At 43.8% G+C, this 281,535-nt stretch overlaps 1 protein-coding gene and 1 pseudogene across 1 annotated transcript; both read right to left on the bottom strand.

Moving 5' to 3' along the window:
• Positions 1-59,419: 59,419 nt before the first annotated feature.
• Positions 59,420-251,011, bottom strand: INTS6 (integrator complex subunit 6). Its single transcript, XM_033947929.1, has 18 exons — positions 250,564-251,011; positions 250,250-250,327; positions 249,496-249,645; positions 178,919-179,008; positions 176,281-176,464; positions 162,804-162,929; positions 158,401-158,555; positions 137,746-137,898; positions 122,756-122,888; positions 117,755-117,849; positions 113,096-113,206; positions 111,201-111,416; positions 96,977-97,103; positions 95,980-96,122; positions 91,335-91,569; positions 78,636-79,010; positions 62,868-62,961; positions 59,420-60,010 (listed from the first exon to the last, which is right to left on the bottom strand). The coding sequence occupies exons 1-16, from the start codon at positions 250,672-250,674 to the stop codon at positions 78,886-78,888; spliced, it is 2,232 nt and encodes a 743-aa protein (XP_033803820.1). The 5' UTR covers positions 250,675-251,011; the 3' UTR covers positions 59,420-60,010; positions 62,868-62,961; positions 78,636-78,885.
• A 20,333-nt stretch (positions 251,012-271,344) lies between these two features.
• Positions 271,345-280,832, bottom strand: LOC117362890 (annotated as a pseudogene).
• Between the last annotated feature and the right edge of the window lie 703 nt (positions 280,833-281,535).

Below are 281,535 nucleotides of genomic sequence, written 5' to 3'. Positions count from 1 at the left end.
TGAAGTAAATTTTAAACGAAGGGATTGTAGCCCTGTGGAAACCCCCTAAGGGTGAAACATGTTGGCGTGCTGGTCCCTTGCTGTATATGAATATACGCATAACCCACACACCTTAGTATAGGTGACAGTTTAACTTATCTCATTTTTGAGTGAAATTTATCATAACATGACCCGGTGAAGATTGGATGCGTAAAGCCAGCTGTTATGAAAGTCTGTTGAACAACTGGTGGCATTTCTGAGGGCCGACAGAGTTACTCAAATAGAAGGTTTTCTGGATGGTTGAAAAATACTTCTCCTAAATAGAGACTTTTTAATTATTGGCACCAATTAAGCCTTTTAAATGATTAAGTTAGGCACCTAATTTTAAGTGTAACTTATACACTTCCCCCTCCCCATTTACGGTTTCGGCAATCACGATGTCACATATTCGCGATTTTTTGGGAAGGGGGAAAAAAGAAAAAAAAACATAGTTTAGCCTCCCCCCTCTCCCCACCCCGGCGTCCCGGCCTGGTAGTCTAGCGGGCTTTCAGGGCAGGAGCGATCTTCCTACGCTCCTGCCCCCTGTAGATCGCCAATAGGAAATGGCTGTGGGGAGTTCCCGTCGTAATCTCGAGAGACTACAGGAACTCACGGCAGCCATTTCCTATTGGCGATCTGCAAGGAGCAGGAGCATAGGAAGATCGCTCCTGCCTCGAAAGCCCGCTAGACCACCAGGTAAGGCTGGGAAGGCGGGAGGGAGGCGGGGGTGGGTCAGAGCCGGACCAGAAGATATTCACCGTATTTCACAATTCACGGTCTGGCTCTGCCCCTATCCCCTGCGAATCCAGAGGGAGAAGTGTCAGAACGGTGGCGCCCTCCCCACCGCCACGTGCGCACCCGCCCCTCCCCTTCTCCCACACCTGTTTAGCTTCCCCGGCACAAGCAGCATCTCCATCTTGCTGCCCATGCCAGTGCCGGCCCTCCCTCTGATGTCACTTCCTAGTTGTGGGTCCCAGAAGTAGCGTCAGAGAAGAGTGCCGATGGCCAGCGCGAACACAATTTGGAACTGCTGCTCACGCCGGTGAAGAGCTAGAGGTACGGGAGAGGAGGAGGTGAAGGCGTGTCCTTGGCGGGGAAGGAGTGGGAAGGAGAGGTGCCAGTGCAGGTTAAAGGGAGAAAGAATAGTGAAAGCAATTGCCCTGACATTTTTTTATGTGAAAGCTAAGCTGAATAAGCCTGTAATTGATGCAACATCCTGCTTGGGGACACGTCTGTATGTCCAAGGAGTACACATAAAATAATTTAATTTTTCCATGATCTCTGTCCACTATATTCATTATCATATACTCTCACCTTCAGGATGGATTCTTCAGGAGGGAGAAGGGATCACCATTCAGGTCCCAAGATCTCTCATCTAGACTTGCCAGTAATACACACCCCGCTCAATTGACCTGGCACAAAATATTCAGCAACACTGCTGAATATCACTGCTAAACAGCCATCTCCAAATTAGTAGGTTAGGGGTAGACTGGAGCGGAGCGTCTATTTAGCCAGTTAGCTGTGATTTTCAGTTCACTAACCAGCTAAGTAACCACACACACACACCCTTTTACTAAGCTGCGGTAGAGGTTTCTACCACGGCTGGGACACTCATAGGAATGCTATGAGCGTTGGAGCAGCATCTAAGCATTTACCACTCTGCACTAAATATTGGCTGGTGCCTGGTTAATTTCTGGGTGCTGAGGTATGTGCTGGGGTCAGCTCAGGTGTGGCTGTGAGCAGCTCAGACACCTCTTACCACCACAGGATGGATACACTTCTACTAGTATTTATTCCAAGGTAGACATTTTCTCTGGTGGTGCAGCTCTGATCAAATACAGTTTCTTCCTCATAAGTAAACACATGTTTATTGGTGGCTGTGATTGTGATCCCTTTTCAATCCACTGTTCTTTAGGATTTAGGGTTTTCTGGTTGTTGGGCAAACCTGATCCCTTGAATTGGGCTTCCAATTTTACTGTCTCAAGAGACTCTTTCCTTCCCCCCCCCCCCCTTTCACATTTGGGTCCTCTTATCCAAACCAGAGGGGGGGGGGGGGGAAAGCTCTTTGTCCACAAATTTACTGCACAATGAACCCAAATTAAGACACGAGGGAACTTCTTCACAAGATAGAAAATATAGACCCACACAGAGCCAAAAGAAATCCACATACACTATCACTGACTGCAAGCTAGAAAAAATTCATTAAAAATTCCACACTGCCACCTACAAGTAGAAATCCCTAGCTTATATAGATTTAGGCAGAACCATTCCAATAAGACCACAAGGGGATGCAGTAACAAAAGGATTACCCTTTTTTCCACTAAGATGGTATGGTCTGCCAGGATCACATTGAGCTAGTGAGAGCTTTGTAAGAGTCTCTTACATTGGGCTTTGAGAAAATGCCCAAGACATGCTGCAGCTGTCCTAGTTGGCTTTTCAGAGGCTACATTTAAACATGTTCTGCAGCAGACCATGCTGAAATGTTTGAAGATATTCTACAGCCAACTATTTTGAAAAGAAAAAAAAAAAATTGTAAAGAAAATGATTAAGTTTTCTTGGTGTGTATCAGCAGGCCCATACGTGTAAATGGAGGCATAACCTTATGGTTAGTGCAGTGGCCTGAGAGCCAGGGGAACTGGGTTCAATTCCCACTGTAGCTGCTTGGGATTCTGGTCAAGTCATCAACTTTTTGTGACAAGCAGATTTCCAGGCCTTTCTTCTGTGCAGTATAAATTCGATGTTGTTGCATCAAATGTGATCTTCTGCCTCCAACACTGCCCACCTGCTGCTGCCCAGATGGATGGTACATCATTAGTCTAACCGCAAAAATCCTAAGGATTCAGTAGCAATAAAGTCCAACCTAAATATCAAAAAAGAAAAAGAATTGGCTCACAATAAGTCTCCCAGAAGGGAAAGATTGAAAGGAAAAAGTAAGATTAGAAATTAAATTAAATAATATTAAGCAGGCCTCTAATACATAAGCCCTTTGGACAATGGACATCAGTATGAGCCGTTCGGGTGGCACGCAGAGTGTATTTAGGGCTCAGGCAGTAACTTACTGATGACTAGCATCAACCAGACAGAGGTCTAGATAAGGACTGCCTCATACATCATGTCCTTTGTTATAAGTGAAAAAAACACAAACATAAATAAATAAATGCCTTTCAACCGTTCACTCCTGGGATGAAGCGAATAGTCTCCCAAGACGTAGTGAAATAAAGTGTCTATGGCATAAAGTGCCTGTGCAAAGTTTAAAACAATATATCAAAAAGTTAATAAGAGAACACCGTAGTGAAAAAATGTAAAAAGTGTATAAGCAAAATAGAAAAAAGTTCATCAAAGTGTCCAGTGAAAGAATCAATTCTTTCCTCATGCAAATTCATAAATCAAAAATTTGCTAAAAAGTTAATGGACTAGGTGGTGATAACAGTTCATAGAATGAAAATGGTACTAGCAATTCATTAAATGAAAGTCAATTCAGTCATTAAGAAAAACCTGATGAAATTCATAAAGTTCATGCATTCTGTGGTAGTTCAAAAGATCTTAAATGGCATCCATTATAACCAAATTGCACACTAGCCCAGAACTTGAAAGAATAAATCCCTAGCTTAACAATAAAAAGCAGAATGTTGCCTGTAGAAATCTCCATTCAACAGAGCTCCGTTTCGTCACCTTGGTCAGGAGCGGGGATCAGAAAAAAAGTAGGGCGACAAACTGCAAATAGGGCCGTCAGCCATGAAAAGTCAAAAAAGGGCGACGGTTAAATAATAATGCCATCAGCCACTCATACTGATGTCCATTGTACAAAGGGCTTATGTATTAGAGGCCTGCTTAATATTATTTAATTTAATTTAATTTCTAATCTTACTTTTTCCTTTCAATCTTTCCCTTCTGGGAGAATTCTTATTGTGAGCCAATTCTTTTTCTTTTTTGACATCATTAGTCTGCCATCTTTGATGAAACCTTTCTGCTCTGGGAGACCCTGCTGGTAGTGAAGATAGACATACTTAACCTAGCCTGTGGTAGGCCTTTTTATATATTCAAATCTTTTGGAAACATCCTTATTAAATCCAGTTTGCTCTATGCCATATGTCATTCTGGGTTGGATGATTATACAATAAGGAAGGCCTCCTCTTCTTGGTTTATCTTGGTAGTGAAACTACTGACAACGTAGCTTTCAGCTTCTCAGATGCGCGCAAGCCCCAGTGGCATTACTACAGATATATGTAAGCCACTCTAATTGTAACCACAGAAAGGCAGTATATTATCAAAGTAGAATTATGAAAAACCATGATGCAGTCAGAAAATAAGCAGCAGCAGTCTCTTAATCTAGCCCACCAACATCCTGGCATAGTTATTTACCTTACCTCATAGGAATTTCCTACCGATATATTATAATACCTTTCCAGTACTACAATGATGCTCCCTTTGTGTTCAATTTGGCCATGACCTGTAGTAGTGGCCTTTACTCAAAGCTCCTGAGGACTATCAAGATATCAATGATGAATATTTCTGTTGTATGCAAATCTCCTACTTATTCATTCAGGGTTTCCTGAAATACCTGACCTATTGGTGACCTTCAAGGACTGGAAGTGAATACCACTAGCCGTGGCATGCTCTTCATTGTACTGTAGTGATCTTATTAACATACACAGTAATTAAAATACAAGCAAACATTGGATATGAATCACAGAAATATATTATGCCGAGTTTTAAAAAGTTGTCCGGATATGTCCTCTAAAAAAGAGGGCATATCCAGGTAAATCTGGATATCTGGTAACCCCCCTAGCTAGGATCCACATAAGTACAGGCCTGGATATCCAGTGCCAGTTCCTACACATAGCCAGGCATTGAATATCCAGGACTAATTTTGCCACCAATGATAAATATTTAAAATATTTTCATCACTTCTGGATGAATATTGACCAGTTAATGTACTCATTTAGGGGGAGATTCTGTAACCAGCATCTAAATTTAGGCATCAGGCATCCTGCCGATGCCTAAGTCATTGAAAAATGTAGTCAGAAATGGTAGTGTTGAAACACCTACCGATGCCTAAATAAAAGGTGGCTGATATGGCCACCGGATTCATGGCTAGGTAGCCGCTTTAGACCTCAGAATGTCAAAGTAGGCATGGCCAACACCGGAAGAAGCATTAGACGGACTAAATCGGCTATCCAGCCACAATTCACACCAAGATAGGCAGCTGAAATGTAGGCCATGAAAATCTGGGCCTACATTTCAGCCGCCTAATCTTTACTGCTAGACCGCAGCAGCTGATCCTGGTAGGGGAATTCCCCCCTCCCCCCATCAGCTGAGCAGTAGGGACTCCCCAAAGCCGTGATTCTATAACTGGCACCCTAAAATGATTGACAGGTGATTGGTGGCCGCTTTTAAGGTGGCCACCAACTTGGGAGCTGGTTACAGTATCCAGCCCTTAGTCATTAAATATTATCTTCCATTTATTCTTATTTCAGTCAAAATTCAACCAGTGGTGGTGAGCATTTTTCTAAACATTGACTGCCACCAGCTAAAACAAATCTGGATATTCAACGCCAGACCATGTATGAGCATTAGCATTAAATATCTAGGTCTATAGCAGCCCCTGGAAATGAGCAAAGTTAGGGCTGCCTTTTCTGTAGTCCAAATTGCCTGGACTACTACTACTACTACTACTATTTATCATTTCTATATCACTGAAAGGTGTACGCAGCACTGTATATTTAACATTCAATAGACGGTCCCTGCTCAGAGCTTATAATCTAATTTGGATAGACAGGACATCTCAGGGTTAGGGAGTTTCTGGTAGATAAAAGATGTTATAATACCCTTGTTCGCTCTATGGAGCCACATCCTGAATACTGCGTGAAATTCTGGCTGCCATATCTCAACAAAAGAAACCAGAAAAGGTACAGAGAAGAACTCTGCCTCCAGGCTGCACCAGCAACAACATTGTGCTTGGATGGTCAAAGCCGATATTCAATGGCATTGTCAGCTGAATATTGGCAACTGGCCAGTTCAGAAAGGCTCCTAATTGAGCTTGGGGCTTGTAGTTCTGATTTCCCAATTGCATCATCTAAGAAAAACAAAACTACAAGTCCCTGCATACAACGAGGCAAACCAAAACTGCTGAATAAATCTGGATCCAGATCACATTAAAATTTCAGAACCTGAAAAATGGGAAGAAAGAAGAGACAAGAAACTTACGCAAAGGTGATTGTGGGGGAAAGATAATTACAGACACAGAGAGCAATGTTAAATTGTACTAATAAAAAATAATTTCTGTAATAAACATGCCACATCTTGGTGTCTGAGCAACACTCACGTGCTCTTCTGGTTCCTGATTTTTCCTGCAGGGCTTTGGAGAATTATTTCTTGGGTAACCATTGAGGCTGAGATGAAAAGCCTCTATCGCCACCATGTGGTTATTGTTGTAAAGACTTGCTGCATTCTGCTTCTTTGTATTACAGTGGCAGACAACTCGGAGATCTTGCCATATGGTGACTAATTATAAATAGGTTTCATTCTGAAAATAAACCTAGTTTTAGCCTTTTGGAAAATTGGTTATTTAAGGGAGGGAGAAAAAAAACCTACTGGGCCTATATTTCCAGACAGATTTGCAAGGGTACAAATTAATATTTGAATAAAAACCCTAAAACAAGTCTAAAAGACATTTGGAATATTGAAACAAAGCAGCATATTTCTGCTACACAATGGCCACAGATTTGGACTTGGAGAATGAGATGTACAGCGTCAGCATCTATGAGACAAACTTGGGGTTTTTTTTGTTGTATAGAATTTTTGGACCCCAGTTCGTTTATAAAAGTTGAATAATTCAAAGTCTAATAGATGCTGGCACTGTCATCTTAGGTAGGGACACTGGATCACTTGTTGTTTTACTATCCCTTGATACTCAATTTCTGGAAATCAATATGGGGTAAAATTAACAGGATATTGGAGGCTTCTATTCCACTGTCTTATGACATTGTTTTATTTGGGACTTTAATAAAGCCTAAGGGGCTCAAAATCGAAAGAAAAAACATCCAAAAACCGGCCTAAGTCAGCACTTGGACGAACATTTCTCAAAAACGTCCAAGCGCCGATAATAAAACTGGGTTTTGGATGTATTTAAAAATTACTTAGGCCTTCATAGTGCCGCTCAACATCCAAAGCTAAACAGGGCGTTTCGGGAGGCGTGTCGAGGGCAGGAGTTGGGCGGGACGTGGACAGCTTAGACTTAGTCGTACAGCATGTATAACCGAAAGTTTAACAACAGAGCCTAGACGGAACTTGGACATTGTGACTTAGGCCAATTAAAACATAGAAACATAGAAATAGACGGCAGATAAGGGCCCACGGCCCATCTAGTCTGCCCACCTTAATGTCCCTCCCCTACCTTTGCCCTGTGAATAGATCCCATGTGCCGATCCCATTTGGCCTTAAAATCAGGCACGCTGCTGGCCTCAATCACCTGTAGTGGAAGACTATTCCAGCGATCAACCACTCTTTCAGTGAAAAAGAATTTCCTGGTGTCACCTCGTAGTTTCCCGCCCCTGATTTTCAACGGATGCCCTCTTGTTGTCGTGGGACCCTTGAAAAAGAAGATATCTTCCTCCGCCTCGATGCGGCCCGTAAGATACTTGAACGTCTCGATCATGTCCCCCCTTTCTCTGCGCTCCTCGAGCGAGTATAGCTGTAATTTATCAAGCCGTTTTTCGTATGGTAGATCCTTGAGTCCCGAGACCATCCGGGTGGCCATTCTTTGCACCGACTCCAGTCTCAGCACATCCTTGCGATAATGCGGCCTCCAGAATTGCACACAGTATTCCAGGTGGGGCCTCACCATGGATCTATACAATGGCATAATGACTTCCGCCTTACGACTGACGAAACCCCTTCTTATGCAGCCCATGATTTGTCTTGCCTTGGACGAAGCCTGCTCCACTTGATTGGCAGACTTCATGTTCTCACTGACGATTACCCCCAAGTCTCGTTCTGCTACCATTTTTGCTAGGATCTCGCCATTAAGGGTATAAGACTTGCATGGATTCTGGCTGCCCAGGTGCATAACTTTGCATTTTTTGGCATTGAAGTTGAGTTGCCATGTCCTAGACCATCGCTCCAGTAGGAGTAGGTCGTGCATCATGTTGTCGGGCACTGAATCTTCGTCTGTTGTGCATTTGCCCACTACATTACTCAGTTTGGCGTCATCGGCGAATAATGTTATTTTACCTCGAAGCCCTTCTGCCAAGTCTCTTATAAAGATGTTAAATAGGATTGGGCCCAAGACTGAGCCCTGTGGTACTCCACTAATCACCTCCGTCATTTCGGAGGGGGTGCCGTTCACCACCACCCTTTGGAGCCTACCTCCAAGCCAGCTCCCAACCCATTTCGTCAATGTGTTACCTAATCCTATAGAACTCATCTTGCTCAGTAACCTGCAGTGTGGTACGCTATCGAATGCTTTGCTAAAGTCCAGGTACACGATGTCCAGGGACTCCCCAATATCCAGCTTCCCCGTTACCCAGTCAAAGAAGCTGATCAGGTTGGATTGGCAGGATCTCCTCTTAGTAAATCCATGTTGTCGGGGATCCCGTAGATTCTCCTCATCCAGGATCTTATCTAATTGGTCTAAACATGTAAAATATGGTCTAAGTCACAAAAACCCACTTAAACTCACCAGATAAGCACTACAAACACATAACACAGACCCCCACACACTATCCCAGTGGTCACCAATCCACCCACCCCCCACCCCATAAAAATTTTATTCACAACTTTAAATTTCAGCCTCTAGACCATCATCACCTGGCCGCCTGGCATAGGAATGCCTAGTTGTCCAGCCCAGAGGCATCTTAAGTCATCTTGGGGGTGGGTTAGGGACTCATGGAGAGGAGGACCCATGCCCATAATCACTGCATTGATACTGAAACATGTGCACTGCCCTGTACACCCCCCAAAACCCTTTTTTACTGGCATATAAGTGGCTCCTGCTGCCATACGGGCTATTGGGATGGTAGATAAGTGGATCTAAGGGATTCTAGAGGTGGTTTGGGGGGGCTCACCATCACCTATATGGGAACTGTAGTGAGCAGAAGCCATGGCACCCTTTTTGTGAAGTTCACAGCGGTGCCCTGTAAGGTACCCCACTATTTAGGTAGCATGTCTGGGTGTGCAGTCCATCACTTTGCAGACCCCCTCCCACGTCCAACAGGGCTTGTTCTAGGCGTTTTGGACTTGGACGGAATGTTGGACGGAAATGTGGTATAAAGATAGACAATTTAGTGGCTTGGATGATCAGATCGGCAGGACGTCTAATTAGACGATTTTCGAAAGTAAAAAAAAGTTGGACGTGTCTTTCAGAAAATGTGTCTTAGGCTCTTTTTAACTTTGGACGACTTGCGAGATGGACGTAAACGGATTTAGACGTCCCTTTCAATTATGCCCCTCCATGAGTCCAATTGATGGGGAAAAAAACAGACTTCTTACTATTATGATGGGTGTGGTCATGCAGTTAATAATGAGAAACTGGAAGAACTGGGACAGATTGAACTGTACTTTTTAGTGGGAAACTCTTTGTCAATATTATAGATTTGAAAGAATGAATGCTGAGCACTTGGGACATAATAAAAAAATTTAAGGAAACATGGGGCCCATTAGCGGCATTTGTTAACACTGCTTAAGTGAAAAAACCTTTAATTCCTAGTTGATTTCCACACACATCCTGGGAGGGAGGGGGAAATATCCTTTATATTAATATTTGTTGGATATAAGTGATAGGAGGGAGGGGGGAATTTATTTTATATTAATATTTGTCTGGTGGTAAGTGCTGTTTAATGTATTAATTGGTTATATATTGTCTGCACTTGTTTTGATATGAAAATGAATAAAGATTTATATTAAAAAAAAGATAAAATCAAATTTTACTTAAAAAAAAATAAAAAATAACTAGGAGGCTCTATTACTAAGCTGTGGTAACAAATGGGCTTAACGTCCTTATATGTGATGTTCCCATGCACTAAGCCCATTTATATCATGGCAGTGAAAGGGCTTTTTTCTATTTTATTTTTACAAGTCCCTTGCTAATTTCTCAATTAGCACATAGAACTTGCAAAAATATTAACTACTACTATTATATTTCACTTATATAGAGCTAAAAGACTTGTGCGGCAGGCAGTACATTTTGACATTTAATAGACAAACTGCTACAGACACCAGTCTGTTTTCCTAAAGCCTGCCTCCTGCCTATGGGCTACAATAGTGGTTTTACCGCACGCAGAATTTTAGTGCGCGCTAAACCCGTGCTATGCAGCTAGAATGCAGCAATTCTGCATGCGCTAAACGCACACTAAAACCGCTATTACAGCTTAGTAAAATGAGCTCTATGTTTAGGGAAAACTTGAGAGTTCCTCTTTCTGTAGGGTTACCATATGGCTCCAGAAAAAGACTGAGGTATCCGGGTTTTACTTCCATTGCTTTCATTGGAAGAAAACCCCAGATGTCTCTATCAGTCTTTCAATGGAAGTAAAACCCAGATATCTCAAATCCAACCTCTTTTTTCTGAAGCCATATGGTAACCCTATCTTTGTCCCTCCTATTTTGTGTGAGGCAAATGATAAATAAAAATTCTCTTTATATGCAATTGTGTCTTGGCTGCATATGTGCTGACCTCTCTGGGCAAGCCAGGCTAGTCTCTCACAACAAGTAAAATCAATATATAGTAAAGTAACTGAGCTAACTAAAAAAAACAGAGGACCCAGTATTCAGTGGGACTTACCTGGCTAGGAGTGGCTTCCATTCACCAGGTCATATATGGATTTTCAGTGGCACTTACCCAAATAGTTCCACTATATTTCTGATCAGACCATGTTTGTAAAATGCCATTCCAGGGGCAGACTTTGGGCAGGGCTAACTACCAGATAAAGTACGGACAGCAAAAAGGCTACCCTAGCTCTATCTAGATAGTTATCTAAGTACTGATCTGAATAACACCAGCATCAACTTAAGATTTCCACCACTTACAGAACTGCCCTCATTGTGCCACTGCTAGCAATTATCTGGATACCAGTGATTGTGACAGGGTGAAGTTCCTGTCAAGGGCCAGAGGGAGCCTGAGCAGTGGTATGTGAAGTATATTTGCATTGAGACCTTGCAAAGGCTGCTGGGAGTTGTCCATTCACCCTGTGTGAAATAGAGTGCTGAAAGGACAGTTCCAGAGCAGTGAGCTGAGAAGAGCAGAAGCTTCTTTGGAAGCCAGGTGATCTTCAAGGGGAGGGATGCTGGCTTTGGCCTAACCCTTGGTAAGCATGCTAAACCAGCCTGTCTGGTAGAGCTTGAAGTCCAAGTGGAGCTCAAGCTTGATGACTGGTAGGGGGCCTGATGGACTTGTGTGCATGACCAGGAGAGTGAGCAACTGGGAGATTCCTCATGGACAGTCCTCAGGGCAAGAGACCAGGAAAAAGATGACTGGGAGAGTCCTCAGTGCATGAGTCTGGGAAAAGGCTCCTGAGTGACTGGAAGCTTGTCTGGAAGAAGGAGTAGCCAAAGGGCCCAGTAGAGCTTGGAGTCCAGGGAGGGCTGAGGCTTAACGACTGGGAGTGGGAGGGAGAGGAATCAGAGAAGGGTACCATAAATCACTCATGCCACTTCTCAGAAGTTATTTGGGCACTAGCCAACATTCAGACCACTGCCTGGATAGCCTAGAGGCTAAAGTTAGGGTAGCTTCTTTTGCTAGGGCTACCAGATGTCTGGGAAAACCCAGATCTGTCCTCTTTTTAGAGGACTGGACAGATTTCCAAAACCTGGCAATTTGTCTGGGTTTTGGGGAGCCTGAGCTTGGGGCCACATCTGGGGAGCCTCTGAGCATGCGTGCTTGTGACGTGATGACGTTGCATGCATGAGCGGGATGTCATCGCATTGCATCTGCGCATGCTCAAGGCCCTCCAGACATGGCCCCGAGCTCAGTGAAGACGACGAAGGTTTGTGTGGGGGCATGACTGGGGGCAGAACGTTCAAGCAGAATTCATTAAAACTTTTTATTTTTTGTTTCTGGAAACTTTATTCACCTTTTCCCAGAGAGAGTCACATATAGGGAAATACAATCTGACTGTGAGGAATCACAAGAGGACTTTGTGAGTCTAAAGAACTGAGCATATAAATGGCATATTTAGTGCAGTGAACTGTAAACTCTAGGTATACATAAATGAATTCTGTGCTGGGAATAGCCACTCATCAAACTGATTTAGAGGCACTGTGGATAATACAGTACAGTGATACCTTGGAATCCGAATGCCCCAGTACTCGAACAACTTGGAATCCGAACTAAAAATTCAAGCAGATTTTGCCCCAGAATCCGAACTCTGCTTTGGAATTCGAACGCCCTGCACATTGTGTGTGTGTGTGTTTGTGCCCCAGAATCTAATGCTGCTTTGCTATATTTGTTAATATTTTACCTTAAAATCCAGTGTATTTACTGTTAAAATTTGAGTTTGTGGGACCCAGGAACGGATTAATCCAGTTTCTATTATTTTCAATGGGAAAAATTGTCTTGGAACTCGAACGCTTTGGAACTCGAATGGGTTTCTGGAACGGATTAAGTTAAGGTATCACTGGACTTTGAAATCCTCCACTCAAGCTGGGCACTAGCTATAAATAAAAAAATATTTATTTGTTTATTTTAAAAATTTATATTCCGCATATCCTGCAATTCTATTTGAAGTACAATAAAACATCCAAATAAGCAGCTGTATAGGTCTCTTTGGGAACAGGTCACTGCTGCCGTTGCTGCTCCCCTATGAGATTGCCTCAGTGTTCTTTTTCTTTCTCTTCCTCTTCTTTCTCTCTCTTTCTCTTTTCTTTTTCCAGTCGCTGAGGGGGTGGGGGGGAGGGTTCGTCTTGGTTGGTCATGGGGGGGGGGTTATGTTTTGTTTTGTGGGGGATACATACAACAACGGAAGTACACTGACAGACTGTGTGGTTTTTCACAGGCTTTCCTGGGTGGCTCAGTATGCTCTGGGCCTCGCTGCATATTGACTGGTTTATTGTGCGGGGGGAGGGGGGTTCTATATATTTATATATATATATATATAATTTTTTATATATATTTTCTATATATTTCTGTATCTTTTGTATGTATCTTTTATATTTCTTGATCGATTAGTATTCTTGTGCTAGTTCGCACTACCCTCTCCCAACCTGCGAGTTGGCCTATATGCTGTATTTGATCTGTTTCTTGGATACTGCTTAGTTGTATTGACATTCTCTGTCTGTTTGCTTCTCAATAAAATGTTTCAAACCCAAAAAAAAAGACATCCAAATAAGAAATAACAAATTGCAACCTTTACATACAACGCATATTGCATATTTATTTATTTATATTCCCCCACCTCCCCCCCCCCTTCTTTTACAAAACTTTTAGTGCCAGCTGGGGCGGTAATAACTCCGATACTCATAGAATTCTTAGGAGCGTCGGAGCTGTTACCAACGTGGCTAAAAACCACACTACAGTGGTGCCTCGCATAACGGACGCCTCGCACAGCGAACGCTGCGCACAACGAACTTCAGGTCTTGCTTCCCATAACGAACTTCGTTTCACACAACAAAGTCGCCCGAGCTGCATCGCTTAACTGCCCTCTCTCCGCCTGGCTCCCTGTGCAGTGGCGCTACATATTTTAAACCCCCCTGCCACCGCTGCTGCATATTTTTAAGCCTCTGCCGCCAGCGCATATTTTTAAACCTCCCCCGCCGCCACATATTTTTTTAAAAAAGCCACCACTGCTGCAACTTTAATCTCACCCGCTCACTCGAACTGGTGGTCTAGCAAATTTCCCAGCCAGAAGCGCAGACAGAGATCAAGAGCAAGCCTTCTGTGCTACTGCCTGGGCCTGCGCTGATCTCTGAATGGCTGCAGTCAGCTCTCGCGGGACTCACAAGAACTAACTGCAGCCAGCTCTCGCGGGACTCACAAGAACTAACTGCAGCCATTCGGAGATCGGCATGGGCCCACACAGGCGTGCAGAGGAATTGCTCCTGATCTCTGCGCTTCTGGCCTGTACGCCACTGGCTGGGAAAGATGGGAGGAATTAAAAAAGGTACTGGGGAGTATGTGGGGGGTGATTATAATACACAGCAAGGATCAACAAAACCCCTGTCTCCCCTCCCCTTCACATATATCCCCTCTATATCATGCTAACAGCTCTAACAAGATAAATTTATCTTTTTTTATGTCATCTTAGCATATTTTATGCTACAGAACGAATTATTTTTTTTAACATGTATTGTTATGGGAAAACGCGTTTCACATAACGAACTTTTCGCATAACAAACTTGCTCCTGGAACGAATTAAGTTCGTTGTGTGAGGCACCAGTGTACAGTTTTGTAAAAGGGGGGGTTATTTATTTAATTCATTTTCTATCCCGTTTTCCCCAAAGAGCTCAGAACGAATTACAGGTTAAACTGTACTGTAATATACATAATATACAATTTACAGGTTACAATTTGCCATAGTGCAAGTTTTCCAATACAAGTTTTATCCTAATTTGACACACTAAGGGCTCCTTTTACAAAGGCGCGCTAGGGAATTAACGTGCGGAATGGTGCGCACTAAATTGCCCCGCGCGCTAGCTGCTACCGCCTCCTTTTGAGCAGGTGGTAGATATTTGGCTAGCGCGTGCTAATACGGTGCCTGCACTAAAATACTCAGCGCACATTCGTAAAAGGAGCCCTGGAGTACTACGTCCAATATTGGTCGCCGTACCTTAAGAAGGATATGGCATTACTCGAGAGGGTTCAGAGGATAGCGACACATCTGATAATAGGGATGGAAAACCTTTCATACGCTGAGAGATTGGAGAAACTGGGTCTCTTTTCCCTGGAGAAGAGGAGACTTAGAGGGGATATGATAGAGACTTACAAGATCATGAAGGGCATAGAGAGAGTAGAGAGGGACAGAAAGAGAGAGAGAAAGGGAACATAAGAAGTTGCCTCCACTGGGTCAGACCAGAGGTCCATCCTGCCCAGCGGTCCGCTCCCGCGGCGGCCCATCAGGTCCGCGACCTGTGAAGTGGTTTCTGACCACTTCTATAACCTACCTCCAGTTCTATCTGTACCTCTCTATCCCCTTATCCTCCAGGAACCTATCCAAACCTTCCTTGAACCTCTGTACAGAGTTCTGGCTTATCACCTCCTCCGGAAGCTTGTTCCATGTGTCCACCACCCTCTGGGTAAAAAAGAACTTCCTAGCATTTGTTCTAAACCTGTCCCCTTTCAATTTCTCCGAGTGACCCCTAGTGCTTGTGGCTCCCCACAGTTTGAAGAATCTGTTCTTATTCACTTTCTCTATGCCCTTTAGGATTTTGAAGGTTTCTATCATGTCCCCTCTAAGTCTCCTCTTCTCCAGAGAGAACAGCCCCAGCGTTTTTAACCTGTCAGCATATGAGAAATTTTCCATACCTTTTATCAGTTTAGTCGCCCTCCTCTACACTCCCTCGAGTACCGCCATGTCCTTTTTGAGGTACGGCAACCAGTATTGAACACAGTACTCCAGGTGCGGGCGCACCATTGCGCGATACAGCGGCATGATGACTTCCTTCGTCCTGGTTGTGATACCCTTTTTGATGATGCCCAGCATTCTGTTTGCTTTCTTTGAGGCTGTCGCACACTGCGCCGATGGTTTCAGTGATGTGTCGACCATCACCCCCAGATCCCTTTCAAGGTTACTCACCCCTAGCCGTGTTCCCCCCATTTTGTAGCTGAACATTGGGTTCTTTTTCCCTACATGCATGACCTTGCATTTCTCTACGTTAAAACTCATTTGCCACTTTTTTGCCCATTCTTCCAGTCTCGTTAGGTCCCTTTGCAGGTTTTCACAGTCTTCCGTGTTCCTAATCCTGCTGCAGAGTTTGGTGTCATCAGCAAATTTGATAACCTCACATTTTGTCCCCATCTCCAGATCGTCAATAAATATATTGAACAATAGAGGTCCCAGCACCGACCCCTGTGGAACTCCGCTCGTGACCCATTGCCAGTCTGAGTATTGGCCCTTTACTCCAACCCTCTGTTTCCTGCCTGCCAACCAGTGTTTGATCCATCGGTAGATATCCCCTTGCACCCCGTGGTTCCACAGCTTTTTTAGTAGCCGTTCGTGAGGTACCTTGTCGAAGGCTTTTTGGAAGTCAAGGTAAATGATGTCTATGGATTCCCCCTTATCCATCTGGCTGTTTATTCCCTCGAAGAAGTACAGCAAGTTCGTGAGGCACAACCTTCCCTTGCAGAAGCCATGCTGGCTCGCCTTCAGTTGTCCATTGTTTTCTATGTGTTCGCTGATTGTGTCCTTTACCATTGCTTCCATCATCTTTCCCGGAACCGAAGTCAAGCTCACAGGCCTGTAGTTTCCAGGGTCACCCCTTGATCCCTTCTTAAAGATGGGCGTGACATTTGCTATTTTCCAGTCCTCTGGGATCTCCCCAGTTTTTAGGGAGAGGTTACATATTTGGCGAAGTGTCTCTGCTATTTCGTTTCTCAGTTCTTTTAGTATCCTTGGGTGGATGCTGTCCAGGCCCGGTGATTTGTCGCTCTTCAGTCTATCTATCTGTCTGAGGACATCCTCTTTGCTTACCTCTAGTTGTACCAGCCTTTCGTAGTGTTCTCCGTTTATAATCACCTCGGGTTCTGGGATATTGGATGTGTCCTCTCTGGTGAAGACTGACGAGAAGAATTTGTTTAACCTGTCAGCTATCTCTTTTTCCTCCTTTTTCCTCCTTTATCGCTCCTTTCCTGTCTCCGTCGTCCAGTGGTCCCACTTCCTCTCTGGCTGGTTGTTTCCCTTTCACATACCTGAAGAAGGGTTTGAAGTTTCTTGCTTCTCCTGCCAGTCTTTCCTCATATTCTCTCTTTGCTTTCCTGACCTCTCGATGGCATTCTTTCTGGTGTCTTTTGTGCTCTTCCTGGTTTTCCTTTGTTGGTTCCTTTTTCCATTTCTTGAAGGATGATTTCTTGTCGCTTATCGCCTTATTAACTGCAGTTGTTATCCATGCTGAGTTTCTATTTCGATTTTTTTTGCACCCTTTCCTGAACCTTGGGACGCACAGGTCTTGTGCCTCGAGCACTGTGCCTTTAAGCAGTGTCCAGGCTTCCTTTACGGTCTTCATCTTCCCTGGGCTGTTGTTGAGCTTTTTTCCTACCATTTTCCTCATGTCTTTGTAGTTTCCTTTTCTGAAATTGAGTGCTGTCGTTGTGGTTCTTTTCACCTTTGATGTTCCCATGTTTAATTTGTACTGGATCATGTTGTGATCGCTGTTCCCTAACGGTGCTAGTACCATCACTTCCTTTGCGGGTCCCTCTAGCCCATTGAGGATTAGGTCTAGAGTGGCATCCCCTCGCGTTGGTTCTGTGACCAGCTGCTCCATGAAACAGTCCCTTATCACCTCTAGGAATTTAGTTTCTCTCGTGCAATTTGAGTACCCAATGTCCCAGTCTATTCCCGGATAGTTGAAATCCCCCATAACCACCACCCTTCCACTTTTGCACACCTGCCTCAGTTCGGCCTCCAGGTCCAGGTCGTTTGCTTCTGGCTGTCCTGGTGGGCGATAGTAAAGTCCCAATTTGATGTCAGCTCCTTCCCCTCCTGTTAGCTTAACCCATAGTGACTCCAGACTGTCTGCCCTTATTGTTGTTTCTGTTCTGGATGAAGGAATGTAGTCCTTTATATACAGTGCTATTCCTCCCCCCCTTGAGAGAAAGGGAGAGAGACAGAAATAGAAAGAGATAGATAGAGAAAGATTGGAGAAACTGGGACTCTTTTCCCTGGAGAAGAGGAGACTTAGAGGGGATATGATAGAGACTTATAAGATCATGAAGGGCATAGAGAGAGTAGAGAGGGACAGATTCTTCAAACTTTCGGAAAATAAAAGAACAAGAGGGCACTCGTAAAAGTTGAAAGGGGACAGATTCAAAACAAATGCCAGGAAGTTCTTCTTTACCCAATGTGTGGTGGATACCTGGAATGCGCTTCTAGAGGATGTAATAGGGCAGAGTACAGTACTGGGGTTTAAGAAAGGTTTGGACAATTTCCTGCTGAAAAAGGGGATAGAAGGGTAATAGAGGATTACTGCACAGGTCCTGGACCTGTTGGGCTGCCGCGTCAGCGGACTGCTGGGCACGATGGACCTCAGGTCTGACCCAGCGGAGGCATTGCTTATGTTCTTATGTTAAATTTGCCATAGTTACAGTGCAAGATTTTTCAAACAAGTTTTCCTAACATGACACATAGTGGGGTCTGGTACCAATCTGCCAGAAATTATTCAGAAAGGAAAAGAGAACAAAGTAGAGAACAAAGTAGGGAATAGAGAACAGACAGTAAGTACTGTGTATACTTCTGCTCACCACACCTCAAAAATATGTTCCAGAACTAGAAAATAGGCAGAAAATTGGAGCAAAAATGATCAGGGGGAGAGAACAGCTCCTGTATGAAGAAAGACTACACAGGTTAGGGTCCTTTAGCTTGGAGAGAAAAAAAATGACAGAGCAAACGTAATGGAAGTGCACAAAATCATAACAAGTTGATACAGAGCAGTTATTCACTCTGCAATGGTACTAGGACTAGGGGACTGACCCTGCAGCTAATTCAGAGCAGATTTAAAATAAGCTCTAGGAAGTCATTTTTCAGTCAGTGCATAAATAAACAATGAAATTTGCTGCCAATGAATGTGGTCAAGGCTAGTAATTCAGCTGAGTTTTAAAGAGGTTTGCAATGAACCAATTTGGGATCCAGCTATTGTTTCTGAGGGACTTGGATTGCCACTATTGTGGGCAAGGTACTGGACTTGATGGACCTCTGGTCTGATCCAGCTTGTCAATTTATATGTTCTTAACCCACACTGTTTTCTTTTCCATCTCAAAATACACCCAAATGCCTCTTTTAATGCATCTAGAAGCACACATGTGGGGAACCCCATTCATAATTTAGCCAGATTATGGAAGGTTAATTTTCAGACAGATCTACTGATCCTATAAATTATGATTTACTCATATGAATCAGTTTGAAAATGGCCCTCCTTTACATTTCTTATATATCTGTACACAGACTTGTCCAGGAGGCTGGATTCTTGTGAATGCCAGGATTTATGTGGCCCTCCCCCTCCCCCGAAAAATAGGTGTAACCCTCCACTCCTTAGCCTGGACAAGGGGCACATCTGGGAGCAGTTGGGCCAGCGTGGTGCAACTCATGCATGTCTCAAGTCTCCTGGGGGAGGGGGGGGGAGAGAGTCTTGTTTCAAGGTCTTAGGACTAAGTATTTTTTTGGAAATGGGAAAACAAATTCACTTCCATACCAGGCCACTGGCATAAATCTTGGATAACATATGCAGGCGCAGAAATCTTAGAGTCTTCTCTGTTCCTGAATGTCTCTCCACTTCTACCTGCTGGTGAAAAGAAGCCCCTCTCATTAAAGCAAGAAGGATGGAAAGTGTACCCCCACACTAGGAACCTCACACAGATTCTTGCCTAGGTCTCATCACAGTGGCACCAGACACTCTCCCTTCAAGATCCAGAAGTTCCAGCCTGAAGCCCTAGACTCTTACAGCAGACAGCACCCACAACTTTCTGTATTTATTTATTCATTCAATTTTCTATGCCATTCTCCCAGGGGAGCGAAAGTTTACATGAATTTATTCAGGTACTTAGCATTTTTCCCTATCTGTCCTGGTGGGCTCACAATCTGTCTAATATACAAGGGACAATGGGGGACCAAGTGGCCCGCTCAGGGTCACAGGTAACGACATGGGCCTGAACCCAACAACCACAGGGTGTAGTAATAACCCCTGCACCACACTCTCAGACATCGTATGGTAGAAATAGCAAGGCAACCGCCGTCTGATACAGATGACAAGACATAGTTAACAAAGCATGATAAAACTCAACCTCTTTGCAGGGCCACATTTTGGATTTGTAGGTACTTGGAGGGCCTCAGAAAAAAATAGTTAATGTCTTATTAAAGAAATGACAATTTTGCATGAGGTAAAACTCTTTATAGTTTACTAGCTGATGCCCCGGCGTTGCACGGGTATTTAATTATAGCAATAACACTGTAAATGGATTCAAATAAAGATACTTTATAGTGGTGAATGAAATTATTTTTTTACAGCTTTATAAAAAGTACAATATTCAAATTATAATGTGAAATATTTGACAAAATGAATACAATACAACTAACACAAAACTTGATTATAAACAACATTTTTAGTTTCACCTCCAGGAGCAAGAACATATAAATTCTTGGGTGAAGAGACCCCCAGAACATATCACCCCAGTTAGTGAGAGATCTGCATACCAAGTTTCGTTCAAATCGGTCAAGCCGTTTTAGATTTACTGTGAGAATGGCAGCTGTTTACATTTTTTCCATTGACATGAATGGGTGAAATCTGATGTTCTGTTTGTAGCTCCGCCCACGTGTGCAGGTGGGCCGCGAGACCCCCAGAACATATCACCCCAGGTAGTGAGGGATCTGCATACCAAGTTTCGTTCAAATCGGGCAAGCCGTTTTTGCATGATCGCGGCACATACACACATACACACACACACACACATACACACATACATACCTCCGATTTTATATATATAGATAAATCTTTCCTTTTGGCAAATCTTAATAATAATATTGTCATTTATAGCTAAAGAGACATGTGATCAAGAAATTGTTTTATTTTACTTCTGTGATTATGATAAACATACCGAGGGCCTCAAAATAGTACCTGGCGGGCCGCATGTGGCCCCCGGGCCGCGAGTTTGAGACCACTGGTATAGTGTGGTGAACGTAGAATGGCAGAACAGCACGGCAGACAACCGTTATGTACCCCTTCGTTGAGAAATATCAAGCCTAGGCATTCAAGTATCTTCTCTGTCACCGCTCCTCAACTATGGAACTACTTAACAATTCATTTAAGGGAAGAATAATCTTTAGACAGATTCAAAGGCAATTTTAAAAAGTTTCTTATTTAAAGATGCTTTTGAGTTATAACATCCTTTTATCAGGTGTCATCGCCTGCCCAACCAATAGGAAATCTTTACTGTCTTAGCTCTAGTCTTTAATTCATTTTTCTTTTTTGGGGGGAACCCCCACCTTATTATTTTTTCCATTTACATCTTGCTGTTCTATTACTGATGTAATTCTTACCAATTTACCCATATCTATTCCTAAAGTACATAGGCAGCTGCACTGCACAATCTCTCCCCACAATAACTGACCGCTAAACTTTAACTGTTAGTACTACTCAATCTGTAAACATTTCTTAATCATTGTAAACCGCATAGAACTTCACGATCCTGCGTTATATAAACTGTTATTATTATTATTATATGGTTCTGTGTCTGTCACTTTTGTTTTTGTTATCATTATTATTATTAAATTAATATGTTTGTCTGTTCAAATTTTATACCTTTTTGTATAAAATTTGATAAACGATTTAATCAAATTTTAAATAAAACTTGAAACTATTACAAGCTTGACTGACAAATTGAGACTCAATGCAAAAGTGGTAAGGCAAGTGTACACAGCATGGAAGACATGATACAGGACACATTGAGCGGCATTCATCCTTCTAAACTTCAGGCCCCACCCACTGGTGTATGTTCCAGAACTACACCACATTCTTTAACAGCCAGCAGTGCTGCTTCAAACTGAGGCTAAATATGGCTGGTCCTAAGATGAAAACAATCTGGTTTGCATCATGTGCTGGGTTTGTTTCACTTCTGCCAACTGATGTCCTTTTCAAAGTGATTCCATCTTCTGACTAATCCTGAAATCCACTGTAATATAATGTCTTGTTGACATTTCTAGTCTTTATTACCCTGCTACTGCTCTCCCTTATTGTACCATATGATGTCAGCCACTGAGTCAAAGCTGCCTCTGAGATAACTTGTTTACTGTTGAGCTGTGCTCTAATTTCATAGCTATGGTCGCGATTTTATAACTGCTAGTGCTACCCAATTCAGGGAAAATGTTTTGATTCGATTCAATTCAGTCTAATTGAATCAATTTTTCGATTTGATTCGATTCATTTTTCCTGCCCAATCGGGCTTTTTTATTTTTTTTTAAACGTCCTGGCAGATTTATTTTGTAGTCTTTCCATACACACCCCACCCCCTTTACCCTCTCTAACCCCACACCAGCGCTATCCTGTAAACAAAATTAAAAATACTTTTCGTCTCTCTGTTAGGTCCTAGCTCATGCTCACTGTCTAACACCAGCTCTGGCAGGATATACATTTCAAATCTGGCATATTGTAATCACAAAATAGAAATGAAAATTATTTTTTTTTACCTTCCACGATCATATCCAACATTTGTTTCTTTCCCACTGTCTACCATCGTTCTGACTCTCTCCCTGCTTTGTGCCCTGGGTCAAACCTCTCTATTTCTCTCCATGCAGCATTTTCCTTCCCTCTCTTCCATTATCATGTTCAACATTTCTTTCTCTCTCACCATGCACCATCACTCCCTGCCCTCCACCCTTTGTCCAACATTTCTCCCTCTCTTCTCCATGCATGTTTCTCTCCCCTCCGCCATTACATTCAAATCTGATCTTTTCAAATGGATTAATTATATGCTGAAAGAGGGCCAGTTCCCAAAGGAGATTTGCTAAATCTTATTCACACCCATTATAAAAAAATTCTAAAGAATCCATTACTTGCATTACTAATTATAGACCGATCACTAGTATTCCGTTATTTACAAAGCTGTTAAAAGGGTTAGTTAACATAACTAGTAGAATATTTGGAAAAATTTACTATTCTTCACAATGTTCAATCAGGATTTCGCTCTGGCTATAGCACACAGACAGTACTAGCCTCATTGCTTAATCATCTTTATGGATTGTTTAGTGTTGGCACAAGTGTGCTGATCCTTCAGTTGGATCTTAGTAGCGCATTTGATTTGGTCAACCATGAGATCTTGTTGAACTGTTTAGATTCATTGGGCATCTCAGGAAATGTTTATAAATGGTTCCAGGATTAAGAACATAAGATTTGCCGCTGCTGGGTCAGACCGGTGGTCCATCGTGCCCAGCAGTCCGCTCACGCAGAGGTAGTTAAGTCAAAGACCAGTGCCCTATTTGAGTCTAGCCTTACCTGCGTATGTTCTGGTCCAGCAGGAACTTATCCAACCTTTTCTTGAATCCCTGAAGGGTGCTTTCCCCTATGACAGCCTCCGGAAGAGCGTTCCAGATTTCTACCTCTCTCTGGGTGAAGAAGAACTTCCTTACGTTTGTACAGAATCTATCCCCATTTAACTTTAGTGAGTGCCCTTTCATTCTCTTCACCTTGGCAAGGGTGAACAATCTCTCTTTCTCTACTAAGTTAATTCCCTTCAATATCTTGAATGTTTCGATCATATTCCCTCTCAGTCTCCTCTATTCAAGGGAGCAGAGGCCCAGTTTCTCTAGCCTCTCATTGTACAGCAACTCCTCCAGTCCCTTAACCATTTTTGTCGCTCTTCTCTGGACCCTTTTGAGTAGTACTATGTCCTTTTTCATGTACGGGGACCAGTGTTGGACGCAGTATTCCAGGTGGGGGCATACCAAGGACCAGTACAGCGACATGATAACCTCCTCAGATCTGTTCGTGACCCCCCTTCTTAATCATTTTTAGCATTCTGTTTGCCCTTTTTGCCGCCGCCACACATTGCACGGACGGTTTCTTTGACTTGTCTACAAGTACTCCCAAGTCTCTTTCCTGCGGGCTCTCACCGAGTATAGCACCATACATCCTGTATTCATGCATATGATGCGGCAGAGGGATGGCCCCAGCAGGGAAGGCTACGAAGCAGTCCGTTCAGAGCGCTGCCGCTGCTGCTGTTTTAGGAGGCTTCGGAGATATGTCAGGTCTCACCAGGGGGGGGGGTCACTGAATCGGTGAGTCTGATTTTCTCAGACAACGAAACAAGATGAATCAGGCAGCACTAATAACTGCACCCATGGCTAAAAAAGTATGCACATATTTCTTTTCTGGAGGGTTTTCAAAATGGAAGTGCAGTATGCACGTACTTCTGCCTTGAAAATGATCCCACTGATGCTAAAGTGTATTCTTAAATGATTCAGAGCAACTACAGCACTTCAATGTAAGTTGACTCAATTGTTAAACTCAAGAGTAATAAATTAGCAGGATTAGATGATATTAGGCCCAGAGTTCTGACAGAGCTCAAACATGAAATTGCTAACCTGTTACTAGTAGTCTGCAACTTAGAATTTAAAATGGCAATGATACCTGAAGACACCAGTTTTTAAAAACAACTCCAGGGGTGAGCCGGGAAACTATAGAGCCTGAGAGCAGTGTTCCTTTCAAATTGCCACTCCAGGTCACAAGCAAACACAGTACCAACATATATAGATAACACACACACACATACAGAAACATACACAACTTAGATACACTTCTCCCTCCGTATTCGCTGTGATAGGGGATTAATAGAACCGCAAATACAGAAAACCGCAAATAACTTTTTCATATGTTATTCGCTGTTTTCTTTTAAAAACCATCGTGAATATGGTGAAACCATGAATAACATGGTGGGAGACCTGGCCTGTTCCTGAAGGAGAGGCAGCACACGGAGAAGAAAGTGCGATTTTCTCTGTAAACGCTTGGAATCTGCGATTTCTCTATGCAAGCTGACGTAATTTGGGGGGAAGAGCCAACAAGCTAAAAACCATGAATAATCAAAATCACGATTGCTGAAACCGCGGAGACGGAGGGAGAAGTGTACATACACAGACACACATACAGCACAGATAGACACGGATGTAGCACATACTCAGGGATTGGAAATAATTCCCTATACCTGATAGACTGCCTTTTAGGATTTCAGATGTGTATGCTATTCTTTATTTTATTCTCCCCCCCCCCCCCCCTCACCCAATTTCAGCCTGTAGTGGTCAACGAATTTAAAAGGTGCTGACCTCTGTGGGCTGAATATGACCTGGATCTTGAATTCCAGGCCTAATCTGGGTATCAGCACTGTGTATCTGGTTCGGAGTTGGCTACCCATAATTATTTGGGTGCTGGCAGATATTCATACTGGTTCACTTCCCAGTTAGTGAATTGAACATCACTGATAATGGGTAAGGCCCAGCTCTGACATCTCCACCCCACAACAGTACAGCGATCTGTACTGATATTCAGGGATACTAACTCAGAGGGTCTCAAAATGTAGTATGTGTACCCAAGGGAATATGCGCACCATTGTCAGGGGCTACGCAGTACGGCATTGCAAGTCTCCCACCCTCCTTCTGCCACCATTGTTTTCTCTCCCCATCCCTCCCGGATTAGCAATGGCAGCTCACTGTGCTTTTAACTTACACAAACAGCTGCCGCTAGCGTTGCTTTAGCAATTCCATCAGGCAGCCTCGGAATCTTTGCTAGACCGACCCGCCTCTGATGATGCAACTTCCTCTTTCCACGGACGCGGCCGGCCTAACAAAGGCCCTGAGGCTACCTGATGGAATCACTGTTCAGGCCCTGACCCTTTAATCTCCCTCCCAGCCCCATGATCCCACCCCCCTCTCCCCAGGCCTACCGAGGTATCTGGTCGTCCAGCAGGAGTCTTTGTGCGCTCCTGCCTCCTTGCAGCTGCCTTCTAAAATAACTGCCACAACTTCTTGCAGCTGCTCGCATTTCCTGTAGTACCACAAGCTGCCACGAGAGGTTGTGGCAGCCATTTTAGAATCAACCTTGAGGAGGTAATAGCGAGAGGGACGTGATCCTGCCACAAAGACTCTTACTGGACCACCAGGTATCTTGGTAGGCCCGGGGGGAGGGGGGAATCATGGGGGTTAGAAAGGATATTAAATGGTCAGGCCTGGAGAGGGGAGACAACTTTGGCTATGGATTGGAGGGAAGGGCAGAGGTGGGAGGGAAGAATGAGAGAGGTTGGAGGGGAGAGTGATGACATACCAGTGGGAGGGGAAGGGGGAAAGGGCAACGAGGGAGGAAAGGATAGAGAGATGCCAGACTAGGGAATGGAAGGGAAGCTGCAGAGAGAGAGATGCCAGACTGCAGGAAGGAGAGGAGAGATGAAAAACTGTGGGAAGGAAAGGAGAGGAGAGAGATGCCAGACTGTGGGAAAGGGAGGGGGGGGGGGAGAAAGGAAGGAGAGAGATGTTGGACCACTGGGAGGAGGGAGGGAAGGAGAGAGATGCCAGATCATGGGAGAGGAGAAAGATAGGAAGGGAAGACATGGAAAAGTAGATTTTGAGAAAAAAGCTGAATTTTAAAAGTTAATGTCAAAGATAAATGCAGGGCAAAAAGTGAAGAAGGAGAGAAAAACAGTCAATGGATAAGAAGGCCCTGGAAACACAGTTAAGAGCACAGTCAGAAGGAAGTGCAATGAGAGACTGGGAAAGGATGATTAGAAAAATAAAATCACCAGACAACAATGGTAGGGAAAATTATTTTATTTTCAATTTAGTGATCGAAATGTGTCAGTTTTGAGAATTTATATCTGCTGCCTATATTTTGCAGTAGATTTGTCTGTTTTTCTGTAGCTTTTACTGAGGTGACATTGCATATTTTAAAGTCATCTGCTTTGATCTTTTTGAAAAAAAACAAACCCCCAGAATATAAATAATTAACATTTTCTTTGTGTATAGAATGTTTTATGTAGCTTAATTTTGTGACTACCATTATGTATTGTTAATAAGATTATATTGTGTGTATATGAAAAATGAATGGAAGAAATTGCATTACAATTAGTACTATTATTACGGGGGTGGGGGGTCTGAGGCAGAGTTTAGGTGGGTCTGGGGCGGAGCTTGTGCAGGGGTATTCGGCTGATATGGCTACCCATACAAGCACGAATCCAATTCAAATTCTACTGCCTGATATTCAAAGCATTACACGGCTCTTCCTCCTCCTATCTAAATAACCGCTTAAACCAAATCTCCACCTCAAGACACAGAAGAACCTCGAACCCTTTCGCCTTCCCCCCACTCAAAGGCACACAACACAAGAAAATGTTTGACAACCTTCTAGCAACACAAGCAGCAAAAATCAACCATTCCATCTCCAATCTTATGACAATATCAGACAACTTCAAAACATTCAGAAAAGAAATCAAAACCCTGCTTTTCAAAAAATTCATCCAAATATCTTAACCCCTCCTCTTTTACCTCCAGAAGATTCACCTACCTTCAGATAACCTTCCCCCAAATTACCCACCTTAACACCTTCCAATTAAACAAATACCATCAATAGATTGTAACCTACCCTCTCTAACTGCATTCCATATGTATTTTTCACTGTCAGTTTAATTTCCATCCTATAAGTTCACATAGAATTTTTCTTTTTTCAACCATCTTTATTTTCTCTTCTTTATTAATTTCTAGGTACTTTAGTTAGATTGTGAGCCTTCGGGACAGTAAGGGAATTTTTTAAGTACCTTCTTACTTCTCATTTATAATCTTAATGTATATTTTCTTCAAACCGCTTAGAACCTAACGGATGTAGCGGTATATAAGAAATAAATTACATTACATTACATATTTGTTAGACTTAGGAGGAGTGTGTGGCGCAGTGGTTGGAGCTACAGCCTCAGCACCCTGGGGTTGTGGGTTCAAACCCTGCGCTGCTCCTTGTGACCCTGGGCAAGTCACTCAGTCCTCCATAGCCCCAGGTACGTTAGATAGATTGTGAGCCCACCGGGACAGATAGGGAAAATGCTTGAGTACCTGATTGTAAAACCGCTTAGATAACCTTGATAGGCGGTATATAAAAACCTAATAAACTTGAAACTTAAACTTAGGGCAGGGGTCTCAAAGTCCCACTTTGAGGGCCGCAATCCAGTCGGGTTTTCAGGATTTCCCCAATGAATATGCATGAGATCTATGTGCATGCACTGCTTCAATGCATATTCATTGGGGAAATCCTGAAAACCCGACTGGATTGCGGCCCTCAAAGAGGGACTTTGAGATCCCTGACTTAGGGGGTAAAGAAGTTGTGAAACACTGCACTAACTGGTTAAGTGTCAGTGGAAAAGCCTGCCAGCAGGATTTAACTCAGTTAGGAGACTACCTACCAAGTTAAATCCCACTGAATAACTACTTCTTTGTTATTAATTCTACTTTGAAACCTATTGACTAAATCACATAGTTTTCTTATTGGTTGCTATGTTGTACTGCCAACCAATTCTTGTTGCCATTGGCAGGGCCAGTCTAAGGAATTGGCAAACTAGACACATTACCTGAGCTCAGACATTGAGGGGGGTCCTCTCTAATGCGCTCAGTACTGAGGAGAGCAGCTAAGGTTGCCAGATGTCTGGCTTTTTTCAGGATTCTATTAATTTTTGCTTTAATTAAAAAGCTAAAAGGATGGATATCTTTCAGAGTTTAAAACCTCTTTCTGAATCATGTCGACATCTGCACAATTTCGGATGCCCTCAAGCCATGGCCACCCCATTTAGTGCGCCGCAGTTTTGCAAAGTTTGCAAGATACCGGTCTATATCCTTTCGGGGCTCCAGTTATGAAACCTTTTTGACATTTAAATCTTGGAAGATTCATGATTTAGTGCAAGACAAGAGTAGGTGTTGGCCTCAGCTAATCAGCACTGTGCCCACCCCCCTGAACTCTGCTTAAAACACATTTGGCTAGATCAGTGGTGTCAAACACGCGGCCCACCTGGTGTTATTTTAAGGCCCTCGGTATGTTTATCATAATCACAAAAGTAAAATAAAACAGTTTCTTGATCATATGTCTCTTTAGCTATAAATTACAATATTATTATTAAGACTTAGCCAAAAGGAAAGATTTATAAACTTTATAAAGAGTTTTACCTCCTGCAAAATTGTCATTTCTTTAATAAGACATTAACTATTTTTTCTGAGGCCCTCCAAGTACCTACAAATCCAAAATGTGGCCCTGCAAAGGGTTTGAGTTTGAGTCTCCTGGGCTAGATGCACTAAAGTCAGCGATTGTCTCTAAACCTGTTTTCACAGCATTAGCGACAATCACTTTTATTGACTCGACGTATAAAACGGCCTACCGCGTGTTTTTCCCCCTCAATCATCCATTTTCCAATCCGGCCATGCAAATTAGCTAAAACCCCATGCAAAGTAGCCAAGCGATTGATGCACTAACATCGCTTAGCTATGCAAAAAACAAACAAACTAGGAGTTTTAGCTAGACCCGTCTGTAACTGAGCGATTGGTCTGACGGGTTTGCATGCAAATGTTTTGCACCTCCGTGCACATCATTTGCATGCAAACTTGGTAGTACCTCGCTCGCTCGTCCAGAATCGGCCAACAGCGATCCAGTCAGTATCTGTAGTGCATCCAGGCCATTGTCAAGAGACCAGCACTTCCTGATTCTAGTCTAGTACAGAATAGGAACTTTTGTGTTTCTAACCTGTCCGATATTTATATTTATCCTTCCCTTAACTGCCCTCTTCTCCCCATGCAATTCCTAGTCTTTTTATTAAGACACACTTTTGTCTGTTGGTCACTACTAATATTCTAGACACTAGACAGAAAGTGAACATGTTGCTATTTCCCTCTCTCTTTTAAGGCAGTCTGATCAAATGCTGCCCTTCCCCCTGGAGACTTATTCACAGCCACACAATGCACACAAAGAAAGTCAGAGAGCAGAGAGATTGAAAGTGTGGCTGAGACAGGAACCAGCAACAGAGAAAAAGAATAGCACAAGCACTGGAACAAATCGTAGCAATTGACAAAGTAATAATACTGTAAAGACACACAACCATGAAGCAAAGAGGAAAAGGAAGTGAATTGTACAGTACAATCTGCTGCATTTTTTTTTTTAAAGGTGTGAATATATACCTTGATAAAGGTGAGTCAGTTGTTGTGGTGGTGTATCTGGATTTTCAGAAATCCTCTGACAAACTCCCTCTGAGAGACTCCTGAAGAAATTAAAAAGCCATAGGATAGGAGGTAATGTCCTCTTGTGGATGGAGAACTGGTCAAAAGACGGAAAACAGAGAGTAGAATTAAATAGCCAGTTCTTTCCAAGGAGAAAGGTTTATAATGGGGTGCCACAAGGATCTGTACTGGGACTGATGCTTTTTAACATATTTAGAAATAATGTTTAAAATAGGAACAGTATGGGCTCCTTTTACGAAGCCGTGTTAACGGTTTTAGCGCACGCAGCTTTTTACCACGCGCTAAACCCACGCTACGCAGCTAGAACTAACACCAGCTCAATGCTGGCATTAGTGTCTACAGCGGCCGGCAGTTTAGCGCGCGCTATTATGCATGTTAAACCGCTAACGCGGCTTCGTAAAAGGAGCCCTAAGTGAAATGACCAGATTTGCAAATAACATAAAGGTTCCCTTTTACTATGCTGCAATAGAGGCTTCTTCCACGGCCCAGGGTGCTAAATGTTCTCCAATGCTCATAGGAATTCTATGAGCATTTTTTTTTGGGGGGGGGGAAGAAATTATTCAAAGCTGTTGAATCGCATGCAAATTGCAAGAAATTGCAGAAGGACCTTGTGTGAGACTGAGAAACTGAGCATTCAGATGGCGGATGAAACTTAGGGGTCTTTTTACGAAGGCACGGTAGCGGTTTAATGCACGGAATACCGCGTGTTAAATCACCTGCCGCGCTAGTACCTAACGCCTCCATTGACAAGGCGTTAGGATTTTAGGCTGCCGCGGGGGTTAGCGTGTGATGAAATGTCCGTAGCGCGCCTTGATAAAAGGAGCCCTTAATGTGGACAAGTGCAAAGTGATGCACATTAGGAAGAATAACCCAAATTATGGTGACACAATGCTCTTCCAGATTAGGAGTTATCACCAAGGAGAAGGACCTAGGTGTCATCATGGACAATGTGTTGAAATCTTTTGCTTTATGATTTATTATACTTAAGTATAATTGTTGGATATAAGGGGGGGGGGAGGGATATTTGATGTGAGTTAAATTTGATGGTATATTAAGAGATGTTAAAGTATAAAATGATTGTATCTTATGTTACACTTGTTGAAAGTTTTAAAAATGAATAAAGATTTAAAAGCAATTTGAAAACATTTCTTTTTAAAGATGCTTTTAATATTTAATTAAATAGTTCTTCATTTGGTGATGTTATTTTACTGTGTTATGCTATGTGTTTATTGATTTCCCTAATGTATTTTTCCTTTGTTTTACTTTTCTTTATCAATTGTATTTCTAACCCTTATCTTACCCTATGTCATGAGTATAAAATATTATGTATTAGTTTTTACCCAATGTTATTATTTAAAGTTTGTTTTGTATTGTATTGTCCTTATATGACTATATTTAATATGTTCATCGCTTAGAATTTGATTAAGCGATTAATCAAGATAAATAATAAACTTGAAACTTGAAAAAAAAAAAAAAAAAAAAAGAAATCTTTTGCTCACCCTAAGACAGTAACCAAAAACTGATAGAGAATCTTAGAAATTATCAGGAAAAAGATGGAGAATAAAAACAAAGCATATCGTAATGCTTCTATATCGCTCCATAGTTCAAATCCTTCTTAAAAATTACAGAATATGTAAGTCTCCTCATCACATAGCAGAAAAGATATAGAAAAATTAGATAATTTACAGAAAAGGGTGACCAAAAACATAGGGGTCCTTTTACTAAGGCACGTGCTAATCGATTTAGCGTTTGCTAAAGATTAGCATGCACTAACCCCTTCTTTTACAAAGGTGCGCTAAATATTAGCGCACGCTGAACGCCAATGCGTGCATGTTATCCTACAAACATGTTAGCGGTTAGCGCATACGTTAGCGTGCGCTAAATCTGCGCTAAATGCTTAGCACGCCTTTGCAAAAGAGGGCCTAAATGTTAAGGCACCCATTATATTCTATGGGCGCCTTAGCATTTTGTGCGCGCTAAATCGATTAGCATGCGCTGTCAGTTTGCGCGCCTTAGTATAAGCACCCCATAAAGGGGATGGAACACTGCCCTTGAAAAGAAAGGCTGGGGGGGGGAGTTATCAAGGTGGGTAAAAGGCAAACAGATCCGTTTCTAGTTTTAGCCTAGTTTGTGTTCTTTAAAAGGCACAGCAAAGAATTCAGTAATCTGGTACCTCTTGAAAAATGATAGATGCTCATTACAAAATCGATGGATTGGTATTAAATGCATCCTGCGCTCTAGTTTCCACTCTCCCCCTGATCTGGAAGGCTGAAATGGCTATTAGGGAGGGAGGCATGTGGTGTTTTATTATGAGTTGGCGGTGGTGGGCATGTACTGCATTCCACTGCTAAAGAAAAGCTTTGGGAGTGGAGAAAGCACCTGGGAATTCTCTGCCTTCGCCACATTTTTTTTTTTTTTTCTGCATCAGTCGAGCTGTGCCTTGACACACTTCTGTACAACATCCACTCATTCGTCCTCAGCAGGAGATGAGATCAGCAAAGCTCACAGAGCTCAAAAGAGACTGGGAAGTTTAGAAAAGTTCATTCTAGAACAGGGGGTCTCAAAGTCCCTCCTTGAGGGCTGCAATCCAGTCAGGTTTTCAGGATTTCCCCAATGAATATGCATGAGATCTCTGTGCGTGCACTGCTTTCAATGCATATTCATTGGGGAAATCCTGAAAACCCAACTGGATTGCGGCCCCCAAGGAGGGACTTTAAGATCCCTGTAATGCAGTGGTGTCCAATGTCGGTTCTCGAGGGCCGCAATCCAGTCGGGTTTTCAGGATTTCCCCAATGAATATGCATGAGATCTCTGTGCGTGCACTGCTTTCAATGCATATTCATTGGGGAAATCCTGAAAACCTGACTGGATTGCGGCCCTCGAGGACCGACATTGGACACCCCTGCTGTAATGGAAATATAACATTGTGTAAACATTTAACAGGAACACGCACAGATTTTTTTTTTTTTTTTCTTCAAAAGTCTGTTCAAGACATGAAAACACGGATTTGCTTTTAAAATTGCTGGAAAGTTTTGGTGATTATATTCTGACATTGGTTTTCATTAGATCTAACCAGGAGTTGATAGAAGCAGTTAAAATACTAATGGGTAGAGTGATAGATAACAAGTACATAAAACACACTTTTATAGCACAATTACCGTTAAGTTCTCTGCAGTTCACAAAAGGTTATGAGTACAAAAGATGAGAAGAGAAGCAGAGCTTGCCTAATTTGCAAAGTATTCAGTAAAAAGATACGTTTTTAAAACACGTCGAAATTGTAGATAAGTCAGTCGATTTAATTAAGAAATTCAATTCCTTATCCCATACGATCATGTGATCTGTTGAACTTAGGGCTCCGTTTATGAAGGTGCGATAGCAGTTTTAGCGTGCGCTGAATTGCCATGCGCACTAGACCTTAACGCCAGCATTGAGCTGGTGTTAATTCTAGCCACGTAGCATGGGTTTAACGTGCGCTAAAATCCTGCGTGCGCTAAAAACGCTATCGTAGCTTAGTAAAAGGAGCCCCTAGCGCGCACTACAATGCTGCGCACGCTAGACGCTACCACCTCCATAGAGCTGTGGTTAGTATTTTCCGTGTAGCACGGGGTTAGCATGCGCTAAAAATGCTAGCACACCTTCGTAAAAGGAGCCTTTAGTTATTTTTTTTAGCACACGCTAGAGTCATTGTGCATACAAAATATAGAAAGAGAAGTATTTTGCTCTTTTCTGTTCTGCTCTATGCTTTGTTACATATTCCTGTCTTTAATTACAGATGTGTATTTCTTTATTGGGCAATTCTGCATTCTTCCTTCATGCAGCCCTATTCTTTAACTATGTTGGTCTTGTGCTTTTTGCATTTCTGTGCTCGCTGCTGTAACCTTTGCAATGAACTGAAGGAGCTCAACACTCCTCAAGACTGAAGGAGGTTAGCAGAGGCAGAGGCAGGGGACAGAACCAGCCTGTTTGTTTCACCAGCCAGAATGTCCACCTAACGGTGACAGGACAAAAGTGCGTGAGACAATCGAGCGCCGACAGAACCCCACCACATTAAAGAGGAAATTGATGTTTTTCCCTAAAAAAGAGGGAAAAACGCCTCTTCCCTCTATAATGGGGGGTTCCCTCCCAACACCCCCACCCAACGGCAGCGCAAACAGTACTAACTTAACTGCGGGAATTCCCTCCCCAAACCCCCATTCAGAGCACTTTAAAATTAAGTTTAAGTCCGGCGTGTGAATGTCCTGCGCGCGATTGTCTGCTCAGTATTGTCGGCGCTCGATTGTCCTGCGCATTTTCAACTATGAACCCACCTCACTAGTGATACTCCAGTTGGGTGGATAGCATTCATTCGCAAAGCGCTTCTCCTTTTCTGTGCCTATGGTAATGCTCATTTGAAAATATAGGGCCCGATATTCAGCCAGCGGCAATCAGCATTTTGCTGACTGCTGCAAATATTAAATTCAGGCATTGCATTTCTGGATGTGCAGAGCAGGCTAACTCATAACCAGTTAAGTAGGATATTCAGCACTTAAGAACATAAGAATAGTCTCACTGGGTCAGACCAAAGGTCCATCAAGCCCAGTAGCCCGTTCTCACGGTGGCCAATCCAGGTTACTAGTACCTGGCCAAAACCCAGAGAGTAGCAATATTCCATGCTACCAATCCAAACATCGTTTGGGCATTTATGTAAACATTTATTAATGCGTTACTGAAGAATTTGTAGGCTTTGTTTCCACACGTGTTGATATTATTTTTCAAGAATGGTTTGTATTGTTTTTGATCTATGTGTGTTTATTTGGAAACCGCTGTGACTCCAGGCAGTATATCAAGTTTTTAAATAAATAAATAAATAATAAAAATAACCGACTATGGCCTACCACATAAAGTACCTTATTTTCTCGCATATAACGCGCGCGTTATACGTGGTTTTTACAAACCGCGCATACCCTTGCGCGTTATACACATGAGCGCGTTGTACAAATTTTTTTTACATAGTTTCCCCCCCCCGACGCCCGATTCATCACCCAGAAGGAGCGCTCGCACTCCCACCCCGAAGGACCGCTCGCACCCCCACAGCCTCCCCCCCTCCCTCATGGAGAAGCTGTCTACCTTGTTTCCGGATTGCAGCCCAGCTGCTTCCTCTGCCGGCGGTCCTGCCCCTTCTCAGAGCCCTGTGCTGCGCTGCTTCCTCTTCAGGCGGTCCCGCCCTTTCTCTGATGTCAGAGAAAGGGCGGGACCGCCGGAAGAAAAAGCAGCGCAGCAGGACTCAGAGAAGGGGCAGGACCGCCAGCAGAGGAAACAGCTGGGCTCGCTGGCATCCGGAAACAAGGTAGACAGCTTCTCCATGGGGGAGGTGGGGAGGCTGTGGGGGTGCGAGCGGTCCTTTGGGTGGGGGTGCGAGCGCTTCTTCGGGGTGAGGGTGCGAGTGGTCCTTCGGGGTGGGGGTGCGAGCGGTCCTGCGGGGGGGGGGGAATCGGACATCAGGGGGGGGGCATCAGGCTTTCAGGGTAGGAACAGGACTTCAAGGGGGAAAGGAGAGTCGGGGCGGGCGAAAAGAGAGTCGGGGTCTCCAGAGGAGAGTCGGGGCGGGCGAAAGGAGAGTCGGGCAGCATGCACGGTATACGGGTGTGCGCGGTATATAAAAATTTCAGTACATAAATTTGTGTTTTTCACACGCTATACCCGTGTGCGCGTTTTTCACGGGTGCGCGTTATCTACGTGAAAATACGGTAGTACTGACTTTTATGCAGTCTGGCCACCCTGAGTAGGCCTGCTTTTACTATCAGAAGCTAATCAAGGTCAGGCCTGTGTAGTACCTGGATGGGAGGCTGCCTGGGAATGCCAGGTGCTGTAGGCTGAGGGGACCTATGTTGGACAGCAGCAATATAGTACAGGGGAAGGTAATGGCAAACCACTCCTGTACTGTGCCATGAAACATCACAGGGTGGATTCCTCACTGTATGTGTTGCCATGAGTCAGTGGCATGATCCATCCATTCATGTATGCAGTTATAGAATTCAGGGGATCTGAGCCCAACCTGCATATTGAGATTTATACCTGGTTTTAGTTAGTGCAACTCCTGGACCCCAAAGTTGAGCATGGATCCCAGTGCTATGCGCTATTCCAGTGGTTCTTAAACCTGTCCTGAGGGACCCCAGCCAGTTTAGTTTTCAAGATATCCCTAATGAATATGCATGAGGAAGATTTGCATAATAATAGAGGACAGGCATGCAGATCTGCCTCATGCAAACGGATCCCCCAGGACAGGTTTAAGAGCCACTGAGTGAAATGAAGCTGAATGGATCTCATCTGATCCCTCACGAGGTGCGAAGGCACATTTATCTTGTTGGGAGCCTCATCCCTAAGAAGTTAAATGAAACACGGACATGTTGGAAGAGGCATTCCCTCAGAGAAAATAACAAGATAAGTTCTATATTAATTATTGATTAAATATCACCATAAGAAAAATTCACTATATATTTAAAAAAAAAAAAATTATATTTATTCAGGATCCAATGACGATAGCGGCTCATGCAATCTATGCATGAAAAGTGAATGAGGAGCCAGCTGAGGATCCAAAAAGATTCCAATGTTACAATATTGATTAACAATGGGAGTATTTTTCTTATTAAAAGGACAGCATGCTTCAAGATCTTGAGCTCTCATTGTTCTGTGGCGTTATGACTGTGCTGCATTAAAATTTGGAAGTGCACACTAATCTCTACACTGTCAGAAAGCAGATTTTTATTATTATTACTAGTTTTTCAGCCTGTTACATTAACGGGTGCTAGACTTAGACATTTCTTTCCTCTTTCTCTCTGTCCCCGTCTGTCTGTCTTTTTTTTCTTCCTTTCTTTTACCTCCCCCATGTCCAGCAGCACCCCTTCCCTGCTCCCCCTGTCCAGCAGTAGCCCTTCTTTGTTCCTTTTACTCCTTCCCTGCTCCCCCTGTCCAGCAGTAGCCCTTTGTCCATTTTACCGCCCCCCTGTACAATACTACCCCTTCTCCCTTACCTGCTCACTGTCCAGCATCCGCTAGGCCGGGCAGCCTCGGGACTTTTGCTAGGCTGGCCGCTTCGCATTATTGAAGTGGACCAGCCTTGCAAATGCCCTGCGGCTGCTGCCGCTGCTAGTCCAGGGGTGAGAAGGAGAGGCGTCGGAGATCGGAGCAGGAATGTTGCTGGGGAAACCACCGCACGCATCGCAACCCGCCGAAGGCTTCTACTGCGCATGCAGCGACACTGAGCCACCGATCAGGGATCACAGCCACACGAAGTTTCAACTGCGCATGCACGCTAAGGGTTTTATTATAGCGGATTATTATTTTTAAAAGATATGCAGTGGCGTACCTAGGGTATGTGGCACCCGGGGCACATCATTTTTTGACCCCCCCCCCCCCATGTAAAAAAATTTTTTTTTTTTTTTTTTTGCAATAACCATGAAATGGAATAAATGGTCAGAATAGAAACAGGCAGTGAAAATTTTCTTTTATTGAACCTCATATATGTAACCATTATTCCAAACATAACATAACATAAATTATGTCTAAATTGTCATGACATTAGAAGTACATATGGAGTAGTTGCAGGTGATGCTTGGGACAGTTCTGATTGTGTTAGTTCGGTTTTATGTGTTTTTTGAATAGAAGGGTTTTTATTTCTTTTTGAAGGTTTTGCAGTCTGTGGTTGATATCAATTGGTTGTAGAGTTGGGGGTCGAGTGTTGCAGCTCGAATGGCTAGGAGGTTGTCGAACAGTTTTTTTCTTTTGACGTTTTTGGTTGGAGGGTGTGTGAATGGTGCACAAGTTCTCCTATGTCTGTTTGAAGTGGATTGAATTATTTAGCTGAAGAAATTAGTTACCCCCCATTCCACACACATTAATTCTCTTCCATTTTTGTTCCCATTATAAAAAACACTGATAAGTTCCCAGAAAAAAAATACATTAAAATAAGAAGTGAAAACAAAGGCCCCTACAGATGAGAACATAACATAAGAATAGCCTAACTGGGTCAGACCAATGGTCCATCATGCCCAGTAGCCCATTCTCATGGTAGCCAATCCAGGACACTAATACCTGGTCAAAACCCAAAGAGTAGCAACATTCCATGCTACCGATCCAGGGCAAGCAGACACTTCCCCCATGTCTTAATAACAGATTATGGACTTTTCCTCCAGGAATTTGTCCAAATCTTTCTTAAAACCAGCTACACTATCTGCTTTTACCATAACTTCTGGCCACTTCATTTTTAAGTTTAGATCTTTCCTTTCAAACAGAGACCTTGCTAGATGTCAAATACAGCACAAGGTAACTTCACATGGACTTAGCTGTGCAGGAAATGTGAATCTCCTCATACACCCACCATATAGTGCAAAAATGTGCAAAGGTCTGTTTTTTTCTTTCGATCACTACATAGCCTAATGCCACACAAGCAGCGCTGTTACAAACATATTCTGTAGGTCAATGCTAAGGATAACAAAGTTTCCTTCCTTGGACCAGAAGGAGATAAACCACTGGAAGAGATCCCAAAACAACACCCAAAGACCCACTCAGTGTGTGAATCAGTTGAGTGGAGTGGACTAACTGGGGGGTGGAAATGGGCCCGGAGTTTGCTCAGCAGAATTTCCCAGACCACCTCTTCCTCTCAACACATTGACACGCTGCCACCATCACCACTAGGAACACCTCACTGGGTAGGCCAGCTATGCTATAAACTTTATAAAACACATTATTATATTTTCTTATAAAGCACATATTTTAACTGACCTCTCTGACATCCTCAGCCTTTCCATTCACAAAAATAGAAGGAAGAAAAGTTCCCATTTCCTGCTGTCTCATGTCCCCGGCCTATACAATATTTTTTTTCTGCAGACCCTTCAAAAGTCTGACCAAATCCTCGTTTCACTTGCATTATAAAGTACTGAGGATGCCATCTCTCCCCAATCCCAGGTCCTAAAGTCTAAGACAGTAGCGCAAACTAATGCTGCCAGATACAGGAAAAAAATTTTTTGATTCGATTCAGCCCTATTGAATTGGTTTTTCAATTCGATTTTCCTGCCCAGTTGGGTGATTTTTTTCAAAACTCCTGGTGGGTTTTATAGCTTTTTCACCCCCTTTGGCTTCTCCTAACCACACTGGCGCTGTGGTGTAAATAAAATAAAGAAACAAAAATGACTTTTCCTCTTTCTGTTAAATCCTAGCTCACGTTTGCAGTCCAACACCAGCTCTGGCAGGATACACATTTCAAATCTGACATGTTATAATCACAAAACAGAAAATAAAATTAATTTTTCTACCTTTTGTTGTCTGGTTATATTTCAAATCTTGTTGGTCCAAGGCTCTGGTTTTCTTCTGATAACTTGCTTGTCAGGGTCTCCTTCTTTCTGCATGCTAACCATCCATCTGCCAACTCTGTCCTCCCTTTCCATTTCCCTTCCCTTCCCAGGAAGTCTGGTATCTTTCCTTTTTTTCATCTCCCTCCACAGATCCACCTTTTCTTAAATACCCTTTCATCCGGCATCTCTCCCTCCTTCCCCACCATCCCAGAGTCCACCATCTCTCCGTTTCTTTTCCTAATTACCCTCCTATCCAGTATCTCTATCCCTCCTCCACACCATCCCTTGTGTCCAATTTCTCTCCCTTTCTGTTCCTTCCCTCCCTAAATCCCATGGTCCATCATCTCTCTCCCTCTCCTCTATTTTCAGACCCATTATTTCTTCCCCCCCCCAAAGTTTGGCATATGCATGTCTCTTTGAACACCCCCTTCCCTCCGTGTACTTCTAAATCATGGTCCCCCCCCAAAGGCCTGTCCCCCCTTAAAGGTCTGCCTGTCCCACCTTGAAGGCCTGCACCCCCCTTGAAGGCCTGTCCCTTCCCCTTGTAGGCCTGTCCCCCCCTTTTAGGCCTGCCTGCCTGTCCCCCCCTTGAAGGTCTGCATCCCCCGAAGGCCTGCCCCCCCCCCCCCGAAGGCCTGTCCCCCACTTGAAGGCCTGTCCCACCCCCTTGTAGCTTCTCCCCCCCCCCTTGTAGGCCTGTCCCCCCTTGAAGGCCTGCCTGCCTGCCTTTCCCCCCTTGAAGGCCTGTTCCCCCTTGAAGGCCTGCACCCCCTTGAAGGCCTGCACCACCCCCCTCGAAGGCCTGCACTCCCTTGAAGGTCTGCACCCCCCCCCGAAGGCCTGTCCCCCACTTGAAGGCTTGTACCACCCCCTTGTAGCTTCTCCCCCCCTTGTAGGCCTGTCCCCCCCTTGAAGGCCTGCCTGCCTGCCTTTCCCCCCCTTGAAGGCCTGCACCCCCTTGAAGGACTGCACCCCCCCCGAAGGCCTGCACTCCCTTGAAGGTCTGCACCCCCCCGAAGGCCTGTCCCCCCCTTGAAGGCCTGTCCCCCCCTTGTAGGCCTGTCCCCCCCTTGTAGGCCTGTCCCCCCCCTTGTAGGCCTGTCCCCCCCTTGAAGGCCTGCCTGCCTTTCCCCCCCTTGAAGGCCTGTTCCCCCCCTTGAAGGCCTGCACCCCCTTGAAGGTCTGCACCCCCCCAAAGGCCTACACCCCCCCCGAAGGCATGCACCCCCCTGAAGGCCTGCCTGCACCCCTTGAAGGTCTGCACCCCCCCCCGAAGGCCTGTCCCCCCCTTGAAGGCCTGCCTGCCTGCCTGTCACCCCCCTCCCCCTTGAAAGCCTGCTTGCCTGCCCGCCCGCCCCACCCTGAAGGCCTGATGCCCCGCCCCACCCCGAAGGACCGCTCGCCCCCCTGGCCTCCCCGCACCACCTATGAAGCAGCCGCAGCAGGATCGCGAAGTCAGCGTCAGCGATCCCTGCGCTGCTTCCTGCGCCACGGTCCCGCCCCTCCTCTGACGTCAGAGGAGGGGCGGGATCGCGGCGCAGGAAGCAGCGCAGGGATGCTGACGCTGACTTCGCGATCCTGCTGCGGGCTGCTTCACAGGTGGTGCAGGAAGGTCAGTGGGGCGAGCGGTCCTTCGGGGGTGGCGGGGGACTGAACGGCAAGGCCGGGAAACACCCCCTTAGGGCTGGTACCCGGGGCGGCCCGCCCCCCCCCCTAGGTACGCCACTGAAGATATGATTTCATTTTTATAAGATATGTTTGAATGTTACTGTCTTAACATGTGCTTTATATTTATCATTTTTTATATGAATCCCTTATGATTTTATATATTTTTAATAAAGGAGCACAGGCTTGGCATTATGTTCTGTTTCCAAAGGGCTTAGGTTGTTATAAACACTAACTTTTTGAAGAGACCACTTGGGTTTCATATATCCATACTAGTTGCATCCCTCTTTACCTTGATCACCTAGCTTATGAACCCCGTTTCCATCTGCACGACTTACACATTCACTGGAATCTCCTTTTTTGCTACAGAGACACGCTCACATTGATTTTCCCTCACCATACCTCTCCGATCACAAAAAGTCACAGAGCAATTGCATTCTTACCGGGATTCATGCAATGCTAAAGCACCATGTATTCACCACATTCACTCTCATAACTCCATATTCACTCATACATTGATTTACACCTATAAGACCCCTAAGGAAGACATTAAGGTCGAAACACGGACCGTGTTGGATCCTCTTCATTCTTTTACAAATTGTGGATGATTTTTATCGCTCCAAAGTTGTGGATTATCTTCTTGATATAATAAAGTCTGCATCAGTGACATTGGACTTCACAGTTTTATTGTGTTTGTGCTGCGACAGCACTTTTTTTTTTTGCAAATATTACTTATTTGTCATAGTTGCTGCTGCTTTATACTGAGATATAATATTGTGTTTCAGAGACTGCAGTGTCCTTTCCAACTGCAAAGAACCTAACTGAAATGAGTTGAGGGATAGTTTTGGCCTTCATTTTCATATTAAACTTGGTCTAGTACACTACAACACTGCCCAGGAGCTATGATCCTCAGTTTGTGCAATGCCAGAGGCTTAAGCACATTTTTATAAGCAAATATGATCTCAACTTTTTTGTAGTCTGTAACAGGGCTCTCAGCATGGTCATCCTGACTTTGGGGGGGGGGGGCAGTTTCAGGATATAAACAATGAAGCTACATGAGATTTATTTGTATATAATAAAGGCAGTGCATGCAAATGTATCTCATGTATATTCATGGTGAATATCTGGAAAACCTAGATTAGCTGGTTGGTCCCTGAGGGATGCATTAGAGCTACTGATCTGTAATATATAAAGGGACTGGGACTTGTAAACTGCCTTTTTGTAGTTTTACAAACACTCAAAGCAGTTTACATGCAGGTACTTCAAGCATTTTCCCTATCCGTCCCAGCAGGCTCACAGTCTGTCTAACGTACCCGAGGCAGTGGAGGATTCGGTGAATTGCCCAGGGTCACAAGGAACAGCACATGATTTGAACCCACAACCTCAGGGTGCTGAGGCTGTAGCTCTAACGACTATGCTACACTGTCCTCCAGAAAGAGAGCAAAATGAAACCATAAACCCACATCGATTTGTTGCACAATCTTGAAATAATGGATTTTTTTTTTCTTCTCAAGACTTAAACGTCCTGCGAGGAAAATAATTGTGCAGAACAAGAAATAAATGTATCGACATTGGCGCTGATGGCATAGTTGCAGTTTTGTCCATCTTTAAAGCCATTCAAAAGAGTTTGTTGGGCTACAGTCCCCATAGGCAATACCTTAGCATTTCTGTTTCTTTGTGAAAGATCAAGGATTGAACCTTTGGGAATTTCACATGGTGCTCTATTGTCAAACTTGGCAGTTGTGTGTGATTAAATTGCACATTTGCATCCTGAGTCATTATCTACCAGCAAGTGAGAGAATGCTCAGCCTTCCTTTCCAACCAAGCCATCAGTTTCACTGTGCTCGGAGCATCTTTTAAATTATATACACGAAACTGGGGGAAGTGAGATCTTAGCGCAGCAAACATTCAGTATCATTTTGCAGCAAAAGAGAGTGAATCCAAGGCATAGAAGATAAAAATAAAAACAACAACTGCAGCCTTTATAAAACAACATAAGTAGGAGGGAAGATGAGAAGGGCCAGAATTGAACAGAGGAAAGTCAACAACTCCTAATGCAGAGATTTTGAAGAGTGTGCTGGGGACTAGAGAATGACACGGGGAAAAAATCTGTCCCCGTCACCGGCCCACCATCCTCTGCACCGCCCCGTCACCGCCATTCCATTCACCGCCCCGTCACCGTCACTGCCATCCCTTTCACCGCCCCGTCACCGCCACTGCCATCCCATTCACCGCCCCGTCACCGTCCCCGCAGCATCTTTTGGGATCTTTAACTCATCATCGTTAGGACTCGAATCTGAGTCCGTGGCACCTAACATAGAATGGAATTAGTATGGCAAAGTAATGAAGAATGGTCCAGCAGCCCCTACCCTCCCTCCACCTCACCTTATATTCGTTCCGAGTTTGCCGGCTTCCTTTTTCCCTAGCCGCACGCGTTCAAAAAGCCGTGCATTTAGCCAGCTCCCTCCCTCCACCTCACCTTAAATTTCGAGTTTTCCGGCTTCCTTTTTTCCGAGCCGCACGTGTTCAAAAATCTGTGCACGCGCGGCTGCGCGAGTCAATCAAACTTCTCCTCTCCTGCAACTTCCTGTTTCCGGTTGCGTCAGAGGAGAAGATTGATTGACTCGCGCAGCCGCGCGTGCACTGATTTTTGAACACGTGCGGCTCGGAAAAAAGGAAGCCGTAAAACTCAAAATTTAAGGTGAGGTGGAGGGAGGGAGCTGGCTAAATGCTACGGGCGGGCGGGCGGTGGCTGCGGGGACCGTGCGATCCTTGATACCTCACTGCGGAGACAAGACCATTCACCGCCCCGCGGGCGATGAATGGCCTTGTCCCCGTCGCCGCAGCGACTGCTAGTTTTCTTTCCCGTTTTCGGCGGGTGACCCGCGGCTAAAATGCGGTGGCCGCGGGTAAACCGCCACCGTGTCATTCTCTACTGGGGACTTCACAGCCAATCAGGTTATAAGAATGTCTACAATAAATATCTATAATAATAAAACGCTAAGCGCGCATGCGCACTCTTAACGCTATGTTGCCTGATCTGTAGTTCTGTGGCCGGCAGTGTGCATGCCCGCTTACCACGCATCTCTCTGTCTCGTAGCGGGCTTGCCGGCTCCGGCCAGCCAAAGTTCATTTTTTTGTTCAAAGCCCCCGCCGCGGCTCCTCTATCGAACCTCACCAGAATCGGAGAAGACTTCTGACTCTGGCGGGGATCAAGAGAGGAAATGCAGCGTCGGCTTTGAACTAAAAAATGAACTTTGGCTGGCCGGAGCCGGCAAGCCCGCTGCAAAACAGAGAGATGGCTTCCTTACTGCCCCCCTCTTCCCTTCCTGCGGTCCCGACTACAAACCTGCCGATTCCAGCAGCACTCTAAACACACTGCTTCAGGGCCTTCTACTGCCCTGATTTGCTCTGCCGCGTCTCTAATGATGTCATCAGGGACATGCCAGAGTAAATCAGGGCAGTAGAAGGCCCCGAAGCAGCATGTGTAGAGTGCTGCACACGCTGCTGGAATCGGCAGGTTTGTCGGGACCGCGGGAAGGGAGGGCAGTAAGGGAGCCAGCCAGACCGTGGGAAGAGAAAGGGGAGGTAGGAAAACACTGCTGCTGCACAGGGAAGTGGTGTGGGGAGAGGGAAATGGAGGAGTAGGGAATGCTGCTGCTGTGACTGCTGCACAGGGAAATGGAGGGGGAGGGAATACTGCTGTGGCTGCTGCACAGGGAAGTGGGGGGAGAGAAATGCTGCTGCATAGGAGGCAGGGAGAGAGACAGATAGATAGAAAGAAAGACAGACAGCGGGAGGAAGGGAGACAGAAAGAAAAGAAGAAAGACACAGGGGCAGGGATAGACACAGAAAGACAGACAGGGAGAGAGACAGACAGAAAGAAAGACAGCGGGAGGGAAAGAGAGAGACAGAAATAAAGACAGACAGACATATATTCTAGCATTAATGTAACGGGCTAAAATACTAGTACATGACATAAATTTGCATATATTGGAGATCCAATATGTGCACATATATCACATGGATTTTCACTGTGGATATCTTACAAACGTGACTGATTTGGGGGACATTTGAGAAGCCCTAGTCTAATGGAACTGAAAGCTAACCATTGATTGCAATTCTATTAACTTTGTAAATCAGTTTTCCAATGAGCTCTCAAATATTGGTGTATGTTGGCATTTGGAGAATTTAAAGCTAATAGTGAGTGGCTTACAAAGGCAGAAAATGCTAATTAAAGTAGCAGGACTGTTTCAACCTACAGAGCCAGCTCCTGGTGACTTGCCAATGAATCTGTGGCTTTGAACTTATTGTCCTGTATCATGCCTGCAAGCATGTTGGTCACTGCAGTGTGAAACATGACAACTCTTGATCCATGCAGCTGTTTCTTCTCCCTCCTTACTATTGGAGGAGTACGCATGGGTAAACATCTACACATGCTAGCCATTTTGGGTCAGGGAGGTTCTCCATAGATGAGAGGATGAGTCAGCCACACATTGATGACTCAACCGATGAGCCCTGGTGATTGGAATATGTGGCTGACTTATCCTGCTGTCCATGGAGAACCCCTGTTACAGGTAAGTAAATTTGCTTATAATGGGGGTTTCCAGGTGGAATGTGTTGTGGACTTTATTGCCTTTTCCAAGGTTCTACACTAAGTAGAGCCTTTTACCACAATACCAGCTCTCTACCATGCCTGCTAAAGGATGGCCAAGTCTGCACAGTCTATGGTGCTCCCAGAGGTTGAGAAGATAGGCTGAGAACAGAAAATAAAACCAAAATTATTCTGTTCTAACTGGGTTAGAGAATTCATGGTGGGAAATGGTGGGATACCAGAGAGAAAAGCCAGAGAAGATTTCCATGATGGAGAGGACAATTCAGATACAAGAGTTGTGAGCCAATTGTCTGATAGAGAATACTATATTCCACTGGATACAGACCCAACACCTAAATTGCAAGAAGAAATCAGTGAACTTATTACCATTGCCTACAATGCTGGGTAATAGAGAATGACACGGTGACAAAATTCATCACCATTACCGTCCTCGCGGATAACCGCGGGAAATAATTCCATGTCATTTTCTAGTGTCTATTTCAACCTTCTACACCAGCATTCTTCAAAGCAAAGCTTGCGGGTCAGTGGTTGTGCCCAATTATACTCTGATTCTTCCCTCTCTCCTTAAAGAATGACATGAAGATGGTTTCCTGCAGTTATCCACGGGGACGGGAACAATGATGAATTTTGTCACCGTGTCATTCTCTATTGGGTAACTCACTTCTAAAGAAAAGGAATTCCTTACTGTAAAATACCCCTTTGTCTCCACCATCTATAGTATATCCTTCCAAAAATCCATAAGTCCATGACCAAACCACCTGGAAGACTTGGCCAATGGTTCTATTCTTTGCATTTTTGTTGACTATTTCCTGTATCCATATATTCCACTCATCAATTCCTATATCAGAGATTCAACTCACGTAATCAATATTCTAGATGAATTTGATGGAGATCTGAAAGATATCACATTGGTAACCATGGACATAGAATCTCTTTATACAAATAGAAGCACTAGCCATTATAGAAAAAACACTGGGTGGGCATACATCTGATCTAAGCCAGAAGCCTTCCTTCTGATGTCAGAGGAATTTCTTCTGATGTCATGAGGGAAGGCTTCCGGTTCAGCTGCGGGATGCACATAGAAGCCGCTGCCACGGCTTTGTGCAGAGAAACTGCGGCTGGAAAGAGGGAGCCACCAGAAGAAGGTAAACATACACGAGAGAGGCACATACTTGGGACACAGAAGGGAGGGAGAGAGATAGGCCCATTGGGACACAGGAGGATGGGAGAGGGACGCATTGAGACTCTGGATGGAGAGGGCATGTTGGAACACCGAAGGTAGAATGAGGACCCCCGTTTGAAAGAAAAGTCTGATGTAAGTCAGATGTTCATAAAACAGGGACTGCTTGCAATGGATATTTGGTCAGGAAACTTCTTGGCATTTCCCTAAGCTGAGCAGGAATCCTCTTACTGCATTGCTGTCAGTAGGTGGTGGTGCTTAATATTAGGTTTTCTATTGCTAGGGAAAGGCAGGATCCTGGAGTCCTGCAGAGTTTGCCTGTCCCTCACCATTGAAAACGTGTTAATGAAACAGCACCCCCCACACACCTACTAGGATTCCACTCAGCTTAGAGGGAACAGTGGACACAGGTATGTAAGACAAATTATTATATAATTCAGCTTGAATTACAGAAATACTGTACATGTGAATATTTTCTCTTTTCCTTTCTGTTTATTGTACAACCTTTGTTATGAGATTTCTCTCATACTTTCAACATTTAACCTCTGCCCTTTTGTAATGTGGGTCTGCTGATCTTCACCCCACCCAATGTATTTTCAAAACTTACCTGAAACCACAAAATAGAAACTTAACAGGGCACTTCTTTCTGCTAATATTCTGATCACAATTGTACACCATCAGGCTGCCGGTGGTATAAATTAATATCTAATTTCTTGAATAAAAAAACAAAAAATGCAACATGCGTGAATTCTTTGTACCCACAGCACTTTTTCTTTGAAAATCTGATAGCATACCACTAGTTGTGCGAGTGCAAAGTACCTGTGGACTTTGGCTTATAAGGCTGTTTGAAAATTCCCCACATAAAAGCATAAGAACATAAGAATTGCCACTGCTGAGTCAAACCAGTGGTCCATCATGCCCAGCAGTCCGCTCACGCGGTGGCCCTCTGGTCTAAGACCAGCACCCTAACTGAGACTAGCCCTACCAGCGCACGTTCTTGTTCAGCAGAAACTTGTCTAACTTTGTCTTGAATCCTTGGAGGGTGTTTTCCCCTATAACAGCCTCTGGAAGAGCGTTCCAACTTTCTACCACTCTCTGGGTGAAGAAGAACTTCCTTACGTTTGTACGGAATCTATCCCCTTTCAACTTTAGAGAGTGCCCTCTTGTTCTCCCTACCTTGGAGAGGGTGAACAACCTGTCCTTATCTACTAAGTCTATCCCCTTCAGTACCTTGAATGTTTCGATCATGTCCCCTCTCAATCTCCTCTGTTCGAGGGGAGAAGAGGCCCCAGTTTCTCTAATCTTTCGCTTTACGGCAGCTCCCTCCAGCCCCTTAACCATCTTAGTCGCTCTTCTCTGGACCTTTGGAGTAGTACCGTGTCCTCTAAATGTAAGGCGACCAGTGCTGGACGCAGTACTCCAGGTGAGGGCGTACCATGGCCCGGTACAGCGTCATGATAACCTTCTCTGATCTGTTCGTGATCCCCTTCTTTATCATTCTGTTTGCCCTTTTTGCTGCCGCCGCACATTGTATGGACGGCTTCATCGACTTGTCGATCAGAACTCTCCCCAAGTCCCCTTTCCTCAAGAGGTCTCTCCAAGTACCCGCCCCGGACATCCTGTATTCGTGCATGAGATTTTTGTACCGACATGCATCACTTTACACTTATCCACGTGAACCTCATCTGCCATGTCGATGCCCATTCCTCAAGCTTGATTATGTCACGTTGCAGATCTTCGCAATCCCCTTGCATCTTTACAACTCTGAATTGCTTTGTATCATCCGCAAATTTAATCACCTCGCTCGTCATACCTATGTCCAGATCATTTATAAAGATGTTAAAGAGCACGGGTCCTAGCACCGAGCCCTGCGGCACCCCACTGGTGACGCTCTTCCAGTCCGAGTATTGACCATTTACCCCCACTCCAGCCAGTTTTTAATCCACGTGAGTATTTCACCCTCAATTCCATGGCTTGCAATTTTCCGAAGTAGTCATTCATGCGGAACCTTGTCGAACGCCTTCTGAAAATCCAGATATACAATGTCAACTGGATCGCCCTTGTCTATCTGTCTATTTATTTCCTCAAAGAAGTGCAGACATTCCTCCTTGAAGTGGGATTTTCCATCTATTGTATATATACTAGGGGGAGTGGAATTTGGGCCTGGAATTTTATGAGAAAACACAGGACGTACACATATGAAGTGATGCTCACATTTGATTCCTTTAAGAAAACAGGCGTATTGAGTTTTTAAAATATGCTCACTCTACATCATCAGGAAAGCCCAGATGTGACTTACTACATTCAGGCAGGCACTGTGCAAGCTTCACCATGCAGCACCTGGGAGCTGACCTGCCACTGGAGCAGGATTTGAATCTTGGGTGTGCACGAAGGGCTTGAACACAATCCCAGGGCAGCAGTTAACTATCAACATACAATTCTTTGTTTTAAAAGACATTTCAAATGCTGATCAACAAGGCAAAAGAGCATGCTGTGGGCACCTCTGAAACAGAGTGGAAAGAGGTAGCATCTGTCTTGCATTATTATCTCATTCTAAGATCCTCTGAATTTTGTTTTACAAACTCCACAGTACTAATTTAAATCACATGTGTTGCCTGTGCTTTAGACCTATGGATGTGGTAATCCCCTTGAGATCTGCTTTTCATGATGTCCGTGTTTTTCCTTTAGAGAGTAACTTTTTCCTATTTTAACATGAGGCTTCATTATACTAAGCATCATTAAGACCTATACAATGCTGACATCATTTATATTTCCTCTCATGTGACGGGGAAATTGAGTTCCTGCGGGGACAGGGAATATTTTGTCCCCATGTCATTCTCTATTAGCAACTTCAAGTTTCGTATTGATATATTTGCTTTTACACTTCAAGATTTTGCTATAATACAATTTGCTAAGTAGTCTGCATTTTCGACGTAAGTTATCCGAAGGTTGTTTTTTTCTGCACTTGGTCTGACCCAGTAAGGTTATTCTTATACTTCCTTCCCCCGCACCTTTTTAATTTTCAAAGCGGGAGTAACATCACAAACTTGCTGCCCGTGTCATGTCGGCTAGCCCTCTGACATCATTTCCTAGGTGAGGGGCCTGGAAGTGACATCCGAGAGAGGCAACACCGATACGGGCAGCAAGTTCGTAATGCTGCTCGCGCAGGAATAGAGTACGAGGAGAGGGGAGCGGGCAGAGTTGGATGGGTGCCAGCACCCTACCAATACGGCACCCGGGTGGACCAACCCCTTATTACACTACTGCCACTAGGCTATTCCTGAATTTGCCCAGTCTGAATTTTATTGCTGCAGCAGGGCAATGAGTTCTCCTTACCTTCCTCACAATTATGCTGACTGGATAGAGTTTATACCATTAGCTGTCAACAAATAGACCATGATACCATGGTGCAAACTCCTAAGCAGTATCTCCTACTCTGATACATAGTATTTGCAAAATATACTGTAGTATTTTGACTGAAGAATGGCATCTAAATAGTCAATATTTAATTACAGTATCAAAAGGGGTACATATTTCCTTTAAAACCAAAAGTACAAAATATATATGAAAGAAAATATAGTGGGGGCACAAGAGAAAGTGACCTAGAAATGACAAGATCAAAATAGGCAGAAACAGTGCACAGAAACAGGAGACTTAATATATGGAAAAAAATTAAGCAGAATGACTGCAAAGAAAGCCATGAAAAATATAAATTATGAATTTTTATTAGCAGTAAAGAGTAAATATATAATGTGCCACAAGTAAAAATTAAAATAAAATTTAAAACAGATCAAATATTGTCTTGTCTCGGCATGTGTGGCTTGCATTGGGGGGGGGTCATAAATCAACTGTAACAATCTTACCCACCCTGTAATTTAAGTGTAAGATATATAGATGCAAAATTATAAATAATTAATTTAATCATCTCTTATTCATAATATCCAACGATAAAATGTACATATCCGTATAAACAAAGACTTTCACAAAACTATTTCATCTATAATTAAAGGAACTAGGAACACTCTTTAGTTATACTAAAAGAAAAGATTTTTCTAAGCAAACCCTTCTGTAAACAGGAATAAAAAGGCAACTGTACAAAAATATCCAATTGTTCTTGTAAGGAACCATCTCTCTTTAGAAGGAGTAACCTAGTGGTTAGAGCTACAGCCTCAGCACCCTAAGGTTGTGGGTTCAAATCCTTTGCTGTTCCTTGTGGCCCTGGGCAAGTCACTCAATTCTCCATTGCACCAGGTACATTAGATTTGGGTTTCTCAAACTGCGGTGAGTTGACTGCCCCCCGCCCACCTGCCACTGCTTGCTGCCCACCATCACTGCTCGTCACCCACCTGCTCTCTGCCCGCCCATGCCATTTAATTACCCCTCCCCCTGCTGCTGCCACAACTCCAGGAAGGGAAAGTCCAGGCGCGTGCAGCGATTGATGTCAGGGAGGCTTATGGGCCAGTGAGGAAGGGAGGAAGGGAGCACTAACTTGGGACATAGGAAGGAAGGAGCACTAATTTGGGACATGGGAGGGAGGGAATAGAATGGACAATTGTTGGGCCTGAGTGTGTGAGTGAGAGGGAATGAGATGGTGCACATGGGGAAAGGAAGAGGAAAACTGGGCACAGTGATGGAGGGAGAGATGTGGCATGGTGTTGGAGAGGGGTGATAGGAGAAACGAGCATGGGGCTGGTGGGCAGTGGCGAAAAATGATCTGGGGGATGAGAGAGGAAGAAAAGTTGGACTCATGAGGGACAGAGAGATGTTGGTTGGGGAATGGACTGAGGTCTGGAGGAGAGGAAGGAAGGAAAGAAAAGAAAGCAGAGTCAGAAGGAAGTGCAACCAGACTCATGAAATCACCAGACAACAAAGATAGGAAAAATGATTTTATTTCAATTTAGTGATCAAAATGTGTCAGTTTTGAGAATTTATTTCTACTGTCTATATTTTGCACTATATTTGTCTTGCATTGAAGAATGGTGTAGAACAGTGGTCTCAAACTCAAACCCTTTGCAGGGCCACATTTTGGATTTGTAGGTACTTGAAGGGCCTCAGAAAAAAATAGTTAATGTCTTATTAAAGAAATGACAATTTTGCATGAGGTCAAACTCTTTATAGTTTATAAATATTTCCTTTTGGCTAAGTCTTAATAATAATATTGTCATTTATAGCTAAAGAGACATATGATCAAGAAACTGCTTTATTTTACTTTTGTGATTATGATAAACATACCGAGGGCCTCAAAATAGTACCTGGCGGGCCGCATGTGGCCCCTGGGCCGCGAGTTTGAGACCACTGGTGTAGAAGGAGTAAGGCTGAGACAGACATTAAAGAATGACAGTTTCTGGTATCCAGAGCAGATACCTCGTATTGTGATGTCATAATGCCTCATGCCACCAATGCCTAAGAGTCAATCACATCAGTGATTTCACAATGGCTTCATTAGCCTATATTTGGCTCAAAAAGAATCAGATTGAATGGGCATAGCCACTGACCCTAATGCCTTGCATTCAAGAATGCTGGTGTAGAAGGACTAAGGTTGAGAAAGACACCGGATGGTTTCCCACAAGAACGGGACAGGGATATTCTGTCCCCAGGTCATGCTCTATGAGGCAACACCTGCCCATCTCCCCTTTTCTTCCTTTTTAGTTTCTCATCTTTGCACAACTCTTGTTTCCATTCATCTCCTCTTCTTGCCTTTTCGTTAATAAACTGTAACCCCCTTTCCTTATGTTTTACTGACTTTATTTGTAAACCACCTAGGAGCACTCATGTACAATTAGCAGCTTATATCAAGATCAATATATAAATAAATACAATAAATGTCAGAAAAGGGAGATGTTATCTATGGCAATTTTGTAGAAGGAAATAGGGCTGAAAATAGCTACATTTGTGCGCCTCTGACTAGGGGCTGCAGCGAGGCAATCAGACCTTTCAATCTAGCTTCATCCTGTACCTCTAATCAGTCTAAACAAAATATGGTATACTGCATATGAGAACCTGCCCCAAAACACTGCAAACAACAGACAGAAGGCTCCTGAAGAAGTAGTGAAACGAGGCACCTCGCGAGCTTGTGGCAGTGTTTGGTTAGCATTCTGAGAGTGATTCTTTGCCAGAGACAGCAGCTGAAAATGAATAGCGCCAACATATTTGTCACAGACTCCAGTCAGATAAGCGACTTTAGATGAGCACCTAGCACACAATTTTCAATTTTTATGTTGGTATATATAAATATGTTTGTAAGTTACACTTTTTTCACAAGACAAGGGATACTCAGGGATGTTATTAGGCGAAAGCTCTTGTAGCCCCAAGTAAATGGGCACAGTGTGAGCATACTACCGTTGAAAGCTATACCACTGACAAGTGATTTATTTATGCTAATAACTGAGGGCTCCCATACATAATTTAGTAATACTGTTTAGTAGACAGGACAATACATTGTTTTAGAGCGCAGAGCTAGAGTTGGTCAATAGAGAGTTCTCTTGATACAGTAGTTGTGATATTTCTCTCAAGAGTGAGGTTATTTATTAATTAATTTGGGGGGAGGGGTTTCCAAAATATTAAAAGCCAAATGAACAGAAGCAAAGGCAAATTCACATGTTGTCATAGGGTTCCATGTTCCTTTATTTATTCCAAAGAATCCTTATGCAAAAGGCTGATCCTTTCCCCAGCTTTTAGTCTTTTATGTGAATTATAAAAATTGTTTTACCTGCAATTTTTATTCATCTTTAAGATAAAATAGCAAGTATTTGGTGCCAGAGATATTTACCAGACCTCTCTCCTCTCACTTTCCAAAAAAGAAATCAGCCTTTGATTCAGAAGTCTAGCAGTTCTTTGAATAATTTGACATAGGAAATTGGCTCAATTTTTTTTTTTTTTTAACCATTTGGCAGAAATGAAAGGTAGCAATAGTCCTCCTTTCCCTCCTCTATCTCCCTCCTCCTCCAACAGGCTATCTGAGTCATCCTATGAGAAAAGGTGTTAAACTAGTGTGGGTATATGACTTAAGATTTCATTTAGGCATATAATTACAGAAACTTTCTGAATATAAACACATTACTGCCACCAAAATATGAAATTGCACATTTAAAAAAAACCCATAAAGCTACTTAAACCTCTGTTGCATTTCTGGCACATTCATTCTTCTTCCAGCTGCTCTCCATCTTGCCTTTTGTCTCCCTATCTTTTGCAACTTGTTCTATTTTCCTTTTCATCTATATTTCTTTGGAGAAATCTGACATATTCTCTTCTCTTACTGCTCCCTGCTTCATCACCAGAACCAGAACAAGGGCATTGGATGCTCTAGGACGGTGAATCTTCAGCCATATACCTTTCCTCCCCTCCCACTTCCCCCTCAAAGAAATCATGCTTTTTAATATCAAACATTGTGTGTACACACACACATAAATTATGAAAGCAACTTCCAAAAGTCATTTACCCTTGTAAATGAGCAATTTGAAAACTGTCCACCTTTTCTGCAGCTAAAAATACACATGAATGGTTCTCAGGATCTATTATTTTGCTTTGATTGCAATAGCTCTTTCCGCACCTTCCCCCCTCCAAAAAACTCCCCCAAACAAACCCAAAAAACCTGCTGCCCTAGGCCAGGGGTAGGCAATTCCGATCCTCGAGAGCCGGAGCTAGGTCAGGTTTTCAGGATAGCCACAATGAATATGTATGAGATGGATTTGCATGCACTGCCTCCTTGAAATGCAAATCTATCTCATGCACATTTATTGTGGATATCCTGAAAACGTGACATGGCTCCGGCTCTCGAGGACCGGAATTGCCTACTCCTGCCCTAGGCAACCACCTAATCTTGTCTAATGTTTGGAACAACCCTGTTCACTGCTATCATCCTATTTTATAGAGTAACAACATCAAAATGCTTCTGACAGTTAATTGACCAGATTCTATCACAAGATAAGCAACATGTGTGAATTAGACTATGTTTGTTTAAATCTAGCTGTTTACTCCTGCTCTGTTGGGTTTCTGGTCAACACGAAACAGAGGTGGGATACACTATTCTTTCTTATCATTTCTGGAGCACTACTAGATATATGCAGGACTATACAAATATGTAAAATAAACCCTGCTTGACACAGCTTATAATCTATTCAAGAAAGACAAATAAAGGATTGGGGAGTTTCATTTATTATGGGAATGACTAAAACAGCATCAATTATAGCAATTTGAGGTCCCTTTCCCTCCCAACTTATTTATCTTAGTCCAGTCTTTGCAGCAACACTCATCAGAATTCTGCAATGATGAGTTCTAAATTCAACCACTAAGTGTTGCTGTTGTACAATGACCAAAATCTTCCTCAACTCCCAAGGGCCGTAGACATCAGATCTGTCGCATCTCAAGAGCCCGAGGAGGGAATCAAACACAGGTCCCTTCAGGCACCACTTCACACACCAGTGCCTAGGCACTGGTCTTGACCTGTCCCAATTGCCTTTAAAAGAGACTTGTGCGGTTTCAAAGGTGAAGTGCATCCTCTAGCAAGTTAGCTTTTTCCTCATCAGTCTCCACGTAGCAGTTTGAAACTTGTTCGGTTTCATAATTCAATTTTTTCCTTCCTCTTTTCACTAATATACCTGAAAAAATTTTGTCACCCTTTTTAAACATTTCTAGCAATTTGCTCTTTCGCTTTCACCAGACGTATCTCGCTCTCAGCTTCTTTCAATTTTATCTGGTGCTCAAAATTCAAATTACCTAGTTTAAAAGAAATAGAATCCATTGTTAAAACTATTAATATCAAAATATCTAAAGCCGATTTGATTCCACCATTCATTCTAAAACATTATTTTGATATCTTCAGACCCTTCATTCATACTTTAGTTACCAAAAGCCTGAGTCAAAACACGGTACCATTAACGTGGAAAAAATCCATTATTCGTCCTATAATAAAAGATAAAAATGCTAGTTTTGAAGACTTATCCAATTATAGACCAATAGCCAATATCCCTTTCCTAGCAAAACTAACAGAAAAAATAGTCTATAATCAAATCTCAGATTTTGTCGAAAAAACCAATGCGCTGCATCCTAATCAGACGGGATTTAGACATCACCATAGCACAGAACTTTCACTGATTGGTATGACTACTTCCATTCAATACTTTCTAGATCATCACCAATCAACCCTATTAATTTCTATTGATCTTTCTGCAGCTTTCGACACGATCGATCATCAGCTTCTCCTTGGCAGACTTCACTCTATCTGCATTTCTGACCAAGTTCTTTCCTGGTTTACATCTTATTTATCAGATCGTACTTCTGCTGTTTTCTTTAAAGACTCAACCTCAAACTTTTCTTTAACTACTCATGGTGTTCCTCAAGGATCCATTCTTTCTCCTTTATTATTCAATATCTTTCTTGCTCCGTTAATTACTTTGTGTCAATCCGTGGGTTTTCAAGTTTATGCATATGCAGATGATATCCAGCTTCTGCATTCAATTGATACCAATAAAATGTCTGATATCCAAGAAATCAACGAAAAACTTGACCTAGTTTATCACTGGTTAAATGCAAACAAATTGGCTCTCAATATCAAAAAATCCAATATTATGTTATTCCCATGGTTAAGAAAGTTCCACTCTCATTGCTCCTATTACTATAAAAAATATCCCATTGCAATTAGTAAACAATATAAAAATTTTAAGGGTTACTTTTGACACCAAACTTAATTTTCATGATCACATCAGTACTATTATTAAAACTACCTTTTACAGACTACGTAAGATTCGAGCAATTTCAAAATTTCTATGCCCCAAATCTTTAAATATTCTTATTCACTCGTTGGTAATCGTGAAATTGGACTACTGCATATGCACTCTTTAAAGGGATAGCATTAAAATGAGATCAAACGTCTCCAAATATTCAAAACGTCTCTATTAAACTTATAACTAACTCTAGAAAGTTTGATCATGTTACTCCTCTTTTAATAAAAGCACATTGGCTCCCAGTTACTCATCGAATAACTTATAAACTCTGTCTACTTACCTTCAAGGCTTTTACTCAATAAAACTCCAGCTTTTATCTATAAATTATTAATCCCCATACAATCCGACTAGAACATTAAGGTCCAATGAGCAAAATTTACTAACCATTCCTTTACTCAAGATCATTAATACAAGACGGCAATTCATTTTTCAGTAACTGCGCCACAGATTTGGAACGTCCTCCCAATCTATCTACGAAATGAGCATGATCTGGGAAAATTTAAAAGTAATTTAAAAACATTTCTTTTTAAAGATGCATTTGGCATTTGATTTATTAATTTTTAAACTGTTGTTATTAAATCTTAAATTTTACTGTTACATACCTTCCCAATGTTTTTTCCCTTTGTTTGTTCTACTTTTCTATCATGAATTGTATTTCACTTCCCCTTTTTACCTTTGTTACGAATATGTTGAACTATTTCTAATATTATGTTATTATTCAAGTTTGATTTGTATTATATGTTTAATCTTTTTAAGGTTTGTATTGTATTGTTTCCCTCTGAATGTATTTTAAATTGTACATCGCTTTGAATTATGATTAAGCGATTAATCAAAAAATCATTAAACTTGAAACTTGATTCCTTTCTGTGCTCCTCTTCTTGAGTTTTCTTGTATTTCACAAATGCCAACTCTTTTGCCTTTATTTCTCCATCACTTCTCTTCTCTGTTTTCTTTTTCTCTTGCTTTTGTTTTCCTCACATAAAGTTTGGTGGCTAATCTTATTGCTCCTTTCAGCTTGAACCACTGTTTTTCTACTTCTCCTTATTATCCTCCCATTCTATCAGCTCTTTCTTCAAGTACTCCCTTCATTTTACTGAAGTCCACACGTTGAAATCCAGGACTGAGTTTTGTGTGGCCATCCTCCACTTTAGGTGTTATATCAAACCAAACTGTTTGATGATCACTATTGTCCAGGTGAGCACCAACTTGGACACTAGATACACTTCCCCATTTGTGAGCACCAGATCTAGCATCGCTTCTTCCTTCGTGAGTTATGTCACCATTTGCCCGAGGAGAGCATTTTGAAAGGCATCCAAGATCTCTCTGCTTCTTTCCGATTCCAGATGGAAAATTCCAGTCCACATCCAGCAGGTTGAAATCACCCAGCAGCACCTCCCCCATTCTTTCCCAACTTCTGGATATCTGCAACCAGATCTTTATCAAGTTGCCCCAATTATATCAAGAGGTCTGTAGACAACTCCTGTGTACATAGAAATTCCATCTTCTCTTTTCAAAGCTATTCATATCGCTTTCTTCTTTCCCCAGGCCCCTTGCTTCTCAGTCACTTTGATACTGTTCATCACAAAGAGCCACTCCTCCACCGTTTTGGCCATCCCTGTTCTTCTTAAAAAGATTATAGCCTGGTATGTTAGCATCCCATCCATGGGAATCACTGAACCATGCCTCTGTGATAGCAACAATATCTAAGTCTGCCTGGCATCAGGGCCTGTAGATTATGAACTTTGTTGCTTAGATTGGGCACGTCATTGCTTTCCAGCTACCTTTCAGTGGCACTCTCATTTTTTGCAAAGTTTTTTGCCTAATCTCACATCCTACTGCAATGCTAAGAAGTGAATTGCTTAGACTGCTATTTACATTGCTATCTTTACTACTGTGACATCTTGTCTTTTGCTGGGGGTGGCTACCAGAAGTGACCTGCATCCATATACCACTCCCACCTTCTAGTTTAAAATGCCTAGAAACATATTGCCTGAATTTTTCAGCAAGGATGTGAGTTCAAGTCTCCCTGTCTAAATACAATAAGTCAACTTATGAAAATCACTTTTATGATGTTATCATTTGTGCTCTGCTAACATATTTTTGTTATATGATTGTTGTACGGTATTATACTATTTACTTGTGTATAATTCTGATACATCATCTAACTCTTATTTTAAGAGTTATTTTAGCCAAGTTTATCTCATTGACTGTATTTTTTGATCATTTCACTATTATACTGTTAACAAAATGTTAAATTTTATGTTGCGTATGCCACCTTGGGTGCATCTCTTTATAAAGGCAGTTAAACCCAAATAAATGAATAAATAAAATTATGTTACCCAATTACAACTAGGTAATAACAGTCATACTCTACACTTTTGCAAACCTGTAGGTAGTCAAAGAGCCAAAGATGTGCTGCCAGGCCATGCACCTCAGAGGTGGCTGTATGTAGGCTTTTAATTATATTAATTTCAAATTATATTAATTAATTTAATTATATTAATTATATTAAATGCACCTCTGAGGTGCATGGCCTGGCAGCACATCTTTGGCTCTTTGACTACCTACAGGTTTGCAAAAGTGTAGAGTATGACTGTTATTACCTAGTTGTAATTGGGTAACATAATTTTATTTATTCATTTATTTGGTTTAACTGCCTTTATAAAGAGATGCACCCAAGGTGGCATACGCAACATAAAATTTAACATTTTGTATAATGTGGCGCAGTTACTGAAGCCTGTTGTACAGAGAAAAACACACATATGCAGATAGCAGGACAATTCATCTCAATTCTATTTATAAAAATCTAAAGTGAAGCCATCAAGCTTAAGGGTGATGAATGATATTTAAAATACTTTTTGTGGAAAAAGATCAGTTTTAAATGAAGATTTCCTTGTGGGAAAGACAAATCGTTTAAAAAAAATCCCTAAAAGCCCAAAAGACTAATTTGTTTTTTCCAATATCTTAACAATTGTCATGAAAGTACTGCAAATAAATTGAAGTCTGGATACATTAAATAAAGAGATAAAATAGATTTTTTATTTATTTATAGAATAACAAAAAGTGCCATTGTTTAAATATCTTTCAAAATACATCTGTACAACTTACAATAATGTATCCAAAATAGTTATATACAAAATGTTCCTTTGCATAATGTGCTTTTCTGTTAATTCCAAAGTAACCTCTTTTTTGGCAAAAGTTCAACCTTAACAGGAGGTGATAAACTCGAAGATCAGATAAGAAAAGAGAACCTGAGGAAAATTGACCAAGCAACAAATCCTAGAACTTTCATTTGTTTTGTAAAATACATTTTATGATGATACCTGCAGCATTTCAAAATTAACCAAATTAAAGGAAGATTATGGAATCCTTCCTACCCCTTCCTAATCACCCTGTACAGTTTTGGCTGCTTTTCCTCTTCCCATGTCAACAGCAGCATACCCTAGTGTGTCAATAACTGAATACAGGAAAAGCAGGAACAGGCCACTGTGATTGACCTCCATGAAGAGTTATTTTAGCTGCTCTCGATATGGTTCACCTGATTGTATCTGCGATGAATTTCTTCCAAAAATTCTTCAAGCTGCTCTATTAGCATTCGTTTTTTAAACCTGTATGTGAATGAGGGAGAATAAATGACATTAATTACAGAACAAGGCTCATCATTGAATTTCAAAACTGACATTTTAACTACTTTCTACACCCAAGGATGAGCATGAATTCACTTTACAAAAATAAACATACATACAGCCACAATTCAACATCATGAATTTTGAAGAAACATCATTTCATACGATTGTCAAAGTACTGGTAGTCTTTGCAAAAAAGAGTGTTCCTGAAAACAATTCAATGGGATATTCATTTGCCAGGCTTCCACACTATTCAAGTCAGATTTAGAGTTGTACTAACAATGTGTCAAGATGGTATGTATGGTGTATGAATGAATGGCTAAAATGGTGACATGATAAAGATTATTACAGTTCTTGAACTCTTCCTCCCTGTAGTAGTGTTAGTTAACAGGCAAAGCTAATAGGCAGACCCTAAGAGCCCTCTGCCTTTGCAAAATCTTGTGATAAATATGTGGGTTGATAATGATAGTATTAATAGGTGCCCTACACAATTTCATTGCCCACTGGAGCTTGCTCAAATGAAAGTGAATGAAAGGAGTAACATGAACCATTGTCACCATGCAACAAAGCGAGACCAATAGGGAGCAAACCAAAAAGTTCTATTTGTATGCCAAGCTGACAATCATCCCCCCATCCCAAGCGTGTATGTAACTGTCCTTATGAAGTGTACATCCTGAGGCAGAACCAAGCCTGAAATTCATAACCTCTGGAGAAAGTTGATCACCTCCTTTGGGTAGACATGTGACTAACCAGTCATCTAGTTAGGGGGACACACAGAAGATCCCTTGTATCCTAAAATGGGCTGTTGCCATTTCTAGGCACTTTGTGAACATTCACAAAATGCATTGCTATAACAGAAATGGCTGATATTAATAAATCCAAAAAGAAACTCGGGGAATATAAATGTAATATTTGGTGGATCAAATGATGAACAGTTCAATTATGAATAACCGATCCCCTCCCTATTACGTTACATTAGTGATTTCTATTCCGCCATTACCTTGTGTTCAAGGCAGATTACAAAAGAAGTTATCTGGCCATTTCCAGAGGAATTAAAGAGTAGAGTGGGTTTGCTTCAGAGAATTGGGTTGAATCTTGCGGTATTAGTTTGTCTTCAAGGATTTCTTGAATAGCACGGTTTTTATTTCTTTTCTGAACAATTTGTAGTCTGGGGTCGTTATCAGTAAATTGGAGAGTTGGTAGTCTAGTTTTGCTGCTTGTGTGGCTAGGCGGCCATCGTACAGTTTTTTTCATTTGACGTCTCTGATTAGGGGGGTGCGTGAATGATGTATGGGTTCTCCTATGTCTGGTTGTGGTAGTTAGGATTAGGCATGTTGTTCAGGTAGGCTGGGCTGTTTTCGTTTATGGTCTTAAATAGTAGGCAGTAGAATTTGAATAGTATTCTTGCTTGTATTGGGAGCCAATGTGAGACAAGGTATGCTGGAATGATCTGGTCATGTTTCCTCAGTGAACAGATAAGTCTTAGATCTTTGTTTTGAACTGTTTGTAGTTGTTTTGTCATGGTTGCAGGGTAGGGGAGATAGAGAATGTTGCAGTAGTCTAGAAGACATTACATTATATTGATGTCTTCTATCCCGCCAATACCTTTCAGTTCTAGACTGTTTACAACAAGAAATTAGCCTGGGCATTCCCAGGGAGATTACAAGGTTGATAGCTATAGTATGCATCGGGATCTGGGAATGGTTGATAAGATTTGGTTAGATCATTTGACAAATTTCTTGAATAGTATGGTTTTCAGTTCTTTCCTGAATGTTTTGTAGTTGGGCATCATGGTCAGCAAATTTGAGAGGTGGTGGTCTATTTTTGCTGCTCTGGTGGCTAGTAATAATAATAATTTTATTCTCATATACCGCCAGACCAAAATGGTTCTAGGCGGTTCACAACAAGTGAAGCTGGTACTCAAGAACGCGTTAAACTGGCCTTCCCTTCTCTCCAACAAGTTCAACAAAAAAAAACTTTTCGTGTCCACCTTCGAATTTGGAATGTGCTACCTTTAAGTATGTGTCAATGCCCTACCTTTTACAAATTCAGGAAAACGCTAAGAGACATTTCTTCTCATGTAGGGCCTTAAAAACCTTACTGTAATTTCTACTGACTGTTCACGTAATCCTTTTGTAAACTGTAATAATTCCAAGCTGAAATTTGTGGAATATAAGAAATTATATGGTGTGGTGTGGTATGGTATAAGGGGAGGGGGGTAGAGAGCCAAAGAACAGTGATACAATTGTTAACACTGGCAGTTCTTTCTGATAAATACAAACTCAGATTGTAGAGGAAAAAGCTGATCTCACTAAAACAGAATGTATTTTGGGACACATCCTACCACTGAAAAAGAAAAGGCAAGATGCTATACAGCTTACTGATCCTGGCGCTTAAAGAACAAATACCTGTCATCTATATGCAACTTCAGCTATATAAAATCTGTACAAGTGGTACTGCCCCTTTAAGCAAAGCCTATAGCAGTAGTTCTAGTGGTTTGGGCAAATTTCTGGAGGACAAATTCATTAAAAAATGATTAATCAGATGGATTTGGGAGAGCCATGCATGAGTTGTGAGAAAGATCAGCCATTGGGAACTGCCAGCTCAGTAGACCTTGTCCCCCATCAGCATAGCTTTTCTTATGTTCATAAGAACAAGCCTATCAAAGTTTTAATACCAGTCTTCATATAATTTTCTGGATAAACGTGGCAAACAGATTTTTAGCACACCAGAGCAAACCCAAGCAAATCTGATAACAAATTTTTATACAAATAATGAACATGATATAATGCTATCATAAGACAATCTCAGTACTAATTATTTTTCACTCTCCACATACCTTGAAGCTTCTTTAATAACATTCTGTAAAAATACAAGTCGAGTTTGTAAATTGCCTTGCACGTGCTTCAATAGAGAGAATATTTTTTCATATTCTTGAGGGAAAAAAAAGAGAACACATGTAATTTAGATCACTTCCTATAGGAACATTAAATTCACTGGAAAGGTACTCTCACATGAGCACAACAGCTTTATCTAAACAAGTTAAAAGCAAATCTGTTTAAGAATATTGAAATCACAACAAAGTACTATAAAAGAATCAACAAATTATTGAAAAAGTACTTCCTGTAACAGACATAAAAGTAAAATGGCTTCATATTATAAAATCTTTACCGTTGCATTCCCACCAAAAAATACAGTAAGAAAACAGTGCTATATAAATTCTGCCCCCAAACTGCAGTGCTATATAAATTCCTGCCCCCAAACTGCAGGCCTCTAGGCTAACTTCAGCCACTAAGGTTGTGTTTCTGGACAATCTGCCTTTAAAAATAAAGAGACACATGGAATATAGTAGTCAAAAGAAAAAGGTGCACACAAAGCCCCTCCCCACCAAAAAAAGGACAAAACAGAGTTCTTTGCTTGAAAAAAATAAATTTACCACCACCTATTTGTTGACACCATACCCAAATATCTTAAGCACAAAAATTGGCTCAATGGAAGATTCTCTTTGAAATACACTGCTCCATATTCACTTAATCTCTGGTAGAAAACTTTCCTTAATAGGATGGCGAAATATGAAATCTGGTCAATGACCAATTCATTTTAAATTTTAAATTAAGATTTCTTTAAAATTTGAAATTTTTATTAGTTTTCAACCAAGTAAACAATCCGTATAACATAAGAAAACAGCAATCTCAGTAGTACAAAATCCAATGTCTACAGAGAACAGTGCAGAATTACAACATTGTCTACAACCCCCCCCCTCCCCTCTGCAAATGACAAACAACAGGATCAAGTATTCCCTTAACCTTCTAAATATTCAATTTCTGAGTAATAACAGTCCATGTTTCATAGATTGCAAGTAATATCCCCTTCGTTTGGCCACATATAAGTCCATTTTCCCCATCAAGGAGAGTTTCACTTTCCACTCAGTCGTATCAGGTACCAGGGACTGTTTCCAGTAAGCAGCAATGAGGCATTTAATCGCCGCCAACACCCATACGCAGAACTCGGGTTTGCCATTGCGGTCTCACAGACATTAGACATCCCCAGGAGGCATGCTTGGCGGAGTAACTAAACTAAACTAAACTAAATCTTAGGTTTGTATACCGCATCATCTCCACATTCGTAGAGCTCGGCAACGGTTTACAGGAGATAGGATAGAAGAACTACAATGTGAGGTAGAAGATTAAAAGGAGATTAGATAGAAAGGAACTACAGGAACAGGAATCCCCAACATTAGTGACAAAGATCCCAACACATCCTGCCAGCAAGGCACTAACATTGGACATTTCCACCAGATATGTAAGAAGGTACAATACATCTTATGGAGCCACTCCGGAGTATAATACCATCTACTCAATATCCTTATAGGCATTCTCCTGAATTAAAGCACAGGTGGATGCTCACCTATCTCCACACAGATAGTCTACCACTCTTTAGATGTAAAGGAACATTGTAGGTCCCTCTCCCATTGACTCCTAAAACCAAGATGCGGAATCACCCTTCCCCTTAAATATTGATAAATTATGGAAATAGGCCTTGGGTACTCTCTGTAATATCCCCCCATAGGTGTTCCAATTGTTCAGCCTCAACTAAATAAACTTTGTCCCATCCATTTACTACCATAAAGTACTCACAAAGTTTTTCACTTGAGATAGGCCAAATAGTCCCCTGCCCTCACCCCCCGGGTGATGTTGTAAAGGCCTCAAAAGATATCATGGTCCCCTGTCTCAAGAAATCCCGAAATTGAAGTAGCCCTATGCGCCCCCACCTCTCAAAAACAGGATTGGTTTTTCCCACTCCTTAAATTAAGATTCTTATTATTAAGCCAATCAAAAAAGATCTGTTAGAACCTAACCATATTATGAGCGTCATTAATTTATCTCCAAGACCTATGGGCTCTTTTTACAAAGGCACGCTAGGGCCTTTACGTGCGGAATAGCACACGCTAAATTGCCACGTGCGCTAGCCTCTACCCGCTTTTGAGCAGGCGGTAGATTTTTGCGGCTAGCGCACATAATCCGGTGCATGCGCTAAAATCGCTAGCGCACCTTTGTAAAATCAATGTGTAATCAATATGCCAAAAATACTGACTGTCAAAAATCAGAAGATACAAAATAAGTGAGACTGTGACCCTGCAAAACAACCGACACAATTATCCAAAAATAGTAATAAACAATATATGGAGAAAGAAAGCGAGACCTCAAGAAGCATGAGGAGAAACTCAGCTACCTGAACAGATCACCTTACAAGGCACAAGATAAGAAACCAGTTACCTGGCCGTCCTATTGTGTCAGCCAGAGATTCTCTATTAGAAAGAATCTGTAAATTTGTAGATTTACACCCGAGATTATGTTTAGCTCAGGTATAATCATATGTTAAATACACTACCAACTTCCTACAAATATTGGCCTCTATGGAAGGCTGTTTAAACACCTTCATACTTGCTGACTTTTGATATATGCGCTCTTTATACTTCCATTTCCCAAAAGGAAGCTTTGGCAGTTTCAGTTCAAAGTATTAGAACAGTGTCCCCATTTGTTCTTAGTCCTCATTCATTGTTTAGTATCACTGAGTGAGGTGGCTAATGACAATTAACTATTTTTTGTTTGACAGGTCTTTTACCAAAACATGCTGGAGTTGCCATGGGAGCAGCATTGTTCCTAACACTGTAAATTATATTTATGGCTAAGTCGGAATAAAGAAAACATTATATTCTACTGGGTTTTTGTCAATTAAATAGGAAATCCTCTGTACTGGGTCACGTACCAAATAAAACTTTTAGGTTAATCATAGCCCCCAATAGAGAAGACATTATGTGCTTCTTCACTATAAAAGCAATGTTACTTACCGTAACAGTTGTTATCCAGGGACAGCAGGCAGCTATTCTCACTAGTGGGTGATGTCATCCGACAGAGCCCCGACACGGACATCTTGAAAGCATGTCTTGCTTGAAGAAACTTAGAAGTTTCGAGATGCCCGCACCGCGCATGCGCCAGTGCCTTCCCCGCCCGATGTACCGGGCGTGTCTCCTCAGTTCAGGTAGCTAGCCTGAGAAGCCAACCCAGGGGAGGTGGGTGGGACGTGAGAATAGCTGCCTGCTGTCCCTGGATAACAACTGTTACGGTAAGTAACATTGCTTTATCCCAGGACAAGCAGGCAGGTATTCTCACTAGTGGGTGACCTCCAAGCTAACCCCAATGGGATGGTGGGAGAGTTGGCAATTTCAAGAGAACAAATTTTGTAACACTGTTTGGCCAAACTGTCCATCCCGTCTGGAAAAAGTATCCAGACAATAATGAGAGGTGAATGTATGAACCGAGGACCAAGTGGCAGCCTTACAAATCTCCTCAATTGGTGTCGATCTGAGGAAGGCTACAGAGGCTGCCATTGCTCTGACCTTATGGGCTGTGACCTTACAGGGAAGGGATAATCCAGCCTGGGCATAGCAGGAAGAGATACAAGCCGCCATCCAGTTAGAGATGGTGCGCTTCGATACAGGTCGTCCCAACTTGTTTGGATCAAAGGAGACGAAAAGTTGAGGAGCAGTTCTGTGAGGCTTTGTGCGATCCAAGTAGAAAGCTAAAGCACGTTTACAGTCCAGAGTGTGCAAAGCAGCTTCCCCAGGATGAGAATGAGGCTTTGGAAAGAACACTGGAAGCACGATGGATTGGTTTGATGTGAAATTCAGAGACCACTTTAGGCAGGAATTTCGGATGAGTACGAAGAACCCACCTTGTCATGATGGAATACAGTGAACGGTGGATCCGCCACTAGGGCCTGAAGCTCACTGACCCGGCGAGCAGACTTGAGGGCCACCAGAAAAACCCCCTTCCAGGTGAGATACTTAAGTGGAGCCTTGTTGAGAGGTTCAAACGGAGGCTTCATGAGATGAGACAGGACAACATTGAGATCCCAAACCACAGGAGGAGGTTTTGATAGGAGGGTTGACATGAAAAAGACCTTTCATAAATCTGGAAACCACAGGATGAGCAGACAAAGGTTTCCCCTGTAGAGGCTGATGGAAAGCCCGCAATAGCACTCAGGCTGGACTCGTATAGAGGTAGACTTGAGACCAGACTGAGATAGGTGTAGAAGGTAGTCCAATACAGAAGAAAGGGAAGCTCGCTGAGGTTCCGTGGCATTGGAAATACACCAGGAGGAGAATCTAGTCCATTTTTGGGAGTAGCATTGTCGAGTAGCAGGCTTCCTGGAAGCCCTCCAAGACCTCCCTCACTGCTTGAGAAAACTGGTGAGGAGTTATGTTGAAAGGAACCAAGCTGTCAGGTGGAGGGACTGCAGATTGGGATGAAGTAGTGAACCTTGATGTTGAGTGAGTAGTGAAGGAAACACTGGAAGAAGTATTGGCTCCCTGCTGCTGAGTTGAAGTAGAAGGGAGAACCATGGTTGTCTGGGCCATCCGAGGAGGCAATTAGAATCATGGTGGCATGGTCCTGATCTCAACTTGACCAGAGTCTTCTGAATGAGAGGAAAAGGAGGAAACGCATATAGGAAGCGATTCCCCCAACCCAGTAGAAAAGCGTCTGCCTCGAGGCGGAGAGGAGTGTAGATCCTGGAGCAAAACTGAGGCAGCTTGAAGTTGTGGGGGGCTGCAAAGAGGTCTATCTGAGGCGTCCCCCACTGTGCAAAGACCTGATGAAGGGGCTGGGAATGGAGCGTCCATTCGTGAGGCTGGAGAAGACGACTCAATTTGTCTGCCAAGACATTGTCTTTCCCCTGAATGTAGACAGCCCTGAGGAAGGTGTTGTGGCGGACCGCCCAATCCCAGACTCGAAGAGCTTCCTGGCAAAGAGGGGCCGAGCCCGTGCCCCCTTGTTTGTTGACATAATACATGGCGACCTGATTGTCGGTAGCGAATTAGGACCACCATGTCGTGAAAGCAGATGTTGAAAAGCTTGAAGAGCATTGAAGATGGCTCTGAGCTCCAGAAGATTGATTTGATGGAGTCGTTCCGCCACTGGTCCAGAACCCCTGAGTGCGAAAGACCATCCAGATGAGCTCCCCATGCATAGTTCGATGAATCGGTGGTGAGATACTTTCTGGTGTGGAGGAGAGTGAACAGTAATCCTCTGGATAAGATTCGAAGAGGTCATCCACCAGAGAAGAGAACTGCCGTAGAGCAGGAGTGACTACAATGTGGCGGGACAACGGGTCGGGACACCTGAGTCCACTGAGATGCCAGGGTCCATTGAGGAATTCTGAGATGTAGTCTGGCAAAAGGTGGTCACATGAACTGTGGATGCCATGTGACCCAAGAGGACCATCATGTGTCTCGCTGAGATGGACGGGCGAGAAGACACCAACTGACCGAGTAGAAGAAGAGCATCATGCGCTGAGGAGGAAGGAAAGCTCGAAGTTGGATGGTATCCAGGACCGCCCCGATAAAGGGGAGAGTCTGGGTGGGCTGAAGATGTGACTTGGGAAAGTTGATCTCGAAGCCCAAGTTCTGCAGAAAACAAATCGTAGTCAAGGTCGCCGAAATGACCTCTGGAGCCGACGGGGCCTTGATGAGCCAGTCGTCGAGGTATGGAAACACCTGGAGACCCATGTCCCGGAGTGCAGCCGGCCACCACCACCAGACACTTCGTGAAGACTCTGGGTGAAGAGGAAAGGCCGAATGGAAGCACCCGATACTGCAGATGTAGATGTCCCACCCGAAATCTGAGGGAACTTGCGGGAGGCCGGATGAATCGGGATGTGAGTGTAGGCCTCCTTGAGGTCCAGAGAGCATAACCAATCGTTTTTGCTCGAGGAGGGGGATAGAGAGAGGCAAGGGTCAGCATACGGAAACCGCTCCTTGACCAGAAACTTGTTGAGGACTCGAAGGTCCAAAATGGGCCGCAGATCGCCCGGTCTTCTTCGGAACCAGGAAATACCGGGAGTAAAACCCTTGGCTTTTGCTGATCTAACGGGACCAGCTCGACCGGCCCGAAGCCGAAGCAAAGCCTGAGCCTCCTGGAGAAGAAGAGCGGTCTGCGTTAAGTTGGAAGGATACTCTCTTGGAGGGTGGTCCGGGGGGACCGTTGGAAATGAAGAGAGTATCCCTCTCTTATGATGGTAAGGACCCAAAGGTCTGTGGTGATTGACTCCCATCGATGACAAAAATGATGGAGACGACCCCCTATGGGAAAAACAGGGGAAGACAGAATGTTGGTTATGCTCCCTGGAAGAGAGTCAAAAGGCTGAGTAGCCTTGGGTGCAGCCGGCATCTGAGGCTTCTGCTGAGTCTTCTGCGGAGGCTGTCTCTTCGCAGGCTGTCTCGCAGGAGGAGTCTGCCTCGGTTGATAACGCCGCTGGTAAATTTGAGGCGGTCTAGAGGGACGAGACTGCTGAGGCTTCGGTTTAGGTACGCAGAATAGACTGAAAAGACTTTTCCATGGTCCGACAGCTTTTTAGTAACAGTTTCTATAGACTCATCAAATAGATCCGCTCCTGCACAAGGTACATTTGCAAGTCTGTCTTGGAGGTTCGGATTCCATATCGATGGTTCGAAGCCACGCCAGGCGACGCATGGCAACCCGAACATGCCGCAGCTCGAGCCGAAAGCTCGAAGGCATCGTAGGAGGATTGCATCAGTTGAAGACGTAACTGGGACAGGGTCGCCACCACCTCTTCAAACTGGAAACGAGCCTGGGCATCGATGAAAGGAATGAACTTGCGGAGCACCGGCAAGAAAAAATCCAAGTATGAAGAGAAGAAAAAATTGTAATTGAGCACTCGAGTCGCCATCATCGAGTTCTGATAGATTACGTCTACCAAATTTATCCATCGTTCTCCCCTCCCTGCCGGAGGGCACGGAAGCAATAGACTTGGGAGGGATGAGAACGTTTGAGAGAGGACTCGACTAGAAGGGACTGATGAGAAAGTTGAGCTCCCTCAAACCCCATTGTGGTGAACGATGCGGTATCGAGCATTCCAGTTTTACTGGGAACTGCAGGCATGGAATACGGTGTCTCAAAACAGCGCATGAAAGTCTGGTCCAGCAGCTTATGTAGAGGAAGCCGAAGCGTCTCCGCCGGAGGGTGAGGTAAATGCATGGTGTCCAAATACTCTTTAGAATATTTGGATCCAGTGTCCAAAGTCACATCCAAGTCATCCGCCATCTGTCGGAGAAAGGATGAGAAAGACAGTTGGTCTGCCAAGGCCGGCCGACGAGACGGACTAGAAGAAGTAGAAGCCTCCGGGTCCAGGGAGAGCTGAGATCGGCATGGAGAATAGGAGGTAGATGGTTCCTCGTACTCTGGCCCCTCCGGCTGGGACACATCCGACGAGGAGTACCCCAAACGCTGCATCTTTTTCTGCGGAGACACCTCCGAATGCGTGAGGGAGTGCCGAGATAGAGTGCCGAGATCGATGCCCCTCCCGGTGACGGGATGGAGAGCGAGATCTTCTATGCATCGATTGATCCTTCGAAGCCTCAAGGAATGGATAGGGCTCGATGCAGTGGATCGCAGAGGTGGCAGAGATGCGGACTTCACGCAAGCGCCACCATGTCTGGTATGGAGTGCGGAAGAACTCCTCCTGCGATGCAGTATGCCCAGGGACTACGATTTTCAGGAGCCGCCCTAGCACCCTGTTGTCGTGGAGGTGTGATGGCTCACAAGGTGGCATCTCAGGAAGGGAAGCCCTCCTGGAGGATTTCGCCGCCCTCCGCCGATCCCCCTCGTCGAGCAGAGAGATCGAACGACGAGGAGGAGGGGGGAGGGGGCGGACCGCCCCCTGAAAACCGGGGTCGGAATCTCACCTTGAATGTAGGCGATAAGCCGGGGTCCCATAGTGTGCATTAAGCTCGACAAACTGAGCTTCTAGCAGGGATCGAAGCGAAGCCGATATGGAGGGATCGCACCGAAAGGGGGTCCTCCTGCATGGTCTTCGCGTTCCTTCGTGGCCAAGTGCTTTCTGCTTGCTAGCTTTAGGCACTTTGATGACCACGGGAGGGACAGTGGAAGGCGGTACCTGAACCGAGGAGATGGAGGCAGGCGCCGATGCTGAACTCGAAGCTGAAGCCGGGGCAAACGATGCGGACTTCACGATGCTCGATGCAGGAGTCGCAGATGTAGGTTTCAAATGGACCGGCGAAACCTCAACAGCCGCAGCAGCAGAGATGTCCTTGGCAGTCTCCATCTTGAACATCGACTCCCAGAGGCAAGCAGCGCCGCTTAAACGAGCGCGCAGTGAGCGTGGAACAAGGCCGGCACGATTTCGGAACGTGTTCCGGACCAAGACACTGAAGGCAGCGTCGGTGCGGGTCCGGTCAGCGAAATCGCACGCTGGCACTTGCTGCACTTTTTAAAGCCGGTGATTGGTCGGGACATAGGCCGGAAGAAAATTCGACGCTGCAAGGTCGAAGGCCGCTAGCCGCAGCCACGAGGCCGGCCCCGGCCGAAACCGCCGGAAGAAATAATTTTAAGTCTTTTTGTTTTTTTTTTAGAAAATAAATTAAAATTGAAATAAAGTCAAAGAAATAAACAAAAACGCGGGTTTAAAGAAGGCAAAAAACTGAAATTCAGTCAGCGCAGAATGAAGACAAACTTCTCAGCTCCGCGAAAGAAAAGAACTGAGGAGACACGCCCGGTACATCGGGCGGGAAGGCACTGGCGCATGCGCGGTGCGGGCATCTCGAAACTTCTAAGTTTTCTTCAAGCAAGACATGCTTTCAAGATGTCCGTGTCGGGGCTCTGTCGGATGACATCACCCCACTAGTGAGAATACCTGCCTGCTTGTCCTGGGGTAATAATATTACTTTAATGGATCAATGGATTAATGGATTCATCCTCATTTGATATTTGGTTTCATCCATATCTTTCCAATACAAATTTTATTTTTTCTTTCATAGACAATAGGAATCTAGATGATTGTTGAGTTATAGTAATGTATGGGCACCCCAGGCGCTTTCAAGATCTGAAACAGTAGTTGGACATCAGCTACGCGGTCACTGCTCCATTATGTTTAAAGACAGACAAGATTGTGGATCCCATGTTCTTGAAAATATTGCTATTTGAAACAGCACATAACATGTCATGTTCATAGGGTTGGTGTACATATACGATTACTTGTCCCTGTGGATTATACATATGTTATCAGGGCCAGATTCTCTAATATCACCAGTAAAATCCGACAGGCCACTGCTGCAGGCCTTAAATGTAAATTTCAAAATAGATGACTCATTCTCAAAGAACTGCGCATGCAAATGATTCATAGAGATTCAAGGAGGGGTCTCTAAATTTACATGGGATGAGTCGCTGGTGATAGCAATCAGAACGTGCACAGAATAGTCCATGGAAAGAGATGTAAATGTGAGCATGTGCCGGGAAAAAGCATTTCTTACTTCTTATAAGCTTTTGATAGAGAGAGCATTTCTTCACCTCTTGGCTGCCCAAAGTCTAGCATCCGGAACTCAACAATATAACTGAGATGGGGACGAGGGTTATTTGAGTGGGCAGACTTGTTGGGCCACAGAGCCCTTTTCTGCCGTTCATATTCTATGTTTCTATGAGCTTTGCAGGGATGGGGCAGAAACAGGGACAAAGTTTTTCCCCCCGAGTCATTCTCTAATTGGTTGATTAAATTTGCAGATGACAATAAACTGTTCAAAGTTGTTTAATAACACATGCGGATTGTGAAAAATTGCAGGATGACCTTAGGAAATTGGACAAATGCAAGTGATGCACATTGGGAAGAATAACTAAAATCACAGTTACTGGATGCATGGGTCCACCTTGAGGGGTCTGGGTGTCATCATAGACAATATGATGAAACCTTCTGCCCAATGTGCAACGGTGGCCAAAAAGCGAACAAAATGATTAGGAATTTATTAAAAAAGGGATGGATAACAAGACTAAGAATGCCTCTATTGCTCCATGGTGCGACCTCACCTGGAGTATTGCGTTCAATTCTGGTCACTCTTATCTCAAGAAAGATATTAGCGGCACTAGAAAAGGTTCAACGAAAAGAGCGACCCAAGATGATAAACGGGATGGAACTCCTCTCGTATGAGGAAAGACTAAAAAGGTTAGGCCCTCTTTTCAGCTCTGGAAAGAGACGGCTGAAGGGAGATATGATTGATGTCTACAAAATTGTGAGGGGAGAAGAACGGGTACAAGTGGATCGAATTTTTCACTTTGTCAACAAGTACAAATAGGGGACACTCAATGAAGTTACTGAGGAAATACTTTTATTTCCCAATAGGAGGAATATTTTTTTCACTCAGAGAATAGTTAAGCTCTGGAATGCATTGCCAGAGGTTGTGGCAATAGCTGATAGTGTAGCTGGTTTTAAGAAAGGTTTGGACAATTTCCTGGAGGAAAAAGTCCATAGTCTGTTATTAAGAAAGGCATGGAAAAGCCACTGCTTGCCCTGGATCGGTGGTATGGAATGTTGCTACTCCTTGGGTTTTTGGCCAGGCACTAGGGACTTGGATTGTCCCCGTGAGAACGGGCTACTGGGCTTGATGGACCATTGGTCTGACCCAGTAAGGCTATTCTTATGTTTTATAATTCTGTCAGGTGCCTATCTGCATCAGCTTCACAAAGCAACTGGGCTCTGGAGAAGATTTTCTGCCTCACACAAGCTTGCAGATCCTCCAAAAGCTTGTTTCTTTGGGCTACCTTAAAGTCAGGCTCCAAGAGCATGAAACACTTGACCCCACTAGCTCCAGATGTGTCTTTGAGGGATGCAGCCAGCACCCATAAATCCCTCAGGACCAGTACGAAGGTCAGTTAGCCTGTGCTCAAGCACCTGATTAATCCCAGGGGACTGAAGCCTGAGCTGTCCACAACGTTAGTGAAGGTCGGCTAGGTAGGGTCCTTAAAAAAGGAGTTGCCCCCTGCCCCTGATCTCTGATTACAGAATCTGTATCTTCTCCCATGCAGAGATGCCCCCAGGAATACTGGGGACTTCTTGGGGGGCCGGAAAGCCTCACAGAATCAGATAAAAACCCCAAAAATAATAAACCAGATGTAGAACAGAAAAGGTACCTTTGCAACCTATTTGTAGAAGCAGAAAGAAGGGCACTGCCCAGTGACAAAAGGAGGTGGAGCTGAAAGAATCTGTTTGATGACTTTTGCAATTTTTACCACAAGTATGGGGATAAAACTTATAGTCCAGTCCTTTGCACTGGAATCATTTTTTATGCGGTTTTAATATCAATTTTATGTGTGTATATAATAAGTTTATGTGCATAAGTACTCAACAACAAAAAAATATGAACATAAAAAAAAAAAAAAATCAAATCAAATCAAAAGTAAAAAAAGCCAACTGGGCTGAAGTTCCACACCCCTGGTTATTACTGGTATTCTATCTGCTACGTGCCATAGCATCCTTGCCTCTATACATTTTCCTGGTGCGAGCTAGTCATTCCTTCTGCAAAGTACTATCAGTATTTTGACATTTTCTAAGTAGCCCTTGAGAACTCAGATATAGAGATTAGGTTCTTACCTTGCTAGTATCTTTTCCAGTAGATAGGTGTGTCATTCTGGACAAGTGGGTTATCTCCCCATGGTCGCGAGCATCTGCAGAAGGAATCCACTCTTGATTTTTTCTGTAACCCTCTTACTTCACTGAGAGCTCTATTTCCACTTATAGTTAGCCCCCAAGCAAGCAAGAGCTCTTCTGAAATAAGGTGAAGTAGGAAAATGGGAAAACTTCCTCAATAGATAAGTCTGTTGAAACCAAGGAACATAAGAACTATGAACAATCAGAGTAACCAACATGCCTGCAGAAGCATCAAATGGTAATAAATTACTCTTCATGGTCCCAAAGGGCCGACTGGCCTCCAAGTAACAGACATGAAGAACATTTGAAATGAGACAGGCAGGCACAGGAAAGAAAGACAGGGTGGGGGCCCAGAATGGCACACCTAGCTACTGGAAAAGATATTAGCAAGGTAAGAACCTAATCTCTTTTTCCAGTGTCATTCTAGACAAGCAGGATGTACAAAAACAGTCCCAGAAATCTAGGGCAGAATGACTGCGCCAGCACGTAGCACAGAATGCAGAGTTCTCCCTTGCCACTACATCCACTCTGTAGAACTTAGCAAATGTATGCATAGTGAACAAAGTCGCTGCCCTACAAATCTTCGCTGGAGAGATTGCCCTAGCTTTTGCCCACAACAAAGTTACACTTCTGATTGAATGCGCCTTCATGGAAACAGGGGACTGTTTTCTACAACCAATGTATGCTGACAAAATGCCCCTTCGGATCCACCTGGAAACTGTGGCCTTGGAAGCGGATGTACCTCGCTTAGCTGGATTAGTCAGTAAAAAAAGTTGGTCAGAGAGCCTAAACTCATTAGTGATCTCCAGATATCAAAGTACTCTTCTCACATCCAACTTCTTTAAAATCTGGTCCTGTTTCTTGGGACCTATGGACTGGAATGCTGGCAAACGAACTTCCTGATTGACACAAAATGCTGACTGACATGAGAGTCATGCTGTAAGAGCAAAGCGATCTGGATCTTCTAGGCACACTAGACCTTGGGAAAGAAGATCCGAATGCACTTGTAACCTGAGACCGGGACCCGTCTGAAGATGCACTAGATCTGCACCATGGTCTGCGTGGCCAGTCCAGAGCTACGAGAATGACCTTTCCTCGATGACTTGTGATCTCCTGAAGGATTTGGGTAATCATGGGCCTCAGGGAAAAGACGTACAAAAGTACATTCTGTGATCATGGCTGGACCAGTGTGTCTAGACCTGCGTTTCCAGGCTTGTATCTTCGACTGAAGAACCTGTTCACCTTTTTGTTCTTTACCATAGCCAAGAGGTCAAATTTTGGCTAACCCCAGCAGCAAACAATGACTTGGAATGCTGTCCATGACAGTATCCACTTGCCTGGATCCAAGGTCTGTCTGCTGAGAAAGTTAGCTTGGACATTGCCCACTCCCACTACATGCGCTGCCAAGAACGCCTGCAAATGACTTTCCGTCCAGGTGAAGAGCAAGTGGGCCTCTAGACACAGATGGGCACTCTTGGTGTCCCCCCTCCCCTGATGATTGACTTAGGCCACTGCTGTAGCATTGTCTGAGAAGACCCACATCGCTTGGCCTTCTGGAGTCTTCTGTAGTTTTACCAAATCCAGCCGAATGGCTCGGAGTTCCAGCCAGTTGACCGACCACTTCCTCTGAGTGGGAAACCAACAACTTTAAATTGGTTGCAATGAGCTCCCCAGCTGAGGAGACTGGCATCCATCATTACGACTAACCAAGATTCTATCCAAAGGGGCATGCCCTTGGTAAAGGGCCACCAATCCATGCTGGCCCGGGCCTCCAGTATCCAAGTAAAGATCTCTGTAATGTCTGACTGTGGAGATCAATGTGTTTGGAATGTATGCTGGAGAGAATGCATGTGGGCCCTCACCCAAGGAACTACATCTGTTGAGCTGCCATTGAACCTAGGGCTTGAAGATAGTCCCACTCTGATGGCGCTGGCTTGGTCAGGAGGCATGTTATCTGAGAGCAAAGTTTATGTCTACATGCCTCTAGAAGACAGACATGGTCTGCAGGTGTGTCAAACATGACACCCAGGTACTTCAGGGATTGTGTTGAAGACAAATGGCTTTCGGTAATTCACAATCCAACCCAGACCTTCTAGACCGGATCTACCAGATCTGACCAGACCTGATCTACTGTGCATCGAGCCTCAGATGAGGGGGCCTGGATCAGCCAAATGTCCAGATAGAGATCCACCTGCAGGCCCATCCTTTGCAGGTGGGCTGCCACACCACCATCACTTTGGTGAATGTGCGGGGAGCTGTCGCCAGGTCAAAGGGCAAGGCTGACAACTGGAACAGCTGTTCCAGGTCATAAAAAGGAACTTTCTGTGGTCCGGGAAAATGGGAATATGTAAGTAGGTCTCTGTCAGATTCAGAGAGGCCAGGAACTCTCCTGGAGCGACCACCGCTATGACAGATCAAATCATCTCCATGCGAAAATGCAGGAAATGAAGTATATGGAGTTATCTGCCCGAGCCCGAATCTTCAGGTGGCATAGGTACTATAGCCTGAATATCTAGCAGCTTGCTCACAGTGCCTTGTATTCAAGACCCTTTTTCCTGGTACCCCAGTTCACAAACCTATCTTTTAGAGGCTGGACAAATTCCAGCTTATAGCCTGGATGATGTCCAGAACCCAACGATTGGGTGAAATCCGAACTCAGATCTGAAGAAAGCCCATGAGTCGGCCCCTTATCCTGAGAGGGACCACCTCCGACCTAGTGTCATTGCGATTTCTTGACCGAGGGGATAGCATGGGTGCTGAAGATTGGTTGTGTCTGGTCCCAGAAAATAGAGAATAACACGGGGACAAATTTTCCCCCATCCGCAAGGGAACTCATTTTCCCATCCCGGCAAGTTCTTTTCCTGTCCCTGCGTTTGAGGCTTGTGCGGTTAAGGCTGAGCTTACAGGAATGGGGCAGGGATAAGGACAGTGACAAAACTCGCAGGGGAAGGGGACAAATTTGTTGGGCTAGCCACCCTTTCTTTAGCCCGACAGCATAAAGGAGAAGCTAAGCCGGATGCTCCTGCCTCTCCTTCTCGTGTGGCATGTGGCGTAAGGGCGTTCCTGAGGCACACAATTTGCTCATCCCTGGCATGGATTAAGGGTGAAAGAGCCCAAAGACTCCATCCCAACAAGTCTGAGGAAAAATGAGAAGTTTTGAAGCTGTAGGAAACTTTTAAAAAAAAGATCACTAAAATCCAAGATAGCCACCATCAGAATTTAGATACCATAAATCACTTGAAAAACAATGAAATAAAAGTCAAAAGCCAGCAAATTTAGGATTTTTGGGGAGGGGGAACACAGGGGAACAAGCATAAATAATTGAAAACTGGATTTTCTGACCGCGCACCCCCCCCCAACCTGATTCACCTCACAGGCTTTAACAACCTTACTAACTGTGACCTGTGCTGGCAACGTGCTGTAGCCTGCCTCAGCTCTGAACAGTAGCTGGAAAGGGAAAAGAAACCACTGCCTTATCCAGAATGCCTCCTCCAACGCTGATCTTCAAGCTGCCAGTCAGACACAACATCTGAGCAAGCTCCCACCACGTGGAAGCACAACTAAGGGGGAGGCAAAAATGCAACCAGCACCCTCCAAACACCGCTGAGACTCCTTCCAGAAGCCTAACAGCCTGTACCAAGCAGTAGGTGAGCAATGCTAATTGGGGATGGCCCCAAGCTCCAAAAATGTTTCTGCAGGTTGGCCAACACATACCACAAGGGACTGGCCCGTCAGTTGCAGACCACCATCTGCTTCTTCTCCATGCAGGTGGAGCTGAACCCACAAACAGGGAAGCTCCAAGTACCGAAAGACCAAAGAAAATAAAAAAATAACACAAATAAAATAAAGAAAAGAGCAGAGAAGAACAGAAACACTTCTTCCAACTCACGTGCAGAAGGGAAAAACTATAGGTGGCAGTAAAGCTCTCAATGAAGTAGCAGGGTTACAGAAAAAAAAAAAATCAGGAGTGGATTCCTTCTGCAGAGGCTCGCAGTCATGGGGAGATAACCTGCATATCAAGAATAACACACCTATTGCACTGGAAATACAATTTTTGCATCTGTATGATAGCGAAGGTGCCTATTTGACTTACTTCTTCCTGGTTTTCGAATTTCCTTCATTATTTGTGTCTTCAGCTCAATGTTGGCTTTCTCATAGCTTATGCAGGGTTCTGCTTTTGTTTTTCTCAGAGATGTTGCTGGCAAGCTATTTTCCATAGAAGATTCTGCACCTTCCACCTCCTCATGATTTTCCAGGAGGTCATCATCGGAAAGGTCACTGGAACTTGAGAGATCATGATTTAAGTCCTCAGTGTGATTTGTTGCAAGTTCCAAAGAATTAAATTAGCAAAGATGAAGATAAAGTTCAGGTTCCATAATTTTGCTTGGTAAGACATCAGTTGGGAGCTGATCTGAAATGTGATTTTCTACCAGATGACCAATTGCAACATCATTGTTGATTTCAGAAGCTAAAACCACAAAAGGAGATATTTCAAATGGGCATATCACCAAGTACAAAATAAAGCGTTACCTGTAATGCTCAGAAAATAGTTTTCATCACAGAGCATTTGCAGTTGAAATCAAACTACAAACCGCTTAGCATTGCTTGTAATCTTCATGTTTATTTATTTGTAAAAATGTATACTGTCTTCCTGGATAACCATTGAAAGTGATTTAAGATGCATTAAACAAAATCAAAGACAATGCAAAATATAAACACAGCACAAAAAATTCAATTAAAATGGGAAAATAAAAGTTTAAATTAAATTTTAAAATGCATCTGTCACTAGACACATTCCAATATATTTGCATATTCTTAGTCCCCTCAAGCACTAGTTACATTGTTAACAGCTGCCGAGAGCATTCCAAGAGACAGGATATGCCAAAAAGGGGGAAGGAGGGAAGATGGAGAGAAAAATTATTCTTGGCAGAGCCAAAACAAAAAGGAATACAATTTGTATTTTATTGCTGACTTTCTCCACAGCTCTGTGATTAGCTATAATGCTTTATAAGCTAGCAAGAAATTTCCTGAGATAGCAGGTAATGTGGTAGTCCACCAGTCCTAGAAGGGCAGGAGTGGATAGAACAGGCTTATCCAACCTTTTTCTAGCAGGGGGGGGAACCACATTTTATCATTTATAACATTTGGTGAGCCAAAACACACATCCGTGTGCACTCATGCTCTCTTTCTGAAAATCATACATTCACACACTGAGAACACGCAGTCTCTTTCACTCTCATGTACCTCCCCCACCCAACTCTCTCAACTGGCTGACTTCAGATGCATTAAAATTGTACAACTCCGGCTTTCCCACTGTGACTCTAGCTCTCAAGTAAGCCGCGTGATGCAAGAAGTTTGGGAGGTCTTGCAATTTCAAGTTTTGCAAGACCTGAAACTGCATAAGCTCCTGAATTTACTGCTTGGAGAGCTAGAGTTGCAGTAGGAAAGCAGAGTTGTGTGGTTTTGATGCAGCCAGGTGCAGGCCGGATAGCCACAGTTGGTGGGCTGGCTTCTGTCCCACAGCCCTTAAGTTGGACAAACCTAGTATAGAATTACTCTCTCAAGAAACAGCTTTGGTTGGAGCATCAGTATAAACATACTGGCTGAAACTCAGTGTTATTTAACTAGAAAGAAATGGTGCTGACTAGTTAAATTGCACTTAGCTGGCTAAATCCAAATACTCAGCATAAGAAAACTTATCTCCGCTGAATATTCCTGGTTAGTGGCTAAAAGTCAACCGGCTATATCATGCAATAATCGATAATTTCAAGCGATGAGTGGCCAAGTTTAGCAGACAAATCGGCCCACGCAAACAGCAGTCCTATCTTTGGCTGTTATAAACTTAACCGGCCAGCACTGAATATCGACTTAGCCAGTTAAGGTTGCGCTAGCCAAAAAATAAAACAGATATTCAAAGCTGAGCACCAGAAACGGCCTGGCATTGAATATCCGCATTCACCGCTAACTGTGGGAGTTAGCCGGCCTGCCTCATGTTGTCTGAATATCTGCTGGATAATGTTCATAAACAGTATGAACTGATCACCAAGAGGCAGGCTTATGAGCTCCAAGATCTTCTGGAACCACTTCATTCTGAAACAAGTCAAAATTCTTTGCCAGAGGGATATACTAGCGTGTATCTCAGTCAAACACGGCCAAAGCTGAGAATGCAATTGACAGGCTGCTTTAATTTCAATTCAAAATCCCACTGCAAAAAAAAAGTTAGTTACTCGAGAGGGTTCAGAGGGGGGTTCAGAGGAGAGCGACGCGTCTGATAAAGGAGATGGAAAACCTTTCATACGCTGAGAGATTGGAGAAACTGGGTCTCTTTTCCCTGGAGAAAAGGAGACTTAGAGGGGATATGATAGATACTTATAAGATAATGAAGGGCATAGAGAGAGTAGAGAGGGACAGATTCTTCAAACTTTCTAATAATAAAAGAACAAGAGAGCATTCAGAAAAGTTGAAAGGGGACAGATTCAAAACGAATGCTAGGAAGTTTTTCTTTACCCAACGTGTGGTGGACACCTGGAATGCGCTTCCAGAGGAAGTAATAGGGCAGAGTACGGTTCTGGGGTTGAAGAAAGGATTGGACAATTTCCTGTTGGAAAAGAAGATAGAGGGGTATAGATAGAGGATTACTGCACAGGTCCTGGACCTGTTGGGCCACCGCGTGAGTGGACTACTGGGCACGATGGACCTCAGGTCTGACCCAGCAGAGGCATTGCTTATGTTCTTATGCTTTCTTACCTGTACTTCCTCTGCTAATACTTAGAACTGGGAACAATTTAAAAACAGAAACAGAGTGCAGAACACCACCACAAGGCATACCAGCAAAAACACAATCAGCTTATCTGTAGAGTGCAACATCAGTAAATCATAATAAGAATGTCTTGTTTGTTTGTACCAATCAAACAATGCACAATAATTGCAATAAAAATTCACATATCCTAAATAAGATTAGTTTTGGGCGAGATCAATCTAAAAAATCCCTAATAAATCTTCCAAAATATGAATAGTCACCAATTACATTCTGTATCAAATCAATAAGCAAGATTAGTGCTTCTGTATACAATAGAATTTCAGGAGAGGGGTTGAGATCTCTCATACATATTCATTTACCGTATTTTCGCGGATATAACGCGCACCCGTGTAAAACGCGCACACGGGTATAGCGCGCAGAAATCACAATGACATGTACAAAAACTTTTGTATACCGCGCTCACGGGTATACCGCGCATGATGCCCGACGCTCCTTTCGCCCGCCCTGACTTTCCGTGCGCTGTCCCGACTCTCCGTTCACCCCCCCTGACTTCCGTGCACTGCCCTGACTTTCCGTGCGCTGTCCCGACTCTCCGTTCACCCCCCCCTGACTTTCCGTGCACTGTCCCCCCTTGAAGTCCTGTCCCCCCTTGAAGGTCTGTCCCCATCCTGAAAGCCTGATGCCCCCCCCCGACGTCCGATACATCCCCCCCCCAGGACCACTCGCACCCTCACCCCGAAGGACCGCCGACTCCCCAACAATATCGGGCCAGGAGGGAGCCCAAACCCTCCTGGCCACGGCGACCCCCTAACCCCACCCCGCACTACATTACGGGCAGGAGGGATCCCAGGCCCTCCTGCCCTCGACGCAAACCCCCTCCCCCCAACGACCGCCCCCCCCCAAGAACCTCCGCCCGTCCCCCAGCCGACCCGCGACCCCCCTGGCCGACCCCCACGACACCCCCACCCGCCTTCCCCGTACCTTTGTGTAGTTGGGCCAGAAGGGAGCCCAAACCCTCCTGGCCACGGCGACCCCCTAACCCCACCCCGCACTACATTACGGGCAGGAGGGATCCCAGGCCCTCCTGCCCTCGACGCAAACCCCCCTCCCCCCCCAACGACCGCCCCCCCCAAGAACCTCCGACCGCCCCCCCAGCCGACCCGCGCCCCCCCTGGCCGACCCCCCCGACCCCCCCGCCCCCCTTCCCCGTACCTTTGGTAGTTGGCCGGACAGACGGGAGCCAAACCCGCCTGTCCGGCAGGCAGCCAAAGAAGGAATGAGGCCGGATTGGCCCATCCGTCCTAAAGCTCCGCCTACTGGTGGGGCCTAAGGCGCGTGGGCCAATCAGAATAGGCCCTGGAGCCTTAGGTCCACCTGGGGGCGCGGCCTGAGACACATGGTCGGGTTGGGCCCATGTGCCTCAGGCCGCGCCCCCAGGTGGGACCTAAGGCTCCAGGGCCTATTCTGATTGGCCCACGCGCCTTAGGCCCCACCAGTAGGCGGAGCTTTAGGACGGATGGGCCAATCCGGCCTCATTCCTTCGTTGGCTGCCTGTCGGACAGGCGGGTTTGGCTCCCGTCTGTCCGGCCAACTACCAAAGGTACGGGGAAGGGGGGGTGGGGGGGTCATGGGGTCGGCCAGGGGGGTCGCGGGTCGGCTTGGGGGGCGGTCGGAGGTTCTTGGGGGGGGGCGGTCGTTGGGGGGGGAGGGGGGTTTGCGTCGAGGGCAGGAGGGCCTGGGATCCCTCCTGCCCATAATGTAGTGCGGGGTGGGGTTAGGGGGTCGCCGTGGCCAGGAGGGTTTGGGCTCCCTTCTGGCCCGATATTGTCGGGAAGTCGGCGGTCCTTCGGGGTGGGGGTGCGAGTGGTCCTGCCGGGGGGGGGGATGTATCGGACGTCGGGGAGTCGGCCGGGCAAGAGGGCTTGGGCTCCCTCTTGCTCCGATCGTGGATGCGGGTGCGGGTGGGAGCGCGTGCGAGCGGTCGTTCGGGGTGGGGGTGCGAGCGGTCCTGCTGGGGGGGTGAATCGGGCGTCGGGCGGGGTGGGAACTATGTTTAAAAACTTTTGTATACCGCGCTCAGGCATATAACGCGCGAGGGGTATGCGCGGTAGGTAAAAACGCGTATAACGCGCGCGTTATATCCGCGAAAATACGGTAGTAATCCTAAAAAACAAACTGTCAAGGTGTGCCTTCAGGAAACAGTTGAGAAGCACTTAAGTGTACAATGCCAGAACACTAAATCTGTCTTAGAATTGTAAGTAATAAAATTTTTGTTTGCTCTACAGATTACTTTAGTGGTCTGAGGCTTAGATGCACTAAGAAGATCGGTAAAACCATGTGGGTCTGATTTTTTGGCCAATTCGAAAAGAGCTATCAATGTACTAAAACGTTTGCATGCAAATGATTCATGCGGAGGTTCGTTATATTCCCCGAGTCTTCCATCACCTTTTTTAAGTATAACCTCCTTAATTTTCAGATTCTGGTTCTCTATTTTTTTTTTTTTTTATACTTTAATTCTTTATTGTATTTTCATTATATTATCTCGGAGAGAGAAGAGACCAGAAGGCTTTGAGCATGCGCAAATGCTCAAAGCCTAGTCCAGCCCGGCGCAGGAAGGAGGAGGATCTCTCCTATACCGCACCGCCCAGCCCAGCCCAAACCAACGAGGGAGGATCTTCGGGCACTGGCACATCCTGTGCATTGGTGCTGGTGCTGGTGCCCAATCGAGTAAGACATGTTTTGCGGTGCTGGGGGGGATGTAGGATCGCGGGGGAGGGGGGGGTGACACGAGCGGGGGGGAGGATGCAGGTTCGCAGGGGGGATGCCGATCGGATTGAAAAAAAAAAGTTGTAAAACGTGCTCACACGTATAATGCGCACGGTTATGCACGGTTTGTAAAATCGTGTATAACGCGCGCGTTATATGCGTGAAAATACGGTACATGGATATCCTAAAACGAAGGTTGTTCCTAACCGTAATACCTGGGGTCTCAAAAGAAGAAATTGCTTTCTTCTTTTCTGGGTGAGTTTAGATACATCAGGATACATTCTTACTTTATATGACATAAAAGAAACATCTCTATATTTAAAGAACAGTTTAAGTAACCATTCCCTATCGGAATCAATGGCAAACTACCAAGAGAGTAGCCGGAACTTGGGCTTCACTATCAGACCTCTCTAGGAAATTAGTTAAATCAAGGCTATCGGAGACAAATTCTGCTGATTAGCAACTTGAGATTTTATTCTCCCAGGCAAATAATATATTTTAGAGAGGGGTGGGTATGAAGCCTCTGGTACTTTCAAAATCTCACTCAAATATCGCTTAAACATATCTTGTGCTGAGATACAAAAACTTTTGGGAAATTTATAATCCTAAGATAACATCTTTTAGTTACAGTCTCCAACATTTCATTCTTAAAATGCAAATTCCCACTATCTTTAATCAAAATTAAAGCTTGCTGTTACAAATTTTTCAATCTAGTTTCACAGTCTGCCATTTTATTCTCCAAAGTAGATAATTTGTTCTTAATTTCTGTGTGCTCATAGATAACTGTTGAATTTGATTACCCAGAGAAAGTTGTAGGCTGGAAAATGCCTCCCAAATCGTCTCCATATTGATGACCTTAGGTCTTTGGAAGGGAGCACTCTCCATTCTAGGACCCCTAATAGACAAAGTACCTTGAGCTGCAACAATCGAAGAAACACAAACCAGTTCCTCTTCACGGGTTTGCTCCATTTCCTCCACCCGACTTGTTGAATTATCCTCCTATCCCTGCACAGGGTCAGGAGACCTGCTCTGTTGAGGCAGAGAGGAAACACCCATCTAACCTCCGAAATCTCCTCCGTAGCTCCTGAGGGACTTGGTGGACTCCGCTCCTCTGGAGATAAGCTGGTGCCTTCAAAAGAGGATCCGCTCGCTTCAGCCCACGAGCCGCCTCTAGCCGAAGATCCCTCCGGTTGCTCGATTTGGTAATCACACTCCACAAAGGTGTCCATTGGCCCGGTATAAGAAACAGGTACCTCCAAGAACACCCGGGTCTTAGATTTTCTTTTTACCATCAGGTAAAATTAAAGAAAAGTTTTTTCCCGGCGACGGCATCTTCGTGATAGCTTCAAGACGCCATCGTAGGTTAGCTCCGCCCCATATATCTCTGGTTCTCTATTTTCATTTGATTCCATATTCTCCTAGAAGGGAACTGCACTCCTCCAATCAATCCTTACTGACTATTCCATCATTTAGGCAGCTTTTTCTAGATATTTACAGAGATTCTAGTTTCTCTGTAATGGCTCCAATGCTTTGGAACTCCCTCCCATTATATCTGCGCACAGAAGAATCTCTTAAATCATTTAAATCACACTTGAAGACCTATTATTTCAAACGGGCATTTGACTCTAGTTCTTAACACTTTAGTTTAGTTCTTCCTTTGCTTTCTTCTTTTTGCATTTTTATTCTACTCTCTTGTTCTTACCCTATTTGTTTTTACCTCTTGATATTGTAAACCTTTCCTGCCCTTGTCATTGTTAATTGTTGTGCTTATTTTATTGATTTTAATTATTCCCATTGATTTTTTAAAATCTATTGTTAACCGCTTTGATTTGACTTTTTTTTTGTTAAAAATGGCAGTATATCAAATAAAATAACTGTATAAATGTACCATACACAGTGAAATCCCAGTTTGTGTGATCCCGAGGAAGAGCTCTCTGCAGGAATGAGCCTGCAATTCTGAGATCTGTCTCACTGAGACTATTGCCACCAGAAACACCATCTTCACCATGAGATCCAGAAGGGATGCCTCTTGGAGAGGATCATAAGGTTTAGAAAGGCCCTTCAAGATGATATTAAGATTCTAGGATGGAAAAGACATGCACAACAGAGGCTGCAACCTGAGTACCCCCTTCAAAAACCAAGTCACATTCGGATGAGATGCCAGTGATAGCTTTCTTCCTCGAGCTCTGAAGAATGAGAGGCCTGCCACCTGAACTCTGAGAGATGCCACTGCTAGGTCTTTTTCTAGTCTGGCTTCCAGAAACACCAGGACCACAGGAATTGGTGCCTCGAAAGGCTCTATCTGATCTTTGGCACACCAGAGCCTTACAGGCTTTTGCATAAGCTCCAAACGTCGATGGCTTTTTTTTTTTTTTCTGAAAGAAGAGTCGAAATGACTACCTCTGAACCACCCTTATGGGTTAAAGCTGTGCACTCAAGAGTCATGCCATGGAAATTGGTCCCTGACTGAGGAGCCCCATGTGAACGGTAATTTGATGCATCTGTCTCATTGGAGAAGCTCTGGATCCACATTCCAAGGCCAGCAATGCTAATCTGGGGCTACCAGGACCACAAGTCCCGGGTGATTCACAATTCTGCAGATGACCGAGCCCACCAAGGGCCATGGTAGAAACATAGAGAAGCCTCTCTTCCGGCCAGGGTTAAACCAATGTGTCCATCCCTGCACTTCCTTTCTCTGGCTGCAGAAGCGATTCACCTTTGCGTTCTTGGCTGAAGCCATCAAGTCCATCACCGGTCTTCCCCAACGCTGGAACATGAGGTTGAATGCTCTTTAGAACAGTGATCACTCCCCTGGGTCTACTCTAGAGTCTTCCAGCTGAGGTCAGCCTATACATTTTCCATTCCTGCCACATGAGCTGCAGAGAATGCCTGAAGATGAGCTTCTACCCACTTGAACATCTGGGCATCCAGATATAATGGAGCACTTTTGTTGCCTTCCTGTCTGTTCATATAAGCTACTGCAGTGGCATTGTTAAAAAACACTCTTGACTGCTTTTCCTTCCAGGTACTTCTATAACACCTTAAATGTCAGAAGAATGGCTCGTAGCTCCAGATGATTGATGGACCACTTTCTCTGTGGAAGGGATCATTGGTCCTGCACCAGATGACTGCCGCAATGGACCTTACAGCTAAACAGGTTGGCATTGGTTGTTAAGAGTCACCCATGAGGAGATTTGGAGGGACATGCCCTTTGACAAGGAGTTCTCCTGAAGCCACAGCTGTTCCTCACTTCCCCAGTCCAGGGAAGCTGCAGCTGGAGAGAATATCGCTGCAGGGACTACCTGGAGAGCAGGAAATCCTGGAGGGAGCACACATGCGCTCTTGCCCAGACAACTACTTCCAGGGTGGCTTCCAACAAGCACAGGAATTGGAGGTAATTCCAGGCTGAGGAATTTGGCATCGCTAAGAGCTCTGAAGTTTGCTTCCTGTGTTTCTATTTGCAGGGGTCGGGAAGAAAGATGTGGCTTTTTACCGAGTCAAAGCAGACTCCCAAATACTCCAAGCATTGGGTTGGTTTTAGACAGCGATCTCAAACACGCGGCCCCTCAGGGACTATTTTGTGGCCTGCGATCTGTCCTCACCTAAAGCAGGGGTCCCCAATCTGCTTCCCTTCCCACTGCCCTCCCCCAAGCCACCGCAATCGGGGAACAGGTCAGCGCCTGTGGTCTTAGCTCTCCCTGCATATGTTCCCCAGCTCGGAGCCGACCAATTCTCGCCACCCGATGTCAATTCTAACGTTGGGGAGGAAGTTCCGGGCCAGTCAATCGCTGCCTGGCTGGCCTGGAAGTTCCTCCTTGACATTAGAATTGACGTCGGGTCGGCCCCGCACTGGGGAAGATAAGCAGGGTGAGTTAAGACCTCGGCGCTGGCCTGTTCCCTGATTGTGGCAGCGGCAGCCTGTTCCCCGATTGCGGCGGTTGTGGCCTGTTACCTGACTGCGGCAGTGGCGGCCTGTTCCCCAATGGTGGTGGCTTGGGGGAGGGCAGGGAGAAGTAAAAAAAGAAAGGGACAGGGAGACAGAAAGAAAGAAGGGACACAGACAGAAAGGGACATGGAGAGAGAAAGACAGAAAGAAAGGGTGGGCATGGAGAAAGAAAAAAAGAAAGAAAGAAAGAGGGCACGGAGAGAGAGAGAAAGACAGACATATAGAAAGAATGGGGGCATGGATATAGAGAGAAAGAAAGAAAGGGGCAGGGTGAAAGAAATAAAAAGTTGGGGGAGGGAAGGAGACAGATGCCAGACCAGGGGAAAGGAGGGAGGGAGAGAAAGGAAAGAAAGAGATGTCAGACCATGGAAATAGGGACAGAAGAAGAGAGAGAGAGAAGGGAAGGTAAGACATGGAAACGTAGATTTTGAAAAGAAAGCAGAAAAATTGAATATTAAGTTAATGCCAAAGATGGATGCAAGGCAGAAAGTGAAGACGGAGAGAAAACCAGTCAAAGGACAAGAAGACCCTAGAAACATAGTTAAATGCACAGAAAAATAAAGTCACCAGGCAACAAAGGTAGGGAAAATGATTTTATTTTCAATATAGTGATTGAAATGTGTCAGTTTTGAGAAAGGAAAGATATTAAACTTTAAATGTGAGGGCTGCAGAAAAAATAGGGTACTTGGAGGGCCGCAGAAAAAATAGTTACTGACAATTTTGCATAAGGTAAAACTCTTTATAGTTTATAAATCTTTCCTTTAACTGTTAAAGGAAAGATTTATAAACTATAAAGAGTTTTACCTCATGCAAAGTTGTCATTTCTTTAATAAGACATTAATTATTTTTTCTGCGGCCCTCCAAGTACCTACAAATCCAAAATGTGGCCCCACTAAGGGTTTGAGTTTGAGACCACTGGTTTTAGATAACTCTTTTTGAAGTTGATTATTCACAACTTGTCACACTGCCTGCTCACCTTCTGGCCTTGATGGCGCTCTGATCAGCTAGCTAGTCATCAAAGTATAGGTGTACTTGTATCCCCACCCTGTGGAGGTGAGCTGCGACCACAACCGAAAGGTTGAGCTGCAAACTGGAAATGCCTTTGAAGCTAAGAATTCTCCAGGAGCCACCACTCTAATGACTGACCGAATTGTTTCCATGCAGAAGTGCGGTATTCTCAGTGCTGCATTCACGGACTTTAGGTCCAGGATCGGTCTCCATATACTTCATATTGCCCAGGAAAGGCACAGAAGACTGCTTTCACTTTCGTTTCACTTTCACTTTTAGTGGATCTACACATCACTCTACTAAGCGGCTAAGCTCCCATGAGTGATTTTGATCATATATTTTGTTTAATCTGACTATTGGTTTGTACATTTTGATTATAAGAAGTCAGTTGTGAATCAGACCCCTAAGGGAGGCCTCACGGCTGAAACATATACATGTCAGGCCTTAATTGTGAATAAAGACATTGAGGACCACAGGTCGTCCTTTCTTGAGAAATAGATGATGAGTATAATACTACAGAGCATGGGCAACATAATATGGCATGACTTGGCAAAATTGGTAAGGCAAACATGTGTGATGAAATATAGCATAGAAGACATGGAACAATAAACATTGTGTGGCAGACATGGCATGAGAGATTGAAGAATGGTAAACAAATATGGCATATAGTACAGTAGGACAAAGATAGTGAATAGTATGGTGGTATGTGGAAGAACATTGTATGAGAAAACACAGCATGGTTAGACATAGAATGAAGCGCATCTCGTTTTAGATTTGAGACAGTGGAGGGTCGGGCACTTTGTCAGAAGGTTTGGGGAATTTGAATGGTGTACTCTCATAGAGGGTCAGGGGAAGAGATGAGTTTTTATTGTCTTCCTGAAGTTCATTAGGCCTTCTAATGATCTTATGTGAGTAGGTAGTTTGTTCCAGAGGCAGAGTAGCCCCAAAAATGGGGTCCCTTGGCACCGAAGCCTCACGAAACTGATGAAAAATACTTGAAAATAATAAAAACCAAACAGAGCAGATCAGAATACACCTTCTCAGTTTGCTTGCAGAAAGAAAAACTTAAGATGGCACTATACTCCACTAATGAAGGAGGAGGAATTAGAAGATGTGATTGACATCTTTCTGCAAACAATTCACAGGCATTGATTGATCACGTAATGTACAGACTCCTGTGTTTATATAACAGAACATGTTTTAAGAGTTCTTCAAATCTTTTATTTGCAAAGTATTCTGGGACAGCTTACTCTAGAAAAGTGAAATGGGAAAGGAAAAGGACTGGTTCCAGGATTTTGGCTCTCTCACATCTTTTATCTAAGAAATACCCAAGTACAGGTGTTTAATCACTCTAGGAGAACAGGAGCCAAGCAATCCAGCTGAAAAATGTATGCTAAAGAAACCTTTCTCAAAGAAAAACTAAGCAAAACTGAAAACACATTTCTGATTGAAGATCAATTACAAAAGAACTCAATAAGAAATGTGAATATAACTAAGAAAAAAAGATGTTAAAATTAATTGAGCACAGAGAAAAAAAATTGTGAAGTAGTATAGTAGACAAAACATTATAGGGAAAATTATATGAACAGTTCAGAATAAGAAATATATAAACCACCAGCTTGCAATCATATACTTATTCAGATTTGAAGTCTTTTAAGGGCTAGTCTACAATTCCAAACAAGTCAGAAAAGCAAGAAGACTGTGTGGGAATAGAGATGTTTTCTATAAAGAACCAGTGTATACTGAGACTATATATATCTCAAGAACCAGAGGAGGAATAGGTTTGGAGAAACTGATGATAACATACAGAGCTACCACTGTGGGCCTAAGAGTATTACTTATTGCTCTTGGATTTGTTGATAAAGACATTGCCATTGTGCAAGACTTACTTGACCCCATTTGATCGTGATTGGCGTGCGTTTGTTATCTTTTATGCAGTTTGCTTTATACCTTAACCACCATGGACCCCTGAGGAAGGAGTGTTATCTGAAACACGGACCGTGTCGGGTCTCTTGGTTGGCTATAAGGTTGTATATGTTACTGCATTTATTAATAAACAACGTCTGCATCTTGTACATTATCTGCAGTCTATTCGTTGTTTTCTGATAAAGACCTGACAACCAGAATCTGTCCCCATCTTTAGACTTTGTAGTATTCACCCAGGACCTTTTGAACAGATGCACCATCCAGCTGATTTTAATACTGGAGCAGACATTTTCCAGAATCAGCCCTCCCTTCTTGTATAAGCATAATCTAGAGAGAAAGGTAACTAGAGAAAATACAGAAATAAAAGTTGAACAAATGCTTCTTACTTTTCGATATAGCAGCAGGTTTTGCAATATCTGGCTGTGCTCGAGTGACAGTAATTGGTGGTCCCTTCCCTCCTATGTGATTATTTGCTACAGGAGCTGCTGGTGGCCGGCTTTGTAACAGTGGTGACATACACCGTCGGCGTTTAGGAACTCCTTGTGCATTTGGCTCACCAGGTCGTTTGTGTTTATTCTGAGGTCCTGACACAAATTCATCTGCTTCGTCAATCATCATTCCCTACAAAAACATTTATTTTAGAATGATATATGTCAACCTCAAACGATCAAATAAGATTTATCAGATACAAGATTATTTCTTTGTTTTAAATGAATGCAATTAAAGACAACACATTATATCTAAATTCCACACAGTAAATGAAAAATGAAAGACGAGTCAATAATTTCAAATACGGGTATTATCAGCTATAAATCACATCGGCTTGCCCTATTAGTATCCTTCTGCAGACCATTAATTATAGCCAACATCCTGAGAATGGACTTGAGTCCATAGCTGGAGAACTGTGCACATTTCCAAGGCTTATAGTTGATGACAGACATATATATTTGTGAGATTTAATAAGCTTTTCATTCAAGTAATATAGATAGTTTGACAATAATACATGCTATTATTATGTCAAACACAGGATTCAAAAATGTCTTACAATCTGTGTTCTCTTGAACAGCTGATATCAAAATGGTACAGTTAACCTCCAAGAAGAAAGGCATATTCGAATGCACATCTTCTATAAATGGAGGAGTATTCAAGCTGACATAAGTAGAGGCAAGCGCTATAATCCTTAATTTAAACAGCATGAAGAATGCAACAAAGGGAACAGCAGCTATCAAGGAAATATGGCAAATTTCACAATCATGGCCAGTGTGGTTCAAGAGTAGCCTATATTAATTTACTACTGCTACTACTACAGCACTGCTGTACATTAAACATTCAAGATACAGTCCCTGCTTAGTACTTGTCTTTTACTGGCTACCAATTTTCACGAGTGTAAGAAAGCATACCATTGTGAGAAGGGAATACAAAAAAGAAATTTACTATAGTCAAGGAAACAATTGGATTATGTAGCTTATTCGGGAATTTTGAATGTACTGAGAAAGATGGGTGTAAATCTTAATTATTTATATTAGTTCATGCCCTATCAGCCCAAGAGAGAACAGAGTCAGAAGGGTAGGATAGTGGGAGCTTGTGCTGAAGCTTCACATTCTTCTTCCTCCTCCAAGTTGGCACTGTGAGCACATACAGAACACATAGTCACAGGGATAACACTTCTTAATACTGTGAGGAAGAGTAGTACAAAGAGCACAAGGATGATTTGCGTAGGGTGCCCAGCTTACTGTTAAGGCCCTGGACTAAAGAATTAGATGCACACCCCTATTTTTCTCAGTACATTCCAAATTCCTGATGAAGCTACCTAATCCAATGGTTTTCTATAGTTAAGGAAACATTTTTTCCATATCCTCCTCTCTCTTTCATTTATCTATTAGTTCTTTGATCTCAATTTCTTCTCTCTCCCCTCAAGCTGGCTTTCCAGTATATTTCCATCTGGCCTTGATTGCATTTTCTGCATTAGATATTTTTCTGTGCTTGCATTTCTTAGTTCTTATTCTTATCTTCCTGTAATTTATTTGATCTTATAAAGATTTCTTGTTTTCCCTTTTCTCTTATTCTCCTTTATTATGATTTGTACAGTGCAATCAGGTACATGCAGGACTGTGGAGATACGAAAAAGGGGTTAGTTTTACAAAGCTTTACCCATGTGTAAAGTATATTTTCCAAACAAAATAGGGCTCTTATAAAACTGCATTTAGGTATTTGTCTAAAAACTAGATGCATAGAAAGAGTGCACCTACCTTTATGAGAACCATGCATAAATGTTATGACTGATATTTTATTAAGTATACTAGTATTTTAGCCCGTTACATTAACGGGTGCTAGAATATATGTCTGTCTGTCTTTATTTCTGTCTCTCTCTCCGTCCTGCTGTCTTTCTTTCTGTCTGTCTCTCTCCCTGGCCCCCTTTGTCTGTCTGTCTTTCTGTGTCTCTCCCTGCCCCTGTCTTTCTTCTTTTCTTTCTGTCTCCCTTCCTCCCACTGTCTGTCTTTCTTTCTTTTTATCTATCTGTCTCTCTCCTACCTCCTATGCAGCAGCATTTCTCTCCCCCACTTCCCTGTGCAGTAGCCATAGCAGCATTCCCTCCCCCTCCATTTCCCTGTGCAGCAGCATTTCCCCCACCTTAATTCCCTGTGCAGCAGCAGCATTTCGATCCCCCCCCCACTTCCCTGTGCAGCAGCCACAGCAGCAGCATTCCCTCCCCCTCCATTTCCCTCCCCCATACCACTTCCCTGTGCAGCAGCAACATTTCCCCTACCCCCATTTCCCTTCCCGCGGTCTAGCCGCCTCCCTTAGTCCCTTACCGCTCCCCCTCCCTCCCCCTCCATTTCCTTGTGCAGCAGCATTTTTTCCCTCCCCCACACTTCCCTGTGCAAAAGCCAAAGCAGCATTCCCTCCCCCTCCATTTACCTATGCAGCAGCATTTTTTCCCTCCCCCCACTTCTTTGTGCAGCAGCCGCAGAATTCCCTCCCCCTCCATTTCCCTGAAGCTTCGGTCTGGCCTGCTCCCTGCTCGCCTTGCCGTAGTGTATTTTTTAGTTGAAAGATGCGGCAGCGGCTCCTCTCATAATCCCCACCTGCGTCGGAAGTCCGATGTAGGTGGGGATCGTGAGAGGAGCCACCGCCACGTCTTTCAGTCTTTCAACTAAAAAATACACTACAGTAAGGCGAGCAGGGAGCAGGCCAGACCGAACAACAGGGAGCAAAGCAGAACTTAAAACATAAAACTTTATGTCAGCGAGTGTGCTTAGACGAAAACCTTGGCAGAATTATTAGTAAGTTTAAAGTTGCCGCGGCGGCTCCTCTCACGATCCCCGCCTGCGTCAGACACGCAGATATATATATATATATATAATCCAGAGGCATAATCTTGGGTGGCCCTGGGCATGCGTGAGCCAACTCAATGAAGGCTTAGGTCCACCCAGCCACAATGCACACCTTAGTCGGCGTAAACTTCCACAGCCGTGCCTCTCTCCCTCCCTTCAGCAGCTAGATTATTCAAAGGGGTCAGCAGCAGCGATTCCTACTCGCTGCCTGCGCTGACCCAGAAGCCCTCTTCTCTGCCATATTCTGGAAGAATTAGTGAAGTTCTGGTTGCCTTTAGAGAAAGTCTTAAGGAGAGGGGGGAGAAGGGTAGACGCCGAAAGAAAATTTTGTGCCCAAGCACTTTGAGCTCAGGCCTACCCAAAACTGGCTATGGCTATGCCACCGATATGATCCACTGTTTCAGGCACAAACTTATAAGCCCTCCAAAGACAAGAAAATAATTGTTGTACCTGAATGTAACTCACCTTGAACTACTGCTCAAAAGGCATAAGCTAAATCCAAATAATAAGTTTGTGTTTTCTGCCATTACTGGAGACTAGACTACAAATCAATTGTTTTAACATGCCATAAATATGTCTGCTTCTATAACAGTAATTCTAACTGGGTAACCTTGGATTATTAGGGAAATGATTATGTAATTCACTGGGTTGTAACCAAGCAGCGAATCAGCATTATTCTTTTGTAGAATTGCCACTCCATTTGTTCTAATTTGACTGAAAATCACCTCTCTGAACGCTTGTTCCAAAGATTTCTATTTTAGTTCGTTCCATTTCTGCTTTGTCTCTGCCCAATTTCACTCATTTATGTATTAAAATGTTTTGTGTTTCAGTAGCATGTTTCACAAACCTGTCTTTTGGAAAATAAAACCTCCCAAAGGGGAGTTCAATGTCAGAATTACCACCAGAGTTAATTATTTGCTTTTCTCCAGCAGCTAGTGGGATGGCATTTGCCTTGCAAGATAATCTCATTTGTCCTTGATACTGATTCAGAAATGATTTGCCACTGTTTTTATCTGTGCATCTCCAACTAACTTGGGTAATATCTGACAAGCTAAGAACAGTAACTGCAGTTGTTTCCAAGAGATCTTTCACTGGCAGCACTATTTAGTTGTTGCTGCAATCCAGTGGCTTCATTGTAACTGGCATAGTGACAGAGTTGTTCATATTTGTCCAAAGTTTAACCCTGGGCCTCACACAAGATGAGATATCTTATTCTTCCTGTATAGATTTGTCAGACCTGACTAGTGCCCAAAAAAATAAGCAATTTTACATGTAGTCATAAAGTAACTCAGCAATACCCACATGCATACTTCAATATGGTAGACTAAAGCAGGATGCTCATAATGTCAGCAGAGTAATATAACTGTCGCTGGTTGGACTCCTCATTGATCCTTATGCATATTCTAGTTTGAACTTACTTCGTCCCTGATGGTTATTTGAAACGGATATCTCGTTGGAGGAGGTCTGATGCAAAGCTAAATAATTTATTAATTACCATAATATAGTTTAAAAACTATCTGGAAATATTTATATCTGGAAAGTCAAAAAATATTTTATAAAAAAGTTTAAATAAAGAAGAATGTCTATTTGAAAATGAAAATGATTTGACACAGTATGTGTAAGGCCAGACAGTTGGATGAGGGATCTGAACCCAGATTCCCTGTACTATTGCAACGTAATTCCTTTCTAAAATTACCTTTTTATCCAACTTAAAAGGGTTACCGAACGTATGCAGTCTTCGAGGCTGATCTGAGTCAAGTTCTCGAAGAGGAGATGGTACATGTTTTAGGAATTCTTGATAATTTCCCATCTGGGCTATTGGAATGCTGTGAATTTGATCTGTTGGAACAGAAATACATTTCATCAAACCAAAATGTCTCATACCTGCATCAAATGACTTAAAACACAGCTTCAGCAACCTTTTCTACCTAGTCCAACCTATTAATTACATGGCTCAAGCCTAAATTGTTGAAAAAGCTATGTTAATCGAGTTTAAGAGGCTGCATTCAAAAATTGAAATATGAATAGGAAAAAGAATTTGGTAAGATTGTGACTATCTGGGTAAATGGAGCTAGGGGCAAACATTGTATTTTCAGTGTCTAGGAAGTTGATTTAATAAGTGGCATTAAACTCAACAAAACTTTAAAAAGTCAGACATTCCCACAGATCCTGCTACGATCCCCATTTTTTTTTTAATATAAATTTCAGAACTTAGCTAATTTTGTTTATGCATTCCAATTGTCTATGGGGCCCTTTTACTAAAGCTTAGTGCACGCTAATGGATTTAGCATGTGCTAAATGCTAAGAAGTCTGTTTTATAGCTAAGCTCTGACAAAAAGGGCCACTAACTTAGGTAAAAATAGATTTCTAAGCACACACAGCCAAGTGATGAATAACTTCCTAAACCTATGAGAGACTTTTGATGTATCCTTCGTTAAATAAGACATCATACAATAACAAGTAACTCATGAAGCCAGTTGATGACATCAGTTTACAGGAAACTCACAAGCCAAGCTTTGCATTCCACTTCAACTGTGCAGTGAGTGTTCAAGAAAAAAAATATTTAAATCAGCAACTTAGCAAATCTGAGATGGAAATAGGAAAGTAAGCATACAGACATTAGGCCTGACCTTTACATGGGACTTAACAGAAGGGCACAGATGCAGACCACCACCAAAAAGACAAGTACTTACCTTCATCCTGTCCTTTGAGAAATGTGCGTGTGCTCTTCAGAAGATTAGACCTCATTCTTGTTAGGTGATCCAGAAGGTTTGCTCTGGGTATGTCATAAGCATTTCTAAAGGTCTGAGGTTTCAGATCCTAAATGTTTTAGCATTATAAAAAGAAAACATTGATCAGTATTCCCAATTTTTACATGCTATCACTCACAGGATGACATGAAAATGGGTAATCAAATATCAAGTCTTTATTTCTTGATATACCACATTGTATTCTAATCTATGCAGTTTAAACGTTATTTACTTCTGACAGATTTCTGTACGACTGCGCAACGCAGAATTTCTGTAGAAATGCATAGACACACAGAATCTCGGACAGTGTCAGCTTCATCAGGTTGCGATATCAGCGATTCCCACATGGTGCCTGCTGTTAACACAGAAGTCTCTCCATGGCAGAGAGGAGACTTCCAGGTTAGCGGGAGGTAGCGTGCAAGTATCGCTGCTGATATTGCAACCTAATAAAGCAAGCCTTACTAGGGAGAAGAGAGTACAGGGGAGGGGAGGAAGGAAAATTGTTGGCATAGGGGAGGGGTGAGAGGAAGGAAAGATGCTGGAACAGGGAGAGGGGAGGGAGACATGCATGGTGAAGGGAGAGGGTGAAATGTTGCACAAGATAATGGAGGGGAGGGAAAGATGGTGCATGGAAGGGGGAGAGGTTTGATGCAGGGCACAAGGAAGGGGAGAAAGAGATGGTGGAGACTGGGAAAAAAAACAGAAAAGCACAGTTATTTACCGTAACAGGGACAGAAGGCAGCATATTCTCATGTGTAGTCGACGTCATCCATGCAGCCCTGGTACAGACAGTATTAAAAGTGTACTGTCACTTTAAGTTCCAAGAAACTTTGCGACTGCCCGCACTATGCATGTGCGAGTGTCTTCCCGCCCAATGTAGGCTGATACCTCAGTTCCGTAAGCAAGCTAAGAAGCCAACTGGGGAGGTGGGTAGATTGTGAATATCTGCCTGCTGCTCCTGGATAACACCTGTTATGGTAAGTAACTGTGCTTTATCCCAGGACAAGCAGACAGCATATTCTCACATGTGGGACTCCAGAATGGGATGGAGGAAGTGTTGGCCATTAAGAGAAAAAAATTTGGAATACTGCTTGGCTGAAGTGACCATCTCATCTGGAAAGGATTCCAAACAGTAGTGAGACGTGAACGTGTGACCTGAGGACCAAATAGCTGCTTTACAGATTTCATCTATGGGAGTGGAATGCAAGAAAGCAATTAAAGCTGCCATAGCTAGGACCTTATGCTGTTACACGACTCCCGAGCTGCAGCCCAGCCTGAGCACAGTAGAAGGCAACACAGGCTGCCAACCATGTGGAACAAGTTCTCTTGGTTACAGGCCAAACCAAGCTGTGAGGATTGAAGAAGAGGAACAGTTGAGATATTGAAAATGATAAGCCACAGCAGTATGAAGGTATGAAGAGCTGTTTCTCCAGGGTCAGAATGAGGCTTGGGAATAAACTGGAAGCACAAATGATTGATTCCAATGAAATCCCGTGACTATATTCAGTAGGAATTCAGGATGGGAGCAGAGAACTACCATATCATGGTAGAAAGCTTAAAAGGTGGGTCTGACACCAACGCTTGAATCTCGCTCCTCAATCGACGTGCATGAGTGATGGGGATTATGAAATATTACTGTGAAAGTGATATAGGCAAGATGAGTAGAAGACATTGGCTAAAATGGAGGCTTTATCAGCCCTATTCAATGGTCTCACAGCAAACAACATACGACATTTCCACCATGTACAAAACGCAGCAATCAGACTTTTAAAAAACTTCTGTGCCCATGACCCTGTCTCCTAGGATCAGTTCACTGGCTGCCTGAGGCCAAACATTGTGTTTTCAAGGGCTTGATGCTAGCATTCAAATATTTTCATGACATGGCGCCGTACTATGTGATGGCAAAGCTTCCTCCGTACATGCCTAACAGGTCCCTCCACTCCCAGGATGAAATACGCCTCAAAACGCCTCCTGGTCGGGCCCTTCAATTGCAAACCGCCAAACAACGTTCCTACTGAACCACTGAATTTATCAAATGATCTAACTAAACCTGATTGACCCTCCACAGATCCCGACGCATACTACATCTATTAACCATGTATTCTTCCTGGAAATGCCCAGGCCAACTCTTGTAAACCGCCTAGAACTGAAAGGTATTGGCAGGATAGAAGACACCAATGTAATGTAATGTAACCAACTGCCCCCGCAGATCAGATCCCTTGAAGGCCTCCTCAGCTTTAGGAAAACAATAAAAACATACCTCTTTACCTAACTGCCCTGCCCATGACCGACAGATTACAAAGAAACGTACATTGGTACTAGATCCCAGTATGTATCACATTTAAAAAAAAACTGGTATTGAAATACCTGCCACTGTAACTATGGCAAATGTAACCTGTAACTATACATTATGTATATTGGTATTAGATCCCTAAAGTGTGTTTAGATTGGATAAAAACTTGTATTGAAAAACTTACACTGTTGAGGATAACTATAGCAAACTTTAACTTCTGAACTCTATTTTATGTTTACTGATATTAGATCCCTAGTATGTATAGAATTAGGACACAACCTTGTATCGTAAAATTGTTCTGTAACTGGCATATTGTAACCTTTAACTGTATTTTATGTATGTTTAACCTGTAATCCCTTCGGATAGAAAAAATAAATAAATAAAACAGTAAGACCCCAAACCAGTGGAAATGGTTTGAGAGTAGTTAGATATTGAAAATCCCCTCATAACACAAGGATGAGCAGTCAGAGAATTTTTGTTGACTGGCATGAGGAAAGCACTGATGGCACTAAGATGAACTGTGACTGAACTGGTTTTAAGACCTGAATTAGATAAGTGGAGAAGGAAATCCAATCCAATATTGAATATATAGAGAAGGATGAAGCATGCTGATGATGAAGAGTACACCATGATGAAAAACGTGTCCACTTCTGAGAGTAGCACTGCTATGCAGACAGTTTTCTGGGTGTATCCAACATGATTCTGACAGGATCTGGAGATCAGCAAAATGCTGAGGTTATCCCAGGAGGTACCAAGCTCCCAAGAACAAAGACTGCAGATTGGGAAAAATCAGTAGAAAGGTATCATCTACCACTAGATTGTCTGGAACCGAAGTGAGGCAGTGTGTAATTGTGGGGGAACAGAAATAAGTTTATTTAAGGAGTTCCCCAGAAGAAGTGCAGAGGCAGAAACACTTGCACTGAAATATTTATTTAGGGCTGACTCCACAAGGAATGATTGATATTGAAGCTGTGGTCTATCAAATCCTGGAAGAGAATAGATTCTGTAAATGGAATCTAGTTGTCTTGGAGCCACCATGATAAAGGCATTTTGCAAAAAGTGTCTCTTTAAAAAATGCCATGTAAGGGCTCAGTATAGTCCAAAGCATCCAAGTATTCAACACTTGGTCCAGTGTCAGCTTCCAACAAGATATGTAGGGCTTTCCCCAACTGTCTAATATATCTGGTAAAGACAAATCCTCTGGAGAAGATCTTCTTCTAGGAAGTGTTTTCCATAGTGAAGGTATGCCGGAAGACTCAGAGCCAGATAAAGCTAGTGCTTCAGATTCTCTGGGAAAGTTTACATTATCTTCAGTACTGATCCGATGATGACAAGGATCGATGAGTATCCTTTTTACATTTGAAAGCATGAGGACCATCGTGGCAAAAGAGAATGTCGATGCTTCGAAGTAGTGGCTCGATGGCTCAATGGAAGACTTCAATGCGATGAGCTAAAACCTCGATGTGAAGAGCAATGCCTGGAGGTAGATTGTCATCTAGATGGGGATGATGATGCTTCTCAAAAGATCCATGAGAAGTAGCTTGATGCTTCAATGGAGAGTCGACATCAGTACCTGGAAACCTCATACTGATATGGCTCAGGCTGGGCCAGTACCGAGGGAGTCAATGTGAGCACCCATATGCAGTGCAATTTACACACTGTATCGAATTCCCTCCTGAAAGTATGCACTGGTACCGATGGCTCAATAGCCAGTACCCGCAGTGCAGCAGATTTCCTCAAATTGGATAACCTCAATGAGGATGTACGTTGTAATGCACTAGTACCGATGGCTCAACTGCTGGTACCATCAGTGCAGCAGGTTGTCTTGAAGCGGGTGACCTTGATACGGATATACACCGTGAAAGAGAGACAACTTGCGAAGCTAGAGAATGGTAGTGTCGGTGCTTGGTTTGCATCATGCGACTCAATGATGTAGAGACCTGCAATGCTTGCAGAGAACTCACCAGTACTAATGGCTCAACAGCCCCTTGGTGCAGCAGGTTGCCTCAAAGCGGGTGACCTCGATGAGGATGCACACAATGAAGAGACAACCTGTGAAGCTTGAGAACATTGGCGTCGATGTTTGGTCTGTATCAAGAGACTCAATGCTGTCTAGACCCTTGACGCTTGCTGGGAAGTGGATAGCTTCCTCGATGCTACTTGTTCTTCTAATGTTGATGCGATGCAGGAGTTTTCAATGTCGAGGGCTCCAAAGATTTGGTGATTTATGGCCAAGCCAAAGAGCTTGTCCTGTTGAATGCGACAGGCCTTGAAGGAGCGTTGCTGTAAGGTGTAACATTGAGCAGAAGACTCAGCTCGGTGTTTATTTATTTATTTATTTAGATTTTTATCCCGTCCTCCCAATAGCTCAGAACGGTTTACAAATGAACATACACAGTGGGGAGTAACTAGACATATAAGTAGTACAACAGGTTTAGGGATTGGATTTAAAGTTTTTGGAGAGAATTAAATACAGGGAGAGTATGCAGAAAGAGAGAAGGGGAAATACAGTAGTTTAGGTTAAGGAAAGATTATAAGCGTTTAGGTACAATTTGTTAGTGGATAGAGAAGAGAGGGTCATACTGGAAGTTCGGGAAGGTGATAGGAGAGTGGAGGGTGGGGCCTAAGGGGGGGAGAAGACAGAGGAGATCTTTAGTTGAAGAGGAGGGTCTTTACCGATTTACGGAATGTTAATAATGAGTTCTGTTGTCTAAGTTGGGGGGGGAGTTGGTTCCAGAGGTGTGGAATGAAGTGGCTGTAGGATCGTTTGTGGGCAGTTTCTGTGAGCAGGGATCTTCCGGGGGGGGTGCATAGGCGTATCCCTGACTTTGAGCGGAGGGTGCGAGTGGGGTTGTAGATGGGAAGCTTGGATTTTATGTAGGAGGGGGTGGTGGAGTAGATTCTCTTGTGAGCAATTGCCAGGGCTTTGAAAGTACAGCGTTGGCTAATCGGGAGCCAGTGTTCAGCATGGAGTGCCGGGGAGATGGAATCGCGGTAGTTGAGGTTGTGTAGGAGGCGGATGGCTGCATTTTGGACCCGTTGGAGGCGTTTGATATTATTTTTGGTTAGTCCATTAAATAGGGAGTTACAATAATCCAGTCTGGAGAGGACATATGCGTATAGGAGTTGGGCGAGGTCTGGTGTGGAGATGTAGGGTTTGATCCTTTTCAGTTGGCGAAGGTAGTAGAAGGAGGTGGAGACCACTTGGGATATGTGGTTAGATAGGGATAGGTGTCCGTCTAGGGTTACTCCCAGGCTGCGAACTTGATCTGCTGCCGTTAGTAGAGTGGAATCCCATGTTAGTGTAGGTCGTAGGTATTTGGTGTTTTTGTTTCTGATCCATAGGAGTTCGGTTTTGGAGGCGTTAAGTTGAAGCTTGTTGTTTGACATCCAAGTTTTCATGTCAGTGAGGCAGAGTTCGAGGTTAGCAATTTGGGATGGCCGGTTTTCGCCTAAGGGGAGGAGCAGCTGGATGTCATCTGCATAAGAGTGGATTTTGATTTTATATTTTTGGGCTATATCGATGACGGGTTTGATGTAGAGGTTGAATAGGAGGGGGGATAGAAGGGCGCCTTGAGGAACGCCATATTTGATAGGCTTAGGGTTGGATTTATGTGTCCCTAGTAGGACAGTTTGGGTCCTTTGGTGAAGGAAGGAGGTGATCCATTGGAGGGCTGTGTCTTTGATACCGAGGTCGTGGAGCCTAGATGTGAGTAGGTGGTGGTCAACTGTGTTGAAGGCAGCGCTAAGGTCAAGTAGGACTAGTAGGGCGTCATTGCCTTTGTCGAGTATTGACCAGCTGTCGTCGATGATATCAAGGAGTACTGATTCTGTGCTGTGGCCCTTACGGAAGCCGGATTGGGCTGGGGATAGTAGACAGTAGACCAAAACACAGTAGACCAAAACTACAAGAGTCAGTGATAGAAATAGGCCTCTGCACCTAGAGCACTTCTCAAAACCAGTTGACGGTTTCGACATCGAAGGAAAATAATTTAATCAGTGAGATTATACTCAATGTAAAACAGAGAGAAACCTGCTGAGGAAAAAAATCAGAGACTGAAGCCAGAGTTTGAAGAAAAAAAACGAAAATATATATATTTTTTTAAATTAAATTTTCCATTTCTTTTTTTTTTTTTTTTAAGGAAAGAGAAAAGAACAATACTGATAAGAAAAAAGTATTTAAAAAAAGACATACGAAAAGGAAGGCAATGCAGACTGAATGGAATTCAGTCAAAAAAATACTTCTTCGCTCTGCGGAAAACAAAGAACTGAGGTACTGTGAGCCTACTTTGGGCAGGAAGGCACTTGCACATGCAAGGTGTAGGCAGTTGCAAAGGTTCTTGGAACTTCAAGTGACAGTACACTTTTAATACTGTCCGTTAGAGGTCTGCACGGGAACGGGAATCGCAGGAATCCCGCGGGTCCCATGGGGTTCCCGCGGGAATCCCCCCTAACCCATGGGACTCCCACGGGGACCCCCCTCTGGCTCATGGGACTCCCACGAGGACCCCCCTCTAGCCAACGGGACTCCCACGGGGATGGAAGGCTTTGGAAGCAGGGTTCGTCCATATAATATAATGGACACGTCAGCCTTAGTAAAAGAAAGGGTTTATAAGTTAATTACCAGAACAGAAAACAAAAAAAGGGTTCCACCAAAGAGATTCCACAAGGAAAACAGCAGCGCAAACACAAAAGAAACTGTGGAATTGATGATCCTGTCAGAAGTAATTGCTGCTTTTTATGGGGACGGACGGGGATGGAGGTAATTCCTTGCGGGGACGGAGAGGATCCTGACGGGGAGGGGCGGGATTTCTGTCCCCGTGCAACTCTCTACTGTCCGTACCGGGGCTCCGTGGATCTCGTCACCCACATGTGAGAATATGCTGCCTGCTTGTCCTGGGATAATGTTGGATATGGCAGTGAAAGGGAGGAAAAGCACAGTTACTTACCGTAACAGGTGTTATCCAGGGACAGCAGGCAGATATTCTTGACTGATGGGTGACGGCACCGACGGAGCCCCGGTACGGACAATTTTAGAGTGATTGCACTCTAAGAACTTGGAAAGTTCTGGTAGGCCGCACCGCGCACGCGCGAGTGCCTTCCCGCCCGACAGAGGCGCGCGGTCCCCAGTTATGATAAGCCAGCTAAGAAGCCAACCCGGGGAGGTGGGAGGGACGCAAGAATATCTGCCTGCTGTCCCTGGATAACACCTGTTACGGTAAGTAACTGTGCTTTATCCCAGGACAAGCAGGCAGCATATTCTTGACTGATGGGTGACCTCCAAGCTAACAAAAAGAGGGATGGAGGGAAGGTTGGCCATTAGGAAAACAAATTTTGCAAAACAGATTGGCCGAAGTGTCCATCCCGTCTGGAAAAAACATCCAGACAATAATGAGATGTAAAAGTATGAACTGAGGACCAAGTAGCAGCCTTGCAGATTTCCTCAATAGGAGTAGAACGGAGGAAAGCTACAGATGCTGCCATGGCTCGGACTCTATGGGCAGTGACAGAACCTTCCAGTGTCAGTCCGGTCTGAGCATAACAGAAAGAAATACACGCTGCCAGCCAATTAGACAACGTACGCTTAGAAACAGGACGTCCCAATTTATTTGGATCAAACGACAGGAAGAGCTGGGGAGCAGATCTGTGGGGCTTAGTACGCTCTAAATAGTAAGCTAGAGCCCTTTTACAGTCCAAAGTATGTAGAGCCTGTTCTCCAGAATGCGAGTGAGGTTTCGGAAAGAAGACAGGCAGAACAATGGATTGGTTGAGATGAAAATCAGAGACAACCTTAGGGAGAAACTTTGGATGTGTACGCAGAACCACCTTGTCATGATGAAAGATTGTAAAAGGTGGATCCGCAACTAGTGCATGTAGCTCACTGACCCTCCTGGCAGAGGTAAGAGCAATAAGGAAAAGTACCTTCCAAGTGAGGAACTTGAAAGAAGCAGTAGCTAAGGGTTCAAATGGAGGCTTCATCAAAGCGGATAGAACTACATTGAGATCCCAGATAACAGGAGGGGCTTTAAGAGGTGGTTTCATATTAAAAAGACCCCGCATAAACCTGGACACCAAGGGATGAGCTGAGAGGAGTCTTCCATGGACTGGTTCATGAAAAGCCGCAATAGCACTGAGGTGGACTCTGATTGAAGTGGATTTGAGACCAGAGTCGGACAACGAAAGAAGATAGTCCAACAAGGTCTCCACTGCAAGGGAAGTGGGATCATGGTGATGAAGAAGACACCAGGAAGAAAAACGTGTCCACTTTTGATGGTAACATTGTAGAGTGGCCGGCTTTCTGGAGGCATTCAGAATTGAACGAACAGGCTGAGATAAAAGGGGATCACTCGAAGTCAGCCCGAGAGATACCAAGCTGTCAGGTGCAGAGACTGGAGGTTGGGATGCAGAAGGGTTTCCTGATGCTGTGTAAGCAGAGAAGGATACAGTGGCAGAAGAAAAGGTTCTCTGGAACTGAGTTGAAGTAGAAGGGAGAACCAATGTTGCCTGGGCCACCTCGGAGCTATCAGAATCATGGTGGCTCGTTCCCTCTTGAGCTTGAATAAGGTCCTCAACATGAGAGGAAGAGGAGGGAAAGCATACAGGAACAGATTTGACCAATCTAGGAGAAACGCATCCGCTGCCAGACGGTGAGGCGAGTAAAGTCTGGAGCAGAAAAGGGGCAGCTGGTGATTGTGAGGAGCTGCAAAGAGGTCTATCTGAGGAGTGCCCCATTGAGCGAAGATGGACTGAAGAGTTGTAGGATCGAGTGTCCACTCGTGAGGTTGGAGAATTCTGCTGAGTTTGTCTGCTAAAGAATTCTCTTCTCCCTGAATGTAAATCGCTTTCAGGAATAGATGATGATTTATGGCCCAAGTCCAGATTTTCTGGGCTTCCTGGCACAAGAGGCGAGAACCCGTTCCGCCCTGTTTGTTGATGTAGTACATCGCCACCTGATTGTCTGTGCACAGGAGCAGAACTTGAGGGAAGAGAAGATGTTGGAAAGCCTTGAGGGCATAAAACATTGCTCTGAGTTCCAGGAAATTGATGTGGTGCTTCTTTTCCTGGGCTGTCCACAGACCTTGAGTTTGGAACTCGTTCAAATGAGCTCCCCAAGCATACGGGGAGGCATCGGTTGTGATGACTAGTTGATGAGGAGGTAGATGGAATAGAAGACCTCTGGATAGATTTGAGGATACCAACCACCATTGTAGAGACTGACGAAGAGATGATGTCACAGATATGTGACGTGAGCAAGGATCCGTCGCTTGGGACCACTGGGTAGCAAGGGTCCATTGAGGTGTGCGCAGGTGAAGACGTGCCAGAGGAGTGACATGCACTGTTGAAGCCATGTGTCCCAATAGTATCATCATTTGTTTGGCAGAGATGGAATTTTGAGGAAGAACCTGTTGACACAAAACCTGAAGAGTGTGGAGCCGGTTGGACGGCAGGAATGCTCTCATGAGGATCGTGTCCAGCACTGCTCCAATGAATTGAAGTCTCTGAGTGGGGATGAGATGAGATTTGGGAAAATTGACCTCGAACCCCAGAGTCTGTAAGAACAAGATGGTTTGATTGGTGGCCAGTAGCACTGTTTGAGGAGAGTTGGCCTTTATCAACCAATCGTCCAGGTAAGGAAAAACTTGTAGATGGTGTGAACGAAGGAAAGCAGCTACCACAATCAGACATTTGGTGAACACTCTTGGAGATGAAGCAAGTCCGAAGGGGAGAACTTTGTATTGGTAATGACAGTGATTGATCATGAAGCGGAGATACTGTCTGGAGGCTAGATGGATGGGAATATGAGTGTAAGCCTCCTTGAGGTCGAGGGAGCATAGCCATTCGCCCTGATTGAGAAGAGGATAAAGAGTTGCTAAAGAAAGCATCTTGAATTTCTCCTTGACCAAGCATTTGTTGAGATCTCGAAGATCTAAGATGGGCCTGAGATCTCCTGTTTTCTTTGGAACTAGAAAGTAACGGGAGTAAAATCCCTGACCTTTCTGGTCTAGAGGAACTTCTTCTATAGCGTTTAGAAGAAGAAGAGATTGAACCTCTTGTATCAGGAGAGAGGATTGATGAGTGTTCAAAGCAGACTCTTTTGGTAGACTTTGAGCGGGATAAGTCTGGAAGTTGAGAGAGTAGCCGTGGCGGATGATGTTTAGGACCCATTGGTCGGATGTAATGATCTCCCACCGACTGAGAAAATGGGTCAGGCGTCCTCCTATAGGTTGGGGAAGATGGGTAGATGGTAAGATATTGGCTATGCTCAGGAGAAACACGTCAAAAGGGTTGAGTAGACTTTTGAGGTGGGGGAGGTTTCTGTTGCTGCTGCGTCTGCCTTTGAGGTTGACGTTGTTGTTGCTGTCGTTGCCTTCTAGGCTGTTGAGTAGCCTGAGGCAAAGGACGAGCAGCATAGCGGCGTTGGTAGGCCGATTGCTGTCGGAAAGGCCTAGCAGGTGGAGTCTTCTTTTTGTTCTTTAGGAGAGTATCCCAACGTGTCTCATGCGCTGATAGCTTCTGTGTGGTGGAATCCATGGAATCCCCAAACAGCTCATCCCCTAAGCAAGGTGTATTTGCTAAACGGTCTTGGTGGTTTACTTCCAGCTCTGAGACCCTGAGCCATGCCAACCTGCGCATAGCCACTGACATAGCCGTGGCTCTAGAAGTCAATTCAAAGGTGTCATAAATTGATCTTACTAGAAACTTCCTCAACTGGAGAAGAGAGGAGGTACAAGTGTGAAAAGCGGATTTTTTGCGATCAGGCAGATATTTCTCAAAGGTAGAAACTGTTTGGATTAAATGTTTCAAATAAAATGAGAAGTGAAACGCATAATTTCCTGATCTATTTGCAAGCATGGCATTTTGATATAGCCGCTTGCCAAATTTGTCCATTGATTTCCCTTCTCTGCCAGGAGGGACTGAGGCATACACATTAGCTCCCGCTGATTTCTTTAAAGTGGACTCCACCAAAAGAGACTCATGCGGGAGTTGGGGTTTATCAAACCCAGGTATAGGTATCACCCTGTATAAAGAGTCCAGTTTTCTAGGGGCTCCAGGGACAGTCAGGGGAGTTTCCAGGTTTTTATAAAACGTTTCTCTCAATATATCATGGAGAGGAAGTTTAAGAAATTCCCTTGGAGGCTGGTCAAAATCCAATGCATCAAGAAATGCCTTAGATTTCTTTGACTCAGCCTCCAAGGGAATAGACAAGGATTCACACATTTCCTTTAGAAAAGAAGGAAAAGATGCGGAATCTGGATGAGAAGAGGGATTGGTAACAAGGTGTTCCTCCTCATCAGAAGAGCATTCACCTTCGGAAAGAAAGGGCTCTTCCGAATCACCCCACAAATCAGGATCCCTAACCTGAGAGCCATGGTGTCGAGACTCTGGTGTGGAAGGGTCCTGGTGTCGGGTTTTATGTGTGGACTTGCCCGACCTCATGGATACGGTACCAGGCGATGTAACCTGTTGTGCTGGTACCGAGGTTTGAACCGCCTGGTGGTGAGATTTTGGCTCTGGAGCTAAAACCGGCATCGAGGTCGATGAGGTGGTAAGACCCGGTACCGATAAAGTGGATGCCGATAAAAGAGGGCGTTCCACTATCGGCACCGGTGGCTCCGACCGTACCGGAACTGGAAGGTTCTGGGGCAAAAAGGCAGGTAGTAGCTGTTGGAGTTGTTCTCTCAGCTGTACCTGCAGAACGGCGGCAATGCGCTCGTCCAATGAAGGCACCGGTACCGCCTTTTTCTTCTGCGGTACCTTGGGTGCCGCTCGACACTCCGATGAAGAACCCGATGTCGAGGGGCTAACTTCAATCGGAGCGGAGCGCTTCCGTGGGCGCCTCGAGGTCGGCAGGATTGGACTCACTGCAGTAGAGACCGGAGGACGCTCCAGCGGGGAAGGCTTCTTAGCCGGCTTACCTGCTGGTTGCGACGCCGGCGCGGTATCGCGCGGTGTCGATGAAGTCGGTGCCGATTGAGATGCAGCTGATGTCGGTGCCGGTACATTGGAATCGGACATCTCGGCACCGAATAGCAACCGCTGTTGGATTTGGCGGTTCTTAAGTGTTCGTTTTTTCAAAGTTGCACAGCGGGTGCAAGTGGACGCTTGATGGTCAGGACCAAGACACTGCAGACACCAGTTATGTGGGTCTGTCAGTGAGATTGGCCTAGCGCACCGCTGGCACTTTTTAAACCCGGGCTGAGGGGGCATGAAAGTAAAGACAGCCTCTGCCAAATCGAAAGCCGAGGCTTCGATTGTGGCAACAGGCCCCGCCGGGGCGAAACGAAAAAAGAAAGAGAAAAACAACTAAGTTTTTTTTTTTTTTTTTTTTAAAAAGGAAAATAATAAAGAACTAAAGAAACCTTTATTAAAACAAAGGTTTACGCGAGCGGGAAGATCGAAAAAATATTTCTTCAACAGCCGTTGAGGAAACGCGTCTTCTTAGCTCCGCGGAAACTAAGAAACTGGGGACCGCGCGCCTCTGTCGGGCGGGAAGGCACTCGCGCGTGCGCGGTGCGGCCTACCAGAACTTTCCAAGTTCTTAGAGTGCAATCACTCTAAAATTGTCCGTACCGGGGCTCCGTCGGTGCCGTCACCCATCAGTCAAGAATATGCTGCCTGCTTGTCCTGGGATAAAGAGAATATTGCATGGGGGGAGGGACACAAGGAAGGGAGAGAGGGGTGTTGGACATGGGGGTGGATTAGAGAGAGGGAGAAATACACAGGAGGTGGAAGAGGAGAAGGAGGGAGATTTTAGATCCAGGAGCAGAATGGAGTGATGGAGATATGCCTAGCAACGGGAGTGAGGGAATAGAGTGGGAGACATGCTAGACCATGGGTGAGGGTGCAGGAGGGAAGGTGGAGAGGGAAGGAAGAAAGAGCAGGTGCTGGACACTGAAAATGGTAGAACCCTGAGAGGGAAGTAAGGAAATGGCCGAGAGGATAGATATTACAAAGGGTAGAAGTATGGTAATATTGTGTATGTGTGTGTGGGGGGGGGGGGAGGGGGTGTACATTGAAGATGAAAGGGAATGGAGAGCTAAAAAAAGGAATGAGATGGTGAATGGGAGAGAAGATGGAAATTTGATAGGTAGCTGAAACGTGATAAAGAGGAGAAGGGTAAGAAAGAAGCAGAAAAGAGCTAAAAAGGAATGATCAACATGTCAAAGGCAGATATAGTGAGGGAATAGGCAGGAGAAAGGAGAAGACACAAATATATAGCAGCCACTTGAAGAATTAGGAGATAACAGGATAGCAGAAAAGAGAAATAGGAACCAACATGATGGAAAAATAAAATGTCTTGACAATAAAGATAGAAGAAAAACATTTTATTTTAAATGTTTTAAATGGAATATGGATAATAATTAGCAAAAATAGTGTTTAAATTTTGACAAATAAACTTAGGGCTCCTTTTATTAAGGTACGCTAGCGTTTATAGCCCACGCACAAGATTAGCACACGCTAAGGAGGCGGAAGCGGCTAGCGCGCACTATTCCATGCGTTAAGGCCCTAATGCATCTTTGTAAAAGGAGCCCTTAGAGTTTGCTAATTTTGTTCACAGAATTTCACCAGTAGTAGTTATTAAAAGGAAAATAAAAGAGCATATCATCAAATTAATCCCCCCCCCCCCTTTTACTAAGCTACTGTAGAGGTTTCTACTGCGGTCACAGAATTCCTATGAGCATCAGAGTATTTAGCACTCCGGGTTGCGGTAAAAACCTCTACCATAGTAAAAAAAAAAAAAAAGGGCCTAAAAACAGCAGAAATTACAACAAAATTCTAAGGGGAAAAAAAGCAAGGAAAACATCACATTTAAGCAAAACTAGTCATTATGAAATAGTTTATTAAAATCTCACATGTAAAAAAACGTTTTACCTTATTCAGCAAAGCTATTTGAAACCCTGCAAACTCTGTCATGTTCAGATCTAGTAGCCGGTGAGGAACTTCCCCTGTGACTCCTTGCAGCAGCAGTTTAAAATCTTTCCGATGGGCCAGAGACAGAGTGCGTGACCTGCTTCCAACCTTAATTCCAGTCTCTTGTGTCATTTTTTTGCCTATCAATCCTATAACTCTATCAGACTCGATTTTGGCCTTTAAAAAAACACATATTATTACAGTTGAAAAATCAGATATTTATAAACACTTCATGCTGTAAAGCAGTGGTTTTCATTCATTTTTAAGTTTGGGCCACTTTGGATTCTAAGGAGTTAAAGGAGAACCGCTAAATATTTTTATATGGGGGCCATCCCTACAACCCATCTTCAGACTTCATTGGGGAGTATTCTCTAGGTTCCGACCATTTCCAAGTGTATTATCTTGTCTATTGAAAAATGCCTTGTTCTTCAAGCATGTACTCTTGCCCCCGTCTACTTTCTCCTTTGTGTCCTGAGCCTGGGTAGACAGGCAGACACCTGAAAACTTGGCTATTTTCAAAAATGTAAATTTCCAGTTCCCCCTATCACCAACTCCCACTGTACTTCCCTTTTAATTTTTGTAAACCGTGTCAAACTCTATATTTATAGAGAAGATGCTGTATATAAGGTTAAGGTTTAGTTTAGGCAGAGTAGCAGAAAAAAATAAAAAAGACAACCAGAAAGGCAAAGAGGGCCACCAATGGTTCCTGGGCTTTGCATTGAAGAATACTGCCATAGAGGTTCATTTCCCTTATATAAATTATTATAGAAGAAATAAAGTAAAAAGATAAAATAAAGGGAAAGGAATTATGACTTGTATACTGCCTTTTTGTAGTTTTACCACCACACTCAAAGCGGTTTACATACAGGTAGTTTAAGCATTTTCCCTGTCTGTCCCCGGTGTACCTGGGGCAGTGGAGAATTAAGCAACTTGCCAATGGTCACAAGGAGCAGCACGAGGTTTGAACCCACAACCTCAGGGTGCTGAGGCTGTAGCTTTAACCACTATGCCAAACTCTTTAGTTGCAGTGCAGCAGACCAGTATAGTAGATTTCCTAGCAAAGCACCTTCTTCATTTCAATTAAAAGGTGGGGGACCGATGAAAACTTAAGGAACCCTTTTTGTCAAATGTCTAGGAATGAAAGATGGGATGTTAAAGATTTGACATCGTATGATTGAGAGACGGTGAAGATAAGGCAAAATTTAGGGAGATGCCATTAACACAGATAGCTACAATTTGGATCTGGTGAACAGAAAGGAGTGAAAGAGAGAGATAATGTGTCAAGGACCTATAGTAATTCAAGTGAGAAAAGATGTTGAAAAGAGTAAGACATGATGGAAGGTCAAACACAAAACATGAGCAGCAGCCACAATCAGCTTAACAACTAGGCAGACTAGGCAATTTGCCTGGGGCGGCAGTTTCTGGGTAGTAATAAAAAACAGCTGCAGTCAAAGCAAACCAAAAGATCCCAACAGCAATACAATCTCAAAGAATTATCTATATATACTTTTCCTGGCACACAGAGTAGACAGTTATCAAATAATCCATATGAATAGTTTGGAAATTGCCCTTGTTGTATGTCTATATACAAAAATAATTTATAAGGCATGCTACTGAGTAATATGTTTTTACAGAACCATTCTGGGAGGTGTGGTGTTCAGGTGATCATTATTATTGAGATTAATTATCAAAATGAACAGCGGTAAAGCTGGCCTAGTAACATGAAGTTTAAGGAGCAGAAAGAGAAGGTTACTCTGAGGCACCTAATTATCTTCACAGCAGCTAAAATTAGAAGCTGGGAACCTAAGATTGGCTGAAATAATGCTTCTAAAAGTTATGAGTACTTTTAATCTTACCTGATGGCTCAGCTTTTTGAGATAGGAGATGACACTGTAACTGAGGCCATATTCTATGCTTTCAGCAATGAGGTTAGGAGCGCCCATCATCCTTAAAGTTTTCTTCAAAGGCTGCATGAACAACAGACACCTCACTCAATACAAAAAACACAAGAGGGGAAACACAAGTTTCACAATAAAACTGATGCAAGCGATAGTGAAACAAGAACACACATAGTATCCAGATGATGACAGGAAAAAAATATATATATATATATCAACAAGTCCGAAGAACTCAAAACAAAATATATAACCAAGCTTATACCAGCTTTTACAAAGCCGCAGCAGAGGTTTTTACCATAGGCCCTGCGCATCCCGCAGTAGAAACCTCTTCAGTGGCTTTGTAAAAGAGCCTTTAGTGAGCAACATGTTCTTTTCTTACCTCCCGTTCTGGATTTCTGGATTCAAAATTTTACTGTGTGCGACAGATGTGTCTTCAGGATATTTGGACTCCCTGAGGCAGGCTAGCAACCTAGCATTACCAAAACATGGGTTGTGTTGAGTCCTTATTTTCCATTGCACATCACCCATATTAGAGTACAGCTGTTTCTTTTACCTTTTTGAACTTTTAATAAACTGCTTATTTTATATTTTGTTTTGGATTCTTTGAACTTATTGCTGATATATATTTTTAAGTTTTTATATTTCTGTTATTTTTTCTGTCATCATCCAGGTGCTGTATCTGCTTTTGTTCCACTGTCACTTGCATCTCAACTTAATACCTCCTTTTCTTTTATAATATTTAACTGAAACTCTCTACAACTTTCATATTTTTTTCCATTCCTAAATCAGTATGCAGTTAATTAAGTCCTATATGCTGTCACTTCTGATTAGTAGGAATGTGCACTGGCAAAAAGTTTTTTGTTCATTTCTGGAAAATTTAACTTTCTGCCCCAACTTTCATTGTTATTTTTTATTTATTTCACACAACAAAAAAATTACAATAGCAAATCAACTGCATGCATAGGTTAAAATAATTTAATGTACAATCTTTTTTTTTTTTTGAGACAGCTAATGAATGTGCACCCCTACTATTTGTATGTACTGGTTGGTCATAGTATATCACATCGCAACAGCCAATAATATTCTGTTGGAGGGTGGGGGGGGAAAGAAAAGGTAAAGCCCAAGGCACAACTCTCCCTTTCAATATCTCTCTTTCTAGAGAATATGGCTATTGCCACTAAGGGTATCCATTTTCTTCTAAAAGCTGTGGCAACATGTTTCCAAGGATTGATTAAATGGGAACAGTTGGCATTTGTTATATGATTAGGGTACAAGCAATAAGAAGCCCCCAAACTTGAGCAATATTGATTCTGGTGCAGAAGTGACTCAGTGGGTAGGCCAATTGTTTTGCTTATGTTCGTATATTCCTTGCTGCGACACTGTAGAGAATAACAATTCATTTATTTATAACAATATTAAAGACTAGTCTTTAAGCCCATTACATTAACGGATGCTAGAATAGATGTGTGTGTGTCTTTCTTTCTTTCTGTCTCTCTCTTTACTTTGCTGTCCACCACCACCCCTTGCCTGCTCCCCCTGTCCTGCAGTAGCCATTCTCCCTTCCTTTTACCTCCCCCATGTCCAGCAGCACCTCTTCCCTGCTCCCCCTGTCCAGCAACAGCCCTTCTCCCCTTGTTTTACCTCCCCCCTGTCCAACAGCACCCCTTCACTGCTCCCCCTGTCCAACAGCAGCCCTTCTCCCTTCATTTTACCTCCCTGTGTCCAGCAGCACCTCTTCACTGCTCCCCCTGCCCAGCAGCACTCCTTACCTGCTCCCCTGTCCCTCTTCCCTGCTCCCCCTGTCCAGCAACACTCTTTACCTGCTCCCCCTGTCCCTCTTCCCTGCTCCCCCCTATCCAGCAGCACCTCTTCCCTGCTCCCCCTGTCCAGCAGCACTCTTTACCTGCTCCCCCTGTCCAGCAGTAGGCCTTCTCCCTTCCTGTTACCTCCCCCCCTGTCCATCAGCATCCCTTCCCTGCTCCCCCTGTCCGGAAGCACTCCTTACCTGCTCCCCTGTCCCTCTTCCCTGCTCCCCCTGTCCAGCAGCACTCTTTACCTGCTCCCCCTGTCCCGCTGCACTCCTTACCTTCTCCCCCTGTCCCTTTTCCCTGCTCCCCCTGCAGCCAGCTTCCTGGTGTCTTTGAACTGATGATGCTCCTCTTCAAAGCAGCCCTGCTGAGGATCGCGGCTGGCTGCAGTGAACCTCGCAGGCCGCTCTGCACCTCGGTAGCACGTTCCCTCTGACGTACGCGATCGCATCAGAGGGAACGTGCTACCGAGGTACAGAGTGGCCTGCGAAGTTTGCTACAGCTGGCTGCGATCCTTAGCAGGCTGCATTGAAGAGGAGCAGTGCCGTCGGCAGCGGTTGGTGAGTGAGGCCGGGAGGAAAGAGTCGCCAGCGTGTTCTCTGCCTCCGTGTTCCAAAATGGAATTTGGCACGGAGGGACACAGCACGGTGGCAGCTATCACAAAACCCTAAGTATGCATGCGCGCTTAGGGTTTTATTATAGAGGACAGAATCTCAAGAAGACTAAGTTCTTATTCTCCCACAACTCCCAATTCATAACATGCATATGTACTCTACAATTCAAAACATTTCCAAAGATCAGACAACTTCCATAAATTTTAAATTTCACCTTCCTTAGAGATTTACCCCTCATTAGGTCACCTAAACTTGGGTGCCAATTTCATGTGTAAGTTATAGAATATTAGCAGTTATGCCCAACTCTGTTACAGTCGTTTATGCTATGGATATTATTAGAAAGTATATTTATCTAATCTAATACACGATTTATTAATTGCACTATACCAAAAAGGTTCAAAAAAGCGGTACAATCTACAGGAAAATACAAAAACACTCAATAATTAAAATATCATAACATGAATATTACAAGAAGTCATATAAAAAAGTTTTCAAAATTTTACAAAGCCTTTAAGTAAATGATAGCTGATGTTCAAACAATGCTGGAACATACATTTTCTATGAGCTTACTCAAGCCACAGAAATTTTTTTTTAAGAGGAGAAATTTGGGTTGTTTTTTTTTCCCTTTTCTGTCAGCGCATGAACCAATCCCTGCATTTATATTCAGAACTGAATGGGTATTGACTTATGCTGACAGGAAAGAAGGGAGAAAATAAGATACTTCCATTTAATGTGGTCAATTCTGGCATGTTACTACAAGTGTGCAATTTTTTTTCAGGTCTGCACATATTTCCTTACGAGGGCGTTTCAAAAAGTAATAGCAAATTGAATATTTTGCGATATATAATTCAATTAGAGATAAAAATTATGTGTCATTTTTCTACATAATTATCCTCCTTTTCAACACACTTCTCACACCGTTGCACCAGCTTCTTTATTCCATTGGAAAAAAATGTTTTTCATTCTGCCTTCAGCCAGGAATATACCGCTTCCAAATCTTTGTCCTCTCAAAGCATCCTTCAAGGGTCCAAACACATGATAATCAGAGGGAGCAAGATCAGGGCTGTATGGAGGATGCTGTAAGATCTGAAATCTCAAACTCTGAAAGGTGTCAAGAGTTGCAGTGGCCTAGTAAGGGTTTGCGTTATCATGAAGAAGAATACCTTTAGACAAAATCTCTCTGCGATAGCTCCGTATTTTTGGCTTCAGCTCCTCCTCCAACATTACACTGTATTGGGCACTATTCACTGTTTCACACTTTTCCTGATAGTGCTCCAAAATTGGTACAGAAGAGAGTGAATAAGACCTTTCCAGCAAAGGATTGAGACTTTTACTTCTTCTTGACTGGAAATGATGTGTGACACTTATGAAGACTGCCTCTTGCTTTCAAGCTCATAAGGATGCACCCAGGTTTCATCCCATGTAACGAAATGTGCCAGGAAGCCTTCTCCTTCATTGCTATACTGCGCCAAAAAGGCTGTGGAAGTCTGCACAAGAATCATCTTGTGCTCATCAGTCAGCATCCTAGGCACCCACTATGCACACAACTTGCGATACTTGAGAACCTCCGTGACAATGGTATGTGCAGATCAGATACTGACATCCAATTCCCTGGCCAGAACTTCTAAAGAAATGCATCTATTTTCACAAATAATGGCGTAGGCATGACCCACCTTCTCATCAGTGATGGCCATGCTGGGACGATGCAGCGTTCCTAATCAGGGACTGATGTTCATCCATTTTTAAATGTATCTATCCATTCGTTCACTCTTCGCTTGCCAATGCAGGCATCTCCATACTGTTGCAGCATTCTTCTATGAATTTCACGAGGTTTCACATCCTTCAACCACAAAAATTTGATGACTTCTCCTCTACCGTGCATATAGCTAAAGGCGCTGCCATGTTGTTGTATATGGTGCCCTACCAATTAAGCACACCATGCCATCTATTGGGCAGTGTCACCGATTCTTCTAAGAACATAAACTGCTGTTAGAACTCACCGGAATAAGTGTGTAGCTTGTTGGTAAAGTTTTTCAGGGAGGAAGAGAGGGTTTATGTTTTCCTATTCAATTATTCTTACATTTCAGTAAGTCATTTGTGCAACTTCAATAAAAATATTTACACATAAAATAACATATCTGATCAGTGACTAAAAGATAGTTTGCATGTACAACATATATATAAAATCTACTTACACCAAGGTAATAAGGAGGCATACTCTTCAGATAATTTTCAAACGATTGCCTCCACTTTAAAGTTGGCTTGCCCTTGTGCAGTTTGAACAAATCATCTAAAAGACAACAATTACTGTTCACAACTAAAATACCTGAGATGAGTACCAGAAAACAAAAATCATATTTTCATGCAGCATCAATTTGTAACATGAACATATACAGTATGCAAACAAGTCAATCCAAGAAGTAAAAATAACACAGGTCAACACATCATTTTCATCAGAGTTAATGTTGGGTGGGTTTTGTAGTACTTTTTCATGCTGATTTCAAATCTGTGTTTAGTTTTTCACTAGCACGTCACATTTTTGTAATGAGGCTCATTATATATAATTATAAACATTAATTGGGTGATATATCTTGCGTTTATAGGATAAACATATAAGGAGGGTTAACGACAGTTGTCTTTGCTTTTTTATGCTATGACGGTGATTAATATCAGTCTTTCATGCCAAGACATTGTACTAATCATCCAGATAGTTTCTGTTACGTCTGTGGTTCATTCACGATGAAAGCACAATGTCGCCCAATTACCGTTGATCTGAAGAAGGTATACAAATTCTACTTTGGCTGTCCACTGGGTGACCAGGATAAGTCTTGGGCTCCACATATCATCTGTACCAGTTGTTCCAACAGACTTTGTGACTGGCTCAATTGCCGAAAGGCAGTGATGTTATTTGCAATCCCAATGATATGGATGGAACCGCGAGACCATATTAAAGATTGCTACTTTTGCCTTGCGAACACAAGTGGATTCTCAGCTAAAACTAAGCACAAAATTATATATTCTATTTTGGATTCTGCTATTAGGCCTGTTGTACCTCCACACAAGATGGATTTGCTTCTGTGGAACATGATGAGGAATGTGATGATGATGCAGCAGCTGATTACAATCCAGAATTATCTGATCCTGATTATGTGGATGATGAAGATTCAGAATCAGAGACCTTTACACAAGCTGAGCTCAATTATCTTATTCGTAATCTAAATTAGAGAATGACATGGTGGCTGTTACCCATGACTAGCCGTGGGTAACCCACCGAAATGGTGGGGGTGGGGGGAAGTGCTCATTGCGGGCACGGGGACAAGGTCATCCACCGCCCCGTGGAGCGGTGACTGGTCTTGTTCCCGCAGTTAAGGGAGGGAACGCGCGTGGCCCCCTCCCTCCTTCCTACCTACCAAATCTATCTCACTCCCTCCTCCTCACCTTCGTGGCGCGTTAGTAAAGTAACTTGTTGAAGCCAGCTGAGCCTGCCTGCAATCGCATGTGTGTGGGCGGAAGCTTCTCCTCTGATGCAACTACCTCGCAGACTACCAACCTTCAAGCTCAAATGCATGCATTGGAATCCAAACTTGACAATTTTGAAAATCGTTCTACAAGGTAAGGTAAGGGGGAGGGAGGGAGATTCTCGGGCCACACAAAGGGTGCTGAAGGGCGGTGAAGTGGTGAGAGAGAAGGGGAGAAGATGCTGAAAGGAAATGGGGATTGGGGAAAACAGAGTGGGGAGAAGACGCTGAAGGGAAAAAATGTGGAAGGCAGAGTGGGGAGAGGATGCTGAAGGGAAAAAATGAGGAAGGCAGAGTGGGCAGAAGACGCTGAAAGGAAATGGGGAAAACAGAGTGGGGAGAAGACGCTGAAGGGAAATGGGGAAGACAGAGTGGGGAGAAGACGCTAAAGGGAAATGGGGAAGACAGAGTGGGGAGAAGACGCTGAAGGGAAATGGGGAAGACAGAGTGGGGAGAACACACTGGAAGGGAAGAAGACAGAAATGCCAGACTATGGGGGCAGTGGAAGGAAGAAGATGAGTGCCAGACCAATTGGGGGGGGGGGGGGGTGAAGGGAGAGGCACAATAATAGAGCAAATGGAAAACGTTGAGAGAAGACAGACAGTGGATGGAAGGAATTGAATGAGAAGATGAGGAAAGCAAAAACCAGACAACAAAGGTAGAAAAAAAAATTATATTTATTTCCTTTTTTGTTTTTTTTTTTGCTTTAGGATAAAGTATTATATTAGTTGTGTTGATAAAAATTTATAAACAAGCTCTCCCAGCTGAACATCTCTTTCTCTAGTTCAGCAGCCAGAACTTTGATTTATAAGGAAGGAATAAGCTAAATATTGGAGTACTGAGGCTTTTATGGATGCTGCAGGGATAGTAGTCGTGGGGATGGGGTGGGGACAATGGTTGCGGGGGTGGGGACAGTGGTTGCGGGGATGGGGACGGGGCAGTGACAGGGACGGTGGTTGCAGGGACAGGGCAGTGACAGGGACAAATTTTTTCCCCGTATCATTCTCTAATCTAAATCTTTCAAAAGAAAAAGCAGAACTTCTTGTTTCAAGGCTTAAGCAAAAGCACTTGCTTGCAAAAGATGCTAATATAACTCATTACAGAAAAAGGAATCATAACTTAACAACATTCTTCACTGTAAATGGCTCATTGTGCTTTTGTCATGACATCAACGGGCTCTACAACAGTTTGTCACAGGTGCATTGTCCAGATGAATGGCTTCTCTTCATTGATTCTTCAGAGAGAAGCTTGAAGGCAGTGTTATTGCACAACAGAAATTCCAAACCAAGTATACCAATTGCCCATTCTGCTCATCTAAAGGAGTCTTATAAGAATATGAAGAATTTACTAGAAGCAATCAGTTATAAAACACACCAGTGGAACATCTGTGGTGATCTAACGGTCACTGGCATGCTAATGGGAATGCAAGGAGGATTCATTAAATACTGTTGTTTCCTGTGCTTGTGGGATAGCAGATCTACAGCTGAACATTATGTCAAGCGTGCCTGGCAGCTGAGGGATACCTATAACTCACGGAGAAGCAGTGTGAAATTTATGCCATTGGTGGATCCTCATAAAATATTTCTTCCATCTCTTCATATCAAGCTGGGGTTGATGAAGAACCTGGTAAAGGCCATGGGTAAAGCAAACGCAACAGGTTTTCAACATCTTAAGAAATTTCCAAAAATCAGAACTGCAAAACTGAAGGAAGGGATATTTATAGGCCCAAAGATCAAGCCCATTATGCAGGATGAAGATTTTAAGCAATCATTCTCAGCAGCTGAGCTTGAAGCCTGGGAGGCATTCAAGTGGTTAGTGGAAACTTTCTGGGCAACCATAAGCCTCCTTCATAGAAGGAAGGAGTTCAGAATCTCCTTGACTCATATCAGAAACTTGGCTGTCGCATGTCATTAAAAATACACTTTATGTACTCACATCTTGACTTTTTTCTGGAAAATCTTGGTATAGTGAGTGACAAGCAAGGAAAATGTTTTCACCAGGACGTTCAGTTAATGGACTGTCACTACTAAGGTTTCTGGAATGAGAGTATGATAGCCAACTACTGCTGGATGTTGTGGTGTGACAATCCAGACACAACTCACAAAAAAAAAATCATACTCTAACCATTTTTGAAGAAATATTGGTTGCTAAGTGACACAGTCCAGTATAATTATGCTATGCTGTGTGCTTATTTGACTTTGGATCGAAGATAGTGCAACATTTCTTTAAGTTGATGCTGCAGTTCTTAAAACCCTACATACTAAAACACTGTAAACTAACATTAGTCATAACTTTAAAAGTTTACATGACTGAGAAAAACTAATAACAGATATGAAATCAGAATGAAAAACTGATTTAGAAAAATGTACTGTGTTGTCAGATGATTCCGAAAATAATTTTTTTGTTGCCTTGTGTAATTATAAATTTGAAATAAAATCAAGTTGTCTTAGGTAGAAGTCTACTCAGACCTAAGAATGTTCAAGAGATCCTCATATGGATATTGTTTTGGGTTGTTTTTTTTTAAAGTCCGTCATCTTTTAATGTCCTATTTGAAAAAATGTGCTGACATCCTAATTTCTACTTGTCATCAGTCTCTTCATTATTCCACATTTCACTTTATTCCTAACCAATCATGCTTTACTAGATAAATGTATAATATTGTCTAAACCAAAGAACTTTCTAGGCTTAGGAAGTATGTGGTCAGAGAGAAGTAGGTACAGGAGGAGGTGTTCCACTGAATTTGCTAGGTGGACAGCTAAAGGGGCTGTGTTCTCCACAGGAGAAGAGGAAAGCAACTTTTCACTTGAAGAGATCATAGGGCATTAGAAGAATATTCCATGGAACAGTGTTCCAGAAAGATGAGGGTTTCAAGGCTAGAGAAACAAGCTTGATACCAAAAGATACTTGATTTTTTTTTCTTTGTTTTGACTAGAAAGAATACCAAGATTTGCTAAAACTTCAGGGGTGTAAAGGAGAAGAAACCTCTTGAAGGAGTCAGTGGTAGGTCCAGAGTTTCAAGATAAGTGATTAGGAAGTCTACTTTGAAATGAATTGTGTCCAAATGCAAACAGTAGCTAAAGTCTTAAATGTGATCTTGAAAAGTTTTGTACTTTGTATTATTTTTGCTATTTTCTACATTTTCTTTTGGTTTAATGATGTTCAGTAAACCTTTTTTATTTAAAAAAAATCTGGTCTGGACTCAACTTTTTGGAGTGTTAACAATGATCAATCCCTTAAGGCAGGGGTCCCTAAAGTCCCTCCTTGAGGGCCGAATCCAGTCGGGTTTTCAGGATTTCCCCAATGAATATGCATGAGATCTATGTGCATGCACTGCTTTCAATGTATATTTATTGGGGAAATTCTGAAAACCCGACTGGATTCAGCCCTCAACAAGGGACTTTGGGGACCCCTGCCTTAAGGTCTAAGGCCTCCTGACATCTGCTAGACCCATCTCAGAATTTGTTTCAGACACTGTAGAGGTAGCTAATTACTGCAGTATCCCCTCTTGTCTTAATCTCTACCTGGGGTGTTCCCTACCAACCTTGAAAAGGGGATTGAATATATTTATAAGGTACTTTAATGAAACAGAAACACAATCAGAGTACTTGTCTTAATTCCAAAATACCTACATGTTATTTTAATTCCTTCTACCATAAGGCACACAAAATGTATACTTACCTAAAAGAGGAAGAAGAACAGGATAATTGTAAGGCATCACAAACAGATTCACACAATTCAGTGCTGTGCTGGCTTTCAAGTAACCAAAAGGATGGCCAAGTTCACTGTATTTTGCACTGTTGGTCACACATACCTTCAATGAAACAATTCATAGTAGTCACCTATTGCCCATGCAGTAGTGTATTTTCAATAGTACAAAAATATTTATATATGAAGATCAGCAAGTATTTTATGCTCTACTTGCTGAAAAATATTAAACACATAGCAATTTAACTGGCTAGGAACTGCTCCTGGCTAATTAAATTGCCTGTTTAAAAAGAGAAACATAGAAACATGATGGCAGATAAAGGCCAAATGGCCCATCTAGTCTGCCCATCCACAGTAACCATTATATCTTTCTCTCTCTGAGAGATCCCACGTGCCTATCCCAGGCTCTCTTGAATTCAGACACAGTCTCTGTCTCCACCACCTCTTCTGGGAGACTGTTCCATGCATCTACCACCCTTTCTGTAAAAAAGCATTTCCTTAGATTACTCCAGAGCCTATCACCTCTTAATTTCATCCTATGCCCTCTCATTGCAGAGTTTCTTTTCAAATGAAAGAGATTCGACTCATGCGCATTTACATTACATAGATATTTAAACGTCTTTATCATATCCCCCCTCTCCCACCTTTCTTCCAAAGTATACAGATTGAGATCTTTAAGCCTGTCTCCATAAGCCTTATGATGAAGATCACATACCATTTTAGTAGCCTTCCTCTGGACCGACTCCATCCTTTTTAAATCTTTTTGAAAGTGCGGCCTCCAGAATTGTACACAATATTCTAAATGAGGTCTCACCAAAGTCTTATACAGGGCCATGCCTCTCCCTATGAAAATGAAACCTAGCATCCTTTTAGCTTTCACCGTCACCTTTTCAACCTGTTTGGCTACCTTAAGATCATCACATACAATCACACCCAAGTCCTGCTCTTCTGTCATGTACATAAGTTCTTCACCCCCTATACTGTACCATTTCCTCGGGTTCTTGCAGCCCAAATGCATGACCTTTTATTTCTTAGCATCAAATTTTAGCTGCCAAATTTCAGACCATTCTTTAAGCTTCGCCAGATCTTTCTTCATGTTATTCACACCACCTGGTGTGTCTACTCTATTGCAGATTTTGGTATCATCCGCAAAGAGGCAAATCTTACCTGACAACCCTTCAGCAATATCATTTATAAAAAATGTTAAAAAGAACAGGCCCAAAAACAGGTCATTTTCAGCAACACTTAACCGGTTAGTGCCAACACAAAAAAAAAAAACCAGCTATTCTGGGGGCAATTCAGGGGCAGAATCATCACTTGACCGGTTAAGAGTTGATGTCCAGCACTTAACCAGCCAAGGAAACCACATAATAGGACCGCATAAAAATCATGCCTATCTTTACGCGGTGCCTCATAGATGGTTAAGTGCAAATATTTAACTGGCTAAGTTTTAGCTAGCTTCACAAGCCCAGACGGTCAGGAATATGCTGAGTACCACCAGCTGAATATCAACCCCATTATTTTGAGAGTCCTGTGCTGATATTTTAAACCTATAACAGGCTGTGGTGAGTAAATGTTATTTATTTTAAAATGTTTTATTCCGCTTCAATCCTAAGCGGATTACATCTAAAACAAACATATTAAAAATTCACAAACTTAACAAAATCTAAACAAACACAGTAGACTGTTAACTTTTCCAAATAAATTAATCAGCTCTTAAAACAGTTGTCTGCCTGCCCTCATTCAGGCCAGGATTCTCAAAAACCTACGTTAAAAAGCAACAGTCTGCTAACGCAGCCGTTTTGATACCAAATCTAAAAAACTGAGACATTCTTATAAAATCATGCATGCAAATGAGGTCGACGGACAGCAGCAAAGATCGCTAAATTTGCATGTGCCCATCGCTGGTTATAGCGATGGGCACATATGCACAGAAAAAAATGCTATCAAAAAACCCCACCAAACAAAAAAACCCACTCTCCTGCTGGACTAAAAATCCTGATGCAACCACCCCGCCGCAACCTGACCCCCCCCCCCCCCCCCCGCAGCAGGAGAGATGCCCACTCTCTCCAGCTGCACTAAAAATCCTGACGCAACCAACCAGCCATGACCCGACCGCCCGCCCCCCCCCCGCAGCAGGAGAGATACCCACTTTTACTCACTTTCAAGTCACCCCCTTCCCCGTCTCCGCCCCCCCCCCTCCTCCTTACTTCAACATAGATGAGCAGGAGGGACGTGGCCACCCTCCTCCCAGCTGATGTGTCATCTAAAATGGGCCTTCCCCTCCCTGGTGCATCTTGGGATGCAACGGGGAGGGGCCTGAGGCTCTGATTGGCCCAAGTTGTTTAAGGCCCCTTCCATGGAAAATATGCCAGTCACAAAATAAACATTTTTGCTGAAACTGCTGATCTGCAAGGGGTAACAGCCTAAGCTGGCTATTTTCTGGTTTAGAGCTTTCCCTCACTTCTACATTTGAAGTGCTAGGTGAGGATCCAAGATTCCAAGTTTATTAAAAATTTTATAAAATCGCTTATCTTGGTTTGCTAAGTGAAATACAATTTTTTAAAAAGGGAACATTTAAAAACAGTAATTAAAACAACAAGAGATGACAAAGACATTTTCTGACAGGTATAAAAGGGAAGAAGAGAGAAATACAATGTTTAAAAAGGAAAACTACATTTAAGGCAAAAACGAAAGGGGGGATAGAATGTATTAGATCACAGATTGCATCAAAGAGAAATTAAATATCATAGGCATCCTTAATAAAAAACATTTCAGGCTGGTTTTCAAATAGTCCATGTTCTTTTCTTCCCTTAGATATAGAGGGAGGGCATTCCAAATACTTGGAGCAATTACAGAAAAAATATCATGACGACGTGTGCCTATTATCTTTAAAGATGGAACAGTCAGTAAATGTTGGTCAGATGATCGAAGTGCACATGACGGAATGTAAGGAATAAGTATTTATGAATTGTGGTTCGTTTGATAGAAGCATTTTAAATGTCAATAATATCATCTTAAAAGAGATTCTGTGACGGATCGGAAACCAGTGAGCTTTTTTTTTTGCAAAAGTGAGGTTATATGATCGTGTTTTTTAGCGTTTGAAATGATCTTGATAGCTGTATTTTGAATAATTTGAAGACCTTTTTTTGGCGATGATCAATGAGTTTATTAAGATATTTATTGATTTGGGTTCAAGAAATTTTGATGTAGATTGAATCATTTGCAGACAATAAAAGCAAGATCGTACTACACTACTGATGTGTTCGTGATAAGAAAGCCTTTGATCGAAGATAATACCAAGAATTTTAATTGATGTGACCATTGCCAATGAAATGTTATTTAGTATAATTGGCGTGCTCAAAATTATTCCGTTCCTCCATGGGAAAAGCATCGTTTTAGTTTTTGGATGTTTAGCGATAGCATATTATTTAGCCAAATCCAATACCTGTTCGAGTTTTTCATTTATGTTGTTGATTTCTGCTTCAGTTTCTTGGTTCAATGGAAACAAAAGTTGAAAATCATCTGCGTAGGCATAAGCTAAAAGCCTATGGATTGACATAGCTCTAAAAGAGGGGCCATGAAAATATTGAAAAGTAATGGAAACAGAACTGAGCCTTTTGGGATACCAATGATTATTGACCACCCACCAGCGATGAAATTTGGCATGTTTACTAGTGGGCAAAGGAGTCTCCTGGAGAAAAGCAATCATCGTAAGTTGACGATTCAATAGCGTATGCAAAATTTTTTGGCCTTTTTTATAAGCAAGTTTATCCCATTAACGTTCCAAGACAAACATTTCAAAGGCCATCATGTAATGGGTGTGCGAAATAGTTGAAAAAGCAAAGTCCAAGAAGACAATAAAGAGGGCTATTCCAGTCTCCAGCCCCCTCCCCCCTGCCATTGAAACCATTCGTGGGCAGACAAAATCCAAGAGTTCAACCAGCCGTGAAACAGAAAAGAGAAAAAACAACCTCTTCAAACTTAAACCCATAGCCTCTGCTACATTCCCACATTCCATCCCCCTCAGTATAACCCCCCCTCCCCAAGAACAAATATCTATCAAAGAACCTGTGGAGCACTCTAGTGAAATTTACCCCCCCTACCCACTCCGTTATATATAGGTAATGTTCAGGAGTAATATGCATAACATACACTAACATTCCGTCAATACTCGAATCCCATCAACCCCAAAAAAATAATGAAACACTGTCCTCATAAACCATCCATTCAATTCCCCAATCACCCACAAACCATCCAACATCCCACCCCCTTCACAAACACCCATAAACTACAAGGTGTTCACCAAAACACTCCCTTCATTTTAAATGATTTTATTAATAGACTTCTAATCCCGTATAGCAATCCAAAATCTCTCCGTTCAACTTCCCCAAATCTCTTAGTTATACCTTCCTTAAAATCGATTAATACATTGCACTCCAATAACTTTGCTGTTACTGCCCCTACTCTGTGGAATTCATTACCGATCCATCTGCGCTACGAATCTGATATAAAACAATTTAAAACTAAATTTAAAACATTTTTATTCCAAGATGCTTTGGATATCAATTGCCCTTTTAAGGGCTAAATTTAAAATTCTGATACTTTTTACCCAACCGATTGTTTTATCCTTTTATGTCTCACCTTTCTATATTAATTGTAGTTCATCCCTACTATCCCATTGTTGTGTAGTCTGTATGTCTCTGACTTTAATCCATTATCCCATTTTTATAAGTTTCTATGTAATTTATTATTTGTTTTTATGTAATTTTATATTGTTAACCGCTTAGAAACCAGAATAAGCGGTCTAAAAAATATTTTAATAAACCTGAAACTTGTTACAAAATCAAAACTTATTGGAATATGTTTATAAATAAGATGACAGCAAATACAAGTCCCAGAAAGCATGGTTAGCAAGATCTTACATAATCGCTTGCATTTTCACCCTTATAAGCTGCAATTGGTGCAGAAGTTACTGTACAACCTTCAGACAATGCAACACGACAAAATGACCAGGTGTTCCTCAAGTGGCCCCCGAGATCACCAGACATTACTGTTTGTGACATTTTCCTTTGGAAGTACGTACCTCCACTACCCACAACTATTTCCTTTGGGGGTACGAACCTCCACTACCCACAACTATGAATGATCTGCAGGAATGCATTACTGAAGCTATAAATATGATCACTCCGGATATGCTTTGGAGAGTCTGGTCCTAGATTGATTATCGTATCGATGTTTGCTAAGTTACAGGTGGGGCACACATCGAGTGTATGTAATCAACAGATACCATATAAAACTTTATGAGTTGATGAAACTGTAGCCTCCAAAGGTGAAAGAGTATGCCAATAAATTTTGGTTTTGTAACCATTTAAAATCAAGGAGTATTTTTGTGGGCACCCTGTATAACTAAGTTCACAATTTCCTGAATAATTGCTGAAATACAGCTAAAAGAAAAAGCACGCAGTGTCAGCTGTACTGCAGTGGGTAGGAGCAAATATGTTTCTTGGATATCCGCAGCAAGTGATCCAAATCTAGGAAACCCCAACAATAACCAGTGGGTCCCGGAGTCCATGACAGATACCAAATATGAACCCTGGGGGACAGAGCAATCTATCAGAAAAGTACATGCCCCATGAAAGCAGTCTGAAGAACTTGCGCGGGTCAGTCAGAGGGTCCATAAACCAACCATGAAAGAGCAGACTGAATTCCCTCAAGTCTGCTAAGCAAACTTTCCAGCCCCTTCAACATATCCAGAATTAGGCCCAGGGCTCCTAGGATAAATCAAGCGTAATTCTCAACCCACCCCCTATACACAACCCCAGCCTCATTCATACCCCACATATACTGCAATCCCAAACCTACCAAGATTATCCCTGGGAGAACCGCAACGCGAAGAGCCAAAATCCAGACTGCCAAGTCGTAAAGTCACATCTGTAGCCCTCCATGTAGCAGATGTAGAGGGTCCCTGCCCATTTATTGCAAGAAAAGTTTAAACATATCCGGGAATTAAAAAAAAATGACTCTTGCCATCATAGAAGATCTTCGGTTTTGCTGGATATGAGAGCAAATTGAATATGTTTGTTGTGAAGTTCAGCACAGATAGATGCATAAGCGCTTTCCATAGATAGAGAAACCTGTGTGGAATAGTCATGGAAGCACAACACTGTTGTTGTTGTCATAAGTAAGAGGTCCACAAGCCCTGTATAGCCTTGAGAATGTCCACTTTGTGGGCATAATTCAATAATTTGAAGATAGCTATGTGGGGCTAACCTGCCTGCTTGCACCTAGCCTATAAACCCTCTCTATGCGAAGTGGCCCCCACTGTGGACAGTAAGGCGAAAAAAGTCACACCAACCAGGTTCCCAGGAAGCCACACAGTTCAGAGTCTATAATAGTCTCCAGGATCCCCACCAAACGCAAGTTTCCACCCTTGTAGAACGATTTTCAAAATTGTCAAGTTTGGATTCCAATGCATGCATTTGAGCTTGAAGGTTGGTAGTCTGCGAGGTAAGGCGCTGTATATTATCTTCCAAATCTGAAACGCTCTTGCAACACGCAGAAAATGCTCCTGTAAGAGATTGCAATCGGCTATCCATAACTTCAAGTTTGTCCAAAATTGTTTGCAAGCTTTTATCCAGAGAGGAGTGGATGGCACTCTTAACTTCAGTTAAGATCTCAGAGACCCAAGCTGAGCTTACAGAGAGCTCCATGGACTCTGGCGATGCATTTTGGCCTGCTACGTGCTTTGATTTATCTTTTTCTTTTTGGGGAAGCCCATAACAACATAGTGCAAATACAAAACTCCCAGAGATGGTAGAGCAGGTTTCCAAAAGCAATAGTGGTGATGAAAAAGAGCAAGCCACAAGAAAACATCCCATAAAATAAAACAAAATAAGGATCGGGGGTCGGGAGCACAGAGTATACACGTCTGCATGCTAGCACTATATCACATGACCCCCTAAGCTAGCTTGTGTTAAAAACTCACAAATAACCAAAGTCGCAAACACCGAACACATGAATATGAAGGAAGACCTGTAACTATCTTATTTAAGTTTATAGCATTTGCATACAGATATTAACTTAAGAAGGCTGAATTAATGTATTTTCTCCTGTCTTCTCCAAGTGTCTTGAGTATGAAAAGAAAGCATGTGAGTATCCCATCACATCTAACACTTGGTACAGAGGTTGGTAGAACTGAAGGCTCCAAATTAGGTTGTCTTAGACTTTCCAAGCGTGAGCTAGTTATTTGCCACAAAAAAGATAAGGTCATTGCCACTGAAATTTTAGCAACCATTAGAGTTGACACATGTGGAGGAACATAAAAATTGTCACATGACATGCCACTGTTGCTGCTATGTAGCCAAGCAATACTATGAGGATTTCTCCCCCCCCACCACCACCACCAAAGGCTTCAAGACCAGACAAATCTTGCAGAACTTTTGGATTTATTTTCTCTCTAATAGGTAATTGCACAGGCATATTCCCAAACTATTTCACAAAAATTTTCAAATCTTTTCTTGAAGCTCATTTGTCTATCTGGAGGAGGACTAGATGAGAAATCATTTCTCTCTAGTATAAGAAGAGGTGTAGAATCTGTGTTGAGTATGCTTTCTGCTCTGAATGCTTCTTGAAATTCACCAAGAGCAGTGGTGCCAAAAAGAGATTAGGTTCTTACCTTGATAATATCTTTTCCAGTAGATAAGAAGGTATACTGAACCATAGGGTTATCTATCTGTGCTCGCGAGTACACTGCAGAAGATGTCAATCACAGCTTTTCAACGCCTCTTCCTTGGACTCTGCTGTCCCCTTCAGTTTGTAGAAAAGTCGAAGACAGCCCTATAGAACACAGTTCTTCAACCGACGGTCCGCAGACCGGTGCCGGTCCGCAAAAAAATCTTGCCGGTCCGCGAAGGATTCAGGACCCCCACCGCAGCAAAAGGTGCCGGCGTCAGCTGACGTGCAACTTCCTGTGCCGTCGCTATGCCGGCACTCCTGCCTGCCACCACCGACTCCTGCCCTTATGTCTCCACACCCCCAGAAAAGCAGCGGCAGGTCTGTGTGCTTTTAACTTCGGCACACAGCTGCCCCTAGGCAGTATTTTAGCGCGGTTTCATGAGGCATCCCTCGGGGCCTTTGGTAGGCCGGCCCACATCACATCATTGAAAACGAGCCGGCCTACCAAAGGCCCCGAGGTTGCCTCATGAAACCGCGGCTAAAATACTGCTTAGGGGCAGCTGTGTGCCGAAGTTAAAAGGACACAGAGCTGCTGCTAGCCTACATCGAGGAAACATTTGCTGGAGAGGGAAGGAGGGAAGGGAGTAGAGATGCTCCTAGACAAGGGAGGGGAAGGGGCTACTGCTGGCAGGGGAGAAGGGAAAGGGAAGGGATGAGAATTATTGTTGGATAAGGGGAGGAGGAAAGGGAGAAAGGGGTACTCCTGGACAAGGGAGGGGAAGGGGCTACTGCTGACAGGGGAGAAGGGGAAGGGAAAGGGAAGAGAGTTACTGTTGGATAAGGGGAGGAAGAAAGGGAGAAGGTACTGCTGGAACATTGGAAGGAAACAGCTAGCAGGGAGATTAGAGGAGGGGAAGGAGTCAGGATGGAATGGAGAGATCAGATGAGGGAAAAGGGAGAGACAGAGTAATGACAAGGTAGAGAGAGATTGATGCTGGGAAGGGGGGGGTCCAGATGAAAAATAAGGAAAGAGGGACAAAGATGCTAGATCTGGTGTAGGAGAGAGGGCATAGAAAAAACGCAGATACCATATGGGAGGGGTGGGGGAGGGGGAGAGGGCAGACAGTGATGGAAGAGGCAGATGCTGGATTGAAGAGACAGAGGGCAGACGCTGGATGGAAGAGAGTGAAAAGACGATGAAAGCAGAAACCAGAGACAACAAAAGGTAGAAAAAAAATAATTTTATTTCTATCTTGTGATTAGAATATATCAGATATTAAAATATGTATCCTGCTAGAGCTGATGTTAGACATAACTGGGGAGTGCAAAGCCCAAGCAGTGCGTCTTTAGCTTCCAGCTGGCTAAGGGCTTTCTCTGACCAGAGGCAGTTGTCCTAGTTGCACTCCCCCTAACACCATTCCTGCCATGTGTGACTGCGGTATTCTGTTAGCATGATATTTGTGTAGCATTCTGTAATAATTTGGCTTATTCAGTTTTCTTGATAGTAGAGGGGATATATTGAAGGGGAGGGGAGATGGGGGTTTTGTTGATCCTTGCCCTGTATTATTTTATATTTATAAAATGACAATTGTACAGAATATTGTTTCTTTTTATACTTTAATAAAATTATGTTCGTATAAAATCATAACTATTTGAGGCTTGTGCGGATGGGATCAGATGGTTAACAGGACCCGAGCTCGCGAGGACAGGGCGGGCAATGGTTTTTTTTTTTAATTTCAGTCTTATTAGTTTGGCTGGTCCATGAAATAATTATTTTATTTCCGCCGGTCCATAGGTGTAAAAAGGTTGAAGGAACACTGCTATAGAAGACAGGAGAAGGAGGATACAGGGAATTCCCCCAAACCAGGCTTCTGTTCTGCTCATATGAATTTAAAACAAACAAACACTGAATGAACCAGTATGTAGTTAAAACATTAAACATGCCTCTGAGAAGATCAATGATGTGAGAAAATACAAGTTAAACAAGAAACAAAACAGCCCGAACATTTAAGGAGTTCAGCCATTCTTCCCTTGTAATCATATACACAAACACTTCATAATCCAACAGGTCTGACTGACAGTAAAGTCCTAGCTATGAAGTGGACAATTAAGCTCGAGTCCGAAAGCAGGCACAATCAGATAAACTGCTGTGCGGGGGGTCAGCATACTATCCTTATCTACTGGAAAAAATTATAAAGGTAAGAACCTAATCTCTTTTTCCAGTGCAACAGGGATGGTATGTTGAACCATAGGGACGTACCTAAGTAGTCCACAAAGTCTAGGGTGGGAGAGATGAGCCTGCATGTAGTACTGAGGAACCAAAAGCAGCATCCCTTCTGCTGCTATGCCCACCCTATAAAATTTGGTGAAAATATGAAGGGAGGACCAGATCGCTTATCTACAAATCTCCTCAGGAGGAACTGCCCTTGCTTTTGCCCAAGAGAAAGTAACTCCTCTTGTTGAATGCGTCTTTAATGAGATAGGCGGCTGTTTGCTGCATTTGATGTATGCAGAAGATATAGCTCTATGACTCCATCTAGAGTTGGTGGCCTTGGAAGTGAGTCTGCATCACCTCGCCTGATTGGTTAACACAAAAAAAATGATCTGAGACACAGTACTCATTGGTCACTTCCAGGTAATTCAACAGGACTCTTCTGACATTCAAAACCTTTAAAGCCTTGTCTTTCTTCTTGGGGTAAAGGCTTCAGGGGGCAACTCTCCTTGCCCCTTAGGGTGGAGCTAGAGAATGACACGGTGGCTGTTACCCACGGCTAGCCGTGCGTAACCCGCCAAAACGGGGGACAGAAAAGGATTGGTTGCCGCGGGTATAGAGAGAAGGCCCATTCACCGCCCCGTGGAGCGGTGAATAGCCTTGTCTCCCGCAGTGAAAGGAGGGTATGCGCATGGTCACCGATCGCGCTCCCTCCCTCCATACTGATAGCTGCCGCCCAAATATCTCCCTCCCTCCATCCCTCCTGATCGCTGCCGCCAGAGTCTGAATATCTCCCTCCCTGCTCTTTACCTTCACGGCAGGCAATTTCTCTAAAAGTGCTTCCTACCAGCAGCTGGGGCGTTGAAATCGCGTGTGGCTGTTGTAAAGGTCATCTCTGACGCAACTAGAAGTTTGCATCAGAGACGACCCTTTATAGCTCAGCCACATGCAATTTCAACACTCCGGCTGCTGTAGGAAGCACATTTAGAGAAATTGCTTGCCGCAAAGGTAAGGAAGCTGGAATGGGGAGAAAGGGAGGAAAGGTGGGGTGGAAAGAACCAGACGCTGAAGGGAACTGGGGAAAGTGGGGGTGGGGAGGAACAGACGACTGAAGGGAAATGGGGAAGAGAGAGATTCCGGACTATTGGGGAGCGGAGGGAAGAAAATGGGTGGCAGAGCCAATTGGGTTGGGGGGTGGATGGAGAGATGGAAGGGAGAGGCACAGTAACAGAGCATATGGAAGAGACAGAGAAGGCAGACAGTGGATGGAAGGAAAAGAATGGGAGACGATGAGGAAAGTAACCAGACAACAAAGGAGGAGAAAAAAAATAAAATAAAAAATATTTATATATATATATATATATATATATATTACTAGAGAAAGAGATGTTCAGCTGGCAGGGCTTTGTTTATACAATTTTTTAGCACACATACTAATATAACTACTTTATCTAATGAAAAAAAATAGTAGATTATATATATTATTTTTTTTTTTTGCGCTTTAGGATAAAGTAGTAAATTAGTTGTGTTGATAAAAAGGTATAAACAAAGCCCTGCCAGCTGAACATCTCTTTCTCTATTCAGCAGCCAAATATGTGCAGTACTGAGGCTTATATAGGATGCCTGCGGGGACAGGGCGGAGACAGTGGTCACAGGGACGGGGAGCAGGGTCGGTGGTCGCTGGGACGGGGTGATAAATTTTTTCCCTGTGTCATTCATTAGGTGGAGCAAAAGCCTTTTCTTGGCTACAAAGCATCTACGCCTTACAGGGCTGCTGTCCTGGGGGCTCCAGAAAGTGTTTCATTCCCTCTCCCTACCCCTCAACGGCACCATCTGTCTTTCTCCTGCCCTAGGAGGTCTGTGGAGGGGCTAAGCCCAAAGCTCCTGCCCCTCCATCTCATGCTGCACAGCATATGATGCAAGAGTGCTCTTCAACCACCTATCCTGTAATAAGGCATGATATAGGGGTATAGGATCTGAGGACTCCATCCCTATCAGTTTTGAAGTAAAACGAGGTGTTTTGAGGAAGTTTGAGAACCTAGGGAAACAAATCAGAAAATCAAAGATGGCCATGGTGTGGCAGCGTTTTGGTGCCAAGAATGGCTTAAAAATGCATCAGGACTCGCCAAAAAACGTTTAGAATAATAGGATTTAGAGGAGGGGGAACAAAGACCTAACTGCAGAGAACAGTAAAAACACAGTTTAAGCGTCCTTTCTCCCCAAATTTTTCCCCATACTGCTGACTGTATTCACAGATCAGTGCTGGGAAATGTACTGCAGTTTGCTTCAGCTCCTTTAAACTGTAGCTGGATCTGGAAGGGTTCCTCTGCTCAAGCTGCTGGTCAGAACATAAGAATTGCCGCGCTGGATCAGACCAGTGGGTCAATCGTGGCCCAGCAGTCCGCTCATGCGGCAGCCCTCTGGTCAAAGACCAGCGCTCTAACTGAGACTAACCCTACCTGCGTACGTTTCGGTTCAGCAGGAACTTGTCTAACTTTGTCTTGAATCCCTGGAGGGTGTTTTCCTCTATGACAGACTCCGGAAGAGCATTCCAGTTTTCTACCACTCTCTGGGTGAAGAAAAACTTCCTTATGTTCGTATGGAATCTATCCCCTTTCAATTTTAGAGAGTGCCCTCTCGTTCTCCCTACCTTGGAGAGGGTGAACAACCTGTCCTTATCTACTGTCTATTCCCTTCAGTACCTTCAATGTTTCGATCATGTCCCCTCTCAATTTCCTCTGCTCAAGGGAGAAGAGGCCCAGTTTCTCTAATCTTTCATTGAACGGCAACTCCTCCAGCCCCTTAACCATCTTAGTTGCTCTTCTCTGTACCCTTTCGAGTAGTACCGTGCCCTTCTTCATGTACGGTATTTCAGCTGAAATACCGATATCTTCAGACAGATTCTCTAACTCTCCTGGGTCGCGACGGACAAAGAAAAGAAGGGAAGGAGGCGAAACTACAGCCTGCGCTCAAGTTCCTGCCCAAGTCAAGGAAGCGAGCACACATCACCAAAGGATACAACTGCCAACTACAGACTAAAGGCTGCTCCTCTACAAGCAGGATAATTATATCTCAATAATTGTCTGAGTGGTGCAGATAAACAATATAACTTCTATAAAGTGTATTCCACTCTGTTATATGGGAATGCCTGAAGTAAACACTAGTTTGTATATTTATATATTCATTTGTGTATCAGGGAAAAAGGCCTGTATTTATATATTCATTTGTGTATCAGGGAAAAGCTTGGAGCCATATGCTTAGTCTTGTCATAGACCAATGTGCTCAGCGTATTAAATTCAAAAGATTTTGCTCCATAATACAGTCACTGGCCAAAAAACCCTGCATCTATATTTTTATTTTTTTTAGGTTTAATAAGTATTTTAAAATTCTTACTAAAAAAATTAACTTATTCTGTGAAATTGTACAGCAGGCAACCCCAATGTTTTGAAAATACCAACAGGTGATTACTTATCTTAAATTCTCTTTTTTTCTTTTTTCTCAAACTACTTATCAAGTGTGCCGTCCATTATGCAGCCGGAACCAAAACTGGAGCCGACGCGGCCAGCGTTTCGCGGAACATTAGTTTTTTCCGCTGCTTCAGGGCCAGTAGTCAGGCACAGCACATTCTAAAAATTAGAAAATACAGAATAACTACAAGCAGGCACAGCAGTCCCATGAACCGTGTAAGAAAACTGCAAACAAACCAAAAAATAAAGAAATAAATGGAGCAGATCAGAACAACACCTTCATACGCGCCTGCAGAAGGAAGACTTGAAAGGCAGCAGAGACTATGGAGGAGGAGTTACAAAACTGTGATTGACATCTTCCGCAGAGTGCTCGCGAGCACAGATGGCCAACCCTATGGCTCAGCATACCATCCCTATTGCACTGGAATACTGGTTGCACTAATATCTTCATCATATAAACCCAAATAGTGCCTAGAAAACCAGTTTTCCCTGTTATGTCATTAGTGAAGAGATGAATATGATACAATCTACCCGATATGATTAACAAGCAAATGCAACAGTGAAGTTATGGCACAATAATCATTAGGGCTATCCCAAAAACCCAACTGTCTGGAGGTCCTCCAGGACAGGGTTAGGAAACACTGCTTTAATAGAATCAAATTAAAAAATTTTTAAAAATCTTGAAAAATCATTCGCGTATCAATCTGTTAAAATTTGGAATACTTTACTACCTGTTGAAAAATCAACATTCCTATATGCTTTTTTTAAAAGGTCTGAAAACTTATTTATTTGAAAAATTTTTGAGGTAGAAAATTTAGATGGATGGAAATCTACGATGATACTTTGTATTACATTTTAGGTTAGTAATTTGTATTAAAATAATTTTAAAATTTAAGATGTTTGTACAAGTCTTGTTTGTTCCATTTTGTGTATGTTACTTTTATAAGGTCGCCTAGGAATAGGCGACTGACAAATTTTTTAAATAAATAAAATAAACTTTGGACCTTTACAGATAACGCAGGCTAAAAAGTGTCAGTTTAGTAGGCACGATGACGAGAACTAAGTTGTTCACTCTGACATCTTTGCATAATGAGAACAGTTTGAGATGTTATAGTTTATCTCGAAACATTGGCAGCACTTATGTGCATCTACGATGGATATCTTTCATTCAAAGGAAAATCTGTTAATCAGTCTGGTAAATTTATCTCAAATTTCAAAACAGAGATTTTTTTTTCTATTTTAAACAGTGGGATGTTTCAAGAGGATTCATAGGGAAAAAGAAGCAAAGATTATGAAGAGCAAACCTTTGAACAGCTAAAAACATCTGAATGTTTGGAAGAGACTAAATGTGTCTGGGCATAAATGTGGACACAGAGTGAAGAGACTTGTGAGGTAGCAACTGTTTGGATGGTTCTGTGCATGCCCCAAGAAACCTTCCAACTTTTTTCAGCTCAGAAAGTCTTTTGTGATTCATTCTGTTCATACATTATTTTGTATTTATGGAAGACTTAAACAGAAAGTAAATAAAACAAGCTTCTTCCCTTCACCTCCTCAAACCACATCATAACATCCCTCTCTACATACAAAATAACTGATGTTTAGCTCACCTGCCAGCAGGTATGAGATGATTTTCGTTCCAAAATAAACTGGGTCAGCGGTGAAGGTTCCAACTCATACTTATCAAAAGGAAGTTTGTCAATGACCATTGGCTCTGAATCCGTGCAGGAGAACTTCAGAACCGGATGAGATGTGCGTGGGGGCTAACAAAGAAAACACAGAATTGTTATTAACCCTCTGAAAAAAAACAACCAACAACAAGAAATAAAATAATTGCTGTCCTCTATAGACAGCATTCAACAGTTTCACAGAGATGAGTAACAAGCAATCACAAAAGAACACACAGAAGTAGGAGTAGACCAAGAACTTTCCTGCACATGAATGTAGAATATAAAGCACTTTTATTAGCAAAGCACCGACAGATAAAAAGACCCAACACAGGGCTCTGTTTTGGCAGATAAACCACCTGTTTCAGGAGTCACCAATATTCTGTCAAATGTATTATTGTCAAAAGATGTCAAAGAGCAGAGTCTATATTCGATAGTACCCACTGTGTGCTAAAGAGAAAGGCAAGAAAACCAAACTGTCAGTCTCACAGCCAGCTCCCACAAACGTGCTGAACCAGACAGGTTTTTCATGTTCCGAAAAGCACAGTTATTTACCGTAACAGGTGTTATCCGGGGATAGCAGGCAGATATTCTCACATGTGTGACATCATCCACAGAGCCTGGTACCGACCGTGTTAAAAGTAAACTGTCACTTTTAGTTTTAAAAAATTTTGCGACTGCCTACACCACACATGCGCGAGGGCCTTCCCGCGCGACTTTGGCTCGTGCTTCCTTAGTTCCGTAAGCAAGCTAAGAAGCCAATCAGGGGAGATGGGAGGGATGTGAGAATATCTGCATGCTTTCCCTGGATAACACCTGTTACAGTAACTGTGCTTTATCCTAGGACAAGCAGACAGAATATTCTCACATGTAGGACTCCCTAGTTTACTACAATGGGATGGAGGGAGAGATGGCCATTAAGAAGAAAATTAATTCTGTAATACTGCTTGACCGAAACAACCATCTCATCTTGAATAGGATTCTAGACAGTAGTGAGATTTGAATGTATGAATTGAGAACCAAATAGCTGCTTTGCAAACTTCATCAATGTGAGTGAAACGTAAGAAAGCTACTGATGCTGCTATAGCTTAGACGTCATGTGCTGTTACATGACCCTCGAGTTGCAACCCAGCCTGAGCATAGTAGAAAGAAATACATGCCGCTAGTCATTTGGAAATAATTATTTTGGTTACAGGCTTACACAATCTGTTAGGATCAAAGGAAATGAACAGTTGAGGTGAAGTCCTGTGTGTCTTAGTTCATTGTATGTAGTATGCTAAGGCACGTTTACAGTCCAACGTATGAAGAGCTGTTTTTCCAGGATGAGCATGAGGCTTTGGGATGAAAACTGGTAGCACAATGGATTAATTAAGATGAAACCACTTTCGAAAGGAATTTAGGATGGGTGCAGAAAACCACCGTATCATGATGGAATACTGTGAACGGTGGGTCAGACACCAATGCTTGGAGTTCACTCACTCGATGGGCAGAAGTGAGAGAGATCAAGAAGACCACTTTCCAAGTGAGGTGAGTAGAAGTCATGGTTCAAATGGTGGTTTCATCAAAGTGGCTAGGACTAAATTAAGATCCTAGACAACTAGAGGCAGCTTGAGTGGAGGTTTGGAATTGAAGTGTCCCTTTATAAACCTGGAAACAAGAGGATGAGAGGCCAGAGATTTATTGTTGACAGGAACGTGGAAAGCACTAAAAGCACTGAGGTGAACTCTGACCAAAGTGGTTTTTAGTCCATAATTGGAAAGATGAAGAAGGTAATCCAATACTGAGGCTAGAGAAGAAGATGAAGCGTCTTGGTATTGAAATGTGTCCACTTCTGTTGATAACCTTGCTGAGTACGTGGTTTTCTCGAAGCAGCTATAATGGCTTGTACTGCGTCAGAGAGATTAAGATCTGTTGAAGTTAGGCCGAGAGGTACCAAGGTGTGAGGTATAGTGATTGCAGATTGGGGTGTAAAGAGACCCTTGACATTGAGTGAGCAGAGATGGAAAGATATGCAAGGGAATTGGATCCCTGGCACTCAGCTGAAGTAGAAGGGAGTACCAAGGTTGTCTGGGCCTTTGAGGAGCTATCAGGATCAAGGTGACTGACTCCGAGTTTGACCAAGGTCTTGAGAATGAGAGGGATTGGTGGAAATGCATAAAGGAACATAGAAACATAGAAAATGATGGCAGAAAAGGGCCACGGCCCAACAAGTCTGCCCATTCTAATGACCCACCCCTCTAATTTCTTCCTTGAAGTGATCCCACATGGTTGTCCCATTTTTTCTTAAAATCTAGCACGCTGCTGGCCTCAACTACCTGCAGTGGAAGATCATTCCAATGATAACGACCGTTTCGGTGAAGAAATACTTCCTGGTGTCGCTATGAAATCTCCCACCCATGAATTTCAACAGATGCCCTCTTGTTGCCTTAGGTCCTTTAAGATAAAAGATATTTGAACGTCTCAATCATGTCTCCCCTCTCTCTGCGTTCCTCGAGTGAGTGTATCTGCAATTTATTCAGCCGTTCTTCATACGGGAGATCCTTGAGTCCTGAGACCATCCTAGTGGCCATTCGCTGAACCGACTCAACTCTCAGTACATCTTTGTGATAATGTGGCCTCCAGAATTGTACACAATATTCCAGATGAGGTCTCACCTTGGATCTATACAACGGCATTATAACTTCAGGCTTCTGGCTGACGAAACTTCTTCGGATACAACCCATCATTTGTCTAGCCTTGGTTGAAGCTTTCTCCACTTGATTGGCAGTCTTCATGTCTTCACTAATGATCACTCCCAAGTCTCGTTCTGCTGCAGTTCTTGCTAAGGTCTCACCATTTAGGGTGTAAGTTCTGCAAGGATTTCTGCTGCCAAGGTGCATTACCTTACACTTTTTGACATTAAAACTTAGTTGCCAAGTTATGGACCATTGTTCCAGTAAGAGTAGGTCCTGCGTCATACAGTCAGGCACTGTGCTTTTGCCTACTATGTTGCATAGTTTGGCATCATCGGCGAATAATGTAATTTTACCTCGAAGCCCCTGAGCCAGGTCCCTTATGAAGATATTAAATAGGATCGGACCCAAGACCGAGCCCTGTCCAATCCAGAAGAAAGGCATCTGCTTCCAGAGGGTGAGGAGAATATTGCCTGGAACAGAATTGATGCAATTTGTGATTGTGGGGAGAGGCAAACAGATCTATCTGAGGAGTCCCTCATAGTGGAAAAAATGTTGTGTAATACTTTGGAGTTGAGAGTCCATTTGTATGGTTGAAGAAACCTGCTGAGTTTGTAAGCTAGAGCGTTCTGTGACCCTTGCACATGATCGAGACGTTTAAGTATATTACCGGCCGTATCGAGATGGAAGAAGAGATTCTCTTTCTCAAAGGATCCTCAGCCACAAGAGGGCATCCGCTCAAACTTAGGGGCGGGAAATTTCATGGCGACACCAGGAAATATTTCTTCGAGTGAGTGGTTGATCCTTGGAACGAGCTCCCGATGCAGGTGATCGAGGCAAATAACGTGCAAGAATTTAAGAGCAAATGGGATGCCCATATGGGATCCCTTACAGGGTTAAGCCAAGGGAACCTGTCACCAGGAGTAGGATCCCTAGGATAGTAGACTTGGGGGTGGGTCAGTAGAGTGGGCAGACCTGATGGGCTATGGCCCTTATCTGCCGTCATCTTCTATGTTTCTATATGGCCTTGAGGAATATGTTTCAAGCAATCGCCCAGTTCCAAATTTACTCAGCTTCTTTACAAAGAGGGAGAGAGCCAGTTCCTCCTTGTTTGTTGATGTAATACATTGCTACTTGATTGTACATTCAAACCAGGAGGACCTGACTTGAAAGACTGCTCTGAAAGGTTTGTACAACATTTCGAATTGTTTTCAGCTCTAATAGGTTAATGTGTAATGTTTTCTCTTGAGCATACTAGTGACCTTATATGTGAAGGCCATCCAGGTGTACTCCCCAAGCATGCATCTGCTTTGAGGCGCTGTCTGGAGCAGAATTGAGGAAACATGTGGTTTTGGGAGACGCTAACAGGTCCATCTAAGGAGTCCGTCAAAGAGAGATGTGGTGCAAGACTGGAGTTGAGACACCACTTGTGTGGTCAGAGAAATCTGCTTAGATTATCAGCTAGGGCTTTCTGTTTGGCTTACACATATATGGCTTTGAGAAAGATTAGGCGAGGAATTGCCCAGTTCTAAATTTGTTTGGCTTCTTGATACAGAGAAAGAGAGCCCATAACTCCCTGCTTGTTGATGTAGTACATTGCCACTTGTTTGTCCAAACAAGGAGGATATGGTTGGATAGACGATCCTGAAATGTTTTGAGAGCATTGTGAACCGCCCCTAGCTCAAAGAGGCTGATGTGGAATTTCTTCTCTTGAGTAGACCACATGCCCTTAGTCTGAAGATCGTCTAGGTGAGCTCCTCATGAATACATGGATGCGTCTGTTGTGAGTACTTTGTGATGTGGAGGGATATGAAATAGCAATCCTCTGGAGAAATTTGTTGGATTCAAACACCACTGAAGAGATTGAGAAAGAGATGAGGTGATTTCAATCCTTTGAGAGAAGGGATCCGTGGCCCGAGACCACTGAGATGCTAGAGTTCAATGAGCTGATCTGAGATGAAGTCGTGTGAAGGGGTAACAAACTGTGGATATCATGTGACCCATGAGATGCATCATTTGTCTTGCTGAGATGGTTTGCAAAGTGGACACACAATTGCAAAGTTGAAGCAAGGTATTTTGTCTTTTTTGGGGTAGGAAAGCTCATAGAAGTATCATGTAGGGCTCCTATAAATTCCAGCACTTAAGAGGGTTGAAGATGAAACTGACTTTGAACCCTAGAATTTGGAGGAAAGTTATTGTCACCTGTGTTACCGAGTGAATTTTTTGAGGAGATGTAGCTTTTATCAGCCCATCGTCTAGATACAGGAACATGTGAGACCTGTGGGTATGCAGGGTTGCTGCCACCACTACCAGACACTTGGTGAATAAGCTTGGAGAGGAAGCCATAATGAATGGCATAACTTTGTATTGGAAGTGTTGATGAGTAACCAAAAACACAGAAACTTTCTATGATCGGGATGTATGGATATGTGTATTTAGGCCTCTGATATCTAGAGAGCACAGCCAATCATTTCATTCTAGAAGTGGGTATAGGGTTCCCAGAGATATCTAGTGAAAGAAAAAAGTTTTGCATACTATTTGTTGAGGTCTCGAAGGTCAAGACCTCCCGTCTTCTTTGGAATTAGAAAATACCTGAAGTAGAACCCCTGATTTTTATGGGAAGGGGGAACTACTTCTATGGCATTTAATTGAAACAGAGCTTTGATTTCCCAAAGAAGGAATGTCTGTTGAGATGTGAAAGAGGACTCTTTTGGAGGGTTGTTTGAAGGAATGGTGATAGTAACCCTCCTGTATGACTGAGGACCCATGTGTCTGTGGTGATAGAGTCCAATGCTGATGAGACAACAGAAGCCAGCCTCTGATGGGTTGGGGATGAGGCCGAGATGGGGGTATTTTGGCTATGTTGTCTAAAAACATGTAAAAAAGACTGAGCTGGTTTCTGAGGAGTCAAAAGTCTGAGGCTTCTACCTCTTCTGTGGTGGAGGTTTGGAAGAGGAGGATGTTGTTGGACAACGCTTCTTGTATGAAAAAGTAGGTGGTCTTTGAGAAGGCTTAGATGATTGAGCTTTACCCAGATAAAGTGGCCCAACTCTGTTCTTATTTGGTAAGTCTGAGTGGCATCCTCAACCTTGTCTCCAAAGAGTTCTTCACCAAGACAAGGGATGTTTGCCAAACGATCTTGAACATTTATGTCCATGTCTGAGACTCTCAGCCATGCAAGATGTCTCATAGCAATAGACATTACATCAAATGTTACATCAAATGCCAATCTTGCCATAAACTTTCACATTTGAAGTAGAGCATAAGTAGTCTCCTGAAACTCTGGCAGGCGGTCAGATGAAATATACTACATGAAATCAACCAACTTCTTTATGAGCTGTTTGAAATAAAAGCACATGTAGAAGTTGTAATTGAGAACTCTGTTGGCTAACAGAGTTCTGGTAAAGACAGCGTCCAAACTTATTCATAGTACAGCCCTCATATCCTGGTGGTGCACTGGCATAGACCTTAAAGCTGGAGGATTTCTTAAGAATGGATTCAACCAGCAAAGAGTTATCTGACAATTGTGATTTTGTCAGATCCAGGACAAGATTGTATTCAGTAAAGAGAGTCAATTTTTCTAGGAGCTATAGTAATAAGAGAGAGGTATCTCCCGGTTCTTAAATGTCCTTAAGCAAATTGTGAAGAGGCAACTTAAGAAGCTCCTTAGGAGGTTCATCAAAATCTAAAGCCTCAAGGAGCTCTGCTCTCAGTGTCTGACTCCAATTTGACAGGCAGAGCTTTTCCCATCTGCCTGATGTATTTGGTAAATGAAAGTCCCTCTGGAGGAGATTTTCATCTGGGAGGAGGAGGAGATGGATCTGAAGGTATGCTATATGACTCTGGAGCAGATAATATAAGTTCATTGTCAGTATCAACATCTGGCACTGCAAGAGATTCTTCATAGGACGGAAAGGAAGGCTGTTTTCTGGATTGAAGAGTTTGATGACTATGAGAATGTCAAGAGCAGCCCTTTTGACGACATTGGTACCGATCCATTGACGATGACAATGAAGGATGATACTGAGAATGAGTAGATCTTGAGCAACATTAAGAGGAAGGAGAACTGTACGATATTTGCTTAGATATAGAAGAGCGGACATTGGTACCGTGGGACATTGATATTTGTCTATGCTTCGATGTAGAGCACCGATGCTTTGATGCATATCTAGAGCAAGTACCATGTGGCCTCAATGTGCTACGTTCAGGTTGGACCAGTACCAAGGGAGTCAATACATAGATGGATCAGAAACTGGTTGGCAGGTAGGAAACAAAGGGTAGGATTGAAGGGACACTACTCTGACTGGAGGAGGGTCACGAGTGGTGTTCCGCAGGGCTCGGTGCTCGGGCCGCTGTTATTTAATATATTCATAAATGATCTAGAAACAGGGACGAAGTGTGAGATAATAAAATTTGCAGATGACACCAAACTATTTAGGGAAGCTCGGACTAAAGAGGACTGTGAGGAATTGCAAAGGGACTTGAACAAACTAGGAGAATGGGCGACAAAATGGCAAATGAAGTTCAACGTTGAGAAATGTAAAGGATTGCATGTGGGAAGCAGAAACCCGAGGTACAACTATACGATGGGAGGGATGCCATTGAATGAGAGTACCCAAGAGAGGGACTTGGGGGTAATGGTGGACAGGTCAATGAAGCCGACTGCACAGTGCGCAGCGGCCGCTAAGAGAGCGAATAGAATGCTAGGTATAATCAAGAAGGGTATTACAGCCAGGACGAAAGAAGTTATCCTGCCGCTGTATCGGGCGATGGTGCGCCCACACCTGGAATACTGTGTCCAGTTTTGGTCGCCATACCTTAAGAAGGATATGGCGTTACTCGAGAGAGTTCAGAGAAGAGCGACACGTCTGATAAAAGGGATGGAAAACCTTTCATACGCTGAGAGATTGGAGAAACTGGGTCTCTTTTCCCTGGAGAAGAGGAGACTTAGAGGGGATATGATAGAGACTTATAAGATCATGAGGGGCATAGAGAGAGTAGAGAGGGACAGATTCTTCAAACTTTCAAAAAATAAAAGAACAAGAGGCCATTCGGAAAAGTTGAAAGGGGACAGATTCAATACAAATGCCAGGAAGTTCTTCTTTACCCAACGTGTGGTGGACACTTGGAATGCGCTTCCAGAGGACGTTATAGGGCAGAATACAGTACTGGGATTTAAGAGAGGATTGGACATTTTTCTGCTGGAAAAGGGAATAGAAGGGTATAAATAGAGGATTACTGCTCAGGTCCTGGACCTGTTGGACCGCCGCGTGAGCGGACTGCTGGGCAAGATGGACCTCAGGTCTGACCCAGCAGAGGCATTGCTTATGTTCTTAATGTAAGCACCGGTGCCATATGTAACTTAAATAGGTCACCAAGCTCCCTCTGGAAGAACTCCTTCAGTTGTTCTTGGAAGAGTTGCACCACTACCCTTGGCTCAACAGCCAGTAACCATCGGTATACCTTAGAGCAGGGGTGTCCAATGTCGGTCCTCGAGGGCCGTAATCCAGTCGGGTTTTCAGGATTTCCCCAATGAATATGCATGAGATCTATTTGCATGCACTGCTTTCAATGCATATTCATTGGGGAAATCCTGAAAACCCGACTGGATTGCGGCCCTCTAGGACTGACATTGGACACCCCTGCCTTAGAGGAAAGGAGGGACAGGGGAGATATGATTCAGACGTTCAAATACTTGAAAGGTATTAATGTAGAACAAAATATTTTCCAGAGAAAGGAAAATGGTAAAACCAGAGGACATAATTTGAGGTTGAGGGGTGGGAGACTCAAGAGCAATGCAAGGAAATTCTTCTTTACAGAGAGGGTGGTGGATGCCTGGAATGCGCTCCCGAGAGAGGTAGTGGAGAAGAAAACGGTGACGGAGTTCAAAAAAGCGTGGGATGAATACAGAGGATCTAGAATCAGAAAATAATAGTAAATATTGAAGAACTAAGGCCAGTACTGGGCAGACTTGCATGATCTGTGTTTGTATATGGCCGTTTGGGGGAGGATGAGCTGGGGAGGGCCTCAATGGCTGGGAGGGTGTAGATGGACTGGAGTGAGCTTTGACGGAGACTTCAGTAGTCGGAACCTAAGAACAGTACCAGGTAGAGCTTTGGATTCTTGCCCAGAAATAGCTAAGGAGAAGAAGAAACAAACACACAAATTTTTAGATTGAATCAGGTTGGGCAGACAAGATGGACCATTTGGGTCTTTATCTGCCATCATCTACTATCTTACTATGTTACTATGTTCTTCAGAGTGTCAGGGGGTGGGTGACCTCGATGAGAATGCACGCCCTGAAGAAGAAACAGCCTGCACAGGAGGAGATCAATGGCATCGATGCTGAGCCTGCATTGAGGAACTCGATGCTGTAGAGGCCTGTGATGCTTGCTGGGAAGGGGATGGCTTCTTAGCCAGTTTACCCAATGGAGGAACACCGTCCAGTGAAGGCATCGATGCTGATACCACCAGCTCAGATTTATCTCTGGAGTCCATGGTTGATCCAAAAAGCTCTTCTTGCTGGATGCGACAAGCCTTCAAAGAGCGCTTTTGAAGTGTAGAACAGCAAGCACAAGTATCTACTTGATGCTCAGGCCCTAAACATTGGATACACCAGCTGTGCGGGTCAGTGATGGAAATAGAGCGCTGGCACCGACAGCACTTCTTAAAGCCGCTCAAAGGCTTCGACACGGATGGAAAAATCTCGGAGGCGAAGTCAAAAAACTCAATGACTAACACCGAGGACATAAAACTAATGATAGGAAGGGGCCTGAAGGCCTGACTGAGGAACGAAAATAAAAGAAATATATATATATTTTTAGTCTGTACAGACTGAAGAACTTATAAATAAGAAATAAAGAAAGCCAAAAGGTAAAAAGAAACGCTGATGGGAAGGCATCACGAATTTGGATTAAGTAAAAAACAAACAAACCCAAAACCCCCAACTTCTTTGCTCTGCGGAAAATGGAGAACTGAGGAACCACAAGCTGACGTCGGGTAGGAAGGCACTCGCGCGTGCTTAAAAGTGACGGTGCACTTTACACTGTCTGTACTAGGTTCCATGGATGACGTCACCCACATGAACAGATGTGAAAATATGCTGCCTGCTTATCCTAGGATAACACATCTTAAAGAACAAAATTACCTCCCAAATATTCCCCCCAGGTGCCCAGCCCCCACCCAAGGGCAATATCACTTTGGCTCAAACCTGCCTACCCCAAAGTGCACAGACATCAACACAAAAAATATATCAGTATTAGTAAAGCAGTCCCATAAAAAAACCCAATAAAAGTCAAACTTCAACTAAAAAACTCTTGTTGGCATTGTTCACTCTCTTCAGGTTCATTAAAACACATATTTGCGATATACAGACCTAGATGCTTGTGAATTTTAAGCTCTTGAGTTCAGTAGCTAGCTGACTTGGTATATGAAATGCCATCTAACTTTGCAAGAATACTAAAAATGCCCATCTTTGGAGATATCCTTTAAAATCAAATATGTATCAACTAAAAGCTACTAAATGTACAATTCTGGAAGTTTAAAATTTAGGAGTTAGACAATATTATATACGTAACCCAGAAAATTTGCTTAAAGAGGGGGATGGGGCTTAAATTTGTTTAAATCTATGCTTAATTCATAGCAAAACTATTAAAACAGAAAGGAAAGACTAAAAAGCACAGTTACTTACCGTAACAGGTGTTATCCAGGGACAGCAGGCAGATATTCTTGACTGATGGGTGACGGCACCGACGGAGCCCCGGTACGGACAATTTTAGAGTGATTGCACTCTAAGAACTTTTAGAAAGTTCTAGCTCGGCCGCACCGCGCACGCGCGAGTGCCTTCCCGCCCGACAGAGGCGCGCGGTCCCTCAGTTAGTATAAGCCAGCTAAGAAGCCAACCCGGGGAGGTGGGTGGGACGCAAGAATATCTGCCTGCTGTCCCTGGATAACACCTGTTACGGTAAGTAACTGTGCTTTATCCCAGGACAAGCAGGCAGCATATTCTTGACTGATGGGTGACCTCCAAGCTAACAAAAAGAGGGATGGAGGGAAGGTTGGCCATTAGGAAAACAAATTTTGCAAAACAGATTGGCCGAAGTGTCCATCCCGTCTGGAGAATGCATCCAGACAATAGTGAGATGTAAAAGTGTGAACTGAGGACCAAGTAGCAGCCTTGCAGATTTCCTCAATAGGAGTGGAACGGAGGAAAGCTACAGAAGCTGCCATTGCTCTGACTCTATGGGCCGTGACAGAACCTTCCAGTGTCAGTCCGGTCTGAGCATAACAGAATGAAATGCACGCTGCCAGCCAATTAGACAACGTACGTTTAGAAACGGGATGTCCCAATTTATTTGGATCAAAGGACAGAAAAAGTTGAGGAACTGATCTGTGGGGTTTCGTACGCTCTAGATAGTAAGCCAGAGCCCTTTTACAATCCAAAGTATGTAAAGCTTGTTCTCCAGAATGAGAATGAGGTTTTGGAAAGAAAACAGGTAGAACAATGGATTGGTTGAGATGGAATTCAGAGACAACCTTAGGGAGAAACTTTGGATGTGTACGCAAAACCACCTTGTCATGGTGAAAAACCGTAAAAGGTGGATCTGCGACCAGTGCATGAAGCTCACTGACCCTCCTGGCCGAGGTAAGAGCAATAAGGAAAAGCACTTTCCAAGTGAGAAACTTGAAAGGAGAGGTAGCCAAAGGTTCAAATGGAGGCTTCATTAAGGCGGAAAGAACCACATTGAGATCCCAGATAACAGGAGGGGCTTTAAGAGGTGGTTTCACATTGAAAAGTCCTCGCATGAACCTGGACACCAGGGGATGAGCTGAGAGAAGTTTTCCATGGACTGGCTCATGAAAAGCTGCAATGGCACTGAGGTGGACTCTGATGGAAGAGGACTTAAGGCCAGAGTCAGACAAAGAAAGCAAATAATCCAACAATGTCTCCACTGCCAGAGAAGTTGGATCAAGATGATGAAGAAGACACCAGGAGGAAAATCTCGTCCACTTCTGATGGTAACATTGCAGAGTGGTTGGTTTCCTGGAGGCATTCAGAATGGAACGAACAGGCTGAGATAAAAGAGTATCATGAGATGTCAGCCCGAGAGATACCAAGCTGTCAGGTGCAGAGACTGGAGGTTGGGATGTAGAAGGGTTTCCTGTTGTTGCGTAAGCAGAGAAGGAAACAGAGGAAGAAGAAAAGGTTCCCTGGAACTGAGTTGAAGTAGAAGGGAGAACCAATGTTGCCTGGGCCACCTCGGAGCAATCAGAATCATTGTGGCTCGTTCCCTCTTGAGCTTGAATAAGGTTCTCAACATGAGAGGCAGCGGAGGGAAGGCGTACAGGAACAGATTCGACCAGTCTAGGAGAAAAGCATCCGCTGCCAGACGGTGAGGAGAGTAAAGTCTGGAGCAGAAGAGGGGCAGCTGGTGATTGTGAGGAGCTGCAAAGAGGTCTATCTGAGGAGTGCCCCATTGAGTGAAGATAGACTGCAGAGTTACAGGATCGAGTGTCCACTCGTGAGGCTGGAGAATTCTGCTGAGTTTGTCCGCTAAAGAATTCTGTGCTCCTTGAATGTAGATAGCTTTCAGGAAGAGATGGTGATCTATGGCCCAATTCCAGATCTTTTGGGCTTCTTGGCATAAAAGGCGAGAGCCTGTCCCACCCTGCTTGTTGATGTAGTACATCGCAACCTGATTGTCTGTGCACAACAGAAGGACCTGAGGAAAGAGAAGATGTTGGAAGGCCTTGAGGGCATAAAACATCGCTCTGAGTTCCAGGAAATTGATTTGATGCTTCTTTTCCTGGGCTGTCCAAAGACCTTGAGTCTGGAACTCGTTCAAGTGAGCTCCCATGCATAAAGAGAGGCGTCGGTGGTGATGACTAGTTGATGAGGAGGCTGATGGAACAGAAGACCTCTGGATAGATTTGAGGATACCAACCACCATTGAAGAGACTGACGAAGAGATGATGTCACAGATATGTGTCGTGAGCAAGGATCCGTCGCTTGGGACCACTGAGTAGCAAGGGTCCATTGAGGAGTGCGCAGGTGAAGACGTGCGAGGGGCGTGACATGAACTGTAGATGCCATGTGCCCCAAGAGTACCATCATTTGCCTGGCTGAGATGGAAGGCAGTGAAAGCACCTGCTGACAAAGAGACTGAAGGGTCTGAAGACGATTGGATGGTAGGAAAGCTCTCATGAGGAGTGTGTCCAGGATCGCTCCAATGAATTGAAGTCTCTGAGTGGGGATGAGATGAGATTTGGGTAGATTGATCTCGAATCCCAGAATTCGTAGAAACAAGATGGTTTGGTTGGTGGCCAGTAGAACTGCTTGAGCTGATGTGGCCTTGATTAACCAGTCGTCCAGGTAAGGGAAGACCTGAAGGTGGTGAGAGCGTAGAAATGCCGCTACCACAATGAGACACTTGGTGAAGACCCTTGGAGAGGAGGCAAGGCCGAAGGGCAGCACCTTGTATTGATAATGACAATGATTGATCATGAAGCGGAGATACTGTCTTGAGGTTACATGGATCGGTATGTGAGTGTATGCCTCTTTGAGATCGAGGGAGCATAGCCAGTCGTTTTGATTGAGAAGAGGATAAAGGATGGCTAAAGAAAGCATCTTGAATTTTTCTTTTACCAGGTGTTTGTTGAGATCGCGGAGATCTAAAATCGGTCTGAGATCTCCTGTTTTTTTTGGGGACTAGAAAATAACGGGAGTAGAATCCCTGCCCTTTTTGATCTTGAGGAACTTCTTCTATAGCGTTTAGAAGAAGGAGGGATTGAACCTCCTGAATGAGGAGGGCAGATTGAGGACTGTTCAAAGCAGACTCTTTTGGCAGGTTTTGAGATGGAAGGGTCTGAAAGTTGAGAGAGTAGCCGTGTTGGATGATGTTGAGGACCCATTGGTCCGAAGTAATAACTTCCCATCGGCTGAGGAACAGAGAAAGTCGACCTCCTATAGGTTGAGGCAGGAGAGCAGGAATAGGAATACTGGCTATACTGTGGAGAATGAAGTCAAAAGGGCTGTGACTTCTGCTGAGGAGGTGGTTTCACAGGTTGCTGCTGAGGCTGCTGTCTGGGAAGCTGACGTTGTTGCTGCCTTTGACGCCTGGGTTGCTGAGCAGTGGTAGGTAATGGCCGAGCTGTGAAGCGGCGTTGATAGGCCGACTGCTGCCTATATGGTTTAGGCGGAGGAGGCTTCTTTTTATTTTTAAGCAGGGTATCCCAGCGTGTCTCATGAGCAGAGAGCTTTTGTGTGGTTGAGTCCATGGATTCCCCAAAGAGCTCATCCCCTAGGCAAGGGGCGTTGGCTAACCGATCCTGATGATTAACATCAAGGTCGGATACCCGAAGCCAGGCCAGGCGACGCATAGTTACCGACATTGCTGTCGCTCTGGATGTAAGTTCAAAGGTGTCATATATGGATCTAACCATGAACTTACGTAATTGAAAAAGAGACGACAAGCAGGTATGGAAGGAGTGATGTTTTCGTGAAGGAAGGTACTTTTCGAATGAAGCCATGGTGGTAAGGAGATGCTTCAAATAAAAAGAAAAATGAAAAGCATAATTGCTAGCTCTATTTGCTAACATAGCATTTTGGTAGAGCCTCTTACCAAATTTATCCATGGCTCTGCCTTCTCTGCCAGGAGGTACCGATGCATATACACTGGCTCCTGAAGATTTTTTAAGGGTGGATTCGACAGTCAAGGATTCGTGTGGAAGTTGAGGTTTGTCGAACCCAGGAATGGGAATTACCTTATATAGAGAATCCAGTTTACGTGGGGCCCCTGGGACAGTTAAAGGAGTCTCTAAATTCTTATAGAAAGTCTCCCTCAAGATGTCATGAAGAGGGAGTTTCAAAAATTCCTTTGGAGGCTGGTCAAAATCAAGGGCATCCAAAAAAGCTTTGGACTTTTGGATTCAGCTTCCAAAGGAATGGATAAGGAGTCACACATCTCTTTTAAAAAGCAGGAGAAAGAGGAAGTGACTTGTTTGGAGGATGGGGCAGGGACAGTTGAATCCTCCTCCTCTGAGGAACATTCGCCTTCAGAAAGAAAGGGTTCCTCTGAGTCTCCCCACAGATCAGGATCCCTGACATGGGAAGTATGGTCCTGAGACTCAGGTGTCGATGATTGTAAGTGTCGGGTTTTGTGTAACGACTTACCCGACCTCATCGATATCGAGTCAGGAGACGTTATCGGTCGCACCGGTGCCGAAGTCTGCACCGATTGATGGTGAGCTCTCGGCTCCGGTGCAAGAACTGGCATCGATACCGATGAAGTTAGTTGAAGCGGTACCGAAGTCGTGGAAGCAGGTAACACAGGCTGTTCCACAATCGGTACCGGTAGCTCGGTGCGGACCGGCACCGGAAGGTTCGGAGCCAGGATAGCAGGAAGGAGCTGTTTCAATTGGTCCTTAAGCTGCACCTGAAGGATGGCCGTGATGCGGTCATCGAGGGATGGCACCGGTACCGCCTTTTTCTTCTGCGGTACCTGCGGTGCCGTTCGACGCCCCGGAGATGAGGAGCCCGATGTCGAGGGACTCACCTCTATAGGGGCGGAACGCTTCCGCTGGCGTCTCCCAGTCGGCAGGATTGGGCTCACTGCACTCGAGACCGGGGGACGCTCCAGCGGGGAAGGCTTCTTAGCCGGCTTACCTGACTGGTGAGACGCCGGTGCGGAATCACGCGGCGTCGAAGAAGAGGGTGCCGACTGAATCGGTGCCGAAGCTGGAGTCGATGGAACGGGGTCGGACATCTCGGCACCGAACAACAATCGCTGCTGGATTTGGCGATTTTTTAATGTCCGTTTTTTTAGAGTGGCACAGCGGGTGCAAGTGGAGGCCTGATGCTCAGGACCCAAACACTGTAAACACCAGTTGTGTGGGTCCGTGAGAGATATAGGCCGAGCACACCGCTGGCACTTTTTAAAACCCGGTTGAGGGGGCATGAAAGGAAAAACGGCTTCAGCCAAATCGAAGGCCGAGGCTTCGATGGTGGCAGAAGGCCCCGCCGGGGAAAGATTAAAATAAAGAAAAAATGAAGTTGTTTTTTTTTTTTTTTACAAATAGAAACAGAAAAGAAATAAGATGAATAATAATCAAAAGTTTACGCGAGCGGGAAGGCAAAGAGAAAAAAGTTTCAACAGCCGTTGAAAACGCGTCTTCTTAGCTCCGCGGAAACTAAGAAACTGAGGGACCGCGCGCCTCTGTCGGGCGGGAAGGCACTCGCGCGTGCGCGGTGCGGCCGAGCTAGAACTTTCTAAAAGTTCTTAGAGTGCAATCACTCTAAAATTGTCCGTACCGGGGCTCCGTCGGTGCCGTCACCCATCAGTCAAGAATATGCTGCCTGCTTGTCCTGGGATAATGCGCTAGCTGATTTAGCGCACGCTAAATCGGCTAGCGCGCCTTAGTAAAAGAGGGGAATCAAATCAAATTCTATTCTAACTATTTAGTATTAAAAGGTTCTGAAATCAGATATTATTCAGTCAGTGAATTTCAAACAGTAATATTCATTTGTACAATATTCAAGATATGTGCAATAAAAAACATAACATTTCTCCTATCATTGTAATATACACCAAAGCTTCAGGTTAAGTTGTTTATATGATGCAGGAAATGAGACCAAGTGCTCTGCAAAGTACCCTGGGAGTACCCCTATTATTAGCTCAAGCTGTGTAATTGCTTTTATGAAAATTTATTGTCTCCATTCTTCCCTCTTACATTGTGTCTAAGGTTGCTACATTTTTTCAGTGCTTAAAAATCCTTTAAGAGAAAATGGCTTTTGCAGTACACAGCTGGCTTGGGGTTACTAAAGCATCTGTTTAAAATTCTTCATATACTGTTGCTTTTATAATAAATCCTAATTGAGGCACAGACATCAGAAAAATTCAAATTCTGCACATTAATCTGTAGCAAGATAACTGCACAGTATTCTACCTGCTTCTTAAAAATTTATTCTGCCTGCCTTAAAATACTGAGCTGGGAGGAGAGGAAAGGAACCAAACATTGCTAAGATGGTTTTCAACCTGGTTTGGAAGAGGAGGGACACAGGGAAAGCTGGCTGTGGGGAGAGAGGTGAAAACAAGGAGGAGCTGGGGGTTGACCCAGAAGGAAGAAGGGCACACAGGCCTGGGTCAGAGAGAAAGAGCTGGAGAAGAGAAAAGTAGGGTTGCTGGGCCTTACAATAAATTTTAACAGCACTCTTGGGAGAATTCTTCATAAAATTCTGTTACCATGCTCTTCTCCATTACATTTAAAATATTACTCAGACAATAATTATACTGTATTATTATGACAAGTAATGTATGCAGAATTTTAAAGAACCAGATGTTGATTCTTTTGAAACTTCTGTGCAGAAATTCCTCGAGTATTAATTGACAGAATATAAATTTTATATTAAATTAAGGCTGCACATTGATTAAAAATTTTAATCCCATGATTAACCATAATTAAAATTTTAATTACACGATCACATAAAGCATCCCCCTCACATTTCCTTCTGTACAGTGAAAATATAGACAGCAGACGTAAATTCTCAAAACTAACATTTCGGTCACTAAATTGAAAATAAAATTATTTTTCTTACTTTTTTTGTATGGTGATATTTTTTTAAATCATCTTGTCCCCTGCCTCTGAATCTGTTTCCCTATCTGTGCCTTTTTCAGGACATTCTGTCCATTATTTATTTTCTTCTTTCTCCTTCACTTCCTGCCCTATAAATCCATCTTTCACATTCAACTTTATTCCATTTTTCTTCCTCCTAAAATCTATCTCCCCTTTACCCGTCTCCCTCCTCTAAGGGACTTTGACTTGTTTTATAGTTGTTTATTTTTCCTTGTTTTATTATCTATGTACCTTGGTTTGCAAGCATAATTCGTTCCAGAATGCTCATAAACCAAAGTGCTCGCATATCAAAGCGAGTTTCCCCATAGGAAGTAAGGGAAACTCACTTGATTGTTTTTCCCCCCCACCCCCTCCCGAGGCCACCGGCGCTTCTCGCTTCTGCACCACCCCTACCACATCCCAAAAAGACCCCCCACCACCACCGAGACCACTGGTGCGCTTCCACCATCCCCCGCGAACTAGCATCGAGCCCCCCCCCCTCCAAGAACCGGCATTGCCCGCCCAAACCCAAACCCTTACCCCAATCTGGCACCAGCACACAGCATCAATCCACAGGACATGCCAGTGCCTGAAGATCCTGCCTCTTGCCGCTGGGCTAGGCCTTGAGCATCTGCGCATGCTCAGGGCCTTCTGGCTCCCGCTCTTCCTGAGAATACCTTAAAATACTGAGTTGCCAGATCGGGGTAAGGGTTTGGGCGGATGATGCCGGTTCTTGGGGTGGGGGATATTCGCGGGCTGGGGGCTCATGGGTGATGTCGGTTCTCGGGGGGACTCACAAATCGAGTCAATGCTCGATTTGTGACATACGATTTGCTTGAGTGTTTTGCTCGTTTCACAAACCGCGTTACTCGCAAACCGAGGTTTGATTGTATTATTGTTCTCTATCCTGGAAAAGGGCAGTTTATACATAAATCTCCCTTCCCTTCAGCTTGTCTCTTCTCTCTTCCCCTCCCCTCTTCTCCATGGGGCTTATCTCCCTTTTTTTGCTTGTTCCATCCATCCCCTATTTCGAGTCTTGGCATCTCTGCCTGATTGCTTCTCCCCTCCTCTTCACCTGCACTCCAGAATCTCTCACATCCCTTCGTCCCCTTTCCCAAGTCTGGACTTTCTCCTGCAAGGCCTGGTACTACTGCCTGCCTCTTCCTTCCCCTCCTCCTGCACTCCAAGCTTATTTTTACAGTTTGAACCGTGTTTCCCCGAAAGTAAGACAATGTCTTATATTAATTTTGGGCCCAAAAAACGCACTGGGTCTTATTTTTTCATGTACAATGATCATCTCTCCCTTTCTCTCCTGCACCTCTTTCCTTTTTTTCCTCCACATGTGCAGCTGTCCTTCCTTCTCACCCATCCCCTTGTGCCATCCCTCTGCATCTTTCTAATCCTCCCTCCCATCCTTCGTGGAGCAGAACCCTTGAGCAGACCCCCCCCCACACCGCTACTTAGCCGAACCTAAGCTGATCCTCCCATCTGAACCCCGCCGACCGCGAGACCTACATACCTCCCTCCAAAGAGCAGGCTGATTCGTGGCCTTCTCTCACCGGGGCTTTCCATCTGCCACATTGCTGATGACATCATCAGTGATGCGGCAGAAGGAATGCCCTGGCGGGAGAAGGCCACAAAGCAACCTGTTTAGAGTGCTGCTCTTTGGAGGGAGGTATGTAGGTCTCGCGGTCGAAGGCTCAGCGGGGTTCAGATGGGAGGGTCAGCGGGAGTTCAGCTGCACGGCGGGGGAGGGTGGAGGAAGGGGGAGGAAGCGGGGGAAGCACTGCTGTCAGCAAATCCAGGGACTAGGGCTTATTTTGGGGGTAGGGCTTATATTAAGACCTACCCCGAAAATCATGCTAGGGCTTATTTTCAGAGTAGGTCTTACTTTTGGGGAAACACGGTAGCGCTAGGCATAGACTGCTTCTCTCGAGCCAGGAACCCTACTTCAAAAAAAGTGAAGTTTCATCAGAGGAGGTGGGAGCTACAGAGAGGGCTCCTGGTTAGAAAAAGCAGTGTGTGTCTAGTGCTGTAGTCTGTACAAGCAAGTTTGGAGGGTCACCGGATGGGGGGTGAGGGGGGAAGGGAGGAGCGTGTGTGTGGGGGGGTGGGCAGCAACAAGAAAGAGATATATACTGGAAGGAGAAAGCTGAAAGAAGAGGACAAAGGTGAAAGATAAAGAGAGATGCAGGTAGCAGGGCAAGGAACATCTTAATGCTATTAACATGTTAAAATTTTAATGTGTTAATTACATTAAAAATGTCTTAAATGTGCAGACCTAATCTAATCCATAAAAGTTCGAAACTATCTACAAATTATATACAATCAAGCAACTACCACCTCAGCATTCTGCATCATGTAAATTAGGAACCAAATCAACTAAAGGTTCCTCACCTTTTGTCCAGTACATCTGGTCTTTTGTAGTGTAAAACTTCTATATTAACCGACTAATTTCTAATAGGGACATTAGCAACATGAAAACTTGAGCAGTAGTTTTAATAAAGATCAAATTGATTGCAGAACAGATTCTGTTTTAAAGTACTTACAACTGGAAGGTGTAAAATATATTTCATGGGTTTGATTTTAAAATAGAGGAGGGTTGGCTTGCATAGAGGGCTTAGGTGTTCTGTGGGGGTGGGGGGTGTAGTTGAAAAGGCTGAAAATTATGCTTAGGGTTGCTATTTTGGGAGGTAGTATCCAATGGACCTATGCTGGACCGTTATGTATTTGTAACCTTAGTGTTAAATGTAGTCAAGGGGGATAGCGGGTTGGGGTATGTTTGAAAATTCACTGCTTTTATACCTTGTGGAGCAGAAATGGTAGGCTTGCATTTTTGGAAAGAGTAAACAGGCGATTCAAGGAGGCATGCAATTAAGCTACTAAGTAATAATTTTAGAAAAAATCATCGAACGTTTTTCATTATTCAGCATGTAATTAAACTGGAATTTTCTGTCAAAGAATGTGAAAAAAGCAGTTAGCTTAACAGTGTTTAAAAAATGGTCTGGATAATTTTGTGAAAGTCTATAAGTCATGATTAAGATGGACTTGGGAAAATCCACTGTTTATTCCTTGGATAAGCAGCATAAAATCTGTTTCACTCTTATTTTGCCAGATACTTGTGACCTAGATAAGCCACTGTGGCAAACAGGATACTGGGCTTGATGGACCCTCAATTTGTCCCACTATGCTTATGTTCTTATGTTGCATGTTTTGGCATGTTCAAGTGTACTGGACCTGGTTATAGTTGTATGCTATATAATTTTTGTAAGACATTGATTTTCCATTAATAAAAAAAAATTAACTAAGTACTTACAAGTGTTGGAGAATTCTGATCTGGCCAAAAGGACTCAGGAATAGGCCAGTGACCTATGGGAACCCCTGTTTTTGGGTTTGGTCTCACATAGATGAGTTTATGACAGCTGTGCCAAGGTTGGGCTCCAAAGAGTCTTGGTAAATCCATCTGTGCATCTAAAGGCAGGCAGATAAATAAATAAATCCAACAGAATTCTTCACCTGGAAACCATCATCCAGGAGACTGTGGTCATTTGTTTTAATAGCAACAGTTGGTACTTATTTTAGGGTTATTTCACTAAGCTGCAGTATAAAGTGGCCTTAGTGCACCCTTATGTGGGGTTTCTCCTGCATGCTAAAACCATTTTTATCACTCTGGGAAATGGTCAATTTTCTATTTTTTCTATTAATGGTCATACGCTAATACTGCAATTAGCATGCTGCCATTAAAATATTTTTAAGGATCATAAGGGCTCACAAACTAATCCTGCTCTAACCAGTAAGCAAGCAGTAATGGAGTTGCGCTGATTAGTGCAGGACACCCACCCTCCACCCCAAAATGCACTTTACAACAAAAATATTATTAGCACCTAGATTAGTGCACTAATTAGGAAGTTACCACAGAATGCCTCAGAGACTGAAAAAAGAGGAAAACAGTCTACAATATCTGGAAAAGCTAAGAGTAGCTGGTAGAGAAGTTAGGAAAGCAGAGATGTAAATACCTTAAAATGGGGGATAATTTTTTTTTTAGATGTGATAGTGATAAAAGAAAGTGCACAAGTGGCATTGTGAGATTCAAAGGTGAAGGAAAGGAATATGTAGAAGTTAAAGGGCCAGGAGCAGAACTGCAGAAGACAAACACAAATAGGAATGATAATCTGGTATTTCCTGAATGATTTTCAGAGGACTGTGTTCATAAGAAGCTAGCTAAACTAAAAGGTGGACAAAGCAATAGGGTAAGATGCACATATCTGAGGGTACTGAAGGAGCTTATGGAAATTCCGGGTACTGAAGGAGCTTATGGAAATTCTCTAGAGTCAGGAGCAGTCCTGGAAGATTGGAGAAGGGCAGATGTGATCATCTCCAAAGAAAAAACAAAAACCAGATGAGACTTGGAACTACAGGCTGGTAAGCATATTAATGGAAATGCTTTTAAAACAGAGAATAGTAAGGTTTTTGGAATCCAAAGGATTACAGTACTCAATGCAACACGGTTTCACTAGAGGGAAGTCTTGTCATACAAACCTGATTAATTTCTTTGACTAGATAATCAGAGTTGATCAAGGGAGGATGTTAGATGTGGAGTATTTAGATTTAAACAAAGTCTTTGACATGGTTCCAAATAGACTAATAAATAAACTGAGTGCCCTCAATATGGTTCCTTAAGTGACTGGCTGGGTTAGGAACTGGTTGAGTGGAAGTCGACAGAGGGTAGTACAAAAAGAGCTCACTCTGAGGAAAAGGATGTTATCAGTGGTGTGCCTTGCCATAAGGTTTAGTTCTTGAGCCAGTTCTTTTAAAAACTTTTCTAAGTGATAATGCTGAAGGGCTGTTTGGGAAGATTTGCCTCTTTGCAGATGATACCCTTGATGGTGTGGTTAACAAAAGGAAAGACCTAGTGAAGACTGAAGAATGGTTCAGAATTTTGCAGCTAAGATTTCATGCTAAAAAAAAAAAAAAAATGCAAAGTCTTGCATTTGGGTTGCAAAAATACCAAGGGAACAGTACAGTTTAGGGGGTGAAGAACTTTTGTGCCAGAAAGAGGAATGGAACTTGGGTGTGATTCTATGTGATGATCTTAAGGTGGTTCAACAGGCAAAAGAGATGATGACAAAAGCTAGAAGGATACTTGGGTGCACAGGGAGAGGAATGGCCAGTAGAAAAAAAGGAGGCGATGATGCCCCTGTAATAAGACTCTGGCAAGACCTCATTTAGAATACTATATACAATACTGGAGACCACACCTTCAAAAATACAAACAAGATGGAGTGGATCCACACAGTGGCTACTAAAATGGTTAACCATCTTCATCATAAAGTGTACAGTTACAGACTTAAAGATCTCAATATGTATACTTTGGGAGAAAAGGCACAAGAGGGGGGATATGATAGAGATGCTTAAATATACCTACATGGAATAAATGCACAGGAAGCAAGTCTCTTACTTGAAAGGAAGCTCTGGAATGAGGGGGCATATGATGAAGATGAACGAAGACAGACATAGAACCTGAAGAAATACTTCTTCATAAAAAAGTTAGTGAATTTGTGGCAGCGAAGCAAACAAGTTGACCCAGAAGATTCCACAGAAAGAAGAATCCAAGAAAAACAAAAGACTCTGTGAAAAGCCGATATTCAAGATGAGGACTTTTAATATTAAAAGTTCAATTTCATAATCCACATAAAAACAAGGACCCAAATCCTCTGAGAGATATGGACCCAACACGATCTGTGTTTTGACAATGTCTTCTTCAGAAGTCCCAATGGGTTCTGTGAAAGAACACGTGGATTATGAACAAGTCCAAATATGCATAAACCAGCCCTAGGGGTGCGAAGTGAGAAGAACTCAGCAGCGCGTAAGAAGAGACCCATGAACACATGACTGGAGTTTATGACGAGTCTGCTCCATTATCCTACAAGTAAAATTTTGGGGTAAGCAGGGTAGACAGTCCATTGAAAATGATCCTCATACTGGACACCCTGTGGAAGCAACTTTCAGAGAAATGTGCAAGAAAGTTGAGGATTTAATTTTGTCAGAAAGAAGAATTAAGGTTTCCCAAATAGCTGAGGTTTCCCAAATAGCTGAAGAAATGGGCATTTTGGAAGATACAGTTTGGGAAATAATTCATGAAAAGTTGGGCATGTCCAAGGTTAGTGCAAGATGGGTTCCAAGAATACTGATGCCATGTCAGGTCACGAGGCTCCAGTGCTGCCAGGAAAACTTGGAGATGCTCCATGGAGACCAAGTTAATTTTTTTTCATTGTTTGGTGACTGGAGCTGAGACTTGGGTCTATCAGAGAGCCTGAGTCCAATGCATTCATGGATCTCCTTTGGCCCTGATATACTTTATGGCCAGCGGAATCCAGCAAATGACAATCTTTCCCAGGGTGAGCAATAGCAGGAAATTTTGATGTTTTTGATTTTTTAATAGCTGACTCCGAGACCATGGAATAGTGAGGGAGTTGAAGCAGGTCATGGCCAGGTGCCCCTTTCACCTTGTATTTTAATTCAAGTCTTTTAGAAGCTTTGGAGACTGATAGGGGTTTTTGCCAGTTGTAGTTCTTGTAATATCTGATTTACTGGCAATGAAATAATTTCCTTTGATGGAGTTTTACAGGACTGAAGGATAACTTGAGAATCCTTACTGCCTGTGGGCACAACGGCCTGAATACTCAAAAACAGTAGAAACCTTTTGTAAGGATAAGAATACGCCTCTGTTGGGACTGGCAGCAAAGAGGTAAAGAAGGCTAGTCAAAGTTTGATATAAGGACATCATCATTCTGACCAATTTTTAGAAGAGGAGAGGCTGCTGGACCCATAATCACGAGGGGGCTGCTGGCCAGGAGGGGTGGGAAGGGAGGCAACTCGCAGCAGATCCTTTATTGCAGGGACAAGGCCATTCACCACTCCACGGGGCAGTGAAAAGCCTAGTCCCCAAACCCTTGGCTAACGGTCAATTTTTTCTCCTGTCCCTGCAGGTTAGCCAATAGCCACAGGAAACAGTCCCCATGCCATTCTTTATTCCAGTGGTTCTCAACCTTGTCCTGGAGGACCATCAGGCCAATCGGGTTTTCAGGATAGCCCTAATGAATATGCATGAAGCAGGTTTGCATGCCTGTCACTTCTATTATATGCAAATCTCTCTCATGAATATTTATTAGGGCTATCCTGAAAACACGATTAGCCTGGTGGTCCTCCAGAACAGAGTTGGGAGCCACTGCTCTATTCAACATCAAGTTACACCATCTGCCAATTAAAGGGTTAAATTGAGTAATACAGAGAATGACAATTTGAAATTATTGTGAAATTTAATTGGATCCTTAGGAATAAATACACCGCAATTGTAGTGATCAAGCTATAGAATCTTTTGCTTAATTACAGATTGCTTGCAAAGACATGCACTAGATGTATTAGTAAAGTTATGGTGTTTTGTATAATGTAATAATATTAAATCACTAGCAGAATATCAATCCTTAGACATCGGAAAAAATTAAAGTTGTAGATGGACAAAAAAGCATTTTTTCTCAATTTGAATTCCAGCAAGGCAGCACTTTTTAATAACTTTGGAACAAGAAGTAACTTTTCCTTTGTTCTTTAAAATAAGTGCAATTATATATAATGAGAAAACATCCTTCATGTATTAGCACAGTGTAATTTGTTTTGCCAATGACCATAGCCAGAAAATTCAGTGCTAGAAAATTCTATTACCTTCAACAGGAGGAGGATCTGGTCCAAATTTCTCAAAGTGTATGACCACTCCACTTTGTACTTTTTGCACAAGTGATTCCAGACACTGGTTGAGCATTCTCTGAGAGAACACACAGTATGAACGACCTATGATGGAAAAGCAAGTATTTGCAGATTTGTTTTAGTTCTATATTGTGCTTCTTAACTCAGCAAAAGTTACAAATAAGGTAGATTTTTTGATGCCTTGTCTATGTGAGCACTAGGAAGGTATCCCAACATCCATTTTTTCAGTGACATCACAATGAACCTCAGTGTACTTACTAATGCTGCTGTAACTCAGCCAGAGTTCTGTGTTCTTATTATACCACTTATTTCTATACTGCTCCTAGACATACACAGCGCTGTATATAGAAAAGATTAGGTTACTCACCTGTGTTAATCTTTTTACTTGTAAATAGCCTCTGGAAGCTTCACAATAGGGTCTTGCATCTATTCCAGCCTTGGCTGCATAACTTACAAATAAATCCATCCTCCTCTCCTAGGTCATCTCCCAGGACACTCCCCTCCCAACTCAGTAGGTAGCAAAGCCAGGAAGATCTAGGAGAAATAGGAAACACAAGCAAAGAGAGGGGGGGTGGGGACTCCCTGCTACAAGTTAATGCTGCTCATGAAAATCAAACACATAATTAACAAATGCCCTAAAAGGTCAAATTTAGCTTAACAAGAAATTTAAACATGCCTAAACTGCAAAACTGTGGCACTAAACGAGAGACAGCCTGAAGAGCAGAAGGGGCATCACCCCGGGACCCCTCTAACCCCTTAACCTGGTATAAAAGAACACCCATGGGATTCTTAGAGAGGCTGGTCAAAGACAGAAATCCAGCTTACCAGTTACTGGCAGGCGACCTGTGAATCGGAAAGAATAGATGGGCGGGTGTGAAGCTTCCATAGGCTATATACAAGAAAAAAGATTAACAAAGGTGAGTAACCTAATCTTTATTTCTTGGACAATAACCTCTGGAAGCTTCACGATAGGGCTGCATCAAAGCATTCCCAACACATCAGGCAGGGCCCGATAAACCCATCGCCAGGACTGAAGCCCCAAAATCGGCATCTTGCTTGGCCACCACATCAAGGTGGGAAAACCTGGTAAAGGCATGAAGAGAGGCCCAAGTGGCCATCCTACAAATCTCATCAGGCGAGACCGCATGGGATTCAGCCCATGAGGAAGCCATTTCTCTGGGAGAGTGAGCCTTCACCCCAAGGGAAGGCTTCTTCCCCGCTGACACACAAGCAGCGGAAATGGCAGCACAGATCCATCGAGAGATGGAAGACTTAAAAGCAGGCCAACCCCCATGCACGGGGCCATCCAAAACAAATGGTCCGAAAGAGGAAAGTCATTTGTGGCCTCCAGGTATCTCAAAAGGAAACGCCGCACATCCAAAGACCACAAACACAGTTCTTAGACTTGGAACCCAACTGAACAAAGGTGGGTGGCCGAACATCCCGGATGACATGAAAAGCGGAAACCTCCATTCGGAAGAAAAGAAGGCACTGTTCGCAAAATAATTGCAGACTCCGCGATGCGGAGAAAAGGATCTCCACACAACAAAGCCGATGTGACCGCCACAAGAAAAACGGAATGATGGTTAGATCTTTCAGAGAAATCCCATCCAGAGGTTCATAGGGAAGACGAGCCAGCAAGTGGAGAACCAGATTCAGAATCCACACAGGACAAGGCAGGCTCAAGGAGGCTGCAGCCTCCCTGCCCCTCCCCACCCCCACCCCCTGTAAGAAGCGTACGTCTGTGGGACATGCCAGAGAACCCCTGAGAGAAGAAGGACCCAAACACGGCAGTCCTACAATCTGGACACGTATTAAAGAAACTGCCAGACCCTTCCTGAGGCCAGCCTGCAGGAAGGCCAGAACATGTGTCACCAACGGGGCCAAAGAGTCCACTTGAACCCTGGCACACCAAGCCTGAAAGCACCTCCAGGCTTTCGTAGAGTCAACACTGTCGACTTCTTCTTGCTTTGAAGAAGCGTGGCATTGACCGACAGAAGAGAAGCCCCTAGCCCACAAGGCCGCACGTTCAAGCACCAGGCCGTAAGATCAAAGCGGTCTGGATCTTGAAGGGCTATCGGGCCCTGCGTCGAGCAATCTACGATGGCAAGGAAGAGACAGACCCCTCTCTGACCTCAACCGCACCAGGGCTACGTACCAAGGACGTCTGTGCCAGTCAAGGCCACTAGGATTATAGGACCAGCGAAAGATGCCACACGGCGTAGAACACGCCCCCTATCATAGGCCATGGGGGGAAAGAAATACAGAAGTTCCCTTTCGGGCCACAATTGAACCAGAGCATTGAGCCCTATGCTGACGATCTCTCATTGGTGGCTGAAGAATCTATCCACCTTCCGGTACTTCGAGGACGCCATCAGATCGAAGGTGGGACAACCCCATCGGTGAACTATGGCATCGAACGCTAGCCTGGACAGGGAACATTCTCCTGGGTCCTGAATCTGACGCCTGACGAAGTCTGTCAGCACACAGTTCACTCCATCCACATGAGCTACAGACAAGGCCAGTAGATGCTTCCCCACCCAGGCAAACAGCATCTGAGCCTCCAGGCTCAGCAGGGAACTCCCCGTGCCTCCCTGACGGTTGACATAGGCAACAGCCGTCGCATTGTCCAAGAACACATGGACAGCTGTTCGGTAGAGAAACCCTCAAAATCTCAGCAGCGCCAGATGGATCATGCGCAGAACCAGTCGATTGATCGATCACTTGCTCTCCAGCAAAGTCCACCGGCCCTGGATCAGCACAGACCACAAACTGCTCCCCAACTGGAGAGACTCGTGTCCAACGTCAGGGTCACCCAGTCCAAGACTCTCAGAGGAACCAGGTTCAATCACCACAGCATACTGCTGCGTGCAGCCGCCAACCAACGCAACTTCACTCCCAGTGTATCCCGCTGAGGATTCCACCAAGTCAGAAGGGACAATTGGAGAAGACAGAGGTGAGTGCGTGCCCTCGGAAACAGAGCTATGGTCACCACCACGAGACCCAAGACCTGTAGATACTGCCAGGCTGTCGGAGCTAAAACTGCTAACATGTCCCAGATGGCACCCTGAAGCTTGAGATTCCTGGGTTCCGGCAGGAACACCTGGTTCCTGCACGTGTGGAACCGGACTTCCAGGTACTCCAAGTCCTGCGTTGGCTCGAGATGACTCTTCTTGAGATTGATCCCCCAGCCGAGACTTTCTAGCAAGTGCACCACCTGGAGAACCACCTTGCGGCATTTCCCCAGGGAGGGTGCCCTGAAGAGTCAATTGTCTAGGTACGGATGAATGAGCACCCCTAGGGAGCGCAAATGGGCAGCAACCACCACCATGATTTAGGAGAAGGAACTGGGCCAATGCCAGTCCAAAGGGCAGCGCCGCAAACTGGAAGTGGCTCCCTAGAAAGTGAAATCTCAGGAGCCTCCTGGGGGCCGGGAAAATTGAGATGTGGAAGTACACTTCTGAGAGATCCAAGGAAGCCAAAAAAAAATCCCAAACCTCCTCTGGCACCACTGCTGCCACAACATAACGCACCGTTTCCATTTGGAAACGTAACATAGTAACATAGCAGATGACAGCAGATAAAGACCCGAATAGTCCATCCAGTCTGCCCAACTTGATTCAATTTAAATTTTTTAAATTTTTTTCTTAGCTATTTCTGGGCAAGAATCCAAAGCTCTATCCAGTACTGTACTTGGGTTCCAACTGCCGAAATATCCGTTAAAACCTACTCCAACCCATCTACACCCTCCAAGCCACTGAAGCCCTCCCCAGCTCATCCCCCACCAAACAGCCATACACAGACACAGACCGTGCAAGTCTGTCCAGTACTGGCCTTAGTTCAATATTTAATATTATTTTCTGATTCTAGATCCTCTGTGTTCATCCCACGCTTCTTTGAACTCAGTCACAGTTTTACTCTCCACCACCTCTCTCGGGAGCGCATTCCAGGCATCCACCCCCCTCTCCGTAAAGTAGAACTTCCTAACATTGCCTTTGAATCTACCACCCCTTAACCTCAAATTATGTCCTCTGGTTTTACCATTTTCCTTTCTCTGGAAAAGATTTTGTTCTACGTTAATACCCTTCAAGTATTTGAACGTCTGAATCATATCTCCCCTGTCTCTCCTCATACATCTTCTGGCGCAAGCCTCCTATCATTTTCGTCGCCCTCCTCTGGACCGCTTCAAGTCTTCTTATGTCCTTCGCCAGATACGGTCTCCAAAACTGAACACAATACTCCAAGTGAGGCCTTACCAATGATCTGTACAGGGGCATCAACACCTTTTTCCTTCTACTGGCTACGCCTTTCTTTATACAGCCCAGCATCCTTCTGGCAGCAGCCACTGCCTTGTCACACTGTTTTTTCGCCTTTAGATCTTCGGACACTATCACCCCAAGGTCCCTCTCCCCATCCGTGCATATCAGCTTCTCACCTCCCAACATATATAGTTCATTCCGATTATTAATCCCCAAATGCATTACTCTGCATTTCTTTGCATTGAATTTTAGTTGCCAGGCATTAGACCATTCCTCTAACTTTTGCAGATCCTTTTTCATATTTTCCACTCCCTCTTCGGTGTCTACTCTGTTACAAATCTTAGTATCATCTGCAAAAAGGCACACTTTTCCTTCTAACCCTTCAGCAATGTCACTCACAAACATATTGAACAGGATCGGCCCCAGCACCGAATCCTGAGGGACTTCACTACTCACCTTTCCTTCCTCCGAGCAACTTCCATTAACCACCACCCTCTGACGTCTGTCCGACAGCCAGTTTCTAACCCAGTTCACCACTTTGGATCCTAACTTCAGCCCTTTAAGTTTATTCAACAGTCTCCTATGAGGAACTGTATCAAAGGCTTTTCTGAAATCTAAGTACCGTATTTTCGCGGATATAACGCGCGCGTTATACGTGATTTTACGTACCGCGCATACCCCTCGCGCGTTATATGCCTGAGCGCGGTATACAAAAGTTTTTAAACATAGTTCCCACCCCGCCCGATTCACCCCCCCAGCAGGACCGCTCGCACCCCCACCCCGAACGACCGCTCGCACGCGCTCCCACCCGCACCCGCATCCACGATCGGAGCAAGAGGGAGCCCAAGCCCTCTTGCCCGGCCGACTCCCCGACGTCCGATACATCCCCCCCCCCGGCAGGACCACTCGCACCCTCACCCCGAAGGACCGCCGACTCCCCAACAATATCGGGCCAGGAGGGAGCCCAAACCCTCCTGGCCACGGCGACCCCCTACCCCCACCCCGCACTACATTACGGGCAGGAGGGATCCCAGGCCCTCCTGCCCTCGACGCAAACCCCCTCCCCCCACCGACCGCCCCCCCCAAGAACCTCCGCCCGTCCCCCAGCCGACCCGCGACCCCCCTGGCCGACCCCCACGACACCCCCACCCGCCTTCCCCGTACTTTGTGTAGTTGGGCCAGAAGGGAGCCCAAACCCTCCTGGCCACGGCGACCCCCTAACCCCACCCCGCACTACATTACGGGCAGGAGGGATCCCAGGCCCTCCTGCCCTCGACGCAAACCCCCCTCCCTCCAACGACCGCCCCCCCCAAGAACCTCCGACCGACCCGCGACCCCCCTGGCCGACCCCCCCACCCCCCTTCCCCGTACCTTTGGAAGTTGGCCGGACAGACGGGAGCCAAACCCGCCTGTCCGGCAGGCAGCCAACGAAGGAATGAGGCCGGATTGGCCCATCCGTCCTAAAGCTCCGCCTACTGGTGGGGCCTAAGGCGCGTGGGCCAATCAGAATAGGCCCTGGAGCCTTAGGTCCCACCTGGGGGCGCGGCCAGAGGCACATGGGCCAAACCCGACCATGTGTCTCAGGCCGCGCCCCCAGGTGGGACCTAAGGCTCCAGGGCCTATTCTGATTGGCCCACGCGCCTTAGGCCCCACCAGTAGGCGGAGCTTTAGAACGGATGGGCCAATCCGGCCTCATTCCTTCGTTGGCTGCCTGCCGGACAGGCGGGTTTGGCTCCCGTCTGTCCGGCCAACTTCCAAAGGTACGGGGAAGGGGGGTGGGGGGGTCGGCCAGGGGGGTCGCGGGTCGGTCGGAGGTTCTTGGGGGGGGGCGGTCGTTGGAGGGAGGGGGGTTTGCGTCGAGGGCAGGAGGGCCTGGGATCCCTCCTGCCCGTAATGTAGTGCGGGGTGGGGTTAGGGGGTCGCCGTGGCCAGGAGGGTTTGGGCTCCCTTCTGGCCCAACTACACAAAGTACGGGGAAGGCGGGTGGGGGTGTCGTGGGGGTCGGCCAGGGGGGTCGCGGGTCGGCTGGGGGACGGGCGGAGGTTCTTGGGGGGGGGGCGGTCGTTGGGGGGAGGGGGTTTGCGTCGAGGGCAGGAGGGCCTGGGATCCCTCCTGCCCGTAATGTAGTGCGGGGTGGGGTTAGGGGGTCGCCGTGGCCAGGAGGATTTGGGCTCCCTCCTGGCCCAATATTGTCGGGGAGTCGGCGGTCCTTCGGGGTGGGGGTGCGAGTGGTCCTGCCGAGGGGGGAGAAGAATCGGACGTCGAGGGGGGGCATCAGGCTTTCAGGATGGGGACAGGACTTCAAGGGGGGACAGGCAGACCTTCAAGGGGGGACAGGACTTCAAGGGGGACAGGCACGGAGAGGCGGGGCAGTGCACCGAAAGTCAGGGCGGGTGAACGGTGAGTCGGGGCAACCAGAGGAGAGTCGGGGCAGTGCACCGAAAGTCAGGGTGAGTCGGGGCAACCAGATGAGAGTCGGGGAGAGCGAAAGGAGAGTCGGGGTGGCCAGAGGAGAGTCGGGCAGCATGCGCGTTATATGCCTGAGCGCGGTATAGAAAAGTTTTTGTACATATCATCGTGATTTCTGCGCGCTATACCCCTGTGCGCGTTTTACAATGGTGCGCGTTATATCCGCGAAAATACGGTAAATTACATCTAGCATATGTCCTTGATCCAGCTCTCTGGTCACCCAATCAAAAAATTCAATCAGGTTCGTTTGGCACGATTTACCTTTTGTAAAGCCTTGTTGCCTCGGATCCTGTAACCCATTAGATTCAAAGAAGTACACTATCCTTTCTTTCAGCAACACTTCCATTATTTTTCCAACAACTGAAGTGAGACTCACCGGCCTGTAGTTTCCTGCTTCATCCCTGTGACCACTTTTGTGAATAGGGACCACATCCGCTCTCCTCCAATCCCCAGGAACCACTCCCGTCTCCAGAGATTTGTTGAACAAGTCTTTAATAGGACTCGCCAGAACCTCTCTAAGCACTCATAGTATCCTGGGATGGATCCCGTCTGGTCCCATTGCTTTGTCCACCTTCAGTTTTTCCAAGTTGCTCATAAACACTCTCGTCCGTGAATGGCGCAGAATCCACTCCATTTTCTCGTGTAACTGTGCCAGACAATCTCGACCCTTCTCCAGGATTTTCTTCTGTGAACATAGAACAGAAGTATTTATTTAGCACATTTGCTTTTTCCTCATCACTCTCCACATATCGGTTCCCAGCATCTTTTAGTTTAGCAATTCCATTTTTCATCTTCCTCCTTTCACTAATATATCAGAAAAAATTTTTGTCTCCCTTTTTTACATTTTTAGCCATTTGTTCTTCCGCCTGTGCTTTCACCAGACATATCTCTCTCTTGGCTTCTTTCAGTTTCACCCTGTAGTCCTTTTTGCACTCCTCTTCTTGAGTTTTTTTATATTTCACGAACGCTAACTCTTTCACCTTTATTTTCTCCACCACTAGTTTGGAGAACCATATCGACTTCCTTTTGCTCTTGTTTTTATTGATTTTCTTCACATAAAGGTCCGTAGCCATTTTTATTGCGTGGAACTTGTAGGAAGGCGTTCACTGCCCTCAGGTCCAGATTAGGCCTGCAATCTGCGGAGTGTTTCTTTGGCACCATGAAGTATATCGAGTATCTTCTGGAGCTTCAGTCACCACTTGGAATGGGCTCTATGGCCGCCAGATCCAGCAACCTGCGCACCATGGCTCGCACCTGGCTGGCTCTGTCCGGGTTCCCCACAGGAGAAGACAGAAAGAAGTCCGGCGGAGGACTGAAAAATTGCAGTCGAAGGCCCTCCCCGAGCACCGCCAGGACTCACTGGTCTGAAGTTATCGTCTGCCAGTCTGGCAGGAAAGTCGAAAGATGCCCCCCGAACTGGCGGAGAATCATCAGAGACCTGGTGTCATAATTTTTTCTTGGGAGGGGCAGAAGGATGGAGTTGGAAGACTGGTGGCGTGCCAACTCCCCAAACCGAAGTCTGGAGGGAGTTCCGTAACACTGTCCCGTCACCAGGGACCCGGCGAACTGTGAATTGCGCCAGTAGGAACGAAAATTCAGCCATCCTGTACCCTTGTTTGGGTGAGGCTTAGAGCCAGGGAGTACCTTAGGTTTATGGTCCTGAACACTGGCCATAAGGTCATCAAGACCCTAGCCAAACAAGAGCGAACCTGTAAAAGGTAACTTGCTCAGTGTATCCTCAAAGGCAGACTCACCCGATCACGGGCAAATCCATAGCATTCACCGGACAGACAAAGAATAAGCTCCCAGCTTAGCAAAAACTTTCAAGATGTCATAAGAGTGTGTCTGCCAAAGAATTCACTCTGGACACCAGGAAGTCAAAGTCCCGAAGGACAACCTCCCCGAGATTCTGGTGAAGCTTGGTGCGATATGCCCAGACCATGAAAGAAGTGGCTGCTGCAGCTTGCACTCCCGCCGCAGCAGAATCAAACAGACACCCGAGACCAAAATCCACTCTCCTGTCCTGAACATTTTTCAGGACAACCCCTCCGTCCGAGGGTAAGGAGGTATGCTTAGTGCTTGGTGAACTCTGGGATCATGGGAATCAACCATGCCATGGCCCTAGCACATTTAAGGGGACCCTCCAGGGACTCCCAGGCCACACCTATCCAAATCTGGAAAGTCCAGAAATAAATTGGGCAGCATATGTTGATCACTCAGGAAGAAACAGTCTGCCAGCAGCTGAAGGTCCGACACCAGGGTAAAGCACCTGAGGACTCAGAAAGAATCAGTTGCAGCAGACAGAACCTGGTCCCACTTCTCACTCATACAATGGTCAGACTTCAACAAACTTTATAATAAATACAGCCACGCAGCATGTGACCTTAACCACTGCCCCCCATACCTACTGAAAGCCTCAAGCACACTAATCCACTCCCTGCTCCTACAATGGATACAATCCTTACTCACAGATGGACATTTCCCACAAGAACTCAGCGAAATCATCATAACTTTGATACTAAAAGACCCCAAAGGAACAAAAGACCAACCATCCAATTACAGACCCATAGCCTCAATCCCACTGTACGTCAAGCTGATGTTAAGGCCTCGTAACTAAAACCTTAACCTCATACCTAGAAAACCACAACTTACTCCACCCCACAAAGTCTGGCTTCAGAACCAACTACAGCACTGAGACCCTACTAAAGGAACACTAATGGACACAGTTAGACAACATCTCTGTACAGGCAAGAAAATCCTGCTCATACAACTAGACCTCTCTGCAGCCTTCGACCTGGTAGACCATGACATCCTCCTACAAACACTAGACTCCATAGGAATCTCAGGCAAAGTACTCTCATGGTTTAAAGACTTCCTACAATTCAGAACCTACAGAGTTAAAACAAATAAAAAAAAATCAGAACCATGGTCCAACCCCTGCAGAGTTCCCCAGGGATCACCTCTATCTCCCACACTATTCAACCTATACATAGCCTCCCTCAGCTCCTGCCTAGACAAACATGGCATAACCTCATATAGCTATGCAGATCACATTACCATTCTCCTCCCCTTCGACCATCCAGAGCCCACCATGACAGGCATAATACACAGAACTCTCGAAACAGTAGCAACATGGATGACAGAACACAAACTAAAACTTAACTCTGACAAAACAAACTTCATCTTCCTAGAAAACAGCAAAACTCCAACCTTAACAAACCTAGTAATAAACTCAATCTCATACCCCATTCAACCCACACTAAAACTTCTTGGAATACTGATTGACAGAGGTTATACCAAGCAACCACAAATCAACAAAGTAATAAAAGCATCATTCGGGACTATGAGAAACCTAAGACAATCCTAAAATTCTTCGACAGGAAACAATTCCAACTTTTGGTACAATCTCTTAATCTTGGACTAATAGACTACTGCAACATACTATATCTCCCTGCCCAGCAACCATGATAAAGCAACTACAAACAATACAAAATACAGCCCTAAGACTCATCTATTCATTGAAAAAATATGACATCACAGAAGCATAGCACGACTCACAATGGCTCCCAATACAAGCAAGAGTACACTTCAAATTCTATTGCCTACTATTCAAAGCTATTAATGGAGAAAGCCCAACCTACTGGAACAACCAACTAACTCAATCAGATACAGGAGAACCCACTCACTATTCATACACCCGCCAACCAAAAACATCAAAGAAAACTATATGACAACCTAATGGCCACCAAAGCAGCAAAACTAGACAGACAAATCACCAATCTACTGTCTTCGACCACAGACTACAAAACCTTCAAAAAAGAAATTAAAACCCTACTCTTCAAAAAATTCATAAAACCTGTTTAACATGACCAGTTCCTTCCCAAACTCCACCTACCACAATTTCTACCCCTATCAAATTAAAAATATTTCTAATTACCCAACATGTATCACCTTAAGTTTTCGACAATTCACCTAATTATCTTGTAATCCACCTAATTATCTTGTAACCTCCTGACAACTCTTATGTATTCCGCCTTGAACCGCAAGGTAATGGCGGAATAGAAATCACTAATGTAATGTAATGTAAAGGAGGGCAGATCATCGGTCAGACTGAAAGAGCCTGCGCACAGCCGGGACAACCCCAAGCACTGGGGACCCGCTGGCAGTGGGATCCCGAAGATCCGCTAGGAAAACCACCTTTGTGGATGCAATAGAAAAAAATCTGCAACAGCAAATGGACAGAAGCAATGGCAGAAACCGCCAGTCCGCTCTCCAGTGTTACTGAAGAGAAACACAAAGACATTCTGCAGCACTGGATATAACTTGGAAGAAACAGGCACAGCCGTTTTACAACCATAAAAGCCTGACACAATATCTGACACTTGCAGGTGGAAAATATGCACCAGCGGCAAAAGCCACACAGTGTGCCATAGTTGCAGTGCTCTCAAACAAAGAAGACTTTTGCCCCTGAAACTGCACTTGCGCTTCTACGCAGCGCATTTCTCACCCGTTTGAGGGGGACCGGATGTGCCAAAAGTGTCTCCGGTAGAAGTGGAAGCTAAGGGGGACTTTCCAAAGGAGAAAAACGCAGAATCCGCGTGGGCCACAGCGCACAAGAAATGCGGCCGCAAATCCGACAGCCATCCACTGCATTTGAGGCATGAATCCATGCCATCCTGTCCTGAGGTGGCTATCTGTGAAGTTTGGAGCAAAAACGAAGCTTCTAAGTCCAAAAAATACACTTTTTAAAACGTTAATGAAAATCAAAGATGGCTGCCACGGGTGACAATTTTGCCCTAAAATGGTCTGGGAAAATGCAGGGAACCGTGAAAAACAGCGATTTTATGATTTTACAGGTGGGTGAGACCAGGGCAAGCAGGGAAACCACCCAAAACCCTGTTTTCAGCACCTCCCAAAATCGCTAAACTCTGAGGCACACAGACCTCAGAGACAACATGTGCTGCATTTCAATGGCATTTCAATGGCAGTTAGCAATACACAGTGCAAGCAAGGAGATCAATACCTCAGGAGCTGATAAAACTGGATTTTTCAGGTCTTTTGACTGCCTCACCTTCCCTGTCACCTCAGATCACGACCACCAGGACCCCTCAGGGGATTTAGGGAAGATACACAGTCCGGTTCCGAACCCGGCGTACCTTCAGAGAACCACAGCAGCCTGCACTCTACTCCTTAGCGGACGAACCCGGGGAGAGATGGCTCCCGATCTGGAGACCTGATCTGATCTGCAGGTTGTCTGAGGGGCTTACTGCAGGTTCTGCTAACAGGGCACCCCCAGAGGCAGACAATCTTTAAGTAAAAGTCTGCAATCTCCCACCGAAGGATCACACTCCCAGAGTAAATCTGCAGCACTTGGGCAATACCCGCAGCACGGAACAAAATAAAAGACTAGAAATTAATAAAAAAATTCACGAGCATAAGAAACTAGAAGTTCGCAGCAAGGATGCAGAAACAAACTGAGCTGGGAGAGGAGTGTCTTGGGAGATGACCTAGGAGAGGGGGATGGATTTATTTCTAAGTTCTGTAGCCAAGGCTGGAATAGATGCAAGACCCTATCATGAAGCTTCCAGAGGTTATTGTCCAAGAATAAATATTTAAGAGACTAGGTTCTCACTGGATCTCAGGAAACACATGACACAGTCTGGTGATAAAGAAAGCTGTTTTTTTCACACTGGCACATTATACCAGATTTCGTTACACAGCTTTTGAGCAGTATTTTAACCCTCTTTAATATTTATTATATCTAGTCACACTAGTAACTCCTTAAAATCACAGCAACTCTAGGTCTTCCCACAGCACTACTCAGTTGACATTCTTCTGGGCCTTCCTCTTCTCCAACCATTCCTTTAACTCCCTCTCCTATCTTTACTCTTTGGGCCTTGCTTTCCCTGCTTTACCTCATCCTGCTTTTTTCCCTCATTCTGTCATCTACTCTCATCTTACGCCACTTATGCCACTTCTTGGGTTCTCCTCTAATGCTTCTTGTGCCCCCCACCAATCTACTGCACCATAAAATGTCACCAGTTTCTCCTCACATTCACAGTATCACTTTAATTGGTTGATTCACAAAACTATCAAGCTATTATGTTTAAATTAGGGCCCTGGTTTGGAGTGGAGCAAAAATAGATGAAAAGGTTATATATTCAGTATCAAAATTTAGCTGTTGAAAATATAATGTATATGTTTAAGTGACAATATATAAATAGCTCCTGGAAATTCAGTGCACAGATTTCATGACCATTTGTAAACCTACAGTACATTCTTTATAACACTACAGTATCTCTCTCTCAGCTCTTGATCTCTCTATATCTGTATCTTCCCCCATCTCCTGATAGTTTCTCTCACGCTCTGTCTGCTTTTCCTCCCACTCTGTATTTAACTAAAGGCAGCTTATTCAGGTGGCACCAAGACAGAACAACATAAAGATCTTGATATGTGTTCACAACATCTGTCACCCTATCATTATTCTACTTGGAAGTGGAGGCAGACTTGTAGAGGGCAACGAAAGATTAGGTTCTTATACGAATATATGCTTCTGACATGTAGAAGAGAAAGGCCTGGGTTAGGGCCAGGACCAACAGTGTACTCTGGCTCTAAAAGGGAGCCAGTTGCTGAGTCAAATGGTTTTCATCTGCTAATTTAGAACTCTTTTACAACTGCTGAAGTACTACATGCTACAATGAACTTACCTCCTGTGACCTCACACATCGGTGTAATTGCAGAGTCATCAGTGGGTACACCTACAGCCAGCTCCTGCTCTGCAGCAGTAGCACCAGACAAACGCAAGACCAAAGCAAATAGCCTCTGATCCCAGCGAAATGGTTCCTTCGTCAATTCACTTCCGGGTAAAGGAGAATTGAGAGGCAAATGGAGCTTTAAAAAAAAAAAAAAAAAAAAAGACAAAACAAATCTTTTAGAAAGCACTTATGCAGCAGAACTCAAACTGAGCTCAACTGGTAACAGCAACATTTGTTTGGTATTAAAATTAAAAACTGATAAAAGCAAACTAATTAGCGCTTGCTCATCTTTGATTTATTCTAAACCTAAACTTTAAGATAATAATCTTGTAATTCAAATCATCACACTTCTAAATATACGTATTTTCTGCCCTTTCTTTGCCGAGGACTTAGTTTGGTAAAATATCACTCAACTGCTTAATTTTGTTTTTACCTCAGGAAAAATATAGCTCCCAAATACTTATCAAGAGATGTATTTAGTCCAATAACACTGATGTTTTTCAAATGTCTGTGTGGGAGTCTAACTTAGAGAACAGAGGAGAAGTGGAGATGGTTCAGGGGTGATGGGCTAGTTGTGGTGGAAGTAGTTTTTGCAGATGTGGGTGGTTAAGAGATGATGGGATAGTTAGGAAGAGAGATAGGGGGCGATGGGGTATTTGAAAAATGAAGAAGTAGTTGTAGAGGTGGTTGAGGGTGAAGGGGAGCAGAGTGGTATCAGACAGTTTGATGGGTGCAATTTCCCTAACTGCTAGGTGGCAATGTTATCTAGTTTCTATACTGCAGAAGCTGGAACCATTTCTCCTGTGAAAATGCACTTGGCCGTTTGTGAGGAGGTATTATTTTTGAACTAAGTGGTCTGTTTCACTGTTTTTTACCACATGCAAATTCGATTCCATTTAATTTAAATTTTTGGAGAGTTATGTTACTTTTACCCCCCCAGACATTCTCAACCCCTTAAAGTAGGGGTATCATATGTCAGTCCTCGAGGGCCGCAATGCAGTTGGGTTTTCAGGATTTCCCCAATGAGATCTATTAGCATACAATGAAAATAGTGCATGCAAATAGATCTCATGCATATTTTGCATATTCATTGGGGAAATCCTGAAAACCAGACTGCGTTGCGGCCCTCGAGGACTGACATTTGACACCCCTGCCTTAAAGTATAATTCTTTCCAATTTCTGTTGGGTTGGAATGAATTAAAAAAAGAAAATGGTATCAGCTTATATTATTTATGTTTGCTGACTTATTTCCATACATCTAAACTGGAAGTTGCATCAGAGGAGAAGCTTCCGCCCACACAAACGTGACTGCAGGCAGGCTCAGCCGGCTTGAGCAACTTACTTTATTAACGCGCCGCAAAGGTAAGGGGGAGGGAGGGAGATAGATTTGGTAGGTAAGAAGGAGGGAGGGGGGCTGCACGCAATCGATGACCATATGCGTTCCCTCCCTTAACTGCAGGGACAAGGCCATTCATCACTCCATGGGGCGGTGGATGGCCTTGTCCCCGTGCCCGCAGTGAGCACTTCCCCCCACCGTTTCAGCGGGTTACCCGCGGCTAGCCACCGTGTCATTCTCTAGTAGACACCCCGGAGAGTGTAGATAACTTGAGGCGAAATCTGGCAAAGCTTGAAGAATGGTTAGGCAATTGACAACTAAGATTTAATGCTAAAAATTGAGCACATTCTTCCTATTTCATATTACATTCTTTTAAAATATAATATCTTATCCTTTCAGTTTCTTAGTGGGCTACCATCATTTCTATTTAGTTACTTGATTCAATATTCTCCACAAAAGAAATCTTCATTCATCACATCATTTGTTATCTGTTCCTTCTTTCACATAGCTATTTCTCGATGTCCACAGAAATTCTTATTCATGGCTCCTACTCTCTGGAATTCACTTCCCCTCTATCTTCGCACTGAAAAATCATTTCCAACATTTAAAACCCAGTTAAAAGCTCCCTACTTCTCAGGCATTTTCTTTATAACCTTTTTTTTCCTTCCTTTTCACATCCTCTTTACCTAAGATTTTATTGTAATTTTTTTCCAACCATTCATTCCTCTTGCTTCCAGTCGTATTTGTTATTGTTGGTTGTTTGTCTGTTGTAATGCCCCTCCTCTTTTTTATCTTTTTACTCTAAACTGCTTAGATTTTAACCTTGGTTTATTGGCGGCAGTTCTTATGTTCTTATGATCTGGGTGGTATTCCATTTTGAACTTCAGATATGGGTCACAATCATTCAACCTACTAAGGAAGCATTGTAAACGTTCTATTTCTCTCCAAAGTATAAAGACATCATCAATTTATCTCTTGTATAATCGTATTTCCGAAGAAAACTCATGTTCTTTCAAAAATATCTTTTCAAATTCTCTGACATATAGGTTGGCAATATTGGATGCCATTGATGCATCCATTGCTGTACCTTTGATCTGTAGCTAGAATGTGTCCTCAAAACAGAATGTCCAAACTCAGACAGACATCCTATCAAAAATGCCCCTCATTGCCTACAAATTTTTATACAGCGACTTAGCAGTTTTTAACCTGGTCTATGAAGAGTGATAAGAAACTTAAAAATATGAATCATCTTACTTCTTCTTGTATCCCACCAGTGGTAGTCAACTTGCTTCCATCAGTAATTGTTAAAATTATTGCTGGCTCCAGAAAAAAGGGGTTCCTTCCCTAAGAAAAAGCAAACAAGGATTGATCATCTAGATATCTGGGTAGGAAGACATTAAAAACAAGACAGGCAACTAATTTGTTGTGGCTGTCTTTATCTATTTATTCCCAATGGATCTAGGATCATTGGGTCTCCCCATTTTCCTAGGAAATGAGATACATATAAATTGTTTTAATTCAAAAACTTATTTGCACTGCACATTCACATGCATTCTATAATAAAAATATACACACACTCTTTTTTGTTTTTTAAGATTATTTTAAAGTGCTGTAGGTTCTATTTTACATTGCAGAATTACTCCATTGTTTTCAATTAGAGGATGTTACACAAAAATTATAGACATTTTAAGAAAAAGAAAACAGAAAAACTAAAGAAACAGCAGAGTTAAAAGCTATGAGGGGCAGAACAGAATTTGAGAACCAGGCCAGGAGGAGGAGCTCCAAGAGCATAATGCATTGCAGACCTAAGAAAGAAAGGTGGGGGGGAGGGGTGTGAATCCGCTCAACTTCAAACCCTGATAAAAACAATTACTAATGAATGCAATAATGATGATTGTGAAAGCATCTCCAACGTGTCCTGACTAGAAGTGCTATCATTGCCTGACTCCACTATACTACTGATGTGATGAAAGCAGAAACTAAAACTTTTTCAGCTGGGCTAACAAGCATCCATTTAGGAAATCATCTTTATTAATCTGCAGAAAACCAAAGTTTAAAGTAGAGATGGAATTAATTTAAGGAATAAAGCCCCCAAATAAAGGAAAATATGTACTCACTTAGGGCTTGATTCACTAAGCTCCCCTTCCCCCCAGTACCAGACATAGAATGTGATAAAAAGATTATGTCCTTATCTTGATAATATATTTTTCAGTAGATAAGTGTGTCATTCTGGACAAGTTGGTTATCTCCCTATGGCCACGAGCCATATGAAGAAGGAATCCACTCCAGATTTTTTTTACTGTGTTCTTCTTACTTCACCGGGATCTCTACTGTCACCTGCAATTAGTACCCAAGCCTGCCAGAGCTCCATCAAAATCATGTGAAGTAAAGACAAAAATGGGAAATTTCCCAAACAAATCAAATGTTCTGCTCAAATATAATAACACTTGAACACTCAATGAACAAGTATCAACCAACAGAAGCATCAAAGGAGCTCAAGTAGTATCTCTGTAGATGCTAGAAACATATTATACAGTATTCTTCAGGGCCCAAAAAGCTGACTGGCATTCAAGATACAAACTTGGAAAAGAACAAACAGAAGAGTAGGCAAGTGCAGGATGGACAGGGCGGGGCTCCAGAATGACACACCTATCTAATGGAAAAGATATTATCAAGTGAAAGACATAATCTCTTTTTCAAGTACAATAGGTGTGTCATTCTGAACAAGTGGGATGTACACAAGAGAAGCTCACATTCCAACTTCGTTTCCCCCCAGTGAGAGGTTGCAAACTGAAAAAATTCCATGAACACCTTCTCTCACACCAAGCAGCATCATGGGGTAAAGACCTAGAACAATTGCTTTCGCCCACTGCTTATGAGGAATTTAGGAAACGTCTAAAAACACACCTGTTCATCTAGACAACTGATCCACTCATCTCTCTCCCCTCAATAGCGATTAACTTGTCCTATTGATCACTTTCTCCTCAACAATGGATTTCCTGTCCTATTAATTCTCTTTCTTCCACCCCTCTTAAAGTCAATCAATTTGTACCTTTGCTTAATCTTTTGTAAACCGCATAGAACTTCACGGTACTGCGATATATAAACTGTTATTATTATTAAAAGCATTCCCAGAAATCTAGGGCCAGCTGACTTCTCTGGCCTGTAACACTGAGAAGCCAAAGCAAAGTCCTCTCTAGCCGCAATATCCACCCTGTAAAATTTGACAGAGATATGCAGAGTGAACTAAGTTGCAACTCTACAAATCGCTGGAGAAACTGCCCTAGCCTCTGCCCATGATGAAGCTACACTTCTAGTCAAATGCATCTTAACAGAAACAGAGGACTGTTTCCCACAGATAATGTAGGCTGACAAAATGGCCTTCGGATCCTTCTGGAAATCATGGCCTTAGAACTGAGTGAGCCTCGTTTAGTCAAATAAGTCAGCACAAACAGATGGTCAGAGTCTAAACTTGTTGGTGACTTCCAGATAATGAAAAAGCATTCATTTCACATCCAACTTCTTCAATATGTGGTCCTGTTTCTTAGAACCAGTGGACTGGAATACAGGTAAGCAGACTTCCTGATTAACATGAAACATAGAAATCATCTTCAGCAGAAAAGAGGAAACGGTGCATAGGAAGTCACAGCTACTAGAAAAACTGTTTTTAGCGTCAACTCCAAGAGGGATGCTTCTTTTAGCGGTTTGAATGGAGCTTTGGTGAGACCTCGCAGAACCACATTAAGGTCCCATGAAGGGAACAGTGGTTTGATTGGGGTCTATGTGAAGAGAACCTTTTAGAAATCTGGTGATGTCTGGATGAGACACCAGCATAAGTCTACAGTCCAGAACTCTGAAACAAGATAACCCTGTGACTTGGACCCAAAGAGAAGCCACGGTGAGGCTCTTGTCAAGGCCTGCTTGGAGAAAAGCTACCACCACTGAAAACGGAGCTGAAAACAGCTCCACACGTTCCTGGATGCACCAATGCTGGAAAGTCTTTCATGCTTCAGTGTAGGCCGAGACTGTAGTTGACAACTTAGACTTGAGAAGGGTGTCTTCAATGACCACTTCACAATATCCTTTACACTTTGCAATTGAGCCATGTTGTAAGAGCAAAGTGTTCCAGATCCTCCATGTACACTGGACCCCGAGAAAGGATGTCTGAATGCACCTGCAACCGGAGGCCATGGCCTGTGCGAAGATGCATCAGATCTCTGTACCACAGCCTGAGAGGTTAATCCAGAGCCACCAGAATGACCTTTCCCTGATGAGATGCAATCCATTGAAGGAAAGACGTACAACAGGATGCCCTGAGGCCAAGGCTGGACTAGAGCACCTAGACCAGGCCTGCACAACTCAAAAATGATCCGGGGCCACAACAAAGTAGAAAAATGTAGCGCGAGCTGCAGGTAGTGGTCACGGCTCAAAGCACTCGGAAGTGTGCGAACATTGCCATGATGACATCACACGCATGAATGGCATCATTATGTTGACATCCACAGACCTCCCAAGCTCCACCCTATACCACCCAAGCTCTGCCCCAGATCCCACTCCCTTTACTAATTGTATTTTTTCCTTTCATTTTTCATATACACACAACAGATATAACTTCTCATAACTGATACATTTCTGTCACTATATTGAAAATAAAATCATTTTCCCTACCTTTGTTGTCTGGTGACTTTATTTTTCTGTGCTTTTAACTATGTTTCCAGGGCATTCTTATCCACTGACTGTTTTTCTCTCCTTCTTCGCTTTCTACCCTGTATCCATCTTTGGCATTAACATTCAATTTTTCTGCTTTCTTCTCTAAATCTATTTTTCCATGTTTTACTTTCCCTTCCTATCTCTCTCTCCTTCTTTCCCCCATTTCCATAGTCTGATATCTCTTTCCTCCCCCCCCCTCCAGTAGTCCGACATCTCTCTCTTCCATCCCTCCTCCCAGTGGCCTGACATCTCTCTCCTTCCTTTTCCTCCTTCCCAGTCTGGCATCTCTCTCCTCTCCTTCCCATAATCTGGCATCTCTCTCTACTACCACTACTATTATTATTTCTATAGCACTAACAGCTTCCATTCCCTGGTTTGGTATCTCTCCATTTCTTTAGTCATCTCTCCTCCCCTCCAGTGTAACATTTCTCTCTCCCTTCCTCCTTTCTGCCTCCTGCAGCCCATCTCTCTTCCCTTCCTCCTTTCTGGCCCCCTCCCAGTCTAACATTTCTCCCTCCTTTCCACTAGTCCAACATTTCTTTCTCTATTCCTCCTGCATGCTTCTCCTCCGGTCCTCCTTCCCTCCCCTAACCAACATCTCTCTCTCCCTCCATGAGTCCAACCTTTCACTGCTCCAAATGTGACATTTCTCCTTCCCTCCTTTCTATCCTCTCCATCCATCTCACCCTCTCCATGAGTCCAACACCTTCTGCCTCCTCACACTTTCTCTTTCTGTCCTTGCCTCTTCCCTTGAGTGGCATCCCTCCTTCCCACCCCCCAACCCAACATGCTCTCTCCCCATTAACCATCTCACCCTCCCCTCCAGTGTGTCGCACCTTTCCTTTCCCTCCCCTTCTGCCAGGCCCGCAGCACCTCTTCTCCCTTCCCTCCTCCCCCTGTCCAGCAGTAACTCATAACATAAGAACATAAGCAATGCCTCTGCTGGGTCAGACCTGAGGTCCATCATGCCCAGAAGTCTGCTCACACGGACCTGTGCAGTAATCCTCTCTTTCCTTCCCTCCTCCCCTGTCCAGCAATACCTTTCCTCTCTCTAGTCTAGCGGCAACTGTGTGCTTTTAACTTCGCCACACAGCTGCTGCTAGTATTAGTTTAGATGCGGTTTCATGAGGCTGCCTGATGGAACTGTGTCTAAATTAATGCTAGCAGCAGCTGTGTGGCAAAGTAAAAAAGCACACTGAGCTGCCACTGCTGGTCCGGGGGTGGGGAAACAAGACAAGGAAGGCAGGAGTTCCGGCATATGCGATGGTAGCAGGAAATTTGCGACACTATTGCAAGTCTTCAGACAGCCACTGCGCTGTGGCCTGCCCCGGAAGTAGAATGAAGTGCTTCAGGGCAGGCTTGCTCATTGATGCAGCAGCTACCTGAAGATCTACCAGGAAGCGGGTGGGTGGACAGACTGTGAATTACTGCAGTGAGAGCCGTATCGGGCCACATGCGGCCCGCAGGCCAAATGTTGTGCAGGACTGACCTAGACCCTCATTTCCAGGCTTGAATCTTCAACTGAAGAACCTGTCTGCTTTCTTGTTCTTCACCGTCGCCCAAATTTTGGATGGCCCCAGTGCTAAACAATGGCCTGAAACACTATTGTTGACAGAATCCACTCACCCAGATCCAGTCTCAACAAGGGAACCAAGAGGAAAAAGAACAATGAATCGGTGTGCTCACTGTAGAGGTGAAAGAAGCGATCAGAGACGAGAAAACTGTTTAAGGAATAGAAAAGGTCAAGAACGGATGAAAACTGGAATAAGCACAAACAACATCAACGCAGGTGCCAAAAGGTGGTAAAAGGGGATAAAAGAGACTACGAGGAAAAAATAGCCAAGGAGGCAAAAAACTTCAAGCCGTTCTTTCGATATATTAAGGGGAAAAGACCCACGAAGGAAGCGGTGGGACCGCTGGATGACCATGGAATAAAGGGAGTGCTAAAGGAGGACAAAGCAATCGCCAACAAACTGAACACATTTTTTGCGTCTGTATTTACCGAAGAGGATATACACAGCATACCGGAACCCATCAGGCTATATATATATGCTGGACGGGAAACTGACAGGGTTGATAGTCAGCCTAGAAGAGGTATGCAGACAGATCAATAGGCTAAAGAGAGATAAATCCTCAGGACCAGATGGCATCCATCCGAGGGTCATCAAGGAACTGAAAGGGACTATAGCTGAACTGCTTCAACTAATAGCCAATCTGTCGATCAAATCGGGAAAGATTCCGGAAGACTGGAAGGTGGCGAATGTTACGCCGATCCGGGAAATGTTACGGATCTGGGAAATGTTACGGGAGATCCGGGAAATTACAGACCGGTGAGTCTGACCTCGGTACTAGGAAAGATGGTAGAAGCGCTGATAAAGGATCGCATCATTGATCACCTTGACGGACACGGTCTGATGAGAACAAGCCAGCATTGTTTGATGAACTTGATGCACTTCTTCGAGGAAGTAAACAGGCAGATAGACAAGAGCGACCCTGTCGACATTGTATATCTGGATTTTCAGAAGGCGTTCGACAAGGTTCCACAAGAACGGCTACTTTGGAAAATTGTGAGCCATGGAATCGAGGGTGAAATACTCACGTGGATTAAAAACTAGCTGGAACATAGGAAACAGAGAGTGGGGGTAAATGGACAATACTCGGACTGGACCTGTGCTCTTCAACATCTTTATAAACAATCTGGACATTGGTATGATGAGTGAGGTGATTAAATTTGCAGACGATACGAAGTTATTCAGAGTAGTGAAGACATAGGGAGATTGCGAAGATCTGCAACGTGACATAATCAAGCTCGAGGAATGGGCATCGACATGGCAAATGAGGTTCAACATGGATAAGTGTAAAGTGATGCATGTCTGTAACAAAAATCTCATGCATGACTACAGGATTTCTGGGGTGGTACTTAGAGAGATCTCCCAGGAAAAAGATTTTGGAGTTCTGATCGACAAGTCGATGAAGGTGTCCGCACAATGCGTGGCGGCGGCGCAAAGGGCGAACAGAATGCTAGGAATGATTAAGAAGGAGATCACGAACAAATCGGAGAAGGTTATCATGCCGCTGTACCGGGCCATGGTGCATCCTCATGGTTACCATACATGAAGAAAGACACGGTACTACTCAAAAGGGTCCAGAGAAGAGCGACTAAAATGGTTAAGGGGCTGGAGGAGTTGCCGTACAGTGAGAGATTGGAGAAACTGGGCCTCTTCTCCCTTGAAAAAAGGAGACTGAGAGGGGACATGATTGAAACATTCAATATACTGAAGGGAACAGACTTAGCAGATAAAGACAGATTGTTCACCCTCTCCAAGGTAGGGAGAACGAGAGGGCACTCTCTAAATTTGAAAGGGGATAGATTCCGTACAAACGTAAGGAAGTTCTTCTTCACCCAGAGAGTGGTAGAAAACTGGAACGCTCTTCTGGAGTCTGTTATAGGAGAAAACACCTTCCAGGGATTCAAGACAAGATTGGACAAGTTCCTGCTAAACTGGAACGTTCGCAGGTGAGGCTGGACTCATTTAGAGCACTGGTCTTTGACCTGGGGGCCGCTGCATGAGTGGACTGCTAGGCACGATGGACCACTGGTCTGACCCAGCAGTGGCAATTCTTATGTTCTTATGAACACTGTCTACTTCCGTAACATGCACTGTCGATCATCTCCACCCAGTGAAAGAGCATGTGGGCTTTCAGACATAAAGATGCACTCCTGGTATCTCCCTGGCAATTGACATTTTCCACTACTGTAGCATTGTGGGAGAAGACTGACTGCTTGACCTTCTAGAGTCTTATGCAATTTCATCAGAGCCAACCGAATGGCACACAGTTCTAGCCTGTTGATCGACCAATTCTTCTAAGAGGGCATCCAACACCCCTGAATCGAACAACGCAACGAGTTTCCCAACACAGGAGACTGGCATCTGTCATTACAACAACCCAGGAAGCAATCCGAAGAGGCATGCCCCTGGTGAGGGACTGAGGGTGGACCCACCAATCCATGCTGGCCTCTAGCATCCAGGATAGACACTTCTGCAACACGTCCGTCTATGGGGACCAGCGAGAGAGTAACGCATTGTGGAGAGGACATTTGGGCTCTTGCCAAAAGCACCAAGTCTATTGTGGCCACCATGGACCCCAGGACTTGAAGATAACTCTGTCGGCGTGGGACAAAAAGTCTGAGAGCATAGCTTCTGTCTGCATTCCTCTGGTAGATAGATGTAGCTAGAAGCCATATCGAACAAGACTCCCAGGCACTGCAAGGATCAAGTCAGCATCAAATTGCTCTTTGGTAATTCACAATCCAACCCAGATCCTCCAGGACTCGATCACCTGATCCACTGTGTGCCAACCCTCAAACAATTAGAGAGCCCTGATCAACCAATCGTGCAGATATGGATGCACTTGCAGTCCCATCTTACACAAGTGAGCTGCTACCACAACCATCACCTTGGTGAAGATGCGAGGAGCTGTTGCCAGGCCGAAGGGGAGAGCTGAAAAATTATGATTTTCTGGAACATGAAATCTGAGAAACTTCCTTTGGTCTGGGAAAATAAGAATATGCAAGTAGATCTCTGTCAGATCTAGAGAGGCTAGGAACGCTCCCAGGGTCACCGCCACTATAACAGATCAAACTGTCTCCATGCGAAAGCACGGAACTTTGAGCGATGCATTTACATGAGTAAAGTCCAAATGGGTCACCAATCATCAGAGCCACAATAAAGCATATGGAGTATCTTCCTGAGTCTGAGTGTTCGGGCGGCACAAGCTCTATGGTCTGAATATTGAGCAACCTTCTCACAGTGGCTTGAACCTTGTCCGCCTTTTCCAGGCACCCTGCGAGAGTCCACAAACCAATCCATTAGAGGCTGGACCAATCCATTAGAGGCCTTGTCGAAGGCTTTTTGGACTTCCAAAAAGCCTTCGACAAGGTACCACACGAAAGACTGCTTAAGAAGCTATGGAACCACGGGGTGCAAGGGGAGGTCCACCGATGGATCAAAAACTGGCTGGCAGACAGGAAACAGAGGGTTGGAGTAAAGGGCCATTACTCAGACTGGCAATGGGTCACGAGCGGAGTTCCGCAGGGGTCGGTGCTGGGACCGCTCCTGTTCAATATATTCATTAATGACCTGGAGGCGGGAACAAAATGTGAGGTCATTAAATTTGCGGATGACACCAAACTATACAGCAGGGTTAAAACCAAGGCAGACTGCAAATATCTCCAAAAGGATCTGACGACACTGGAAGAGTGGGCCAAAAAGTGGCAAATGAGCTTCAACATAGGGAAATGCAAGGTCATGCATGTAGGGAAAAAGAACCCAATGTTCACTTACAAAATGGGGGGATCATTGCTAGGGGTAAGTAACCTTGAAAGAGACCTGGGAGTGATGGTAGACACAACATTGAAGGCGTCGGCACAGTGCACCACAGCCTCAAGGAAAGCAAACAAAATGTTGGGTATCATTAAAAAGGGTATCACGACCAGGACGAAGGAAGTCATCCTGCCACTGTATCGTGCAATGGTGCGCCCGCATCTGGAATACTGTGTCCAGTACTGGTCACCGTACCTCAAAAAGGACATGGCAGTACTTGAGGGAGTCCAGAGAAGAGCAACTAAGCTGATAAAGGGTATGGAAAATCTCTCATATACTGGCAAAAAGTTGGGGCTGTTCTCCCTGGAGAAGCGGAGACTTAGAGGAGACATGATAGAAACCTTCAAGATCCTGAAGGGCATAGAAAAAGTAGACAGGGACAGATTTTTCAAATTATGGGGAACCACAAGTACAAGGGGGCACTCGGAGAAATTGAAAGGGGACAGGTTTAGGACAAACGCTAGGAAGTGGTGGATACATGGAATGCGCTTCCGGAGGCTGTGGTAGGCAGGAGCACGTTACAGGGCTTCAAAGAAGGTTTGGATAGGTTCCTAGAGGACAAAGGGATTGAGGGGTACAGATAGGAGTAGAGGTAGGTTATAGGGATAGGAGTAGAGGTAGGTTACAGAAATAGTCAGGGACCACTGCTCAGGCAATAGGCCTGATGGGCCGCCGCAGGAGCGGACCGCTGGGCAAGATGGACCTCTGGTCTGCCTCAGTGGAGGCAACTTCTTATGTTCTTATGAATAATATCCAGAATCCAGTGGTCAGAAGAAATCTGAACTCAGGCCTGTAGAAACGCTGACAGCCTGCCCCCTATATGTAGATACCTCTCTCAGCCTGGCGTTATTGTGACTTCTTGATAGACAAAGCAGTATGGGAAACAGAGGCCTGGTTACACCTGGATCTTGAAAACCTCTGCCTGTAGCCCTGAGAGAATCTCTGCAATGTGCAACTAGAATATTGTCAAGAGCGCCTGGAGTCATGAAAATTAGAGTGTCTTGAGCCTCTAGAGGTTCTGGGTCTACTATCAGACAGGGTCTTGGGGCAACGGTCCACCACGCAGTTCATGAGATCATACAGGCCTTTATCAAATAACAGCTGCCCTTTAAAAGGGAGCCTGGCAAGAGTAGCTTTAGAGGTGGAATTGCCAGCCCATTGTTTGATCCAGAGAATTCTATGAGCAGAAACTGAATAAGCTGATACTTTACCCAGGACCCATATGTCATCATACAGAGTGTCAGCTACATAATCAACACCAGATAAAAGTAGCTTTGGGGGGGGGGGGGGTCATCTCCCTCACTCTCTAAAGTGCGAAGTCTGAACAGATAAGGACATGTAACAAAAAACGCCACCGAGGCAGCTGACTCCCAAAGTCACTGCCTCAAAAAGTCTCCACTTGGCGGTCCTGCATATCTTTGAGCAACACATCGCCTTCACTCAGGAGGTGCGCTGGTAATTTGATGAGCAACCATGGAATCCACTTTTGGCTGACTAAAAGTTGCTGACCATCCTATGCCATAGGATGCAGCCTTGACAAGGCTCTTGCTACTTTGAGAGACACCTCCAGAGAATCCCACTGTTCTGAGATCAAAATGGTAATATCTGGATGCCAGGGAAACACAGAGAACTAAACCCTCAATTCCACACATGAGGGAGGAGGTAGGAGCTGGCTGTGTGTCTAAATTCACATTTTGTCTAAATTCACATTTTGTCTAAATTCAACTCATGCAGAAACTCCGAAATAAGATCCAGTAAAGCAGTACACAAATAAATGCAGAATCACAGGATCGTCCCCAGGTTCTAAAGCCCAAATAGGATCGAAAGTGCCAGCGTACGATCCCGGGTCCCCTACCACGAAGAAGAGCATCTGCAGAAAATAAGGGATCAATAAGATTATCATCATCATCCGTATTCCCTGGAGAGAGGTCTATAGAGTTCTGAACAGCGGCAAACTGTGAAGATGTGCCTTGGGAGGCTATGCCTCAACGAGGCAAGTCCAATGTGCAGGACTGTAGAGGAGCATGGCTCTTGTTAAAGGCTTTCCACAAAAATTTCAAGAAGTCTGAGAAGGCATCTGTACCAGGGAGCTCTGAATTACCTTGTGATGATTCTACTTTGCGTTTCTTGGGCTGCGGGGCATCTTTATCCTTACACGCGGAGCGTAACTATTTCCAGGCCTGAAAACAGAAAAGACATCCAAGTACGCAGAGGAGAGGTTAAGCTGGCAGCTCCTACCTCTCAAGTCCATGTTGCGTTACACATGGCGCAAAGATGCTCTTGTTCAATCCTGGCATGAATCTGGGGTAAAAAGCCCAATAACTCCATCCCAACCAGTATTGAGGCAAAAATTAAAGTTTTGGAAGTGCAGAGAACTTTTGAAAAAAAGATCACTAAAAATCCAAGATGGCCACGATCATGATTTTCGCATCTAAAAATGCTATCAATAACTGGCGAATTTAGGATTTTTCAGGAGGGGGAAGGAAGAACAACATGCAGGAACCTTCAAAAACCTGTTTTTCAGACACACACCCGGTCCGATTCACCTCAGGCTGAAACAGCCTTACTCACTGTGACCTGTGCTGGCAATGTGCTGCAGCCTGCCTCAGCTCTTTACAGTAATTAGAAAGGAGAAGAATCACTGCCTCATGCTGGAAATGCTTCTTCAACATTGATCTTCAGGCTGCCAGTCAGACATGGCATTTCACTGCACCCCTATCCCCAAAAGAGGGGAAGTGAAAAATGCAGCTGGCACTTGCTAGACACCGCTGAGTCTCCTACAGATGCCTAACATCATGCACTTAAACCCCAGGTAAGTAATAGATGAGGGACAGCAAATGGGGATGGCCCTGAGCTCCAAAAATACTTGTGTAGGCTAACAGGTACCACCGGGGATCGGTCTGTTTGCTGCAGACCTCAGTCTGCTTCTTCTCTATGCAGGCAGAGCTGATACCAAGTTGAAAGTTCCGAGCACAGAAAACACCGAATAAAAATTGAAAAAAACGAATACAATAAGAAAAAGGGAAAGCATGCATAAGAGAAAAACTGCAGGTGGCAGTAGAGCTCCCAGTGAAATAGGAGGATCGTAGAAAAAAAATCCAGAGTGGATTCCTTTTGCATATGGCTCATGGCCATAGGGAGATAACCCATTTATCCAGAATAACACACCTTTTGCACTGGAAAAGCCTTTAAAGTGAATAAAGCCCTTAGTCTTTAAAACGTGCTCTTTGTAAGCACGTTGTAAGATTATGGAGAAACAGCTTATGCAATTCTAAGAAACATACTTGTCAACTTACTGTCACCTGAGTAATGACAATATTCACTGCAACATAATACTACACTGGAAAGGTGATACTTCATCTCCAGCCTGAAAGATCTGCAACATACACCAAGCCAGGACAATATTTCCTCAGTTTTATGCAAACTGTGCAAAGTCCACATTTCATCCATGTAATTTTAGTTAAATAGTACTTGCTTGCAAGCATTTCCAAAAATTTTTTAACTTCTATGATTACGACACAGGAAAAGGATAACATAAATGGTTGCTATAACTCTTAAAAGTCAAAGGAGACTTAGCAAGAAGTAACTCAAGTCCATCAGTAAATCCTGTCATTAACTGTATCCAGTGTCTTTGAATATGAGGTATAAGAAGTCATATGTCCAAACATTTCAAAATGATTGGAAGTGCTAAACAAAATGCAAGTTAACTCCTCCCTGGACACCAGGAAAGAGCTTGCTCAATATCAGGGATCTAATCTAATTTAATCCTTAGGTTTGTATACCGCATCATCTCCACGTTCGTAGAACAGAGTTGGCTCTTATGTGGGAGCAAAGCACAACTTTTACAAAAGCTTTTTATCAGCACCATATAGGAGGTCACAAGCAACCCAAGAGAAATGGAAATTCTATTTTTCTGTAAATCAAAATTAGTTATAGGGAGGGTTCCCATGTACATTAGTTCACAACTGAGAACGTGCTTTGTGTCATCTGGTCACTGGTACATCTTCTGCCAGTGAACAGCCTCTTGAGGGAACAGCTTCAGGTTCCTCTCAGCAGGACTAACACAAAGCTCCAACCCATGACATCACAGATGGGTGCCAAGCATAAAGGGTATTCAAGCCAGGCTGGGAGACTTGAACAGCTGGCTCAAAAGTATTACCAGAATGGGCTCCCTTGGGGAGGGTTTGTGCAGAGTGCACTGGAAGCGGTTGTGCAAACCCCTATTGTGTCAACAAATAAGCATGACAAATGACTTTGGGCAGTATTTTACCAAATTTTCTAGACAATGAGTAACTCATTTTGAAGATGGAAATTTTCCAGATTCCAGTTATGGTTGAGATGGCTCTTATGCCCCTTTACAGAATAAGATGAGTATTTTTTAAACTCTTTATTCCCCCTTAAGTCTCAATTATTGCTTCCATCTTAACACAGGATTGATTTTAAATTAATACCAGTTAATGATTGCTCTGTGAAAAATAAAGAATGCTGTTTAATTTGTCCACATTACCCAGATTTTGTGTGTACTACAGAATTCTGGCTGTTAGATACTGATACAATGGTGCTGATCCAGCTCCGTCCCCATGAATATCAGCATTTCTCTCAGCCAGCCAAGACTATGTAAAAGATGTGGAGTACTTTTGATCATTTTAAAGATGACTTTGGGTTTGTTCAAAAATAATTTTATATCCCTGTAGAATCTGAGTTATTATTGATCACTTCTTTTAAACCTTAATCTACTTTTGATTTATAGCAGGCCCAGGGTTCTTTATCCAGGCTATTCTTCTTTAGTAGGGGCTTTAATATATCACAGACTCTTGGCTGCTCAAACCGTTTTAACTTATATATGGATTAGGTAGCAACTGAAACAGGTTAATTTTCTTCAAATCTGGTCTTTTTATAGATTGGAGATAATTGAAGCTGGTCCCACAAAGCCAGCCATGCATTGGCCTTAGGTTCCTCCATCTGTATCCCGGGATACAGAGGGAAGAGTCAAAGGCCCTGATTTCCTCAATCAAGCCGATCAGGGCCTTAGACTCCTCCCCCTTGAATACCAGGATATAGAGTGAGAAGCCTAAGGTCCTGATTGGCTCAGATGCCTAAGGCCCCTCCCAAGGGGAGAGGACTTAGGTGTCTGAGCCAGTCAGGGCCTTAGGCCCTTCCCATATATCATATGATACACCAGGGTGGGAAAAGCCTGCCATTTTGAAGTGGCGGGCCTACAAGCAGGATGGTCTGAGCTTCCCTCCTACTCCAACTTCTCTAGAAAAGGTAGGGGGTTCGGAGGGTGGGGTTTTGTGGGACCTCCGGCAGCAGGAGAGAGTGGGCATCCCTCCTGCCTTTTTTTACGGGGATGGTGGAAGTAGGGGATGTTTTGGGAGGTGCCTGGCATGGGGATGGACCTTTTGTGGCAGGAGGGTATAAGCATCCCTCCTGCCATTTTGCTGCTATGGGGGGGGAGGGGGATCAACATGGCATGAGGGAGTGGGCATCTTTCCTGCACATTTTCTTTACCTGATTATCTTCACTGTTTAACTATTCCTTACATTATACACTCAAGTCTATTTATTAATGATCTTCGATTGGTCTTGCCTGCTCCTCATTTTGCTTGACTTGAATATACTCAACAGTGCTTTTTCTTTATGGCTTCCACACTCTGAAATTCATTACCACTGGCAATTCATAGTGAGCTTTTACTAAAAATGTTTTTGAACAAGCCTTCAGCGAATAATAGTTGGACTTCCCAGGAAATGTCTGGTGTCCTCTATAACTCTCTGGTCTTTGTCCCCTTACCCTTTTTAAAAAAAATTTCTTTATTGCATTTTAATTATTATATGATCACAAACATCATTCCATATAAGCAATAACATTTAAATTATTACAAAAAGCAATTTCAAACAAACAAAATATTTTTCCATTGCTCAATTGTTAGTTTTAAGAAGTCGGATTAATCAAAATCAAATCATCATAAGAAAACTAGGTGGCACACCTGATGATTAGCCTAGTTTTAAATTCACAAGCCTTTCTCCTGAAAATTAGTGGGGGTACTTGCAGTAACCATATCTTTACCCATAATAAACCTTGAAAGCTGTTGAAAGGGTCCAGAGAAGAGCGACTAAGATGGTTAAGGGGTTGGAGGAGCTGCCGTACAGCAAAAGATTAGAGAATCTGGACCTCTTTTCCCTCAAACAGAGGAGATTGAGAGGGGACATGATCGAAACATTGAAGGTACTGAAGGGAATAGACTTAGTAGATAAGGACAGGTTGTTCACCCTCTCCAAGGTAGAGAGAATGAGAGGGCACTCTTTAAAGTTGAAAGGGGATAGATTCCGTACAAACGGAAGGAAGTTCTTCTTCACCCAGAGAGTGGTGGAAAACTGGAATGCTCTCCCTGAGGCTGTCATAAAGGAAAACACCCTCCAGGGATTCAAGACAAAGTTAGACAAGTTCCTACTGAACAAGGATGTACGCTGTTAGGGCGCTGGTCTTTGATCAAAAGGGCTGCCATGTGAGCGGACTGCTGGGCATGATGGACCACTGATCTGACCCAGCAGCGGCAACTCTTATGTTCTTAAAATATACTTAGCACCTTGGAACTTAACACAACATTTGCAGGGAAATCTAAGTACAAAAGTACCCCCCCCCCCCCCCCGTCCAGTTTTAGAACCTGAGGCCTCAAAGAAATTGCTTCCTCTTTTTTTTGGTAACTCTAGAAACATCCGGATTTTCTGATCCAGAAATAATTTATCTTTATATTTAAAGAAAATTTTCAAAACCCAGTCTCTAATCTAATCTAATCTCCATTTTATATACCGGATCATTCCACCAAGGACTCGAGCCAGTTAACAAAGATTTAAAAGAATATAATAGAAAACAATAATGTAGGTAATAGAAAAATTTTCAATAAATTAGATCAGTCCTCAGTTAAGAATCTCTGAAAGAGATAAGTTTTCAGATTTTTCCTAAAAAGTGATAGAGATAATGATGTTCTGATAATCGAGGGAAGATCATTCCAAACTTTTACCGAGGAATAGGATAAGGAATGTGAGAATTTACCTGTCCGAGTCCAGTGCTAACTAAACAAAGAGTGTAGCTACCATCATCTGCTCTGTCTCTGAGCTTTCCAGGATATTTCTTAAATCCACAAGTCCAAAGTTAGAGTTTGTTGATCTTCAGGTGTTTTCCTCTACCCCTCAGGGAGATAGTAAATTTTTGAAACTGGAGGGTAGGCATTTTGAGGAATCTTCAAATTCTCAGTAAGATACCTCTTGAATATATCCAGAGTGAGATAGTAAATTTTTGAAACTAAAGGGTAGGCATTTTCAGAAATCTTCAGATTCTCAGTAAGATAACTCTTGAACATATCAAGAGCTGAAGTTGTTATTAATTTTGGAAAATTGATTAATCTCAAGTTATTTCTTCTTGATGCGTTCTCCAGCATTTCTAATTTAAAGCTAGTATTTCAATTTTCTTTAATCAGAAGTTGATTTTGTATCCCCCTAGTTTCCAGTTTTTGTTCCACTAGTTCTATTTCAATTTTTTCCACTCTTTGCTGAACATTCAATGATTACGATAGTATTCCAGAACAATAAGTGGTAAAATTTTTCATCTGAGTTCCTAACGAGGATTGTAGCTCAAAAGCTGTTTCCCAAATAGAGTTAAAGTTTATAACTGGGGGTTTTCTTTAAAGGAGCAAAAAATTTACCGCAGACGCTTTAGAATTCACAGTACCTGCTGAGGATATTATTGAAGATAGGTTCTGCCATTCCTCTGCCAACTCCAGGAGTTCATGCAGGAGTGCAAGCAGCTGAAACCCGTTGTGCAGCAAGCTCTTTACCTTCTTTGCTGCATACCGACATCGTTGCCTCACTTCCCTCACTTGCAGTGCTGAACGCTAATGAAAGGGGTGTGGCTGCACTGGCATTCTCCGCTCCTCCAGAGAGAGGGTGACCGCCTCGAAGGAAGCTTGAGAGTTCCCCAACTGACTCTCGCTTTGAGCCGAGGACTTCTCATCCGGTTCTCCTCTAGGTTGTCTCTTGACGAAAGCATCCATCAGACCTGATTGCAAAGGTACTTGCCCGGGTTCAGAAGGGAAAACCCGGGTCTTTGATTTTCATTTAATCATTGAAATTAGGAAAAGGTTTGGCAGCGTTCCACTGAGATTGATCAGGGAGCCATCTTAGTTAGGCTCCTCCCCTTCATCCCCTTACCCTTTTAGGAGTTATAGATTGATTGTGTGTTCTTTGTATGGCTGACTCTATCCTATTTTAAATTGTAGTTCTTTTCCAATATTTTCAACTTAGACTATACATCGCTTTGCTCTATCATAATAGTTAAAAGTGGTATAGTAAGTGCAAAATAAATAAACAAACTAGAGGAGTGGGCCCACCTAAGCATGAAAATCTACCTAGAAGAAAAATTAGGTGACTTGGAAAATCTCTCATGACAAAACCTCTGGTTTGTTGGCATTACTAGGTCAGTGGCAGAGTCTGAATTAAAAGGCTTCTTGGAGTTGTGGTTTGGACAGTGTGTACAACTGCAAAGTCAGACCAGACTACTTTACATAGAATGGGTACATCAGTTTGGGTCCCGATGAGAACTCCAAGCATCCTCAGGTGGTCATTTTGAAACTCTTAAATTTTGCCTATAACATGAAAATCCTGCAGGCACAAAGAAATGGGAAGACTCTGTTATGGTCTAAGGAAGGATATACAATTATTCCACTTTCCATTAGAATGATAATACGTAAATTTTATTATGCTGTATTTATCTCACAAGAAGTTTTATTTTCTTGTATATGTTGTTGAATATTATAAATAAATAAAAAAAAGAAAAAGAAATGGGAAGACTCTGAAGTATGAGGGTAGGATTCCCTGCTTTCAAGACTACTCTATAAAAGTCTCTGATGCTAAAACAATGGGGCAAGGTGAAAGGATCTCTTTCCCCTGATTTAACTGTGTTCCCAGAGAGTCAGACCATGGTTACCAGCTTCGCAGTCCCACTTGCAAAAGAAGCATGAAGTGCTCTGACCTGTCCAGCAACCACATTCTCCAGATGGTGTTTCCACACCGCAACAGCCACATTTGGAAGGGTCTGGGACTTCTGTTAAAAGCATGAGCCAAGCAGCGATGCAGAGCCCCGAGCAAATCAATCTGGCTCCAACTTTGTAGATGTTCACCATAAGAATCCAAAGACCAATGGATACTAATCTTGTGGATTCATCAGCAATCTCTGTTCCTCTAATAGTGAGCCCTCTGCCTACTCTGGAGAACCCAGGGATGATAACGTTATATGTATTATGGCTAATATTGAAAATTTACATAAAATTTGCTCTTCATTTATGGCTATATGTCTTCTCTTATCCAAGTTATGTTGGTTTTTACAAAGCTGCAGTAGAGATTTCTATCATGGACCGGTGAGGTAAATGCTCTGACGCTCATAGAATTCCTATGAGCATCAGAGCATTTATCTCGCCAACCTGCAGTAGAAACATCAGGTACCAAAGATTGATCATCTAGAAAAATTAAAGTCTACTGTGGCGAATATTTCTCAAGGTAAGTTTATCTGAGGAAAACTGAAAATTTTGAGAATAATAGGAGTCTTAGTTTGAGATTCCTGAATTTCTTTTTTAGTCTGAATTTCTTTCAGCAAAGGACCTTTTAAAGTTTTTTTTACTAATGTATGGGATATCAGGGACTACCTTCCCACCATTACAAATGGTTTATTCCTGGTCATCAAAAGAGAGAGAGAGAGAGAACTACTCCAAAAGATGTCTGTCTCAGCGAGTTTGGAATCTTTTTCACAAGAAATTAAGTCTAGGTCTACATTATTGGTTTATTTTGTATTCTTACAGGATAAAAAGGCAGTCAAAGCTTTACCACCATGTTCAGAATACCAGCTTCTATGATGCCAAGATTTCAGTTTTTCCAGATGTTTCTAAATGGACTCTGTTTAGAAGGCAATTTATTGAACTGATACAGTTTGTCCCTCTTGTCCCAGCCGACTGTCAATTTTTTTTTTACCTCCCTCCCGCCTCCCTTGCGTACTTTTTTAAAATCCCTGGTATTGTTATGCAAAATCCTACATGCGAAAAATGTTTAGACGCGGCCGCTATACTTATGGCAGCAAGGGATCTCCCTGCTGCAATATGTATAGCGGCCGCCTGTCCCATCACCGACAGGAGAATGCCTAACTCCTCCTGTCGGAACCCCGAGCCCCCTCCCCCCCAAACTCATAATCGCCGACAGGAGGATGCCCAACTCCTCCTGTCGGAACCCCGGACCCCCCTCCCCCCCCCAAACTCGTAATCGCCGACAGGAGGATGCCCAACTCCTCCTGTCGGAACCCCGGAACCCCCTCCCCCCCAAACTCGTAATCGCCGACAGGAGGATGCCCAACTCCTCCTGTCGGAACCCCGGAACCCCCGCCCCCCCCCAAACTCGTAATCGCCGACAGGAGGATGCCCAACTCCTCCTGTCGGAACCCTGGAACCCCCTCCCCCCAAACTCGTAATCGCCAACAGGAGGATGCCCAACTCCTCCTGCCGGAAAGCCCAACGACCCCCCGCCCCAACTAATCTCCCTCCCCCAACTAACCTTTCAATGTTGGTCAGCTGGACGGGTCTTGCTGCCGTCCAGCCGACGGGTCTGCCTCGTGGAAATGAGACGGCACGCCCCTTCCCGGCCCATCCCCGCTAAATCTAAGGCCTGATTGGCCCAGGCTAGGCACCTTGGCCAATCAGGCCTTAGGATTAGTGGGGATGGGCGGACCCGCTATGCCTAAGGCCTGATTGGTCCAGGCTTCTACAGCCTGGGCCAATCAGGCCTTAGATTTAGCGGGGATGGGCCGGTAGGGGCGTGCCGTCTCATTTCCACGAGGCAGACCCTTGCATTTCAGAATGCCTCCCATTTCATGGAAATGGAGAATTGAATTTGGTACATGGGGGAATGTGGGTATTACTTTATTAGAACATTTGAGGACTGATGCTGGCCAACTTTTAACTTTTAAGTTTTCCTGACCTAGGCCAAAAGTTTAGAATAATGCAGGGAGATCAATTTGCATATATACAGGTACAATATTGATATTTTTAGGGGGAAGGGGGTGTGTGAGGAGTAGTGGCTCGTGGCCAGTAGGGGGTGATGTTTATGGGACGGTAATGGAATGGACATCAGGATATGATAGTGCAGTATTAAGTGCTGGTTTTTCGTATGATTCTGGGTAACTCTAGTTAGATACAAGCATATGTGTTAGTTAAGGCCACGCCCAATAGAAGCGTACGACAAACTGGTGAATAAAAATCTGAATATGAATGAAGCTAAAGCCAGAAAAACACACTACAGATTAATATAAGGGAAAGTATAATAATATTCTTTTTATGTACTTTTCTATAAGGCTAGATCATGAAGGAAATTACAGGGATTCCATTTTGGATTCTTGTGTCTTTGGAATCCATTTTATGGTCAGTTTTTCCAAGTCTTTGTTTAGGCTCTCAGCGTCGTGGTGTTAATTGATACCAGATGTGCCTTAGGCTAGCTAGGAAAAAGTATCCCAAACTAAGATATAACATACATTAAATATGAATTAGATATGAATTAAATTATGACTTGATGCTTGGGCCCAAGCAAGTGCTGAATGTGAGTGGTATGAATGAATTTGTAGTACTTAAAATGAAATGGTTAAGTTAGAATCAAAGATCTGATTCTGTAAAAGTCTCTAACAGGGAAAGGGGAAAGACAGCCCCTTCTTTTCTAGGAAGGCTTCTGTGTAAAGACAATGAAATTTGAAACTGTCAGCTCATGGAGAGGGCTGAAAACATTTCAGCACCTATTCAGATTTCTCTTAATATATTTTTTTGGAAAGGATAAAAAGAATATTGATTGGAAATGTTATAAAATGTTAATGTATATTCAGAAATGAATGTAAACAAACAAATGTGATTTCTGAAACTTTTTTCTTTGTCTAACTTTAAATACCTCCTTTGTTGATTTTTATTGGCTATCAAACTGATGATGTCACACTGAGCCAAAAGTATATAATAGAGTGTCTTGAGATCTTAAACTGAGCTCGTTATCAGAAGGCCAGCATTTTGGCACTATAGTGACCTCCCACTAGCGCAACTGTTAATGCAAGCAATTATGCTTTATTCTTTTGAGTCTCATAATGGAAAAATATAAACAATAACTCAATAAATCATAATTATAATTATATTTTTAAAAACCTTGCGTTGGTGTCATTTTGCATGTTTTTTATTATTTTTCACACCTTGAGCTTCATGAGTGCGCGACCCATGCTTAGGTGTTACCTCACTTAAATAAGAGACTGAAGAGCTTTTTGAAGAGGATCAACCTTGAAATTATTGGTCTTTAGGCTCCATAATGCCAATGCTAGATGGATATTGGAGAAGAGCAAAGAATGCCAAAATAATAATAATAATAATAACAGCTTATATACCGCAATACCGTGAAGTTCTATGCGGTTTACAAAAGATTAAGCAAAGGTACAAACTGACTGACTTCAAGAGGGGAAGAGGAAAGAGAAGTACTTATACAGGAAATTCATTGTTGAGGAGAAAAGTGATCAAAAGGACAGTAGGTCGCTATTGAAAGGAAAGATATAAGTGGATCAGTTGTCAAGATGTTTTAGGAACAGGTGTGTTTTTAGACGTTTCCTAAATTCCTCATAAGTAGAGGGCTTCATCAACTAAAGCAAAGCTTTTGACTGTGTGGATCATTATAAACCATGAAGAACTCTAATACAAATAGGAATACCCAAACACATAACTCAGCTGATAAATAGCTCTATGAAAATCAAGAGTTGCAGTGAGAACAGAATATGGCAACACTGATTGGTTTCCAATAAAACATAGTATCAAGCAAGGACGCATCTTGTCATCTTACCTGTTCGAACTTTACAGCGAAGCCATCTTCAGAAAAGCAAATTTGGAAGAAGAGAGCATTGGTTTCAAAGTTGGTGGCTGAAATATAAACAACTTTAGCTATGCAGATGATAAAACGCTCATCACTAGCAGCAAAGAAGACATAAGAACATAAGCAGTGCCTCCGCCGGGTCAGACCATAGGTCCATCCTGCCCAGCAGTCCGCTCCCGCGGCGGCCCAAACAGGTCACGACCTGTCTGAATCACTAGAAGGGGCCCCCTTGCCACCTTGGTTTCCCATTGAGTCCTATCTTCCCATCGAAGTCCTAACCCTCCGGTCCTGCACATGCACGACCTGGTTGGGTTTCTATACTTATTTCCTGGTTAGCTTTCTATACCTTTGTTACATCCCAGCACCTCTCTCAGTATCCCACGATCCCTTTATCCCTCAGGAATCCGTCCAATCCCTGTTTGAATCCCTGTACCGTACTCTGCCTGATCACTTCCTCCGGTAGCGCATTCCAGGTGTCCACGACCCTTTGAGTGAAAAAAAAACTTCCTTGCCTTTGTTTTGAACCTATCTCCCTTCAGTTTCTCCGAATGCCCCCTCGTACCTGTTTTCCCTTTCAGCCTGAAGTATCTATCCCTATCCACCCTCTCTATGCCCCTCATGATCCTGAAGGTCTCTATCATATCTCCCCTGAACCTCCTTTTTTCCAGAGAGAAGAGCCCCAGCTTATCCAACCTCTCGGCGTATGGGCAGTGTTCCAGCCCTCTTACCAGTTTCGTTGCTCTTCTTTGGACTCTCTCAAGTACTGCCATGTCCTTCTTGAGGTACGGCGACCAATATTGGACGCAGTATTCCAGATGTGGACGCACCATCGCTCGATACAATGGCATGATGACTTCCCGCGTCCTGGTTGTTATGCCCCTCTTTATGATGCCCAGCATCCTGTTGGCTTTTTTCGAGGCTGCTGCGCACTGCGCAGATGGCTTCATTGATGCATCCACCAGCACACCCAAGTCTCTCTCTAGACTGCTGTCTCCCAGCAATCTCCCCCCCAATTTGTAGTTGAACAACGGGTTCTTTTTCCCTATATGTATGACCTTGCATTTTTCCACGTTAAAGCGCATTTGCCATTTGTTTGCCCAGTCTTCCAGGTCCCTTTGCAGGTCCTCACACTCCTCCCTGGATCTAACTCTGCCGCACAGTTTGGTATCGTCTGCAAATTTTATAACCTCGCACTTTGCCTCCTTTTCCAGGTCATTGATAAATATGTTGAAGAGTAACGGCCCCAGCACCGATCCCTGTGGCACACCGCTCGTGACTCCCCGCCAGTCAGAGTATTGTCCCTTTGCTTATCTACTGAGAAAAGTCAAAGCCAAAAGTAATAAAATGGGATTAGAACTGAACATAAACAAGATGAAGATCATGAACACAAAAAATGACAATTTTGAGCCTGAAGGCAATAGAATTTGTAAAGGATTTCAATCTCCTGGGCTCTTTTGTAAACAAAGAAACTAGCAGGGAAGAAATACTCTGCAGAATAGCACTGCGTCACTCTTCAATGAAGGCTCTTGACAAAGTATTCAAAGGGAAGGAAATAACACTCTAAATAAGATCAGACGTATCCATGCACTCATTTTCTCAGTGGTCAATTATGGATGTGAAAGTTGGACACTACAGAAACAAGATAGAAAGAAGATTGACTCTTTTGAGCTTTGGTGCTGGAGAAGGATTTTTATGCGTGCTGTGGACCACCAGAACAACTAACAAATCGATTCTGGAAGAGATCAAACCAACTATGTCACTCAAAGTCCAAACGATAAAGGTACCACTCACTGTCTTATTTTGGTCACACTATCAGAAGCAGCACTGGAGAAGAACATTATATTTGGAAAGATCAAAGAAACCAGGCGAAGAGGGCGACCTACAATCAGATGGCAGGACACGTTGAAAATAACTATGGGGATGACACTGGAGGACCTTACCAGATTAGCATAAAACCAATCTCTTTTTAGATATGTATTTCATCAAGTCACCAATCGAGCACCTAAATACCACCCCCTTTACAAAACAGTAGGGCATTTTTTATTGCCAGCCACAGCGGTAACAGCTCCGATGCTCATAGGAATTCTATGAGCATCAGAGCTGTTACTGCCACGGATAGCGTTAAAAACCACGCTACGGTTTTGTAAAGGGGGGGGGTTAGCCTCCACAGGCACTGTTAGAAGCAGAAAAACCAAGGGATTTGAGTGAGCAAAATAAGTGAGGAAGTGATATAGGAGCAGGCAATACCTTTAATAAGTATTTTATGCAATTGCTCATAGATACAGACTTATTGGAAGGAGATAATACAGTATCTGGCAGATCTCACCAGACAATCCATCTTCACTTGTAAGAGATTCTATTAGATTTGGTGGAAAAATTAGGGGTTTGTGGAAAATGAGATCGCTCGTTTGTTAGAAAGGCATGTGTGGAGAGGAAAAATGCTTTTCATAATACTGAGTAAATCTCTCATGAATAATCATTATGAATATCTTGAATACTTAACTGGCTAGGGAGCCTTCAAGACAGTTTGGAAACTACTACAGCAAGGATAGGGATGAAGGGGAGGGAGGGAAGAAATGAGATAAACTGGGAGGGAAATTAAAATAGTTATGGCAATATTAATGTTGGGTATAGTGAGTAATTATAACAGAATGTAGACTGGTTTCTTGAACTGTACTGAAGTTTGTTGTAACTGAAGTAGAATGGAGCTTGCAGCTCCATCAGTGCAGTTAATCCAAGGGACAGGATTATTTTCCCATGTGAAACTCTGTCCCTATATCTATACCTTCCTTTTAGAAATATTGCTGACTAGGGACAGTGTTTACAATATACACATACATTTGCATCTGCTTTAAAGCAAGTGGAAAAGTACCTGCAAGTGTTTCAAAATGTAAAGGCCTATGCACATTTTTCCTCCTCCCAACCCATCCCTTTTTAGCAGCAAGTAAAAAGTGCCCATGCAGAGTGGGGTGAGCAAATCTGAATATGACAAATGATCTACAAAGAATCCTTTGAAAACTGCCCTCAAAATCTCCCTTCTAACCTTTCTTCCACAAAATCCAAAACATATCTGACCAGGCTTTGGCTTCTGTTATTTTTTTTACTGGGTGTCAGTGAGCCAATACTTTGCTTCCTTGTGCTGTCACTTAAATTGTGACCAAGAACTGAACAGATAGACAGCAAGCAGGATCACCATAATTGCCATCACTGGAATCTTGCAATATCATGTAGCCCACATCATGCTGGGACTTTGCACTTACTGCAGTACAATGAGCTGCAGCAGAGCAGGTCAGCTTACTCCTCTCAGGTCCTTCAGCCTCTCCCTTTCCTCATAGTACTATGCTGTTTTCCTTCGCTACCACTTTCTCTTGCCTCTTTTTTTACCCCCTCCTCCTCAATGTGTGTGTCTCATTTGATTACTTCCCATTGTCCGAGAACAGAAAACACCATTTCAGTACTGTCTCTCTACAACCATACAGTGCTATAAAATCATCTTTAACCATGTTGTACTGTCAAATCATCAAATGATTCACCAGTACATTCAAAGCAAGGTCATAGTCACTTGAGTGTTAAGGGAGAACCATACTCTCCTATTCAGCATGTTTGGCGCAAGAGGGGAAATCAGCAGCGGAGCATGCAAGGATTGGGAAGACTACAAGTAAAATAAAGGCTAGGTCCAGACTAAGACAAGCCAGGCACATAAAAGGAGGTACTATGACATGCCAGCTCATATTACCCCAATGTAAGCACGGATTTTTTTTTTTTTTAAGTTGATTTCTATGCTTTTTTTTCTTCTCATCCTGTCCTCCACACCTCTCAGCTTACTATTCTATCTGCTCTGGTTTAGTAATAACAGACATGGGACACTTCCTTTTGAAATATTTACAGTTTCAGAATGATGCACAAAATGCTTTTCAAAATAGGTTAAAATATGTGCTATTGTTCTTTATGATTTTTAACTAAATAGCCATATTGAATGCTAGTTAACTATGATTTGTTGAAGTGGTAGCAAAACTTTGTAGGTTTGGGGTTTTTTTTGTAAACTGAAGGGATTGCTACTAACAAGAGCTCAGAATATAATTTTTGAACAAAGGTAGATGTAACTCACCTTGAGCTCAGATTTCAAAAAACATGAGTAATAAAAAAATTAATATCCTAGACTGTTTCTAGTTTTACATAAGTTACCTTTTATTTATTGCAGTATTGGTAGTTTTTACTTTGAGCTCTATCTACTCCCTAATTTTCAACGGTGCTACTATTCAGACTCTTAGGATGAAAGAACAGTTTGCAGATCAATGTCAACTGATTATGTCTGTAATAACTGGTATACTTCTTAAATTTAAAAGCATAAATGCCTTAGTTTTATAATTATAAATGAAGAAATACCGTACTTGTGTGGTGGAAATTGGAGCTATTTTCTTTTTGAATTTATCCTGACGTGTTCAGTATGCTATCAGGACAGCTAATTTTTTTTCTAATGCTTCCAAAGCTTTCTTTGGGAGGAAAAGTAAAATATGGGTGGGGTTGATTTGCAAAGTCATTAATTTGTCTTAGGTACCTTAGATTAGGAATGTATTTTCTTCTTTCACTCATATTTCTTGGTTTAGATGTTTTGCTCTCACCTTGATGTAGGCTAAAGTTTGGATTTGTATTACTTTTAAATGTTTTAAAATGTTTTGCATTACTTTTAAATGTTTTAAAATACAATATATTTTTCTTTTCCTATTGTATGTTTATGTAACTTTTCTATTTTAGGCTCCTCATTATTCGCTGACTGTCCAGCCTTCTTTCAATGTGAACCGCCTAGAAGTCGCCTGACTATGGCGGTATAGAAAAATAAAGTTATTATTATTATTATGATTCAATCAAGTTAACAAAACAAAACAAACAAAAAAAAAAATTGTATTATGGGTTGTACATAGTTAATTTTGCCTTGAAAACAATAAACATTATACAAAAATAGCTTTGTGTATATTTCAATGTTTTCTGGTACTCAAACTCTGCTTCAGTCAGTTTTGCCAAGGGAGTCTCTTTTGGTGTTGGGTCCTAGCCATTTTTGAAGGCGAGAGAACCCAAGGGAAAAAACAAAGCAAGGCAGCTTTTGCTGGTAAAGAAATCAATAATTGGGTATGCTGAGAATATTCTGCAACTCAAAATGAGAACCCTATTGTCAACTGTGTATTGGCCATTTAGAAATGACATATCACTTCAAACTGGACAGACTCCTGGAGAAAGGGACTGGGGAAGAACCTAGGTAGACATAATACATACTATGTTCTCTCTAAGTAGAATGTGCAAGAGATTACTCAGTTTACATGGTCACTCACAAAAATACTGACCCTAATTTCAAACAAACTATAAAAATGAAGGGCCCCTTTTACAAAGCCATGGTAGTGATTCTCCTGCAGCTAATATACTGAAGGCCATTCTAAAAGGGAAACCCAAAAAGAAAATGTGTGCAAAGCTCAACTTCCACAACAGAAGGATCAACATTTAAAACTAAAGATTTTCTGGCTCTTGCCAATAGTATAATTCCATTGAAGGATGCATTAATTATTTATCTTACGTGCTCACAATGCTTTACAGACTAAAAGCTGCAAGAAACCACCTATATTAACAGGATGAGACTTGTACTGCTAGAGATCCTGCATTTATAAGATTCTTCACTCTCCTAAAACTTTATAACACAAAATTTACAGAAAATATAATGGCATCACATTTAAGAATGATCACAAAATTATATTACTTAAATCTGGGCCGTAAGTGAAACAACTACATGAAAATTGTGTATATTTCAGCTGGTTACACAAACTATGGAAATGCTCTGAAAATTCATATTACATTAATTCATTCATTCCAATTTTCTATACCGTTCTCCCAGAGGAGCTCAGAACGGTTTGCATGAATTTATTACAGTCAGTAAGAGCTATGAAGTTGAGGGGGTTTCATAATATTGCTCTCTTCAGGATACCACCAAATTTCAACTTAATTTATTCTCACCCCATCCTTATTACTATGAAATTAATGTGAAAATTGAAAGCCTGTCTATTGGCACTATAGAAATTATATCCACTTGTAAGGGTAAACAAATGCAGTTTTCTTCATATTCTTCATTGATGTAGTACAGATTCATATTACCTTTTTCAAATAAAAAAGCACTGTCAAAGCATCAAAAGCCCACATACTCAGGGTGGCAGACATTTGTTTGCACTACCATCCCCAGAAAAGCAGTATACAGCTCCCCAAAGCTCTGCCACAAATATTGCCTCCAACCACAACTCAATCTTCTACCTCGCTTCTCCATTTTTTGTCCCTCTCCCACTTCTCTCCATTTAAACTTCTCCATGATCTCCTCTTGCAGGCCCTCATTCTCTACCTGCTCTCTTACCATTCATCTCCATAGAACCCTATGGTTCAAATTCTTCATCAAGTTCACATGCAAGAGAAAGAGGATGTGGCCTGATGTGCAGCCACTTTACTCTTCCACCCTTTACAGATTAGGCTCCAGGGTAAGGGAAAATATTTTAAAGTTGGTTCTGCAATGGGGTCCCATAAAAAGAGGGTGGGAGATTAAAGAAAGAGGCCATGTTCAGAGAACGTGCATGAAAGACAGACATGTCCTGAAAAAATAAAGATGTTGCATCCTTGGTCCCTGTATAGAATTATGCACAAATTCTGCAATGTGCAGTTACCCACACATGGAAGCTGCCAAGTTCACATTGCCCATTTTTTCCACATACAGTGGTTCCTTGAATTACGAACATAATCCGTTCCAGGAGCATGCTCGTAATCTAAAATGCTCGTTTATCAAAGCGAGTTTCCCCATAGGAAATAATGGAAACTCGCTTTGATAGGTTCCCATCCCCCCCCCCCCTCGAGGCCAGCAGCGCTGCTCCCCCCCCCCCACGAGAACCGGCATTGCTCCCCCCAAAGGCCCCCCCCTCCTGGGAACTGGCACCCTCACCACCGCCATCAGGCTCCCCCTCCGTCATCGGGCACCCCCCCCGCCGCGACCTGAGGTCCCCCTCAACCCACCCGAACCCTGTTCTTACTTTGCTGTAGCCTCCGCAGCGGCACCGGCACCAGCATGTCCTACGCGTTGGTACCAGTGCCTGAAGATCTGCCTCCTGTGCTGGGCCTTGAGCATGTGCGCATGCTCAAGGCCTGAGAGTTCACGTCTCCCACATTGGTGCTTCTTTCCTTTCCCTTCACCCACCCATAGTCTTCTTCTCCTGTCTCCACCTCATCTGATGACTTCAAGGTTTGAAAGGGTGGAGCATCATTACAGATCAATTAGGCACATCGTAAGGTTTCCCTTTATATTGGAACAGAAAGATTTCCAGAGAGAAGACTTCCAGGGTAAAGGGTTGACTATGAGAGGGTATTTTAATATTAAGATATGAACTACAGCCCATGCTGAAACTTTATGTAACATGTATAATTCTTTTTAACATATTTAACACTATATTCTATGTAACAATATGCTGCTTGTAACTTGCATAGAACTCTCATCAATGAAGATTTGGTGGGATATAAGATGGCACAAAACATAACTCTCAAAGATATAGATATACTCTAGCTCACCATTCCCAGCCAAGCCGTAACGAAAATGCGATCTGGATCCTCTGAAGTCAGAGAGGCTTCCAGGTCAGCCGTGGGCAGAATGCAGGAGCTGCTGCTCGCGGCTTTGTGATGACAAGTGCAACTGGGAAGAGGGAGCCAGCCAGAGGAGGTAAACACCCACGGGAAGGAGGCACAAATTTGGGACACAGCACAAAGAGAGGGAAGTACAACGAGGGGCATGTTAGCACAGGAAGGGAGGAAGAGGGGCACATTGGCATAGGAAGGCAGACGCAGACAATGGTTTTAAGTCTGACGTTAACCTGGGGACTGCCTGTATTTGAAGAACATAACAAATCTGGACTATTTGAAGAACCCACCGGTCGAAGGTTATAAGGGGCCATTTTGTACGGAAAAATATCTAATCTCCCCCTCCCCCTATCAGAAAGCCATCCAGAATTCTCTCTGTTATTGCAGCTATGCTCTCTTGGAGCCAATCAAAAGCTCATTCCTTGCTTTGACTGATGAGTTGGCTGGGCATTGGGGGCCTTTGTTAAATAGGTACAGAGATTAGTAATGCTGGGAAGGGAGAGCTAAAGGAGTATGGCTATACCTTTGAGAGTTGTTATGTGCCATCTTATATCCTGCCAAATTCTCATTTATGAGAGTTTTATACAGGTTTCAGACAACCTATTGTTACATAGAATTGTAAATAGAGTTAAATATGTTACAAAGAATCGTACATGCTACATAAAGTTATCAAATTGTTATCAAATTATACATAGGAGTTGTAAGATCTTCTCTGGCTTCTGCCAGAAAATTTCTAAGAAATGGAGGCCACAGAAGGAATGAGCCGAGAGAGGGACTTCATGGAATTAAACCTTTTCTTACACTTTGTCCCCAAAAAGACTGTCACCTTGAAAGGTATATCCACCAGTTTTTCCTGAATCGCTGGTTCTATGACTGACACATGCAGCCAGGCGTCTGTGCAAGCTAATAGCTAACGTGGAAATCCTGGATACCACCATCAAAAGCATCATAGGTTGCTCAGGTCCAGTGCTTTCGCCACTCCTTTTGCTTGGTTACTAATGCACTGAGTTCTGCAGCTTTGTCTGATGGTAAATAACCTGAAAACTCCACCATATTGCACATAAAATTCCGCAAGCAGGTGCTCATGTTGAGCTGATAGGACTGTAAAAAGTGGGATGAGCATGGAGACCTACTAAACCTTTCTCTCAAAAGACTCTAAGGTCCTAGCATCTTGTCCTGAGGGCACCGAGGCATAGGTAATAGAACTCTTAGCTCTCTTGAGAGTGGATTCAACCACCAGTGTGGTGAAGCAGCTGTTGCATCTCAAATCCGGAAGCCTTTTAGACTCTCTCTTTCTCTATGTAATCTATAGAGAGAGTCTGCTTTGCTAGGGACTGGCTGCACAGAGAGAGGGGTCTGCCAATATTGAGATCCCTTGATGCCAACAAGGCTAATGTAGAATCCTATCTTAATCTATTAGGGTATTTCATAAAACATTCAGCCTCTTTATTCTATATTTAACTATGAAAATCTGATAATACCAAATATATTAATCTTTGATTTGAATTTTAATAGACTGAGTGGGATTACTCAGTTTTGGAAAACAGGGGTGATTTTGGGATATTGAGTTAAGGATTAATACGTATGTGGTTCTACTTTATAATAAATGTACGTCAACTATTTAATACAACTAACATACTGAATTCATACTAATTAAGATTAATTTGAATTCTTCATAGATTTGGTATTATTGGCTTTTCATAATGTAGAATCCTGATGCATCCTCAAATGTCAGCTCAGTTGCAAGTCAGTCTGACGGGGCAATACTGGAATCGAGGCAAGGGAAGACCTCCTCAGTGCACCCCATTGTCCAATGCAGCTCCACTAGCCATAGGGACCAATGCCTCCGACTTCGTTGTTCTAACTTCTTTAACCCATCCAAGAAAAATTATTTTGGTTGTGCTGCAAATCACTTGTCCACAACTAAATGGGATCCTCAGTGCTTAAAAGCTTTCTTCCCTTGAGGTGTTTCTTCAAGTTAGAAAAGGAGGTAGTAGTCCCAAAGGGGCCAAATCAGATGAGCAGGCCAGGTGTTTCAGAACTTCAAGTGAAGATCTGCCAATTTCTGCTGGATAATGGCGGCCTTGTGAGGAGTGGCATTGGCTTGAATAAACAAGATTCCCTTTGAAAGCTTGCCTTGACATTTGGAGGCCAGTTGCTGCTTCAGTTTATCGAGAAGTGCAACATAGTACTTTGTTTTGATGATTGCACCCTTTTCCATGTAATCTACAAGCAAAATATGATCTTTGTCCCACATCTGAACCAAGATGGCCGAAGGGACGGTTAGCTGAGCATCCTGGCTTAGATCTTCGTGCGAGTGTCTGGCTTACCTGCTACTAAGAGGAACTTTTTCTTATCTTGCTATGCCGAAAAGAAGGGGCCGAAGCACCGCTGTAGCCTTGCGGCGCCCCAACCCAGTTAGACTCGGCAACATCGACGAACTTCTTCGCCAGATGCAGGGAGTGTCGGTGGCGGCATCGGTACCCTCATTGAAGGCACTCGGTGGCGAGTCGGAAGTGGTTTCCCCAGGACTGGAGATCTCGCTTAGCCCTGACGCCAGAGCACCTCCCCCTCTTCCTCAGACCACCAGCTCCCCACGGGTCGAGGAGCTATCGGAAGTCGGTGAGCTCCCCTCCTGTGAGTCTTTGGACATCAGAGAGGGGAGCTTGGAGCAGGATTCCCAGTTGGAGAGTCCCGTGGTGTCTGAGATTCTTAACAAGAGGGAGTACAGCATTCAGGAGAGACACCTACAGGAGGAGAGGTCAGTTGAACTGAGTACAAAAATTGTGCCTGAAAAACTTGCTGTAATTGAGAAGTCCTGAGAAATAACTCTAGAAGCAATATGGGATCTAGTGGTGGATCTGGCAAAATCAATTAAACCTCAACTATGCCAAGTTGAACAAAAATTAAATACTCATGAAACATATATTAAAAGTTTACAAACTGATATGCAAGACCTTAAAAATTCAAATACAGTTACTAAACAGCTCACAGAAACATTAATGAGAGTTAATGTAAATTTGAGAAGGAAATTGGAAGCATTGGACAATCTTTTTCGTAATAATAATCTTAGATTAATCAATTTTCCTAGAGTGACAACAATATCTCCGAGAGATATGTTAAAACGATATATGATAGAAATTTTGGGAATTTCAGAAGAATTGTTGCCACAGTTTACCCAGGTTTACTATTTGCCTACACGAAGAGAAGAAGGACAACATCAAAAATTACAGGAATTACAAGAGGACCAACAGACATTAAACATTTCGACGATCTTGGAACAATCAGACAGGGAAATGGCGATACCTGCAACTTTACTTCTTACAGTTGCCTTGGCACCAGATAAAAACTGGTTGCTGAGACTTTACTTCAAAAATAAATTAAAAGATTTTTTGAGATACAGAATACAAATGTTCCCAGACCTGGCACGGGATACCCAAAAGCGTCGTCGTGAATTTTTGATTTTAAAGCCGGGAGTTATTGCTCTTGGAGCCTCTTTTTTCTTGCGACACCCATGCAAATGTGTGATATTATATCAAAAGCAAAAATATGTCTTCTTTGATCCTACTCAACTGACAACCTTTTTGTCGGCTGCACGCCTGAAACAATTGTGTAGTGAACTGGAAGCGAGACACTGCTTGCGTTTGCTCTGGATTTCTCTGTGTCAATTCCTTTTGTTTTTTGCATTGCATAAATAAACCATCTGATTGGTAAAGCAAACATTCAGGACCACTATAGAAAAATTATTTTATGCTAAATAAATGATCCAGTGAAGGTATGATCTACTGAAACAATCTTAAACAAGGGGCTCCTTTTACAAAGCTGTACTTAGAAATGTGCTAAATGCAAAGAAGCCCATTGGAATAGAAAAGGCTTCTTTGCATGAATGTCACAAATCAGTAGTGCAGCTTTGTAAAAGGAACTCTAAATATACTCCTCTATATATGAGGATTCCAAATAGAGGAGAAATATATACGACTGCATTGGACTTGTTCTTACCTTGCTAATATATTTTCCAGTAGATTAGTTGTGTCATTCTGGACAAGCAAGTAATCTTCCCATGGCCACAAGCCTTTGAAGAAGGAATCCACTCCAGATTTTTTCTATATCCCTCCTACTTCACTGAGAGCTCAACTGCCACCTAAGAAACTGCTCTACAGAAATTAGGTGAAGTAAGGATATGAGAAAATGTCCCCAACTAATGTCTGTTCTGCTCTAGCAATGTAACATAAGAACTATGAACATTCAAAAAGAGTAGCAAACATGCCAGCAGAAGCATCAAAGGAGCTCAATTAGTAACCCAAAGTATACTAGTAAAAGACTACTCTTCATGGCCCAAAGTGCTGACTGGCCTCCAAGCGACAGGCTTAGAGAACATTCTTAATGAGACATTAGGCAGGTGTAGGAATCAAATGACAGGTCAGGGATCCAGAATGACACCTATCTACTATAAAAGATATTTGCCTTGACCCTTTTAAAGCACGTCCTACGAGACAATGTTTCTTTGAGGCCTTGGGCGGACCTATAGACTTGTTGTCAGTTATCCTTGGGAGACTTCTTGGCTTATAAATAATTGCAGCATTACACTCGTTGTTTGGACCGGTTCAGCCTCACCTTCCCCATTGAAGCCCACTTTCAAGATCTGTTAGATTCTTACTTGGAGAATGGTTTCACAGTCTCCGGGTTGCATAGGGATCTCCAGCGCCTTGGTCCACCTCCGAGTTAAGCTGTTTTACAGGAGCGGTGGTGTACTGATTTGGGTATACCTGCAGCTTCCTTGGATTTGGAGGTCTTGCTTAAACAGATCCCGAGCATTTCAGATAATGTAGATTTGTGGGAGTGTCAATATAGGGTCCTTCATAGGGCATACTACACACAGAACCAGCTCTATCACTCAGGCTTTGTGCAATCTCCAGATTGTCAGAAATGTACCCCTCACATACATTTGTTTTTTTCATGCCTTTTAGCTGTGTCCTAAGGTTCGACGGTTTTGGAGGCTCGTGCTACAGTATGTGGAATCCCTTTTTGAGTGTAAGGTACCAATGTCTGCAGCAGGCCTCCTGCTTGATAAATATGAAGTTTTCAGCTCCCTTTATGGGGGCAACGGCAATTTATGTGGAGGATTGGAGTTTTGGGGAAAAAATAATCCTTTCAGTGTGGATTAATGCAGCTTCCGCCTCTTTTTGGGCTTGGAGAAATTGACTCCATGCACTTATACTTTTGGAAAGAGAGCCACATTCACTAGTTTTAGGCGCAAGAAACATTTTCTTCAAATTTGGGATGCCTATATCCAATCATTGGCCCCCAGGGCACAAAGCGAAGTCTTAAACTCCCTTTCTTAATTTTGGGCTACTGCTGGTGGATGGGCTGAGTCAGTGTGTGCGCAAGGGTGGGGGTTTTTTAATCATCACTCTGTCTGGGTAGGATTTTTCTTGTCACCCAGTTCATCTGAGCAGGGATAGCTGTGTCTCAGAAGACTTTAAGTTTTCCAAGTCTTTCATTACAGATATGTCTCGGGGAGAGTTCGGGGTGGAGTGGGAAGGGGTACGGGATTTCAAGTTGTTTTTGACACCTGGGAGGATGAAAGGATACCCTCCGTGGGTGTGCTAGTGTCTTTTTTGAAACATGGTTATTTACCTTTCATACATTGTTTTGATTATACATTGACACCATTATTCAGTTGGTTTTACATAATTTGTGCTTGGTTAACTATGGGACCTGATTTACATTTGTTACTGTCCGCTTATTGTTCTGCTATACCATAGTCCTTTTCTCAGCTTTGGGTGTGACAGGGGTGGGAGTTTCTGATGTTTAAGCTATTTAAGGGGCATTGTGTAATCGGGGATGAAGAATTGTATGGTCTGACTTTCTGTTTCTCCTGTTAAAACTCAATAAAAATTGTTGAATAAAAAAAAGATATATGCAAGGAAAACCTAATCTCTTTTCCAGTGCAATAGGTGTATGATTCTGGTGGGACATACAAAAGCAGCCCCAGAAATCTAGGGCGGGATGACTGCGCCAGCACGTAGCACTGAGGACTCAAAGGCAGAGTCATCACTTGCCATCAAATCCATTCTATAAAACTTAGTGAATGTATGTAGAGTGGACTAAGTCGCCGCCCTACAAATCTCCGCTGAAGAGACTGCCCAAGCTTCTGCCCACGACAAAGCTACACTTCTGGTCAAATGCACCTTCACGGAAACAGGGGACTGTTTCCCACAAACAATGAATGCTGACGAAATGGTCCTTAGGATCCACCTGGAAATCGTTGCTTTGGAAGCTTGTGCACCTCGCTTTGTTGGATCAGTCAGCACAAAAAAAAATTGTCAGAGAGCCTAAACTCATTGGTGACCTCCAGATATTGAAGTACTCTTCTCACATCCAACTTCTTTAAAATCCGGTCCTGTTTCTTGGAAACTGTGGACTGAAACACTGGCAATCGAACCTCCTAAATGAACTGAAACGCCAAAACCATTTTCAACAGGAAGGATGGAACAGTACATAGAGACTCTCCAGTGTCAGAGATCTTAAGCAGGAAAGGCTCCCTACACTGGAGTACAGAATGACACGGGGAAAAAATTTGGCCCCATCCTTGCAACCACTATCCCCCGCAGCATCCATACAGCAGACAGGACAGGGAAGGACAAAGCCTTTCATCACCTCAGCAGTATCCCCAAAAGAGAAGGAAAAACCCCTCCAGAACTATCAGATTACCAGCAAAACCAGAATAACTGGACCGAACTCGATCCTAACCATGAGAAAAGATATGAAGGCACCTCCATACTCTCACCACCTACCATGGTGACTCCAATAAAAAATCGGAACCAAGCCCAGATCTGTAAAGGCTTTGGGGTTTTTGGAGCTTGCAAGTCACTCTCCAGCTACTACCCTTCCCCCACAGGAAGTGCTCTGATAGGGACAACACAAGGGGGTGGAGAGGATGAAGCTCCTTTCTTCTTGCAAGATCTGTTTTAGACTGTGCCGGCACGACCACAGGGACAAAGCCATAATTGTAGACTCTCCATTCACAAACACATCAACGACACTTCAAATTTATCTTTGAAGTCAGCAACGGCTGTCAGGCCAGAAAAATGAAGTTGAGTCAGGATGAGTGCGGGATGCGGCGGAGGGAAACCCCCCCCGACTGTAGTGAATTGGGGCTGCTGCTGCCGGCAAGTCGGCGATTTCAAAGACCAGTTTGAAGGTGGGACAGCGGAAGAGGTCGAGATGGAGAGAAGGATGTCGGAGCACGGGTGGGTAGGAGAACGGATACGTTGGGGCAGTGAGAAATGACATGCCATGGTCCTGGGTCTGAGTGCTACATGCAATACAATACATCATAACCCCCACCACTCTCACCTCACTATAACAATTTAACCTCATCCTTCGCTGGCTATTCTCCGAGCTGCCCAAGTCGCACGTGGCTACTCAAAACTTCTCCTCTGACACAACTTCCTGTTTCCAGTTGCTTCAGAGGAGAAGTTTTAAGCAGCTGCTGCGTGACTTGTTTAAAGGCTCGGGCAGCTTGGAGAATCAACAGTGAAAGTGAGGGGCAGGGGCACCGTGCGCATTTTCTCACTTATCTGCAGAGACAAGGCCATGCACCGCTCCATGGGGCGGTGAATAGCCTTATCCCCGTAACTGCGGCGACCATTTTTTTTACTCCATTTCGGCGGATTACCCGCAGACCGTGTTCTGAGATCTGTCTTGCCAAGGTCACAGCTACCAGAAAACTGTTTTGAGCATCAAATCCATCAGCAACACTTCCTTCAGTGGCTCAAATGGAGCTTGGCTGAGGCCCCGCAGAACCATGTTAAGATCCCATGAAGGGAACGGGGCTTTGACCAGAGGTCTGATGCATAGTGCACCCTTCAAAAATATTGCTATGTCTGGATGAGACACCAGCATAGTTCTTCGGTCTCGAGACCTGAAACAAGAGAGCCTGGCAACTTGGACCCAAAGGGAATCTACTTCAAGTCCCTTGTCAAGGCCAACTTGGAGGAAAGCCAACACCACAGAAACTGGAGCCGAAAACAGCTCCACCTGTTTCTGGGCACACCACTGCTGGAAAGTCTGCCACACCTTAGCATAGACCGAGACCGTTGTTGGTTTCTTAGACTTGAAAAGAGTGGTAATGATCACTTCTAAGTACCCCTTAAGCACTAACGCTTTGCGTTCAAGGGCCAAGTAATCTAGATCCTCTATGAATACTGAACCTTGGGAAAGAAGGTCCAGATTCACCTGTAGCCTGAGACTCGGACCCATCCAAAGACGCACCAGATCTGCGTACCACAGTTTGTGTGGACAGTCTGGAGCTACCTGAATGACCTCCGCCTGATGATTTGTGATTCTTAGAAGGATTTGGCCTATCAAGGGCCATGGAGGAAAGACGTATAATAATATGCTCTGCAGCTATGGCTGGACCAGAGTATCCTGACCCATACTTATGGGCTTGTATCATCGACTGAAGCACCTGTCCGCCATTTTAATCTTTACCATAGCCATGAGGTTGAATTGCAGCCAACCCCAGCAACAAACAATGGCTTGGAATGCTGTTACCGACAGCGTCCACTTTCCCTGATCTAAGGACTGTCTGCTGAGAAAGTCTGCTTTGAAACTGTCCACTCCTGCTACATGTGCCGCTGAGAGCGCCTGCAGATGACATTCCATCCAATTGAAAAGCAAGTGGGCTTCCAGAAACAGATGGGCAATCTTGGTGCCCTCCTGGCGATTGATATAATCCACTCCTGTAGCATTGTCTGAGAAAACTCAGACCGCCTGGCCTTCCAGGGTCTTCCGCAGTTTCAGCAGAGCTAGCCGAATGGCTTGAAGTTCCAGCCAGTTGATCGACTACTTCCTCTGGATGGGCGACTGCCTTTGAATCAGCTGACGGATGCAATGAGCTCCCCAGCCAAGGAGACTGGCATTTGTCATGACTACTACCCAGGATGTTATGCAGAGGGGCATGCCCTTAGTGAGGGACTGAGAGCAGAACCATCAGTCCATGCTGGCCTGTGCCTCAAACATCCAAGGCAGAGACGTCTGTCTGTGGAGACCAACACGTGAGTAACGCGTCCTGGAAAGAATTCATATGGGCCCTCGCCCAAGGAAACCACATCTATCATGGTTCCCATAGAACCTAGGACCTGAAGATAGTCCCACACTGACAAAGCTGGCATGGTCAGGAGGCACGTTATCTGTGTGCCTCTGGAAGATAAACACGGCCAGCAGCCATGTCGAATAAGACCCCCAGGTACTCCAGAGATTAAGTTAGAGACAAAATGGTTCTTTCTGTAGTTCTCAATTCAACCTAGACCTTCCAGGACTCAGATCATCTGATCCACCGTGCGCAGACCCTGACGAGGGCACCCGGATTAGCTAGTCATCCAGGTAGGGATGAACTTGCAGATCCAACTTTCATAAGTGGGCTGCCACCACCATCACTTCACTTTGGTGAATGTGTGGGGAGCTGTCACCAGGTCAAAAAGCAGGGCCAAGAACTGGTAATGCTGTTCCAAGACATGAAATCTTAGGAACTTTCTATGGTCTGGGAAAAAGGGAAAATGCAAGTAGGCCTCCATCAGATCTAGAGAAGCCAAGAATGACAAATCGAACCATCTCCATGCAAAAACGCCGAGACCCTGAGCGCTGCATTCTCGTGAATAAAGTCCAGAATGGGTCTCCAATTGTCAGAGCCTTTCTTTGGCACAATGAAGTATATGGAGTATCTGCCCAAGCCTTCGGACATCATATGCTCTATGGCCTGAATGTCTAACAACCTTCTCATAATGGCTTGCACTTGGAGTCATTTTTTTCAGGCACCCCACAGGAGAGTCCACAAACCAATCTCTGGGATGGAGAATCTCTGGGACGTGCCTCCGGAATACTGTCTAGATCTCCTGAAGCCACCAAAATTAGAGCACACAGCGCCTCTAGATTAGAGAATGACACAGGGACAAATATGTCGCTGTCCCCAAAGGAACTCAATTTCCCCGTCCCCGTGAGTTTTGTTGCTGTCCCTGCCCTATTCCTGTAAACTCTGCCTTAACCGCACAAGCCTTGAACACTTATGATTTTAAAGTGTTTGAGGCTTGTGCAGATGAGGATGGAGCTTGCAGAAATGGAGCAGGGACAGGAAAAGAACTTGCAGGAATGGGATGGGAAAATGAGATCCCACGGGGATCGGGAAAAATTTGTCCCCATGTCATTTTCTACTCTTAATGCCCTGGGTCTGCTGTCAGGCAAGGTTTTGGGACAACAATCCATTATACAGGTCATGAGATCATCCAATCCTTTCCCAAACAACTGCCCTTTGAAAAGGAGTTTTCTAAGCATTGCTTTGGAATCACCAGATTCATAAATATCCTTCGGGCAGAAATCAAGTATGTCGACTCTTTACTCATGCCACAATCAACTCCTGATAAAAGGAGCTGGGGCTCAGGCACATCGCCCTCGCAATCTAGCGTTTGCAGCCTGGAAAGACAGGCGTGGGTCACAAAGGATGCCTCAGAAGCCACCTTGACTCCTAAAGATAACACCTCAGTCTTATGAGGACCATGTCTACTTAGTGATCTTGCATATCCTTGAGCACCATGCCACCCTCACTCAGGAGAGAAGTGCATTCAATAACTCGAACAACCAAGGAATCCACCTTGGGCTGAGTAAACAGCTGATGGCATTCCTGTGCCATGGAATACAGCCAAGTCATAGCTCTTGCTACTTTGACAGACCCCCTCTGGAGCATCCCATTGATCTGTGATTAAGACATTAATGTCAGAATGCAAGGGAAAGCAAAGTTACTTACCTGTAACGGGAGTTCTCCGTGGACAGCAAAATAAGTCAGCCACACTTTTGGTGACATCATCCACGTCCCCAATTCAGATTTGCTCTCCCAGAACTCAGGTGAGGCTTTTGGGAGCCTCATCTGAGCATATGCAGGTAGCCCTATATATACCTTTGCTGACCCTCACTAATCCAGTGATTTCCCTAGCTTGAGTCTTATTGCAGTATCACCCCTTAGGGGAGGAGGGAGGGTCAGTGTGGCTGACTTATCCTGCTGTCCACGGAGAACTCCTGTTACAGGTAAGTAACTTCGCTTTCTCCATGGACAAGCAGTATAAGTCAGCTTCACTTTTGGTGACTCTCCAGCTGCGGGGGGGGGGGGGGGGGGGGGGGGGGCAGAGGGTGTAAGAGGACGGGGTCCCCATCAGGGGATGGTCCCCTCTGCGTCTCCGCTACCTTGCTGCGGTAGGGTGAGGCTGCATAAGAGCCAGGTGAGGGACAGGTATAAAACCTCAATTACTGAAGCCAGTCAGAGGTTATGTGTTGTAAACAATAGGAACTTTATTTTGGTCCTCAGAACTGGACCGACACTTTCTTTCTTACCAACTTGGCAGAGTATGTATCTCAATAACAGATGTGATTATAACAAATAACTGTGCAAATTGTGCTAACATGTGCAAACAGTGCAAATTGTGCCAACATGGCAGAATATAATCTGTTAACAGTCTGTTCTATCTGATTCAGGCTCATAGTCCTGTTCAGCTAGTTCAGGTATTGGTGTCCTTAGCTGTGTCTGTTTTGGTCCCCAATCTTAATATGTTGAGGCCAAAGTCATTGGAGGTCTGCAGCGGGCGATCCAGACAATAGTGTCTGGTGAAGGTGTGTGGGGTAGACCATGTGGCTGCTCTGCAAATGTCATGGAGTGGCGTGTTGCTGAGGATTGCCAAAGTAGCAGCCATGGCTCTTAGTTGGTGTGCTGTGGCCTTTCCTTCAAGGGACACTCCCTCCTGCTCATAACAGAAGGCAATGCAGTTTGAGATCCAGTTGGATATAGTGCGTTTCCCCACTGGTGATCCCGGTTTGTTGGGATCAAAGGAGACGAATAGTTGTACTGCCTTCCGCCAGGATTGTGTTTGTTGAATGTATAGGCGGAGTGCACGGGTGCAGTCCAAAGTGTGTAGGAGTTGTTCCGTGCTGTTGGTATGTGGTCCCGGATAGAAGGAGGGAAGTACTATTGTTTGGTTTATGTGGAAAGGTGAGACTACCTTTGGTAGGAACTTTGGGTGAGTTCTCAGCACTGCGTGATCATGAAGGATCTGTGTGTAAGGTGGGTATGTCACCAGGGCCTGTAGCTCGCTAATGTGTCTTGCTGATGTGATGGCGATGAGAAAAGCTACTTTCCAGGTGAGGGATTTGATTGGCGCCTCCTCCAATGGCTCGAAGGGGTGCGCTGTTAACCTATGGAGGATGATGCCAGGTCCCACGCAGGTGGCGGGCAGCGCACCGGGGGGTGCAGGTTTGTAAGCCCTTTCATAAACCTGGACACTAGTGGGTGTGTGGCTAGGATCCTGTCCTCGATGCGGTTGTGGAACACTGAGATAGCGCTCAGGTGGACCCTTATGGAGGACGTTCTGAGGCCAGTCTTGGATAGGTTAAGTAGGTATTGGAGTACTGTTGGGACCTGGCAGTTCAGTGGGTCTTCTCCTTTCGAAACACACCACTTGAGCCTGTATGATTCTTTTCCACTTGAGCCTGTATGATTTTCTAGTTGACGGGCGTCTGGCTGCTAGTAGTACCTCAGTCACCCCTGTTGACATGTGGAAAGGGTCCAGGATTAGCCTTTCAACATCCATGCTGTATGTGCTAGAGTTTTCAGATTGGGGTGCAAAGATTGTCCCTGGTCCTTGGTGATCAGGTCCGGTCGCAGTGGTAGGCTGATCGGCGGCCGTGTCGATAGCCGATGTAGGAAGGGGAACCACACTTGTCTCGGCCAGTAGGGCGCGATGAAGATCACTGAAGCTGCCTCCTGCCTGATCTTCTGGAGTGCTCTGTGGATAAGTGGTATGGGGGGAAAGGCGTAGAGTAGGTGTTTTCCCCAATGTATGGCAAAAGCGTCCCTGGTTTGGCTGTATTGTGCTGGTCTTTTAGAGCAGAATTGTGGGCAATTTTTGTTGTCCTCCGTTGCGAAGAGGTCTCTTGTTGGGAGGCCCCACTTGTGGAAGAGGTCCTGGGTTATTTCCGGGTGGAGGGACCATTCGTGGGGTCCAGCTTTCTGCTGAGGCTGTCCGCCAGGGCGTTGTTCTGGCCCGGGAGGTAGGTGGCCTGGATGAGAGTGTTGATTGCTAAAGCGAATTTCCAGATTTTGTGGGCCTCTCTGCAGAGGGTGAGTGAGCCCGTGCCTCCCTGCTTGTTGATATAGAACATTGCCACCTGGTTGTCTGTCTGAATCAGTAAGGTTTGTTGGAGATCCAGGGGGCAAAGGCTTGTAGGGCATTCCCAATTGCCCTGAATTCTAGCAGGTTGATGTGTTGTTTGGCCTCGGATGGGGACCAGGGGCCCTTGGTTCTCAGGTGGAGGAGGTGGGCTCCCCACCCCTGCTTTGAAGCATCTGTGGTGAGTGTCAGTTGGTGTTGTGGTTGCTGGAAGAACCTGCCCTTGAACAAATTCTGCTGCTGTGTCCACCACTCGAGGCTGTTGCAGATTTTCTGGTCCATTAAGATTCTGTGGGACAGAGGCTGTGTGTGTTGGTTCCAATTTTTTCTGAGGAACCATTGCAGGGGTCGCATGTGGAGCTTGGCGAGCGGGACAACATGTATGGTGGCTGCTTGATGTCCCAGGAGACGTAGTATCGTTCTGGCTGTGACTGTACGTGTCTGATATTTTCTGAGTTAATTTTTTTTATTGCTGTTCCCCTTGAGCAGGGCAGAAAGGCTGCGTTCTGGGGTGTGCAAATTCTTGCCCCTATAAACTGTATTGATTGTGTTGGTTGTAGTATGGATTTTTTGATGTTTACGATGAACCCCAGGGATTGCAGGAGTGACATCGTCGTATTTACTGCTGTTGCTGTTGCCTGGGCTGATGGACCCACCAGTAGCCAGTTGTCCAGGTAGGGGAACACGCATATGGCGTTCTTGCGGAGGTGGGCCGCTGCTACGGCGATGCATTTTGTAAAGACTCTCGGTGCAGATGAGAGTCTGAAGGGCAGGACCCGGTATTGGAAGTGCTGGTTTAGGGTCCTGAATCGTAGAAATTTTCTTTGGGAGTGATGCATAGGGATGTGGAAATATGCATCTTGAAGGTCCAGTGAGGCCAGCCAGTCGTCTTTTTGAATTAATGGAAGGATTGTCCCTAGGGAGTGCATCCAAAATTTTTCCCTGACTACGTGTTTGTTAAGTCCTCGTAGGTCTAGGATGGGTCTGAACCCTCTCGTCTTCTTGGGGATGAGAAAATAACAGGAATAGAATCCCTGGTTGTGCTGTGACCTGGGTACTGGCTCTATTGCTCTTGCTTGGAGGAGAGCTTTTATCTCTCTGGAGATGAGTTCTGGCTCGGTTCCTTGCAGTTTCCTTTTGGTGGGTTGGACGGTGGGTGGGTGCGGAATCTGATGTAGTATCCATTTTTTATGATTCGCAGCACCCATTTGTCTGTGGTTGTCCTTTCCCAGGTCTTGTGGAAAGCAGAGAGGCGGCCCCCTACTGGGGTGGGGGGCTTTGTTGATAAGTCAAAAACTGGGCCCCAATTTCATACCGGTGGAAGTGGCTGGCTTGTGCTGCTTTCGTTCCCTTTGGCGCTGCCTTTGCTGGTAAGGGGCGCTGGGTTGTTGTGTCTTTTGTCTGTATGACGGCCATCTGGTCTGGTTGTCATACCGCCTTCCATTGGTGTTGTGTTGGCGGTACTGGTTGATGTTGTGCCGTCTTGTTGTTGCGGCTTTTACAAGGCCATCTGAAGAGAGGGTTTGGAGAGTAGTGCAATGCTCTTTCATTTTGTCTGCTGCTTCTGTCACTTTGTCTCCGAATAAGTTCTCCCCTGAGCATGGCGCGTCTGCGATACGCTCATGGGTGTCCTCTCGGAGCCCCGAGGCTCGTAGCCATGCCAGACGTCTGGCTGCTATGGCTACTCCAGCTGTGCGGGTCGAGGTTTTGAATGCGTCAAAGGTTGCTTTTATCATGTTTTCCGCATTCTTCCATATCCTGCAGTATGGGAGTTATGCAGGCTTTTCCCTCCGGGTTTCCTCTACTTTCCTACGGAGGGTATCGTTGTACAGGGTAAGGTGAAATAGGTGAGTATCAATTCTTGCATTTAGCATGGAGCCGCGGTGGAATCCAGGGTCCTATGTTCCTTGCCCAGGGGATCGTTGGCATGAGGGCGGTTGCTTTTAGCCTTTTTGAGTGCAGATTCTACTATGATAGATAGGTGAGGGAGCTGTGGTTTGTCAAAGCCTGGTGCCTCACTGATCTGGTATTTTTGGTCTAGTTTCTTGGACACAGCGGTGCCTGACATTGGGGTCTTCCAGATCTCGTCCCGGCGATCTAGTAGTATCTTGTGAGCTGGTAGTGCCGCTGTGGCTTTTTGCACTTTCTGGTATTTTAGCAGTCCTGGTGCTTCGTCTGTCGCTTCTGGCTCTTGTATTGGAGTGAGTGCTAGTGTGGACGCTACCTTTTGGAGGAACTTCGGGTAGGTTAGGTCCTCTGCAGGAGTGTCAGACTGTGTTGTACCCAAAGCAGGCTCTGTGTCTGGGGTCTCCTGGGTTGCTGATGTATGTGGGCTGCCCCTTGTTGAAGCATAGCTTTGCTGGTAGCGCCCACTGCGGTCGAAGGTATAGCCGTCGGTAGCTGGAGTGTGTGCCATGGCTGTCTCTGTTCCCTGGCTCCAATCAGTCGGTGGCTGCAGTGTCTGCTCTGCGTTCAGCGCTGGGCTTTGTCTCTGCGCCCTTTGCTCGGCGAGTTGTTGTGCGATGAATCTGTTGAAGAGTTCAAGCAGACCATGGTCAGCGATAGTGGCGGATGTGTGTGGGTAACCCTCCGACTGGTGGGGGCTGCCCCTGCTCCTGGCCTCTTGCCCTGCTGATCTTCTGTGTCTTCACCATTTTGGTGAGGCAGCTGAGGAGGAAGAACTTGCTCTGTATCTCCTTCTTCTTCCCTCCTTGCAGGTCTGGATGTGCTGGATCCTGTGAGGCATGTCGTCCTGTCCCTTTGAGTGGGCAGAGGATGGATCCATGCTTGCAAAGGCACTATCTGTAGTCAGGTTTGCCTTTTGCTGTGGCTGTGCCTTTAAGGGGGCAGAGTCTGGCACGCTGACGTCATCCTGAGATCGAGTCGAAGCCACTGGAGTCCTGGGGCTGCAGGCACCATGACGTCGAGCAGAATTGGAGCTGACCTGCATCTCTGCTTGTGAAATGGCTGGCGGAGGGGATAGGAGACCCTCGGCCGTTTTTGCCACTGTCTGTGCCTCTGCATTCAACCCGGGCCTTGGAGCAGCGACGGGGAATGTCTCATTAAGCCAGAGAGTTTTAAAAGCAGCCTGCTCTGCTGTTGCTGGGCTTCTTTAGTTAGCAGGTAAGCAGGGTTTGCTGCAGCTGCCGATTGGGCTCCCCGGGGGGGCTTTACCGGCGTCGGGTGTGTCGATGGTGTCTTCCCTGTTGCTGGTGGGAATATTTTTCCCTTCTGCTTGTCTTCCCCCGGGTTCTGAAGCATGTGCAGGTGATTTCTGTGGGCTCTCGGGGACATCTTGAGGCACTGAGGGCAGGCGGCCATGAGGTGAGCCTCTCCTAGGCATCGGACACACACCTCGTGGGGGTCCGTGGAGCTCATTTTCCTCTTGCAGGTTGGGCACTTCTTGAATCCCGGTTTTGCAGAGGTTTTTTCTGCTTCCATTGCCATTTTCTTCTGGTTTCTTTGTCTTCTTCTTCTCTCTTTCTTTTTTTTTTTTGTCGAGAGCTGTGATCCGGCCGTTGGGAGGACGGATGAACTAAACTGGATTAGTGAGGGTCAGCACAGGTATATATAGGGCTACCTGCACATGCTCAGATGAGGCTCCCAAAAGCCTCACCTGAGTTCTGGGAGAGCAAATCCGAATTGGGGACATAGATGACGTCACCAAAAGTGGGGCTGACTTATATTGCTTGTCCATGGAGAAACATAGAAGACTGAATGCTCATACCACTCAGAGAGGTTGGTTGGGACCTGCTGGGAGTTCAAATTCAGCTCTCGAAGGGATTTGGCAATGAGATCCAGGAGAGCCACAGGTTTGAAAAGGGCAGAACCATGTGAGCATTTCCGGAATCAAGAGACAAAATGGGCTCCAAAGCGCCTGACTGGAGCCCTGTATCCCCTGTCAGGATGGGTGCGTCTTGAGACAATAAGGGAACAGTGAGAGACAAATCATCTGTATCTACATCCATAATGTCTTCCATGCCCTGGTCAGTGGTAGCCTGTAAAGCAGGAGCATTTTGGGAGATCTTGTCCCCATGTGCAGTGCCTGGAGCACTGCCAGCCTGCGCTGTGAGAGGACGGCTCTCCTGAAAGGATTTCCATATTATCAAATTGAAGAATTCCAGGGAAAATGCTAAACCAGGCAAAGCTGAGTGTCCAGAAGGGAACTCCAACTTGAGTCTCTTGGGCACAGATGCATCCACATCTTTCTGCTCAAAACGGCTGCTGTTTCATGGTCCATGAAAAAAATGGTGCAAACCAAAGGGCTTGCCACCTGTTCTAAGGCCCAAGAGCATAAAGGGGAGGCTGAGCCAGACCTGTGCAGCGTGGCACATTGTGCAAGGACACTCCTCTGGCGCACATTTTGCACAAACCTGGCATGTATTAAGGGTGAAAGAGCCAGAGAACTCCATCCCCACCAGTTTTGAGGCTAAACAAGATTGCTAAAATTCAAGATATTTTTGGCACTAAAAAAACATTAAAAACGGCAAAACAAAACAAAAACTGTGGTGATTTTATGGGTGGGAGAACATATACAAAGATGCAGAAACGTTCACATTTGCAATTCACCCCCCGATTCACCTCACAGGCCTTACTCACTGTGACCTATGCTGGCAATGTGCTGCAGCCTGCCTCAGCTCCATAAGGTAGCTGAAAAAGAAGAAATCTCTGCCTCATCCAGAATGAAACTCTAATGCTGAATCTTCAGGCTGCCAGTCGTACTCAGTGTCTGACTGAACCCCCCCACCCCCGTGGACAGAAGGATGTAGAAAGCAAGAAGGGGGGAATGAAAATGAAGCCAGCACCCTGCAAGACACTGCTGAGCCTCCTAGATGCCCGACAGCTTACACTCAAACCCCTGCCAAGCAGTAGGTGAAAACTCTAACCATGATATGCCCCACACTCCCAAAAATGATTATGCAAGCTGGCTAACAGGTACCACAAGGGATTGGCCTGTCAGCTACATTTCACCATCTGCTTCTTCTCCATACAAGTAGAGTTGAACCCACAAACTGGGAAACCCCAAGCATCGAAAAAACAAAGATAATGAAGTAGGAGGGATACAGAAACAATCTGTAGTGAATTCATAGAAACATGATGGCAGATAAAGGCCAAATGGCCCATCTGCAAAGGCTGATGACCATGGGGAGATTACCGTATTTTCACGCATATAACGTGCGCGTTATACACGATTTTACAAACCGTGCATAACCATGCGCGTTGTACAAATTTTTTTTAGTTTCCCCCCCAACGTCCGATTCATCACCCCGAAGGACCGCTCGCACCCCCACCCCGAAGGACCGCTCGCACCCCCACAGCCTCCCCCCTCCCCCTCCCACATGGAGAAGCTGCCTACCGTTGTTTCCAGATGCCAGTGAGCCCAGCTGCTTCCTCTGCCGGCGGTCCTGCCCCTTCTCTGAGCCCTGCGCTGCTTCCTCTTCCGGTGGTCCCGCCCTTTCTCTGACATCACTGGCATCCGGAAACAATGGTAGGCAGCTTCTCCATGCGGGAGGGGGAGGGGGGGAGGCTGTGGGGGTGCGAGCGGTCCTTCGGGTGGGGGTGCGAGCAGTCCTTCGGAGAGTCGGGGCGGGTGAAAGGAAAGTCGGGGCGGGTGAAAGGAGAGTCGGGGGCGGGCGAACGGAGAGTCGGGGGCGCGCAAACGGAGAGTCGGGGGCGGCCGAATGGAGAGTCGGGGGCGGGCAAAAGGAGAGTCGGGGCGGGCGAAAGGAGAGTCGGGGCGGGCGAACGGAGAGTCGGGGCGGCAAGAGGAGAGTCGGGGCGGCATGCGCGGTATACGCGTGTGCGCGCTATACTAAAAATTTTTAACATAAATTTCTGTTCCCCGCGTGCTATACCCGTGTGCGCGTTTTACATGGATGCGCGGTATATGGGTGAAAATATGGTACCCGCTTGTCCAGAATGACATACCTGGAAACTTTACTGTTTTTTCAGTATATTACATTAATACAATCAATTATGGGGTCCTTTCATTAAAGCTTAGCATGTTCTAAATGCTGTGCATCTTATTTTATACATATGGGGCACTTACCACACCCTAAGCTTTTATAAAAGGCTCCTATAAGATTTAAATATCAGTACACTTATAATTAGCTGAAATTGAAACAAAAAATTGACTCAAAATTGTCTAGTAAATTAATTGGGGAGGGTACTTCAGGACAGCAACGGAAGCCAAGATATAGCAGAATATATGTCACAAGGACATGAATCCTTGCTCAGCTAACAAAGAGAGAAGGTCAACTGTACATTCAAGGCATTTTATGACCATATCAAATAAGTGCTAGTTTCTTGTGCTCTATTCAGTAAGGATTTAATCCTAAATACCAAATTAGAAACCACTGAGACAAAGGGGTTAAAGAGTTTTTCCCATTGAAATAACAGCTTATTAAATCTGGTCCAATACATTTTTCAAAACTACAAGTAATGCAAAAGTATCTCATGCCCTCAAATTTAAGCAGGAAGGACTGGCTCTGCCCCTGCTTCTCTTCAGCCCATCGTGGGCCGCCGAAAGCTCCCCTCCATCTTTTCCCTCCTTCCTCCGCCCGGCGCCGCACAAGCAGGAAGGACCGGCTCTGCCCCTGCTTCTCTTCAGCCCATCGTGGGCTGCCGAAAGCTGCTCTTCAGCCCATTGAGGGCTGCCAAAAGTTTTATCTCCCAGCGATTCTTCGGGGCAGAGGAAGGAGGAAGTTTCCCTCCATCTTGTCCCTCCTTCCTCCGCCCGACGCCGCACAAGCAGGAAGGACCGGCTCTGCCCCTGCTTCTCTTCAGCCCATCGTGGGTCGCTGAAAGCTGCTCGTCAACCCATTGAGGGCCGCCGAAAGTTTTGTCTCTCTGCGATTCTTCAGGGCAGAGGAAGGAGGAAGTTTCCCTCCATCTTGTCCCTCCTTCCTCCGGCGCCACACAAGCAGGAAGGACCGGCTCTGCCCCTGCTTCTCTTCAACCCATTCAAAGGCCGCCGGAACGATCGGCCTTAACTATACCCACTTTAGCATCCTGCCCACTTTAGCATCCTCACCATGAAGCTACCTACATGGCTCCTTCTTCTCCTGCTCTGCTCATCCTTCAACACCACCCTCTGCTTGAAACCTTCCTCTCCTAACTTACTCGACTCCACAAATGGCAGTAACATCTGCCCCAGCCTCAGAATCCTCACGCTGATACGCACCAGAAACAATCCCTCCAAAAAAAACCCTCAAAGAGCCAATCACGCCTCCTTAAAGCCTGTCCCCCCTGCCAACCTTCCCAACCATGCCTCTGACTCTCTCACCCCAGTCCCGACCTTTTACAGCAACGTCAGATCCGCAAATCTAAAAGGACCTACTTGAGGATCTTAACCCTGGATTCCTGTGCATCACAGAATCATGGATTGAAAAAGACGACTTATTTACACAAAATGATCTCTGCTCCCACAGTTACCAAGGCCTCTTCTCCCCCAGAACTAACCAAAAAGGAGGTGGCCTGGCACTCCTCTACAAATCATTCTTCGATGTCCAGCTCCTCGAAAAGAGTAGCCACACCTCACTAGAATATATGCTAGCTTCAGTCAACGATGAACTCCACCCTCACCCACTGGGCATCCTGCTACTATATCGTCCACCAACCCCTTGGAACAAATCCTCTGAGCTAGTCCTCGAGACCATAACAAACGCCTTCCTTAAATTTCAAAGATTAATGATCATCGGGGATATTAATCTCCACCTAGACGACATCACCAACAAGGATACGACTGAATTCAATAACTTCCTCACCTCTCTAGGTTCCCCCCCCCCCCCCCGCTTCCTTTCAAACCCATGAAAAGGGACATACACTAGATATCATCAGCTTCCTTGATCTTACCGATTAAAAAACTTCAGTCGACGACACCCGCTGGGAACACGTCTCTTGGTCCGACCACTTCTTAGCGGCTTTTTGTCTCCCCATTTTTATGTCACATCTTGAGGCCCCGCCACGTACCTCAAATTCTATTACTTTCCGCAAAAAAAATTTGAGCGAACTGTTCTGGACCAAATTTCTCAATCAATTCTCCTCCACTCCTATGCTTGCATATCCAGAAACCAATTGGCACAACTGGGTCACCTTCTCCGAGACCACCTACCACTCCCTCGCCCCACTATCCACTAAAACTGTCTCCTACTCCCATAAGGCCCCTTGGTACCTTCCATATCACAGAGAACTGAAGCAGAAATTTTGAGCACTAGAGCGCAAATGGAAAAAATCTAAATCCCCTACAGACAAACAGTCCTGGAAGGTCAATATTAAGTTTTATAATACAGTATTAAAAAAACAAAGAAAAAACTTCTACGGTGATAAAATCTCCAGATCCAACAACCAGAGTATTGCATTGTTTAACATCTGAAGCTCCTTAACCTCTAAAAATGACTCCATCATGCCCCTCTCCTCTCTATCAGCCAACGATCTAGCAAAATTCTTCAATGAAAAGGTCACTACCTTAAGATGCTCCTTCCCACCAGCAGTCTCTTACAACTCCCTGGTGCCCTCCGACTCCAACCCTACCCTACCCTAACTATCTCCAACCCTATCCCAGTTGACAGATCCTGGACTGCCTTTGAGCATGTATCTGAATCCCAGGTATCTAAACTCTGCCTCAAACTAAAAGCCTGCAACTGCACCTTGGAGCTAATTCCCCTCCTACCTTTATGAGAAAATTCCCACACAGGCCATCTCATCCCTTACAAAACTTCTGCAGAAATGGGTCATATTGCCCTGTCCCCACTACTGAAAAAAGCTGATCTAGACCCCTCCTCACCTTCCAACTACCGCCCAATAGCGAATATTCCCCTCCTGACCAAGATGCTAGAGTCCATCATATCTACCCAACTCTCATCCTACTTAGAGAGATTCTCCATTCTCCTTCCCTACCAATATGGCTTTAGACCCAACTTCAGCACCGAAACCCTATTAGCCTCATTAATCTCAAAGGTTCAACTTCATTCTCGTAATAAGTTTGCCGTTCTTCTTCAATTCTACCTTTCTACATCATTTGACGTTGTCCATCATGATATTCTTATTTTCCAACTTTCCGAGTTTGGCATTAACTCTACAGTCCTAGACTGGTTCTCGAAATTCTTACGCTCCCGCTCTTACACTGTTAATATGAATGGCACCTCATCCTCTCCTTGGAAACCGACTTGTGAAGTCCCGCATGGCTCACCTTTATCCCCTATTCTCTTCAACATCTATATGTCCTCTCTGAAACTCCTCCATCTTTCCCCCCTGGAAACACTTTACGCCTATGCTGATGACATCCTTGTTCTCCTCAAGACTGACTCGAACCTCACCAACCTTTCTTAGAACATATCCTCATGTATAACAAACCTCCAATCCTGGGCCCTCACCGTACAAATGAAATTGAACGAGTCCAAAACAAAATTATTTTGGCTCAGCCCAAAATTAGATCAGCTACCCACCCTCATCCCACTGTCCTCTGGCACCACATTGCAGCTTGAGTTCTCAGCAAAGTTCTGGGCATCATCATTGACTCTACATTATCCTTCCACGATCATCTCAACTCCTTGGTAAAAAAAAATGCTTTTTCAGCCTTCACATGCTGAGGAAAGCGAGATCCTGCTTCCATCAATAACACTTTGCTGTCCTCGTACAATCCATCATCCTTTCCAGATTAGACTATTGTAATTCCATCTACTTATGCCTAACAAAGAAAAGCCTTCAAAGACTTCAGCAAATTCAGAATACCGTGGCTAAATTAATCTTCGCAAAAAGTAAATTCGACCATGTCTCCCCACTCCTGTCCAAACTTCACTGGCTTCCAGTAGTCTCTAGGGTCCACTTTAAATGCGCCTGCCTAACTTTCAAGATCCTTCACGGCATTCTTCCTTCCCTCTTCCCGCTATCTTAGAATTCCTCCAATCCTAACAGCACCAGAACCACCCAAAAATTCAAACTATCCTTCCCCTCATTAAAAGGCATATCCCATCCAGGAAACTAGGGACATCCCTCTCCTTCAGAATTATAGAGCTCTGGAATAACCTTTCTACCCCACTTCGGAATCTGGGCGCCCTCCAAATTTTCTGAAAACATCTAAAAACTTGGCTATTCTCAAAAATGTAATATTTACTCCCCTTTATCATACTAAGCCCCTCTAAACTTTCTCTATACTGTCCTGTATCCCTCTTTGGAGTTCCTTCTCCGTACCATTCCCTGTAAACCGTGCCAAGCTCTACGAGTGTGGAGATGATGCGGTATACAAACTTAAGGTTTAGTTTAGTTTACTATAAAGATAATTCATTTGAGAACTAACTGGGGGAATGAGAAGCACTTCAAACATTCATGCTATTGATCCAGAAGATAATGTTCTCAGAGATCCTACCAGTACCGAGGACAGATGTGAAAAGGCAGGAGGAACTACAATCAATAAATGTGTGGATGAGAAGATGGTGCGAGGAAAAAGGATTCCACTTCGTGAGGAACTGGACGGCGTTTTGGGGCAAGAGCAAGCTCTACAGGAAAGATGGACTCCACCTGAGCGCAGCGGGAACTAAACTCCTAGCAAACGTCAAGAGAGGAATAGACCTGGCTTTAAACTAAGAAGAAGGGGAAAGCCGACAGTTGACCTAGGGTCGACGATTCGGAAGACGGTATCCTGTGAAGATACTGAGGGGAAAAATGGCTGGGAAGAAACAATGGATAAATTGCAGGAATCGACTAACCCAGAAGAGGTTACAATGTTTACAAAAAAAGAAAAGAAATTAAGGACCGAAGCACAGGGAAAGGAAAGGAGGACAACAAAATATCAAGATCTAAATTGCATATATGCTAATGCAAGGAGCCTAAGAAACAAAATGGGGGAACTAGAAGCCGTGGTCGATGCAGAAGACATCGACATCATTGGAATCTCTGAAACATGGTGGAATGAGGAAAGCAAATGGGATACAGCACTGCCGGGATACAAGCTCTATCGCCAGGACAGGGCAGGACAAAAAGGAGGTGGAATAGCCCTGTACATAAAAGAAAGCATACAATCCACAAGATGGACACAGCAGAGACGACCAGCAAGCTGGAATCTCTATGGGTTAAAATACCGGGAAGGAAAGGGCCTGAAATAAAGATGGGCCTATATTATCGCCCACCCGGGCAAACCGGAGATATCGATGAGGAAATGGAAGCCGAGATGAAGCGAGAATGCAAAAGTGGCAACACGGTTATTATGGGAGACTTCAACTACCCCGGGATAGACTGGAGGCTTGGAAGCTCGAAATGCGCTAGGGAGACAAAATTCCTGGAAGCCACACAAGATTGCTTCATGGAGCAGCTTGTTAGAGAACCGACGAGAGGAAATGCCACTCTAGATCTAATCCTAAATGGGTTAAGAGGGCCTGCAAAGGACGTTGAAGTAGTGGGGACGTTGGGAAACAGCGATCATAATATGATCAAGTTCAAGATTGAGGTAGGAGTATCAAAAGGCAAGAGATCCATAACGACAACCTTTAACTACAAGAAAGGAAACTACGAAGCAATGAGGTAATTGGTAAGGAAGAAACTTAGGAACACTTCCAAAACATGGCTAACGGTAAATCATGCCTGGTCCTTCTTCAGGGACATGGTGAACGAGGTGCAAAATCTGTATATCCCCAGATTCAGGAAGGGGTGCAAAAAGAATCGAAAAACCCGGCGAGGATAACCAAAACAGTGAAGGAAGCGATAGGCAATAAGAAAAATTCATTCAAAAAATGGAAAAAGGACAAATCTGAGGGGAACTGGAAAGAGCACAAGAAGTATCAAAAAGAATGTCACCGTGAGGTTCGGAAAGCTAAAAGAGAGTATGAAGAAAGGCTAGCCAGGGAAGCAAAAAATTTCAAACCGTTCTTCAGATATGTTAAAGGGAAGCAGCCAGCTAGAGAGGAAGTGGGACCGCTAGACGACGGAGACAGGAAGGGAGTGGTGAAGGAGGAGAAGGTAGTGGCAGAAAGGCTTAACATGTTCTTCTCGTCTGTATTTACTAACGAAAACACGTCCAACATGCCGGAACCTGAGCAATTCTTCAACGGAAGTCAAGCAGAAAAATTAACATTCATAGAAGTGAGCATTGAGGACGTTCGCAGGCAGATAGAAAAACTAAAAACTGACAAATCCCCGGGTCCGGATGGCATACATCCAAGGGTTCTGAAGGAATTAAAGGAGGAGATAGCGGAACTACTGCAGCAAATTTGCAACTTATCCCTGAAAACAGGCGATATCCCGGAGGATTGGAAGATAGCCAACGTTACGCCCATCTTTAAAAAGGGATCAAGAGGTGATCCGGGAAACTACAGGCCAGTGAGCCTGACTTCAGTTCCTGGGAAAATGGCAGAAGCACTGATAAAAGAAAGCATTGATCAACATTTTGAAAAGCACGAACTTCTGATAGCCAGCCAGCATGGTTTCTGCAAGGGACGATCGTGCCAAACAAACTTATTGCACTTCTTTGAAGGGATTAACAAACAGATGGACAAAGGAGACCCCATTGACATCATATATTTAGATTTCCAAAAAGCCTTTGACAAGGTGCCCCATGAACGCCTACTCCGGAAACTAAAGAACCATGGGGTGGAAGGAGACGTACATAGATGAGATCAAATAAACTAAACTAAACTAAACTAAACCTTAAGTTTATATACCGCGTCATCTCCACGGAAGTGGAGCTCGACACGGTTTACAGGGATTAAAAATAAAGAAGAGGAACTACAATGGAAGGAGGGAGAGGTGAAGTGAACAAGGACGGAGGAGGACGGAGGAGGTACATAGAATAGTGGAGAGGGAGGAAGTGGTTACATTTTGGTGAAAAGCCAGGTTTTCAGATGTTTTCTGAAATGTTGGAGGGAGGTCGAACTCCGAAGATGGGCCGTAAAGCTGTTCCACAACTCAGTGATCCTGAAGAGGAGGGAAGTACCGTGTTTTCCTGTATGGGAGATGCCAATTAGAGAAGGGAAGGATAGTTTGAATTTCTGAGTGGATCTGGAGGAGTGAGTGCTTGAGAGCCAAGATAGTGGGAAGAGGGGAGGGAGGATGCCGTGAAGAGATTTGAAGGTAAGACAAGCGCATTTGTAGCGAACCCTGAGGAAGACTGGGAGCCAGTGAAGCTTAGACAGAAGCGGGGAGACGTGGTCAAATTTGCCTTTTGCGAAGATTAATTTAGCTGCGGTGTTCTGAATCCGCTGAAGTCTGAGAAGATTTTTCTTTGTTAGGCTTAGAAAGATGGAGTTGCAGTAATCGAGTCGGGATAGAATGATGGATTGGACAAGGACGGCGAAATGTTGTTGGTGGAAGCAGGATCTAACTTTTCTTAGCATATGGAGATTGAAAAAGCATTTTTTTACTAGGGAGTTGATGTGGTCGTTAAAGGACAGTGTAGAGTCAATGATGATTCCCAGAACTTTACTGAGACAAGACTTAAAGAAGGGAGCTAACAGATCATAATAAAGGTTATCGCCTGCTTCCATCAAGTTTCAGACCTGTCTCTAATTTGCCTTTTCTTACTAAACTTCTGGAAAATCTTCTAATTTTCTTCACTCCTCCCAGTCAGCCTTTCAGAAACATCACTCCACAAAAATAATTGTTTCCCTTTTAAAAAACTACTACTCTGCCATTGAGGGAAGGCTACTTTACTGGTTTTACTAGATCTCTCATCAGCGCTTGGTCTTGTAAGTCATTCCATACAGGAATCCATCATCTGATGTTATATCTATCTGGATGATATCCTTCTTCTTTCAACACAGTATCCTATAAAACCTAATCTAAACACATTGCAACTATGTTTATATAAAATTAGTGTTTGGCTATCTGTTAATATGCTACCTCTTAACCCATCCATATCACTAGCTTTATGGATCACAGGCACCCACTCTTGTCCCCAATATAGTCTCACCGTTAAGTGGTGTCCCTATCAAAGGGGTATCTATAATGAGGTACTTAGGAGTTCTTATGTAGTACCTTTGGCCCATGAGTTTCATCCATTAGATCAAGCCTCTTGTGCAACTTTAATATGTGACCTGGTTACTACAAAATTGGATTACAGCAATGTTGCTTATGCTGTTCTTCCCTCAGTTGTTATCAAAAACTTACAAACTATTCAAAATACCTCAGACTACTCACTCACGTCCATCGATTTGATCATATCACCCCCTCTTTTAAGAGAACATTGACTTCCAGTTAAATCACGCATATAATTTAAGTTCTTAACACTTAAGATAATACATTATGGACTTCCACTTTAATTATTATCATTTCTCACCCATTATAGTCCAACGCGCTCATTACAATCTTCCACTGAACATCAGTTGGCTAATCCTTAGGTTTACATGACTAGGCTTTGATCTACTCAGCATTTGGTCTTTTTTTCTTTAGTCACATGGTTAAGAAATTCTTTTCCTTTTAGATCTACGATCAGAGTTTTCATATAGCAAATTTCAAGCCCACCAGAAAACTCATTTTTGCTAGGGATTTTGGTCCAGAGGACCGAGGTGGCAGGTATGTGGTCCAGGGTTAAAAGTACTCTTCTTTCTCAGGCTCTTATTTCTTTCTCCTTTTCTTTTTGTTTTTATCCCATTAAAAATGTAGCTTTTTTCCTTTCAAGATTGTTGTAAACCACTTTGTTGTTCCATGATGGACAATATATAAAATATTGAATAAACAAACATAATGACTGTACAAGGTGAAGCTGATCTGTAACACTAAGATCATGTCACAGTCAATTTAAACCATGCTGTGACAAGATACAGTTGTACTAGCAAAAGATTCAAATCTGTTCACACAAACTATAACAGCTACATTAAGGAACTGATTGTATAACAAAATGTTTTGAAAAAAGTACAAAAAAGGCACTTTCTGTAAGCCTATTTTATAAAAGCAACACATGCTTTTATAAATAGACACCCAAAGCCAACCCAGTACTGCATGAACTCCAATCTAAACCTGTTCCAAAAAAAAGTTTAACAATGTGCTCTGTACTCAATGTGTGTGCCTCAGTATTTTATAAAATATGAAAGAACACAGCAATTTTGTCCAAACTATAATCTCAGACCACCTGCATGCAGCAAATGTACTTACACTCAAGTACACAGCAGGGCAATTATTAAACATCAACAATTTATTATTTCTATAGTGCTAACAGGCACATGCAGTGTTGTACACCAGAAGCCATTTTCCATGTGTAAAACATCTTTTACGTGCAGAAAAAAGCCTATTCAATTACCCCCTACAATTTCTGACTCATTTACAAAGATAAAATATTGTTCAACTTTCACAGAATTTTTTAGGGGTATCAAATCAAAATTTTTAAAAAGTAGGGCACTGTCTACTCTGCCAAAGTAAATCAAGTTATCTGATGGACAGTGAAAAGTTTAAATGCCCTTCTGAAAATGGCTCTTAACTATATTTTAACTGCACTATTAACACAAAAGCAAAACCTAAATTGCATTTTTATTATTTATTTATTTATTTTTTTTTTTTATAAAGACAGGTGTCATTTGAAGATTTCCCATTTCATCAGGCTTTTCTTAAATAAACTAGGTAAGATGAGAGCTTGAACAATTGTATGCTGACAATTTCAGCTTAGAAAAAAATGTTGCTATGCTAAACTGTTAATAACAGAATGATATAGTGGCGCTAGAAAAGGTTCAAAGAAGAGCGACCAAAATGGCAAAGGGAATGGAACTCCTCTTGTATGAGGAAAGACTAAATCGGTTAGGGATCTTCAGCTTGGAAAAGAGAGCACTGAGGGGAGATATGATTGAAGTCTACAAAATCCTGAGTGGAGTAGAATGGTTACAAGTGGATCGATTTTTCGCTCCATCAAAAATTACAAAGACTAGGGGACACTCAAAGTTACACGGAAATACTTTTAAAACCAATAGGAGGAAATTTTTTTTCACTCAGAGAATAGTTAAGCTCTGGAACACGTTGCCAGAGGATGTGGTAAGAGCGGATAGCGTAGCTGGTTTTAAGAAAGATTTGTACAAGTTCCTGGAGGAAAAGTCCATAGAATGTTATTGAGAAAGAAATGGGGGAAGCCACTGCTTGCCCTGTATTGTAGCATGGAATATTTCTACACCTTGGGTTTTGTCTAGGTACTAGTGACCTTGATTGGCCACCGTGAGAACAGGCTACTGGGCTTGATGGACCATTGGTCTGATCTAGTAAGGCTATTCTTATGTTCTTATAAAAAGCAATGTTACCCAATTTCCCCTGCAATCTTTTCCAAACACATACTTGTAAAATTCTGTAGTTACTATGAAAGGAAATGCATCATCCATCTAAGGTGATTTTGAGCCAAATTGAAGTGTTTTAAGCAGACAGAAGCTTTTAATCTAAAATCAAGACATCCAAGATGGCCACTACAGCAGCAATTTTGGCACCAGGAGTGTGAAATAAAAGGTCACAGAATTTAGGGAACAGAATTTTAGAAGTTTCCCTAACCCCAGAAACCTTCAAAATCCACTTCTGGAGCTCCTCCCCAGATTTCTCCTATAGGCTATTATAACCTGTACTCACAGTGCCATGCAGGTGCTGGGAGCCAGAGAAAAGAGCAGACTAAATCAAAATAAATTCTGCCTCAGATAAGCCTGGAAAACAGGATAGCTTGCTTCCTCAGACTGCCCCGCACTCCCTTCAGCTACAATGACACCTCAATCACCCACCAGAACTCACTTGCAGAGACAGGGGGAGGAAATGCAGTCAGCACTCGATTCTGGTGAAAAAACACCATGGGGCCACTTAGCCTGTGCTCAAACTCTCTGTGGACAAAACATGTAGCAAGCCTTGCTCCCAAGGGAATAGTTCCTGAGCTTCCAGACTGTTAATGCAAGCTGGCCAAAGAGGTGCCCTGCAAAGCAGGCTGTCTCTTGGCTATAGACAGCTGCCCTCTGAGTCTATGTCCACTTGCAGTCAGAGATGTCCCGTAAAATGGATCCTCAGCAGCACCGAAAAGCTTCATGACCAGGTAAAAACCCGAAAATAAAAGAAAAATAAACATGAGTAGAACAGAGAGGATCCTATCATCTCGCGTATAGAGAGGAAAACTGAGGAATTACAGGACAGGCCAGGGTGAGGGGAGGCAGAGCAGAAAAATGTAAATGAGGCTCTCTACACCAGATCTCGCAATCAGAGGTAAACAGCCCACAGGTTTAAGACTGATTTTCCTACTGCACTAGAAATTGCTCTTCAACAGTGGGTTCAAACTTAATCTTCCACTGCCAGGTACATTGAATAGATTATGAGCCCACCAGGAGAGATAAGTAAAATGCTTGAAGTCCCTATGTGTAAACCACTTTTGAGTGTGGTTGTAAAACTACAAAAAGGCAGTATATAAGCCTCAGTCCCACACAAAACATCTGATGACCACAATGTCCAACTACAAAACCTTCTAGAAAGAATTGAAAACTATTCAAGAAATTTGTCAATTGATCTAACTAAACCTTCTCGATTCCCCTGATCCCAACGCATTTTCCAACTATCAACCTTGTAATCTCCCTGGGAATGCTCAGGCCAATTCTTTTGTAAATCGCCTAGAACTGAAAGGTATTGGCGGGATAGAAGACACCAATGTAATGTAAAAATGTGTTTATGCATGTTACACAGCCTTCTATCACCCTCAACTCTGTGTACAAAGGTATATGCATTGAATAAGAGTATATTCAACTTCAACCACTGAGATACAGTAATGGGTATTTCCAAGGGAGGAGGAGGAAGTGGAAGTATGGAGAGTGCATCTTTGGTTCCATTATTTTTAACAGATACTTATTCTAACATTTAAAAAACCCCACACAAACCAAAAGAATTTTAAAATTAGAGGTAAAGTCATGAGTGTCTGATTTGCACTACAGTAAGGTTTCTCAAAGGCAGGCAACAAGATTGCAGACCTATTACCTACACACACCTATTACAACCACACAACCTTAAAACAGTAGAGTCTACACAATTATTTCCAGGAGTTTGGAATTTTAGGGGTTCTTTACTAAAGCTTAGTACACACTAACAGACATTACACATTAGCATGTGCTAAGAGCCACGGTGCCCTTAGATATAAAATAGGATGCACAGCATTTAGTATGTGCTAAGCTTTAGTAAAAGGGCCCTTAAGTCCGGAATGGTACAATTAATCACAGACGTTTCAGTGAGGCTGCAATGAAAGGGCCATGCTGAATTGTCCCCTTTCTTTGTTGCTGTGGACACAGGAGCATGGAGAGGTGCCAGTGGGACATGGAGGAGGCTGCATTGAATCGTCCCCTTCAAGGAACAGGGAGAGGTGCTGGTGGATCGTGGACAGGGAAGATAAGGGGGAGGGAAGAACTTTGGAGGTATTGCCTGAGAGGTGCCAGATTGTGAACTGTCCCCTTCCAGGAGAGGTGCCAGCAGATCGCACACAGGGAGGAGAGGGTGAGGGAAGAATTAGGGGGGAGGGCATTGCCCCCCCCCTCCACAATGCAGTCAGCTTGAGATTCCTGCCCTGTTGTAGCTCGCAGACCCTTCAAATCTTCACAGCCGTTTCATCGCAGGGCAATGATTCTGTGCTGAACTGGCCATGATGAATCAACCTAGAACCCCCCTCCCTTTAAGTCTGTACTTTCACAACTGGCAAGCACAACACTCTAAACCCAAGCATTAGCAAATACTCATATTATAGGTGACATTTATGACATCAGGAACTCTGTCCATTCCTTGCTCTTCATTTAACATGTCAGCATGTGCCACCCCAAAAAGCAATGGTGGAATACATTTTGTTTTCAGATGAATACCAAAAGGATTCTCTCCTCAAACTTCATTTCCAAAGGTACAAGTTTTCCCCTTTATTATTAGGAAACATGGAGATGAAAATTGTACAACCTGTATTACCTACACATTTATAGAAAATATAATTCTACTTAAAATAAATGAATGCTTAGGTAATGTGGGCTATATTACAGGTTTATAACATTTTCATTGTTTTAGGATCTTTCTTGTAGCCCTTAAAAAGGGCAGAATCAGTTCAGCTAGGCATTATGAGGTTGTCAAATAATGTGATATTTTGTATTTTTAATTATATTTTTATATTTTATGTACAGTACTGTTTTTAATCTGCTGTAACTGCTTTGAGAAATCTATTTTGACTGAAAAGAGAGGACGAGCACAAAATAGAAAAATATAGGTGCTCAAAATACTAAACAAAGTAGATCCTCACTCTCTGGTGGCTATGTCAAATCCATGACAATATAAAAATTAATCAGCTTCTACAGTACATAACACCTGCAATATATGCAAATGTACTTAGCATAAATATCAGTTTAATATTTAAACTGTATTGTTAACGGGTGATATAGTATGACACTGCTTTGTTGGGACTTTTCAATGCTGTGCAGTTTGAATAATGCTTGCCCATAAGGCTTTATTGTCACAGATTACAAGATGGTTGTAGAACCTCTTCTTAAGTTATTATCTACCTACACAGAGGGTAATTTTATGACATAGGGTCAACTTTTACTAAACTGAGTTAGGTGTTAATGTACAACACAGCTTAAATTGGCATTCTACAGGAAACACTCATGCATCCTGTGGTACCTGCCAAACATGTCCATGCAAAAAAAAAATTTTAAGGAGGTGGAAAGCTGGCATTCCTGTACTAACCACTTAGTGCATCTTACTTCACACTAACTGGTTAGTGCAAGAATACCATGCGAGTCCTTAACATCAACAAAATGTGCACATGGTAATTTTTGTTAACTACCACATGCTAATGGCAATGGCTATTAATTAAAAAAAAAAAAAAAAAATCTGCCATTTTATAGCGACAGTAAAAATAGCCTTAGCGCAAGGGAAAACCCCATGTAAGAGCATGATAAGGCCACTTTTTTAGCCTCGGCAGAAAAAAATACACAGGTGCATATGCTGCCTTTATAAAATTACCCCACAAGAAAGCAGGCACAAATGTTCACATATGCTCTGAGGCAGGCACAAATGACCCATTTAAGTCTGCACTGATACATATACAGTATTTATAACATACATATGTATCTTCCACTCCCAGGCTAACTCCATCCAACCTCTGCCTCTGTAAATGCTTAGAAGCATACCTCAAAAAATGTTCACTACCGATGCTTTATGCACATATACTCATAGCAAATTTCTCATAGCAACTGTGTGAATATGTAACACTGTAATTGTCAGGAGCCTTGACATGTCATCAAATACTCTAGTGCAGGGGTCTCAAAGTCCCTCCTTGAGGACCGCAATCCAGTCGGGTTTTCAGGATTTCCCCAATGAATATGCATGAGATCCATGTGCATGCACTGCTTTCGATGCATATTCATTGGGGAAATCCTGAAAACCCAACTGGATTGCAGCCCTCAAGGAGGGACTTTGAGATCCCTGCTCTAAGGGCTCCTTTTACTAAGGTGCGCTAGCGTTTTTAGCGCATGCACAACATTAGCGCGCGTGCTAGCTGAAAAATTACCGCTTGCTTAAAAGGAGGCGGTAGCGGCTAGCGCGTGCGACATTTAAGCGCACACTAAAACCACTAGCGCACCTTTGTAAAAGGAGTCCTAAAAGTGACTAATGCATTAATCACTGCTGATTGGTCAGAGAATGGTCTGTAGTATCACTACATCTAAATGTTGCTGATGCTGTGCGAGTCATGAGATGTTCGCATTAGTCCTAAATGAATGAATGCATTCTTGTTAAGGAATGGAAGTAACTGTCCCATACTGTCGTCAAGGGCTCGCAGGTTAGTGTTAAATTATTTCCAGGAAAGAAGAGTTGGAAATTGATGCTGCCTCTTATTTTGATATTTGTTCTCTATTGTTCAAAGCTCAGGAGTTTGGGAAGGAATAGGAGAGGGGAGCACATTCCCAACTGAAATTGGATGGCAGGGGTTATATGAGCCCAAACAGATCCTTTTGGCATCCAGCATTGTTGTCTATAGTAGCACTTATAAAGGAAATGTGTTTGGTGTGTTGGGGAGGGGGGATTTGGAGGGAAGGGTATCTCTGTTGGTAGAAAAGGTAGAAAACTAAAAAGTGGCATTGTGCAGTTGTATTGTTTGTCTTTAGTTTTTCAGTAAAAAGAAAGTTCAAATTCCACTAGTATGCATAAATTCTAAAAATAAGTATACTTATGCTATAAGAATTGTACCTGCATTTAGAATGTTTTCCTATGGACAATTACTTGATACCAAATAAGAGCAAGAATTTGTAGTTTGATAAACATTTGAAGTCCCCAACCCTCCTCCCAAAAAATAAATTCATATACTAAACTCATTCCCTCTAGATACTTCTAATCCCACTAAACATGGCCTGATTCTATAAACAGCACTTAGCGGCTAGGGACCATTTGGCATGGTTGTCAATCAACCTCTAGACATCGTTTATAGAACTGCACTTAGCAGCACCTAATTCGACTTAGGTGCCATTAAGTATCATAACGTTAGGCGCCAGTATATTAGGCCAGAGTTTTCCTGGCCTAATTTACTGGTGCCTAACACAGATGCCCACCGATGCCTAAGTCATAGCATGCCTACTTTTCAGGTATGTGACTTGGTTTAGGCATCAGTAGACACTGCACTGATTTCAACATAGAATTTTAATTGATCGTTTTTTAATTGGATTTTAATGGCATTTTTAATTATCACACCATTTAAGCCAATTTAAAAAAATAATTCTGCGTGGAAATTGGCTAGGCATCGTTATAGAATCAGGGCCAGTGGGCCTGATTTTATAACAGCACACCTATGAGAAGCCCAAAAAAGGTGCCTATTTTATAAGCTTTCAGAGCCAGCCCCAACAGCACAGAAATTCCATAGGGTACACATTACACCTATGTGAGGCTTGCATATAAGTATATATCATTTTGTCAGCAGTCTACTGTGGGGCAATTTTATAAAAGGAATTTAAAATTGCATGTAAAAAGCCATTACGTGTAAAAAAAAAAAAAAAAAAGCCATAGGGACCCTCTACTTAGCTGTGTTAGCTGTTAATGCATGTCTGACACAGAACAAACGACCTAACATGAGATATACTAAAATGCCATGTTAGTTTTCCTTCTGCATGTGGCTTTTTAAAATTTATTTTTGGAGGTATTGTATCAGGACTGGAGAATGAGTATGAATGCATTAAACACCGCTATGCTACCTGGTTAGGGCCTTCTACAAAGGAAGCAGTACCTGTTCCCATATTAACTGTTTTTAATGGCCCTGCGCTAATGCAAACATTAGTGCATAGCCATACATTCACAAAAAGCCCTTTCTGATAGCCGCACTAAAAATTAACTCAGTATGTGGGAAAGTGCCACTTAAGAACACATTAAGCTCATTAGAAAAGCTTAGAAAAAGGGCTCCATAAAAATTACCTCCAATAGGCAGTTAGGGGCTGATTATATAAATGGGTGTCCTGATTGTAGGCAGCAGTAGGTGTCCTACCGCCAATCTGGCAGCCAATCGAGAAGCACGTTAAAAAAAAAAAAAACCAACTCTGAGGTAGGACGCCTACACTGTAGGCGTTTGTCGCAGGTCTAGGGAAATACTTAGGGACACTTAAGCTCGCTCAAGGCTAGGCATGGTTTCAATCGGAAGTAGGCCTCGGTGAGCTTAAGTGGCCCTAGGCATCTCCCTAGGGCCACAACAGATGCCTGAAATGCAGGCCTATATTTCCAAAGTTAAAAGCAGACACAGCTGGCTGAGCCAGCAAGGGAATCTCCGATCAGCTGAGCCAGCAGACCTCCCCAAAGCCGCAGGGGGTCAGGGGTTCCTGGCGAGGGGGTGCAGCTTCGGGGGTGGGTGGGAGGGAGTGGGCATCCCTCCTGCCGGTCTTCAATGAGGGGGGATCGCCACTTTGGAGGGTGGCGGCAGGTGTGAGTGGGCATGACTCCTGCCAATCGCAAAGGAGGGGTCAGCTGCAGGAGGGAGTGGGCCATCCCTCCTGCCAGTCTTCACGGCACGTATCGGGGGGGGGGGGGGGGTCCCCTGCTGTAGCCGGCTCAGCTAATCACAGCAGGTGTAGTTTCCTCCCGCAACTTCGGAGGCCTGCTAGCTCAGCTAATCGGGGATTCCCTTGCCACGATCAGGTAGGCACATTTCTTTAACCGGTACCGGTTAGAGAATCAGGAGGTAAGGCATCTGTTTTTACAGACAGACACAATTCTGTATAGGATGCCAGTGTGCAACTCTCAGCCGCTTCTTAGGCGGCTGCTCAGACTAGCATCCTATATAGAATCTGCCCCTTAATGTGTATGAATATTTGTCAAATCCAGCACTATCTGCATGCACAGCTAGAGAACATATAATATACAGCATGGAATAATGCTGCTGGTGCGACTAAGGCTGCATAGAGAATGACACAGGGACAAAATTTGTCCCCCATGCGGGAAACCATCCCGTGTTATTCTTTAGTGTCTATCTCAACTTCAATCCTTCTACACCAGTATTCCTCAATACAAGCTTGAGGGTTAGTGGTTGTGCCCATTCATACACTGATTCTTTCCTCTCTCCTTAAAAGAATGACACGAGGTTGGTTTTCCATGGTTAACTGCGGGAATGGGGATGAGGACAAATTCGGTCCCTGTGTCATTCTCTACAGGCTGCCTTGTTTTCTCAGACAACAGCATAGGGAGGGGAGATGGGTAAGTCTAGTGGCCTCCTGTCATTTCAGCAAATATGTAATGTTGATTACTTTTAACAATTAAAAGCTATGAGCTATACAAGATGTAACATTATTTTGGTGGCACAGGGGGATGGGTTTCTATCGGGAAACTGCGTGGTGACACCAGGAAATTCTTTTTCACTGAAAGGGTAGTTGATTGCTGGAATAGTCTTCCACTTCAGGTGATTGAGGCCAGTAGCGTGCCTGATTTTAAGACCAAATGGGATCGACACATGGGATCTATTCACAGGGTAATGGAGGAGAGGGTCATTAGGTGGGCAGACTGGATGGGCCGTGGCCCTTATCTGCCGTCTATTTCTATGTTTCTATGAGGAAAGCTGCTGCACATGGGGGGGGGGGAGAAAGGAGATAGGAAGAATTGTTGGGGTGGAGGAAAGGAAGGGAGAGATGAAACAAAGAGGTAGAAATCCTGCATATGATGGAGGGGAGGGAGACATGCATGGAGAAGAGGGAGGGAGAAATGTTGGACAAAGGCAGGGAGAGATAAGTGCATGCGGAGAGAGAAAGAAATGTTGCACATGATAATGAAGGGGACGAAAAGAGAGATGCTGTATTGAGGGGAATAGGGAGATTTGACCCAGGATACAAGGCAGGGAGAAAGAGAGATGGTAGACAGTGGAAAACAGATATTGGATATGACAGTGGAAGGTAGAAAAAATAATTTTATGATCACAATATGTCATTTGAAATGTGTATCCTGCCAGAGCTGGTGTTAAGACAGTGAGCGTGAGCTAGGACCTAACAGAGAAAGAAAAAGTATTTTTTATTTTGTTTACATCATAGCACCAGTGTGGGGTTGGAGAGGGCAAAGCGGGATTGGGAGAAAGACTACAAAATAAACCTGCCATGTTTGAAAGCATGCCCAATTGGGCAGGAAAAGCGAAAAATCGATTCAATAGGCTGAATCGAATCGAAAAAATTTTCCCTGAATCGGGCAGCACTACTCTAAACATTAAAAAAGACATAGTTTTGCAGACCAGTTATAGCATATATAATCCTCCTAATCTAGTATCAATACTCATACAGTTAAGTAGAAAACCTGTGCAGTAACTGTTGGGAGAATGCCCAGCATCTTCTCATACTGAGAGATGGTAAGTACATCCATGGTAACTGTACATAGTAAAGCACTGTGTTCTAACTGCAGCCTATGTCCATTCCCTGCCCAATAACAAATTATGCAGTTAGCATGTAAACTAATGGCAGCAGATAAAAACCATATAGCCTATCCAGTCTGTCCATCCATATCAACCATTATACTCTCCAATCCTTTACTCTTCTTTATTGTCTCATGCTTTGTTTTGAATTCAGATACATTCCTCATCACCACCACCACCATCACAAAGGGGCTGTTCCATGCATCCACCACACTTTCCATTAAAAAAAGTATTTCCTTGAATTACTCCCGAGTCTTTCCCCTTTTCACGTTCATTCTATGCCTCCTCATTCCAGAGCTCTGTATCAATTGAAAAAGTCCCTTTACCTTTAGGCCATGGATTATTTCTCTCTCTATCCCATCTTCTCTCTCCTGCCTTTCTTCCAAACTATACATATTGAGAACTTTAAGTCCATCTGCAAATATGTCATGATAAAGGGGATGGGACTTTATTGTGTGATTTATACAGGGCATTCAAGTGTCAGGTGACTTGCCCAGAGTCATGAGGAGCTGCAGTGGAAATCAAACTCACAATCTCAGGGTACAGAGGCAGTTGCTCTAACCACTAAGCCACTCCTCTACGGATCACTGGCCATTTCAGTAGCCATCCTCCCGTGTCCAGAATTATACACAGCACTCCAAAAAAGGTCTCACCAGAAACAGCCATTCCTCTCCCTGTATAATCAAGCATCCTTCTAGCTTTTGCTGTCACCTTTTCTACTTGTTTTACCACTGTAAGATCATCAGATATAATATGTTATACGCTAACCGCGTCCAAGCTAACTACTTAGCTCAGGTAAAGAAGCATTGAACTTAAAGATAATTGTGGGTTGTAAGACATGAATGTAATGTAATGCAGCATTTCTAAACTAGGATAACAGGTACCAATGCTTTCGTCTCCTAGAACAAACAAAAGGCCAGATGTACTAAAAGTGTTCTGCTATTCTGTGACTGAAAAGAAAATACCTAGACACAACATACAGCCTAAGATGCCATGTGATATTGTTCATAGGGAAAGTAGAGCATAAAAATGAGCAGAGAAAAATTCCTGGCTATAAAGCCAGTCAACAAAAAGAATTGTCATCTGAACACCCAGTTTCAATTAGTGATCAATCAGGTCATTAGGGCCTGGCAGAATCCCCAAAAGCAGCAAGATTCCATGCTGCTTTCTGCAGTCTACCTTCACAATAGTTTCAAGAATTTGTTCACACCTTTTTATTAAACCCAGCTATATTGGTTTTACTATGCTCTGACAACCAGTTCAAGAGCTTAACTATGTGGACTGAAAATAAAATAATTTATCTGATTTAAGTGCCCAATTTATCTGATTTAACCTACCATTGCCCAAGGTACCATGTTAGATTGTGAGTCTGCCAGGACATATATGGAAAATACTTAAAAGACCTGACTGCTTAGTATGTAAATGGTATATAAAGAAAAAAAAAAAAAATTAAATAAATAAATACTAACATCATGGTGTCCTCTAGCCCTTTTACTTTGAGAGAATTAAAAAATAAGCAATTGATTTGCATCTACCTGTTCCACTAAGAGTTTTATAAACCTCTTATCACATTTCTCATCAGCCATCTCTTCTCCAGATCAAACACCCCCAAACTTCTCTAGCCCTTTCTTATATGAGAATCATTCCATCCCTTTAATTCTGGTCACCCTTCTCTGCATCTTTTCTAATTCTGCTATATCTGGTTCAAGTCCTCCCTAGATCTGAGGTAGTCTGTTGTAGTGCAAGATGGGTTGGATACATCTGAAATAGTGACTACTAGGCAGAGTCCCCCAGGATTCGCACTATCCACAACCCTGTTCAATATCTTTATCGGGCCTTTATTTTATGTAGTGCTAAGTGGACTAGGACTTGAATACTAGATTTATGCAGACAACATCCAGTACATATTTAGTGTCAAACAATCATACTCATACACAGTTCCTCACTACAACTCTTGACACAGTGAAACAATGGCTCCTAGGAAATCGGCAAAAACTCAATATGGAGAAACTGAAAGTTTTACTTCTAACCAGGGAGGACACTCCTACATTCCCAAGCTCCTTCAAGATAAAAAAATGTTGATATTCAACTCGCAAAAAGTTTAGTTACTTGGAGTGCTTCTTGACCCAGCACTTAATATGAAAAATTATAATTCACACATTCTGAACAAAATCTTCTACAAACTGAGGATTGTGAGGCTACTGTACTATCGACTGAAAACATCAGACTGGTTGGTTCTCCAAAGTAACTTAATATCATATTTTTACTATTATAATATGCTACCGATGGGTATTCTGAAATAATATCTGAAAGCACTGCAATCTGCCCAAAACACTGTTGCAAGGGTTATTAGTGGAACTTCAAGATATGAGCACATAATACCAATACTCAAAGTCCTTCACTAGTTATCAATTGAACATCAAATCCATTATAAAACCCTCTTGTCTTCATGGCCCTTACTGGTATAATATCTCCTGTCCTAGCAACAACACTATATATCCATCAACCCTCAAAGAATGAAGAAATTTGATTTTTAATATTAGAGGGTCTCAAAGGTAGAAAATGCTTCCAGAGCAAATTCAAACAACTGACCTCAAAACATTCAAAGTTTCACTAAAAACACGCTTTTTTAAAGATGTATACCCCTCATGATGATCTGAACCATACTACCGAGTAGTTATGTAATAATCAGTATCACTAAAACCAGCATGCTGTGATTTTAAAAATGTATAGGCTATGATATATTGTGTTGTCTTATTTAACTATATATGTGCATCTGTAATCTGCCTAGAAACTGATAGTGCAGAATAGAAATGTTAATAAATAAATATCTTGCGCTGCGGCTTCAAAGGTTTTGATATGGTATGTTAAAATAGATGACTTGTATGTGATTATAAAATCTAAATTATCAAGGGTATATTAAGAAAACATGAAACTATGTAAGAAAATGTTAGATTTTCCTAGATAGTGTGTGATGTTTTCTAAACTTGGGTAAGAGCACATGTGATTTCTGTACATTTCTTTTTTGTCCTGGCATATGAAAAAAATACTTATTTTCTCTTACAATACTTGTGAAGTCCATGTGTGTGTATGTTGGGGGGAAGGGAGATGTTTTCTTTCTTTTCCACAATCAACCTACCTGCCCATAGTTGTCTATGCCAGTTACTAATCTATTTAAATTTAATAAATCAAAAGCTGTCCTTAGGGATTGGCCAAGGGTGGTAAGTCCTACAGCCTGAAGATTTTTCAGTTCATTCATAAAGGTCGCATGGTTTTCTTTCCATCCAGCCTGAAAAGAGAAATGCAAGAAAACTTATTTTGCAACTATTAAATGTTGTAAAGAACAGCAGCTTTTTTTTTCTTTTTTTTTTTTAAGGTAATGCCAATAAAGGCATGCAATCCTGCAATGCCCCTCCCCTCTACAAATATTTGTGGCATATGCACCCTGTCTTATAAGTGCTGCCAAGAAGGATCTTGAGTGCCTTGCAAGTGCCTCACTAGGTGTAAATGCAAAATGCAGTGGCCTGGAAAGTGTTTCCTGCCGCTCAGAGGAGTCTTAACCATCACTTCCGTCACACAAACTTTCTTTCTGCCCTCACCCTTGCACGCTCATACAAGCCTCGGCCTTGCCTCATTCCCCTTTAATGCAAACTAGCCCTGGAGTTGTCACTTTTAACTTGAAAAAATATCACCCACAGTTCCTAGCTGCACAGCAGAGAGGAAAAAAAATGTCGGCCATGTTTCTGTCAGCCCCCGGCGCTGCCCGCGCTCCCTTGCCCGCAGCAGCAGGTTGGCAGGCAGAAACGTGCCCAATAAGCAAACGAATCATGCACGGGGCAGGCTGGGGGGCAGGACGGGGGAGAGAGGAATTAAACGGGGAAGGAGGAGGTTACCTTGATCCCATACGGAGCCTCTTCGAAAGTGACCAGCATGTACCTGTCTCCTCTGCTGGCTGGATCCCGGGCTCTCAGCTGTTAAAAAGAGGGGAATGGTGGGGAGGGGGAGGGAGAAAAACAAAAGATATAAATGTTAATAAAACTAAGGGTTTGCGATACGCTTGCTATCGATACATACGTTATATAAACAAACTCCGTCTGCCCCGCCACCCCACTTCCCATTCACTCTCGCCCTCCCCCAACAAGGCTTTTTCCTGCTGTGCCAGGGCGACGTGGAGTCTTCCTGCATGCCTCAGTTTCTTTTACAATACCTTCATGAAAGTCTCTATAGCGCCTTTAGCTATGTCCAGATAGGTAGTGCCCAGATGGGTGCGCTGGTTCATGGAAGCGGACGTATCTATCAGGAAAAGTAAAATGGGCATAGTGGTGCCGGTGGCGACGGACGACTACATGGACTACACAAAGCAATTCTTGCCCCCTAAAATTTAAAATAAAATTTTTTGATTTTTCTCTTTGGCCTGTAAGTAAAGTGTAGAGGATGTCTCCAGGGCCCCCCGTAGAGAGAATAAGAACTCCCCTCTCAAGGAAGGAGACTGACTTTTTTCCGTAAAATTATATTTGTTTGTTTCTTTTATGGGAGGGGAGTGTTTCTTTTTTATATATATTTTTCTCCTCGCCCTGTTGATGTTACAGAAGTTTCAATGAGTCCCACACCACTTCCCCTTCTAGCTCTCGCCCTCTACTGAACGCTCCTTGCTTTCTCATTCCCTGGTTTTAAGCCAGGCAGGAGGTCGGGAACCTCCCTCTCGAGACACGTCCAGCCACCACGTGACCCTTCTCACCCCGACTCGATAGGCCTGCTCGCCTTCCTTCATTAGCATATTCTTAGGGTGGGGAGCGGGGCGGTTTGTTAGCGGCAGTTATTGAGCACGCGCTGGGCGGCGGCGGCGGGGAGGGCGAATTGCGTCGTGAAGGAGCTATTGCGCATGCGAGAAGCTGACGTTCTCTTTTAAAGCTCGATTGTTCGGGGTATTGAAAGGCTAGTTGTTAAAAGAGAGTTGGTGGTGAAGGTTGTGTGTATATTGATGTCCTAATGACAAAATTAATAAAGCTTTGAAAGATAAGAAACTGAGAATATTGTTAACACGCTTTTTCTTTAAGTTTATGGATTCTATAGGAGCTTCTTTGCGTGCTTCCTATTTTCTCGCTTGCAAAGTGACTGAATGATTCTTTCGATTTAAACATTCTCGCTATGGTGGAGGAAGAGGGCGAGGATACTTTCTTTTTAATTTGGTGGAAGTGGGTGATCTTAGTGGCATACCTTTCAACGAGGTAGTGTGGTGGCGGATTAGTACACGTCAAACATTAATACATGGAAAAATAAGGCATATCATCCTAACCCGATATCAGTTAGTGAAAACTTCTATTGAGTTCTTTTTAAATTAAATATGTATTATTTTCTCTTCTATTTTTATACTTGCATTTACTAGGCTTTCTAAAGTAAGAATACTGCACCTTCTTCTGTTTCTTAGGCAGCAGCTGGACTAGAGTGTTTTTATCATCACGAGGGCTCCCAGGTCTTACTCCCTCCCGTCTCCTCGTTCTACGTAATCACTCTTTTGCTCAACTTGTTTTCTACCCTTCTAAGTGCTCTCTGCCTTTTTTGTGTGCTCGATGGGAGGTGGCGCTCTCTAGGCAACGTTCCCAAGAGGTTCAGCTCCTGATTTTTGTTTGGTGTTGCAGCTGCACTTGAAATGTGATGGCCGCCTAGGCAGAAAAGTCTTAAGCATGGATTTAAAAATATTAATTGGGAGTTAACAATATCTTTAGCACGCTTATCTGTAATGAAATGGTCCTGCAAATGGGAGTGTTGGTTCATATAGGGTCATGAAAATAATAGCTGCGTCCCTAGTTAGTTTGTTCTCCAGAGGACTCAGTGTAATCAAAACCCACTCCACAAAAATAACGTCTGTAGATTCGTTTCTATTCAGCTTTGCAAAAATTAGGCCTTAAGGTATTAAGCAAGCAGTTTGAATACATCACATTAATTAAAAAAAATTTTAAAAAAAGACCTTTACTGGCTACCAGGATTAGCGGTAGTGTCAGGGCCGGATTTTCCTATAGGCTAACTAGGCTTCAGCCTAGGGCCTCAAGATCAAGAGGGGCCTTCATTCAAATTGTTAGCAAAATTAAAATTACACTATTCTAAAAACAGTGAACACTAAAACACTGAATCGAAAGTAAGGAGAAATTCTACGCTTCAAGATTGGGACCGGCTCTGGCCGCAACGGGGTGCCAACTCGGCTTCTCCCTTTCTTTTTCTCGCCCTGGGAGGAGGATCGGGGAGGGAAAGACGTCAGTCCGGAAACAGCTGGGCAAAGCCCAGCCCCGTGGGGAGAGAGGCAAAACGTGGATCCGTCAGGACAGGGCGGCCCAGACTGGCATCGGGGAGTGGGGTGGGGTTTCAGTGGAAGGGGGATGGGAGGCAGGCAGGCTGGCATCGGAGGGGGGTGGGGGGTTTAATGGAAGGCAGGCAGGCAGAATGGCATGGGGGATGTTCAATGGAAGGGGGAAGAGGGATGGGAGGCAGGCGGGCATCGGAGGGGGAGTGAGGTGAGGAAGGACGCACTGGGGGCACTATGGACATAGGAAGGGGCAATGTTGTGTGTTATGTTTGATTAGTTATTGTTACAAGTACTATATATGGTGCTGAGAATAAATGTCCAAATAAGTGTTCTCGACTTTTTTTTTATTTATTATCCGTGTCACATTTTTTATAAAGGTTAGTACCAATAACAACATGTTTCATTTAACATATTGATATATAATAATAATAACATTTTATATACCGCAATACCGTTAAGTTCTATGCGGTTTAAAAAAGATTATTGGGGTACAAGTTGAGTTGACGTACAAGTTGAATTAACTTAAGGGATGTGGGGAACAATTATATATCACAGTAATGATGTATTTTATTATTTCTCATGTAATTTACAAACTTAAGAATGGGAGGTGAAAGGGCCTCCTCATAAGTGGAATAGCCTAGGGCCTCTTTTCATCTAAATCCGGTCCTGGGTAGTGTTATTGCTCTGGGACTGTTTTACTAAAGTGTGCAAGGTGTTTGCACTGCACTTACTGTGTGCTAACAGCAAAAATTACTAGAGGTAAATGCAAAGTCTTTTTAGTAAATTGCAGAGGGCATGCTTTGCATTGGCCACACAGGCATTGCATTACGTTGTCTTGATAGGTCAAGCCCTCTGCATTATCTGCCCATACATGTAATGTAACCTGGATGCCAAAATGATAGCTGCTTGGGTTTTGTCACCTGTTCCCGGTCCTCTCAACACTCTGATCATCTGGTTGCACCTTGATCCTGATTCCTAGCTTTCCTCCCTCTTCTTATCCCCCAACCCCCTCAAGCCCTTCCCACTTGTTACCACCTTAACTCTGCCCCATCATCAGTTCTTAGAGATAAGGCCTGGTGATCAATTAGCAAGGAGTGGTGGTTCCCTCTGCTTTCTGTTTGCCCATCAGTGGGTTAAAAATGGCATTGTTGGCTCTTAGCAGTAATCTCATGTTACTGCTGCTGGAGGTCAGCCTTGTACTATGAGACTACTGCTAGAGATCAGCAAAGCCATAGTGAATCTAGCACCTGTCAGAGCAAGTATGGAGGGGGACTACTAGGCCTTATTTCTGGGAGGTGGATTGAGTTGGCAACAGTTGGGATGAGCTTGGCAAGGGAAGGGTGAGGGACTGGAAGAGCAGATCAGAGGTGAGGAGAAGGGGAGCATAGGCTAGAAAGAGCTGCTCTACTGTAATGGCTGCTCTATTGTAATGGCTGCTCTACTGTAATGTTGTAGCCCAGCTGCATTTAAGAACATAAGCAATGCCTCCGCTGGGTCAGACCTGAGGTCCATCGCGCCCAGCAGTCCGCTCATGCGGCGGCCCAACAGGTCCAGGACCTGTGCAGTAATCCTCTATCTGTACCCCTCTATCCCCTTTTCCAGCAGGAAATTGTCCAATCCTTTCTTGAACCCCAGTACTGTACTCTGCTCTATTACGCCCTCTGGAAGCGCATTCCAGGTGTCCACCACACGTTGGGTAAAGAAGAACTTCCTAGCATTCATTTTGAATCTGTCCCCTTTCAGCTTTTCCGAATGCCCTCTTGTTCTTTTATTTTTCAAAAGTTTGAAGAATCTGTCTCTCTCTACTCTCTCTATGCCCTTCATGATCTTCCCCTCTAAGTCTCCTCTTCTCCAGGGAAAAGAGTCCCAGTTTCTCCAATCTCTCAGCATATGAAAGGTTTTCCATACCTTTTATCAGACGTGTCGCTCTCCTCTGAACCCTCTCGAGTAACGCCATATCCTTCTTAAGATACGGCGACCAATATTGGACGCAGTACTCCAGATGCGGACCCACCATCGCCCGATACAATGGCAGGATAACTTCTTTTGTTCTGGTAGTAATACCCTTCTTGATTATACCTAGCATTCTATTCGCACTGTGCCGTCAGCTTCATTGTCATGTCCACCATTACCCCCAAGTCCCTTTCTTGGGTACTCTCATTCAATAACATCCCTCCCATCGTATAGTTGTACCTCGGGTTTCTGTTTCCCACATGTAATACTTTACATTTCTCAACGTTGAACTTCATCTGCCATCTCGTCACCCATTCCCCTAGTTTGTTCAAGTCCCTTTGCAATTCTTCACAGTCCTCTTTAGTCCGAACTCCACTGAATAGTTTGGTGTCGTCCGCAAATTTTATTATCTCACACTTCGTCCCTCTTTCTAGATCATTTATAAATATATTAAATAGCAGCGGCCCGAGCACCAAGACCTGCAGGACCCCACTCGTGACCCTCCTCCAGTCCGAGTAGTGGCCCTTCACTCCCACCCTCTGTTTCCTACCCGCCAACCAGTTTCTGATCCATATATGTATGTCTCCTTCCACCCCATGGTTCCTCAGTTTCCGGAGTAGGCGTTCATGGGGCACTTTGTCAAAGGCTTTCTGGAAATCCAGATATATGATTGAAGCGAACGGAGTCCGTTTCTTGGTCCCAAAACCGCCCTGCCCACACCCTGTCGCCTGGGTACAGATATCCAGAGGCAGTGTCCTAAAGAGATTCCCTAATCTTTTATTAGTTTACATCCAGCTTTATACCTTTTTTTTGTACAAGGGTCAGTGGTAACCAACACAGGAAAAGGGGGTTGGACAAGAGAGGGAAGTGGGGGGACGAGCAGGATATGTGCTTCCCTTATCTCTCTCAACCGGTACATGGCAGTGGGGGGGGAGGTCGAACCTCCATTGTCTCAAACAGCTAACTTCATTAAGATTAGATGGCCTTTTCCCAGAACATTAAGAGAACAAACACACACTCTATGTTTGAGCACCTCCAGCACAGACAGAGACAGAAGACTTATCCTTTCAAATGTGTCCTTTCAATGATGTCTATGGGGTCTCCTCTGTCCATCCGTTTGTTAATTCCTTCGAAGAAGTGTAATAAGTTTGTTAGGCATGATCTCCCCTTGCAGAAACCATGTTGGCTGGTTATCAGAAGTTCGTTTCTTTCAAAATGTTCATCAATGTTTTCTTTTATCAGTGCTTCCGCCATTTTCCCCGGAACCGAGGTCAGACTCACTGGTCTGTAGTTTCCCGGGTCACCTCTTGATCCCTTTTTAAAGATGGGCGTAACATTGGCTATCTTCCAATCTTCCGGGATCATGCCTGTTTTCAGGGATAGATTGCAAATTTGCTGCAGTAGTTCCGCTATCTCCTCCTTTAATTCCTTCAGAACCCTTGGGTGGATTCCGTCCGGACCCAGGGATTTGTCAGTTTTTAGGTTTTCTATCTGCCTGCGTACATCTTCAAGACTCACTTCCACGGATGTTAATTTTTCTGCTTGATTTCCATTGAAGAATTGCTCAGGTTCCGGTATGTTGGATGTATCTTCGTTTGTAAATACAGATGAAAAGAACATGTTAAGTCTTTCTGCCACTTCTTTCTCCTCCTTCACCACTCCCTTCCTGTGTCCGTTGTCCAGCGGTCCCACCTCCTCCCTAGCCGGCTGCTTCCCTTTAATATATCTAAAGAACGGTTTGAAATTTCGTGCTTTCCTGGCTAGCCTCTCTTCATACTCTCTTTTTGCTTTTCGAACCACACGGTGACATTCTTTTTGATACTGTGCTCTTTCCAGTTCCCCTCAGTTTTGCTCTTTTTCCATTTCCTGAATGAACTTTTCTTATTGCCTATCGCTTCCTTCACTATTTTAGTTATCCACGCCGGGTCTTTTGTTTGACTCTTTTTGCACCCCCTTTCTGAATCTGGGGATATACAGGTTTTGCGCCTCGCTCACCATGTCCTTGAAAAAAGACCAGGCATATTCTACCATTTGCCATTTTTTGGAAGTGTTCCTAAGTTTCTTCCTTACTATCTCCCTCATTGCTTGAAGTTGAAGCTGAAGTTGAAAGTTGTCGCTATGGTTCTCTTTCCTTTCGGTATTCCTACCTTGACCTTGAACTTGATCATGTTGTGATCGCTGTTTCTCAACGGTCCCACTACTTCCATTTCCTTTGCAGGTCCCCTTAACCCATTTAGGATTAGATCCAGAGTGGTATTTCCTCTCGCTGGTTCACTAACAAGCTGCTCCATGAAGCAATCCTGTATAGCCTCCAGGAATTCTGTCTCCCTAGTGCATTTTGAGCTTCCAAGTTATGCCAGAGTGCACTAAGGCCCTGATTTTATCAAAGTCCATCTTAAGTTAGATGCTGATATCGGCGTCTACTTTAATTTATTAATAGGCTTAATCAGTGCTGATGTTGGCACTCAACACCTCACAATCTGTTTTAATTGGACTTACCTTAATTGAAAGGTGCCTAACTTGAAAATCTCAATTCTATAAAAAGTAGATGCCTAGACCAAAGTGCCTACACTAAAGTGGGTGTGATTAGGAGGTGGGTCATGGGTGTGTTTTTGAGTTAGGCACCTCTTTGTGAATATGGTGCTGTTAGGAACATAAGAATTGCCACTGCTGAGTCAGACCAGTGGTCCATCATGCCCAGCAGTCCGCTCACGCGGAGGCCCTCTGGTCTAAGACCAGCACCCTAACTGAGACTAACTCTACCAGCGCACGTTCTTGTTCAGCAGAAACTTGTCTAACTTTGTCTTGAATCCTTGGAGGGTGTTTTTCCCTATAACAGCTTCTGGAAGAGCGTTCCAGCTTTCTACCATTCTCTGGGTGAAGAAGAACTTCCTTACGTTTGTACGGAATCTATCCCCTTTCAACTTTAGAGAGTGCCTTCTTGTTCTCCCTACCTTGGAGAGGGTGAACAACCTGTCTTTATCTACTAAGTCTATCCCCTTCAGTACCTTGAATGTTTCGATCATGGCCCCTCTCAATCTCCTCTGTTCAAGGGAGAAGAAGCCCAGTTTCTCTAATCTCTCACTGTATGGCAACTCTTCCAAACCCTTAACCATATTAGTCGCTCTTCTCTGGATCCTTTCGAGTTGTACCGTGTCCTTCTTCATGTACGGCGACCAGTGCTGGACGAAGTACTCTAGGTGAGGGCGTACCATGGACCAGTACAGCGGCACGATAACCTTCTCTGATCTGTTCGTGATCCCCTTCTTTATCATTCCTAGCATTCTGTTTGCCCTTTTTGTTGCCGCCGCACATTGTGTGGACGGCTTCATCGACTTGTCGATCAGAACTCCCAAGTCCCTTTCCTCGGAGGTCTCTCCAAGTACCGCCGCGGACATCCTGTATTCGTGCATGAGATTTTTGTTACCGACATGCATCACTTTACACTTATCCACGTTGAACCTCATCTGCCATGCCGATGCCCATTCCTCTGATATTGGTGCCTAACTTTAGGCATAGAAAACTCTGGCATAAATTGAGGATGCCTAAATGTTAGGATGCTGAGTGCAGCCTAAAGCAAAGTTCTTTTTTTCTTGATTATGAATTTTTTTCAGAAGTATAACAACTTCTTAAGGAAATACAGAGCCATAATCCAACATAAAATAATAAATCAAAGTGAAAAATTAAGAAGAAATAACAATCTTACGGAAATTGCTCTTTCTTAGACCACAAATACAAAGAAGGGAGGAATCAAAATTACAGAGATATAAGTTGAAGATAATTATTTAGAAAAAAGGCTTAATACGTCAGCCCCCCCAGTTATTAATTATTTCAGCTAGTCACTCCACCTCGGATTAGCCCCTTAAGGTCCAAAAAAGTTCTTAGCTGATCAGGCATATAAAATATATATTTCAAACTCATATATTTAATAATACACTTTTGCAAGGGTAGGTTCAGAGCCGCCATCAGGGCAGTACCACCAGTCCTGCATTCAGGGGCCTGGAGCTCACAGGAGGCCCGGGCTCCCCCAGGGTCCTAGGCCACAGTTCTTCAACCGCCGGTCCCAGTGGCATACCTAGGGGGGGGGGAGGTGTGCCCCAGGTGCACAGGAGAGAGCTGGACGGGGGACCCGTGGAGTTCAATACATCTCGAGCCGCGAGGCTCGTCTTCTGTTCCTACCTGCCCTGCTGCTCACATGTAGCCGATCGGAAGTGTTCCCCTATGTCAGCGCTGATGTCAGAGGGAGGGCTTAAGCAAAGCCTGCCTTCCGACGTCAGCACTGACGTCGGAGAATACTTCCGGTCGGCTATTTGTGCGCAGCACGGCAGGCAGGAAACAAGCCTCTCGGCTCGAGCTCCGTTTTGCTGATAAAGTTGTAAAGATGGGCTGGGAGGCAAACGCGGAACACAAAAGGGGGGAGGGAGTGCGTTTTTGGACACAGAAGGCATGGACTTGGGAGAGAGGAAGGGAGGGAAAGAGATGCTGAGGTGGGGGAGGGAATGGGTTTTTGGACACAGAAGGCATGGACTTGGGAGAGAGGAAGGGAGGGAAAGAGATGATGAGGTGGGGGAGGGAATGCGTTTTTGGACACAGAAGGCATGGACTTGGGAGAGAGGAAGGGAGGGAAAGAGATGCTGAGGTGGGGGAGGGAATGGGTTTTTGGACACAGAAGGCATGGACTTGGGAGAGAGGAAGGGAGAGAAAGAGATGCTGAGGTGGGGGATGGAATGGGTTTTTGGACACAGAAGGCATGGACTTGGGAGAGAGGAAGGGAGGGAAAGAGATGCTGAGGTGGGGGAGGGAATGGGTTTTTGGACACAGAAGGCATGGACTTGGGAGAGACGAAGGGAGGGAAAGAGATGGTTGTGTATACGGGGAATAGAAGAAAGGAGAATTTTTGGTCATAGGGAGGGAGTGAGGTACAGATAGTGGCATACCAAGGTGGGGGGGCAGTTCGCCCCGGGTTTACGTCCCAAGGGGGTGCACAGCTGGCCACCCTCCAGTGTTCTCCCTAGGCCGGCAAACTGCGGCTCTTTAGCCACTTGAGTGCCACTGCCGCCATCAGGAACAGGCCGGCGCCAAGTTCTCCCTGCTTTTCCCTGTGGGGCCGACCAACTCTCGCCACTCGCATCAATTCTGACGTCGGAGAGGACGTTCTGGACCAGCCAATCGCTGCCTGGCTGGCCTAGAACATCCTCTCCGATGTTAGAATTCACGTCAGGTGGCGAGAGTTGGTCGGCCGCGCGGGGAAGAGAAGCAGGGTGAACTCGGCACTGGCCTGTTCACGATGGCGGCAGTGGCAGCCTATTCCCCAGTGGCGTTGGCAGCATTTTCCCAATGGTGGTGGCATAGGGGAGGGCAGGGAGAAAGAAAGGGGGGGGACAGGAAGCCAGAAAGAAAGAAAGGGGGCAGGGTGAAACAAAGAAAAATGGGGCACGAAGAGAGAGAGAAAGACAGACATACAGAACGAAAGAGGGTGTGGAGAGAGAAAGAAAGAAGGGGGCAGGGTGAGAGAGAGAGAGAAAAACAGACATACAGAAAGAAAGGGGGTATGGAGAGAGAGAAAAAGAAAGAAGGGGCAGGGTGAAACAAAGAAAAAGTTTGGGGAGGGAATGAGGTCTGGAGGAGAGGAAGCATACAGGAGGCTTAAAGAAGGGAAGAAATATTGGATGCACTGTCAGAAGAATAAAGTGCAACCAGAGACTGATGAAATCACCAAAGGTAGGAAAAATGATTTTATTTTCAATTTAGTGATCAAAATGTGTCTGCTTTGAGAATTTATATATGCTGTCTATATTTTGTCTATGGCCCCCTTTTACTAAACCGCAATAGCGTTTTTTAGCGTAGGGAGCCTATGAGCGTTGAGAGCAGCGTGGGGCATTCAGCGCAGCTCCCTGCGCTAAAAACCGCTATCGCGTTTTAGTAAAAAGGGAGGGGGAATATTTGTCTATTTTTGTATAGTTGTTACTGAGGTGACATTGCATAAAGTCATCTGCCTTGACCTCTTTGAAAACCCGCGGAATATAAATGATAATTAACATTTTCTCTGCGTACAGCGTGCTTTGTGTTTTTAAAATTTTATTGTTGGTAGATCATTTTGACTTGGCCACAAAGGTAAGGGGGAGGGAGGGGAGCTGCTGAAAGACATCTAGTAATCCTTGCAGGCTTGACTGTGCAGAGAATTATTTTTGTAAAATCATGTTTTGTTATGTGTCTGGCATTATTTAGACTTTAATTTCTATGAATGAATAGAATGAAAATGATATAAAATTACTTGCTTGTTTTTATGTGCGTGCGCTGAAATAAAGTGGAGAGAGAGTGGGCTGAGGACTCTGAAGGGAAATGGGGAAGAGAGAGTGGGGAGAAGACGCTGATTTATAAATTGACAATTGTACAGAATATTGTTTCTTTTTTATATTCATCCATAGCTGCATGTTAATGATGTGCTCATATGCACTTATTTATCATCATAACATATACATCATCATTAACATGCAGCTGTGGATGTGTAAGGACAGGCTGAGGAGGATGGATGGGAAGGAAGGAAGGTGCACATATCAACATATCGTACATTTTTAACATGCATGATGCAGCTATAGGCAAGCTGAGGAGGATGGGATCATACAGATGTGTATGTTCAGATATGCGCTCAGATGTGTAGTTTTTTCTGATATATTTATTAAGCTTACAGTATTTATAAAAACACATTTATTACTTGTTACAAAAAAATATTGTGCAATTGTGATCTACTTCTGGCCTACAAAGGTCAAAAGAAATCCTTAACTGAGATTTTACATTCAAAAGTGAATTATAGCTACTAGCACTATTATTTATTAGTTATTTATTATGCAGTTATTAGTTATTTATTATGCAGATGCTTGTTAGTTTGTTATTAGTTCAGTATTAGACATATGTTAGTTTAGAATAGATAGGTATAGATTAGTTTAGTTTAGATTAGGTTATGACCCTGTTTAAAGAGTCTACCTTGACGTGGTTGCAGGCGTACAAATCTTTTGGTCAAAGAGTGCGGCGACAGAGAAAAGTATGTGTGTATTCGGCCCATGGAAGAAGGGGGGTGGGGTTCGGGGGGGGGGGGAAGGGGTGCGTGGGGGGCCCAATAGGATTGCTCAGTAAGGGGCCCAGAAATTTCTGATGGCGGCCCTGAGTAACATAAAAGTAGCACCCAATGTCTTTGTCTCATCCCTCATCGCTAGGAATAATTTACGCTTTTCTTGGGTTAATTTCGTTACGTCATGATACAGCCAAATTCGTTGACCACAAAAAAAGTGGGACAGAACTTTTGAAGAATAGTCTCATGATGGAATTAAGATCCTGTTCAAATATGAAATTGACTATCAATGTAGCTCTTTCTTTAATATCAGAATATGAGCTTTCCAAAACTGCTGTTAGGTTCTGTAGATCAGTATCCACTGGTACACTATCAGATACTGGTAATTCATCTATCTCCAAATTTTTTCTAGAAGCAGGTAAATAGTAGACTTTATTGGTAGTATCTGTTCTACTGGAAATTTCACATTTTCTATCACAAATTTTTTAAAAAGCTCAATTGGCATAGTTGAGATTTTTGGAAAGTTCAATATTCTCAAGTTCAATCAACGATTAAAGTTTTCAATCATCTCAATCTTTCGTGAGGTTAATGTTTGCTCTCTGATAATAGAAACATAGAAACATATAGAAACATAGAACATGACGGCAGAAAAGGGCTAAGGCCCATCTAGTCTGCCCACACTAATGGCCCACCCCCGAACTACCTCCATGAAGAGATCCCACATGCCAATCCCATCTTTTCTTAAAATCTGGCACGCTGCTTATCTCAATTACCTGTTGTGGAAGATTATTCCAGCGATAAACACCCTTTCGGTGAAGAAATATTTTCTGGTGTCGCCATGAAATTTCCCACCCCTGATTTTCAACGGATGCCCTCTTGTTGCCGTGGGTCCTTTAAGGAAAAAGAGATCTTCTTCCACCTCAATATGGCCTGTGACATATTTGAACGTCTCGATCATGTCTCCCCTCTCTCTGCGTTCCTCGAGTGAGTACAGCTGCAACTTACCCAGTCGTTCTCATAAGGGAGATCCTTGAGTCCTGAGACCATCCTGTGGCCATTCGCTGAACCGACTCAACTCTCCGCACATCTTTTTGATAATGCGGGCTCCAGAATTGTACACAGTATTCCAGATGGGGGTCTCACCATGGATCTGTACAACGGCATTATGACTTTGGGCTTATGGCTGACGAAACTTCTACGGATACAACCCATGATTTGTCTAGCCCTGGATGAAGCTTTCTCCACTTGATTGGCAGTCTTCATGTCTTCGCTAATGATCACCCCCAAGTCACGTTCTGCTACAGTCCTTGCTAGGATCTCACCATTTAGGGTGTAAGTTCTGCATGGATTTTTGCCGCCAAGGTGCATGACCTTGCATTTTTTGGCATTGAAATTTAGTTGCCAAGTCTTTGACCAATGCTCCAGCAGGAGTAGGTCCTGCATCATACTGTCGGGCATTGAGCTTTTGTCGGGCACTGTGCTTCATCTGTTGTGAGGTTGCCTGCCATGTTGCATAGTTTGGCGAATAATGTAATTTTACCTCAAAGCCCCTCAGCCAAGTCTCTTACGAAGATGTTAAATAGGATCGGGCCCAAGACCGAGTCCTGTGGCACTCCGCTGATCACCTCCGTCGTATCGGAGAGGGTACTACCCTCTGAAGTCTACCTCCAAGCCAGTCTCAGAATCTATTCTTTCAAAACAATCCTGTTTCACCTTTTCAACACTTAATGAAAGAGAGTCCACTTTAGTAACCAATGCCTGGATATCAGAAGAAGTTGTATCCACCTTTTTGTCTATTCTCTTTAAGGCCTCAAGGAGAATATCCAGGATAACCGCAGGTTTTTTGGCTGAGGTTCCCAAACTCTAAGCGTTCTTCCATCCCTGCTCTCCGGCCTGGAGTGTAGCACCTCCCATTGCTTGCTCTTGCTCCGGCGTCACTCCCTCCTCCTCACCAGAGAAAGACTCACTGCTTTGCTCGCCCGCTGGAGAGAGTGGTGCAGATCATGCAGCGACAGTAATACCTGAAAATACAGAGAGTCGAGTGCTCCCTCACTCTCAGCCTGCACGGAGGTCTGCCGCCTTTGGGATGACTGGGGCTCAGCTGTTGTCCGGCGCAAAAAAATGCTGCAATGTCGGCTGTATCGGTGAGGAGGTGAGAGGCACAGACTGCTGTACTCTCACTACTCCTTTTCTTTTCATATGGAGCATTTTTAGTAAAAGATAAACAGCATCACAGAGCAGATTCATAAAAATATAAATTTGTAAAGAAGAATTAGACAACCGGCCCGCGATCAGACAGCAGCCGATAGACGTCTGCCATCTTGACTCATCCTGCAGCACAATTCTATAATGGAGCTGTTTTAAGTTAGGCCAGGGGTGGGTGTGGGGAGGGATGAGAGCAATGGCAAATGCAGACAAAAGGTAGGTGGAGGAGGGAATAGAATACAAATTGTGAAACAGAGGGGATGGGGAGGAGAGAGATGGTGGACAATGGGAAGGAGAGATTTTTTAGGAACATAGACAGCCCTCCAACTTGGGGGTGGCAACACAGTCTTCTTTTAACCCCTCTTCTTCCACCCCCCCACCCCCCCAGGCAGGTGCTCATGCATTTCTTTCCCTCTTCCACCTAACGATCCAGTGTCTTCTCCCCACAGTCTGGCATCTCTTTCCCCTTCTGTCTACCCCACATGCTGCTGTCCTAGTTCTCCGGCATTAACTCTTTCAAGCCTAGAAGCTTTCTCTGCAGCATTGTAGAGAGAGAAGGTTTCTGGGTTGACAAGAGGCAAGGCTGCCTTGAAAGAGCTGATGCCGGAAAACTGCAGCAATGTGTGGTGTAGGGAAAGTGAAAAAGACACTGGACCATGGGGAGGAGGGAAAGGAGAGAGATGTTGGACTGCTTATGTTGTGGGGTGGAGGCAATGCTGGACAGTATATGCACTGCCACTGCGAGAGCCTGAACTAAGAATGGGGGGGGGGGACCTTGGCCCCTGGTGAGGTAAGAGAATGACAAATGTTGGACCTAGGGGAGGTAGGCCCTGGGAGGGGAAGATGCTGAATGGAAAGGCTGTCAGGAAAAACAAGAAATACATTGGATGGGAAAGAGCAAAGTGGGGGTGGGCAAGAGATGCTGAATCATGCAGCAAGAGGAGGAATGAACAGCATGAAAAAGGGCAGGAGCAATGTTGGACCATGAGGGGTAGAGAGAGAGAGAGAGGGGAGGTGAGATGATGGACTATGGAGGAAGGGAAAGGAGGGAAGAGAGATGGGACAGGAAGATGGTGGAGGTATAAAGGACAGGGAGATGTTAAGCCATGAGGAGGAGAGAGACAGGAGATGCTAGGTTACAAGCATGGAAGGAGGGGATATACTGGAAATTGTGGAATCAAGGGGGGAGGGCGGTGGCAGCAAGGAGATGAATGAGAGGAATGGTAATGAGGAGTAGAGAACCAGGTATTGAGTACAGAGGTAGCAATGTGATCATGAGGAGTAGAAGGGAATAGGAGGATGTGAAATGGAAGAGCTAGAGCATGAAAAAGATGGAAAGTCGTTAGCTGAAATAGAAGGAAAAGAGAAACTTGAGTGGATGGAGAAGAATAAAAGCAGGAAAAGCTGAAAAGGAAAGATCAATATATCAGATGGGTGTAGAGAGGGAATGAAACAAGACAGGAGAGGAAAAAAGACATGGACAACAACCATTGGATAGGGAATTATCAGAAGACACAGGAAAGTAGAAGAGACAAAATGGTACCAACATGATGAAAAAATAAAATGTTAAGACAACAAAAATAGAAAAAAGTATTTTATTTTAAATTCATTACCTGGCATATGTTAACTTTGGGATATGTGTATCACAAATCTTTTATTGTGTTCAGTGGCTTCCCAGACAGCTGATAGGGGTGTGGTGAGGAGTAAGGGTGGGCAGTGGTCCTGAGCCCAAAGTAGTTGGGCACTAAATTTTCTTCTTGCCTTTCCCCCCTGCTCCCTGCCCAAATGCAAAATTTAAATTCCTAAGCTGGTGGGGATCCCAAAGCCCTGCCAGATGAAGAGCTCTTCCTCCAGTCCTGCAGCCAGAACTCTCCAAGCTCTGCAGTTGGTAGCAGCTCAGGAACATACTGGAGGAGGTAGCCTACAACTGGCAGAACTTCAGGATCCCTACTAGCCACAGCAAGGGAGGTGGCTAATTTTTGCTGGACCTGGAGCTAGGACTCCTGTGTGTTCAGTAAAATACAGAAGTGCATAACGTTTTTTATTTCTCCAGTGTTTCAATACTTGCTGAGTTTAATTTCTTAGGGCTCCCATTTCTATTTCTATTTGTGGTCTCTTTGTTCTGATTTGATAAAGTTCTATCTGTGTTTTGTGTGTGAAAATGTCATTTAAAGTTGTTTTATATGTGGTAGAAATATCAGATGGGGAGATTGGGGGAGGGGGAAGGTGCAATGAGAAGGAATCAGGGCCCCTCCTTAATTTCTACCCAGGGCCCCAGCAGGACTAAAACCGGCCCTGCCTGACATCAATTTGATGCCCTAAGTCCTTTTCCATTTTAGTTGTTAGTGTCTCAGATTGTGTGCTTTCCTATCTAATCTACTGGAGTTCCTTTCTGTGTTGTATTTGTATTTTGGAATTATCTGAGGTGGGTTTTTTTTGGGTTTTTTAAACTAAGTAGTACAGCAGATTTAGAATAAACTATAAACTGAGCAGAACTGCTTGTAAGTGCTAGAAGATCAACATTTTCTGTTTTGTGCTCTCCTATATGGGCTAATAATGGCCCCAAGAACGTCTTCCAAGGTCATGGTGGTCATAGCAGCTTTTCACTCCAAACAAGGATTTTGAACTCATCTGTAGTTTATAGTTTATTTAAAATTTGTTATACCACTTAATGTACTTCTAAGCAGTGTACATAATATAAAATAAACAAAAAAACAGGAAAATTGCAAACTAATAATATAAATCTAAACAGACAGGACATTAGAGACATATTGGAAACAGAAGGATATGGGGGATAGTACAATAGGAAGGGAGGATCTTGTTTGAGCAGTAATTAATTATCATAATCATTACTGACTCAGAACTGACCTCTCATTTTGCAAATGTTAGAATTTTTGAACCATTCATATGGCTACAATGAAATTTTATTTTTCATCAAAAAGTAAAAAATACATAGTAAACATAAAACAATCAAGTAAAAAAAGTACGGTACACAAATTAAAATGAACCATCACTAAAAAAATCATAGAAGCGCATAAATTAAAATGAGCCAGCAGTCAAAAACATAACTGTAAAATAAAGTTAAAGAAAACACCAGAAAGCATATTACAAGCTAAAATTCAAAATTTTATACAATGCCTCTCAGACAGTCAACTAAGGGCTCCTTTTACTAAGGTGCGCTAGCGTTTTTAGCATGCACTAACCCCCGCGCTATGCGGAAAATACTAATGCCAGCTCTATGGAATTTAGGAAATGTCTGAAAACACACCTGTTCCTAAAGTATCTAGACAACTGATCCTCTCTTCTCTCTCCCCTCTATAGCGATTAACTTGTTCTATTGATCACTCTCTCCTCAAAAATGGATTTCCTCTTTCTTCCTCCCCTCTTAAAGTCAATCAATTTGTACCTTTGCTTAATCTTTGTAAACCGCATAGAACTTCACGGTATTGCGGTATATAAGCTGTTATTATTATTATTATTATTATTATGGAGGCATTAGCGTGTAGCGCGTGCAGCAATGTAGCACGCGCTAAAACCGCTAGCCCAGCTTAGTAAAAGGAGCCCTAAATTCTGATTCTCAAAGTCTTACACAATATATTTGATCCTCATTTTGCGAATATTAGAATTTTTGACCCATTTATAATGCCATAATGAAATTTTATTTTTCAATAAAAAGTAAAAAAAAATACATAGTAAATACAAAACAATCAAGTAAAAAAGCAAACAAATTAAAATGAGCCAGCACTAAAAAATAAGTAAAAAATGTATAGTAAAAATATAACTATTAAATAAAGGGCTCCTTTTACGAAGGCCCGTTAGGGACATAACGCGCGGAATAGCCCATGCTAAATTGCTGCACGCACTAGCCGCTACCGCCTCCTTTTGAGCAGGTGGTAGATTTGCGGCTAGTGCACGCTAATCTGGTACGTGCGCTAAAATGCTTAGCGCACCTTTGTAAAAGGAGCCCTAAAAGTTAAAGAAAACACCAGAAAGCATGTCATAACAAACTAAAATTCAAAATTGTATGCAATGCTTTTCAGATAGTCAACCAAATTCCGATTCTCAAAATCTTGCACAATACGTTTGATTTTTTATTTCTTGTATTGGAAGGGTTGCTGGCTATGATTTCAGTGATTTCCAAATTATGAACTCCGTGCTGAAGTTTCAGTCGATAAACTGGTATATATTTGGAGAATGGGTACCACATTTCTCTTGAAAGCTGCGGTGCTGTACTTGAACTCCAAGATGAATTCAAGGGTGACAACTGCATGGTGATTTGTCTGTTCAGGCACTTCAGATGGGCAGTAAACTATGCCAAGAATCAACTGGTGCTTTCACAGAGGTTGGATTACCTCGATTTTATTTTCAACACCAAGTACAGCATAGTGCTATTAACCCAAGGATGGATGAACCAGTTTCAGCATCAGAGCATGTTATATATGCAGAAGGCTCCCTAGGTTTGGGACTATATTGAATGACAAAGACAGTGGAGATGGTTTTCTGGGCGAGAGTCCACATTAAATTGCTGCAGCTGGCTTTATTGTCTTGCTGATCCCCCAAGTCTCAGTAACACAAGGTCAGGATCCTGTTTAGCAGGAGTTTACAGAGCTATCTTGTGTGGTGAGATTCTCTGCCCTTTCTCTTCAAAGGTGTTTCCCTGGATCCTCCAGCTTGGTTGGTACTCACCACCATTAAGAGCCTGAAGGACAGAGGGTGACTGAAACTGATAGTTTTGGCTCCAGCTCAGTTTTGGCCAGAACCATAATTTGGTAACTGAAATTCCAGTGCAATAGGTGTGTCATTCTGGACAAATGGGTTATCTCTCCAAGGCCACAGGCCACCCTCCAGGGATTCAAGACAAAGTTAGACAAGTTCCTGCTGAACCAGAATGTACTCAGGTAGGGCTAGTCTCAGTTAGGGTGCTGGTCTTTGACCAGAGGGCCGCCGCGTGAGCAGACTGCTGGGCACGATAGACCACTGGTCTGACCCAGCAGCGGCAATTCTTATGTTCTTAGTTGACATGTAAGTTTCAACATTCTTAAATGTTCTTGAGGGAATGGGATGGTCTCAAATAGTCCCAACCCCTACTTACCAAGCAGGTCATATACTGGATTTGTGTTATGTTGATTCTAAGCTTAGTCAGCAGATTGATATTTATCCCAGGACAAGCAGGCAGCATATTCTCACTTGTAGGTGACGTCATCCACGGAGCTCCGATGCAGACAGCTGCACAAGCATTCTTGCTTGAAGAACTTTAGAAAGTTCACGACTGACTGCATGCAAGAGTGCCTTCCCGCCCGACGTAGGGCACGCGTCTCTTCAGTTTCTGTTTTTCCGCAGAGCAAAGAAATTGGCTTTTCAAATGCTCTTCGTTTTATTGCCTTGCCTTCCCGCTCATGTGTATTTTTTCATTCTGATTATGTTTATTTCTTTTAATATTGTTCTTTCGGTTAAAAAAAAAAAATAAAGTTAGGATTAAATTTTGGCTGCGGCAGCTCCCTCATTGATGTCCTGTTTTTGTTTTTTTTTGGGGAATCTTCACCTGTCTTCAAGAACAATGGAGGATTATGTCACAAGTCATGGCATTGAGTGCATTCATGACAACTTTACTGCGACCACCTTGCATTTTGCCTAAATTCACGAGGGTTACATCTTATTCTGAGTCCCCTCTTTAGGCGAGATGCGACACTTCAAGTACCGGCAGGCAAGCCTAATAGGTACCAGTGTCTTACATCTGCCACCCGTATCGACTGGGTCGGCGGTGTCAATAGTACCGATGGGATGTCGACGGTACCAAGGCTGCCCACAGTACCAATGCTGCTGATGGTACCGAGGGTATTGAAGAATTCATTCTGAAATCAATGGTATTAGTGATCCTGACCATAACGGTGACACCAGTATGACAAGTATCCAAGTCCCAAATATCGGGGCAGGTATTTCAAAAGCAGTTTCATGCTCTTTTCCCATATTCCAATGGTTTGATGTCATTTCAAAAGTACCAAGGGTTGACAGCTATATAGTATCGCTGATGCCACAGGTACTGCCAGCAATCCTGAGTACCTGCTTAAAACCTGCAACATTTCTGCACTGTTTTTTCACTTTGCTTTTATGTTGATGGGTAATCCCATATGGACTTTTATTTTTTCACTTCACTGGACTATTAAAGACCTTAAAAAAAACAAAAAAAAACCCCAAAATGAATGAGCTCTGTCTTCTTGCTGCTTGAACACTTCTAATTTGATAGGGGATTTATCATGGGTGTACACCCTGTTCCGTTGATATCCTCTTCCTGATCCTTACCTGGCAGATGTTGGATTGTCTCTGCTGTTAAGGTCTACCCTGGGAAGCCTACAATGTCTGTAGAGGCTATAGGTTGCACTTCTTGAACTATTTCCCTCATACATGAGTCGATTACAGAGTTGGTGGTAATTTCCAATGTTTTTTCTATGCCTGTGACATGCTCAATGCTCTTTTTCAGTTAGAGTTTGACAGCTTGTTTAACAGGCTCGATCTTATGTGATCTCCTTTGGTACAAGTCCAGCCTCAGCGTCACTCCATACCAAGTGCGGATGGGCTTCGACACCACCGATCATTGTCATCGAGCCATGTTTTTCGACATCATAATGCCACTTCTTTACCAATGTTTTTCAGGCATGATATAGCAGAGCCTCTCATTAGTGTACAGCCTGTCGGAGGAACTCTTTGCTTCTTCAACCAATGGTTTCAGACATGATATAGCAGAGCCTTTCATTAGTGTACAACCTGTCGGAGGAACTCTCTGCTTCTCTTCAACCAATGGATTCAGATATGATATAGCAGAGCTTCCAATCAGTTTGCAGCCTGTCGGAATAACTCTCTGCTTCTTCACTTCAATCAATGGTTTCAGACATGATATAGCAGAGCTTCCCATCAGTGTACAGCCTGTCGGAGGAACTCTCTCCTTCTTCACTTCAAACAACTTGCCGAAGTGGCTGTGGCTCAATGTATAAACCCTGTGCTCATCTTTCAAAGGTGGTGGGTTCAACTCCCAGCACATCTTACATATAGCAGAGACTACTATCGATGTACAGCCTATCAGAGGTACTCAAGCTTCTTCAGCATCATACTTCCACTGTGACACCAATGTCTTAGAGCAGTGGTTCTCAACCTTCCTAATGCCGTGACTCTTTAATACAGTTCCTCATGTTGTGGTGGCCCCCAACCATAAAATTATTTTCATTGCTACTTCATAACTGTAATTTTGCTACTGTTATGAATCGTAATGTAAATTTCTGATATGCAGGATGTATTTCCATTGTTACAAATTGAACATAATTAAAGCATAGTGATTAATCACACAAAAAAAAATGTAATTATATATTGTGAAATATTTATTTCTAATTACAAATAAATAAAATTTTGTCTTGAAGCATGGTGTAGCATGGGTAACAGTCTTAATATAACAACAGTAAACTACATTGCTACATTTTGCGACAGTATGTGTAAAAAGCCAACGTCAGCGAAGGTTGAGATTGCTTTTTTCTCACCAGATCAGAAATTCTCGGAGTAGTCTTTGCAAGAGCACAATGAAGATCATCTTCCACAACAAGTCTACTTCTGTATTTAGACTTGATAACCAACAAGCTGGAAAACCCTGTTTCACAAAGATATGTTATTGGAAATGGAAGAAGAAGGTGCAATAGTCTCAGACACAACAAGATATGACTGCAAACACTTGATCCAGAATTTTGTAACTGGCATTGTAGAGAAATCAGTTCTCGTTGCATCGCTGTTAATAAGTTCAATGAACTCCTCTTGTGCTGTCTCAGTATCATCTTCAACTTTGACTGTGAATGGGCTTCTGGCAAGTGCAAATAGGGTGTCAGGTAGATTTGGAAAGTACAATGAAATTTCATCTGCAAGCATGTACAAGTGTTCTTTCACAGAAATTATCATCGCAATCCTTTTGTCTGGTTCAATGTCATGTTCCTCAAAGAAAGCAGATAAGGTAGGCAACATAAAATTTTATTTTCATCCAATTTTTTTTTGCCAAAGCTGAAGTTTCATTTGGAATGATCAGATCTTTTCAGACAAATTGAGGCATGTTGCATTTGGTCCTTGCAGTGATAAATGTAACTCATTCAAGATGGCAAAGATGGCAACCAAGTAAGCTATTTTCTGCAGTTCACTTTTATCGCCGAAAAGTGCTTCGAACTGCAGTCTTGCTTTCTGATTAAAAAACGTTTTGAGTTCATTACGAAGCTCAAAAACATGTTTTAAAACTTTTCCTCTCGACAACCATCTCACTTCAGTGTGAAATAGCAGAGTATTATTCGGCACATCCAACTCGTTGCATAGTTGCGAAAACAGTCGACTGTTTAAAGTGCTTGCCTTTACAAAATTGACAGAACTTATGACGCTTTTCATTACTTCATGTAACTCTTGTGGCAGTGTCTTCATTGCTAATATTTGCCGATGAATCATACAGTGAGTTCCGATGACTTTTGGTGACTCATTCAGTACCAAATGTTGAAATCCAGATCAACATCCTAACATAGCTGGAGCACCATCTGTGCAAACACCACAAACCTTTTCCGAAGAGATCTTATGCTCTTTCAGAAATGAACCAACTGTGTCAAATACATCACGTGCAGTAGTTGTCATTTCAAGAGGTTTGCAAAAAAGAAACTCATCTTTAAATTCGCCATCATTAATATACCTCACGTAAACCAGTAACCGAACAGTTTGCAACGTCTGTAGATTCATCAAGCTAGATACTAAATATTGGAAGTGGGGCAGATTTAATTTTCTGGATTACCTGATCAAGAATATCAGTGTGTCTTATGGAGCGAAAAATACGGTAAGTACTTTATTGGATATCACCTTACAAAGAACATATTGGATAGTGAGACACAGAGCCTAATTTACTGAGAAGAAGCAGAGAAAGAAATAAGTTTTCAGCAATTGCACTGCTTACACCCTAGGAAAAATACTGCTCAGTGTAGGCCTTGTGCAGAATTCTGCATTTTCTGTGTAGAATTCAGCACGGGCAGTGAAATAGCATCAGGATATTCCTTGACACCTGGTTGGGCCTTGGCGTGTGCGGATCGCCGGACTTGATGGACTGAAGGTCTGATCCGGAGATGGCAGTTCTTATGTTCTTATGTATACGTGCAATTCTTTCCTACTTTCTATGGGTTGGAAAAATTAAAATCCCCAAATTCTTCAACATGCAAAGAAAACCAAAAACAAAATATTACAGCAGATAAGGACTGAAAGGCCCTTATATTCTGCCCAATTTGCTGTAGAAGAAATAGTAAACTGGGCAGACTGAAAGGGCTTTATATTCCTTATCTAAATCTGGGGCCCTTTTATTAAAGTCTGTTAACACACTTCAGTAAAAGGACCCCTTTATATTCTACCAGCTGAGAAGACCTATCAGAAATAAGCAGACAGCTTTCCTGTTCTCCCTTCTCTGATCCCCCTTTCCCTAGTGAGCTGTTCCACTGCTATGCTGCATCAGTGTACTGTACACAGCACTGAAACAGACAAACAGTACTGAAACAGCTACACTAACTTTTACTTATAGGAGAATGTTGGATGTTTGTTTTTCTTTATGCAAGTGTACTGCAGAATTGGCACAAGATCTCAAACTGTTCAGCAGCATTTTCTAACTTTCACCACAAACCTTACCACTGAGCTGCAGCAGGAAAATAAGATCCTTGATTATAAGTTATTTTACTATTTTCATTAAAAAAAATCTATTTTGCTTGGAGACAAGACTTTTATAAGCAAATAGAAAACAAACTGTATTCAGAACTAACGTAACAGTAGTTTAAAAAACAAGGCCACTAAATTGGACAACTTTCAAGTCTAGTATGTTACCTAGATACCCTTGCTTTTTTTTTCTAGTACATAAACAGTACTATTGTAAGTGGACTGATAGTCTTTAAAAATCAAACTGAACAGAAGAAAATAAGATATCAGAAACAAAGAGCCAGAAAAGTCCAAGGATCAGGGCATTGTGCATCTCAAACTTCTTTGTGCAAGTATTGCCATATTAGGCTATTTCACACCCGATTTTGTGTATTGTTTCCTGTTGTGTGAGAAAAAGTATGTTGGGGGGGGATGCACAGTTTTGGCCCATTTCCAATTCCTTTGGCAGTAGTCCAGCTGGTCAGTGCATTTCTACCCTACCTCACCCACCGTTCATTAGCTTCAGTTCTTCATGTGTCTCACCTGGTATTGCTAATCCTGTTTCCAGTGCAATAGGTGTGTCATTCTGCACAAGCGGGTTATCTCCTCATGATCACGAGCCTGTACAGAAGGAATCCACACTGGATTTTTTTCTGTAACCCTCCTACTTCACTGGGAGCTCTACTGCCATCTACAGTTTATTCCTTCTGCTTGCGAGCCAGAAGGAGTATTTCTGTTCTGCTCTGCTCTTTATTTTATTCAAGATATTTTCAGATTTCTTCGGTTTTTCACTGCTGGGAGCATCCCTGTTTGTGGGTCCAGCTCTACATGAAGAAAAATCAGACGGTGGTCTGCAGCTGACAGGCCAATCCTGCAGAAGCATTTTTGGAGCTTGAGGCTGTACTCATGTAGCGTGGCTCATCTTCTTCTTAGCAGGTGTTTGAGCACAGGCATCTGTAGGAGGCTCAGCAGTGTCTTGCAAGGTGCCGGCTGCATTTTCGCCTCGCCCTTCTAGTTGCTTATTCATTAGTCTGCGTAGGTGGGGGCATAGTCAGACACCATGTCCCAACTCGCAGCCCAAAGATCAGCACTGGAGGATATGTTCTGGATGATGTACTAAGCCAAATCGACAAGTTAAAAAGTGATAAATCACCAGGACCGGATGGTATACATTAGAGAATGACACGATGGCAGTTACCCGTGGCTAGCTGCGAGTAGCCGTGGGTAACCCGCCAAAATGATGGGGGGGAAAAAGTGCTCATTGCAGGCATGGGGACAAGGCCATCCACCGCCCCGTGGAGCGGTGAATGGCCTTGTTCCCGCAGTTAAGGGAAGGAAGGCGCACGGTCACCAATCGCGTGCAGCCCCCTCCCTACCTCCGGCCAAATCTATCTCCCTCCCTCCCCCATACCTTCACGGTGATTTAGAAAAGAAACTGAAAGCCTCCAAAAGTATTTCCAGTGTTACTGCTGAGGTGCTTGTTGGTACTCCTTCTCCTTCGGCAGCCCTTCCTCCCAGCGTTTCAGCTAGGGCAGTAGCTCCTCCCATTGCCTGCTCCGGGGTCTCCAACTCCTCTCCCTCGGGGCCAAGCTCAACACTCTGCGCCTCTGCTGGACATGGGGGCGCAGAGAGATGCGGTGGAGACAAAGATGTCATCAGATCCAGAGACCCGAGTGCTCCCTCACTCAGGTCCGACGCGGAACTCTCCCGCCGCGGGGATATCTGGGCGTCGGCTGGGCTCAGCGGCTGCAAAAACCGCTGAATTGTCTGCTGGGCAGGAGACGATGTGAGCAGCGGCAAGTGCCCCGCTCTCACACTCCCCTTCCTCTTCGTATGAGGCATTCCGTTAGAGTAAGTATCTGTTTCCAGTTATTGAAATGAAGAAAAAACACTAAGCCTGCCGAGCACAGCTACATAGCGTCCGCCATCTTGTATTCCTCCTCTTTTGGAGGCCATCAGGAGACTGGATGTGAAGGTGGAGAAGACTGCCTCAGATGTTGAGGTAATGGTTAAGAAAATGGATAACTTTTCTGAAAGTTTGCTAAAAGTCAAGCAAGAGTGCATGGACAAAATACAAACTGAGTTAGCTTCATTGAAAAATTCAATTACCACTATTGTTAAAGAACAAAATTCCACTGCCCGTAAAATAGAAATGATTGAGAACTTTAACAGAAGATTGAACCTGAGAATTTTAAATTGCCCAAGGATTTTGGCAATATCACCCATTGAGATTTTTAAAAAATTTCTGGTAGAATGTTTGAATTATCCGCAAGATCACATTCCGCCTCTAAATAAAGTATACTTTTTACCTGCTTCAAAAAGAAATTCAGATATACCTAAAAGTGAGAATTTGGTCACTGATAAAGACTTGCAAAACCTTAAGGCAATATTAGAGGAATCATCTATGGAAGTTAAAGAGAGAGGAACTTTAATTGTTAACTTTATCTTTGAACAAGATCTTAATGCAGTTATGAGGTTATTCTTTAAAAAGTCTGGATCACTTTTTTGTGGTCAACGTTTATGGTTATATCATGATGTAACTAGAATAACCCAGGAAAGACGGAAAATGTTTTTGGGCATGAGAGAAGAGACAAGGAAGCTAGGTGCTACTTTTTTGCTAGCTTATCCATGCAAATGTGTTATTAAGTTTAAAGGTCTGAAATATGTGTATTTTACACCAGATCATCTACGTTCCTTTTTAGATCTCAAAGGTTTATCTAGTGGAGGGAGTGTAGCTTAAAGGAATTGCTGGGTTGTAGCGTTTAAGCCTTTACTTTTTTGTTATATTATTGTAATATTACTCCCTATAATATCTTTGTTTCCTTTTTCCTCCTCCTAATTTGAGGTCTAAGGAAGAGTTAAGTTTCATATATATATTTATTTTAAATATTGTAATGTTCAATTATGTTTTTCTTTTGGAACATGATTCTGTATTTCTAAATCAAGTAGTTATACTTGTAAGTATGTTAAATTCAATAAAAATAAAGTTAAAAAAAGAAAAAAGAAAAGAAACTGAAGCCGACGAAGCCTGCCTGTGTCGCCCTGCAGTCATATGTGTTTGGGTGGAAGCTTCTCCTCTGACGCAACTTCCGGTTGAGGGTGAGGAGCCTGTACCACAGCTCCTTTTGTCTGGAGTTGATTATATGGTTGATGCTTTCCATGAGATTATTCATGTCATGAGTAAACTGTCGGCTTATTCAATCTCTGCACACAGAATGCTCTGGATCAGACAATGAGCTGGAGATTCTACCTCTAAAGATACTCTCAGCAGACTACCTTTTAAGAGGCAGTTGTTATTGAGAAAGGGTCTGGACGATCTTATGTCTTATGTGGTGAACCATCAACCCAAGACTGTCTGACAACGGACCCAGAACCTTTAGAGCAGGGGTGCCCAAGATTGGTCCTCGAGATCTACTGGCAGGCCAGGTTTTCAGGATATCCACAATGAATATGCATGAGAGAGATTTGCCTGCACTGCCTTCTTGGTATGCAAATCTCTCTCATGCATGTTGATTGTGGATATCCTGAAAACCTGGCTGCCAGTAGATCTCGAGGACTGGACTTGGGCAGCCCTGCTCTAGAGCCTCAGGTCTAATTTTTGTGGCTCCAGGTGGTCTCTGCATTATTCCAGCTCCACTTCCCAGAGATTCTTCCAAAGTTAGAAGCACAGGTTTTCCGGACCCAGACAATACCAGTCTTAAGCACCCTGTGCTGTCCCCGCCAACAAGAAGTTGCCGTGACGCCAGATTGGAAGTAGTCCCTCTCAGGAGAGGAGGCCAAATCTCTGTCTTTCTGCAGGCCTGGACTCAGATTTCATCTGATTGCTGGGTTCTGGGCATCATCCAGAGTGGATACAAGCTGGAATTCACACAGCCCTCTAATAGATTGGCTCTAACAGAAGGCTCAGACAATTGGAGACCAATTATAGACCTTACTTATGTGAATGCAAGGCTCGGGGTCCCATGTTTTCACATGGAGACGGTTCAGTTGTGACTCTGGGGGAGTTCCTTGTTACTCTGGATCTGATGGAGGCCTACTTGTATATTCCCAAAGAAAGTTCCTAAGGTTTCATATCCTGGAACAGCATTTCCAGTTCTGCCCTATGACCTGGTAACAGCTTCCCGCACATTCACGAAAGTGATGGTGGTTGTGGCAGCCCACATGTGAAGAATGGGTCTGCAGGTGCATCCCTACCTGGATGACTAGCTGATCCGGGCACCCCTGTTGTCCAAAGCTTGGTGCACAGTAGATCAGGTAATCCGAGTCCTGGAGGGTCTCAATTGGACTGTGACTTACCGAGAGAGCCATTTATCTCCGACAAAATCCCAGGAGTACCTGGGTGTCTTGTTCGACACTGCTGTAGGCCGTGTCTATCTTCCAGAGGCACGCAGACAGAAGCTTTACTCTTAGATAGCATGACTCCTGATCAAGCCAACTCCCATAGCATAGGACTATCTTCAAGTCCTAGATTCAATGGTGGTCTTCGATATCTGGAGGTCACCAATGAGTTCAGGCTCTCTATCCATCTTTTCCATCTCTATCCATCTCTAATCCAGCTAAGCAAGGTGTGCCAGCTTCCAAGGCCATGATTTCCTGGTGTATCCGTAAAGCCATTTTGTCAGCATACATTGTGGGAAACATGCCCCTGTTTTTGTGAAGGTGCATTCAACCAGAAGTGTAGCTTTGTCATGGGTAGAAATTAGGGCAATCTCTCCAGTGGAAATTTGCAGGGTGGCGATTTGGTCCACCTTAGCTAAGTTTTACAGAGTGGATGTGGCGGCAAGGGAGGACTCAGCCTTTGGATCCTCGGTGCTATGTGCTGGCACAGTCATCCCACCCTAGATTTCTTGGACTGCTTTATACATCCCACTTGTCCAGAATGCCATACTTATTGCACTGGAAAAAAAGATTAGGTTCTTACCTTGCTAATATCTTTTCTAGGAGATAGGTGTATCATTATGGACCCTTGCCCTGTCTTTTCTTTCCTGTGCCTGCTTACTGTCATTAAGAATGTTCTTCTCCAAGTCTATTACTTAGAAGCCAGTCAGCCCTTTGGGCCATGAAAAGTAATTTATTACTGGTGTAGTTTGAGGTACTTTTTGAGCTCCTTTAATACTTCTGCTGGCCTGTTTGTTCATAGTTCTTATATTACTTGGTTTGAGTAGAACAGATTTATTTGTTGGGGAAGTTTTCCCATATTCCTACTTCACCTAATTTCAGAAGAGCTCTTGCTTGTTTGGGGACTAACTGTAGGTGGCAATAGAGCTCTCAGTGATGAAGGAGGGTTATAGGAAAAATCTGGAGTGCATTCATTCAGCAGAGGCTTGTGGCCACAGAGAGATAGGTGTGTCATTCTGAACAAGTGGGCTATCTAGCAAGGTAAGAATAGAATCTAATTTGGTTTTATTCCTCCTTACTTCTACTCTTTAAGGAGTAGGATTTGAGGCTTCTGAAGAATAAATAACTGGGATAATATATCTGTCAGTTCCTTTAATTATATTTCTTGGAATTCTGTAAGACATGTCCCCTTCACTCTCGCCTCTGATTTGAGGACTGGATAGTGTTCAAGAATGATAGCTATCATGTCTAAGCAGGCATGTCTGAAACAGAAAGCAGGCTAGTATATGTCAGAAATGTTTCCACCAGCTTAGAATGATACGGTCTCTAGCCAAATTTCTAGATCCATCATCTTTAAATACATTAATCCATTCTCTGGTTATTTCCTGTATAGATTATTGTAATGCCCTGTACAAGGGCATCACTAAAAAGGAAATAAGACGCCTTCAGATTGTACAGAATACTGCTGTTAAGATCATTTATGGCGCAAAGAAACACGATCATGTCTCCCCCTTCTAATCGATGCTCATTGGCTGCCTATCGAACACAGAATCAGTTATAAAATTCTACTATTAACATTTACTACTCGTTCATACAGCCAACCAGAGTTTATTGATAGACTGCTTACTCCTTATCACCCCGCTAAATCTCTTCGTTCCATATCACAAAACCTTTTAGTTGTACCGTCGCTGAAATTAATTAATACGTTGAGATCTAATAATTTCGCTGTCATTGCATCCACCCTATGGAATTCATTGCCCAGTCACTTATGTGTGGAAACCTCGATAAAGCAGTTTAAAGCAAAACTCAAAACATTTTTATTTGAGGATGCTTTTGGATAAAATTGTCCTTTTTAGGACTAAACTAACTACAGTCCCTTTCCCTACCTGTTGTTTTATCCCTAAGTGTGCTTTATCTTAAATTATTGTAGTTCAGTCCTACTTTCCCATTTGTGTCCAGTTAGTATATGTGTTTATGTTAAAGTCTACTAACTTGATACTGTATTGTACAATATTTTAACACTAATTGGTTTTGTTTCTTTTAAAGATTACTTTTTTATTATTGTTGTACACCGCTTAGAAATTTGAATAAGCGGTATAAAATTTTTTTAATAAACTTGAAACTTGACTACCATTCCTGTAACACTATGAATGTAAACTGTAACCCGTTCTGAGCTCTTTGGGGAGGACAGGATATAAATCCAAATAAATAAATAAATATCCTCTTTTTTCCTGAGTTTACCTTTTATTTTATGTAATCCTGTCTCCATTTTCCACTGAACTTTGTTGAATATTGTGAGACAAGGATCCTGGCTAGGCCAAATGACTTCACTGAATCCTAGTCCTGAGTTTAAAATAAGGATAGTGGAACACAGTTTCCCAGTGTCTCCCAAGAATTGCACACTGGAAAGGACTTGGTTGGTCAAAACAAAACACTTTAATGTAACATAAAACTTCAAACACGAGTGAAAAACAAACTTCCAAGAATTTCCTTCACTCTTCTTAAGGAAGCAAATAAGTCCTGCTCCGGCACAAACTGTGCTTTCAGACTTAGTCCTGGCTATCAATACAAAAATCCAAGCACCAAGCACCACTTTCTTGTAAAATGTTTGCTCTGGCTCTGACTGTGTCCCTGTTGGGTAGAGCCAAATCCTCAACAGATTGGGTGAAGATGAGCCTGCACACCACAGGTGTTGCTGCCCTTCCAATAGACAAGCTCTGGTGTAACTTCTGCAGCTCCCAGCACAAGTCAGAGCAGTGCACAACTGATCCCAAAACATAAACTAAAAAAAAATCTCCAAAAAAAAAAGGGAAAAAACCCCCCTGGGCTTAGCAGCCTACTCACACTCCATTGGGCGCTTTTCCCCTTGGGGTAAAACATAGTCCTCCATCCATTCCATATCACAGTCCTTGGACTGGACTTCAGGTTCCTCCATTTCCTAGTCCTCAGGGAAATCTTTCTGTGCTGGCCATGGGTTAGCTGCAAGGGCTGGCTTCCTCCCCAGTTTCACTTCAGCTTCCTGTCCCAGCTGCCTCTCCTCTCTATCTGACAAGGAAAGCTCTGTAAATGGGAGCCTCGGCAACAAGCCACGCCTCCTCCTAGCAGGGTTAGCCAAATTCTTAAAGGGCCCTGTCCTTTCAGTAACAGCCTGAGCTCTGGATGCTCTTAAAGGGCAGGCACCTTCCTAAAGCTGTTCACAAGATTTTCACCTCGCTCAGGATGTTTCCTGGACCTGGTCACCGGGTTTTTACTGGGGCTTACAGGGACTTTCCCCTTGGATTCAGCAGGACTAGCCAGATCCCTGTCACAATATAGAATACCTATACTGGGTCAAAACAGTGGTCCATCTAGCCTAGTATCCTGTTTCCAACAGTAGCTAATCTGGCTCACAAGTGTCTGGCAGAAATCCAAACAGTAGCAAGTAGTGCTTGTTTTAATATTTGTGAAATTCTTAACAAATTAAACAAACCAGTACAGGCTTAGCCTCCAAAATTAAAATTATGTTCTTTAACAATTCAACATGCCATTCACAGGGTCAAAATTCAATAGCAGTAAGTAAATTATTTATTTATTCATTTATTTAGCCTGGCCTACCAAAAGACCCCAGAACGGGTTACAGTAGTACATATACAGTATGG

This window comes from Geotrypetes seraphini, chromosome 6, assembly GCF_902459505.1.
Source record: "Geotrypetes seraphini chromosome 6, aGeoSer1.1, whole genome shotgun sequence".
Classification (NCBI taxonomy): domain Eukaryota; kingdom Metazoa; phylum Chordata; class Amphibia; order Gymnophiona; family Dermophiidae; genus Geotrypetes; species Geotrypetes seraphini.
Note: the sequence above shows the minus strand (reverse complement) of the source record. Positions and strands in the feature narration are given on the sequence as shown.

Coding starts and splice junctions, on each gene's coding strand:
- INTS6 (XM_033947929.1), bottom strand. CDS start 250,674: ATGCCCATTTTACTTTTCCTGATAGATACGTCCGCTTCCATGAACCAG. Junction 176,465..178,918: donor CTGGTGGGATACAAGAAGAA/GTAAGATGATTC, acceptor TTTTTTTTAAAG/CTCCATTTGCCTCTCAATTC. Junction 97,104..111,200: donor AAATAGCTTTGCTGAATAAG/GTAAAACGTTTT, acceptor TAAAACATTTAG/GATCTGAAACCTCAGACCTT.